This window comes from Cervus elaphus, chromosome X (assembly GCF_910594005.1).
Source record: "Cervus elaphus chromosome X, mCerEla1.1, whole genome shotgun sequence".
Classification (NCBI taxonomy): Eukaryota; Metazoa; Chordata; class Mammalia; order Artiodactyla; family Cervidae; genus Cervus; species Cervus elaphus.
Window position 1 is genome coordinate 44,950,342 of NC_057848.1, and position 288,358 is coordinate 45,238,699.

Here is a 288,358-nt window from a genome sequence, read left to right on the forward strand (position 1 = left end):
ATCTGGATTGGAAAAGAAGTAAAACTCTCACTGTTTGCAGATGATATGATCCTCTACATAGAAAATCCTAAAGGCACCACCAGAAAATTACCAGAGCTAATCAATGAATATAGTAAAGTTGCAGGATTATAAAATTAATACACAGAAATCGCTTGTGTTCCTATACACTTAACGAGAAGACAGAAAGAGAAATTAAGGAAACGATTCCATTCACCATTGCAACAAAAGAATAAAATACTTAGGAACAAATCTACCTAAATAAACAAAAGACCTATATATAGAAAACTATAAACACTGATGAAAGAAATCAAGTATGACACAAATAGATGGAAAAATACACCATGTTCATGGATCGGAAGAATCAATGTAGTGAAAATGAATATACTACCCAAAGCAATCTATAGATTCAGTGCAATCCCTGTCAATCTACCAATGGTATTTTTCACAGAAATAGAACAAATAATTTCACAATTTGTATGGAAACACAAAACACACACACATATACACACACAATACCTTGACTAGCCAAAGCAATCTTGAGAAAGAAGGGAACTGGAAGAATCAACCTGCCTGACATCAGACTACACTACAAAGCTATAGTCCTCAAGACAGTATGGTACTGGCACAAAACAGAAATATAAATCAAAGGAACAAAATAGAAAGCCCAGAGATAAATCCATGCACCTATGGACACCTTATCTTTGAGAAAGGAGGCAAAATATACAATGAAAAAAGACAATCTCTTTAACAAGCGGTGCTGGGAAAACTGATCAGCCACCTGTAAAAGAATGAAACTAGAACACTTTCAAACACCATACACAAAAGTAAATTCAAACTGGATTAAAAATCTAAATGTAAGACCAGAAACTATAAAGCTCCTAGAGGAAAACATAAGCAGAAGACACTCTGACATAAGTCACAGCAAGATCCTCTATGACCCACCTCCCAGAGTAATGGCCATAAAACCAAAAATAAACAAATGGGAGCTAATTAAACTTAAAAACTTTTGCACAATGAAGGAAGCTATAAGCAAGGTGAAAAGGCAGGCTTCAGAATGGGAGAAAATAATAGTAAACGACACAACTGACAAAGAATTAATCTTAAAAATGTATAAGCAGCTCATGCAGCTAAATTTCAGAAAAATAAATGACCCAATCAAAAAATGGGCCAAAGAACTAAACATATTTCTCCAAAGAAGACATACAGAAGGCTAACAAACACATAAAAAGATGCTCAACATCACTCATTATCAGAGAAATGCAAATCAAAACCACAATGAGGTACCATTTCATGCCAGTCAGAATGGCTGCTATCAAAATGGCTACAAACATTACATGCTGGAGAGGTTGTGGAGAAAAGTGAACCCTCTCACACTGTTGGTGGGAATGTAAACTAGTATAGCCACTATGGAGAACAGTGTGGAGATTCCTTAAAAAACTGTAAATAGAACTGCCATATGCCTGGGCTATCCCACTGCTGGGCATGCACACTGAGGAAGCCAGAACTGAAGGAGACACCTGTACCCCAATGTTCATTGCACCGCTGTTTACAATAGCCAGGACATGGAAGCAACCTAGATGTCTATCAGCAGAGGAATGGATAAGAAAGCTGTGGTACATATACATAATGAAATATTGCTCAGCTATTAAAAAAACACATTTGAGTTAGTGCTAATGAGGTGGATGAAACTGGAGCCTATTATATAGAGTGAAGTAAGTCAGAAAGAAAAACACCAATACAGTATATTAACACATATATATGGAATCTAGAATGATGGTAATGACAACCCTATGTGCAAGACAGCAAAAGAGATACAGATGTAAAGAACAGACTTTTGGACTCTGTGGGAGAAGGCAAGGGTGGAATGATTTGAGAGAATAACATTGAAACATGTATATTACCATATGTGAAGTAGATGACCAGTCCAAATTTGATGCAAGAAACAGGGCACTCAAAGTTCGTGCCCTGGGACAACCCGGAGGAATGGGATGGGGAAGGAAATGGGATGTGTGTTTGGGATGGTGGGACACATGTAAACCTGTGGCTGATTCATGTCAATGTTTAGGCAAAAAACTACCACAATATTTTAAGGTAATTACCCTCCAATTGAAATAAATTGATTAAGTAAAAAATTTAAAATAATGTAATTCATTACATTAGATTAAGGAAGAAAAAGCATATGACCAATAGATATGCAACTTATTTTATAAAATTCAACATTCATCAGGATGAACTTCAGGAATCAGTTAATAGATTGCAGAACTACTTCACCTCATACCACGATTCATAGTGGTACAGAAACAGACATATATACAGACAATAAAACACTCTCCCCCACACACACCATCCACTTTCCATTTGTAATTATTAGCAGTTTAGCTCATGATTGTTACTGTGTTTACAGTAAGCATTCTAATGAATGAATCTTACCAGTAAGTTTTATATGTTTATTTGCTCACTACTGTTTCTTCTACCTCTTAACAGTTTGTCTTTTGCCCTAGTATACTAAAAAAATTATTATAGCAAGTATGTGTCAATATTACACTTTGATAGCTTCATGTCCCTACATTATTTTTTCTTTACACAGAAAATTTCATTTTGAAAACCATGTTACCCTTACATCAGGCACTTTAGAGTGAGACTTTCTCATTTTGACATAAAATGATTTCCTAAATTATCTGAAGCTTGTAGGTCTTAAATGTAAAACAAGTGGATGCAATATTATTAAAATACAGCCATTTTGATATAACTGCAAAGGTGATTATTGAAATATGAGAATGTGATTGGTTTTTTTTTGGTATGTTTGAATTCAATTTTATTTATTTATTTATTTTTCATTTATTTTTATTAGTTGGTTTTTATTAGAACATATTTTAATATCTTTGCTAAAGAGTCGGACATGACTGAGCGACTGAACTGAACTGAGCAATCTCTGGAAGAATGCAATGTAAATTATTATTTTTCAGTGTCAAAAAATAATATGTATAGGGTAGTTGTTAAGAGGGCGGGCTCCAAAGTCATGCTATCTGAAGTCAAATCCTCTTTCCCTTCTGTGTGCCAAATCTGTAACTGGGTATAATCTTGTTTCAAAATATAAGTTTGAGGAATAAATGGGGTAAAGACTGTGATATGCTTAGCACATACCTGGCTAGTGGTAGCTTGCCAATAATGTTACCTGTTGTAATTCTAACATACTCATCAAAGCTTTCTTTTCTAATAGGAAATAGAAATTCTTTGATTAAAACATAAAATTTGAATTCTATTGTAATAGATTTTTATGTAAGAATGTTAAAAATCTCATTTAATTCTTTCTGTTTCCTTTTCACTCATGCAGTAATAGAGGGTTTATTATGCAGAATGTACTGAAGTGGGTTGATACTCTACGTTTATTTGATTGATATAAATTCTTAATACATGCTCATTGTGGAGAATTTGACAATAAGGATGTATATAAAGAATAACATTAAATATTTGGAATCATACAAAAAAATAATATCTTTGCTAGTGAAGCTTAGCCTCAGTTGCCAATAGCTAGGACCACACTTGGAAACACTCTAAAAAGCAATTCATACTTCTGCTTTCAATCATCTCAGGAACTAATCCCATGAATAGAGGAGCCTAGTGGGATACAGTCCATGGGGCTGTTAAGAGTTGGACATGACTTCACAAATTCACCACCACCACCACGACCACATTCAGCAACCCCCTAAAAAGCAGTTCACACTTCTACTTTTTTTCATTTCGGAAACTACTATTATGCTGTTCCTCCTTTGATCAGAAAACATATTACTCAGTTTCTAAGCACCCTCTTCTCCCAAACAGCTATAAAGAATTATCAACGGCCTTCTCCACCACTGGCTTTTTCTTCATAGTCTGGAGAGATAAGCGAAGCTGTGGCCATATTTTTTTTCCTTTGAGTCCATGTCCTTATCCTTTAATCAAAATTAAATGTAGGATGGTCAGTTAGGAGTCACTCTTAGAGTTTGCTTCTGTTTTGTCCTCTTCCACAGTAGGTCTGTTTGTGTTGCATTTAAAGGCCAGCTCAGAGTTATGAATAATGTTCTTCATCACATCTTTGAAAGGGGAGTTATCATTTAATGAGGCTAATGGAGGAGTAAGATAAAAAACCAGAGGCAGAATTTAAGGACATAATAGCTGAGTTTTCCAAAACTAATTAAAGATACTAATTAAAAAAAGACTTAAGAAAACTTAGAAATCCCAAGAAAGAGAAAAATTAATTGAACACTCAGTACAGCATAATGAAAGTATAGATCACTAAAGATAAAAAAGTATAGGAAACTTTCAAAGGCAAAATATATTCATTAAAAAAGGCAATGTTTGAATTAACAGTTGACTTCTCAGTAGCAGCAATGGAAGCCAAAAGCCAGTGGAGTGATATTTTCAATGTGGCAAAATAAATTAATACACAGCCTAGAAGAATATGCTCAATGAATGTATTTTTCACAACTGAAGGAGAAATACAAACTGAGTGGATGACAAAATAATTAATGTGTTCTGCATCTTTCATATCATCTAGAAGAAGGGAAGATATATTGATCCCCTTTAGAACTGAATGAGTTAAATATGCACACAATAATTTCTAGAGAAGCCACTAAAAGAATGCAAATGGAGTGTGCATCATTTAAACTAATGGGAAGAATAATGTAGCAACAAGAAAGAAAAGCAATTTCAAAGAAAATAAAAAAGGAAAAAAGAAAATAAGCTGGAGCAGGTTAAAATAAATGTTATATATGAGCCCAATATGTGCTAAAATGTAAATTAAATATATATTAAATGTAAATAGGCTAAGCATTCCTGTTAAAAGACTAAATTTCTTAGAATGGATTGAAAAGTTCAACTATATTCAGTTTATACCAGGAATAGTTTTAAACATAAGTATATAAAAAGGTTAAATTAAAAGGGTGAAATAGGTTATATCATTGAATACTAATCAAAAGAGTAAATATAATGTTATACTGCTATCAAAAGTATAAAAGGAAAGAAAGAATTACTATAATGAAAGTGTTGCTTTCACTAGGAAACCAACACTATGATGTTATGTAACACTTGATTACATAGCCTCAAAATATATAATGCACAAATTTGCAGAACAATAGTGTGTAGATGAAATCCACAGTCATGGTAGGATATTATAGTGTATTTCTCTAAATTGATAGGTCAAAAAGTTAAGTCATAAAGAATAAAGAAATTTTTGTATAGCGCAGTTAATAACCTTGATCTAGTAGACATCTATGTAACACTATGTCCAACTAATAAATAGTACAACCTTTTAAATCATAAAATATTCAAAATTGACCATATAATGAGCTATAATGCAAGTTTCAATTTTAAAAGATGCATGTTCTCTGACCTCAGTGAAATTGAACTAAAAATAAATTGCATAAAGATAGCTAGAAAAACCTATGTATGGAAATTTTTTAAAAATATTTTCTAAATCCACATTTAAAAGAAGAAATCACAGTGGATGAGAGAGTAGTTTGCACAGAATGAAAACAAACTATATTAAGGATCATGACAATCAGTTCAATTGGAATTTAGAAGGGAAATTTTCACCTTAAGTGTATATATTATAGAAGCAATTTCATTGCAAAATTATAATGTATGGATATATAAATACCATTAGAATTACACCAAATAAAGTAGATGGAAGCAAATAATAAAATTAAGAGAAGTATCAGTTGTGACCGACTCTTTGAGACTCCATGTACTGTAGCCCTCCAGGCTCCTTTGTCCATGGAATTCTCAAGGCAAGAATACTAGAGTGGATTGCCATTCTCTTCTCCAGGAGATCTTCCCAACCCAGGGATCAAACCCAGGTCTCCTGCATTTCAGGCAGATTCTTTCCTGTCTGAGACAGCAGGGAAGCCATTTAATGAAAAGGAAAATAACCATTCAATAGAGAAGATCAGCAATGTCAGAATTTGGTCTTCAGAATGACTAATAAAATTGACAAAATGTTGTTTATTGAGGAAAAAATAGTTAAAGGAAAATACCCATTATCTGGAACAAAACCTGGGACATAATCAAAGATGCTGCATTTACAACCTTATAAATTTGGAATCAATATAAGATCACAAGGCCTACAATGTAATACAGCACATTAGCAGAATGAAAGACAAAACCAACATGAATGTCTCAATTGATGCAGAAAAACATTATACAAATTTAAGACATTTTCATTATTCAAAGTCTCAATGAACTAGGAGTACAAGGCCAAACTACCTCAACATAATAATTTTCATATTAAAGAAGCCTACGGCTAACATCATAATCAGTGCTTAAAAATCGAAAGGTGTTTTCTTTCAATAAGGAAAGAACTCTTTCTCTCACCACTTCTATTTAACACAGTATTGGAAGTCCTAGCCAGTTTTTAGGCAAGAAAAACAAAAATAGCATCCACAGTGGGAGTGAAGAAGTACACTCATCTTTATTTGCAGGTGACATGGCTTTATATGTAGAAAAACCTGAATATTTCATAAATACCCCTGTTAGTACTAATAAACAGTAATTAAACTGCAGAATATGTCAACTGAAAAATTAATTGCATTTCTATATTCTAATAACCATCTAAGAAAGAAATTAAGAAAATGATCACATTCCCAATAGAATAAAAAAGAATAAAACATCTGGGAATAAACTTAACCAAGAAAGTAAAACACTTGTATAACTAAAAATGATTAAACATTGCTTAGATAAATTAAAGAAGATAGAAACAAATGGTGAGTTATTCTGTGTTCATAGACTGGAGGACCTGATATTCTTAAAATGTTTGTACTACCCAATGCAATCTCTGAATTAAATGTGACCCCTATCAAAATACCACTAGTATTTTTTTTTTGCATAAGTAGAGAATTCCATCCTAAAATTCATATGGCATCTCAAGGGACCTGGAATAGTCAGAACAATCTTGAAAAAAGAACAAGGTTGGAGACTTCACAATTCCTGGTTTTAAACCATGCTACAAAGTTATAGTAATCAAATCAATATGGTACTTGCATAAAGACAGAATTATAGACCAATGGAAGAGAACAGAGAGACCAGAATAAGCCCTCCTGTATGTGGTCAAATGGTCTTGTATGAGGGTGCCAAAATCACACAATGAAGACGGTGTCCTATGCCCAAAAATTTGTATTAGGGAAACTGGATATGCATATAAAAAAAAATGAAATTGGATTCTTCATGCATTGAAAAATGGATTAAAGACCTAAATAAGACTTAAACTTATAAAATTTATAAAATAAACATTAGGGGGAAAACTGACTCTTTGTGGCCCAGTGAACTATAGCACATCAGGTTCCTCTGGCAATGGGATTCTCTAGGCAAGAGTACTGGAGTGGGTTGCCATGCCCTCCTCATAATACTCTATAGGAAAAAAATGGATAACTACTCTTACCTACAGCAATGAGAATATATTTCCCTGGTATAATACTGGGCAAGCAAGTCATTGAAAATGTATACAGTATTATCCCATTTATATAAATTTCAGAAACTAAAAACACTAAACTGTAGTTTTTAGGAATGAATGGATATATGGTAAATTGTACAGAAAGTAAAGCATGATAATCATATGAATGAAGATATTGGTTTCCTTTCCAAGGAGGGACAGGAAGAGGATATTGGGAGGGAGCTTTCTAGTGTACCAGCAATATTTGATTACTTGATTCAGATGGTGGTAACATAGGCATTTGCTTTTTAATGACTTTTAAGCTGTACATATTTTTTCTCTTTTGTGTAAATTATGTTAATTTCTTGTAATAGGAAAAAAAAACCCTTTTCTAAACTGCCTATTTCCTTTTGAGTTATTCTTTTTGTTTATTTTTGTCCTCTTTTATGGTGTTGGTTAGGGAAAGTTATGACCAACCTAGACAGCATATTAAAAAGCAGAGACATTACTTTGTCCACAAAGGTCCGTCTAGTCAAGGCTATGGTTTTTCCAGTAGTCATGTATGGATGTGAGAGTTGGACTATAAAGAAAGCTGAGCGCCAAAGAACTGATGCTTTTGAACTGTGATGTTGGAGAAGACTCTTGAGAGTCCCTTGAACTGCAAGGAGATCCAACCAGTCCTTCCTAAAGCAGATCAGTCCTGGGTGTTCATTGGAAGGACTGATGTTGAAGCTGAAACTCCAATACTTTGGCCACCTGATGTGAAGAACTGACTCATCTGAAAAGACCCTGATGCTGGGAAAGATTGAGGGCAGGAGGAGAAGGGGACGACAGAGGATGAGATGGTTGCATGGCATCACCGACTCAATGGACATGGATTTGGGTGGACTCCGAGAGTTGGTGATGGACAGGGAGGCCTGGTTTTGCTGTGGTTCATGGGGTCGCAAAGAGTCAGACACGACTGAGCAACTTAACTGAACTGAACTCATGGTGTTGGCTTTTGTCATGTTCTAATGAACGTGTTTGATCATTCATATTTATACATATCTAGATTCAGTTGTTTAGGTAACCACTATTAAGTTTCCTCTGCAGTTTGATTTCCTCAAAAGGCTTGCTTTTTGACTGGAATGGCCTACCGCAAGTTTTATGTAAGGGTATACTCTATTTAGTATCTCTTGTTACTAACCTCTTCCTTTTCCTTTGTCTTCCCCTTCTTCCCCATATACATCCTCTTCCTCTCTCTGACCTCCTCCTTCTCTTTCTTCCTCTTCTACTCCTCTGATGTCTGGCTTCCGTAACAGTACACTCTCCTGCTATTGTTTCTTCTCCTCTCTCCATTCTTTTCTTTCCTTTTTCTTTCTCCTCTTACTGTCATGGGAGTATAGATATTTCCTAATTTTTAATCTTGACTCTTTGTTCTTTATTCAATCTTAAAAAAATTCAATTAAGACTTAAAAACAGTTGGACTCCAATGCCTTTATCTCTACCAATTTCAGTCTGAATTCTGGGGAACCAGAGAACTAATACCCTGACACTATTTGTGGACGATTTATGTAAACATTTGCTGAGTATAGATTAGGTTCTGGGTACTGTGTAAGCACTATTTGGGAAGATAAAGATTTAAGCCAGTAAATACTGTCAAGAGCTGTAGGTTCTCAGTTACTGCTTTGTGTTGAAATGTAGACTCAAAGGAGGTAGGGGTTCCTTCTGGGCAGGTGAGAAATCAGGAAGACTTACAAAGTTATGCATGATCTGAGTGTTGAAAGTTGAGTGTTATTATGAAAAAAAAATGGAAAAGTGAAGAAAGAAAATGGGGAAAACATCAAATGAGGAAACCTGAATGCCCATAAAAAATGTGAAAATCTTTTGTATGAGTTACTGAGCAAGATGGTAATTAATTAAAGCAACAATATCATGTGAAACCCCTCTGATGGACAAATACTAAAGAGTCTGATTAGCCAAATATATTCAGTTTATCCCATCTGAATGCATTTCCTTCTTGCTTCATGAAACTGACATGCATGGAGTACAACAATGGTTCCCTTTGTCCTACATCTTTTGGTTGGATTTAGCAGAATATCAGAGAATAGGAGGAAACATACCCAAAATAAGATTCTGGAATAGAAATTATTCTTATATTTGAGGAATGGAGTAATAATTTCTTTGCTGAAGAGAAAGGGTACCTGGGTAATCATTGGTATGTAGTGGCACACAGATATGGAAATCATAGATGGCAGCCAAAATTTTAACTTATAGATCAAAGTATAACCATATTTATATCATTCCATGAATAGTAATATAGGTGATGGGATTTTATGTGTTCCCTGTGTTTGGAAACATACGTTTTTCTTCTGTATGAAGGACAAGATCATACAATCGGTTTATTATTAAAATAATATTTTTTTTTCAGTTTTAGCTTCGAATATAGTAAATATAAATAGATAAGTTCAAGTTTTGTCTAAGGCCACATAAGGAAAAGGTCTTTAAGACTCAGTAATTTTAAAGAATGTTAAGGCTTCTTGAGATCAAAAAGCTTGACAGCCACTGCTGTAAGAGAAATGCTTCAGAAAAAGAAACCCAAGGAATACTGTTTTTTATTTTTAAGAGCAGTAATGCTTATAACATATTCATGTTTTCTGCACAGTTTTCTGACATAAACTAATGTACTGATACCTTCCAAGTGATAAATTCTCAAAATTTTGCTCATCAAAAACAGTGATATTATTTCAGTATACTTTGTATTTTTAAGTATGTCAAACTTGGATCAAAACCACTGGTGAGAATCACTCTTTATCAAAGAATGTTAGAATTGGAATGCTAGAAATCATCTAGTCCAGTGATAATTTAAGATTGTCTACAGACCTGTATTTTAATTATTCCAGGAGTCTGAGTCTTAGAAATTTTTGGGTCTTAACCCTAGCGAGTTTGATTCAGAAGGTTTATGGGGGTGGTATGTTGTGCAGAAATCTGTGATTTACAAAAACTCTGCCAAAGTATTTTGATGCCTAGCCAAGTTTGAGGTTAATAATCTGGTCCAACCCTATTATTTCTAATGCAGGGTTTGGAAAACTATGACTGATAGGCCAAATCCAACCTATCACCTGTTTTTGTAAATAAACTTTTATTGAAACATAACCATACCTGTTTGCTTATGCATTGTTTATTCATGCTTTGGTACCACAACAGCTGAGTTGAGTAGTTACAACAGAGACTTTATGGTCCTCAGAACATAAAGTATTTAGTATCTGATCCTTTATGGAAAAAGTATGATAACCTCTGTGACAGAAGAAAAACAATAAATTTAGAAGTTATAAAGATTTTCATTCAATAATAAGTAGTAGAATTCCAATTAGAAGTCAGATTCAGGGCAGTTTTCACCATACTTCATAAACTTTTCAACACAAAAAACTATGTTGAAGATAATTTGTGCTAATGGTAAATTTTTGATACAATTATGTTAAATAGTAAACTGCCATAGTGCATTTAAGTTGTAGTCTGATTTGGAAGAGATAGATTTGAGGTCAACATTTTCTAGATCAGAGTTGCGAGGCAAAAGGGCCAAAAGATATTTTGCTTTCAACCTTATAGCCATGGCTCAAGTTTTCTTTTTAACTGCTGATTTGAAAGAAAGTGTTCAAGCAATAATAATTGCTGCCATTTATTTTTTGCTCTTGTGTATGTCAAATACTAGAAATTTTTTATACATAATCACAATGATTTTGAAATTTCCTCTTGAATTCCTTCTCTACCCAAATGGTTTCAAGAACTGTTCTGCATTTTTCTGCTGTATAAACTGGGCTTCCCCATAAAGCTTTAATTTGAAGAACAGTTCTGAGATTAAAAAATAAATACTTGTGAATCACTGCATTATCCCATGTACTGATTATAGCTTCCCCATGAGGTTCATATTATGTTAACTTTAGAGGTGAGGAAATTGTTATCTGTGATACTGAGTCTCAAATGAAAGATAGAATTTGAACTTTTTGTTAGACTTGGAAGGAAAGGATGTGTTCCTACTAACAAGTTGCTCTCATACTGAAGGAATGCAGTTCAGTAGAAGATTTAGGAGTTGTCCTAGGTTAGATGATTGAAGGAACATATTGATCTCAAGAATAAAATGAAAAATGAAGATGTGGACAGCTTTGTTTTGATAGCCCATCATCATATTTATAAATCTGTCTTTGTCAATGAATCTAACTAAAGTAATTTTGATTCGTATTTCTTGATGGTCATCATCTATTTGGTTCTATGAGTGAGACAAAGGAGATGAGGTCTCACGCTCTAACTGCCTGAGAAAAAGGCAACTGTGGTATGATAAAGCAGAGTTTGGTTGATTGCCTTTAGAAAAAAAATAGTTTGGCTTTGTCACACATTTTTTTGGAAGCCAAGATTCAATTTTTGGTGGTTTGGCCAGGTAGCTGTCTTGAACTTGTCTAGTTTAAGCAGTTTCTGTTTGCTAGAAGGCCCCAGTTTAAATCCTTTTCTTTTTCCTTTCCTTTTTAAAGACATGGACCACATCTCTCATCCAAATCATCTCACTTAACCCAGGTGTATATCTTAACAGAATTATCTGTTCCATAAAGATTCTGGTACTCTTGTGGTCACAAAGGTAATAAATTGAAAGAGTATGACTCTCTTAAAATTCAGCCTCATTACTTGGAAAACAGCACTTCCATATTTAAAAGATGAAAGCCATTGATCAAAGTGTAAGTTTGTATAGCTAAATGGAATGAGAATGAACTTTGGAGTTTGAGAGGCATGGATCAAAATATTATTTTTACCATTGATTAGTGATGTGATATTTTGTTAGCTATTTTAGTGCTCTGTGTCAGTTTTCTTATGTGTAAAATGGAGATAATTTTATATTCTGTTCTGGTGTGTGTGTAAATATAGCCACATTATGATGTAGATGTTATTATGCCCATTTTACACTCAACAAAATGTGACTATACATATGTTGAGATATACATCTATATTGAGATATATGTATGTAGATATATTATGAGATAGATATGATTTATATCTATCATGAGAAAATAAGTATAAAGAACCTAGAACTGTGATAACACCAATTAATTAATGTAAAAGTTTAGAAATAGAATTAGCAAGGTACCTAGTAAATGTTCAATAAATGATATATTATTTCTCTTGTTATTAAAACACAGGTGGTATTCAACAAACATCTGGGATTTTGAAAGAACATTTCTTACTTCTACCATGACAAATAGAATGTCCTCTGAAATCAATAAGTCCTGATAAATTAAAAAATCACAATAATATTGTCAAAAAGGTATGTTTGTTTTTATTCAAGTCCTAAAAATACAGTTGTGGAGAACAGCTTTTTATTCAGTTATTTATGTTAAAACATTAATTTTTTGGAAAGAACAGAAAAAAGTTGAAAGTTTAAAGCACAACTGAATATTTCCATGGTTTGAATTTATTTTTCCTGATAGGTTGAATATATATTTTCTCATTTCAAGCATTTTTATTTATCTACCTCACATTTCCTGTTTTATATAGCCTCTAATAGTAATGAGGAAGCTAATTAAATTATTTCACATTGGAAGTAATATGTTTAGTCCTTAAATAGAAATATTACTAGCTTTAATGATATATGGAAGTATCCCCAAATCTTCTTGGAGCAAACATTTATTCTTAACTTTTTTTTTTCTAATGTCTTTTAGCTTTCCACCTGAAAGAAAAAAAGAAAAAATACATAGAAATGATTTCTGTAGTGCTGGTTGCTTCTAAGGAACATTTGAGTTTATGAAATTTAACTTTGTTGTAGAAACACTTTACATTTGTCAATGATAGTTTAAAAGAAAATTTTGTTATTTTGAATATGATTTAGGAAGACATTCTGCTGTAATCACAGTCACCAGTTTCCTCAAAAAAAATTTAGGAAAGAAAGAAAAAAAAATCCTTGGATGAATAGAAACAGCTGTCTTATTCAACAAAAGCTGAAACAAAAGCTTTATAAAAAAATTTGCTTGGCATGTTGTAACCCTAGTATTAGGATACATAATGTTTGAATTTCTTTCTTTGTGCATTTTTTGTTCACTTGAAATAATGCATTTGCATGTGAATGGAGGAAAGCAAAATTATATTCCAAGGTTCATGAAAAGAAATTACTGATTGGCTCTTTAATTGGGCAAACACCATCTGAGCCACTTTCCCTATTTTCAGCCTCGACATTAACTGAAACCTTCTCTTCAGTGACAATAATGTTTGTCATATGAAGTTCTAAGTTAGTCTAAATATTGCATCATAATCTATAAAGGAAGAGGCTATTTTAACACTTGGTCCTATCGTCATCCCTCTTTGTAGGACTGACTTAAAAATTATGAAGTAATACAGAGGTTTTCTTTAGTACTGCTGCTCCTTTGTGCAAGATGCCCAGAGCCTTTATGAAGTGGTGGTGGTTCTCATGTTAGTTATAATTTGGTGACATATTCTCTTCTCTCCTTCCTAATGTTCACAGATAGCATATTTGTCTCATATCTTCTTCCTTTAGGGCACAACCTTAAGTAGTTATATTGGCTAAGCAGCTATTAATAGCATAAAGCAATAAAATGGGTCCCATTGGGACTGTAAACAAAAGGCAAGCCCATTCCTCATCTGATGGGGACAACAGATAGGATTATTGACAATATATTATATTATATTTCCATATAGGATTATTGACCCTATATTGATTGATCTACCTTCTAGCTTCTCATGAAAAAGATAGAAGTATTTTTTTGGAAAAAAAAATGTGACATTTCCTACTTTTTCAATGCTCATCCATGGGCTACATGTAACTTGAAAACTGACTGGTTTGTCACCTTCATTTTAGGGGCTTGCTTTGTGTTCTTGGATGATGATGGCTTAATACTATGAATGTATTCCTATCCTTGTAATTTGTATCTTCATTACTTATTCTCTTCATTCAGTTACATATTTCTGAAATATTTACTATGCAAATATATGACTTAGTAGACCTTGGTTACTGTTCTAGGCACTGGAAATGCAGCCTAATTTGGCTCCCTTTCTCAAGGATCTAAGAGTTTACATGTGAGTCAGAAAAGATAAACAGTCACAATACAGCATGATAAATGTCATGAGAGAGGGAGTTATAGTGTTTAATGGTGACATAGAAGACAAATACCCAACTTAGGTAATACGGTTTTAGCTTAGATGAGTAAAATGACTGTATCTCCTTTTAGCAGTTCTGAGAGGGGTTAGTGATTACAGAATGTTCAGTAAACCTGATATGATGGTAGGGGAGAGATTTGTGGGAAGATGGGCCTTTCGGTTCCTTCTAAATAGAGCATCTTTGTCATTTGGCAATTGAAAAAGATGAGGCTTTCATTTTACTCTTTGACGTCTATTGAGTGTTATTTCTAAAGTGAAATGCTCAAGAGTCAATAGACTGTTCCCTTTTTATATTGCTTTGACTAGGTGTCAGCAATTCCAATCGTATCAGATCATTTATTACTCAGAGAAAATCCCTTGACAAACTCAGAGATTAATTTATTGTTGGTGAGCTACTCAGGAGATATTTCTACTTCTTCCCATAATAGAGAGAGATGCTTGCAGTTCAGGTCAGGGTTGTTATTGTGGTTTTGTATGAAATATAAACATCTAAGAGAAGAGAATCAAAGTGAAATCTTGACTTGGTTTCAAATCAAAACCAAATCTCCATGCACTGTAAAAATTCTGGGCTTTCTTTATCATAAGGACAGTTCATGCCGTGAAAAGATAAGAGTACCCAGTAAACAAGTAGCTTTTTTTTTTTTTGTCTTTAATTAATTAATTAATTTATTTTTTCAGTGGGTTTTGTCATACATTGACATGAACCAGCAATAGATTTACACGTATTCCCCATCCCGATTCCCCCTCCCACCCCCCTCTCCACCCGACTCCTTTGGGTCTTCCCAGTGCACCAGGCTCGAGCACTTGTCTCATGCATCCCACCTGGGCTGGTGACCTGTTTCACCATAGATAATATACATGCTGTTCTTTCGCAACATCCCACCCTCATCTTCTCCCACAGAGTTCAAAAGTCTGTTCTGTACTTCTGTGTCTCTTTTTCTGTTTTGCATATAGGGTTGTCGTTACCATCTTTCTAAATTCCATATATATGTGTTAGTATGCTGTAATGTTCTTTATCTTTCTGGCTTACTTCACTCTGTATAATGGGCTCCAGTTTCATCCATCTCATTAGGACTGCTTCAAATGAATTCTTTTTGACGGCTGAGTAATATTCCATGGTGTATATGTACCACAGCTTCCTTATCCATTCATCTGCTGATGGGCATCTAGGTTGCTTCCATGTCCTGGCTATTATAAACAGTGCTGCGATGAACATTGGGGTGCACGTGTCTCTTTCAGATCTGGTTTCCTCAGTGTGTATGCCCAGAAGTGGGATTGCTGGGTCATATGGCAGTTCTATTTCCAGTTTTTTAAGAAATCTCCACACTGTTTTCCATAGTGGCTGTACTAGTTTGCATTCCCACCAACAGTGTAAGAGGGTTCCGTTTTCTCCACATCCTCTCCAGCATTTATTGCTTGTAGACTTTTGGATAGCAGCCATCCTGACTGGCGTGTAATGGTACCTCATTGTGGTTTTGATTTGCATTTCTCTGAAAATGAGTGATGTTGAGCATCTTTTCATGTGTTTGTTAGCCATCTGTATGTCTTCTTTGGAGAAATGTCTGTTTAGTTCTTTGGCCCATTTTTTGATTGGGTCATTTATTTTTCTGGAATTGAGCTGCAGGAGTTGCTTGTATATTTTTGAGATTAATCCTTTGTCTGTTTCTTCATTTGCTATTATTTTCTCCCAATCTGAGGGCTGTCTTTTCACCTTACTTATAGTTTCCTTTGTAGTGCAAAAGCTTTTAAGTTTCATTAGGTCCCATTTGTTTATTTTTGCTTTTATTTCCAATATTCTGGGAGGTGGGTCATAGAGGATCTTGCTGTGATTTATGTCGGAGAGTGTTTTGCCTATGTTCTCCTCTAGGAGTTTTATAGTTTCTGGTCTTACATTTAGATCTTTAATCCATTTTGAGTTTATTTTTGTGTATGGTGTTAGAAAGTGTTCTAGTTTCATTCTTTTACAAGTGGTTGACCAGTTTTCCCAGCACCACTTGTTGAAGAGGTTGTCTTTTTTCCATTGTATATCCTTGCCTCCTTTGTCAAAGATAAGGTGTCCATAAGTTCGTGGATTTATCTCTGGGCTTTCTATTCTGTTCCATTGATCTATATTTCTGTCTTTGTGCCAGTACCATACTGTCTTGATGACTGTGGCTTTGTAGTAGAGTCTGAAGTCAGGCAGGTTGATTCCTCCAGTTCCATTCTTCTTTGTCAAGATTACTTTGGCTATTCGAGGTTTTTTGTATTTCCATACAAATTGTGAAATTCTTTGGTCTAGTTCTGTGAAAAATCCCATTGGTAGCTTGATAGGGATTGCATTGAATCTATAGACTGCTTTGGGTAGAATAGCCATTTTGACAATATTGATTCTTCCAATCCATGAGCATGGTATGTTTCTCCATCTGTTTGTGTCCTCTTTGATTTCTTTCATCAGTGTTTTATAGTTTTCTATGTATATGTCTTTTGTTTCTTTAGGTAGATATATTCCTAAGTATTTTATTCTTTTTGTTGCAATGGTGAATGGTATTGTTTCCTTAATTTCTCTTTCTGTTTTTTCATTGTTAGTATATAGGAATGCAAGGGATTTCTGTGTGTTAATTTTATATCCTGCAACTTTACTATATTCATTGATTAGCTCTAGTAATTTTCTGGAAGAGTCTTTAGGGTTTTCTATGTAGAGGATCATGTCATCTGCAAACAGCGAGAGTTTCACTTCTTCTTTTCCTATCTGGATTCCTTTTATTTCTTTTTCTGCTCTGATTGCTGTGGCCAAAACTTCCAACACTATGTTGAATAGTAGTGGTGAGAGTGGGCACCCTTGTCTTGTTCCTGATTTCAGGGAAATGCTTTCAATTTTTCACCATTGAGGGTGATGCTTGCTGTGGGTTTGTCATATATAGCTTTTATTATGTTGAGGTATGTTCCTTCTATTCCTGCTTTCTGGAGAGTTTTAATCATGAATGGGTGTTGAATTTTGTCAAAGGCTTTCTCTGCATCTATTGAGATAATCATATGGTTTTTATCTTTCAATTTGTTAATGTGGTGTATTACATTGATTGATTTGCAGATATTAAAGAATCCTTGCATTCCTGGGATAAAGCCCACTTGGTCGTGGTGTATGATTTTTTTTAATATGTTGTTGGATTCTGTTTGCTAGAAGTTTGTTAAGGATTTTTGCATCTATGTTCATCAGTGATATTGGCCTGTAGTTTTCTTTTTTTGTGGCATCCTTGTCTGGTTTTGGAATTAGGGTGATGGTGGCCTCATAGAGTGAGTTTGGAAGTTTACCTTCCTCTGCAATTTTCTGTAGCAGATAAAATGGCAAAATGAAAGCAGTTGACTGATGGATGGAAAATGTTGTTTGTCTGCCTTGAGTTGATACTGTATTTTTGGGGAAGTATGGTAATACCTGCCCTGCAAGTAAGAACATGCAAATTTCCTGAAATTGTCCATTTGGCAATGATTTGATAGAACTTCAAGGAAAAGCTAATATTCTGTGCTGACTCATTTTGTGTATATATAAATATTTATTTATAGATCATTGCCTGCTGAAAAAGATACCAAGCTTGAAAGGAAAAGTACAGAAGTTTAGAACAGTGGTCAAAAATTAAGATAAATGTCTAATGTGGACTATAACACAAGTCAAAAGCAGGAAATAATCCAATTTGCAAAACCTTTTATTAAAAAACATTAAAGGTCTAGGTGTAGATGTACCTGTAACCTCCTGTATATGCCTCTTTTTTGCTGAATCATTTCTAAGGAAAACTCCAGAAACTTTGAACAGTAGTATTTGTTGGAGGTTGGAAATGGGATAAATATTTCCATTGCAAGTCAGCAGGAGCTATAGGATGGGCAGAAGGCACAACTTCTCATGGTGTTACATGAACAAAAGCTCTCGGCCTCCATGAAATCCTCTGTAGAGCAGGTTACTTTAATATTTAAGGTCTCCAGCATTTTAAAGTGATCTTTCTTTAAACAAATAAAGTTTTTTTTTCCATTTTCCTACTCTCACCTGCCAGATAAGCTATTTGAAACTTATAGGCAAATTCACTGTTTCCCCTTCTGGGCTTAGTCTCAGCAGCAGTCTGAAGGTATCTGGGAGCCTCCATGTTATCAACATAGACTCTAGAACATGATATTTTAATGTTGTCTCTGCTACTTGTTAGTTGTGTGGCCTTGGACTTGTTGAACTTATTATACCTAGTCATTTTAAAAGTAGTGGAAGTAATGCGTACCTCATTAGGTTGTTGTGAGGTCTGAAATGTTTATGCCGTGAATGTGGGGATGTGGTAAATGTGCAGTTAATATTAAGTCCTTCCTAGGAATCCAATATTGTAAGCATTTTAGACCCAAAGAGGTCAAGTAGAATATAGTTAAAGGGGTAAGCATGCCAACTGGTGACCCTCTCAGCAATACAGGTGGTCCTCTGCTTTGTCTTTCCAGCAGATAAGCCCTGTTCCCTTATGTTCGGCTTTCCTGGAAAGTTGTGAGTTGAGGACTTTTCTTTGTATACAATTTTAAGGTGGTAATTTCCATTATAAGTTTCAGCATGTTCAACGAGTGTGAAAGTATTTTTCACCAGAAACTCGTTTATAATTTACCCTATTGCTTGAGTCTGAGGATTTGTCTATAGGGGGGTGAAGGATACTTGTTTTAAGTTCAGGCTCTACTGAGCTAGGAATCCTCATGCAGAGAAAGCTCCTACTGAGTACAAAGGGAACTTTGCCTAAAAAAGGAACTGTAGGACTCGGCCAACTGTGTATAGATAGTTATTCTTTATTCAAGAGAATATTGAAGATACAGTGATCATAGTTTCCTTCCTACTTTGTCCCCTCAAATGGTGTCAGAAAACATACCTACAGAGATCTGCATTCTCTAAGGGATACAACATTCATCTGGTCTAGTTCAACTAGCACAGACTTTAAAAAATTACAAGAAGCCCTTCTCTGAGAGAGGGAATGATACAGTATATTTGTAAGCCCATAATTTTCACCCTACCAGTGATATAGAATTGATATGATAAAAATGAAGCTATAATTGCTAAATTTTGAATTTAAAAATCATAACTGTGTTGAGAAGGGAATTATAATTTTCTCTGGTTTTTGGTGAAGGAAGGGCAGTAAATAAACCTACTTTTGTCTTCCTGGGGAATATCATGAAATATAATTATAAAATTGACACAGATATGGAGGGAGTGCCCAAGATGGTAGAATAAGAAGACCCTGAGCTTACCTGCTCCCATGGGCATGCCAATATTACAACTATTTATAGAGTAACTATTGGTGAGAATGACTTGAAGACTAGCAGAAAAGATCTATAATTCAAGATATGAAGAAGGAACCATAATGAGAAGGGTAGGAGGGGCAAAGATCCTATATAATGTAGATACATACTCCTAGCTGGTTACTCAAAAATAGGAGGATAATTACAGTTGCAGAGATTCTCCCCAAGGAGTGGGAGGTCTGAGTTCCACATTGGGCTCCCCAACCTAGGGCTCATGCATTGGGAAGACGGGTCTCTGAAAGCCAGCAGGGCTTATTTTTAGGAGAGCTAGAGGACTGTGGGAAATAGAGACCCCACTCTTTAAGGGAGCACAATATCCACAATATACAAAGAACTCATACAATTTGACATAAAAAACAAAACAACCTAATTGAAAAATGGGTAGAGGTCCTGAATAGACATTTTTCTAACAAAGACACGCATATGGCCAATAGACATATGTAAAGATGCTCAACATTGCTAATCATCAGGAAACTGCAAATTAAAACAGAAATATCACCTCACAACTCTCAGAATGGCTCTTATAAAAAAGAAAACAAATAACAAGTATCGGTGAGGATGTAGAGAAATGGAACCCTCCTGAGCTTTTTGTGGGAATATAAATTGGTGAAATCACTGTGGAATATAATATGGAGATTCCTCAAAAATTAAAAATAAAACTACCATATATGCCAGCAATTTCTGTCCTGTTTATTTATCCAGAAAAATGAAAGCAGTAGTTCAAAAAAGGTATATGCAACCCTATATTCATTGAAGCATTATTTGCAGAGGCCAAAATATAGAAGCAACTTAAGTGCCCACCAAGAGATGAATGGATAAAGAAAATGTGTGAGATATATTTATATATACACACATACACAAAGAATGGAATATTAGCCATACAAAGAAAGAAATCTTGATCTTTGTGACAGCATGGAGGAACCTAGAGGGCAGTATGCTAAATGAAGTATGTCAGGTGCAGAGTGATACATATTGTATGGTTTCATTTATATGTGGAATCTAAAAAACAAATGAACAAACTTAACAAAAGAGAAACAGAATGATAGATAAAAACAGGTGGTTGCCAGAGGGAACTGGGTGGGTGGATGAGACAGATAAGTGAGAGTGATTAAGAGGTACAACCTTCTACTTGAAAAAGGTACAGAGGTTGGGACCCTGTACTCTCACTGCAAAGGGCCCAGGTTCAATCTCTAGTCAGGGAACTAAGATCCTGCAAGCCATGCAGAGCAGCCAAAAAAAAATCAGTTATGATATATACAGTGTGAATAATATAGCTAGTAATTAGGTAATATCTGCACGGTGTCAGATTATAAGTAGAATTGTCATGGTTTTCATTTTGAAATACACAGAAGTACTGAATTACTATGTTGTATACGAGGAGCTAACCTAGTGTTGTAATCATTTGAACTTCAAAAACAAACTCAAATAAAAGAGATTAGATTTGTAGTTATAAAAGGTGGGTGTGCTGGGAGGGGAATTGGATCAAGGTAGTTAAAAAGTACAAACTTGTAGTTATAAGTAACTAAGTTATAAGTACTTATAAGTACTAGGGGTCTAATGTCAACATGGTAAATATAAGTAACACTGATATATGTTACATATGATAGTTATTAACAGTAAATCCTGAGTTCTCATCACAAAAATGTTTCCTATTTAATTTTATATCTATATGAGATGAGGTTCATGAAACTTACTGTGATAATCATTTCTTGATGTATGTAAGTCAAATCATAATATTTTACACCTTAAACTTATGCAATACTGTATGTCAATTATATCTAAATACAACTATATGAAAACAAAGATGAGCTAGACTTAAGAAAAAATTAACATAGTTACTATTCAGTCGAGAGTTGGACTATAAAGAAGGCTGAGCGCCGAAGAATTCATGGTTTTGAACTGTGGTGCCGGAGAATACTCTTGAGAGTCTCTTGGGCTGCAGGGAGATCCAACTAGTCCATCCTAAAGGAAATCAGTCCTGACTATTCGTTGGAAGGACTGATGATGAAGCTGAAACTCCAATACTTTGGCCACCTGATGCGAAGAACTGATTCCTTGGAAAAGACCCTGATGCTGGGAAAGATTGAAGACGGGAGGAGAAGGGGATGACAGAGGATGAGATGGTTGGATGGCATCACTGACTCAATGGACATGAGTTTGAGTAAACTCTGGGAGTTGGTGATGGAAAGGGAGGCCTGGTATACTGTAGTGCATGGGATAGCAAAGAGTCAGACACGACAGAGCAACTGAACTGAACTATTCAGTCAACCAAGTACTAAGCATATATTTATCCCTGAGTCAATCCTCCTTCCCCAGAAATAGTATATCTCTAGGGTATAGTAAATATGGCCCCTGCTCTCAAAGTATTTATAGAAGAGTTTGGAAAACATATATATATAATGTATATGCACAGTAAATGGAACAAACTAAATAACATGTAATCCTGAGCACTTGACATTTCAGAAAAATCTTCCTAAGACTTGATACTTATTTCTACCAGTTTTACATAATACTAACTCATTCACAATGGGGTTTAAATGACTGGAATCTGGTTCTTTTCAGATAACAGTGGAAGCAGGAAAAATAGATCACTAAGCATCAGAAACGTAAAGGGGCTTGGAGAGATGTATGTTGGGAAAGGGAATAGTACAAAAACACTAATAATGGGATGCTGGAAACAGCTTTTGCAGAGCAACTTTGCCTCTGGCTGTCTTTCCTGAAATCCATGTGGATACATCCTTGAATAAGCATTAAACTGTACTCTAGAAATGCTAAGTCAAATCTCAATTTTGGCTGTGATTTTTAAAAGTTATTTGTCTATTTTGTCTAGCATATATTTAGGACAGCAATTACATCTTGTTTACTGTTGTATTCTCAGCACCTGATATATATTTAATATCTTTTTAAGGAGCTACTCTTATTTCTGTTTTCTATTAATCTTTTTCATTCTCTTTGTGAGTTATTCCTCTGTTTTGCCCTCAAGTTACAGTGTCCCTAGGTTCTATCTTCAGACCCTTATTTTCTATACACTTTCATTATGTACATTTATTCTTCAGTGATTGCTTTTTTCTTGATATCCAGGCAGTGTTGGGTAGTAACTTCAATTGTAGATGTGGCCTTTGGAATCAAACATAGGTTCAAGTTCAGTTTTACCACTAACTAGCTATGGGACCTTGGAGAAGGAAATGTCAACCCACTCCAGTGTTCTTGCCTGGAGAATCCCAGGGACGGCGGAGCCTGGTGGGTTTCCGTCTATGGGGTCGCACAGAGTCAGATAGGACTGAAGCGACTTAGCAGCAGCAGCAGCAGCTATGGGACCTAGGGCCTAGGAATCCTTAACTTCTTTGATCCTTACCTTAAGGATCAAAGGAGTAAATGATCATACCTAACTCAGTGTTGTGAAGATTAGATGAAATATTAAATATAAATGAAATAGCACAGTGCTGGGAATTTAATGAGTATTCAGTAAAAGCTAGCTGCTTTCACTTTTGTTTGTAAAGCTTTACTGAGATATTATAATTCACCCATTTAGAGCTTAAAGTTCAGTGTTTTGTTGGTAAATTTACAGAGTTATGCAACTGTCACCACAATCCAATTTAACAACAGTTTTATTCTTGCAGAAGCCAGTAGCCATTGGTAGTCATTCCCCATATCCTCCACTCTCAGCCCTAGGAAACCACTACTATTCTCTCTGTCTCTATAGATTTGACTTTTCTAGGATTTTATGTAAATGGAATTATGTACCATAGAATAGTATTTTCAAGGTTCATCCATGTTATAACATGTATTAGCAATTCTTTTTACTGTTGAATATGTCATTGTATCAATATACCACATGTTTGTTATCTACTCATCAGTTGACAGACATGCTGGTTTCCACTTTGTTGCTCTCATGGATAATGCTGCTATGAACATTTGTGTAAAAGTATTTGTGAGGACCTACTTTTTTATTTCCCTTTGGTATATACTTAGGAATAGGTATCTTACTACTTAGTCATATGGTAACTCAATGTGTAACATTTTCAGGAAATACCAAATTAAAATCCATAGTTGCTTCAATATTATACATTCCCACCAGCAATATATTTGCTAACATTTGTCATTGTTTGCTTTTTTTTTTTTTAAATAGCCATCCTAATGGGCATGAAGTGGTATCTCATATTTTGCTTTACATTTCACAAATGACTAATTATTTTGTGCATTTTTATGTGCCTAATGGGTAATTGTGTGTCTTCTTCAGAGATAAGTCAGATCAAATCTTGTGATGTAATAAGAACTCTTAGTTGTTCCTGGTACAGAACTCCTTAAACCCTTGAATTTCTTCAGCAATGATGTGGAATGGAACATCTTACACAGATCTCTTAAATCCCTTGGAAATTTTGGTGTTGTAGGGAATGTCTTGTGTTCAAATCAGGCACCTCTTTGGTGGGCTCCTGGCTAGCTTCCGGATAGGGGCTATCACAAAGACCAAGTCAAAATTAGAAATTTGGAAATTTCCACCTCATCTGCATCCTATGGGGAGAGGAGAGAGGAGGGCTGTATTTAATAATTGATCATGCCTATGTCAGAAAGCCTCCATGCAGTCCCTGAAATACAGAGTTCAGAGAACGTCTGGGTTGATCAATAATATATCCAGATGTTGGAGGGAGATACACCCCAGCTCCATGGGAACAAAAGCTTTTGTACTCAGAAGTTTTCTGGACCTTTTCCTATGTATGGACTTCATCTTGGTTTTCATCTGTATCTTTTATAATATTCTTTGTAATAAGCTGGTAAGCATAAGTAGATGTTTCCCTGAGTTTTGTGAGCTATTTCAACAAATTATTGAACCTAAGCAGTGGGAGGCTGTGGGAACCTCTGACATTGCAGCCAGGTTAGACACCCTTATGGCAGGAAGTGAAGAAGAACTGAAGAGCTTCTTGATGAAAGTGAAAAGGTTGGCTTAAAGCTCAACATTCAGAGAACTAAGATCATGGTATCTGGTCCCATCACTTCATGGCAAATAGATGGGGAAACAGTGGAAACAATGGCTAACTTTATTTTTCTGGGCTCCAAAATCACTGCAGATGGTGATTGCAGCAATGAAATTAAAAGACACTTACTCCTTGGAAGGAAAGTTATGACCAACCTAGACAGCATATTAAAAAGCAGAGACATTACTTTGCTATCAAAGGTCTGTCTAGTCAAGGCTATGGTTTTTCCAGTAGTCATGTATGGATGTGAGAGTTGGACTGTGAAGAAAGCTGAGCGCCGAAGAATTGATACTTTTGAACTGTGGTGTTGGAGAAGACTCTTGAGAGTCCCTTGGACTGCAAGGAGATCCAATCAGTCCATCCTAAAGCATATCAGTCCTGGGTGTTCATTGGAAGGACTGATGTTGAAGCTGAAACTCCAATACTTTGGCCACCTGATGCGAAAAGCTGACTCATTTGAAAAGACCCTGATGCTGCATGGGAAAGATTGAGGGCAGGAGGAGAAGGGTTCGACAGAGGATGAGATGGTTGGATGGTATCACCAACTCGATGGACATGGGTTTGGGTAGACTCCGGGAGTTGGTGATGGACAGGGAGGCCTGGTGTGCTGTGGTTCATGGGTTCGCAAAGAGTCGCGACTGAGTAACTGAACTGAACTGAACTGAGGACTCATAGCTTGTGATTGGCATCTGAAGCAGTACACTCTTGTGAGACTGAGCCGTTAAGACTGCGGAATCTTGCTCTACATCTGGAGTAGTGTTGAATTACATTATAGAACACTCAGTTGGTATCCTGAGGGTTGGAAAACTGGTTGAGGTGGGGGAAAAACCCACACATTTGATGTCTTAAGTGTTGTGAGTGGACAAACAGTTTTCCTTCAGATCTGTTGCCTTTGATTTAATTAGGTTACTTACCTTTTTTATTATTTAAAATTTTCTTTATATATTCTCAATACAACTCTCTTATCAGACATATGATTTGTGAAAATTTCTCTCCATTCTCTGGGTGGTCTTTTCACTTTCTTGGTGGTAGTTTTTGAAATAGAAAAGTGTTTAACTTTCATGTACAATTTTTCTGTTTTTCCTTTTGTCACTTGTGCTTTTGGTGGCATATCTAAAAAATTGTTGCTCAATCCAAGACCATGGCCATTTAGTCCTTTGTTTCCTTTCAAGAATTTTATAGTTCAACTCTTTTTTTTTTAAAATTTTATTAATAATTTATTGTCAGTAAGAAAGACTGGTTAATGATAGTTTTCAGTAAAAACCTTTACAAGACCTTGCACCACAAATATACAGACACTATAAAAATTGTGTCCTGGTGGTTTTGGTTCAACTCTTATCATTCAATCTTTGATCTATTTTGAATTACTTTTTGTTTTTGTTGTGATGTAGGGAGGTCCAACTTCATGGTTTTGCCTGTAGTTATCCATTTATCGTGCTATCACTTATTTAAAAGATTGTTCTTTCTCATTGAATTGTCTTAGCACCCGTGTAAAAAAATCAATAAATCATAAATGTGTGGATTTATGTCTATACTGTCATTTTCATTCCATTGATCTATATGTCTATCCAAGATGTTTTTAAGTTTTCAGTGTATACATTTGGTACTTCTTTGGGTAAATATATAGCCATGTATTTTGGTTTTCTTGCTATCATAAATGTAATTTGCATAATTTCATACTTATTTTCTTAGCTAGTATGTAGTTATTTTAAATTGATTTTGTATCCTGCAGCCTTACTTAGCTCGTTTATTTTAATAGTGTTTTTTAATGGTTTCCTTAGGATTTTCTATGTACAAGGTCATGTTATCCATAAACAGAGTTTTAGTTCTTTCTTTTCAATCTTGATGCCTTAATCTTTTTCATACCTAGTTTCCCTACATAAAGTTTCGAGTACAATGTTGAATAGAAGTGGCATAAGCAGATATCTTTGTATTGTCCCTGACTTTAGGGAAGCATTTCAGTCTTATACCATTAATTATGATGCGACCTGTGACTTTTCATAGATTCCTTTTTTCAGACTGAAGAAGTTGACTTCTGTTCTTAATTTTTGGGTATTCTTCTCATGTAAAGGTACTGGATCTTGTCAAATGCTTTTTATGTAGCTATTGAGATGATGATGTGAGTTTTGCCCTTAATTCTTATAATATGTTATATTATATTGACACTAAAGTTGAAGCCACTGGTCAATCCTCTAATAAATCCCACTTATTCATAAGTTAGAATCTTTTTCACGTGTTGTTGGATTAGCTTTGCTTGTATTGAGAATTTTTATGTGTAGTGTTTTTTTCCTACTATTTTTGTCTCAATATAAGGATGACATAAGCTTCATATAATAAGTTTGAAAAGGTCTTTTCCTTTTGTCTGTTTATGAGTTTGTGAAGGATTGGTGTTTATTCTCCTTTAAATGTTTGGAATTCTTCAATGAAGCCATCTGGTTACTGAACTTTTCACTATTATGGAGATTTTTAAAAAGTTACTGATTGAATCTCTCTGCTTTTTAAGATCTGATCAGATTTTCTATTCCTTTTTGAGTCAGTTTCAGAAGTATCTATCTTTCAGGAATTTGTCCATTTACTGGGTTACTTATTTTTTGTCAAACAGTCATGCATACCATTTTATTATAATCTTTTTTAATTTTGTAAAATACATCTTCTCCCTTTTTTCCATGGTTAGTCTAGGCAAAGGATTTTCAATTTTGTTGATCTTTTCAAGGAATCAGTCTTTGGTTTTATCGATTTTTCTCCGTTATCTTACTATTCTCTTTCATTTATTTCCTCTTTAATCTTTATTATTTCCTTCTGATTTTATTTAGGTTAACTTTGCTTTTATTACTCTACTTTCCTTTGGTGGAAGATTAGATTATTGATTTGAGCCCTCAATGTGCTGTAGCTAACTAACATCAGCTTTACAGAGTCAGTTGTACAAATATATCCAACTTTGCATTTAGTGGTGTCACATTCCTAGTAATATCAGTTTGGGTTGGTGTATTTTTCACCCCAGAAATTGGCAAATGATACAAATCAAGGGTTTATTTTTTGGAGAGCTGTTTTACAAGTATACCACTGATCATGGATGATTTGCTTGAGCCTCTTGTACCTGACAATACAACTGGCTTTATTAGATGGCAGTAGGACTGCCCTTCTAGGTTTCATTGCAATTTTAGAATTTTTTCCAGAGCTTCACGTCAAAGATATTCATACTTATAATTTGTCTATTCTTAGACACTTCTGGAGTTATTAAATACTTCAAATCACAGTCAAATTGTTATCTTCAATTTTAGGATCAGAGTATTTATTTCACTTATTTTTGACCTGTGTTCTGATATTCATTTTCTTTCATTGATATCTGCAGTGTTTGTGGTGATGAAATTTTAGCATGATGAACCTTTTGAAAATGGAAGTGAATGTTCAGAGCATCTTTGGATAAGGGCATTGGCTGAGCTCTCTGGACTTGTAATTATTTTCTCCTGTAGTTTGCTTTTTTTTAAATTTTTTTTTTGCAGTTGAAAATACACAGCAGCTGTCTTCTGGAAAGCATAAAGCAAATACTTAAATCTGACACCTGGCTGTGAATTACAATCAGGTGCAGAATCAGCCTCTGTTCATGTGCCTTGCTTCTACTTTAGTTGGCTAAAAGGATTTTTTATTTTAAAGTTGCTCTTGAGTCATGACCTTTAATGACAAACCTCAGCCCAACATAGATTGATTATAGCTGAGTTACAAAGTGCCCCTACAGCATTCGAAATGAAAATGCTGACCGTGTATGCCTTTAGTGGAGCCAGGCTAGCAGCTGTGGAAGTATTGTAGTTCACAAAAAGGTTAGTGAAACATTTGAAGCTGAAGGCATGATTGCAAATCTCTTAATTATTTAGAGATTCATGGACAGAGAATTCAGTTTCTATTTGGAACTTCTTTCAGAAAGTCAGTTAATTTTTCAAAAGTGATAATGAAATAGAAATTTGCAAATATATTTAAACCCTGGTTTTGCTGTTTGCTAATCATGTGACTTTGAAATTTCTTTAGTTTTTTGAACCTCAGTTTCCTTAACTACATATTAGAAAGTATAATGCATAGCAGTATAATGAAAATCTGCCTTTCAGGGTTATTATAAGGTTTAAATGAAGGCTAAATATATGTATATTCATATGCATCTAGCATCTTATATGTTCCTTTGCCTTTCACTGCTAGTTGTCACTCATCCTTGTCGTTTGCCTGGGACATATTTTTTTTAAATCATTTTTTTTTCTTTCTCTGATTGAAACAATTTCTTGTAAGTGATCAGAATAATTCAACTACTAGAAAAGGTATCTGAGACTTTATTATGATGATTTCTACAATTATTACTTTTTATATGGAAGTCAGGTCTTCCCTGGTAGCCCAGGTGATAAAGAATTTGCTTGCAATGCAGGAGACCCTGATTTGATTCCTAGGTTGGGAAAATCCCCTGGATAAAGAATAGGCTACTTACTCCAGTATTCTTGGGCTTCCCTGGTGGCTCAGATGGTAAAGAATCCACCTGCAACGTTGGAGACCTGGATTTGATCCCTGGGTTGGGAAGATCCCCTGGAGGAGGGCATTGCAACCCACTCCAGTATTCTTGCCTGGAGAATCCCCATGGATAGAGGAGCCTGATGGGCTACAGTCCATGGGCTTGCAAAGAGTTGGACATGACTGAGCGACTAAGCACAGCACATATGAAAGTCAGATTACCTCAGAGAATGTAATTTATTGTACCCTTGCTACATTTAGATACTTTCCTAAGTATTTTATATGTATTATCTCCTTCAGTATTTATGTTCCCAATGATAGGCAGCATTACAATCTTCATTTTAAAGATAAGGATATAGCTTGCCCAAGTCATATAGCTATTAAATTGGGTTAGGCTCAAGATAGAGACTCTCATGCTATGTACCATGTCAGCAAACCAAGACTTGACCATGTTTCTTTGGCTTGGCTCTTCCAGAAAAGGAAGTACTAGGTTCACCAGTCAGTGCTTCCCTATTTAACACAAGTTACCTAACCTGGCTCTAAGACTTCCATTTTCTTCCTGTAAGGAAAGTGACCTTATTTTAACCAATCAGCAAATGCCCAGGGTTAAGTTCCTTATTCAAGTTCCCTGTTCCTAGTCATGCTGGTCTATAAGAATCTAAAGCCTTGTATAGCTCCCCAGAGCTTTTTTCTGTCTGCTAGATTGAAATGCTGCCTGGTTCATAAATCACTGAATAAAATCCTATGAGATCAGTAAATTGCCTATGTAAAATTCTCTTTTAACATAGCTAAATTACATGGAGGAGATGAAATTTTAACCAAGCGGTTTGTCTTCACAGTTTCCAAATATATGGTACTCAATTTGTGGTACAAGGCCCATCACTACTGGCATCACCTGAAGTTTGTTAGAAATGTGTAGTCTTTGGCCCCACCCCACAATATGCATTTTAACTAGGTTCTCAGTGATCATATGTACATTGAAGTTTAAGAACTACTTCTTTAAACCACTCCAATATTCTTGCCTGGAGAATCCCATGGGCAGAGGAACCTGGCAGGCTACAGTCCATGGGGTCGCAAAGAGACACGAGTAAAGTGACTTAGCATGCAGTCCCTACTTGACACTTGCATTTCTCATATAACCATTGAAATGAACAGGAGAATATAACACCAACAATAACACCATACCTAAGAAAATGAAGAAAAGCTTCATATGAGTAAAACCTGAAATGTGTATGAAGAAATAGCGAGGGGAGACTAAATTGAAAACAGGCACTGAGGTCAGTCTGGCAGTTCTTTCTATTGAGATGGAAAAAGATTTACTAGAGTAAACCAAAGGAAAATTTATAGACTATCTGTTGTGTTTTCAGTGAAATTGAAGAAAAACATGAATTCTCTGTTTAGAAACAGGGAAAGACATGTTGAACTATAATCCAGAATCCTTGTCCTCACATTCCTGTGTCTCTATGAGTGAGGGAAATTGTTGTTGTTTAGTAGTTAAGTCGTGTCCAACTCTTAGCCCGCCAGGCTTCTCTGTCCATGGGATTTCCCAGGGAAGAATACTGCAGTAGGTTGCCATTTCCTTCTCCAGAGGGAGATTGAAAAGAAAAAGTATATAAACTGAGCTTGCACCAAGTCTTTTCAATGTAAAGAGAGTTTGGTGTTGTGGTTCCTGTAAATATAGCACTCAGGGAGTCCTCAGAAAAATAGTGCATGGGCTTAGCTTTAATTTTGCTTATAGTTTGAAAGGACTTAGAAATAATGCTCAAGTTAGCAAGGGAAAGATTTCTGTTCATTTAACATTGGATTGTCATTTTAACTCCAAGAAAAAATAAATGTCCACATGGGAAGGTTTATACCCCTGTTAGGAAAGCTAGTGAGGCATCTGCTGTGGATTTCACTGATAGACTGAACTGAGATGAGGTTACCCACTTTCATTCTTTGAGGTCCTTAGGGTCTGCATAGGTCCCTTCCAAAGGGAATGATGTCTCTGCTCATGAGAGTCTCTGTTAGCATTTACCTGAAGCCCTAGACACTCCAGTTGACACAAAAGCAGGAAGTGATTAAGGGGAGGAGAACTCTCTTCTTGTGAAGACAGATGGAATTTCCCAAGGGAAGAGCAGCAAGGGACTGTCGCTGAAACTTTAAAGGGGTTGCGCAGAAGGGGATGGGTATTAAGAAAAGGGATAGCAAAGGGAACTAGACAGAAGGAAATTGTTCACACTGGACATCTTACAAGTTTGGTAAGCCCTTCCATTGTGTGATAGAATGAAATGATCACATCTAATAAATTTACAATTTCTGTAGTTCTCATACTGCTACTATTTTGAGATACACAGGACCCTTAAGCAAAGACCTTGGTATAAAAATCTTTATAGTCTAGTGTGAGTTTGGTATGAGGAAGACTGGGGAAGGGTCATAAACACAGATACGTACAAGTACACAAGTCCTAAGTGTAGTGCTTTATAGATTTGTATGAAATAAACACTTCCATGTAACCAGCAGCCGGGTCAAGTTATAGAACATAACCAGCACTATAGAAGCCTCTTTATTCAGCTCTTGCCACCCTGCCATTACCCTTCCAAAAGATAACCACGCTTCTATAAGCCTATGTTAATTTTGCCAAATTTTGAACTTTAATATGAGTTGAATTATACAGTATGTATGCTTTTGTGACCATTTTCTTTAGCTCAAAGTATAATTTTAAGGTTCATCCATATGATTGAATATTGCTGTTTTTATCCATTTTCATTTCTTTACAATATTTCAATATATGAGCAAACCAGTATATATCATGCATTATACTGTTTTGTATTTTTTGCAGTTTGAGTAGTACTGTTGTGATGCCTCTAATGCATGTCTTGAAGTGTGTATATATTTGCATTTCTGGACTGAATTCACTGGGTTGAAGGGCAAACATGTGGTTAACTTTGTGAGATATTTGCCAGTTCACCTAAGTGAATGTACCAGTTTTTACTCCCACTATCAGCATATGAGAATTCTAGTTACTGTACCTTTTCACTAACATTTGCTATTGCTGCAAAGCAAACTATTACAAACTTAGTGGCTAAAGGTAAGAACAATTTATTGTTGCTTATATCAATACATCTGCAAGTGGTCCCAGGCTCAACTGATGTTAGGTTCTCCTGGATGGCTCTCCTCTAAACAGTGGTTCTGGCTGGAATTGATCCTGTATGGTGGTCTCTTCTGTGTGTGTTTGTTCAGGGACACAAACCAGAGAGTGGGTGAGCAGCAATTATACTGGGGAAACACTGTTCAGAAAATGAAAGTGAAAGTCACTCAGTCCTGTCCAACTCTTTGTGACCCCATGGACTGTCCATGGAATTCTCCAGGCCAGAATACTGGAGTGGGTAGCCTTTCCCTTCTCCAAGGAGTCTTCCCAACCCAGGAATCAAACCGGGATCTCCTGCATTGCAGGAGGATTCTTTACCAGTTGAGTCACAAGGGAAGCCCAAGAACACTGGAGTGGGTAGCCTATCCCTTCTCCAAGGAGGCTTCCCAACCCAGGAATCCAACCGGGGTCTCCTGCATTGCAGGCAGATTCTTTACCAACTGAGCTAATAGAGATGGCAAAAATGCATGTAGGCTAAAAGAAACACTTAGGCCCTAAGACTTAGGTTTGAAAACGTTGCACATTTACTTCTGATTTATTCTATTGGTAAGTCATAAGGTCAAAGCCAAAGATAAGAGTAGAGACAAATTTAACATGAGGAATTAAAAAGTCCCATGGCAAGATCATGGTCACAGTGAGAGATGAAGAATTGACACTATTAATGCAATCTATCACAGCAGTCTTTTTTCCCCTATATTGATCATTTTGGTTGGGATGTTGTGATAACCTACTGTGTTTTTAATTTGTATTTCTCTGATAGCAAATGGAGTTGAGAATTTTTAAAAAATATTTTTATCTACTTGTGCATTATTTTCTTTTGTAAGGGGCTTTCCCACATCCTTTGCCTATTTTAAAACTTGAGTTGTCTACCTTTTTCTCACTGATATATAGAATGTTTAATGAAAACATATTCTGGATAGGAGCCCTTCATCTGATACATTTATTGCCAACATCTCCTCCAACTCTATGGCTTACTTTCTCACTGTTTTAATGTCATCTTTGGATAAACAGAAGTTCTTAAATTTTAATGAAGTGTACTTTATTAACCTTTTTATGTTTAGTGTTTTAACATCCTATTTAAGAAATCTTTGCTTATCTAAAGGAAATGAGGACATTTCCTGTTATTTTTTAGAGCCTTAATTATTTTAATTTCCATATGTAGATCTATAATCCAGCTGAAATTGTTTTCACATGTGAAAGTTTCATTTTTTCCTATATAGATATCCAACTGGTTAAGTCACTTATTGAAAACAAAATGAGTTTCTTACTGCTTTGCAGTGCCACATTTGTGGAAAATCATGAGACCACATTGATGTGAATATGTGTGACAGACAAAATTCTAAAATGGCTCTCCCAGATGCTACACATTAATGATGGGAATTTGTGAATATGATGATATAGCCCTCTCATAATCATGTTGTATTATATGGCACAATGGGCCAAATAGTGTACAGATAAGGAGATCATCTGGGTGGACCTGGGCCTGATTTAATCACAAGCTCTTAAATGCAGCACATTTTCTCCTATTTATGACAAAAGAGAAAGCCAGAAATTTGAAATATCAAAAGTGCTCAACACACTGTTCTGGTTAAATGATAGAAGGGGCCATGCAACGTGGTATGCAGCAAGCCTTGAGGTGGAGGGGACAGCTCGCAGCTGACAGCTAGTAAGGAAATAGGGAATTTAGATCTGCACTTGAAGGAACTGGATTTGTCCAACAACCTGAATGAGTTTGGAAACAAATTATTCCCTATACCTTCAGATGAAATCCCAGTATTAATTTCAGCCTTGCAGGAATGAGCTGAGAAATGAGTTGAGCCCATCTGGACTTCTGACCTCCAGAGCCATGAGATACTAAATGGGTATGTTTTATGATGCTTAGTTTGATATGATTTGTTAGGTAGCAATAGAAAACTTTGCTTCTTGTTTTCTCTTTTTTTGCTCCATAGTTTATTTTGTTATTTTTACCACAGTAACAGTACTGTAATGCTTTAATTGTTATGCCTTTATAGAAAACTCTGACTTCTGAGAGTATATATCATCCTTTTTTGTGCAAGATTATCTTGATTCTTCTTGACCTTGAAATTCTACATAAATTTTAGAATCATTTTATCTGTTTCCAAAATGCAAAACAAACAAAAAATCACAGCCATGATTTTACTTCCAATTACAATGAAGAGAATTGTCCTTAAATTTTGAGTCTGGGGGCGGGGGGGCGGTCCTAGGATGGCAGAGGAATAGGACGGGGAGACCATTTTCTCCCCCACAAATTCATCAAAAGATCATTTGAATGCTGAGCAAATACCACAAAATAACTTTTGAACGCTGGCAGAAGACACCAGGCACCAAGAAAGGCAGCCCATTGTCTTTGAAAGGAGGTAGGACAAAATATAAAAGATAAAAAGAGAGACAAAAGAGTTAGGGTTGGAGAACCATGCTGGGGAGGAAGTCGTAAAAGAGAAGTTTCCAAACACCAGGAAACCCTCTCACTGGCGGGTCTGTGGGGAGTTTTGGAATCTCAGAGGGCAACATAACTGGGAGGAAAAAATAAATGAATAAAACCCACAGATTACGTGTCTGACTGCAACTCCAGACCCTCGCATCTGCCACCAACAAGTGGGGGCTAAACAAAGAGGTAGGGGCAGCATTGTGTAGGGTAAGGACTGGGCCAGAATGCCCTGAGGACAATCTGAGGGAGCTAACATGAGCTAGCAACCCAAACTGTGGGATGGCTAGAGAGAGAAAGAGAAAAAAAAAAAAAGAGGAAGAGCGAGAACTTTCCCGTGAAAAGCTCGACCCTAAGGCACTGCCAGGCCTGCTCACAGAACAAAGGTCTGAGCAAATACCAGAGGAGAGCTAGCTGGCAGTGGACTGACCCATTGCCCGCTGGAGGTAGGGAAGCAGGCGGGCGACAGCCAGAGCCGGAAGGCTAGAGGAAACCTCGGCCTCAGAGGTGGCATCCTCTACCAAACTGGGAACAGGCTCCCAGTTGCTAACCAAGACTTCCTGGGATTCTGGATGGTTGACATCCGCTAGGAAGGCAGCAAAGATCAGCTCCCCAGGGGAGACACACAGCACACCTGAAACAGCGCTCCCGCTGCCACCTGGAAAACCAAGCGGCCGGGACCAGTGAGGTGATAGACACACCGCACCGCCTGGGGAGAATGTGATTGCTAAGTACCTGGTTGCCTGAACTGCTTGGACCTGGGAAGGGCACAAAACACAAGCCCATCTGAGTCTGTGCCTTTGCGGAGTGCCCAAGAACCTGAACCTGAGCAGCTTAGACCTGGGAAGTGCACGCAACCCAGGGCCCACTTTAGACAGTTCTCCTGCAGAGCAACCTGGAGCCTGAGCAGTGTAGACTGGGAAAGCACACACACTGTGAGCGGGGGCAAACCCAGTGTGGCCGAGACACTGCGAGCACTCCCCACAGACACCAGTGATATTTGTTTGCAGTGTTCCTCCCTCCCCACAGCACGACTGAACAAGTGAGCCTAAATAAATGACCACCTTTGCCACCTTCTGTTACGGTGGAAGTTAGTGAAGAGACTTGCAAACAGAAGAAGCCAAAATAAACAAAGAAGACGTAACCAATTTGGAAGTGAAAGGTGCAACAGATTAAAACCCTGTAGTTAGCATGGACTACACTGGAAGGGACCTATAGACCTTGAGAAGAAGTATAAGCTGGAACAAGGAACTATCTGAAACTGAACTGACCCCACACTGCCCTCAACAGCTCCAGAGAAATTCCTAGATATATTTTACTATTATCATTTAAAATTTTTTTTTAATTTTTAAGTTCTCTATTACTTCTTTAATTTTCATTTTTAAAAACTACTCTTACCTTGTAAACAAAAAAACCCCCTACTTTCAAAGCAAATTTCATATATATATATAACTTTTGTGATTTTGTCTTGATTTTTTAATATTTTTGAGATTCTAACCTCTAGATTTTTAATCTATGCTTTTTGGTATTTGTTATCAATTTCGTACCTTTAAGAATCCAATCTTCAGTACCCCTTTTTACTTAGCAGTGTGATTACTGGCTTGATTGCTCTCTCCCCTTTTGACTCTCCTTTTTCTCCCCCGGTCACCTCTATCTCCTCCCTCCCCCTTCTCTTCTCTACTTAACTCTGCGAATCTCTTTGGGTGTTCCAGGCTGTGGAGAACACTTAGGGAACTGACCATTGGCTAGATTGGTCTCTCACCTTTGGCTCCCCCTCCTCTCCCCCGGTCACCTCTATCTCCTTCCTCCCTCTTCTCTTCTCTATCGAACTCTGTGAACCTCTCTGGGTGTTCCAGACTGTGGAGAGCAAATAGGGAATTGATTACTGGCTAGATTGCTCTCTACCCTTTTGATTCCCCCTCTTCTCCTACTGGTCACTCTATCTCCCTCCTCCCTCTTCTACTTTGGCCACCTCATGCGAAGAGTCGACTCATTGGAAAAGACCCTGATGCTGGGAGGGATTGGGGGCAGGAGGAGAAGGGGACAAGAGAGGATGAGATGGCTGGATGGCATCACTGACTCGATGGGCATGAGTTTGAGTAAACTCCGGGAGTTTGCAATGGACAGGGAGGCCTGGCGTGCTGCGATTAATGGGGTTGCAAAGAGTTGGACCCGACTGAGCGACTGAACTGAACTGATGTAGAGAATCACGTCATCTGCAAACAGTGAGAGTTTTACTTCTTTTTCAATCTGGATTCCTTTTTTTTTTCTTTTTCTGCTCTGATTGCTGTGGCCAAAACTTCCAAAACTATGTTGAATAGTAGTGATGAGAGTGGGCACCCTTGTCTTGTTCCTGACTTTAGGGGAAATGCTTTCAGTTTTTCACCATTGAGGATAATGTTTGCTGTGGGTTTGTCATATATAGGTTTAATTATGTTGAGGTATGTTCCTTCTATTCCTACTTTCTGGGGGGTGTTTATCATAAATGGATGTTGAATTTTGTCAAAGGCTTTTTCTGCATCTATTGAGATAATCATATCATTTTTATCTTTCGATTTGTTAATGTGATGTATTACATTGTTTGATTTGCAGATATTAAAGAATCCTTGCATCCTTGGGATAAAGCCCAATTGGTCATGATGTATGATCTTTTTAATATGTTGTTGGATTCTGTTTGCTAGAATTTTGTTAGGGATTTTGCATCTATATTCATCAGTGATATTGGCCTGTAGTTTTCTTTTTTTGTGGCATCTTTGTCTGATTTTGGTATTAGCGTGATGGTGGCCCCATAGAGTGTGTTTGGAAGTTTACATTTCTCTTCAATTTCCTGGAAGAGTTTGAGTAAATAGGTATAAGCTCTTCTCTAAATTTTTTGGTAGAATTCAGCTGTGAAGCCATCTGGTCCTGGACTTTTGTTTGTTGGAAGATTTCTGATTACAGTTCCGACTTCCATGCTTGTGATGGGTCTGTTAAGATCTATTTCTTCCTGATTCAATTTTGGAAAGTTATACTTTTCTAAGAATTTGTCCATTTCTTCCAAGTTGTCCATTTTATTGGCATATAGTTCCTGATAGTAATCTCTTATGATCTTTTGTATTTCTGTGTTGTCTGTTGTGATTTCTCCATTTTCATTTCTAATTTTGTTGATTTGATTCTTCTCCCTTTGTTTCTTGATGAGTCTGGCTAATGGTTTGTTAATTTTATTTATCTTCTCAAAGAACCGGCTTTTAGCTTTGTTGATTTTTGCTGTGGTTTCTTTTGTTTCTTTTGCATTTATTTCTGCCCTAATTTTTAAGATTTCTTTCCTTCTACTAACCCTGGGGTTTTTAATTTCTTCCTTTTTTAGTTGCTTTAGGTGTGCAGTTAGGTTATTTATTTGACTTTTTTCTTGTTCCTTGAGGTAAACCTGTATTGCTATGAATCTTCCCCTTAGCAGTGCTTTTACAGTGTCCCATAGGTTTTTGGTTGTTGTCTGTTCATTTTCATTCATTTCTATGCATATTTTGATTTCTTTTTTTATTTCATCTGTAATTTGTTGGTTTTTAAGAAGCGTGATGTTTAGCCTCCATATGTTGGAATTTTTAATAGTTTTTTTTTCCCTGTAATTGACATCTAATCTTACTGCATTGTGGTCAGAAAAGATGCTTGGAATGATTTCAGTTTTTTGAATTTACCAAGGCTAAATTTATGGCCCAGGATGTGATCTATACTGGAGAAGTTTCCGTGTGCACTTGAGAAAAAGGTGAAATTCATTGTTTTGGAGTGAAATGTCCTACAAATATCAATTAGGTCTCACTGGTCCATTGTATCATTTAAAGATTGTGTTTCCTTGTTAATTTTCTGTTTAGTTGATCTATCCATAGGTGTGAGTGGGGTATTAAAGTCTCCCACTATTATTGTGTTTTTGTTAATTTCCCCTTTCATACTTGTTAGCATTTACCTTACATATTGCCGTGCTCCTATGTTGGGTTCATATATATTTATAATTGTTATATCTTCTTCTTGGATTGATCCTTTGATCATTATGTAGTGTCTTTCTTTGTTTCTTTTCACAGCCTTTATTTTAAAGTGTATTTTACCTGATTTGAGTATTGCTACTCCTGCTCTCTTTTGGTCTCCATTTGTGTGAAATATCATTTTCTAGCCCCTCACTTTCAGTCTGTATGTGTCCCTTGTTTTGAGGTGGGTCTCTTGTAGACAGCACATATAGGGGTCTTGTTTTTGTATCCATTCAGCCAGTCTTTGTCTTTTGTTTGGGCCATTCAACCCATTTACATTAAAGGTAGTCATTGATAAGCATGGTCCCATTACCATTTACTTTGTTGTTTTGGGTTCAAGTTTAAACACCCTTTCTGTGTTTCCTATCTAGAGAAGATCCTTTAGCATTTGTTGAAGAGCTGGTTTGATGGTGCTGAATTCTCTCAACTTTTGCTTGTCTGTAAAGCTTTTGATTTCTCCTTCATATTTGAATGAGATCCTTGCTGGGTACAGTAATCTGGGTTGTGGGTTGTAGGTTTTTCTCTTTCATCACTTTAAGTGTTTCCTGCCATTCCCTTGTGGCCTGAAGAGTTTCTATTGAAACATCAGCTGCTATCCTTATGGGAATCCCCTTGTGTGTTATTTGTTGTTTTTCCCTTGCTTCTTTTAATATTTGTTCTTTGTGTTTGATCTTTGTTAATTTGATTAATATGTGTGTTGGGGTGTTTTGCTTTGGGTTTTTCCTATTTGGGATTCTCTGGCTTTCTTGGACTTGGGTGACTATTTCCTTCCCCATTTTAGGGAAGCTTTCAACTGTTATCTCCCCAAATATTTTCTCATGGCCTTTCTTTTTGTCTTCTTCTTCTGGGACTCCTATGATTCAGATGTTGGGGCATTTCACCTTGTCCCTCATTTCTTTTAATTCTTTTTTCTTTTTTCCTCTCTGCTTCATATATTTCTACCATTCTATCTTCTACCTCACTTATCCTATCTTCTGACTCCGTTATTCTACTGTTCCTTCCCTCCAGAGTGTTTTTGATCTCATTTATAGCATTAGTCATTATTGATTGACTCTTTTTTATTTCTTCTAGGTCCTTGTTAAACATTTCTTGCATCTTCCCCATCCTTGTCTCCAGGCCATTTAACCGAAACTCCATTTTGTTTTCAAGATTTTGGATCATTTTTACTGTCATTATTCTTAATTCTTTTTCAGGTAGACTCCCTATCTCCTCCTCTTTTATTTGGTTTGGTGGGCATTTATCATGTTCCTTTACCTGCTGAGTATTTCTCTGCCTTTCCATCTTGTTTAGATTGCTGTGTTTGGGGTGGCATTCTGTGTTCTGGAAGCTTGTGGTTTCTCTTTATTGTGGAGGTTCCTCACTGTGGGTGGGGTTGGATGAGTGGCTTGTCAAGTTTTCCTGGTTAGGGAAGCTTGTGTCAGTGTTCTGGTGAGTGGAGCTGGATTTCTTCCCTCTGGAGTGCAATGAAGTGTCCAGCAGTGAGTTTTGAGATGTCTGTGGGTTTGGTGTGACTTTGGGCAGCCTGTATAGCTCAGGGCTATGTTCCTGCATTGCTGGAGAATTTGTGTGTTATGTCTTGCTCTGGAACTTGTTGGCTGTTGGGTGGTGCATGGTTTCAGTGTAGGTATGGAGGCTTTTGGATGAGCTCTTATCAATTAATGTTCCCTGGAGTTAGGAGTTCTCTGGTGTTCTCAGGTTTTGGGCTTAAGCTTCCTGCCTCTGGCTTTCAGTCTTATTATTCCAGTACCCTCCAGACTTCTCCATCCATACAGCACCAATGATAAAACATCTAGGTTAATGGTGAAAGGATTGTCCACAGTGAGAGACACCCAGAGAGGTTCACAGAGTTACATGGAGAGGAGAAGAGGGAGGAGGGAGATAGAGTGACCAGTAGGAGAAGAGGGGGAATCAAAAGGGTAGAGAGCAATCTAGCCAGTAATCAATTCCCTATTTGCTCTCCACAGTCTGGAACACCCAGAGAGGTTCACGGAGTTCCATAGAGAAGAGAAGAGGGAGGAAGGAGATAGAGGTGACCGGGGGAGAGGAGGGGGAGCCAAAGGTGAGAGACCAATCTAGCCAATGGTCAGTTCCCTAAGTGTTCTCCACAGCCTGGAACACCCAAAGAGATTCGCAGAGTTAAGTAGAGAAGAGAAGGGGGAGGGAGGAGATAGAGGTGACCGGGGGAGAAAAAGGAGAGTCAAAAGGGGAGAGAGCAATCAAGCCAGTAATCACACTGCTAAGTAAAAAGGGGTACTGAAGATTGGATTCTTAAAGGTACAAAATTGATAACAAATACCAAAAAGCATAGATTAAACATCTAGAGTAGGGGTTAGAATCTCAAAAACACAATATTAAAAAAACAAAACAAAATCACAAAAATTATTAAAAATATATATTAAATTTGCTTTAATCATAGGGTCTTTTTTTGGTAAGGTAATCATAGGTTATAAAAAGAATTTAAGGAGTGATAGAGAACTTAAAAATAAAACTAAAAAAAGTTTTTAAAATGATAATAGTAAAATATATCTAGGAATTTCTCTGGAGCTGTTGAGGGCAGTGTGGGGTCAGTTCAGTTTCAGATAGTTCCTTGTTCCAGCTTATACTTCTTCTCAAGGTCTATAGGTCCCTTCCAGTGTAGTCCATGCTAACTACAGGGTTTTAATCTGTTGCACCTGTCACTTCCAAAGTGATTCCCTGTGTTTATTTTGGCTTCTTCTGTTTGCAGGTTTCTTCAGTGTCTAATTTCTGCCCTGACACAAGGGGGCAAAGGTGGTCACTTATTTAGGCTCACTTGTTCAGCTGTGCTGTTGGGAGGGAGGAACACTGCAAAAAAATATGTCACTGGTGTGTGTGGGGAGTGCTTGCAGTGTCTTAGCCACACTGGGTTTGCCCCCACTCACGGGTGTGTGCTTTCCCAGTCTACACTGCTCAGGCTCCAGGTTGTTCTGCAGGAGAACTGTCTAAATTGGGCCCTGGGTTGTGTGCATTTCCCAGGTCTAAGCCGCTCAGGTTCAGGTTCTCGGGTACTCCACAAAGGCACAGACTCGGTTGGGCCTGTGTTTTGTGCCCTTCCCAGATCTGAGCAGCTCAGGCGACTAGGTGCTTGGCAGGCACACTCTCCCCAGGTGGCTTGTACGTCTTATCACCTCCCTGATCCCAGCCACTCGGTTTCCTTGTTGTGTAGTGGGTGCGCCATCTCAGGTGTGCTGTGTGTCTCCTCTGGGGAGCTGATCTCTGACTGTGACCGTCCCAGTGGATGTCAACCATCCAGAATCCCAGGAAGTCTTGGTTAGCAACTGGGAGCCTGCTCCCCGTTTGGTAGAGGATGCCATCTCTGGGGCTGAGGTTGCCCCTTTCTGGATCTGGCTGTTGACTCATTGCCTCCCTGCCTCCAGTGGGTGATGGACCAGTCTGCTAGCTCTCGCTCAGTCCCTTGCTCTGTGAGCAGGCCGGCAGTGCCTTAAGTTTGGTTCTTTTTGCGGGATAGTTCTCTCTCTCTCTCTCTCTCTCTCTCTTTCCCTCTCTCTCTCTGGGTATCCCACAGTTTGGGTTGCTGTCTCACGTTAGCTCCCTCAGGTTGCCCTCAGGGCATTCAGGCCCGGTCCTTACCCTAAGCATTGCAGCCTATGCCTCCCTGTTCAGCCCCCACTTGTTGGTGGCAAATGTGAGCATCTGGGCTACTTCTCTGCTGGGAGTTGCTGTTAGGCTCGTAATCTGTGGGTTTTGTTTATTTTTCTTCTCGGTTATGTTGCACTCTGAGATTCCAAAACTCCCCACAGACCCGTTGGTGAGAGGGTTTCCTGGTGTTTGGAATCTTCTCCTCTTTTAAGACTCCCTTCCCGGGAGAGGTCTCCATCCCTAACTCTTTTGTCTCTTGCTTTATCTTTTATATTATATCCTACCTCCTTTCAAAGACAGTGGGCTGCGTTTCTGGGTGCCTAATGTCCTCTGCCAATGTTCAGAAGTTGTTTTGTGGAATTTGCTCAGCGTTCAAATGTTCTTTTGATGACTTTTTGGGGGAGAAAGTGTTTTCCCCATCCTATTCCTCTGCCATCTTAGGACAGCCCCCTATCGATTCTTTTATGGATCATGCTTTATGTATGATGCCTAAGAACAATCAACAGTGACATAGAGCTGTTTAGTGATTTGCTGTAGGGTTGTTTCAGCATCATTTTTTAAAGCTACTATCTTTTCTTCATTTAATTGCCTTTATACATTTGTCAAATATTCATTAAACATATGTGTTTTCTGTCATTCTGGACTGTCTCTTCTGTTTCATTAATCTGTATTTCAGCTATTTTGTCTATACCAAGCTGTCTTGAGTACTGTAGCTTGAAATCTTAAAATAGGGTAATTGAGGCCCTCTACCTTTGTACTTTTAAAAATTATTTTTGGTTGATCTACTTACTTTGTCATTTGATGTAAATTTTATAAACGTGTTTTCAGCTACAAAGTAGTCCTATAAGAATTGCATTTATTCTATCAATTTAGAGAAAATGTATTTGTAGAGCCCTTATATGTGAGTTTTCATATGATAGGAATATAATATATCTGTCTGTTTAGGTTTTGTTTGATTTCTTTCAGCAGTCCTTTGTAGTTATCTGCATACTGTTCTAGCACATATTTTCTTAGATTTATTCCTGATATTTCACTTTTTGAGGCTATCATAAACTGTATTTATGGAAATTTTGGTTTCCAAGTGTTCATTGATAGTATATAGAAATAAAATTAATTTTTTGTACATTGACCTTGTTTTTTATGATGTAGCAGTAAATCATTACTTCTTGGAGCATCTTTAGATTCTTATTACTCTTTTTTATTCATTTTTTTCATTGGGGGATAATTGCTTTATAATATTGTGTTGCCCTCTGCCATACAAAAACAAGAATGAGCCACAGGTATACATATGTCCCCTCCCTCCTGAATCTCCCTCCCATCTCCTATTCCATCTCACCCTTCTAGGTTGTCACAGGGCACTGGGTTGAGCTCCCTATGTCACACAGCAAATTCCCATTTGCTATCTATTTTATATATGGTAATGTCTATGTTTCCATGCTATTCTCTCAGTTCACCCCACCCTCTGCTTCCCCCACTGTGTCCACAAGGCTGTTCTCTATGTCTGTGTCTCTGTTGCTGCACTGCAAATAGGTTCATCAGTACCATCTTTCTAGATTCCATATGCATTCATTAATATACAGTATTTGTCTTTCTGACTTACTTCACTTCGGTGCATAATAGACTTTAGATTCATCCGCCTCATTAGGACTGACTTGAATGTGTTCTTTTTTATAGCTGAGTAATACTCCATTGTACATATGTACCACAATTTCTGTATCCATTCATCTGTGGATGGACATCTAGATTTCTTCCATATCCAAGCTATTGTAAAAAGTTCTACAACAAACATTGAGGTATATGTGTCTCTTTAAATTATGGTTTTCTCAGGATATATGTCCATTAGTGGGATTGTTTTGTCATATGGTAGTTCTTTTCCTAGTTTTTTAAGGCATCTCATACCATCCTCCATAGTCTCTGTGTGTCCTAAGTCTCTTCAGTCATGTCTGACTCTTTGTGACCCTATGGACTGCAACCCACCATGCTCCTCTGTCTATGGGATTCTCCATTGAAGAATACTGGAGTGGGTTTCCATTTCCTCCTCCAGAGGATCTTCCTGACCCAGGGATTGAACCTGCGTCTGTTAGGTTTCCTGCATTGTCAGGTGAGTCCTTCACCACTGGCAGTACCTGGGAAGCCCCGTTTTCCTTAAATTGACTGTGCCAATTTACATTCCCACCAACAGTGTAAGAGGGTTCCCTTTTCTCCACATGCTCTCCAGCATATATTGTTTGTAGATTTCTTAATGATGATCATTTGTGAGATGATACCTTGTTATAATTTTCTCTAATCATGAGCAATTTTGAGCATCTTTTCATGTTTTTGTTGGCCATCTGTATGTTTTCTTTGGAGAAATGTCTTATTTGATTGTGCTGGTTTTTTTCTGGCATCAAGCTGCATGAGATGTTTGTATATTTTGAAGATTAATCCTTTGTCAGGTGTTTAATTTTCAATTCTCCTATTCTGAGAGTTGTCTTTTAACTTTGTTTGTTTCCTTTGATGTGCAAAAGCTTTTCAGTTAAAGTCCCATTTGTTTACTTTTGTTTGTATTTCCATTATTCTAGGTTGGGTCAAAGAGGATATTGCTGTGATGTATGTCAAACAGTGTACTGCCTATGTTTTCCTCTAAGAGTTTTCTAGTTTCTAGAAGTGAAAGTGAAAGTATTAGTCACTCAGTCGTGTCCAACTCTTTGCAACCTCTGGGACTGTAGCCTGCCAGGCTCCTCTGTCATGGAATTTACCAGGCAAGACTACTGGAGTGGGTTGCCATTCCCTTCTCCAGAGGGTCTTCCCAACTCAGGGATCAAACCTGGGTTTTCTGCATTGCAGGCAGATTCTTTACCATCTGGGCCACCAGAGAAGCCCTTACATTTAAATCTTTAATCCATTTATTTGGGGGCATGATATTAGAAAGTGTTCTGCTGCTGCTGCTGCTGCTGCTAAGTCGCTGCAGTTGTGTCCAACTCTGTGCGACCCCATAGACGGCAGCCTATCAGGCTTCTCTGTCCCTGGGATTCTTCAGGCAAGAACACTGGAGTGGGTTGCCATTTCCTTCTCCAATGCATACATGCATGCTAAATTGCTTCAGTTGTGTCCAACTCTGTGCGACCCCATGAACAGCAGCCTGCCAGGCTCCTCTGCCTGCAGGAATTTCCAGGCAAGAATACTGGAGTGGGTTGCCATTTCCTTCTCTAAGAAAGTGTTCTAGTTTTGTTATTTTACGTGTAGCTGTCCATTTTCCCTAGAACCACCTATTGGAGAGGCTGTCTTTTCTCCATTGTAGGTTCTTGCCTGCTTTGTCAAAGATAATGTGCCCAGATGTGTGTGGGTTTATCTCTGGGCTTTATATCTTGTTCCATTGGTTTATGTTTCTGTTTTTGTGCCAGTACCATACTGGCTTGATGACTATAGCTTTGTAGTATAGTCTTAAGTTAGGAAGGTTGATTCCTCCAGCTCCATTCTTGTTTTCCATGATTACTTTGGCTATTAGGGGTATTTTGTGTTTCCACACAAACTGTAGATTCTTATTACCTTTATTACTTCTAGGAGCATTTTTAGATTCTGTGAATTTCTATACAGACAGTCACATAATCTAAATAAGGGTGGATTTAATATTTTAAGCTTAATGGAAAGATAACTTATAAAACAATATATCTTTGTCATTGATTTCTAATTTAATACTCATACAGAAATACAAAGTAAATTACATGATTTATCTTTTAAAATATATTGGTACTTGTTTCCTTGGCCCAGAATATGGTCTACTTGGTAAATGTTCTCTATGTACTTGTAAAGACTATTCTGATATTGCTGGGTGGAGTGTTCTAGTACTGTCAGTTAGGCCAATTTGATTCATACAGTTTTTCAAGTCTTCTATATCTATATTGGGCTCCAAAATTACTGCAGATGGTGACTGCAGCATGAAATTGAAAGATGCTTGCTCCTTGGAAGCAAAGCTATGACTATTCTAGACAGCATATTAAAAAGCAGAGACATTACTTTGCTGACAAAGGTCTGTCTAGTCAAAGCTGTTATTTTTCCTGTCGCCATGTATGGATGTGAGAGTTGGACTATACAGAAAGCTAAGCACCGAAGAATTGATGTTTTTGAACTGTGGTTTTGGAGAAAACTCTTGAGAGTCCCTTGGACTGCAAGGGGATTGAATCAGTCAGTCCTAAAGCAAATCAGTCCTGAATTTTCATTGGTAGGACTCATGGTGAAGCTCCAGTACTTTGGCCACCTAATGAGAACTGACTCATTAGAAAGGACCCTGATGCTAGGAAAGATTGAAGGCAAGAGGACAAGGGGACAACAGAGGATGAGATGATTGGATAGTATCACTGACTCGATGGACATGAGTTTGAGTAAGCTCCAGAAGTTGGTGTTGGACACGGAAATCTGGCCTGCTGCAGTCCATGGGGTCATAAAGAGTTTGACACGACTGAGAGACTGAACTGATATCATTACTGATTTTCTGTCTGTGTATTCAACACGGTATTTAGAGAATTGTATTTATGTCTCCAATCATGAATAACATTAACATTTTGTATTTTTTTCTATTTCCTCTATATTTTCTTTCCTTTTTCCTTTCCCCCCCTAAATCCTTTGGAGTTAATTATTTTTCATTATTCTACTTTATCTTTTTTGTTCTATTAGCTATCATTGTTTAGTTTAATAATTTAGTGATTCCTTCAGGGTTGATAGTATACAGCTAAAACTTCTCAAATTCCGCCTTCATGTGATATTACTTTATGAATAGTATCCTTTTAGCAGTATATGTTTACTTACTCCCTACTGACCTTTGTGTCATTGTTGGCATCTATTTACCTTTACATATGTTTATTATCCTATAAACCTTGTTATGACTTTTGCTTGAAAATACTATTTTTCAAAGCGATTTTAAAAATAAGAGAAAACCCTATTTTATATTTATGCAAATATTTACAGTTTTTCAGTGTTCACCACTGTATTGAGTAAATCCATATTCTCATGGGAGTCTGTTTCTTCTATCTGAATGAATTATTTTAATCTGCTTGATAATGCAGGTCTGTTGCTGATGAATTCTTTTACTTTTAAAACTTTAACTTTTTATTTTATCTTTATTTTGCAAATACGATGTCAATGGCTATATAATTCTTGGTTGCCATTTCTTTTTCCTCTTTAAGTGTTTTAAAGCTATGTCTCCATAATTTTCTGGTTTATATTCATGCTACTTAGTGGGTATGGCCTCCCTAGTTGTGTGATGAAAACATTCTAGAAATATATAGTGAAGATTAATACTTATTCTGACTTGTCACTGACTTGTTAACTCTAAAATGGCTTAAGTGATGAATTTTACATTACATGTATTTTAGCACAATTAAAAAAATGGGCAAATAACTTGAAGACATGTTTTTTTAAAGAATATTCACTAGTGGTGTGTGCATCACCCAGCTTCAACAGTTATCAACATTTTACTATCCATATTATATCCAGTTCCCTGATTATTTCTATATTTTTGTTAGGCTATTTGTAAAGCAAGTCCAGCCACCATGCCATTTCAACTGTAAAAATTTCAGTCAGTGTGTTTACCTGTATAAATTTACAGTGTGATAAATTGTGTCAATGCTGCTGTGTATATGTGCAGAAGTTTAAGCTATTGTTTTGAACCACTGACTAGTATTTTAGAGTGAGTAAACACCTTTATTTATTTGTCCACAGAGATGAACACCTAGTCTCAAACTATCCACTTCCACACAATTGCTATGAAGACCGGCTGTGTTCATTTGCTCTTGGATTTTACCTGAGGATTTTTCTGGGATACATACTCAAAAGTGAGTATATAAACTTTACTAGAAGAGATAATAAAATTTATATTTTTATAAAACTGTTCTCTGCAGAGTGGATGGCATTAAATACTAGAAGCTGTATTGCAGAAAACCACTCACCTCTTGACTTCAGAGGCTCCTGGTTTATTCTTCTTTTGTGACCCACATCATTTGTCACAATTATTTGGACATATGTTGTAACCTTTGAACTTTTGCTGAGGGAAGGAATTAGATATGATTCACCAGATTTCAGAGAAGCTACCAGAGTGATTGTTTAATACATTTGAACACTCCTCAGTTACTAATCTATGACCTAGGTACACAGAACTGGCTGATGATCCATGTTCATGTGTACTCAATCACGCTCAACTCTTGTGACCCCATGGACTATAACCCTCCAGGCTACTTTGTCCATGGAATTTTCCAGGCAAGACTACTGGAGTGGGTTGCTATTTCCTCCTTCAGGGGATCTTCCAGACCCAGGGATCAAACTTTCGTCTCTTATGTCCCGTGTAATCGTAGGTGGATTCTTTACCTCTGCACCACCTGGGAACTCCAGTTAAATCTGTTTTGTTATGAATCCTACCACTGACCTTTTGGAAACACAGTCTGTAAGGTCTGTCAGCCTTCCTGTCTCCATCAAGAATTGTACCAAGTCTCAAACTCTATAATTTTTAAGTCATCATCAGGCTTTGGCTCAAGTTTCTTATCTTGTACTCTGGTTTCTCTGAATCCAAAACCAATGTGATGATGGTCTCCTTAGAACCTACATTCTGTCTCTGTGCTGATGATACGTGGTCAAATGTACTAATTGAAAAAAAAATGCTTTTAGCACTTATACTGAGTTGATATTCTTTCATGTAAAAGAATATGGAGAAAACTAAATGATATTATAAATAAATAGGTTACTCTCAGGTTAGAGAAAGTCTCAGAAACCAGGACATTGGTATCTTAGATTTGTATTGATGAAGATTTGTATCAACTTAGGAGAGCCTAAAGGAAAGTAAGAAGAGGAGCAGTTGGCAGAAGGATATGTAGCTCTCAGTAGAAAGGAGGGTGCTCTGAGAACATTCTGAGGAGTAAACGGGAAGAAGGCCTGAAAATAGGTCCAGGAAACAGTAACAGGAGCAGAAGTCTGGAGGACAGGATCCCTAACACTGACTTGTGATCCTGAGATATGCCCTCAAGACTTAGTTCCTGTGTTGGGCTAGAAACTCTGTGGCATCAGGGATCATATGCTATTTTTCCCAATAGCATGTAATCCCAGGTCTCTAACAACTCACTCAAAGCAAGGTCTCAATAAATTGTTTATGAATTGATGTATTAATACTTTGTGCTGTATATTACTTTTCTACTGATGCTTTAATAGTTACCATAAGTTTAGAAGCTTAAAAAAACATGAATTTGTTAGCTTACAGTGTTTTGGAATAGAAGTCCAACAGGGTCTCACTGGGATAAAGGCAAGGTGCCAACAGAGCTGTATTCCTTTCTGAAGACTATAGTGATAAGCCATTTTCTTGCCCTTTCGTAGCTTCTAAAGGACATAGTCATTCCTTTCATTTTCAAAGCTAGGAAACATAACCTGTCTCATTGCATCACTGCCATTGTCACATCTCCCTGACTCCTTTCTTCTGGAGCCCTCTGCCACTTTTTTGGACCCATTGTGATAATTCAAGAAATCCCCTTATTTTAAAGTCAGCTGATTAGCAGCCCTAATGTCATTTGTAGTCTTAATTCCCCATTACCATGTAACCTAACATATTCACAGATTCCAAGAATTAGGCCATGAACATATTTGGAGGCCCTCAGGAAGTAGATGCTCAATGGAAAATCTAGAAGTCACTTGCTAGGCCAAACGGTTGTAAGGACCACAGGCTAGATTAACCTATTGGTCAGTTTAGGATTATAAACTCCACTAACCTCGTTATGTTTTTCCTCCAGTGACTACAACCTGAATGAGAGACCCTCTACCTAGGGAGCTAAATGGAGAGAACTTGCTCTTGGAGGATTTGTCTCTTCCCAGAAGCTGCATGTTTGTTACCACTGTTCAGGAAAATTAATTTCACCAGTGTCCCTCCTGTAACATCATCTCCCTTTCTCCAGAATCCCTCAGGAAAGGAAAGGAGATAGGAAGCTTAACAGCACCAGTGGTAAACTAAGTTTATAAAAGTGTCTGTTGAGTGCCAAAATATCTTGGCAAATATATTTCATGTAAGACACATCTCTAGTTAAACTAAGCCCTGAGAGCATTTATCAATCCTAAGTTGTAGTTTCTTGCATACAAACACCCAGGACAACTTCCAGCAGATAAATATTTGCCCTTATTCCTATACTGGTAAAAACCAAGTCTGAGTGCTATACCTTAGTGAAATTAAAATGAACCCTCAGATTTGAAATGACACCAAGATAACCAGTACAGCAGGATTTTCTATTGAATCCTTGATAGCCTCAGGAAGTGAGTTCAGACTGGAAAACAGAAAACTAATATGATTTATGAGGTTATGGGGGAAAGCAGGTAGGATGGAAAAGTTGTCTGATAGTAACCAATAAGTGAGTGCTCTTCAAAATATATAAGGGGAAGTTGTTGGAGAAAAGAGAGATGATTTATACCTCCACTCAGGCTGAAATACAGCTGCGTTAAGTTGAAGAGATGGCAGGTAAGGCATCCAAACTAGCAGTTGGTGGTGACAAACAGGAGACAGAATGAATTAAGGATATAGGAGGTGGCCATGAGGGATGGCTTAGAGGAAATACCATCTCTCTGCCATATGTACCACAAGAATTGAACATGGAAAGATGAGAAGTAGAAGGTCATTTGGGAAGGCTCTTTAGAGGTGTTAAGGAAATATCCCCAATTTCAAACCACAGAACATTGCCCCCTGGCATTCCCACCCTCCAGGGAGGTGTCTGAATAGTGATTTGTGAGGTATAAGACTTTTCTAGCTACCATTGACTGAAGGCAGTGCCTTGATGACCAAACAACGCTGAAAGGGTGTGGTCCTCAGTGTCCTGGGGAGGGATTTCTACAAAAAGGGTAGGACCCTTAAGGTAGAAGCCAGGAAGTTTGAACAAGGCTAAGATGACCAAGAAATAAAGGAGCTGGGTGTACTTAGGAGACAATGAACCATAAGCACCAGAGGGAAGAAGATCTTTTTTAAACTCAAGTCCAGAGGTAATAGCAAGGTCAGATGATCCTGCCCAAGCTTCTCTTCTTTACTGACAATCTCCCCTCAAAGAGGCTTACGTGTCCTTGCCGGCATGAGCCTTATGTTCAATCTGCACCCATTCTCATTAAGAGCCCCTTCCCATTTCTCCTTCATTCTGCTTTTGCTGCCCAGTACTGTTCTGAGCTCAACCTTTTGTCCTTTCAATTTCAGAAGACATGGAGGAGAACAAACAGACTTCTTTACCTGAGTTCTAGTAATACATCTACTCACAGAATTGCAGTTACTTTAAGAAAGCCAAATGGAGAAAAAAGGGCAGCACATTTTGGTCATTACACAGAGTGAATAGTAGCCCACATCAAATGCATCTCGACTGGCTTCAAGGGCAGTCATAGAACTGCACCATTCCAAGATAACAGCAAAATGGACCACAGCTGGTGACAATTAAAGTCAGTAAGGTGAGAGAACCCTTCCTCCCAGTAGATATGTCTGTATCTCTAAGCTGTCTGATGACAGAAGGAACAGTGTGAACGGAAGAGTCAGGTACATGGAAGGGAAGAGATATAAGGCCTTGCAGGATTAGGGGCTAGATTGGCATGTCCATAGGAAGTACATTTGGGATAAAGAATAGATAAGTATAGAGCAGTAGAGACAAATTTCCCTCCATAAAACTTTAACCCACATGCCAGGAGTCAAAAGGCACACTTGTATGGAGTGGGAAGAAGAAAAGGGAACTTGATATCAGGGTTTAGATTGCCAGACCCAGATGGGAAGATGGTGTTTTTAGTGTAGAGTGGCAGTGATGCCTCAAAATAAGGAAAATAAATGAATCATTTCTCCCTCATAGTGGTGTTAGTTGTGCTATACTTTGCTGCAAGCATCTATAATCCCTATGAAAAATGGAAACACCCAACTAAAAGTCCCAAACAGTACCTTCATGGAATAAAATAATGGTGTTTGGAGATAACATATTCAACACTGATGAGGCCAGTTTCCAACACTGATGAGGCCAGTTTCTTGCTGAGAAATTTATAGTGGAGCTACTGTCTACCAGGGGGATTGTTGGTTGTTCAGTCGTGTCCGACTCTTTGAGACCCCATGGGCTGTAACCAGGCTTCTCTGTCCACAAAATTCTCCAGGCAAGAACATTGGAGTGGGTTGTCATTCCTTTGTCTAGGGGATCTTCCTGGCCCAGGTATCCAACCTGGATTTCCTGCATTGCAGGCAGATTCTTTACCATCTGAAGGCAGTGGGAAATTTTATCTATTGTTATCCCACTATGAGAAGTTATGAAATTACTTCACATGTACTTTGATCCATCTCTCCATCTCCCTCCCTCACTATCCAGTTTTAGTGAATTATGCCACTATTTTTAGAATGATTGGTGCTCACTATTATAAATTTATATTTATTTATTATCACTCAGTTACTTGACTTGGCAACCTTAAAGTTATCTTTAGATCCATGGCTAAGAAATTTAGAAAATTTTCTTATACTGCCTGTTAGCTTTTCATCATTATTGTGTGATTTTTGTTGTATTATTTCTCTGTAGTTACATTTAAAAGCATTTAGATTCTTCTTTGTAACAATAATTTTCATACTCCTACTGTCTTTAAAGTATTCATTAACAGATTTTATGCAGCAGTTTCTCCATTGTGCAGTAAGGACTCATTAGAACTATATGTGCTGATTTCTTGTATATTTGAAATTTTTGTCTCTTCTTTTATACTTAAATGGCACTGTGGCTCAGTATAAAATGCTTAGGTCATTTATGCTTTTAAGCATTGATCCACTATATTCTGACAGTGACTGTTGTGATGAAGACTTCTGAGACTGGACTGATATTACCCCTTTATAAGCCTAAAGATGAGTTTTGCTACATTGTACAGTGTTTGGGCTTCTCTGGTGGCTCAGTGGTAAAGAATCTGCCTTCAATGCAGGAGATGCAGGGTTGATTCCTGGGTCAGGAAGATCCCCTGTAGGAGGAAATGACGACTCACTCTAGTATTCTTGCCTGAGAAATCTCATGGACAGAGGAGCCTGGTGGGCTACAGTGCATGGGGTCGCAGAGAGTCAGACACAACTTAGCGACTAAAGAGCAGTGTTCTTTATCTCTGAAATCTAGTTTAGTTAAACTATCAGTGTTGCTTTTTGTACCAATTTACACTGTGACCAAATGAAAGAAAACTTTGTCTTAAGGCTAAATCTTATATTCTGTATGGTTTCCTGAATTAAATCTTTGCGTTTTTCTCTTCTTTTACTTTGATTCTCTTCTTCAGGAGCACTCACTTTTTTCATATTGGATACCATTTATCATTTTTCATTTGACTTTGCTTACTTTAATCAATCTCTCCTCTATATCCTCAGATGTCTTTTTAGTTGCATGTTTCCTTCTTTTTTTCTGCTTCAATGTGATATTCTGTCAAGTTTTAACTCTTCTGTATCATTTTTAACTTTAGTTTTCCCAAGTCATTTTCATATCTTCCTATCACCTTATTATTTATCTGCTGTATCTCTGCTTAGGACTTTTGTTTTAAAGTCAATTTTGACTTCCAGTTTCAGCTCTAATATTTACAGTTTAAAAACCAACATTCCAAAATTAACTATAAGAAAAAGTTATACAAACTGAAAATCTATGTCTTTCCTCGGACTAATTGTTGAACTGAGGTTGCAGAGCAAACACTCCCAAATCTAGAGAGACAAATGTATCAGGAGAGTCACATTCAAGGCTGTTTTATTTGGAGCATAAGTCCCTGAACCATAAATTAGTTGGATTATTTGGCAGCTGGGATGGAAAGGGAGTTTGGGGAAGAATGGATACATGTATATCCATGACTGAGTCCATTTGCTGTCTACTTGAAACTATCACAATGTTTTAATCAGCCATATTCCAATATAAAATAAAAAGTAAAAGAAAAAAAACAGACTGAATTATATGGCAAACATAAAAAATTTAGTAGGACTAGTAAAGTGATCATTTTGATGACTTTTGCTAGAAATTGTGTGTTAACTTTCAAGAGAATAACAAATCCCTAAGGGCTCCAGTCTTAGGAGAATCCTTCATATTTTCATGGTCTTTACCTTAAGAAATTCCACTGGGTTCTCATCATGGAATATCTAGGAAAGATCCCTTTGTGGCTCTGGAAAAGTGAGGGAAGAATGATAATTGTGAAACATACCAAGATACTTCTCCATAACAAAATCCTACTATACAGGATTGAAAACTATATTAGGGCTTTTTCCCAGTCAGAGGAAGGGAATTCCTTTGATTTCAGCTCCATCTAGCCTTCGTGTCTTACCTAAGGTGTTAAAACATAGTCTACAGGGTTCAAGGATTGGAAATGCTGGTTCTAGGCCATCCGTAAAGTGCTAAGGCAAAAAGCAATACAAATAGAGAAATATTTTTGAATGTCATAGTTCTGAGATACAGGGCCACTAATAGATGATTATTTAATCATAAGATTACAGAAATCTCCCCAGCTCCATACTTCATAGTCATACCAACAGAGCATCAGTATCATAAAAGGGGGTTTTACCTGAAAGTGCTACAAGAAACAGATTCTTTCTGACTGGAAATCTTAAGGAAGCACAAAGTCAAGGTAGGAAACAGAAGGTTAAAGAAACTTGAAGCCTCTGGGACCTGTAGAAAGATCAAACATTAAACATTCCTGGGTATATATTGAAAGAAAACAAAAACACTAATTTATTTCTCTCTGAGTATATGGCCAGAAGTGGGATTGCAAGATCACATGATAGCTCTATTTTTACTTTTTTAAAGGTACCTCCATACTGTTTTCCACAGTGGCTGCACCAATTTACATTGCCACCAACAGTGTAGGAGGGTTCCCTTTTCTCCACACCATCTGCAGCATTTATGATTTGTGGACTTTTCAATGATGGCCATTCTGACCAGTGTGAGGTGGTACTTCATTGTAGTTTTGGTTTTCATTTCTTTAATAGCCAATCATTTATTTATATACTGGCAATTAAGATTTGGAATTAGAATTTTAATAAAATAGTAACATTTACAATGGAATAAAAATAATGAAATACTTGGGTATAAAAAACAAAGCAGAATCTATTTATAGAAAACTATAAAACACTGGTGAAAGAAATCAAAGCAAATTTAAATAAGTCCCTGTTCATGAATTGGAAAACTCGCTATTGTTAATGTCAATTCTTCCCAACTGTGTAGATTTAATATAATCCCAAAGAAAATCCCTGCAAGCTAGTTCTTAGGTATTGAAAAACTGACACTCAAAGTTATATAGAAAGAAAAAGAATAACCTGAAAAATACTGAAGAGGATCAAAGTTGGAATGTTAACACAACCTGATTTGAAAACTTTTTAAAAGATAAAGTAACCAAGACAGTGTTGTATTGGTGGAAAAAAAAAAAACCACTTAGATCAATATAATAGAAATGAGAGTCCAGCAATAGACTTGAACAAATACAGCCAACCGGTATTTGACAAAGACACAAAGGTTATTTAATGGAGAAAGAGTAGATTTTTCTAAAATACTGCTGGAACAGTTTGACAACAATAAAGCAAAAAAAAAAAAAAAAAACCTAAACACAGACCTTACACTTTTCACAAACATTAACTTCAAATGTATCATATACTTAAATATAAGATGTAAAATTATAAAGTTTCTAGAAGATAACATGAGAAAACCTATGTGATCTTGAGTTTGGTGATAAGATTTTAATAACAATACTAACTGTATCATCCACAAAAGAAAAAAACTGAATCTATTGGACTTCACTAAAATAAAAAAAGAAATCTGCTCTGCAAAATAAAATAAGAGTTGGAAAAGACAAGCCATAAACCAGGAGGAAACATTTGTGAATCACATATCATCTAGTAAAGAGTTAGTCATTCAGTCCTGTCTGATTCTCTGTGACCCCATGGACTGTAGCCCACCAGGCTCTTCTGTCCATGGGATTCTCCAGGCAAAAATACTGGAGTGGATTGCTATTTCCTTCTCAGGGGATCTTCCCGACCCAGGGATTGAACCTGGGTCTCCCACATTGCAGGCAGACTCTTTACCAACTGAGCCACCAGGGAAAACCTTACATCAAAAATATACAAAGAACTCTTTTGGTTTATGTGTGTTTAATTTTACCTTATATTGAAGTACAGTTGACTAATAATATTGTATTAGTTTCAGGTGTACAGCAAAGTGATTCAATTATACATATACTTGTATCTATTCTTTTTCAAATTCTTTTCCCATTTAGACTGTTACAGAATAATGAGCAGAGTTCCCTATGCTATATATTAGGTCCTTGTTGCTTATCTATTTTAAATATAGCATTGTGTTTATTTTTAAATTGAGGTATTATTGACATATAGCATTATATTAGTTTCGGATGTAAAACATGACAATTTGGCATTTATATACATTGCAAAATAATGAAACAATACGGAAACAACCACTTGTTTTTAAAAATAGGGCAAAGACCTTAACAGATTCCTCATCAAAGTAGATATACAGATGGCAAATAACCATATGAAAAGATGTTCAACATTGTCTATCATTAGGGAAATGCAAATTAAAATAGCAATATGTTCCAGCTGTACCCCTATGAGAATGGCTAACATACAAAAAACCTGACTATCTAAATGCCTTGTGAGGATGCGAAGCAAAAGGAACTCTCATTCATTGCTGACAGAAATGGAAAATGGTCAAGTGATGTTGGAAAACAGTTTGACAGTTTCTCACAAAGGTAAACATAGGCTTACCATGTGATTTATCAGTCACATTCCTAGGTATTTACTCAACTGATATGAAAACTTAGGGCCATATGAAACTTGCATATGAATGTTTGTAGCAAAACTCACAAACATGAAACACTGGAAGCAGCCAAGATGTCCTTCAGTAGGTAAATGCATAAATAAACTGTGGTGCAGCCATACAATGGAATAATATCAGCAGTAAAAAGGAATGAGCTTTCAAGCCATGCAAAGACATGGATAAATCTTAAATGAATATTGCTAAATGAAAGAAATCAGCCTGAAAAGGCTGTATATGACATGATTCCATTTATATGATATTTTGAAAAAGGCAGATTTTAGAGGTGATAAATAGATTAGTAGTTGCCCTGAGTTCAAGGTAGAAGAAATTTGAATAGTTGAAGCATACAGAAACTTTTAGGGCAATTAAACTGTTTTGTATTATATTAAGTGGGTGGCTACAAGACAATATGCATTTTTCAAAACTTAGAACTTTGTAGCACAAAAATTGAACCTTAATGTGTGCAAGTTAAAAAATTCATTTAGCAAGTCAATTGATTCCATATTGGAATGGAGACCATGACAAAATAATCTAAATGTATTGCAGATACACAGGCTTATCACAGAGACTTTGTGGTTTCACTTCCAGACCACCACAATGAAATGAATATTGCAATAAAGCAGGTAACATGAAGTTTTTGGTTTCCAAGTGCATAGAAAAGTTACACTGACACTATATTTTAGTCTATTGAGTGTTCAATCACATTGTGTCTAAAAATGTACATACCTATTTATTTATTTTCATTTATTTTTATTAGTTGGAGGCTAATTACTTTACAATATTGTAGTGGTTTTTGCCATACATTGACATGAATCAGCCATGGAGTTACATGTGTTCCCCATCCCGATCCCCGCTCCCGCCTCCCTCCCCATCCCATCCCTCTGAGTCTTTCCAGTGCACCAGCCCCGAGCACTTGTCTCATGCATCCAGCCTGGGCTTGGTGATCAGTTTCACCCTTGATAGTATACTTGTTTCAATGCTATTCTCTCAGAACATCCCACACTCGCCTTCTCCCACATAGTCCAAAAGTCTGTTCTGTACATCTGTGTCTCTTTTTCTGTTTTGCATATAGGGTTATCGTTACCATCTTTTTAAATTCCATATATATGCGTTAGTATACTGTATTGGTGTTTATCTTTCTGGCTTACTTCACTCTGTATAATGGGCTCCAGTTTCATTCATCTCATTAGGACTGATTCAAATGAATTCTTTTTAATGGCTGAGTAATATTCCATTGTGTATATGTGCCACAGTTTCTTATCCATTCGTCTGCTGGTGGGCATCTAGGTTGCTTCCATGTCCTGGCTATTATAAACAGTGCTGCGATGAACATTGGGGTGCACGTGTCTCTTTCAGATCTGGTTTCCTCGGTGTGTATGCCCAGGAGTGGGATTGCTGGGTCATATGGCAGTTCTATTTCCAGTTTTTTAAGAAGTCTCCACACTGTTCTCCATAGAGGCTGTACTAGTTTGCATTCCCACCAGCAGTGTAAGAGGGTTCCCTTTTCTCCACACCCTCTCCAGCATTTATTGTGTGTAGACTTTTGGATAGCAGCCATCCTGACTGGCATGTAATGGTACCTCATTGTGGTTTTGATTTGCATTTCTCTGATAATGAGTGATGTTGAGCATCTTTTCTTGTGTTTGTTAGCCATCTGCATGTCTTCTTTGGAGAAATGTCTGTTTAGTTCTTTGGCCCATTTTTTGATTGGGTCATTAATTTTCTGGAATTGAGCTTCAGGAGTTGCTTGTATAATTTTTAGATGAATCCTTTGTCTGTTGCTTCGTGTGCTATTATTTTCTCCCAATCTGAGGGCTGTCTTTTCACCTTGCTTATAGTTTCCTTTGTTGTGCAAAAGCTTTTAAGTTTCATTAGGTCCCATTTGTTTATTTTTGCTTTTATTTACAATGTTCTGGGAGGTGGGTCATAGAGGATCCTGCTGTGATTTATGTCGGAGAGTGTTTTGCCTATGTTCTCCTCTAGGAGTTTTATAGTTTCTGGTCTTACATTTAGATCTTTAATCCATTTTGAGTTTATTTTTGTGTATGGTGTTAGAAGGTGTTCTAGTTTCATTCTTTTACAAGTGGTTGACCAGTTTTCCCAGCACCACTTGTTAAAGAGGTTGTCTTTTTTCCATTGTATATCCTTGCCTCCTTTGTCAAAGATAAGGTGTCCATAGGTTCGTGGATTTATCTCTGGGCTTTCTATTCTGTTCCGTTGATCTATATTTCTGTCTTTGTGCCAGTACCATGCTGTCTTGATGACTGTAGCTTTGTAGTAGAGTCTGAAGTCAGGCAGGTTGATTCCTCCAGTTCCATTCTTCTTTGTCAAGATTACTTTGGCTATTTGAGGTTTTTTGTATTTCCATACAAACTGTGAAATTATTTGTTCTAGTTCTGTGAAGAATACTGTTGGTAGCTTGATAGGGATTGCATTGAATCTATAGATTGCTTTGGGTAGTATAGTCATTTTGACAATATTGATTCTTCAAATCCATGAACATGGTATTTTTCTCCATCTATTTGTGTCCTCTTTGATAAAAATGTAAATACCTGTTTAAAAATACCTTATTGTTAAAAAATGAAGCTGAGCCTTCAGCAAGTGGTAATCTCATTGCTGGTGGAGAGTCTTGCCTCGATGCTGATGCCTGCTTGCTAATCAGGATAGTGGTTGCTGAAGCCTAAAGTATCTGTAGTAATATGTTAAAATAAGGCAATAATGAGGTTTGCTGTGCCAGTTGACTCTTGCTTTTATGAATGATTTCTCTATAGTGTGCAATGCTGTCTGATAATATTTTACCCAGAGTAGAACTTCTTTCAAAATTGGAGTCATTCCTCTTAAACCATATTGCTCTTTTATCAACTAAGATTCTGTAATATTCTAAATCCTTTGTTGCCATTTCAACAGTCTTTACAGTGTCTTCACTAAAAGTAGATTTAATCTCAAGAAACCACTTTCCTTGCTCATCCATAAGAGGAACCTCCTCATCTGTTAAAGTATTATCTTGAGATTGTAGCAATTCAGTCAAGGCTTCAGGCTTCACTTCTAATTCTAGTTCTCTTGCTATTTCCGCTACATCTGCAGTGACTTTCTCCATTGAAGTCTTGAACCCCTCAAAGTCATCCATGAGGGTTGGAATCAACTTCTTCCCAACTTCTGGGAATGTTTCTATTTTGACCCCTTCCCTTGAATTATGCATGTTCTTAAGGTCTTCTAGAATGGTAACTCCTTTCCAGAAGGTTTTCACTTGAATTTGCCCAGATCCATCAGAGGAATCATTATCTACGGCAGCTATGTTGTTGTTCAGTCACTCAGTCATGTCCAACTCTTTGCGACCCAATGGGCTGTGGCACGCCAGGCTTCCCTGTCCTTCACTATCTCACTGTTTGCTCAAACTCATATCCACTGAGTTGATGATGGCATCCAACAGTCTCATCCTTTGTTGCCCCCTTCTCCTCACAGTCTTATGAAATATATTTCTTAAATTGTAAGTCTTAAAATTAAAAATGATGCCTTGGTCTGTGGGCTACTGAACAGATATTGTGTTAGCAGGCTTGAAGACAACTTTAATCTTATTGCCCATCTCCATCAGAGCTCTTTGGTGACTAGGGTCATTGTCCATGAGCAGAAATATTTTGAAAGGAATCTCTTTTTTCCTGAGCTGTAGGTCTCAATGGTGGACTTAAAACAGTCAACAATATTGTAAACAGATGTGCTATCATACAGGCTTTGTTGTTCTATTTATAGAGCACAGGCACAATCAAATTAGCATAATTCTGAAGGGCCCTAGGATTTTCAGAATGGTTAACGGGTATCAGTTTCAACTTCAAGTCACCAGTTGGATCACCCCTAGCAAGAGTATCATCCTGTCCTTTAAGCTTTGTAACCAGGCATTGACTCCTTGCTATGAAAGTCCAAGATGACATCTTCTTTCAGTATAAGGCCTTTGTCTACATTGATAATGTTTGTTTAGTGTATCCACCTTCATTAATTGTCCTAGCTATATATAACTTTCTGTAGCTTTTACATTAGCACTTGCTATTTCACATTGTACTTTTTATGTTATGGAGACAGCATCTTTTCTTAAACTTCATGAACCAGTCTCTGCTATCTTCAAACTTTTCTTCTGCACCTTCCTCACCTCCCATTCACTGCTGGTGGGAATACAAAATAATACAGCCACTTTATAAGAGAGTTTGACAGTTTCTTGCAAATCTAAAAATAGTCTTTATACAATTCAGTGATTGCTCTCCTAGGTTTTTACCCTATTGAGTTGAAAACTCACGTTTATACAAAAACCTGTGCATGTATGTTTGTAGCAGCTTTTTTCAATATTGGCAAAAATTCAAGCAACTGAGATGTCCTTCAGCAGGTGAATGGGTGAACAAACAGTCATATATATCTATATAGAATATTATTCAGTGGGGAAAAAAAGAAATGAGCTGTTGAGCCACAGGAAGACAGAGGTATATCTTAAATACATATTGTGAAAAAAGTGATTCTGAAAAGGTGACATATTGTATGATCCCAGCTATATGACTTTCTGGAAAAGACAAAACTAGAGAGACTGCAAGAAGGTGGGTGGTTTCCAGAGATCAAGGGAACAGGAAAGTTTTGACTAGATGAAGCACACAGAAGAGTTTTTACAGAGGCGAAACTTTTCTGTGTGATATTGTAATGGTGGACTCTATTTATGCATTTGTCAAAACCCATAAAATTGTACAACACAGAATCAAACTTAGTATAAATTTAAACTAAATCTTTAGTTGGTAATAATCTAATGGTATTGGTTCATTAATTATAACAAGTGTATCACACTAATGCAAGATGTTAATAATGGGGCATATTGTGAAGGGTGGTGTATGGGAATTCTGCACTATATGCTCATTTAATTTGTAAAAAATAAATTGCAAAATCCTAAACTTCCCTGGTGGCTCAGATGGTAAAACATCTGCCTACAATGCAGGAGAACCAGGTTCAATCCCTGGGTCAGGAAGATCTCCTGGAGAAGGAAATGGCAACCCAGTCCAGTATTCTTGCCTGGAAAATCCCATGGATGGAGGAGCCTGGTAGGCTACAGTCCATGGGGTCACAAAGAGTTGGACATGACTGAGTGACTTCACTTTCACTTTTCACTTTCAAAGAGGTATTTAAAGGGAAAATACTTACAGTTTTTCTCTATGTGACAGAGAAACAGAAGCTTTCTCACTCACATGACTCTGTTAACCACAGAAGCAAGACAAAACTTTAAGTGTCAGTGTTGAAATGGGAAGAAAAAGTTGTTTTGTGGGACTTCCCTGTTGGTCCAGTGGTTAAGACTCAGAGCTTATATTGCAGGGGTTGTGGGTTCAATCCCTGGTGGGGAAACTAAGATCCCACATGCTTTATGGTATAGTAAAAAAAATTTTTTTAATGTAAAAAGTTGTTTTAGTGAGAGAATCAGTAACTTAGAGGAAATGTTCAAGGTTTCATATATCTTGGAGACTAGATCTAGATGAAACGTCTTTTTTTTTTTTTTGACAATTTCAGTGTTCTTTTTTTTTAAATTTTTTTTTTATTATTTCAGAGTTCTAAATGTTTTTTTCTGAGTGTGAGTTGTCATAGTACATGATCATATAGTGACATGACACATGGTCAGTTTTACTTACAGTTATTTCTATAATTTTTGTTTTTCTTTATGGGCCTAATTTTCCACTGTAAAATGAGGAAGTAGGGCTATACAGTTTTTAGGAGCTTTTCTGACTCTGATATTCTAGTGATCTAAAATTGATAGTTATGTCAATAACTCAGTACTTTATTGTCTATAAAGGAAAGTAACTCTTATATCCTACAGAAGCACATAGGAAACTTAAAAGGGACAATTACATAGTTGTGATTAAGGTTATTTAGTGATTCCATTTTAGCATGTATACACTGAATTAAGTAGTTTACATAAAAACTCTAGTGGGAACCTAACTAACTAGGGCACCAAATCTCCTTTTAGTTTGACATTACCTTTAGTTTTAGAAGAAATAAAATAACAGGGAAAACAGGAGAGCCACACTCAAAATAAACAAATATGTTGTATGATCCAGCCAGGTACTTATTCACTTCAATACATCATGTTACCTGCGTTTCTACCTATAATCTGAGTAATGTGAAAAAATGACTTTCAGGTGATCATGAAATTCAGAAAAATCTTTGAAATTTAAAGCATTTAATCATGCTCGCTTGATTCCACTTGATAAGATAGAAGGGCATATTAAACAGGTTTTAGTATTAAATTTAAAAGAATGAGTTTTATATTTAAAACAATATAGTCCCTACAATCTAAAGTTAAAGGTACGGGTTTTATATTTAAAATGATATTCCCTACAATCTAAAGTTGCCTGGATAGTTTTTATCATAAAATGTATCCCTCTGTTTGGATGGCTTCAGTGACCCCTATGGAGCTCTTCTTGACATGAATTTGAGTCCTTTAATTCCAATTTGAAGTCAACACACATTAGAAATTCTCAGATATATAATTTCTGTGTCTTGTGCTGGTACGTGCCCAAGTGCAAAGAGTTGCATATTTAAGCTTACTTATTTTAATGATGTATTTTGTCTCTGTTAGCATTATTTCTTTGAGCTGTTATACATGTACATTTCAAGGAATCTTTAGCTGCCTATGCTCAATCTTTTACAGATAAATTCACAAATGGGTATCTTAGAAAAGTCAAGAATGCTTTATAATGCTATCTTGTAATTTCATGTTCTGAAATAGAGTTTTACAAGTAGTTGTGATTCCTGTATTCATGAAACTAAGAAATTGAATTGGAAACTAATTCACCAGCTAATGAATTGTAGGCACCTTTAGCACACTACTGCCGACCTTGACTATGATCATGTGGAAACCTTTTTTGATAGAGTAAGGAACTCTGTAATTCACTTACCTTGTGATTTAATTCTGCTCTGATAAGCAGAAATTGCTAAACACTATCAGATTCTGCTGATGTTATTGTGTTGGGGACTCTTTGTCTCCTGGGACAGACCTAAAACCAGTTTGAGCTAGTTACTTACCTCAGTAGGTGGGAACATGGTATTAATTGTTCATGAAGTTAATATTGTAGCTTTTTTGCAACAAACATATATTGGTTGTCATGTAAGGGAAAGCATCTCTGTTTCAAAGACAGCTGAATATTTATTGGAGTTCCTGCACCAGCCATCATTTAGATTTTGAGACTAAGTGAACAGAATATGAATGATATCCTGAAATCTTATCTTTGCCATTTCAATATTCAAAGCCCATTTTTACCTTTGGTGAGTTAGTGGAAGTATCTACAGGTATGAACCTTTTTGGATTGTCAAAAAAAAAATTGGCAATTGGGGTCACATCCCTTTGTTAGTCACCAAGAGTCACCAGGAATTATAAACTGGAATTCCTACTTGCAGGACCTGGACTAGAATGAGGTAAGTGAGATGCCTCTGGCACAGAGTTTAAGAGGACACTCTTTCTCAGCGCGGGGCCTTCTTCAGTGTGTGTTTCTGTCAGTTTTGTACCCTAGGCCCCTCACCCAGTTCAGTTCAGTTGCTTAATCGTGTCCGACTCTGTGACCCCATGGACTGCAGCATGCCAGGCCTCCCTGTCCATCGCCAACTTCTGGAGTTTACTCAAACTCAACTCCATTGAGTCGGTGATGCCATCCAACCATCTCAGCCTCTGTTGTCCCCTTCTACTCCCACCTTCAGTCTTTCCCAGAATTAGGGTATTTTGAAATAAGTCAGTTCTTCGCATCAGGTGGCCAAAGTATTGGAGTTTCAGCTTCAATATCAGTCCTTCCAATGAATATTCAGGACTGATATCCTGTAGAATGGACTGGTTAGATCTCCTTGTAGCCCAAGGGACTCTCGAGAGTCTTCTCCAACACCACAGATCAAAATCATCAATTCTTCAGCGCTCAGCTTGCTTTATAGTCCAACTCTCACATCCATACATGACTACTGGAAAAACCATAGCTTTGACTAGATGAACCTTTGTTGGCAAAGTAATATCTCTGCTTTTCAATATGCTGTCTAATTTGGTCATAACTTTTCTTCCAAGGAGCAAGTGTCTTTTAATTTCATGTCTGCAATCACCATCTGCAGTGATTTTGGAGCCCCCCAAAATAAAGTCTCTCACTGTTTCCATTGTTTCCCCATCTATTTGCCATGAAGTGATGGGTCCAGATGCCATGATCTTAGTTTTCTGAATGCTGAGTTTTAAGCCACCTTTTTCACTCTCCTCTTTCACTTTCATCAAGAGGTTCTTTAGTTCTTCTTCACTTTCTGCCATAAGGGTGGTGTTATCTGCATATCTGAGGTTATTGATATTTGTGCCGGCGATCTTGATTCCAGCTTGTGCTTCATTCAGCCCATCATTTCTCATGATGTACTATGCATATAAGTTAAATAAGCAGGGTGACAATATACAGCCTTGATGTACTGGTTTCCTGATTTGGAACCAGTCTGTTGTTCCATGTACAGTTCTAACTATTGCTTCCTGACCTGTATACAGATTTCTCAAGAGGTTATTTTGGTCCACACAGTCAAAGGCTTTGGCATAGTCAATAAAGCAGAAGTAGCTGTTTTTCTGGAACTCTCTTGCTTTTTTGATGATCCAACGGATGTTAGCAATTTGATTTCTGGTTCCTCTGCCTTTTCTAAATCCAGCTCAAACATCTGGAAGGCTCACTCACTCTGACCTAATGTTGGCCCTGCCCAATAGCCATAGATCTATAAAACTGGTACTATGCATTTGGATTGAAAGCAAACTAAACTAGGAACCTGGTTCATTTATGGGCCATTAAAGCATTTTGAAATCTTGTATCAATTGAGTTATATAAAAATTTAAAGCATTCTAAGAAGCAAAGCAAATCATAAACAAAATCTAGTTGAACCAACTCTGACTGTATCCAGACATACACTCTTTTGAAAAGTATTGGAATTAAGGAATAGCAGAGAATAAAAATATTATTTATACCAAAAGGAAACGAAATCATTCTCACATTTTGGATTGAGATCCTTATTTCTTTTTGATTGTCTGTTCCATACAGTCATAAGCATGCAGCTGTATGGATGGCTTTGCTTGAAATCAGTAGATTCCTCTACTATAACACTCAGTCATTGTGCATCCCAGTATCCAAGAGGTGAGTGTTGAGAACTGTCCTTTGACTTTGTAGTGTTGAATGTATATGTTGTACATATATATATATATAGCTCTGTTACTGTGTAATCTTGATGACTTTATTTGGCCTCTGTAGATCTTGGTTTCCTCATCTGAAAAGTGACTAATGTCTACAAAATAGGAGTTTTGAGGGGTTAATGAAATAACAAATCTAAAGCAACCAGCGTGGTGTCTCATACATGGTAACTTCTAAAAAAAAAATATAACTAGTGTAATAAATGGTGATAATCATTTGTGAGGTGTCATAATAGCAGATGTCACTAAGAGATAAGATCCCCAAAACCAGATATTTTACTTTAAGGAAGCACTGCAGGGGAATAGGACAATGAAGAATGGTCAGTAGTTTTTTTTTTTTTTTTTATTAAAAAATTATTTATTTTTGACTGTACTGGGTCTTTGTTGCTGTGTGGGCTTTTCTCTAGTAGTGGCAAGTGGGGGTTACTCTCTAGGTGTGGTGCTCTGGCTTCTCATTGTGGTAGTTTCTCTTGTTGCAGAGCACAGGTTCTAGGGTAGCACACGTTTCAGTAGTTGCAGCACATGGGCTCAGTGGTTGTGGCTCCCAGGCTGTAGATCACAGGCTCAGTAGTTGTGGTGCACAGGTTTAGTGTCTCCATGGTGCGTGGGATCTTTCCAGACCAGGAATTGAACCCGTATCTCCTGCATTGGCAGGCAGATTCTTTACCACTGAGCCACCAAGAAAGCTCTATAGTGGTGGGTACTTTTTAAACATGTATACAAGTTTACTTCTACATCATTTTCAAAAGCCCCTTTCTAATTGAATTGTTTTTTTTTTTTTTTCTTCAGGATGACTTTCAGCACTTACTTTTTAGGGGGAGGAGAAGACTCTTTGGAGAGGGGATTGTACAGCAAAAACAGGTTTCAGGGAGAACTGTATCTGTATCATCTCTCAGGATGGTCTATTACCAAGAGACTTCTGTGCTAGAAAAGCAGAATCTCTTGTAATTGTTTTCTCTGAAATAAAAATGATTCATTAATTTTGATGGGTATCAAACAGCAAACAGAATACATTTCACAACTCTATTGTCAGGTTAAGAGTGGTCCTTATTGATTTGTGTTACACCTTCTCCTTGGATATCATACTTTTGCTTTAAAGACTTCTACATAGGATTTGGAGCTCAATGAATCTATTGATTTCATACCACTGACTAGTTTACTGTCCTAATTTTGGTTACCTCTGTGACTCTGTAGAACTTACAACCTTTTGTACTCTCTCTGATTGGAATGCAATGTTTTTGCAACGATGGCAAATTGCAGTGGCATATGTTATTGATTTTAGTTAATGAAAAACTTGTTACTCTGTTTTCTTTTAATGGGCTATTGCCAGAATTTCATAACCGTAGACCCATTTTTCTTTTGAAGATTCTCTGTACTTTAAGAGGTTGGGGACACACATAATGTTACAGTGAAAATATTGAAGCAAACTTATCAACACTGTCCCAAGGACTTGTTATAACTAAGCAGGGCTGGCAGGATAACACCGAGAAAACAGACACCATTTGATGAATAAGCAATTCTCTAACAGATTCCATTCTACTGTTTGTATGCTTTTGTACTTTACAAGTGTGTGATAAGCAATAAGTAGTACTTATTTAACTGAAACACAGCATCAATCTTGTTTATCCAATTAAGTGGAGGCAGGAAGAAAAATAAGAACATGACTTAACTTAGATGAGACCCTCAAGATCAGTGTTTCTTAAAATGTAGTTTGTGGATCACATTTATCAGTAAAGTGAAGCTCATTTTCATAATTGGTAGTTCTTTCTGGTGCCAGCTCTAGGACAATTGTTAAGTCATCAAAGCTTCTCTCACTACTTCCTTACCTCTTTTCACTTTTTCATAGGCCTAGTGCCTATGACTTGCTCCTCACTTCCCTCAAAGGCCTTATTTTTTATGCAGTACTCTGTGTTTTGGATTGATTCTTTAGTCTAGCCCTCCTGTCCCTACCCCAAACTTTCATCATCAAAACTTTCCTGTCTGGTATTCTACTGTCTGTCAGTAAAGTAAGAGAGCTGGTTATATCCTTGTGTACTGAACAAACACATGCCATGATTTGAGAAGAGATAAAAGTCTTTCTTACTCTTCCTCCAAGATACTATACTAGATCAGAATTGTTGGCCCAGCAGTATGTGTTATTATAGAAATTGTTTAAGTATGTGTTGGAATATGGTTTTATTGTCCCATAATTATTCTTTCTCTGGGAGAGTAATAAGAGACCTACAAGGCATACCCAGGGCAGGTGACAGTAGAGTAGAAGGGTATAGAAAATATTTACTACAGTATTATTCTTCTCAGTGTCCACCATAAAAATTACAAAGCCATTTGTCTTCAGAGCCAATTATGGCCCAATGACTTGTCACAAAACAAGATTAAAAGGTGCTTGGAATTGCTAATTGATATAGGTTTTCTTTTGAGAGGAATAAAGGGGTGTCTCATGGCCCCTTTGAGGCCTATATGAATGCTTGGCACCATTATTTTATTGGTGTATTCTTTTTCTAATATGCTCATCCTCATTTTTTGAAGACAACTAAACCCAGGTATTTCGATTCTCATTGCAAAGTAGAAATATAGGGAATACAGAATCAGATAAGGTATATAAAATTTCTTATATTTCCTAGTTTATTATCCATCTGTAAAGTAATGATATTAAGTACCTAGTAGAGGTGGTGTAAGAATTAGGATAAATTAAATTTCACCAGAAAAGGGACTTAGTGCCTAGCACATAGGTGCTACTCAGTACATGCCAGTTCCATTCTTTAGTAACCCCTGAGTAATGCTTCATGTCTAGCACACAATATAGGTCTCATCAAGCCTCCCAGATGGAAAAGTTATGAAGCTACTGTCTTAAAGTATTGGACAGCAGACACAGTCATTCAGTCATTTATTTGTCCATTCCTTTGATGAAGACTGATACAATGGTGAATAAGACAGACATAGCTAAATTTATGCAGAACTTGGAATATTTTAGGAGCTATTTCTATGAATAATTGCAAATAATTGCTACTGCAGAGAAAAATATAGGGTGACCAAAGAGGTCAATGGAGAGGTCCCTATCACAGAGAGAGGGGTGAGAAGGTCTGAAAAGGCTCCCCAGGGAGCAAAGTGGCATCAGAGTTGAAACCCATGTTCCAGAGACAAGGAAGAGAATGTTGTGTTTGCCAGTGCCATTTCTCGGTAAAGTGTCAGTGCTTCTCAGCATTTGAATGCAAGCTTTATTTCTGACCATTTTTTAGAAGTTTCATAGCCTGACTGTGCTATAAAAATCAGTTGTAACTGACCAAATGTTCCCTGGGACCACCTTGACAGAGAAACATAAATTATTTGGACAATAATGATGAAATTGTCTTTGGAGTTTGGGATGAGGTAAAATGAATTCTCTCATTCGTTACCCTAGAGTGTGTACATTCTGTAATTCTCCCAGGAGCCTAATCAGTATCTTCTCCTTGTAATCTGTATTGGACTCCATAATAAAAAACCTGAAAGGGTAAAAATGTTTCAACATTATTTTACCTGCTCTGATCATAACAAATAGTCCAGGGGAATTCAGATATTTATATTTATGGCCTGACTCTCTGTCATGTATATATTGTGGGTAAGCCAGATAGCCACACCTTCCATCAAGATAGTTTAAGAACAACCTACAGTTAAGTCTTTGTAAACATGACAGAAATGGATGTGGCTGAATTTTAATCAGAACAGTGGAATATGGCCTTGTTTACAAAAACTTAACAGGAGACAACTCAGATATTTCTGGTATCTCCTAACTATTACAAGATTTGTTCAAATGCTCCATTATATTGATACAATGTAGGTAATTGCACTTTGAAAATTTTGCCTGTGCAAATTTATAATCCTTTGAGATTATACCAAAATGACTAACAGGCATTTGGACAAAATAAAAGTTTTGTAACATTTATTTCTGTGATGGCCTATTTTTGGAGTTTCTGCCTTCCCTGAACACAGTTGGCTATTTTCTTTTCATTATTATTTACTTGTTTAGTCAAGGGGATGACACAAATCAAACTAAACAACACCAACAACAAAAAACTCATGTGCTGTTCCCTTTTTTGTGGTAGTCACCATGTACATTTATCTATATTCATTTCTATAAGTTGATGTGAGCAGATGCCAGAGTGGTATTTGACATGTGTGGTTTGAGGTGTAACACCTCGTAAGTTCAACTTGAAATGGAGTTAGAACTAAGGGCAACATATGGTAATCAGAGCAGTGTGATTTTAGAATCCAGTTTTCTTTACCTTATGTTGAGATGGGAGTAATTTAGAATATTAAAAAAAATGATTTATTTTATAAACATCTAGGAATGTTAAATTTGACAATAATTCTTGGTCATCAAACAAGAATTCTCTTTTGGAATTGGCCTTGGAGGGAAGGAGAAATATAAGTCATGAATATGTTTGGGTTTTTATTTGGAATTATTTTGTATGGCTTATGATTAGTATTGTATAATAGTGTAAAAGTACTTATTTTTGAAAGTGTTATCGTTGGTATTTAAGTCTGATCTCTAACATTTTAAGTTATATAGACTAAAAGTCCTGCTATAATTGGACTTGTGTGTGTGTGTGTGTGTGTGTGTGTGTGTGTTAGTTGCTTAGTTGCATCTGACTCTTTGCAATCCCATGGACTGTAGCCTACCAGGCACTTCTGTCCATGAAATTCTCCAGGCAAGAATACTGGAGTGGGTTTCCATTTCCTTCTCCAGGGCTCCTATAGGGGAAATTAGAATTGAATGCCTCAAATCCAAGGGTGCCCCATCCCAGCATGTTCATTATCAGAGTGCTCCTTACCTTGAACTAAATTAGACACTTAGCAGAGGATCTAATCAAAGATTCCAAAATATGGTAAAGTAAGTGAGCCTCAACCTGTGTGTAGAAACTCATATATGTTTTGTCCCAGATTCCTAGATACTGTGTCAGCCTTCTTTAGGGAAGAAGCCTGCCATTGGCTAAAACTCTTTTGAGTTTTTTTTTTTTTTTTTAGGTCTGTGTGTGTGTGTGTGTGTGTGTGTGTGTGTGTTTTGCCTATCCTGTGAACAATTTTATATTTCTTTATTGGGTTTGCTCTTTCTCTTATAGCCACTCCCTTTTGCCACTTTTCTGAACACTCCACTTCTATTTGGTAGATGGCGGGTGTTACATAGCCAAGGTCAAGCTTATGCCTTGAAATAAGCTTTCTTGAATATAAATTATATCATAGACAAATTTTTAAAAATCTCTCTTGAGTAGAAAAAGTTACTGTATGTTGACAAAATGTAACTAATTTTGCATATGCTTGCTGTGATTGCTTTTGCAATTCAAAATATCCAGTGCTCTTAAATTTGTGTATGTTAAAGTAAAGCCATTTTCCTGTGATGAGATGCTTCACATTCAATTATATCAAAATTCCTCATCTGTGACTCTTGATTTCAGACTTCACTGTTTGTGCATCTATTGAATTTGAGACAATATGCAACAGAAATGTTGTTTTCAGTGTTTGGTAATTAAAGCAGAGGAGGGGAGTTATAAGCAAACAAAAGCCACTTATAAATGTTTTAGACTCTTTAGAAAATATCAGTGTTAGAACTAGGAGTCTCATGTGATAAGTTGACTGTTTCTGGTTTTTTTTTGTTTTTTAAAAACTTCACCTGCTACTACCGCCTGAGTGAGATTAAATGTGGGAATAAAAAACAGAGGAATTTGCTGTACTTTAGAGTGTCCTTTTAGTACCACCAATGTCAAGAAGCTTGGGGAAGGGAAAACCTAAGGATAATAGGTCTTTATGATAAATGCAAAATATAAAATGTGATTGTAGTCTGTCTTATCCACCAATAGGTGTAACTATAAGATTTAGCAGGTATCAAAGCTCAGTGTTCATGCAGAACAATATTTCTGACAGAATACAAGGACAAAGCTGCTTTGTCATCTTTTATAGAGCCATGTAGATGGAAGCATCTTGGGCTAATAAAGCTAATAGATTTGCCTTTAGAGAATAAATCTTGTTTCACTTATGACCTTGGAGAGAGTCAACTGGACCATATACCTTTCCAGCCTCTCCAAAGCTGAGTAGGTGGAGGATCAGTTTGAAAGTGATGCGGGATTGGTTTTCCAACTCACAGCTAAATCAAAAATAATTTTTTAATCTATGAAGCATTTTTTTTTACAAATGTTAAAGTATTATAGTATGGAAACACATGTTTTAAAGAATCACTATTTATAGTGGGTAGAATAGTGCCCCTCTTTTCCAAATGATCTTTCTACCTGAAACCTCAGAAAGTGACCTTGTGTGGAATAAGAGTATTTGCAGATATATTTAAGGTAAGGAACTAGACATGAGATCATCTTGGATGAGGGTGAGCCCTAACTCCAATGACAATCACCTATACATGATACTGAAAAGAATACACAGAGACACAGGAAAAAGCCATGTGAAGACAGAGGAAGAGATTGGAATTATGGTGTCACAAACTACAGGAGGAGATAAGTTATCAGGGAAACATTACTGTGTTGTATTTGTTTTTTCTTTATAGCAAGTAGATATAAGCTCCAGGAGGACAGGAATCATGTATGTCTCCTGTTTGATTTTATTCCATGGCAAAGAAATAGAAAAGAAAAAAAAAATTTAGAGGCATATAGAAGTTCATCCAGAAGTCCAAATGTCTATTTAGTAGTTTCAGGAAATGAGAACAGAGAAAATGAAATAAAAGAAATAATCCAACTGATAATAGAATAAAATTTTTGTTACCATAAAAAAGACACAAATATTCAGATTGAAAAAGATTATTTCAAGGGAAAGATTCTTTAGATATATACTCATTTAAACACATGTTGATAAATTTTTGGCACCCCCAAAATGAATATCCTAAAGTCTTCCAAGAAAGAACGTTGTAACTATCTACAAAAGAAAGAGAAACATACTCGGCACAACCATTTTGAGGACACAAATATATTTGATATACGTAAGCAATTAAAAAATTTCCATGTATGTACTCTCTCTGAAAAACTTCCCAAGAAAGAATGCCAGCAAAATGAAAAATAAATCCATAAAAGATGACATAAACAGTATATAGGGTCACAAAGAGTTGGACATGACTGAAGTGACTTACACTCAGATGCAATTTAAATGTGGGTTAAATAATAGTATAAAATAAAATTAATGGCCATTTGGTATTAAAATCTCAGATTTTAAAATGAACTGTGCCCAACATCCAGAATGTTTCATGACACATAGTTGGCACTCCATATAATTTGTTGGTTGAATTAGAAGAAAGAAAGAAAAAGTAAGCCAAATATTTTTATTTAGTGGGAGGATATAGATAGTGATTAATTCTGGCCAAAGGTAGGCACATTTTTTTTTAATAGATAATAAATATTTTGGGTTTTGGAGGCCAAGAGTTAATCAAGAATATTATGTAAGCATCTATATAAAATACTTACATAATGCCATTTTAAAATATGCATGGGCATTAAAAAAATGGTGACCTGGTTTTAATTTGACCCATAGGCCATAGTTTACCAATGCTTGCTCTAGAAAGTGATAGTTATGTCTGTTTAAAGCTGGATAACATTAAGAGAATGACAATAGCAAAAAGAATTGAAATAGAAAACCATTAACCTCTTCACACTAGGTGGGGAAAACCAAGCAAAAGGATGGTGTGATAAAACAACAGCATCAACAATGTAAAGCAAAGATTTTTATAAATAGAAAAAAATGGCAAGAATCACATCACAATGCTGGAGTGATTAAAAAAAAAAAAAAAGAATTGGTGCTGTGACCATCTGTGCTACCATCCAAGGCAGAAAAATGGATGCTCAACCAGAGGAAGCTTCCACACATTGTTCACTATGAATCTTGCATTAGTGTATCTGGTAGTACTTAGTCGTACACCTGTATACTCACTGCACAGAAGCCTGAGGAAGAGATTTTACAGTATGCCACCTTGGGAATATAGGATTTGTGATGTGGAAAACTATGTTATAGGATATTAGGCAGCTAAGAATAGCACAGGTTCACATTCATTCCTGCTATTCAAAACCATCTATAGATTCAGTGGACTGCCTAACAAAATTCTAATTGCCAAGGCAATCCTGAGAAAGAACAATGCTGGAGGCAACATACTTCCTGATTTCAAGTTATGTTACAAAACTACGGTCGTCATCAAAACAGTATGATACTGGCACAAAAACAGACACATAGGTCAATGGAATGGGATAGAGAGCCCAGGAATAAGGGGGATCGGGGTGGGGAATACATGTAAATCCATGGCTGATTCATGTCAATGTATGGCAAAAACCACTACAATATTGTAAAGGAATTAGCCTCCAACTAATAAAAATAAATGGAAAAAAAATTAACCTACAACCAAGGTGGCAAGAATATACAAAGGAGAAAAGACGGTATCTTCAACAAGTGGTACTGGGAACACAGGATGGCTACATGTAAGAGAATAGTTCATGCAACTCCACATCAAAAAGCAAAGAACTTGATTAGAAAATAGGCAGAAGACTCATGAAAAGATACTCAACACACTAATCATCAGGGGAATGCAAATCAAACCCTGATGAGATCACCTCACACTTGTTAGAATGGTTGTAATCAAAACAAGCAACAAATGTTGGCCATGATGTAGAGGAAAGGGAAACTGTGCATGCTGTTGGCGTGAATGTAAACTGGTGCAGCCACTGTGGAAAAAGTATGGGGAGTCCTCAGAAAACTAAAAATAGAGCTACCATATGACTCAGCAATTCTACTTCTGAGTCTATAGCTGAAAAAAAGCAGAAATGCTAATTCAAAAAGATACGTGTACCTCAGTGTTCATAGCAGCATATTTACAATTTGTCAATATATGAAAGCACACTAAGTGTCCATCAACAGATGAAAGGATAAAGAAGATGTGGTACATACACACACACACACACACACACACACACACACACACGCACACAGTGAAATGGAATACTACTCAGCCATACCATAAAAAGGATGAAATTTTTCCATTTGCAGCAACATGGATGAACTTGAAAGGTGTTAGGCTAAGTAAAATAAGTCATAGGCAGAGAAAGACAAATACTGTATGATACCACTTATATGTGGATGCTAAAAAATACATCAAACTAATGAATATAACAAAAATCAGACTCACAGATATAGTGAACAAACTAGTGACTACAAGTTGGGAGAGGAAAAATGAGAGGATCAATATAGGGCTGGCTGGTTAAAGAGGTAAAAAATTAAGTAGAAAATAAACTACAAAGGTATATTATACAACATGGAAAATATAGCCAACATTTTATAATAACCATAAATGAAGTATAACTTTAAAAAATTGTGAATCACTAGGTTGTAATTTTTAATAATGTAATGTTTAAATACTGTATGTACTTAAAAAAAATGACTTACTACTACTTCATCAAGAAATGAAGTCTGTGTACCGTCCCTCTGATCCTGGGAGAACCTTTTTGACTGACTATCAATAGAGTAGGGCAGAGATGACACTGTGTGCATTCCCAAGGCTAAGTCACAAAGAGGGTTTTTTTCTTTTGGAATCCAGTAAACATGCTATGGGGAAGCCAAGCAGACTATGGAAAGGCCCACATGGATAGAAACTGAACCCCCCAAGCTTCAGCCACAGCTCAGCTCCCAGCTAGCTGTGATTGCCAGCCATGAATGAGGCATATTGGTATTTGATATCCCAGTGCCATTTTGACCTGCCCCAATTGATACTACTTGAAACAGAGGACTCATTTGAAAAGATCCTGATGCTGGGAAAGATTGAGGGCAGGAGAAGAAGGGGGTGACAGAGGATGAGATAGTTGGATGGCATCACCAATTCGATGGACATGGGTTTGGGTGGACTCCGGGAGTTGGTGATGGAGAGGGAGGCCTGGCGTGCTGCGGTTCATGGGGTTGCAAAGAGTCAGAAGTAACTGAACTGAAACAGAGGATGCTTCTACCTAAATCCATGCCGAAATTGCAAATTTGTGAACTAACTAAATTATTTGTATTTTGAGTCACTTGGTTTTGATATGGATCATTTTGCAGCAACAAATAACTTGAATAGTAACTGAACAAGGGTAGTCATGAACTTGGCTTGGCAGGGTGAGACTATAAAGAATCATCATCCTTACTACTATGAACACTTTTGTTGTTGTTCGGTCACTAAGTTGTGCCTGACTCTTTGCAACCCCATGGACTGCAGCATGCTAGGCTTCCCTGTCCAGAATCTCCTGGAGTTTGCCCAAACTCATGTCCATTGAATCAATGATGCCATCCAACCATCTCATCCTCTGTTGCCCCCTTTTTCTTTTGCCCTCAATCTTTCCCAGCTTCAGGGTCTTTTCCGATGAGTCAGCTCTTCACATCAGGTGACCGAAGTATTGGAGCTTCAGCTTCAGCTGAACACTTTATTGGTGAGCTTATTGAGAAAACATTGTGGAGACTAGGGAAAGAGACTGTCATCTGCATGACTTGTCATCTTGTTCAGTGGATTGAACACTTTTCCTGTAAAGATATGTATTTTAGTGACAATTCAAAAAGGACACAGATACAGTCACAGGCTTAGCCTAATATAAAATGCCAGTTTACATACTTCTTCTCAGATTTCTTTGTCACTAATCCGTCAGTCCCTGACACTGTGACTAAATCCCACACAATGTGATGAAACCATTAGCTACTGCCCATTAATTAGTGTAGATCCATCTCTCAGATTATCTCTCCTTACAAGCAGAGTGGAAAACCATATTACTGCTAAAGTTCTCACTATGGGAGGAGTTACTTCACTGTTCTTCAGAACAGTGCCACCATTGAGCAGGACTGAATTGTTGGCACTTTAGAAGGTGGTAGCATATTGTGCAGAGTCACCTTTAAGTGAGACTTGATTTTTTCCTCTCCCTAAGGAATTCCCCATTGAGTCTACAGGTATAGGTAGAAGTGATGGTGGTGTGATACAAGTAGGCATACTGGTATTTTAAGAATCCCACTGCTGCTCTTGCAACTAACATGTGCCTCCAAGCATAGTCCCTCCACTTCCCCTTTGATGATGGAATTTTCCTTGGCATACGTAATTTGTGATCACGGCAATGTCTAGAAGGTTTTTTTGTCATCAGGCGTTCAGTGTCTAGGAGGGCCCATCAGTAAGTTGAAAATGGTTTTCATAACGGGATGAGTAGGTATTTACTAGCGGAGGCAGTAGTTTTGCTTCCAAACTCTAGGAGTGTCTGCTGTGACCTCTAAGCAGGGACTGGTGTTGATTTTGTATAGCATTTCATACAGTCCAGTACACTTCAAAACATGGATGGGCTGGGATATAGTAGCCAAGTGGTGAAGTTGCTTGCATAATATTGTAGTCTAGGACCTCTGGAGATCCTTCGATACTTTTTGGTCTCTAATTAAAGTTTTTTGGCTACTTGATATATGAGTTGGAGCAGGATACCATGTGGTTTTTTAAAATTAATTATTTATTTTACTTTACAACATTGTATTGGTTTTGCCATACATTGACTTGAATCCACCATGGGTGTACATGTGTTCCCCATCCTGAACCTCCCTCCCACCTCCTTATTGAAACTGTTGCAGTATTGCTTCTGTTTTATGTTTTGGTTTTTTGGCTGCAAAGCATGTGGGATTTTAGCTCCCTAATCAGGGACAGACGGAGAAGGCAATGGCATCCCACTCCAGTACTCTTGCCTGGAAAATCCCATGGATGGAGGAGCCTGGTAGGCTGCGGTCCATGGGGTCGCTAAGAGTCCAACACGACTGAGCGACTTCACTTTCACTTTTCACTATCACACATTGGAGAAGGAAATGGCAACACACTCCAGTGTTCTTGCCTGGAGAATCCCAGGGACGGGGGAGCCTGGTGGGCTGCCGTCTATGGGATCACACAGAGTCGGACACGACTGAAGTGACTTAGCAGCAGCTGCAGCAGCAATCAGGGACTCAACCCACACTCCATGTATTGGAAGGCAAAATCTTAACCACTCTACCACTAGGGAAGCCCCATAAATGTGATTTATATAAGAAGTCTCATCAAGTATTGCCTCTTTCTTAAAGTTTAGAGGAGTAAGTTGGAGGGACTTGTGTTTCACTTTGGAAAGAATATCATATCATTCCTCAGGCCACTGGACCCCTAGTAAACTTTATCAGTGTTCAGGTTCCTAGATTTTCTTGGGATTTATCCTATATTTTGATAAGCATCTGTGTCACTAAGGTATCTAAGATAACTGCTGCTACTTCCTGCTTACAGTTCTCTTATCATACTGTCATCATTAGTATCATAAGCATGATGTCCTGTGGCATGGTGAAATGATCCATGTCCCTGGGACTAAATTCTAACACAAATCTGGGAGGTTAATGTACCCCCGAGGTACGACAGTGAATGTTTAGTGCTATACCTACCAGGCAAAAGCTAACTTATTTGTTGTTGTTGTTGTTGTTCTCTGTTTATTGGGATGGGAGAAAAAGTGTTTACTAGAGCCATAGTGGTATACCAGGTGCTGGAGATTATATTGATTTGTTCCAGAAAATTGACTTGTCTAAACAGCAGCTGCAGTTGGAGTCACCACCTGATTAGGGTTAAAATAATTCATTGCTCTGCTCCAAGATGACTTTTTCTTGTGCACAGGCCAAACAGATGATTTAAATAACAATAGGAAAGGATTTACATATTTCAGACATTTGATGGTGCCATCAGTCACTTTCATTCCCCTATTTTACTGTTTTTTTTTTTTAAATTTTGGAACATTTGATGAATCCACGAGTTCTCCCATGACACATCTCCCCATGAGTCAGGGAGGCAGTGTGTGCATTCTGCTCACTGGCTGTTCCAAATACCTATCAGTAACTGGAATAGTAACCGCAAGACAATTTGGAGATCTACTGAGATCCAAAACTCCATCTGCCAGCTGAACTTATAAATCCTGCTTTGGCCAGAGGACTATAGTGATGTACTGAGATATTAACTTTATATTAGGTCTAGTGTTCACTAATACCTGAAAGATATGAGTAACCTCTTTTCTCCAAGCCACAGGCTTTTTGGTAATGGCTTAAGTCCTTGTGATTTTATTACAGAATCTTTCCTCAAGGATTCCCATCCTCCCTTTCATTCAAAGGTAGTGAATTTGTTAACTAGCTTGAGGTTTATGATCTGAGAGGAGACAGTGATTCATTATTTTTATAGTTTAAGTTAAGATCTTTTAAAGATTTAGAATTATTTTCAGATTTTTGAGTCAAATAAGACACTAATGGGCCTGCCACTTGTTTCAGTCCTGGGCACTCAATAATCAATTTTCTTCTATCAGAGATCTGTCAGGCTCATTTCAGTATGATTGAAAGATGGCCTTGTCCATTGCATTAACTCTGTCTATATTGCCTCTAACTGTTAAGGTGCTGTTTGGCATCTGCCATCTTGAGATGCCACCATTCCCATTGAAATTAGGATCATGCTTTGTGGCAGAATCTGTTCTCTTCATCCTAAACGTAGGGAGGACACCTGTCATTGCACTTTTCAAAGATGCTGATTCTTCCTTCATTAGTGGATTTCTCAACATCATGATGAAGAAATTGTCTTTTGGACCTTCTTGTAGGATAGAATTAATGTGTGGTTTAATATGTTACACATGACAATTTCATTCCAATGCTCCTATTTCCATAAGAATTTTTATGTATTTCTTTATTGTAGCTAGGAATTTCTGGCATCTTTTTTTCATGTAGGCCAAAACTCAGTCAATCAACCAAGAACACAAGAGTACAGTTCTTTAAATCAGCACCTATAATCTAGAATCTCGGATAAATGCATCCATTTTGCAATGAAGGTTTCAGGTAATTTTATGGGGATCTCTGGAGGTTGAAATGCCCTTCTCAGTTGTTTCCCACTGGGGGGAAAGGCCTGATTTTTATACCCCACAGTGTTTATTCACTAGATGCGAGCTACCTTAGGGCTTCCCAGGTGGCACTAGTGGTAAAGAATCTGCCTGCCAGTGCAGGAGATGCAAGAGATGCAGGTTCAATCCCTGGGCCTGGAGGAGGGCATGGCAACCCACTCCAGTATTCTTGCCTAGAGAATCCCATGGACGTAGGAGCCTGGTGGGCCTCAGTCCATGGAGCTACAAAGAGTTGGACATGACTGAACAACTGAGCACACACATAAGCTTCCCTGGGAAAGGGATGCAGCCTTGGTAAGATGGCTCTTTTTAGTCAAGGACAGTCCTGGAGAAAGAACAAGTGAGACAACTTTCAGCAACCAATAATAAATATTTTCATTTTGGTGGGGATGGTCCGAGGATATGATTATTGCAGCATAGGATCCACTATGTGTGTGTGCTCAGTCATGTCCAACACTTTGTGCTCCCATAGACTATAGCCTGCCAGACTCCTTTGTCCATAGGATTCTCCAGGCAAGAATACTGGAATGGGTGGCCATGCCCTCCTCTAGGGGATCTTCCTGACTCAGGGATCCAACCTGTGTTTCTGATGTCTCCTGTATTGACAGGCGAGTTCTTTACCACTAGTGCCACCTGGGAAGCCCATCAGAGTCTTACAATAACATTATAAATAGTTTTCCTAAGCAATTCCACCTCCGCTTATAGTCCAGAAAGCTCTTTCTTCAATGTAAGCCAAATCATAGCATGCTTTTCTTTAAAACCATTCCTCTTAGGATAAAATGTAAACTTCTTATTAGGGCTTTTATATCTCTGCAGTATCTTGTTCAGCTTAACTTACTATTTATATTGTCACAGGTTCATTATGGATACTACACAGTCTAGCAAATTTGTTGAATGAATGAATTGAACTTTAGTTTTAATTTAAATAATCAACATCAAATAGGAAAGTTGTTAAACTGAACATTCAGGATCCTTAGATGAGCCACTTCTTCTGTTCATTAGTGAATTGGGCTTAAAACTACCTAAACTGCTTATAAATTTTCTTTGAGACACATATAATAAGATATATTTACAATGTGAAAAATACAAGCACTCTACTAGTGTTAGGCAACTTGCTGTATTTAGTAGTAATAATGTTAACAATAATATAATAGCAGGTGACTCAATGGTAAAGAGTCTGCCTGCAATGCACAAGACTCAGGTTCGATCTCTGGGCCAGGAAGATCCCCTGAAAAGGGAATGGCAACCACTGCAATATTCTTGCCTGGAGAATTCCATGGACAGAGGAGGCTGGCAGGCTATAGTCCGTGGGGTTACAAAGAGTCGGACTGAGCACAATAGCATTAAACTTTTCTCTACTAGAAAGTGATCTGAGTTTGGCATTTATAATGTTAAGGCTGAGTCCCAGCTCTTCCACTTTCTGTGGCCTGAGGAGTGAATCTATCTTCCTCTGTCCTTTCCTTCATTCCTTTTCCCCATGCATCCACCTATCCATCTACATACCTATGGGTTTAATGGAATTCTAATCTTTCTGAATTTGTTTCCTTCTCTGTGAAATGGAGATAATAAAACTTCCCTTCAGTAATTTTAGCAACATTGTTAGAATAAATGAAATATTATATATTAAATTATTTCTTGAACTACAGAATGCTATGAAATTTTAATTTGATTTAGCTTAATTATATTCATTGTAAAATGAAGTACAAAAATATGTTTTCATTATCAAGTTTTGGCAATTATGTATGTCATCTCCCCTCTTTTCCACTTTTTCTGATCTTTCATGAGGTGACTCTTACGCCAACATCATTAATAAAGTTTACTGAACATATACTGTATTTTATTTATTTATTTATTTATTATTTATTTATTTATTTATTTTGTCATACATTGATATGAATCAGCCATAGATTTACACGTATTCCCCATCCTGATCCCCCCTCCCACCTCCCTCTCCACCCGATTCCTCTGGGTCTTCCCAGTGCACCAGGCCCGAGCACTTGTCTCATGCATCCAGCCTGGGCTGGTGATCTGTTTCACCATACATAGTATACATGCTGTTCTTTTGAAATATCCCACCCTCACATTCTCCCACAGAGTTCAAAAGTCTGTTCTGTATTTCTGTGTCTCTTTTTCCGTTTTGCATATAGGGTTATCGTTACCATCTTTCTAAATTCCATATATATGTGTTAGTATGCTGTAATGTTCTTTATCTTTCTGGCTTACTTCACTCTGTATAACGGGCTCCAGTTTCATCCATCTCATTAGGACTGATTCAAATGAATTCTTTTTAACGGCTGAGGAATATTCCATGGTGTATATGTACCACAGCTTCCTTATCCATTCATCTGCTGATGGGCATCTAGGTTGCTTCCATGTCCTGGCTATTATAAACAGTGCTGCAATGAACATTGGGGTGCACGTGTCTCTTTCAGATCTGGTTTCCTCAGTGTGTATGCGCAGAAGTGGGATTGCTGGGACTTTGTTCTGTGCCCTGTGAATATCTACTGAATCCTTATGTGGGCCTTAGCAGTCAATTAATTTATATATTGGTTCAGGCAAAATAGAATATTATTTTATTAATGTGGGGGCTTAGTGGAGAAGAATTAGGTTAAAATCCAAATGAAGATAGAATGTTAATTTTCTAAGAGGTATCATTACAAAATTTTATCCGTATTCAGACAGGTACACATCTTTCTGCAAAGACAGATCATATTCACCACATGTCAGTCAGAATGACTGGGTTTCTGATTTTAGTGAAATGAGAAAGAGTTTCAGCTTTACTGATAGAAAGCCTCGAACAGATTTTATTATTAAGACTCTTTTATTCAAATCCATGACTTTTGACTAGCTCTCCCTGTTTCAGACCTTTTTTTATTAGTTAATGTCTATTGAGGATAATGTATAACATATTGAGACATATTTGGTCTTAGGATAAGAATCTTTTAATCAGTAAATGTCCCACAAGGTCAGTTCTACTTTTGCTGAAGTGAAAAAAATTCCCTATTATCACTGATTTAGGAGAAATAAAACCTCTTTTGGTTGAATGATATGCTAGACACCCAGGAAATGTGACAGTCTGATGAACTTCACAAAACCACTTATGGTTATTATCTTATTGTGATAGGGTCATATAGAGCATTTGTAGTTAATATAAATCAAATGTAAATTCCATCATTGTTCAATATTAATCTGTTTCTTTGTTCCACTGTCTCCAGAACTTGATTGCCCTTCTAGCTTACTCTTCTCCTCAAGAGCTTAATTATTCTTAGTGATTCTAATTTCCTTACAACAGCAGGAGAAATACTTGACTTTCCAATGGGAAGTATTTTTTGAATAATATCTTCCTTCTGTGAATCTTTTTTTTTTATAAATCAAATTCTTTTCTTCTATTTACACTGCAGTTTTCATGAAAAAAATGTGAATTTATGATCTGGGCTTTCAAATAATTTATTTTTAATTTGAGCATAGAGGGAAAAAAAATTCAGCTAAATGTTCTCTTTGGAAAGTTCTTCCCTGAAAACTTTATCTAATCAGCCCCTTCCCTTATTCTCTGTCATAGCTAGCTTTTCTGTTTTATAACCGTTTTTACAAAGTTTATTGACCATTTGTTTATTATTTTCCCCTGATGGGAATATTAAGTGCATGATCACAGAAGTTGCTCTTTTTCTCCCTGCATTATCATGAACACCTAGTTCATGGCTGGTAAGCAGTTTGGTGAATAAATGAATTAATCAATTAATGGAAAGAGGGAAGCAAGGAAGGGAAATATGGATGGATGAATAGCTGAGTAAATGAATGGTTAAAGGGTTTTAATTGACTAAGTTCAATAAGAGAGTAGTGTGATGTGGCTGCCAAAATAATAAGAGGGCTGTTATAGACTAGAGGGATTAAATTGCTCCTGACTAATTTCAAGAGCTAGAACTAGGGTAAGAAGGTGAGGTACAAAGAGATATTAACAATAAATTAACTTTGGGAATTTTTTTTCTTTTCTGAACTGTTCCCCCCAGCTTTGTTGAGGTAAAATGGAAATAATAGTAGTACCTACTATAATAAATAGAGCTAAGCTGAAGCTTACATAGGTTAAGTAACTTAACCCATGCCCAAGTTTACACAGATAGTATGAAGCAAAGCTAGAAGGTAACCCTCTACTTTTTTTTACTCCGAAGCTGGATTTGTTCACCTCTTCACTACATTGCTATACTTCTTATCAGCCAAGTGCTATACTAAGCATTTACCTGAATCATCTCATTTAGTGATCATAAACCATTTTGAAGTAGGTGTTTACTGTTAGCCAAATTTTAAAACTGAAGCTCAGAGAAATTAACTTGCTTAAGTCAGTTAAGGAAATCAGAGTAAAATTTCTCATCCAAATTCTTCTGATTTCCAAAGCTCATGCTGCTACCACAGAGCAACTCACTCACTTTTAGTGCTTGGCCTCTCAAGAAAGTGATCATTTGCTTTCATGGAACAATTTGAAAGGACCTGAAAACTCATCTTGTCTGATGGTTGGTCATTGGACCAAAAATGTCCCAGTGTTGCTTAAGGGTCATCCCAAGGAAATTTGTGTTTTTAACTTTAATGTGGCGATGGTAATATTTATCATGGAATCTGTTTTAATTAAATTGTTCAATAACGTGGTGCCTGTTGGAGAATGTGGTCCACACTGTGCTGTACCCTTCAGAACCTCCTCAGGGATGAAGGAGGAGGGAAGAAAAATGCCTCATCCCAGGGGCAGCTCCTACTAAAGATTGACCAGTTATCAAGGCTTGTGCCCCACCACTCTGGGCTGATTCTGAAAGCCCATCTTGGTGGACTTCTTTGAGATTTTTGTTGGCACTATGCATGCTAAGTCACTTCAGTTGTGTCCAATTCTTTGCAACCCTATGGACTGTAGCCCTTCAGGCTCCTCTGTCCATGGGATTTCCAAGGCAAGAATACTGGAGTGGGTTGCCATTTTCTCCTCCAGGGGAACTTCCCCACCCAGGGATCGAACCTGAGTCTCATTATGTCTCCTGCATTGGCAGGTGGTTTTTTTTTTTTTTTTTCCCACAAGTGCCACTTGTATGGCAGCCCAACTTTTCTCTGTCTAATCCTGCTTCCTTTTATTTCCTTCCTTCCATAGGTATTCATTCAAAGAGTGTTCTTCTGTATACTTCCTGCATCCTAATCTCAGGGTTTGCTTGTCAGAGAACCCTATTTGCAACTGAAAGTATAGGCTAGGAGATGAGGAGGCATGAGAAGACATAGGGGATGAGAAGACTAGGATTAATAAGGAGCTGGATACAAAGGCACAACTAGTCAGTGAAGCACTAAAAGATAGATGGGAAGCAGGAGGACAAGTTGAATATTTCCCAACTTTTTTGAGTACTAACCACCCTGGCCTACCAAAGTATGGTTTAAGGCTATGCTTCCATGATGCCAATTCCATCAAATATTTAGTATATATAGTTATATAGTTTATATATACATGTATATGTATCTAATCCATAGTGAAAGTGAAGTCGCTCAGTCGTGTCCGACTCTTTGCAACCCCATGGACTGTAGCCTACCAGGCTCCTCCCTCCATGGGATTTTCCAGGCAAGAGTATTGGAGTGGGTTGCCATTTCCTTCTCCATAGACAGATACAAATGTATACACATACATATGTGTTTGTGCATCCTATTGGCTGAACAACCAGTTGATTGACTGATGTGCTACTTTTCCACCAGGTGTTTGTTTTGACTTCCTGTTGTAAACCTCAGAAAAGGTAAGCCTTTCTGCCAAGGTAGCAGGGGAAATAATTAAATTTCATTCTTCTGAGAGGCTGTGTCAGCAGCATTCAGTAAAAATGCAGGGTAAGGTACAGGATATGAAAATTGCAGCCTGCTAACAAATGGAAAACCTTCCACTGTTAACAAATTAGAGGGATCCAACACTGTTTCAAATACTTCCCGATTATTCTTGCATTTCCCTTTGAATTCTGAGACCATTCTGAAATAAGGAGAGACAGGAAGCAGAAGGAGAAGCAAAGAACAAATTTCCTGTTCTTTGGGAAACTGTCATAGGGTCTTGTGGAACATCCTGTCATGACGTGTGCTTTCCTGTCCCACTTTGTGTCAGGGCAGTGGGTTAGCTAAGATCTGCTAGAAGCCGATTTTGCATAATGCAGTGACAGTGCGTAAATATCCATGCATCTTGCAGTATGTGCGTTTCATTATTTATAATGAAATAAACATGGTTAAGTCTGCTTGTGTATTGTTGTTCAGGAGGAGATCTTACCTGAAAAAGCTGGACTTATTGAGACAAATTGATAGTTTAAAAAGCTGCTTTGACCTGGAGCTTTCACATAAGGAACTATAGTGGAAATACAAAAGAAATGGAAGACACAGTCCCTGCTCTTGAGAAACTTGCAGTCTAACTGGCATCATCAAATATACACACCTGAGAAAAACTGAAAATAGATAATGATTAAATGCAGTACTGCTCAAAGTTGTCTGCAGGAAAAGTGAACTCACACACCAGGGAGTCAGTTGGAACTTTTCTTAAAAATAACAGTTTCATATGTGAAATATTGCTTGTTTTGTCTAAAACTCATGCAAAAATCTAATTTATTTCTAAGTCTACTTAAGTGTGTTTTAGTAGAAGAATTATACTCTTGTCTCTTCCCCAATCTTAAGGTAAACTGGACACTCCAGAAAGATGTAGTATGTTTGTATTCTGGTCTTCCCTAGTGGCTCAGTTGGTAAAGAGTCTGCCCACAATGCGGTAGACCTGGGTTCAGTCCCTAGGTTGGGAAGATCCCCTGGAGAAGGAAATGGCAGTATTCTTGCCTGGAGAATCCCATGGACAGAGGAGCTTGGCAGGCTACAGTCCATGGGGTCACAAAGAGTCAGACATGACTGAGTGACTAAACACTTTTTTTCTTGTGTGTGGTTTTCCTAACACCTAGAATTTGAAAAGTATGGAGTTAATTTGTATTTCTTCAGATGACCTGTTTGTGTGTTTGAGTACAGGCTACCTTCTTCTCGAAAAACTTTACATAGGTAATATTAAGCAATGTGACAGGCTGTTAAAAATGTTTTTGTGCAAGGTCTTTGATACCTCTCTGATAGCATGATCTAAATGTTATTGTAAAGCCCTGCGAGGACCTCTGCTTGGAAACATGTTAGTCTGTTAACTGGCAATAACTAGAAAGTCATCACAAAATATGTATCCTTCACTTACTATTAAAGAGTGAAATATTTTATGCCTGTGCCTTTTTTTGGTGAAATGTATTTTATTAGTTTTTTATTGCTGCTGTAACAAATTACCGCATACTTAGTGGCTTAACACAGCTCAAAAGTTGTATTAAAGATTGGATGGTCAGAAGTTTGAAGTGGCTGTCACTGGGCTAAAATCAAGGTGTGAGCCGGTCTTCTTTTTGGAGGCCCTAGGGAGCCGACTTGATGGACATGAGTTTGAGCAAGCTCCAGGAGTTGGTGATGGACAGGGAAGCCTGGCATGCTGCAGTCCATGGGTTTGCAAAGAGTTGGACACAACTGAGCGACTGAACTGAACTGACTGAGGGAAGCATCTGTTCTTGTCTTTTCCAGTTTCTGAAAGCTCCTGCATTTCTTAGCTCCAAGGCTCCTTTCTTTCTCAAAGTCAACAATGACTAGTCATGTCTTTCTCACATTGTGTGACTCTGCCACTGACTCTTCTGCCTTTCTCTTTCAAACTTTTAAAAATGAAATAATCTTTTAATTAATTTATTATCATTATTATTATTATTTTACTGTGCTGGATCTTCATTTCTGCATGTGGGCTTTCTCTAGTTGCGGTGTGCAGGCTTCTCATTGCAGTGGCTTCTTGTCATGGAGCACAGGCTCTAGGGCATGTGACTTCTGTAGTTGTGGTTCCCAGGCTCTAGAACTTGAAGTCAGTAGTTGTGGCACATGGGCTTAGTTGCTTCATGGCATGTGGAATCTTCCCACACCAAGGATCAAACCTGTGTCTCCTGCATTGGCAGGTGGATTCTTAACCACTGGACCTCCAGGATAGCCTCCTCTTTCACATTTAAAGATCCTTATAATTATGTTGTTGCAGGATTCTCTGGTGTATCAGATGGTAAGGAGTCTGCCTGCAATGCAGGAGACCTGGGTTCAATTCCTGGGTTGGGAAGATCCCCTATAATTATGTTGGGCCCACTCAGATAATCCAGAATAATCTGTTTTTCAAGATAGGGTGGGATATTTCAAAAGAACAGCATGTATACTATCTATGGTGAAACAGATCCCCAGCCCAGGTGGGATGCATGAGACAAGTGCTTGGGCCTGGTGCACTGGGAAGACACAGAGGAATCGGGTGGAGAGGGAGGTGGGAGGGGGAATCGGGATGGGGAATACGTGTAAATCTATGGCTGATTCATATCAATGTATGACAAAACCCACTGAAATGTTGTGAAGTAATTAGCCTCCAACTAATAAAAAATTTAAAAAAAAAGAAAAAGAAAAAGAAAAAAAAAAAAGATTAGCAGGTGATTAGTGACCCTAATTCCATCTGATACCTTAATTCTCCTCTGCCATGTAATTGGCAGTCACTGATTCTGGGCATTAGATCCTGGCCATCTTTGGGAGGCCATTATTCTGCCTACCACATACATTGGAGCTGACCTCTTTCTGAGATTGGAGGTAAACCCCTTTTTCAACCCTGTATGTGCCTCTTCAAAAATGTGGTAAAACATCTCCAATGAAAAGGATTCCTATGAATGTGTTTGTAAGTATGCTTGTGTTCTGGTCATGCATAAATAAGGAAATAGAAGGATTGCTTTTGTCAAATTTAAGGAAGTATATGTAGAAGAGAGGAAAGTGTTTAAGGATTTAGTGAGTTTTCATTTCATTGTTTTGCTTTGGTTATATTTTTTCAACGGGGGACTTCCTGGTAAGGGGCTTCCCTTGGTGGCTCAAACAGTAAGGAAGCTGACTACAGTGCAGGAGACTCAGATTCAATCCCTGGGGTGGGAAGATCCCCTAGAGAAGGAAATGGCAGCCCACTTCCGTTTTCTTGCCTGGAGAATCCCATGGACAGAGGAGCCTGGAGCTACACAGTCCGTGGAGTCACAAAGTGTCAGAAAAGACTGAGCAACTAACACTTTTCATTTTCTTTCCTGGGTAAGAGGAAGGAAGGATCAATCTCATTCATTACCCCCAGTGTGCCATAGAGATGTTAGTATTCTTATGTGTGCCATCACGTGAAGATTGTTGGGATGTGCTGCCTTAATCTGCGTCTGGTCCCACTTGTGTTTTCATGTACCCTAGACTGAAAAGCTGCTGTTGCCTTTGTGAACACCCGTGGTTTTCTGTAGATTGTTCAAGTGCTGTCTCATCAACTTTGCTAATTTTTTTCTGATTCTAAACTTTAGTGTTCTTATCTCAGTTTGTTCCATGAGTCAATAAGTTGTTTTGTTTTTTTTTAACTCACATTGCAGAATCACAACAATATCTCCTATGAGAAAAGAGTATGGTGAGTTCAGTCTTTCTGGCTTTTCTCTCTCTCTCTCTCTCTCTATTTTTTTGGCTGTGTAACCTGTAGGATCTTATTTCTCCAACCAGGGATTGAATCTGGGTCTTCAGCAGTGAGAGCTCAGAGTCTTAATCACTGCTCCACTAGGGAATTCCTCAGGGCTCACTCTTGAGATTTTGATGCCTGCCACGTGTGTGTTGTTCAGTGACCACATGTCTGAATGAAAGAGTTGCACATTATGGTTCACTACTCACAGGCTAGAAATACCAATCTTAACACTTGAGGAGCCTTCCTGATTAGTGTGATGTAGGAAATTGTTACCACCCAACCTGATTCCCTGCATGGATGCTATCATAATCAGTGTGGCAGCTGACTTCCAGTCTGATTTCCGTATGTCATGCTCTGCTCTTGACTATGTGTTCAATAGGCATCCTTGTCAGGTTTAGAAGAAACACTTAAATACGTGCCAAATTATCTTTTGTGCCAGGTACTTTTAGGGTGGTAGGGTTGGAGGAATGTGGAGGAATGGGCATATCATGCAGCCTAGGCTAGGTAGAAGCTTGTTATGTGAGTCCTATGTGACTATCACTGATTGACAACTTAGATGCATAGCTGTATTTATAATCATCATTCTTTTTGATACCTTATGATAGGCTAGGCAGCATGCTAACATTTTACATACATTATTGTATCTAATATTTTCAACAGCCATGTGAATTAGGCTCTATTGTTATGTCGATTAACAGTTAAAGAAACTGATACTCAGAGAATTTCAGTAAATTGTCCAAGGTCACATAGCTAACAAGTGGTAGAACCATAATTTTAGCTGTGATCTGCATGAACTTGTCTTAATTTAGGTCCCCCTGAAAGCAGAGTCCGTGACAAAGACTTGGATCAAGGTAGTTTATTGGAACATGCTCCCTGAAAGCAAAATGGGAGGGTAGGGAGACTAAGTCAGGAAATAAGGAAAAGCTGATACAGGAGTGCATTTTTAAGTCAATACCCATGGACAGAGGAGCCTGGCAGGCTACAATCCATGAGGGCACAAAAGTTGGACACCACTTAGCAACTAAACCACCACCACCACTTGGGTAACAGTAGGACCATAAAGAAGGCTTAGCACCAAAGAACTGATGCTTTTGAATTGTGCTGGAAAAAACTCTTGAGAGTCCTTTGGACCACAAGGAGATCAAACCAGTCAATCCTAAAGGAAATCAACCCTGAATATTCATTGGAAGGACTGATACTGAAGCTCCAATACTTTGGCCACCTGATGTGGAGAGCCAACTCATTGGCAAAGATCATGATGCTGGGAAAGATTGAAGGTAAAAGGAGAAGAGGGCAACAAAGGATAAGATGGGCTAGATAGCATCACTAACTCAATGGACATGAATTTGAGCAAAGTCCAAAAGATGGTGGAGGACAGAAGACCCTGGTGTGCTTCAGTCCATGGGGTCACAAAGAGTTAAACACGACTTAGCAACTGAACAAGAACTTGGGTAACAGGGGCTCAATATTACTGGGTCTTCCTGGAAGTATATAAAATAATTCACCTGAGAACATACTGAAAGATTTATTCACTGACTCTCATCCTCCAGTGGCTGAAGGTTGTTACTGAGAGTATTAATTCAATTGTACTTCTAGATTGCATTTATTGGAAGACTAAGAAGCATGAGAGAAGGCCTTGGGGGTAAAAGGCAGAAAGAGCTCAAGCTTTATAGGCTTGAGGTAGAACAGCTGCCAACAGGAAGTTGTCTGAACTCCCCTGGACCTGTCTACCACAATAGCAGTTGAAATCACAGCTATGCCAAGAGGCTATGACACGGGGCACCAGAGGCATCCATTCCAGAATTATAAATCTTATGTTCTAAACCAGCATTCTATATATACAGACAAACTCTTCCACAGATAAGGTTTCACTCTACAGGTTTTGTGATATTATCCCACCATATTAATTGTCTTCCTACAAATATTAGTTGAGCTCCTATTACATTCCAGATGTGTGAGTGTGTGCTGAGTCATTTCAGTTGTGTCTGACTCTGTGCGACCCTATGGACTGTAGCCCGCCAGGCTCCTCTGTCCATGGGGTTCTCCAGGCAAGCATATTGGAGTGAGTTGCCATGCCCTCCTCCAGGGGATCTTCCCAACCCAGGGATCAAACCCATGTCTCTTGCATGTCCTGCATTGACAGTTGATTCTTTACCACTAGCTCCGCCTGGGAAGCCCATGTTCCAGATAACCTGGCAGTATTCCGAAGACCTAGAGATAAAAAAGTGAAAGCCTTGCTCTCAAGGAAATGTTCACTTCTGTGATTATCTGACAAAAAAAATGTTCATTACTTAATGTAAAATAAGCACCATTACGGGACAATGGAACAAAAATAGTTACTACTCAAACCTTGTGTGTATGATATATTCAAATATGTAATGTTTCCTTTTCAAATTGCATATGTGAAACTGATCAGGTTCAGAATTAGAATGTATTGGGATGAATGTTAAGATATTAAGAATTCAGTAAGAAGGCAGTTGAACATGGAGCTGGAGTGTTCAGTGTAGGCAGAACCTCCTATCAGCATGTTGAGAGTTGGTATTTTCCTAGCAGCTGAAACAGCATACATTTGCTTTTATCTTCCACAACCTTGAACTGATGTTGACACAGCATTGAGAGCCAAGAATCTGAATAGCCTGCATCATAGCATTAAGCCCCAGTGTCTGATTTCCTGATAATTAACAGACCTGCAAAGTATATACAATCATGGGATGTGTGTGTGTGCTCACACTTGCAGACATGCATGCATGCACATATGTCTACATTTCAGAAGATTGAAAGGCAGACCTGAAACAGATATGCTTGAAATACTCAAACTGTCATTCACAGTATATTTTATTATTCAAGGCCCAATAAGGGCAGAAATCTCAGCAATATATTCTTGGCTATGTTTTGATATTTGAAATCCTTACCAAGATGCTCCTTTCTCATGCATCAACAGAGTAAGCTTTAACCTTTTTTTATTTTGTATTAGAGTATAGTTGATTTACAATGTTATGTTACTTTCTGGTTACAGCAAAGTAATTCAGTTATACACATACATATCTCCATTCTTTTTCAGATTCTTTTCCCATACAGGTTATTACAGGATATTCAGTAGAGTTCCCTATAAACGGAGTCATTGGTGTGTCATTTGAAGAGGGAAAGAATAACTCCTCTTCCAAAGTACGTAATTTGTTTCACTAGAGTGAAATTCAGCTTTAGCGATTCTTTCTTTTGTCACCATTTTTCTTTGGGATAGGGACACTAAAATCCTTAACTTTAATTCATCAAAGCAATTTACAAAGGTAATGTGATAAAATGAAAACAGTAAGAGACTCAAGTTCCAATTCCATGGGTTTTGTACACCAAAACTGCCATTTACTATGTAATTCTCAGTCATTTTACTTATTCTTTCTGAGAAGGGTCCTTTTGTATCTTTAAGAAGAAAGACAGATCATGCCCGGTAGGTAAAGTTCATGAGCAAATTAATGAAATGATGTATATGATAAAATGCCTCTCTGGTAAGTGTCCAGTAAACACTGCTCATATTTTCTTTCTTGCTTTCTATGAAAGGAAGGCTGAGAGCAGTGTGAAGGCTGCTGAAAGGGGGGAGTAAAGAGCCCAGAAAGAAGTGATTATTGTATTACTGAGGGCTAATCCTGACTTCCAGCTCTCAGTAATGGCCAGTATAGCTAGAGGAAGACTTGTTTACAGAGGATGTGGACTCAAAAGCTTTTTGCCTTTTTCTGCTGATTGTCTTTTTCAAACTGAGCTCTGTGCCTCATTTTCTTTGTCATCAAAATGTGGATGGTATTACTTCAACTATTTGACTTAAGTTTGTAGAATGTAGCAAGGATAAGACAACCAGCCAAGCCTTGGAAGTCCTGTAGCAGTTACAGACAGGTGGAATTACAGTGGGCGAAGAGCCAGCAGCTCCGCAGCAGGTTCTTGGATTGCCTTCCCCCATTTGCCGCCTTTCCTCTGTAGGCTTGAGATGTGTGTTCATTTTGAGAAAAGGTCCGGAAATAAAGCTTTGAAATTTAGGTCAGCCAACTCCAGTTAACTCTCCAGAACCAGACATCCCATTCCTCATTAGGCTGAGCGGTAGTCAGAGTTCTCAGAGGTGGAGGCATACTAATATGCCTGACAAGACTCTCTGATTCAATGGGGGGCTTGCTAAAATAGAAAGATAAGGACAGCTAAAAAAACATGAATTAATTTTCACAATGGGGTAAAGGGATGTAAATAAAAAGAAGGAACCCCATTATTTAAAGAGGAGACTGGTACAATATGATGGCCTGAACTATTGAATTTTTGTTTAAAATATTCTGATATAAGACATGAAGCAAGTCATAGGCAATTTGGAAAGTAAATAGAGCCTCATTGCTAGGGAGAACACTATTTATTGATAAGAACCCAAGAGAGGAAATAGGTTTTCTGATTGGGATTGGTTATTAAACTTCTTTTGACTTTTTGATATGATAGAGCAGATAAAAAGAATAGTGGATTGGAAATTGGGATTCAGATAATCCCTGATCTACTGGTAACTAGCTATATAGCCTTGAGCAAATATTTTCATCTTCAAAGGCAAATAAAATGGATTTATCTAGAACTGATGACCTCTAAAGTCCCTTTTACATATAACATTCTGTGGTTCTTTCTTAGTCAAAGGAATTATGGGTCAAAATGAGATTGTGCATACATTTGCAATGTGTTATTGAGAATCCCAGAGATTAAAAAGAACCCTGGAGTTCACTTTTGATAAATACATCATTTCATTGACTTTAAAAAATATTCAAAGAGGCTTGCATAGATATCTTTAAAATAGGACAACTGAAATTCTAAAAAGGAAAACACAAACCATCAGAAGAGAGAGAAATATGTTTTAGAGCTCTTGCATGTGTTACTCCCACAATGTGAATATGAAATTTGGTTCTGAGCATCCTGGGAGACAAGGGAGAAGTTGAAATAAATTGGGTTACATTTCATTATTACAAAAAGATTTTTGTGTGAAATGAAGTACAAAACTTTGTCTTAAGAAGGAAATTTTTTTTAATCCTAAAATTAAAATTGTACAAGGCATTAACTGTCTGGATCCTTATATAAGGGACTGTTGGTAATATTGCACAATGAACAATCTTAAAGAAGTTTTGTAAAATATGTAGATACGTTATTTATCATGGAGCTTCGCTGGTGGTTCAGGTGGTAAAGAATCTACCTGCAGTACTGGAGATCAGGGTTCGATCCCTGGATCGGGAAGATCCCCTGGAGAAGGAAATGGCAACCCACTCCAGTATTCTTGCCTGAAGAATCCCATGGACAGAGGAGCCTGGCATACAGTCTCAAAGAGTCAGACACAACTGAAATGACTTAGCACACACTAGTTCATCATCGTTTTCTCATCTGCAAATTAGGAAAAATTATCTAGGGGCTAACAGATATGAATATAGATCTAGATGTGGTGATATTTTTGCCTAAAATGGAGAATGTATGACTTAATGTGAATTAAAAGTCTAGAGGTGGATCCAGGGCCTCAGATATTATCCTCAGCATTCATTCTTTCTTTCTCCATCTGGCTTGCAAACAAAAGTGGCCACAGTCTCCATGCAGTCAGTGATTACAGAAAAAAAAAATCTCTTTCCCGCATCTAGCCAAAGTCCTCAACATGACTTTTGTGGGTCAAACTTGTATTATGTGCTCATACCTGAACCAGTCACTCACTGCCTCATGGGTAAGAAAATGAATTCATTAGCCAGGCATGGGTCAGGTGTCCATTCATGGAAGAAGGGGCTAGAATCAGTTCCTCCAAACCATATGAACTGAGAATGGTGAGGCAGGGTGATGTGGGGTGAGAAAGTGCTTCATCAAAAGCTAGAGATGCTGGACAGAGAAAGCAACTGTTAGTAATTACAATCAAGTCATATTCTTTTTTTTTGTTTGTTTTTCAAGTCATATTCTTAAGTTTGCTTGGTCAGCATGGAATGGTGACAAGGAAATTTAATTGAACTGAAATTGGAATGTTCACTGTATCAAGATGGAATAGGTTAAAATATTCATTTTATTATAGGAATACCATTGCCAATTGGATGAGAGTTTTCAGAGTTCAGTGACTGAACTTCCTTCTTCTCTAGAAAGTTAGTATTTTTCTCTACCACTAAATGTTATCTACAATGTTTCCACCTGCTGAACTCTTTTAATCAAATGTCATCCATTAGATAGGTTAACATATCTCAACAATTTATAAACACTTGATGTCTTAAGAGTTTCCTGCCCCTTAGAAGACTGTAAATTCTCTCTGATCCATTAGGTGTTTATTTCTTTGTTTAATTCTCAGGGCAATTTTACTGTCCCCATTTCTTAGTTCTTGGTGAAAGGCGGCTTGCTTCAGGAACCACACCCTGGTGACAAACTTTCCTTCTTCACAGAGTTGTTATGAGGATCAAATGAGATAGTGCATCCTGTTTGTAAATTGCTTAGTTTGGCAATGATAGGCACTCCATATATACTAGCAATTAATCAATTAATATGAATATTGCTTAAACAACAGCAAAAAAGGGAATAAGATCAGATAACAATGAAGCCCATGTTATCCCCTCTTTTCTTTTGAATGTCTTCTTGTTTAATGGTACCAGTATCTTCCCAGTGAGTCAGGATTATAAGCTCAATCATAATAATTCTTTCTTTCATTTGTTTTCTAACATGTCATCAGTTGCCAAATCCTATGGTGCATCTCCGGAATATCTCTTACTTATTGTTTTCTTCTACTGTACTACTACTACACCAGTTCTGACCCTCATTCCCTTGTCAATATACTCCAAAATAAAGGTCATCTTATTTCTCCTTATTTCCGTATTCTATTACTTATAGTCTGCTGCCAGTCTTAATCATCTGATCATGCTATGTCACTGCACAGATATCGACAGTCTCTCTTAGTGGCCTGTAGTGTGAAGCCTATCAATACTCCTGATACTTGTATCCCTGTGTGTTTTTGTGCATGTTCAGTCACTCAGTTGAGTCCAACTCTCTGCAACTCCATGAACTATTGTCCACCAGGCTCCTTTGTCCATGGAGTTTTCCAGTCAAGAATACTGGACTGGGTTGCTGTTTCCTACTCCAGGGGATCTTTCCGACCCAGAGGTTAAACGTGTGTCTCTTACATCTCCTGCATTGGCAGGTGAATTCTTTACCACCATGCCACCTAGGAAGCTTCACGTGTATCTATGGCTCACCTCAATGAGGTTTGAATCTAGGTTTCTTTTTGGCTTCTTCACAAAATCTATGCCTTAGCAAAACTGAGCTAATCACATTTTTAAAATAAATTCTCTGTACTTCTCTGCCTATATTCACTTGGAATGCCCTTATTTCCTCTCATAGTATATCAAAATCCTATTTATCAAGGTCTGCTTAAAATGCTGCCCCCTCCATGGAGTCATCCTTGGTTTTCAAAGCTAGAAGTGTTCTTTCCTTTCTCTAATCACCTTGACATTTCTTCAGTTAGCATATTATGTTCTACCTTATAATAACGTAAGTATCTGTGTGATTTTACTCATCATCTTGTCAGTTTTCAAGGTCAAGATCTATTTCAGTTTATTTAATCCTCCAAACAGAGAGCTCATAGTCGTAACTAAATTAATTATAATTGTATGAATGGATTAAGTTGTAATCCAAAATGCAAAAGCAATGGTACTTTTTCTTCAAGCCAAATTTCAAACATTATGCTTGGGAAAAATAGTCACTTTGAAATGGAGAAGGGTGTATTCCACAATGATGGTTAACATCTTCATGCAGCTTTAATCAAAAGGTACTATAATTTGAAATATGTAAAAAAGGCAGATTCATATAGTAGTTAAGAGCATGGTCTCTGAAACTAGACATCCTGGATTTAAATCCTGGTTCTACTATCAATTAGCTGTCTGATCTTAGACAAATTGTTCAACCTCTGTTCAACACATGCTCATCTGTAAAACAGGCATTGTAAAGATGTGATGGCTTGTTACATATAAAACACTTAGAGTGGTGTCTGAAATATTGTAAAGACTCAGAAATGACTACTATTATAAACTGCTGGAATTATGAAGCAAAGTAGAAAGAGAAACACTTCTGTCAATAAATCTCAACCCATGAGAGAGGAAGTAAATAATAAATAAGAATATATATGTCCTGACAATAAGTTTGATATAATTTATTCATTTTTCATTTGTATATTCTACAAACCTGGAATTTCTTTTTTTTTTTTAATGTAATTACCTGAGGTGGGCAGAATGATCCCCAAAGATAACTATACTCTAATTCTTGGAACCCGTGACTATTGTGTTATATATTACTTAGTGAAAAAGACTGCAGAAGAAACTTAAGAGACAGATCTTAAGATAGGATGATTGTCCTGAATTAGCCATGTGGGCCTAACCTATTCACATGAACTCTTAAAAGCAGAGAGCATTCTCTGGCTGGAGTCACAGAGATGTTGTAGACGAGCTAGGAATATGCAACAGAAGCTAGAAAGACTTGAAGTAGGAGAAGGACTTGAGAGCATCATTCACTGGTTTAGAGACGGAGAGGGCCATGTAACCAGACTGATAGTCTAGTTTCTAAGGAAACAGGAACTGAAACTCTGCCAAAGATCTAAATAAGCCTAGAAGCAGATTCTTCCAGGAGTCTCCTAGTAAGAGCCCGGTGTGACTAACTTCTTGATTTTGGCCATGTGAGACCCTAAACAGAGAACCAACTGAGCCACACTGTGCTTAGTTTCTGATGTACAGAAACTATGGGATAATAAATGGGTGTTTGAAGCTATAGAATTTGTGATAATTTGTTACACAGCAATAGAAAACTGATATGGCACCACATTATTTAAATAAAAATGGAATAGATCAAAAAGCAAACCTCAGTGAATTCTCCAGAGTACAAACATCATAAATCAGGTTCTGCACCACAAAGCAATAAAACTAGAAATAAATTTAAATGAAGGTGCAGAACTCCCAATTGCTTGAAAATGTTGATAATCATATACAAAATTATTTCCTTAAAGTTGTTCAAAGAGAAAAGTTATAAAGTAAAAATACTTAAGAATACTGGTGGATGGAGGTTCATGGGGAATGAAAATGTTACATGCTAAAACATTTGGGATAAGCAAAAACTGTAGTGAAAAGCAAGTTAAAATATCTAAACATGTCAGGGGCTTAAAAATGAATTAATATTGTAACTCTAAAAAGTTGAAGGACAATAAAAAAGTAAATATAAGCCACAAAGAAGGAAGATGTTAAGAAAAATAAAAGTGAATAAGTGAATTTGAAAGCAGAAAGATAAACAGTAGATATGAAATTTTAAAATAATTTGATAACAATATAAAAGACAAAGCAATAGTATTTCTCTTTGTATAAATTCAAGTATATTTAATTTATAATTTTAGTTTCATATGTACAGCAAAGTGTTTTTTCAAATTATATTCCATTATTGGTTATTATAAGATAGTAATATTATTTCCACTGCTATACAGTTTCTCATGTTTTTCTCTTGTTTCTCATGTTTTTTTGTGTATCATAGTTTGTTTCTTAATTCTGTACTCCTAGTTTGTCTTTCCCCCCCTCTCCACTTTGGTAAGCACACATTTGATTTCTGTATCTGTTAGTCTGTTTCATGTATATATATATATATGTGTGTGTATGTATTTATATATATATATATATAATATTTGTATTATTTTCAAAGTCAACTTATAAGTGATATCATATAGTATTTGTTTCTCTATCTGACTTATTAAGTACAATATTCTCTAGGTCTACCCAAGTTGCTGTGAAGGGCAGTATTTCATTCTTTTTATGGCTGAGTAATTTTCCATTGTATAAGCATATCATGTCTTCTTAAGTCAACAGTCTGTTGTTGGGTACTTGACTTGTATCCATGTCTTGGCTATTGTAAATATTGCTACTATGAACCCTATGGTGTATGTATCTTTTCAAATTAGAGTTCTTGTGTTTTCTAGATATATATACCCAAGAGTGGGATTATTGACTCATGTGGTAGCTTTATTTTTATATTTTAAAGGAACCTCTGTAGTGTTTTCCATTATTGCTGTTTAGCTGCTAGGCCTTCTCCGACTCTTTGCACCTGCATGGACTGTAGCCTACCAGGCTCCTCTGTCCCTGGCATTTCCCAAGCAAGAATACTGTAATGGGTTCTTCCTGACCCAAGGATAGAACCCACATCTCCTGCACTGCAGGTAGATTCTTTACCATTGAGCCACTTGAGAAACCCTTTCTCACAGTGGCTGCACCAATGTGCATTCCCACCAGCAATGTAGGAGAGTTCCCTTTTCTCCACACCCTTTTCAGCATTTAACTGTTGTGGGCTTTTGCTGATGGTCATTCATTATTGCCAAATTCAGACTTAAATTGAAGAAAGTAGGGAAAACCACTAGACCATTCAGGTATGACCTAAATCAAATCCCTTATGATTATACAGAGGAAGTGACAAATAAATTCAAGGGATTAGATCTGATAGAGTGCCTGAAGGACTATGGACGGAGGTTCATGACATTGTACAGGAGGCAGTAATCAAGACCATCCCCAAGTAAAAGAAATGCAAAAATGCAAAATGGTGGTCTGAGGAGGCCTTATAAATAGCTGAGAAAAGAAGAGAAGCTAAAGGCAAAGGAGAAAAGGAAAGTATACCCATTTGAATGCAGAGTTCCAAAGAATAGCAAGCAGAGATAAGAAAGCCTTCCTCGGCAATCAATGCAAAGAAATATAGGTAAACAATAGAATGGGAAAGACTAGAGATCTCTTCAAGAAAATTAGAGATACCAAGGGAAAATTTCATGCAAAGATGGGCACAATAAAGGACAGAAATGGTATGGAACTAACAGAAGCAGAAGATATTAAGAATAGGTGGCAAGAATACACAGAAGAACTATATAAAAAAGATCTTCATGACCGAGATAATCACGATGGTGTGATCACTCACCTAGAATCAGACATCCTAGACTGTGACGTCAGGTGGGCCTTAGGAAGCATCACATGAACAAAGCTAGTGGAGGCGATGGAATTCCAGTTGAGCTATTTCAAGTCCTCAAAGATGATGCTTGAAAGTGCTGCACTCAATATGTCAGCAAATATGGAAAACTGAGCAGTGGGCACAGGACTTGAAAAGGTCAGTTTTCATCCCAACCCCAAAGAAAGGCAATGCCAAAGAATGCTCAAACTACCACACAATTGCACTCATCTCACAGGCTAGTAAAGAAATGCTCACAATTCTCCAAGCCAGGCTTCAACAGTACATGAACCATGAACTTCCAGATGTTCAGGCTGGTTTTAGAAAAGGCAGAGGAACCAGAGATCAAATTGCCAACATCCTCTGGATCATCAAGGAAACAAGAGAACTCTAGAAAAACATCTATTTCTGCTTTATTTACTATGCCAAAGCCTTTGACTGTATGGATCACAATAAACTATGAAAAATTCTTCAAGAGATGGGAATACCAGACCATGTTACCTGCCTCCTGAGAAATTTGTATGCTGGTCAAGAAGCAACAATTTTAACTGGGCATGGAGCAAAGACTGGTTCCAAATTGGGAAAGGAGTATGACAAGGCTGTATATTGTCACCCTGATTATTTAACTTATATGCAGAGTATATCATGAGAAATGCCAGGCTAGATGAAGCACAAGCTGGAATCAAGATTACTGGGAGAAATATTAATAACCTCAGATATGCAGATGACACCATCCTTATGGCAGAAAGCAAAGAAGAACTGAAGAGCCTCTTGATGAAAGTGAAAGAGGAGAGTGAAAAAGTTGGCTTAAAGCTCAACATTCAGGAAACTATGATCATGGCATTCGGTCCCATCACTTCATGGCAAATAGATTGGGAAACAATGGAAGCAGTGGCAGACTTTATTTTTTGGTGCTCCAAAATCACTGCAGATGGTGACTGCAGCCATGAAATTAAAAGACACTTACTCCTTGGAAGGAAAGCTATGACCAACCTAGACAGAATATTGAAAAGCAGAGACATTACTTTACCAACAAAGGTCCATCTACTCAAAGCTATGGTTTTTCCAATAGTCATGTATGGATGTGAGAGTTGGACTGTAAAGAAAGCTGAGCACTGAAGAACTGATGCTTTTGAACTGTGGTGTTGGAGAAGGCTCTTGAGAGTCCCTTGGACTGCAAGGAGATCCAACCTGTCAATCCTAAAGGAAATCAGTCCTGAATATTCATTTGAAGGACTGATGCTGAAGCTGAAGCTCCTATACTTTTGGCCATCTGATGCAAAGAATCAACTCATTGGACAAGACCCTGTTGCTAGGAAAGATTGAAGGCAGGAGGAGAAGGGGACGACAGAGGATGAGATGGTTGGATGGCATCACCAATGCGATGGACATGAGAGTTTGAGTAGGCTTCTCGAGTTGATGATGGACAGGGAAGCCTGGTGTGCTGAAGTCCATGGAGTCACAAAGAGTTGGACATGACTGAGCTGACTGATTCTGACAAGTGTGAAGTGATACCTCATTCTATTATAGTTTTTATTTGTTTTTATCTGATTATTAGCAACGTTGAGCATCATTTCATGTGCCTATTGGTCATCTGCATATTGTCTTTGAAGAAATGTCTTGTTAGGTCTTCTCCCCATGTTTTAAGTCTTTTTTCCCTCCCAATATTGTATTGTATGAGCTGTTTATATGTTATGGAAATTAAACCTTTGTAGGTTACATCTTTTAGAAGTATTTTCTTCAGTTCTTTAGGTTATCTTTTTGATGATGGTTTCCTTTGGTGTACAAAAGCTTTTCAGTTTGATTAGGTGCCATTTGTTTATTTTTGCTTTTATTTATTTTGCCTTTGGTGATTGACCTAAGAAAATATTGCTCTGATTTATGTCAGAGAATGTTTTGCTTATGTAATCCTCTTGGTATTTCATGATTTTATATTTTATAATTGTACTTTAAACAATTTTGAGTTTGGTTTTGTGTATGGTGTGAAGGAGTTTTCTGACTTCACTGATTTACATTTGGCTGTCCAGCTTTACCAGCACCACTTACTGTAGAGACTGTCTTTTCCCCATTGTATATTCTTGCTGCCTTTGTCAAAGACTAATTGACTATAGTTGCGTAGCTTTATTTCTGGGCTCTCTATTCTGTTCCATTTATTTATATGTCTGTTTTTTGTCTTGTTTTGTTTTACCAGTTCCATACTGTTTTGATTGCTGAAGTTTTGTAGTATTGTCTGAAGTCTGGGAGGGTTGTGCCTCCAGCTTTGTTTTTGATCCTCAAGATTGCTTTGGCAATTCTGGAGCTTTTGTGATTCCATATAAATTTTATGATTATTTGTTCTAGTTTATTGAAAAATATCTTGTTTTTTTTTAATAGGAATCACATGATATCTACAGATTGCTTTTGTTATTCTTTTGACAGGATTAATTCTTCTAATCCTAGACCGTGGGATGTCTTAGATGTCTTTTTGTTTCTTTGAATTATCTTCAGCTTCCTTTATCAGTGTTTTATACTTTATCAGTGTGTAGATCTTTAACCTCCTCAAGTTTATTCCTAGGTATTTTATTTTTTAGGGTGGGATTTTAAATGTGATTTTTAAAATTTTGTCTTTCTGATATGTCATTTTTAGAAATGCATTGTTGAGAAATGCAGCCAATTTCTGTATATTAATCTAGTATCCTGCTATTCTGCTGAATTCATTCATTAGTTCTAGTAGTTCTTTTGTGGAGACTTTCCCTGCTAGCTCAGAGGTAAAGAATCCATTGCAATGCAGGTGACCCCGGGTTTGATTCCTGGGTTGGGAAGTTCCCCTGGAGAATGGATAGGCCACCCATTCCAGTATTCTTGGGTTTTCTTGGTAGCTCAGATGGTGAAGAATCTGCCTGCATTGCAGGAGACCTGGGCTTGATCCCTGGGTTGGGAAGACCCCTGGAGGAGGGCATGGCAACCCACTCCAGTGTTCTTGCCTGGCAAATCCCAATGGACAGAGGAGCCTGTCGGGCTACAGTCCATGGGGTCACAAAGAGTTGGACACAACTGGATGACTAAGCACTTTGTGTTCTCTTGTGATAGTTGTGGTTTAGTTACTAAGTCATGTCTGATTCTTGTGACCCCATGGACTCTAGCCCACCAGGCTCCTCTGTCCATGGGATTTCCCTGCTAAGAATACTGGAGTGGATTTCCATTTCCTTCTTCAGGGGATCTTCCTGACCCAAGAATCAAACCATGTCTCCTTTATTGCAGGTGGATCCTTTACCACTGAGCCACCAGGGAGGTCTTTTTGTTCTCTATCTAGAGTAATATGTCATCTGCAAATAGTGATAGTTTTACCTTTCCCCTTCCAATTTGGTTACTTTTCATTTATTTTCCTTGTCTGATTGCTATGGCTAGGATTTCCAATACTGTGTTGAATAGAAGTGGTGAGAGCGTGAATCCTTGTCTGCTATTGTACTTAGCATGAAGGCTTTCAGCTTTTCACCATTGACTATCATGTTGACTGGGTTTGTGGTGGATTCCTTTTATTATGTTGAGATATGTTCCCTCTATACCCAATTTAGTGAGAATTTTTTTCATGAATGTATCTTGAATTTTGTCAAATGTTTTTCTGTGTCTATTGAGATGATCATGTTTTGCCTTTCATTTTGTTAATATGATGTATCACATTGATTTGCATATGCTGAACCACGCTTTGACCCTGTGATGAATCCAACTTGATCCTGTAGTGTATTTTTATGTGGTGTTGGATTCAGTTTGTTAATATTTTGTTGAGACTTTTGCATCTATATTCATCAAAGTTATTGGCCTCTAATTTTCCTTTTCTTTTGTAGTAACTATCTGGTTTGGATCAGGGTGATGGTAGATTCATAGAATTAATGTGGGTGTGTTCCCTCCTCTTCAGTCTTTTGTAATAGTTTGAGAAGGATAAGTTCTTTTTATATTTGGTAGAATTCCCCAGTGATGCCATCCAGTCGTGGGATTTTGTTTATAGAGACATTTTCAATTATAGATTCTATTTCACTTCTGCTAATTGGTCTGTTGAAATTTTCTGTTTCTTCTTCTTCTTTTTTTTTTTTTTTTTGTATTTCTGTCATATCGATTGTTGTTTCTCCTCTTTCATTTATTTTGTTGATTTGGGTCATCTCTGTTTTCTTTTTGGTGAGCCTTGTTAGAGGTTTGTTGATTTTAACTTTTAAGGAAAGACTGCTCTTCTTTATATTGGCCTTTTCTATTGTGTTTTGATTTCTATTCCCACTCTGGTGGTGGTTTAGTCACTAAGTTGTGTCTGACTCTTGCAACCCCATGGAGCCTGCCAGACTCCTCTGTCCATGAGATTCTCCAGGCAAGAATACTGGGATGGGTTGCCATTTTCTTCTCCAGGAGATCTTCTCAACCCAGGAATCGAACCCAGGTCTCCTGCATTGCAGGTAGATTCTTTACCAACTGAGCTAAGGGAAGCCCTCTATTCCCATTCTAGTTTTGATTATTTCCTTTGTTTTTCTGACTTTGTTTTTTTTTCCTCCTCATTCTTTTAGATGATAAATTGTTTGAGATTTTCCTTATTTCTTGAGGAAGGATTGTATCACTATGATGTTTCTTCTTAAAACTGCTTTTGCTGCATTTCATAGATTTGTAAATTTGCACTATCATTTTCGTTTGTCTCAAGATATTTTTGGATTTCTTCTTTGATTTTATCATTGACTTAATGGTTTTTTAGTAGTATGTTGTTTCATCCTCACATGTTCTTTTCCTGTTTTTATTTCTGTGCTTGATTTCTAGTTTCATATTGTTGTGATCAGTAAAGATGCTACCAATGATTTCTATCCCCTTAATTTTGTTGAAGCTTATTTTGTTACCTAGAATGTGACTTGTTCTAGAAAATGGTCTGTGTGTGCTTGAAAAGAATGTGTATTCTTTTTTATTTTTTTGGATGTACTGTCCTATAGACATCAATTAAGTCTGACTGGTATATTTTATCATTCTCTCTGGATGATCTGTCCATTGATGTCAGTGGGGTGTTAAAGTTTCACTGTTACTAAAGTCCTGTCAACTTCACCCTTCCTGTCAGTGTTTGTTTTATATATTTTGGTGCTCCTATATTGGCTACTTATATGTTAATGAGTATAAAATCCCCTTCTTGTAGTGCTCTCTTTGTCATTATATATTCCCTTTGTTTATTTTCCTATATGGCCTTCTGAACAACCTGTTTTGTCTGATATGCATCTTGCTACCACTGTTTTCTTGTTATCTGCATAAAAAGTCTTTTCCTATCCTCTTACTTTCATTCTCTGTGTGTTTCATCCTAAAGTGAGTCTCTTGCAGTCAGAAATTGTAAATTTTTTTTCTAAATCCTATCTGCCTATCTGTCTTTTGATCAGAGTATTTAGTCCATTGCCATTTAAACTAATTATTGATACGTATGCACTTATCACCTTTTAATCCTTGTTTTCCTGATGTTTTAAGTTCTTTTTTTCATTTTTTTTGTGATTTGATGATTTTCTTTTGTAGTCTGCTTGAATTCCTTTCTTTTTGTTTTTTTGTGTATGTATTGTATATATTTTTTCATTACCATGGAGTTCTAGTAAGTTGATCTATATCTCCTTGCTTTTAACTGATAGTCAATCAAATTCAAACACATTCTAAAAGACTGACATCTTTATATCCCATCACCTACATTTTGTGATTTTTGTGTTTTATTTTATATCTTCATGCTTATTCTTTACTGTTAATTGTAGCTATGATCACTTTTACAGAACTTTTTGATTTTTAATCTATGTATTGGCTTATTTATGTGATCTTCAATACTTTTTTTGTATTTGCCTTTCCTATTGTGATTTTCCATTTCCTATGGATTTTTTCCTCTTTAAAGGAGACCCTTGAATATTTATTTTAAAGTAGGTTTAGTGTTGCTGAATTCTTTCATTTTTTTGCTTTCCTCAGGATATGCTGGCTGTTGATGGAGAGTGTTTTGTAGTATATAGAGCCTGTGATGGATGTCAGGCAGGGCTTTCTCTCTGCTCCATGGCACCCTGTCAGGGACTGAGTCTGCTCCCCAGTTTCGTAGTAGAAGCCCTGGGGATCAAGTGTGATGAGACTCCATTGCCCTGGAGCGTGTATACCTTTCCTCAAAGGAGGTGATTGCTGAAGTAAGTTGAGGCCCACCCATGTGATGATCATGGAAAACCTATGTAGGTGTCTGTAGTTTCTCTCAGAGGCAGACTGATATTGCATCCCTTTCTCTGTTGTGTTTGTTTCAGATTTAGTGCAAGGCTCTGGTGTGAGTTAAGTTGGGGCTAGGAGTCCAAGCATTGTGGCTACAGGAATTGAGGTGGTTGCCCTGCTTGCTGCCTGAGATCTGGGCTGCCTCTGTGGCAGGGCCCTCCTGTGACCTTTCTACTCCAGATCTACTGCTAACCTTTTGCATGGAATGGGCAGACCTGGAATGCTCTTGCTTGGAGATGAACCACAAAGCAATGGTTTTGACAATAAACAAGTAAGGTTAAAATAAATATATAACATTAAGAATAAAAAGAGGAAATAAACATAGAAAAAAGCTAAAAATTGTATATTGTGTGTAATTTTGCTAATAAATTTTAAGATATGTGTGAAATGAATGGTTTTATATGCTAATATTAATTTCTAAAGTTGACTCAGTAAGAAAAACAAACCTAAGGAAAACCTTTTCCATGAAAGGAAATGAGAAAGTCATTAAAAATATTGAGATCAGAGAGTTTCACTGGAAAATTGTTGAAGACATTCAATTAGAAATTAATTCTGATATTATTTATATTGTATCAGACAGTAGAGAAAGAAGGGAAGTTTATTTTATGGAGGCATGATTAGCTTAATAACAAAAACTGACAGAGTTCAAAAATAGAAACAGTGACAATTTTCACTTTTGAATGCAGATGTGAACATCTGAAGTACAATATTAATAGATTCACAGAGTATAATGAAAGAATAAGAGAACATTAAAAAGTAAATTTTATTTCAGGGATGTGAGATAGTTCAAATTTGATAATATTTACAGTAATAATAATAGTTTCAAAATAGTAAAATAAAGCATATGGTAATGTTGACAGATGTCAAAAATGACAAAATTCAACATCTATTACTGGTAAAAAAAAATGTAATAAATAAAATACAAATAAAAAGATGCCTCACTAAAATACCAGTCAGAATCATGTTTTATGGTCAAACACTATGGCCATTACTTTTATGATCAGGTTTAAGACAGTGATCCCAGAAACCACCAGTGTTGTCTCAACCACTAAATTATAACTATATAATATAAAATGACAAATTTACCATTACTTTCTCATTATTATATATCTGGAAAAACCAGGAGGATCTAGTTAAAGTTTATTCAGAGTAATATGGGTATTCAGTATAATAGTTGACTTTGGAGTGAACTGAGTCCTTTGAAAACCCATATATTGAAAACTTAACCCCTAATGTGACTTTATTTGGATTTAGGGCTTTAAAGATGTCATTGAGTTTAGTTGAGGTCATAAGGTTGAGACTCTAATATGACAGGATTATTTTCCTTATCAAGAAGAGACAACACAGAGCTCTCATGCTCTCTTGGTCTCCCTTTCTTTGGGCACATGTGGTCATGTGAACACGGTGAGATGGTGGCCAAGAGAAGAGGTCTTAGAATGAAATCTACCTCATTAGCACTTTGATCTTGGACTTTCCCGTATCCAGAATTTTGAAAACTAAACATCTGTTATTTAAGCTACCCAACCTATAATACTTGTTATGGCAACCCAAAGTGACTAAACAAAATCGCTAAGATTTTGGTATTGTAAGTATTTGCTTGCATTTTATATTTGCCCACATCCTTTATATGTAATAAATATACATATATATTTATATGTTTTAATATATGATTTTGTATCTCTGAAATACTTTATTAAATACTTTTAAAATTAAACAAGGTAGATTAGACAAATACTTGTGAAACTATTGAATAAAATCAGATTATAAATTACTATAATTTTAATTATATATAAAGATTATATGCAAGTAAAATCTAAAAGGTGAAAGAGTTCTATATGTACACATGCATCATCAGATCCCATTCACAGTAGCATCAAAAACATTAACAAAACATGGAACATATTAATAAGACCACTAAGAATAAACTTAAAAATTTAGCCAAGGGACATATAAAAGACTTGAATAAGTGGAGACATGTGTCTTTTTTATCAGATTGTAAATATATCGAAAGTGAAAGTGTTAGTCAATCAGTCATGTCCAACTCTGTGTGACCCTATGGACTGTACCTGGGCAGGCTCATCTGTCCATGGGATTCTAAAGGCAAGAAAACTGGTGTGGGTTGCCATTCCCTTCTCCAGGGGATCTTCCCAACCCAGGAATCAAACCCATGTCTTCTGCATTATAGGCAGATTCTTTGCCATCTGAGTTACATTAATTCCCCCTTAAATAATGAACAACTAAATGCAGTCTCTATAAACCTTCCAGTCTAGGTTATTTGGACCTTGGGAAATGATTTAATGTTTACTTGGAAGAGTAAATATTTTACAATAGCCAGCTGACTTCTGAAAAGAGGAAGCAATTAAGAACATTGCCTCATCAGATTTTAAAACCTTTTATAAAGCTAAATAGAAATGAATACAGTGTGCTGCTGGCCTAGAAATGGAAGAGGTCAGAGATTTCAGACAGAAATAAATTCAATATTCATTGAAATTTGCCATCACAGCTCTACAGTTTGTAAGAATGATGAGGCTTTTGGTATGGATCACAACAAACTGTGAAAAATTCTTAAAGGGAATACCAAACTACCTTACCTGTTTCCTGAGAAGTCTGTATGCAGGTCAAGAAGTAACAGAACTGGACATGAAACAACAGACTGGTTCAAAATTGGGAAAGGAATACAACAAGGCTATATGTTGTCATCCTGCTTATTTAACTTATCTGCAGAGTACCTCATGTGAAATGCCAGATTGGATGAATCACAAGCCAGAATCAAGATTGCTGGGAGAAATATCAACAACCTCAGATATGCAGATGATACTACTCTAATGGCAGAAAGTGAAGAGGAACTAAAGAGCCTCTTGGTGAAGGTGAAAGAGATGGGTGAAAAAGCTGGCTTAACGCTCAACATTTAAAAAATGAAGATCATGGTATCCAGTCCCATCAATTCATGGCAAATAGAAGGGGGGAAAGTGGAAGCAGTGACTGATTTTATTTTCTTGGGCTCCAAAATTACTGTGGACAGTGACTGCAGCTATGAAATTAAGACACTTGCTCCTTGGAAGGAATGCTATGACAAACCTAAACAGCATATTTAAAAACAGAGGCATCCTTTTACCGATAAATGTCTCTGTAGTGAAAGCTATGGTTTTTCCAGTAGTCATGTATGGATGTGAGACTTGGACCATAAGAACATTGAATGCTGAAGAACTGATGCTTTCAAATTGTGGTTCTGGAGAACACTCTTGACAGTCCTTTCGACAACAAGGAGATCAAACCAGTCAATCCTAAAGGAAATCATCCCTGAATATTTATTGGAAGGACTGATGCTGAAGCTGAAGCTCCAATCCTTTGGCCACCTGATGTGAAGAGCCAACTCATTGGAAAAGATCCTATTGCTGGGAAAGTTTGAAGGCAAAATGAGAATGGGGAGGCAGAGGATAAGATGGTTAAATAGTATCACCAACTCAATGGACATGAATTTGAGCAAATGCAGGGGATCGTGAAGGACAGAAAAGCCTGGCTTGCTGCAATTAATGGGGTCACAAAGAGTAGCACACGACTTAGTGACTGGACAACAATGCTGAGTTCAAACCCCTGCTCTGCTGTTATCCAGCTGTGTGACTTTCTACAAGTTACTTAACCTCTCTGAACATTAGTTTTATCATCTCTTTAATGGGAGAGTAATACTTACATCATAATGAAATAATGAATGTGCCTGGCACACAGTAAGCCCTCAATAAATGGTAGTTTCTGTATCTCTGTCTCACTTCTTACATAAAAATAAATTTCAAATGGATTTATATGTGTAAAAAGTAAACAGGAATAAATATATGATCATGTTTTGTGGAAGACATTTCCAAGTATGATGGGGAAAATAGAGATCATAAAGCAAAAATGGTACATATGACATATATAATGTTAAAAGCTTGGTGTAGTAAAAATTACCATAATTAAAGTTGCCTGAAAGACACAAAAGTGGGGAAAAGATATGCAACATGTATGACAATATAAGGTTTTCCCAATATTAAGTTTTTAAAAAACTTTAAAAGAAATATTGAAAAGATGAACTCCTGAACCAGGGGATATTAAAGATTGTAGACTTGGTGGATGTACAGTTTTGATAGTAGTGGTAGTGGGAGGAGGTGAAGAATAAAAAGTATTGTTTTTGGATAATTTAAACTATGATATGCCTATTAGACATGCAAGGTAGAAATTAGGTAGATTTTAATTATCCTGTATTTCTCTCTCTCTCTCACCATTTTCCCCCAAATTAATTCAGAGGTTAGGTTAAATGTCATTCTCTCTGTCAAACCTTCCCTGACTCTACCAGCCTAAGTTACTTCTGTTATATATTCCATTGTGTTCTTCTGAAATTAACTCTCCTTGTAAGTACTGTGAACTTCTGCACAACAGAAGTCTGTGATCTGAGACACTGGAAGATGGTAAATAGCCTGGCGATCAGCTGACAGTCACTGGTGCCTCTGCATTTGGGTTTGATTTCAAGTGTTGAACTGTTGCTCCTAGAGGTCTATTAAAGAAGTCGGAGTCCCAGTCTTGGTGAAGATGGTGAGATGTAGAAATAACACAGACTCAAGTTATTATAAATCTTAATTCCTGGGGGAAAAGATGACTAGTTAAATTGGAGCATGAGATCTGAGATTCTAACAAAAATGATCAGATATTGAATTCACTGACTAGGGGTCAAATTCATAAGGAATAGAGCAAAAGCTTTTTCCACGTCTGGAGAAGATTTAACCTCTATATTCAAATATTACTGATTATGGGAATTATAGGTCCCAGTGAAAGAGAGCAAGATGGATCACTATACCACATCCCTCCAAAACCATGGCTAAATTCAATTATTTGCTGTTGTGCTAGGTTTTTTATTAAAGTTTTGCATTTTTGATTATTGGTTGGGTGTTCCCCACCTTTATGGAGTTTTGGCTTGAATAAATCTCTTTGCTATAAATATCTGTTGACAGTGAATGGCCCTGCATTTATAGAAGCCTTGAAATGGAGCTAAAACAATTGAAACATGGGCCTTGTTTGGTAGGTGACAATAATTCCAATTTCAGAGGGATGGTGTTATGTATGTGTTTGGTGAATGTCTTCATTAATGGCTTTGAAAAGAATTTAAATGGCATGTTAATTAAATTTGAAGTGATAATAAAGGAGAAAGTGTTATGACCATTATTGAGAATCCAAACAATAACCTCTCCGGGAGAGGTTAAGGATGTAAGCAGACAAGGAAACCAGATTTAACCTATCCAGTAGAAGCAATCATGCAGGGAAGATTATCAAAAATAAGATATTTTAGTCTAAGGAGAGTACCGACTGGAAATCAGCCATGCTGTGAGCATTTGGCAGTCACCAGAATAGAATTAGCCTAAATAAAATACTCAAGCAAGGAGTGAAAAGATTCACACTGAATTTCTAACTTCTCTCTTTAAAATACATTTTACTTTTCTAAGAATTTGTCCATTTCATCCAAGTTGTCCATTTTATTGGCATAGAGCTGCTGGTAGTAGTCTCTTATGATCCTTTGTATTTCAGTGTTGTCTGTTGTGATCTCTCCATTTTCATTTCTAATTTTGTTAATTTGGTTCTTCTCTCTTTGCTTCTTAATGAGTCTTGCTAATGGTTTGTCAATTTTGTTTATTTTTTCAAAAAACCAGCTTTTAGCTTTGTTGATTTTTGCTATGGTCTCTTTAGTTTCTTTTGCATTTATTTCTGCCCTGATTTTTAAGATTTCTTTCCTTCTGCTAACCCTGGGGTTCTTCATTTCTTCCTTCTCTAATTGCTTTAGGTGTAGAGTTAGGTTATTTATTTGGCTTTTTTCTTGTTTCTTGATGTAAGCCTGTAATGCTATGAACTTTCCCCTTAGCACTGCTTTTACAGTGTCCCATAGGTTTTGGGTTGTTGTGTTTTCATTTTCATTCATTTCTATACATATTTTGATTTCTTTTTTGATTTCTTCTATGATTTGTTGGTTATTCAGAAGTGTGTTATTTAGCCTCCATGTGTTCCCAGAGATAAATCCACGAACCTATGGACACCTTATCTTTGACAAAGGAGGCAAGGATATACAATGGAAAAAAGACAACCTCTTTAACAAGTGGTGCTGGGAAAACTGGTCAACCACTTGTAAAAGAATGAAACTAGAACACTTTCTAACACCATACACAAAAATAAACTCAAAATGGATTAAAGATCTAAATGTAAGACCAGAAACTATAAAACTCCTAGAGGAGAACATAGGCAAAACACTCTCTGACATAAATCACAGCAAGATCCTCTATGACCCACCTCCCAGAATATTGGAAATAAAAGCAAAACTAAACAAATGGGATCTAATGAAACTTAAAAGCTTTTGCACTACAAAGGAAACTATAAGTAAGGTGAAAAGACAGCCGTCAGATTGGGAGAAAATAATAGCAAATGAAGAAACAGACAAAGGATTAATCTCAAAAATATACAAGCAACTCCTGAAGCTCAATTCCAGAAAAATAAATGACCCAATCAAAAAATGGGCCAAAGAACTAAACAGACATTTCTCCAAAGAAGACATACAGATGGCTAACAAACACATGAAAAGGTGCTCAACATCACTCATTATTAGAGAAATGCAAATCAAAACCACAATGAGGTACCATTACACGCCAGTCAGGATGGCTGCTATCCAAAAGACTACAAGCAATAAATGCTGGAGAGGGTGTGGAGAAAAGGGAACCCTCTTACACTGTTGGTGGGAATGCAAACTAGTACAGCCACTATGGAAAACAGTGTGGAGATTCCTTAAAAAACTGGAAATAGAACTGCCATATGACCCAGCAATCCCACTTTTGGGCATACACACTGAGGAAACCAGATCTGAAAGAGACACGTGCACCCCAATGTTCATTGCAGCACTGTTTATAATAGCCAGGACATGGAAGCAACCTAGATGCCCATCAGCAGATGAATGGATAAGGAAGCTGTGGTACATATACACCATGGAATATTACTCAGCCGTCAAAAAGAATTCATTTGAATCAGTCCTAATGAGATGGATGAAACTGGAGCCCCTTATACAGAGTGAAGTAAGCCAGAAAGATAAAGAACATTACAGCATACTAACACATATATATGGAATTTAGAAAGATGGTAATGATAACCCTATATGCAAAACAGAAAAAGAGACACAGAAATACAGAACAGACTTTTGAACTCTGTGGGAGAATGTGAGGGTGGGATGTTTCAAAAGAACAGCATGTATACTATCTATGGTGAAACAGATCACCAGCCCAGGTGGGATGCATGAGACAAGTGCTCGGGCCTGGTGCACTGGGAAGACCCAGAGGAATCGGGTGGAGAGGGAGGTGGGAGGGGGGATCGGGATGGGGAATAAGTGTAAATCTATGGCTGATTCATATCAATGTATGACAAAACCCACTGAAATGTTGTGAAGTAATTAGCCTCCAACTAATAAAAAAATTAAAAAAAAAAAATACATTTTACTTTGAAGTATTGTCGTAAGTATTGGTGTGGTTCGTGGACAAAGGGTCACAGACTCTGGAGATAGACCTCATGATCAGGCAGTTTCATGTCTAGGAAAGTGGACAAAAATCTCTACACCATGGTTGAAATTAGTTATGTAAAGAAAACCTGCCCAGTGGTACCACATCTTAGAGGGTTCTTTGGAAAAGGATAACTGATGAGGTTAATCTGCATTTTAGGAGTTGTTTCTCAAGGAGAACTTGCTTTAGGACCATCAGGAATGCTTTTTAAAATACAGATTCCTAGGTTCCACCCCAGACCTACTGAAACAGAGTCCCTGGGTATGGGTACATGAGATCTGCATTAAACAAGGACTAGTTTTCTTTCCTCTTATATAATATCTTTTGGGAACCACTGTTTTATATTATCAGGACATTGCACTTAATTGTAATGAACGGAATATGTAAATTAGGAACACTATTTTAATGTGGAATGCTTGTTGTAATTATTTGGAATATAAAGACACATATTACCAGGAGTTAGCCAACCCCACACATAGAAAGGAGAGACATAGGGTTTTCAGATTTACTGTTGGATCCTCTCAATTGGATCCTGCAAAACTCCGTAGGGTATGATTCACGTAGATTACAGTGTAAATGGCATCCCTTAGACTTGTGCAGTGTAAACAAGTCAGTCTATGCAGGTACTCCAATTTAGTACAAGCATGGCTTCCCTGGTGGCTTAGTGGTAAAGAACCCACCTGCCGATGCTGGAGATGTGGGTTTGATCCCTGGGTAGGGAAGATCCCCTGGAAAAGGAAATGGCAACCCACTCCAGCATTCTTGCTTGGGAAATCCTGTGGACAGAGGAAACTGGTGGACTACAGTCCTTGCGGTCACAAAGTGCTGGATACAACTGAGCAACTGAACAATAAGAACAAATGATTCTGTTTTAGAGAAGAGAAATTGATTAGCCTCTGTCACCCTCCAAATGAAAAAACTTAATTTTTCTTGATCTGTATTCACTAGGACTTACAAATTTAATATACAAGGTACCTGGATGTCGAGATATGAATGTCACTGGTAATAAATGTATATCCTGTTATGATAGTATACAAATTTTCATTCATAATTTATTCTCCTGTTATTTAGATTTTGGTGAATCATAGTTTTATAACCTAGAGTTGAGGATGGACCAAGAAAGATTCCACTAAAGTATTAATATGTCAATCTCATGAAAGCCACCCTGAAACCATCAGGCAGTCTTGCCCTTGTCATGACTATAGCTACCATGCTGTCGTATTATGTATTTATGTTGTGAAGAAAATCGATGTTTAAGTAAATAAGAAAGGTCAGAGACAGCTTGATGAGCCATAGATTCCATTTAGAATATTTTCCCTCATGTGCAATTTTTTTCTTTGCACCTGCAACCAGATTGTAACCTTGAGAAGAATCTTATGCACAAAATTAGAGGCCACAGTGGAAAATTTACTTCTGAGAGTAGGTCATCAAAAAGAGCATGCTGAGTCCAGATGCAGAGGAAATGAGAACCTTTGTTTGTTCTCTCTTTGAGGACAATTGTGCCCTCTGTGAAAATTACATAGCCCCTCCTCATACTGTTTGAGGACTAGAGAAACCCATTAACAAAACATGTAAGGGAGATATTGCAGCACAAAATTGAGAGGAAGAATTAGGAAAATCATGGAGTTGGAAAACTGCTGAGTCATTAGGACTGATTGTATAAGCTAAAGAAAGGGAAGGAGAGAGAAAATCTGTTACCTGAGCTAAAAGAGCAGTTGGAATTTCCTGAAATAGTGACTCACAGGTCGTGGCTTCTCCCACAGATTTCCCTTTTCATGAAAATCATCTTTACTTGACTCTACTGCCCTTTGTAGATTCCTCCTTATTTCTTTCCTTCCTTTTACAACTAACTTCTCTTTACAAGTTAACTTTCTACCCTTACCACCCAGTCTCTCCTTAACCCCTGACTTAGGAATATTTCATCTGAAGCTTCTTCCCACCATTCTACTAAATCAAAACTCCGAAAGCTCATCAGAGCCATGACAAACCTTTATTTCCAGGTCCAAATCTCTTTCCCAATCTGTTTCTGCTTTTATAAATATCTGCTGGAGTATCCCCCTAAATATAACAACAACAACTGAAACAGCAGAGGTAAAAACAGCAAAGGCAACACCAGTAACAGTAAGATTATTTACTGAGCACTGCCTTGCACTGTTCCGACTATTCTCCAAGTGCTGACTCATTGGATTCTCTCAGTGACTCTATGAGGTAGGTGCTTTCATTATCCTTATTATAGAGATTAAATGACAAGTTGACAGTAGATTCATAACTTCCCCAAATTCACATAAACTAGTAAGTTGTGGAGCTAGGATTTCAACTTGGTGCTTGACCACTTGTTATAAGCTATTTTTCTGTATGCTATGCCACTCCAAATTCAGCACATCTAAAATTAAACTCCTAAATCCCTAACCCTAAATAGATTTCTTCACTTTCCCCATTTTAGTGAAGTAACCACTTTCCATTATCTTTAAGGATAAATAACACAAAATAAGTTTTCAGGGTTCTGACGTATCAATGCATGAGAATCTTTGTTCATCAAAAACTATATAACTTTTAATGCTGAATGTGCATGTCCCATCATACACATAGGTCAATGAACATGAATATGTAGCTTTTAAATATTACAGATTCATTTTAATGCTTTCCTGCCAATAAGCTTGAATTTTAATTACATAGCCAGAGTGTGTGATATTTGGCAAACATTCCTTTGCCTATGATTCCTTTTAACATTTTTTATTATCTCTAGTTGTGGGGAGTGAGGGCTGCTCTCTAGCTGTGGTATGTGTACTTTTCATTACAGCGGCTTCTTGTGTTGCAGAGCACAGGCTCCGTGGCATGTGGACTTCAGTATTTGTAGTGTGTGGGCTCAGTAGTTGTGGCTTCTGGGCTCTAGAGCGCATGCTCAGTAGTTGTGGTCCATGGGCTTAGTTGGCCCATTACATGTGGGATCTTCCCAGACTAGGGATTGAACCTGTATCCCTTAACCACTGGACCACCAGGGGATCCCTTCCTATGCTTTCTTTTCGTGATTCCCTAGTGCTTTGTAAGACATGTAAAAACTCTAGTAACTATGAGGAAATAGACTCCAAACATCTTTTTCCAGGTAAAATGTTATATAACTTAATTGTGATTTAACTTAAAATATCTCTGAGGTTAACTAGATAACAGGTTACAAGTGGGGATGGTGAGTTTTTATAGCTAAGAAACTTAAAGTAATTTGTATGACATCTAATGTCTTTTGGGTGTTTTTTTCTTTCATATTGGGAAACACAGAGGTTTTTAGCCAGGTCAGATCAACCAATTCTGTACTTGGATGACTTTTTAATTTTTGTGCAGATAGTTTGGTCTTAGGTTTAGGTAATCTTTATATTTTAGTATCTTTTACAGAACAAAGCATCAAATAGGGACACTCGTATGTTGAAAGTTTGATGGAATTCTGCCCTTGAATACATCTGAACGCCAAAAAAGAGGTCATTTACTTGCTATTAATAGTTTTAAATTACCACAAATTCTGGCAGTAGTCCTGTTCTTTAGTAAAGGGAATTTAAGTAGCCATTGGCCAATACTCAACACCAAGTACTTTTGCTGAGGATATTATTTTGACTTTGTGCAATAACTGAGGCCTTTCTGGCCTTGTTTCCTATGACCAGGGAAGTCTGCCTCCTTCTTCAATACCCATAACTAGGCCTTGATTTTCTCCTGTGCTTGATCTTTGCCAATTATTCTGATTCCTTTGAAATTCTTATCTTTATCACGATATATTCCCAAAGATTAGAATCCATACCCAGACTTTCATTTGCCATGTTTTGACCCTTTTCAAATGCTGCCTGATTTCCCGACACTGCCTATCTACCTAGGCCCAGGGCTGTCACATATGGCCTTGCAAGCTGTACACTGCACAATTCCAGGGGACACCATGGGGCAGACTGTAATGTCAGTGGTGCCCCTGGAGTTGTGCAATGAGGCAGCCCTAACTAGATCTCTACCTATTACATGCTGACAGAGTACCCTCCCTTTCTGCCTTTTGTAATACCTTGTTTCACCTGTGTCATGGAAATTTGCCTGGTCTTTATTACCAGACTCCCTGATTTCAATTTTCTGCCTTCTTGGACCACCTATTAATGCCTGCTGTTTAAATACTACTGCCAATTATTACAAATGCCATCTTTTTAAACATCAAAATTGCACAGGAAAAGTCAAGTTGTTAGAATGACAAAATCACAGAACTCAGGGGTACATGAAATAGCTGGTTGATAAGGTTCTGATTTTCACTCTGTTCGTTTGAGAGCATATATACACATACATAGCCTGGGTGGCTCAGATCAGTCCAGTTCAGTCATTCAGTCATGTCCGACTCTTTGCGACCTCATGGACCACAGCATGCCAGGCTTCCCTGTCCATCACCAACTCCCAGAGCTTACAATATTTATTTTTCTCTTTGCATTAAATTTCAGTAAGAGTTCTCTCTTTTTTTTTTTTTGCTGGTTCTTTTTTTTTTCCATTTATTTTTATTAGTTGGAGGCTAATTCCTTTACAATATTATTGCATTTATAACCTCAGACAAGTGAAACAAATCTAGAGTAATTTTGTCTTTGATAATTCATATGAAGTAAAAATATAAGTTGCTCAGTCAGGTCTGACTCTTTGTGACCCCATGAACTATACAGTCCATGAAATTCTCCAGGCAAGAATACTGGAGTGATTAGCCTTTCCCTTCTCTAGGGGATCGTCCCAACCCAGGGATCGAACCCAGGTCTCCCACATTACAGGCAGATTCTTTACCAGCTGAAGCCTTGGTACTGTTTGTATATGATAATTCATATACATTGACTATGTGTATATGATAATTCATATACATAGAATCCAAAAAGAAACTAGATTCTCTCTATAATTTCACTTAACAAAATTTTTGACCGACAGAGATGTGTCACAGTGGATAATATGTATTCTGTGTGGACACTGAAAACTTTGTTCAAGCTGTGTTTATATGGTCATTTTGAAAGTTGTGCTAAAAAGAACTTAATAATAAATACAGTCAGGATTGCTATGAAAAAGCAGATTATTTATACATCATATAGGGCTTCCCTGGTGGCTCATTGGTAAAGACTCTTTCTGCCAAAGCAGGATTTGGGCTTCTATCCCTATGCCCTGGGGTAGGAAATGGCAACCCACCCCAGTATTTTTGCCTGGAAAATCCCGTGGACAGAGGAGCTTGACAGTCTACAGTCCATGGGGGTCTCAAAAGAGTTGGACAAAATTTAGCAACTAAACAACAATAGGTCAAATACTGTACTTTTCTAATTTTTTGTTTTGGGAGAAATCCAGACACTTCCTGAAATTGAGTTGCTAACCATTTGTCCACTAAATGAAGTTTCCAAATTGTGGAGATTAGGTAAAAAGCACAGAACAGTAGGTTTGGTTAGCAATCAGCCTATGGCTCTCTGAATGCTAGGAAGTTCAGAGCAGTGGATCATAGATTTATTACAGGGCCTTTTCGTTACCTACCATAATGATCTCCAAAATAAATGTAAGGACTCTACCCCAGAGGCTTTTTTCTCTCAAGTAGTTTGAAAATGCTTTCCATTTTTATTTTTATAAAATGTGAAGATGAAAGGCAGGGGAGAAGTAGGAACATCCTCATTGACTATAAAGATAGTGACACAAGTGGTATCATTTTCTTGCCTCATGTAAACTGCCTCATTGATGGAGCGTTTTGGATTGTCTTGTGTTTTTGCAAAGCATTGCTGGTAAGTATTGGCTAAGAGCATAGATTCATAGCAATCACTTTGCTCTGAAGCATATAATTGGAACATGTAATTCTCTAGCCTGCTTAATATAAATGATAACCAATACCATCATATCTTTGTTTAAAGTTTATTAAGTGGGATGGAAATCACAGATATCTAAGATCCTTGCTGCTTCAATAACTAGGCTGAGCAATTTTTTCTTTTCAGCCTCTTTGTGTTATTTCCCAAAGGCAACTTTACTGTACTAGCAAATTCTAGCTAGCTTGCTCCATTTGAGTTTATGATTCTGAAGCAGTAGCAGTCTGAAGCAAATTTGGTGGTATGGAAAACTATAGCAAGAAGCTCTTCCCTTTATTTCTTGGTAACAAAACAAAGTAGAGTTATTACTTTACCATACTAAGAAACTTTATTCAGAATACATCTTTTTAGTTTTACTGAAATAACTGAGCAAAGGAATATTCAGTGCCCAAAGCTAGAATTCACTACATTTTATCAAGTGACATTCAAAGAAGAGTACCCCTGTTGATTTCCTAAATTTTAATGGGTGTTTTCCTAGGTGGTGAATTGGCCTGGGGCTCACCTAAAGGAGTGTAAATTTAAATCTGGAATTGTTTGTTTAAACCATAGATTACAAATGCCTTTAGGAACTGAGGAGTTCAAAATTTTGTGGAGTCTAGATGTGGGATTTTAAGTAATGGTAGGGTCTCTAGTGAACCTGAGAGTGTATTCCACTTTTAAATAAACTTAAATGAGCTTGTGACACTGTTTAATGGCTTTACATCATATGTGTCCTCATATGGCAGCTCATTACAGTATGGTATTAATAATAAAGAGCCATGTTCATGGGATATTAAAGGGTCTGAGAAGTACTATAGTCAATAAACCTGCCTAACCAAGAGTTTCTCAAATGTGACAACAGGATCCTCTTTTCTTTATATCATTATTCCCACCCCCCGCCATATGCCTGTGCATCTACGCATGAGTGTTTGGCAAACACACAATGCTTACTTACTTCTTGTGGGCTTTTAATGATTTGTGGGAAGCAGTTTGGTAAATACCATACTTAGAGAAACCTACTAAAAACAATCATAAAAGCCAAGCAGTCAACAACTTAGTAAAGTGTACTTCTTTTCAATACCATTGCATAGGCTCTAAATATCCATATTCTAAAAAACAACTAAATATTTCTGCTGTCAATTTTTAAGTGTCTCAAAGTCCACTCAAAACAGATGGTTTCAAGTTGAAATTAGTTCTCATACAAGGTGACACATTTTGGTTTTGTAATACTGATCATCATCTAAAGTGATTTGGTATATTACATTTTGGTTTTGTGATACTTATCATCATCTAAAGTGATTTAGTATATTAGTTAAAGAATGGCCTAAGCTGTTGTAATAAAGAGTCCAAAACAGATGTTCAGATATAAGAGAAGTAATTTTCTCTCATGTAGAACAGTTCAAGACTGTCCTCAGCAAGTAGCTTTGTCCTTAAAAAGATGACCCAGGAGCTACACACTGCACTTCTGCCTATATCCCATTGTGTAGAACATAGTAATGTGAGCATGCCTAACTACAGGGAGACTAGGGAATATAGTTTTTAGCTGAGTAGGTAGGTTCCCAGCAGAAACTTGAGAAGAAGGACAGAATGAATACTAGGGGACAGTTTGCTGTCTCTGTTATACCTCAGAAATGTTTCTGGTCATGGTACAACATGTTAGAATGTAGGAGAGAAAAGTTCTAGGTAAGTAGTTCAGCTAAAATTCAATAAATGTCTATAGAAAAAAAGAAACCATTTGGTCCATCTGATGAGCACAGTGATAGATATATGGGTAAATGTATTTATTGAATAGGCAAGACACCATGATTTCTCTTTTATATTTGTAGACACTTAACCTGGATGAACTGCTGATACATGTTTATATTTATTCAACACTAATATACTGGGAACTTTCTTTGTGTCAGGCAGTGTATTGAAGATGCCATGGTGAGTAACACATGGCTATTGCCAAGGCGATGGTTATAATACAGTGAGAATATATGGTGTTGAATCATTCCAGAATATTAGACATGGACTCTTTTTCTTTTTTCTGAAAGTAAAATAGTAAAAAAAAAAAAAAAAAACGCAGAAAACTTAAAAAAAATTTTTTTTCATTTATTTTTATTAGTTGGAGGCTAATTACTTCACAACATTGCAGTAGGTTTTGTCATACATTGACATGAATCAGCCATGGAGTTACATGTATTCCCCATCCCGATCCCCCCTCCCACCTCCCTCTCCACCCGATTCCTCTGGGTCTTCCCAGTGCACCAGGCACGAGCACTTGTCTCATGCATCCCACCTGGGCTGGTGATCTGTTTCACTATAGACAATATACATGCTGTTCTTTCAAAACATCCCACCCTTGCCTTCTCCCACAGAGTCCAAAATTCTGTTCTGTACATCTGTGTCTCTTTTTCTGTTTTGCATATAGGGCTATCATTACCATCTTTCTAAATTCCATATATATGTGTTAGTATGCTGTAATGTTCTTTATCTTTCTGGCTTACTTCACTCTGTATAAGGGGCTCCAGTTTCATCCATCTCATTAGGACTGATTCAAATGAATTCTTTTTGACAGCTGAGTAAAATTCCATGGTGTATATGTACCAGAGCTTCCTTATCCATTCATCTGCTGATGGGCATCTAGGTTGCTTCCATGTCCTGGCTATTATAAACAGTGCTGCAATGAACATTGGGGTGCATGTGTCTCTTTCAGATCTGGTTTCCTCAGTGTGTATGCCCATGAGTGGGATTGCTGGGTCATATGGCAGTTCTATTTCCAGTTTTTTAAGAAATCTCCACACTGTTTTCCATAGCGGCTGTATTAGTTTGCATTCCCACCAACAGTCTAAGAGGGTTCCCGTTTCTCCACACCCTCTCCAGCATTTATTGCTTGTAGACTTTTGGATAGCAGCCACCCTGACTGGCATGTAATGGTACTTCATTGTGGTTTTGATTTGCATTTCTCTGAAAATGAGTGATGTTGAGCATCTTTTCTTGTGTTTGTTAGCCATCTGCATGTCTTCTTTGGAGAAATGTCTGTTTAGTTCTTTGGCCCATTTTTTGATTGGGTCATTTATTTTTCTGGAATTGAGCTTCAGGAGTTGCTTGTATATTTTTGAGATTAATCCTTTGTCTGTTTCTTCATTTGCTATTATTTTCTCCCAATCTGAGGGCTGTCTTTTCACCTTACTTATAGTTTCCTTTGTAGTGCAAAAGCTTTTAAGTTTCATTAGGTCCCATTTGTTTAGTTTTGCTTTTATTTCCAATATTCTGGGAGGTGGATCATAGAGGATCCTGCTGTGATTTATGTTGGAGAGTGTTTTGCCTATGTTCTCCTCTAGGAGTTTTATAGTTTCTGGTCTGACATTTAGATCTTTAATCCATTTTGAGTTTATTTTTGTGTATGGTGTTAGAAGGTGTTCTAGTTTCATTCTTTTACAAGTGGTTGACCAGTTTTCCCAGCACCACTTGTTAAAGAGGTTGTCTTTTTTCCATTGTATATCCTTGCCTCCTTTGTTAAAGATAAGGTGTCCATAGGTTCATGGATTTATCTCTGAGCTTTCTATTCTGTTCCATTGATCTATATTTCTGTCTTTGTGCCAGTACCATACTGTCTTGATGACTGTGGCTTTGTAGTAGAGTCTGAAGTCAGGCAGGTTGATTCCTCCAGTTCCATTCTTCTTTCTCAAGATTACTTTGGCTATTCGAGGTTTTTTGTATTTCCATACAAATTGTGAAATTCTTTGGTCTAGTTCTGTGAAAAATCCCGTTGGTAGCTTGATAGGGATTGCACTGAATCTATAGATTGCTTTGGGTAGAATAGCCATTTTGACAATATTGATTCTTCCAATCCATGAACACGGTATGTTTCTCCATCTGTTTGTGTCCTCTTTGATTTCTTTCATCAGTGTTTTATAGTTTTCTATGTATAGGTCTTTTGTTTCTTTAGGTAGATATACTCCTAAGTATTTTATTCTTTTTGTTGCAATGGTGAATGGTATTGTTTCCTTAATTTTTATTTCTGTTTTCTCATTGTTAGTGTATAGGAATGCAAGGGATTTCTGTGTGTTAATTTTACATCCTGCAACTTTACTATATTCATTGATTAGCTCTAGTAATTTTCTGGAAGAGTCTTTAGGGTTTTCTATGTAGAGGATCATGTCATCTGCAAACAGTGAGAGTTTTACTTCTTCTTTTCCTATCTGGATTCCCTTTACTTCTTTTTCTGCTCTGATTGCTGTGGCCAAAACTTCCAACACTATGTTGAATAGTAGTGGTGAGAGTGGGCACCCTTGTCTTGTTCCTGAATTCAGGGGAAATGCTTTCAATTTTTCACCATTGAGGGTGATGCTTGCTGTGGGTTTGTCATATATAGCTTTTATTATGTTGAGGTATGTTCCTTCTATTCCTGCTTTTTGGAGAGTTTTAATCATAAATGAGTGTTGAATTTTGTCAAAGGCTTTCTCTGCATCTATTGAGATAATCATATGGTTTTTATCTTTCAATTTGTTAATGTGGTGTATTACATTGATTGATTTGCCGATATTAAAGAATCCTTGCATTCCTGGGATAAAGCCCACTTGGTCATGATGTATGATTTTTTTAATATGTTGTTGGATTCTGTTTGCTAGAATTTTGTTAAGGATTTTTGCATCTATGTTCATCAGTGATATTGGCCTGTAGTTTTCTTTTTTTGTGGCATCTTTGTCTGGTTTTGGAATTAGGGTGATGGTGGCCTCATAGAATGAGTTTGGAAGTTTACCTTCTTCTGCAATTTTCTGGAAGAGTTTGAGTAAGATAGGTGTTAGCTTTTCTCTAAATTTTTGGTAGAATTCAGCTGTGAAGCCATCTGGTCCTGGGCTTTTGTTTGCTGGAACATTTCTGATTAGAGTTTCGATTTCCTTGCTTGTGATGGGTCTGTTAAGATCTTCTATTTCTCCCTGGTTCAGTTTTGGAAAGTTATACTTTTCTAAGAATTTGTCCATTTCTTCCAAGTTGTCCATTTTATTGGCATAGAGCTGCTGGTAGTAGTCTCTTATGATCCTTTGTATTTCAATGTTGTCTGTTGTGACCTCTCCATTTTCATTTCTAATTTTGTTAATTTGGTTCTTCTCTCTTTGTTTCTTAATGAGTCTTGCTAATGGTTTGTCAATTTTGTTTATTTTTTCAAAAAACCAGCTTTTAGCTTTGTTGATTTTTGCTATGGTCTCTTCAGTTTCTTTTGCATTTATTTCTGCCCTAATTTTTAAGATTTCTTTCCTTCTGCTAACTCTGGGGTTCTTCATTTCTTCCTTCTCTAATTGCTTTAGGTGTAGAGTTAGGTTATTTATTTGGCTTTTTTCTTGTTTCTTGATGTAAGCCTGTAACGCTATGAACCTTCCCCTTAGCACTGCTTTTACAGTGTCCCATAGGTTTTGGGTTGTTGTGTTTTCATTTTCATTCATTTCTATACATATTTTGATTTCTTTTTTGATTTCTTCTATGATTTGTTGGTTATTCAGAAGCGTGTTATTTAGCCTCCATATGTTTGAAGTTTTAACAATTTTTTTTCCTGTAATTGAGATTTAATCTTACTGCACTGTGGTCAGAAAAGATGACTGGAATGATTTCAATTTTTTTGAATTTTCCAAGACTAGATTTATGGCCCAGGATGTGATCTATTCTGGAGAAGGTTCCGTGTGCACTTGAGAAAAAGGTGAAGTTGATTGTTTTGGGGTGAAATGTCCTATAGATATCAATTAGGTCTAGCTGGTCCATTGTGTCATTTAAGGTTTGTGTTTCCTTGTTAATTTTCTGTTTAGTTGATCTATCCATAGTTGTGAGTGGGGTATTAAAGTTTCCCACTATTATTGTGTTACTCTTAATTTCTTCTTTCATACTCATTAGCATTTGCCATACATATTGCGGTGCTCCTATGTTGGGTGCATATATATTTATAATTGTTATATCTTCTTCTTTGATTGATCCTTTGATCATTATGTAGTGTCCTTCTTTGTCTCTTTTCACACCCCCTATTTGAAAGTCTATTTTATCTGATATGAGTATTGCGACTCCTGCTTTCTTTTGGTCTCCGTTTGCGTGAAATATTTTTTTCCAGCCCTTCACTTTCAGTCTGTATGTGTCTCATGTTTTGAGGTGGATCTCTTGGAGACAGCATATATAGGGGTCTTGTTTTAGTATCCATTCAGCCAATCTTTGTCTGTTGGTTGGCGCATTTAACCCATTTACATTTAAGGTAATTATTGATAGGTGTGGTCCTGTTGCCATTTACCTTGTTGTTTTGTGTTCACGTTTATACAACCTTTCTGCATTTCCTGTCTAGAGAAGATCCTTTAGCATTTGTTGAAGAGCTGGTTTGATGATGCTGAATTCTCTCAGCTTTTGCTTGTCTGTAAAGCTTTTGAATTCTCCTTCATATCTGAATGAGATCCTTGCTGGGTACAGTCATCTAGGTTGTAGGTTTTTCTGTTTCATTACTTTCAGTATGTCCTGCCTTTCCCTTCTGGCCTGGAGGGTTTCTATTGATAGATCAGCTGTTATCCTTTTGGGAATCCCTTTGTGTGTTATTTGTTGTTTCTCCCTTGCTGCTTTTAATATTTGTTCTTTGTGTTTGATCTTTGTTAGTTTGATTAATATGTGTCTTGGGGTGTTTCGCCTTGGGTTTATCCTGTTTGGAACTCTCTGGGTTTCTTGGACTTGGGTGGCTATTTCCTTCCCCATTTTAGGGAAGTTTTCAGCTATTATCTCCTCGAGTATTTTCTCATGGCCTTTCTTTTTGTCTTCTTCTTCTGGGACTCCTATGATTCGAATGTTGGGGTGTTTCACATTGTCCCAGAGGTCCCTGCGGTTGTCCTCGTTTCTTTTGATCCTTTTTTCTTTTTTCCTCTCTGCTTCATTTATTTCTACCATTTTATCTTCTACCTCACTTATCCTATCTTCTGTCTCCGTTATTCTACTCTTGGTTCCCTCCAGAGTGTTTTTGATCTCATTTATTGCTTTATTCATTTTTAATTGACTTTTTTATTTCTTCTAGGTCTTTATTAAACATATCTTGCATCTTTTCAATCTTTGTCTCCAGGCTATTTATCTGTAACTCGATTTTGTTTTCAAGATTTTGGATCATTTTTTTTAATCGTTATTCTAAGTTCTTTTTCAGGTAGATTCCCTGTCTCCTCCTCTTTGGTTTGACTTGGTGGGCATTTTTCATGTTCCTTTACCTGTTTGGTATTTCTCTGCCTTTTCATCTTGTTTAGATTGCTGTGTCTGGAATGGGCTTTCTGTATTCTGGAGGTCTGTGGTTCCTTTTTATTGTGGAGGTTTCTCCCAGTGGGTGCGGTTGGACGATTGGCTTGTCAACGTTTCCTGGTTAGGGAAGCTTGCGTCAGTGTTCTGGTGCATGGAACTTGATTTCTTCTCTCTGGAGTGCAATGGAGTGCCCACTAATGAGTTTTGAGATGGGTCTATGTGTTAGGTGTGACCTTGGGCAGCCTGTATGTTGATGTTCAGGGCTATGTTCCTGCGTTGCTGGAGAATTTGCATGGTATGTCTTGCTCTAAATGTTATTGGCTCTTGGGTGGTGGTTGGTTTCAGTGTAGGTATGGAGGCTTTTGGACGGTCACTTATTGCTTAAAGTTCCATGTAGTCAGGAGTTTTCTGGTGTTCTGAGGTTTTGAGTTTAAGTCTCCTGCCTCTGGATTTCAGTTTTATTCTTCCAGTAGTCTCAAGACTTCTCCAACTATACAGTACTGATAATAAAACTTCTATGTTAATGATGAAAAGATTCTCCCCCGTTAGGGACACCCAGAGAGTTTCACAGAGTTACATGAAGAAGAGCGGAGGGAGGAGGTAGATAGAGATGAGCAGGAGGAGAAAAAGGGGGACTCAAGAGGAGAGAGACAGATCTACGCAGCTGTCTGTTCCCAGAGTGTTCTCCGTAGCCCAGACACCCACAAAGATTCACAGAATTGGATTGGGAAGAGAAGGGGAAAGGAGAAAATAGAGGTGTTCTGAGGTAGAAAACAGAGAGTCAAGATTGGGAGAGAATAATCAACACACTCCTGAATAAAAATGGGAACTGAATATTGGATTCTTAAATGTCCAAAAGTTATATCATATACTGAAAAACAAAGATTAAAAATCTAGAGTATAGGTTAGACTCTTAAAAATACTATATTAAAAACAAAAGCCAAAACACAAAAAAAATTTTAGAAATATATATGAAGTTCAGTTTAAAAATAGGGCTTCTCTTTTTTTTCTTTTTTTGTAAAGTTATAGTGTAATGAAAATGAAAATTAAGGAGTAGTAGAGGAGTAATAGCCGACTTTAAAAGGAAATAAGAGAAAAAGAAAAATAGAAAATAGAAGAGAAAAAGGAAAAAAAAAAGAAGAAAAAAATGTTTCCTAATTAAAAAAATTGTAAAAATCTATGAAAATGAAAGTTAAGGAGTAATTGGGGAGTAATAGGGAATTTTAATAGAAAATAAAGGAGAAAAAAGAAAAAAAATTTTTTTTTTTTTACTCAAAAAAAAAAAGTAAAAATATATCTAGAAATTTCTCTGGAGGTGTTGCGGTCAGTGTGGGTTCGGTTCAGTTTCAGATAGCTCCTCCTTCCAGCTTACACTTCTTGATATCTACAGGCCCCTTCTGGTGTAGTCAGTGTTATCTACAGGGATTTTAATCTGTTGCACCGGTCCCTTCTGAAGAGGTTCCCTTTGTTTATTTGGCTTCTGTTTGCCGGTCTCTTCAGAGCCTCATTTCTGCCCTGACACAGGCGGGCGGAGGTGGACTCTTATTCAGGTAGCTAGTTCCGTCGCACTGCTCAGGCTCCCGGCTGCTCTATATGGAGCGCGCCCTGCGCTGCGTGCGGTTCCCAACCCTAGGGTGTTCCACAAAAGCGGGGAACAAAAAGCTGCACCTGCTTTTTGTGCCTTCCCTGTCCGATTGGCTCAGGCAGCCAGGAGCTTGACAGGCACTCTCTCCCCGGGTGCGGCGCGCCCACTCCCTTCCGCGGTCCCAGTCTCAGTTTCTGCGGGCGCCAGTCGGGTGCGTGCGCCTTCTGCCCTCCGAGTCCCCAGCCCCAGTCCCCGCCCGTGCCGGTCGGATGCCTGCGCCCTGTGTCTCGCCGCAACCCTCCTGGCGGATGTCGACCATCCAGAATCTCAGGACGTCTTTGATTAGAAACTGGAGGCCTGTTTGCAGTGTGGTAGGGGATGCGGTCCTTGGGGCCGAGCCTGCCCCTTTTCCCTCCCCCCTGCCTCCTGCCTCCGGCAGGGCTGGGCCAGTCCGCAGCCTGCGAGCTCTTCTCTGGGCTTGCTAGGTCCCTTCATTCTGCGAACGGCTGGCAGTGTGTTTGGGCCGGTTAATTATCTCTCTCTCGCTATCCCACAGTTTAAGTTGGTAACTCACAAAAGCTCCCTCTGATTGTCCTCAGGGCACTCAGGCCCAGTCCTTACCATAAGCAATGCCACCCGCTCCTCTCCATGCCACCCCCACTTGCTGGTGGCAGATGCCGGTGTCTGGGGTACTTTTCTGCTGGGAGTTGCTTTTAGGCTCGTGATCCGTGGGTTTTATTTATTGTTCTCCTCCCAGTCATGTTGCCCTCCGAGATTCAAAAACTTCCCCCAGACCCGCCAGTGCGAGGGTTTCCTGGTGTTTGGAAACTTCCTCTATTAAGACTCCTTTCCCAGGACGGATCTCCATCCTTAGCTCTTTTGTCTCACTTTTTATCTTTTATATTTTGTCCTACCTCCTTTTGAAGACAATGGGTTGCTTTTCTGGGCGCCTGATGACCTCAGCTAGCGATCAGAAGTTGTTTTGTGAAGTTTGCTCTGCGTTCAGTTATTCTTTTGATGAATTTGTAGGAGAGAAAGTGGTCTCCCCGTCCTATTCCTCTGCCATCTTGGCTCCTCCCCACAGAAAACTTTTGACAGGGGATATATGAGTAGCGATCCCTTTGCTGGTATACATTTCTAGCTAAATATGTGTTCATGTCTCCCTTTGTCCTTAGAGGAATTGCATTTTTTTTAAGCAATAATGCTTCTATTTTCTTATAAGTCTCCATAGCAATGAAAGTCTCAAGAAGACAGAATATATTATTTGTTAACAGAGACACTTCTAAATAAGAGTGATATGTGATGTAAATAAGAGTTATTTTCACATTTCCACTGGCCTGTATTGCAGTGCAGTTTAGGACTTGGCTGGGAGTCAGAAAAACTAGTTCTAGTCTTGTCTCTATGGTCTCAGCCTTATAAAATGGAGATTATGAAACTTGTTCCATCTATTTCATACACTGAGGTCTAAATAAGTTAATATATGCAAAAATACTTTATAACCCCTAAAGTAATGTATGTTTATTAGGTATTATTGCTGTACCAAAGTTTTGTGACTGATATCAGGACAATTGGTATCCTTATCATAGAGAATGTGCTGGTTATCTAAATATATCTTTTTAAAAATATATATATCCTAATTTCCTTCACAGTTCATATGTAGGTGCTGGAGACCAATGGCAAGAGATGAAGTTGATTGGTAGGTAGAGGTTATGTAGGCTGTGGCAAGAACTTCAGATATTTTTCCAAATGAATAGGCAAGTGATTGAAAGGTTTGAAGCAGTGTGATCTGACTTGTTCTTTGGAAAGGTTAACTCTGGCTATTTTGTAGAGAGTGAACTTTAAGAGGTAAAATTAAAGACAGGAGTCAGATTATTGAGAGACTTATAGAGTGGTCCAAGCAAAAGAAAATATGGTTTGGGTTAGGTTGATGGCTTGTGAGGGTGGAGAGGAGAGGAAAATTTGGGAAAAGGTTGGAAGTAAAGGTGATGAGATTAGCTAATAATGAATCTATGTGCAAAATCAAGGAAAGAGGATTGGGTTGAACCTGATGCTAGGTCTTTTGTCTTATCTGTGCAGTGCTCTTCATTCAAACAACTTTAGTTTTCTCATTGTCACATATCCCATGAATTCACGGAATATTATGGATATTTTGCTGCAAAGACCATTTCTTTGATTAAATAGAGATGGGGGTACTGTTTTGACTAACTGGTCAGAAATTGTTTCTGATTAGCCAGACCTGGCAAGCATTTTGATTAGCAAGTTTAGGATAGATGTTTTAATGTAAATATATAGAAGTGTGATTTTAAACAAAATACTTGCCAAGAGAATAATTGTAAGGTTAAATTGACCTCCGTGAGGGAACGTGGGAAAACAACACTTTAAGAATAAAATCTGTGATTTTGGTTTGGGCTACCGAGTAGATGAAACAATTTATGAATATAAAACTTATAGAGCATCATGCATAGGAGAGAGAATTAAAAGTTCGGTTTGGGGTATGTTGAGTTTGAGATACCTGTTGAATACTCTAACCTGTGGAAGTTCTAAGTAAACAACTAGCAATATGAGTTCAGTGATGAGATTTTTTGGCAGGAGATAAAAATAGGCCATGTATTTCTGGATATGTGGTGGATGAGAGGCCTACTGTATATCTAGATAGTGATGCCTAGTAAAATTTGAATATACAGGTTTGAGACTAAGGAGAATGAACTTGGATAGAGATATAGATTTTTGAGTCTTCAGCTTATTGTGACAATTGAAACCATGGGAGTGGACAAGATGTCCCACCTGCTGAAAATGTATTAGGAAAAGAGACAACCCAGCACAGAATCCTCAGGAATACCAAGAGATGAAAGAACAAGAGAATCTTAATGAAAAGAGTAGCAGGTAAACCAAAGGAAGAGAGTATTTCTAGAAACAAGGATTTTTTTTAACCAATATTGAGTGCTTTTGATGGGACAAGTAGATAATGACTGAGAAATATCCATTGAATTTAAACTAAGGAACTCCTAGGTGTTCCTGATGAGAGATATTTTGGTGAATTACTGGAGGCAGAAACCAAATTATATTGAGATAGGTCTTGAGTATAGATTAGGAATGTAGATAGCAGTTGCAAATAGTTCTTCCAAGAAGTCTGTTTGTGACCTCAAGGAGAGAAATAATAAAGCAGCAGGAGGGGCTTAGGGAGTTATGCTTTTAAGATAGGAGAAATTGAGCTTGCTTGAATGCTGATGAAAAAGATCTGGTAGATAGAGGTTGAAGATGAAAGAAAGAAGACCGTCAACTCAATATGTTTTCTGAAAGGATTGGTATACAAAGAATAACAGAACATATTAGTCTCAGGCAGAAAAGGCACCTCTTTTTTTGTAGTATGAAGATACCAGAAAAGGATGAGTGTGAATGCAAGAAAAATTGCAAAAATAGTCATTGGAAAATAAAGAATGTCCCCATTCTATACCTACTGGTTTCTATTTTCTGTGAAGTGGGAGGCAGTTTAGCCTACTGAGAACAAATGATACTGTAGTGGGATCAGTAGTGAGAGAGAGTGTGAAAGAACAAGAGCAAACACAGCCCAGGACAATTCTGTCTTTTGCCCTAAACTTTTTCTACTGATTATCCCTTGAATGAGGTTTAACATATAACACTTTGTAAAATTAAGGTAAACAACATGTTGATTTAATACATTTATATGTTGTGATTTCTATTTTAACAATAGTTATCACCTCTATCATGTCACATAATCGTGTGTGTTTGTGTGGCTAGAATAACTAAGATCTAGTCTCTTAGCTATGGAGTGGTTGTGTGGAGAAAAGGGAATCCTTATACACAAAGAAGATGTGGTATGTATATAGATAGATACACACACACACACACTCACACACACACAATGGAATACTACTCAGCCATGAAAAGAATAAAATTTTGCCATTTGCAGCAACATAGATGGACTTGGATGGCATTATACTAAGTGAAATAAGTCAGACAGAGAAAGACAAATGGTATGTGATATCACATATATGTAGAATCCAAAAATATAAACCAGCAAAATATAACAAAGAAATAGTCTCATAGATATAGAGAACAGTCTTGTGGCTACCAGTGGGTGGTGGAGGGGCATTATATGGGTGGGAATGTGGGAGGTACAAATTATTGGATGTAAGATATGCTGAAGGACATATTGTACAACACAGGTAATATAGCCAATATTTGGTAATAACTGTAACTAGAGTATAAATTTTAATAATGTATAAAAGAGGTCAATCTCTTAGCAAGTTTGACAGTTATAATGCAATATTGTTGTCTATTCACTCTACTGTACATTAGATCTCCAGGATTTGTCTACTAGTTGCAAGTTTCCACCCTTAAATAATATCTCTACTCTTCTTTCCCCTCTCTCGAATGCCCACCCCCACTCATTGCCCCTGGAAACCACCATTCTACTCTCTATTTTTACAAATTTGGCTTTTTTGGGTTCCATATAAGTGACAATACAGTATTTATCTTTTTCTTTCTGAATAATTTCACATAGCCTAATGTCATCAGTCGCCATCCATGTCTTCTTAAATCTATAGTTGAAGAGCAATACCTCCCCAAATCTAGTAACAGTTGTATTTTGGTCTTAACATTACATGGCATTGTCATTCCCCCCCGCCTTTTTTTCTAAGCTGTGAGAGCTTGCTTTAGGAGCAGCTGGCCAGATACCACTTGAAACCTTTTCTGAAGCTTTTTTGTTTTCCTCAAGTGAACAGGTTCTTCACAGGCCATTTTCAAATCCTAGCTCTATAGCAGGCCTGCAAAAGGACATTAAATGCATTGGCAGCTCTGTAACAATTTGCAGGTGACATGTTATAAACTTGTTTCTGCATAGCTCTTTTCCTTGGTGCCAGTTGGATAATCATTTTGTCTAATCCTAAAAGGCATTTCTGATGTTCTCAAAAGTACATCTATGCACCTACCTTAGATATTGTTATAAGCTTGTTTCTGCATAGCTCTTTTCTTTGGTCCCAGTTGGATAATCATTTTGTCTAATCCTAAAAGGCATTTCTGATGTTCTCAAAACTACATCTATGCACCTACCTTAGATATTGTTTAGCTCTTTTCTATAGAGTCTAGCTGAGGAATATACTGTAGTGATACCCCAACTATTATCAACTTCATTTTCATTTTAGTGCTGATGAGTCATTAAGTGGACTGTCAAGCCTTGAATAACTCTGGATCCTTAAGATTGTGTGTGTGTGCGTGCGTGTGCTACATGCTAAGTCACTGTAGTGAAGTCGTTCAGTCATGTCCAACTCTTTGCGACCCCATGGACTGTAGCCTACCAGGCTCCTTCATCCATGGAATTTTCCAGGCAAGAGTACTGTAGTGGGTTGCCATTTCCTTCTCCAAGGGATCTTCCTGACCCAGGGATCGAACCCGGGTCTCCCACATTGCAGGCAGATGCTTAACCATCTGAGCCAACTCTTTGTGACCCCATGGACTGTAGCCCTCTGGGCTCCTCTGCCCATGGGATTCTCCAGACAAGAATACTGGTGTGAATTGCCATGCCCTCCTCCACTGAATCTTCCTGACCCAGGGATCAAACAAGTGTCTCTTGTGTCCCCTGCATTCTTTAATGCTAGGACCACCTGGGAAGCTTCAGATGGTGTAGTCATAGCTAAATCTCTTCCTTACTCCATTCTTTTCAAACAATCCCTGAGACAACATTGTGGCCAGAAACTGTTACTAAATTCCATCTTTCATTAACTTTTTTTCTTTTCTCCATTTCTTTCCATTTAGTCTTCTGTTGTTTGTTTCCATTACACCTAAATTTAGATATTTTCTGTATATTATGAAATTTGTCTAATTTTTCTGCCACCACCACATTTTTGATGATCATCCTATTTTGATGTTTTCCACTCTTCTCTTATTCCATGAATGTCTGTGTCATATGAAAATTATGCTTTTTAATAAAGTCAGGAATCTTTTAGAAATTCCCCCAAACATTTAACTTAAACATATTGTACTTATTATTCTGTGGTTAAAGAAATGAAAAAAAAAAAACAACAACAATAACTCCATTCAAACTAGTTTAAGCAATAAAGGAATTGGGTGACATAATTGGGAGGCCTAAAGGTAAATCTCAGGTACTGCTGTATCTGGGACTCCATTACTCTCTGTTCATCAATATTTTTTTTTGAAGAAACTCTCTCCATGCGGCAAGGAAAATGACTGTAGTCACCCCTAAGCCTATACATTTACAACTTGTAACTCATAAAGAGTTTTTCTCAGTCCCAATGTGCATATGGAAAATTTTCTATAAGAATTCCAATTACTTATGCTTCTTTTTTTCTTTACTTTTTTTTTTTTTTTACTTATGCTTGAGTCATGGGTAATTCATCCATTTAAAAAGGAAAAATGTCATGATTGATATGATCAGCGTTACATGCCCATCAATATAGTTAAAGGGTCAGGCACTTGGTTAATAGTTCCACTCAGTTCAGTTCAGTTCATTTCGGTCACTCATTTGTGTCCGACTCTTTGCGACCCCATGGACCGCAGCATGCTAGGCCTCACTGTCCATCACCAACTCCCAGAGTTTACTCAAACTCATCTCCATTGAGTTGGTGATGCCATTCAATCATCTTAGGCTCTGTCTTCCCCTTCTCCTCCTGCCCTCAATCTTTCCCAGCATCAGAGTCTTTTAAAATGAGTCAGCTCTTCCCATCAGGTAGCCAAAGTATTAGAGTTTCAGCTTCAACATCAGTCCTTCCAACGAACACTCAGGACTGATCTCCTTTAGGATGGACTGGTTGGATATCCTTGCAGTCCAAGGGACTCTCAAGAGTCTTCTCCAACACCACAGTTCAAAAGCATCAATTCTTCAGCTCTCAGCTTTCTTTATAGTCCAGCTCTCACATCCATACATGACTACTGGAAAAACCATAACCTTGACTAGATGGAACTTTGTTGGCAAAGTAATGTCTCTGCTTTTTAATATGCTGTCTCGGTTGGTCATAAATTTCATTCCAAAAGGAGGAAGCGTCTTTTAATTCCATGGCTGCAGTAACCATCTGCAGTGATTTGGGAGCCCAGAAAAATAAAGTCTGACTCTGTTTCCACTGTTTCCCCATCTATTTGCCATGAAGTGATGGGAACGGATGCCATGATCTTAGTTTTCTGAATGTTGAGATTAAGCCAACTTTTTCACTCTCCTCTTTCACTTTCATCAAGAGGCTCTTTAGTTCTTCTTCATTTTCTGCCATAAGGGTGGTTTCATCTGCATATCAGAGGTTATTGATATTTCTCCCAGCAAGCTTGATTCCAACTTGTGCTTCTTCCAGCCCAGCGTTTCTCATGATGTACTCTGCATAGAAGTTAAATAAGCAGGGTGATAATATACAGCCTTGACGTACTCCTTTTCCTATTTGGAACCAGTCTGTTGTTCCATGTCCAGTTCTAACTATTGCTTCCTGACCTGCATACAGATTTCTCAAGAGTCAGGTCAGGTGGTCTGGTATTCCCATCTCTTTAAGAATTTTCCAGAGTTTATTTTCAGAGTCAAAGGCTTTGGTGTAGTAAATAAACATAGATGTTTTTCTGGAACTCTTGCTTTTTTGAGGATCCAGCGGATGTTGGCAATTTGATCTCTGGTTCCTCTGCCTTTTCTAAAACCAGCTTGAACATCTGGAAGTTCACGGTTCACGTATTGCTGAAGCCTGGCTTGGAGAATTTTGAGCATTACTTTACTAGTGTGTGAGATGAGTGCAATTGTGTGGTAGTTTGAGCATTCTTTGGCATTGCCTTTATTTGGGATTGGAATGAAAACTGACCTTTTCCAGTCCTGTGTAGAACCGTTTATATTGTGGGTGAAGTAGCTCCTCCAAGGAACAAATGCTGACAGGTAAAATTAACATATTTCATATACATATGACTTTATGTTTTACATATTATTTTCCCCATATTTCTGCCTTTATTAAGATATTTTTTAAACACAGTGGATAATAGTACTCATGAAAGAAATAAATCTTTTCCAAATATTGTTGAATCCTTATATAGCTTACTATGTACCAGGCACTGTTCTTGCTATTTTAAAAATTTTAATTCGTTAATCCTCACAACATCCTATGAGGTAGATACTATAGTCATATATATTTTGCAGATGAGGAAGCTGAATCATAGAGAGGTTGAGTAACTTGCCCATAGCCATATGGTCAGTGAGTAGAACATCCTGCAATTTGAACCCAGGCTGTCTAGACCTAATGTCCATGTGCTTAACCATCTCATGCCATGCTTATTCTTTGACACCTTCTTCCTGATCCATCTAATTTTTCACAAACTTCTGTTGAGTGTAACTTCTACCTCATTAAATTACAACTATATTTCCTCTTCTCCATCTCTCCATCCACTGTCATTCCTTTCCTCCATCCTGCGTTCCTTCTTTGTAAGTTGTTCCTTTCTTATTTTTTGTTTATTTTTTCACATGCCAAATTATTATAATATTTAAACGAATCTCTTTCCCTGAGTTTAGTCCTTTGAGATGTGTTTTCCAACCTTCTCTAGGGTGGTTTTTCTGAAATATAAAACTAATATTTTGTTTCTGTGATTATAAGCATTAGTTTCTTAAAGTTTTTAAGTTAAAAATCTAAACTCTTTAACACAGCCTACAAAGCCCTGCAGGAGCTAGCCTTTTTTGATTTTTCAGAAACTCTTTCCCCTCCCACACTTGGCTAATTTTTTCATATACACCTCTTGCCACTTTCCCGCTTATCTCTCACACATCACCCACAGTATCTAGCTTTATGATCTTTGGAAAATCATTTTACTCTCTGATCCACTGTTTCCTCAACTGCAACACAGTGAGATTAGAGTAGAATATCCCTATGTACCGTCCAGCACTTACAAAATTTATAATCCCGATTCTTTGGTTGTTAACTCTTCCATTGTGTAACTTTCTGGATCCTGTATATGTATCCCTAATAGTTGTTCCTGAATATGTTTTAACTATGTCCTTGGAGAAGGAAAATGTCTTTAGTTTTTCCTTTTTGTACTTTGAGACTAATACAGAATGTCATTGTATATTTTTCTTTTGTACATTAATTATTTAAATGGCCTTAAATCAGAGCTATGTCTGATCTCACCCACTTTAAAAGCCTTAAAAAAAAAAACTTGTTATTTACAAAGAGTCAACAACCCCTAAAAATCAAAGATTAGAATTTAAAGTTCAGAATCCACAAAGATTGAATGTTTTTTTAATAATAAATAAATTTCCATGATCCTTTTGAATACCATTTTCAGCCAAACTGTGTTCATTCATTCTGGTGACTTATATAGTGATCTGTTTGTGTTAGCTAAATTGAAAGTCTTGCAGCTTTGACGTATTAACAATTAAACACTAATTGTTTCTGAAGGGCTGGGATTTGTTTCTTTTCCTTTTCAATATTTTCCCAATCACAGTTGCAGAAACACTAGGACCTCAAAGGCTAGTTGTTTTTATGCAGAGAAAAAAATATGCTAATAAACTGCATGTGGAAGTATGAGTGTTTTGAATTTCAGTTCAGTTTTTTTAACTTTAAGGAACTTGCTTCTTTCATGGAGCATTTTCATAAGATGTTAAGATTGAGAAGGGGCTCCTAAACAAACTTTTTAGAAATGAAATTGGTTGCTTTTTGTTGAATGGAAAATAAATTGATCTCTAGTACAATGCGATACAGGGTTTTCTGGAACAGAAATAGAGACTGCAGGAAAGAGAAGGCAGAAAGGGATTACTCCCCTCCTGCCATTCCTGCTTTGCATTGCTTGGCTTCTTCTCATTAGTAGCCTGGGCTTTGGAAGAAAACAGATGAGAGTATGCATCCTGACTCAGCTACTTCCTAGCTGTGATTTGGGGCAAAGCTGCTTAACCTCTTTAAGCCTCAGTTTCCTCAAAGTCAAGTGGGGATAATGAAAGTGCTTATCTTGTAGGACTGTAATAAAGATCAAACGACCTGATGCATGTTAAGAGCTGGGCACAGTGTAAACAATCAGTCAACGTTAGCAGCTTTTGTTGTCATTATTCAATATTACTGCTGTTGTTCCATGAGTTGATGAAGAGGAAAATTCTATTTCATATCACATAGCAAATTTAATTCAAAATGACCAGTGTGATCTTTCCATTCTCTTTTTAAACGTTCTGCCTGACAATCCCCTGCCTCACCTCCCTTTTTTGTCCTCTTCCTCATATAGATGGTTCAGTTTTCACTGTTGCTTGAGTAATTCAGTTCTTTCCAAAAGTGTTTTCCCAGTTAGCAAAATGAAGGCCTTATAGATTACCTAATCTGACCTTCCTAGAAATTGGCTCAGCAAACATTCAAGCATGACCTTTGTGGGAATTTGCCTTTCACCTTGTGTTGTTTTTCTGGTCCATCCATTTCTACCCCACTCCCCATCCTCCCATCCACCATCCAATAAGCAGGTCTATTGTTGAAAAATGAATTCTGATACTAAGAATGATAGGATTCTCCTCAACAGGCAGAGGATTTAGCTCCAGCATATACATATACATACATACACACACACACACACACACACACACACACACACATATATATAGTAATTGCATTGTTTGTGATGCCTTTCAGGTTTCTGATCACACAGCAGGAGATAGCATTTTAGTTTTGGAGGAATGTGCTACCAGGTTAGTTTATTCTATGGTGACTTTTGACTGCTTAAATCTCTGTGCTCTGAAACTTTACAGAAGCTGTGTGGACTTAAGATATACATCTCTATATCAGACTGGTGTGGTTTAAGCAATCTAGCATAGTAGAAAAAGCCAGACCTGGATTCATATCCTGGCTCAGATACTTACTGGCTCCGTGATCTTGGGTAAGTGTCTTAAGTTCTCTGTACCTCACTGTTACCATATAGAAAATGGGGATAAAAGCACCTAGCTCTGAGTTATTTTGAGGATGAAATGAAACACAAACCCCAAATCCCTGGCATATAATACACATATGAAGTGTTTCTGTAGTTGTTTGTAAGTGCAAGTATGTTTAAAAAATCCTTTGTTGAAGAAAATATGTTGAAATATAGTGGAAAGTAATATACAAGCTACATCTGAGTATATGTGCCACTATAAATTATAAACTGTCAAGAGCTTAGATATGACTACTCTTAATAGCTATTCGGGAGTTAAGTCAACATGGACATGTTAAGAAATGCTCTCTTGGCTGGTCTGAGTGGAATCACCACTTGCACTGGCACCACATTGCAGCTCTTTTGTGAAACTACACTGTATTGGAGACTGCTGTGTAGCAAGGTCCTTTTGGTATTTCAACTTCTAAATCTTTTCTGTGATACCTAATTTGGCCCTATGTAATGCTGAATTCTTCTTTGTTACAAGTAAAGTGGTTCTTTTTAGCAGACAAAAGGAAAAAGAAATACCACAGCTTGAAAAGGAAATGTAAGAAGAAAAAAGAAAATCACACCAAAATAATAGTTTTTTTTTTCTTATGAAAATACAGTCTCTCCAGACTTTCCCAAACAAACATTTGCCAGAAAATGCTTAACAATTAAATGTTGGCCCCCTCTTTTTTAGTGGTAGATCTTCAATACAAACTAGGCTGTCAAAATGACAAATGACTCTAGTGTGAGATGATAAAAAAAAAAAGTTAGCTTCAGACTCTTGTATGTGAATAGTTCAGTTCAGTCGCTCAGTTGCGCATGACTCTTTGCAACCCCACGGACTGCAGCATGCCAGGCTTTCCTGTCCATTACCAACTCCTGGAGCTTGCTCAAACTCATGTTTATCAAGTCAGATGCCATCCAACCATCTCATCCTCTTATGTGAACAGCATGTTGTATATGAGATTTGCTGGAAATCAATCAGATTTCCTTATAGTCACTGAGAGGAGAAGTTCCACTCTCAAAGACAGTGGACTGATCTAAGTCTCAATTCTGGAGCATATCTTTTCCTAAGATCTGATTGTTCCAATAATTGTTGCTGCTTAAAACAGTATATAGAAAGTATGCCTTGTTGTGAATCAAGGTTCTCGTTGCTGTTGATCTTCAGGGCCATTTATAACTATCTTTTTGCCATCATCTCTTTGTTCCCAGAGTCTTTGAGCCTATCAACCTAATTTGCTGTTTTTTTCTTTTTTTCCTTGTCTGTGCTGGGTCTTTGTTGCTGCATACCGGCTCTCTGTTTGTGGCACACAGGCTTAGTTGCCCTGCGGCATGTGGGATTGTAGTTCCCTGACCAGGAGTTAAAGCCATGTCCCCTGAATCGAAAGGTGGATTCTTAACTAACACTAGATCACCAGGGAAATTCCCTGGCTTGCTTTTTGGCTCTACCTGGAGGACTGTTGACTTACCAACATTGCCCAAAGGAAGACTGCGGAGGGAATTCTCTTCCTACCATGCTGACTTCTTCACTTGGTTTGGAACTTTCATAACCACTTCAGTTAGTCAGGGGTCACTCATTATTCAAATCTCAGATTAAGCATCATTTTCTCAAGGAAACTTTTTTCTGACAAAATAGATGGAGTTTCCTTAGTATAAGCTCTAATTGTTGCCTCTACTTTTCCTTCACAGTGGTTATCACTTTATGCCATTATGTTAAGTTGACCCATATGTAGTTGCTGTTTACTTTAGTCAAAAATGGTCAAGTATTGGCAGTTTCTTATGGTCTAGACTGAAATATTTATTTGTGGAGTGAATTGATTTTTATCTCCCTTACAATACCTAAGCTCCAAGAGGTCAGAATCCAGTCTATCTCTTTACTTCTGTGTCTTCAGTTATCTAGCAAAATGTCTGTCATAGCAGTTTCTCCATAACATTTGTTGAATGAATGCATGAATGAGTAAATGAATGACTATCACCTACAAACCTATTTTAAGGATCTTGAATGAATGCATGAATGAGTGAATGAATGACTATCACCTACAAACCTATTTTAAGGATCATATGTAAACTTTTGAAACAAGTATTCAAGCTACTTTTTTTTCTTATTTTTTTATTTATTTATTTTGGCTGTGCTGGGTCTTTGTTGCTATACAAGCTTTTCTCTAGTTGCAACAAGTGGGTGCTACTGTCTAGTTGCTTCTTATTTTGATGGCTTCTCTTGTTGTTGGGGCACAGGCTCTGGGGCATTCGGGCTCCTGTGGTAGCGGCTTCCGAACTCTAGAGCACAGGCTCAGTACTTGGGGCACACGGGTGTAGTTGCTCCACGGTATGTGGGATCTTCCCGGACCAGGGACTACAGATTCTTTACCACTGAGCCACCAGGGAAGCCCTCAAGATACTTTAGACTCAGAAAATTACACTGTAAGTGAAGGGGCGGGTATGCTTTATCATGAGTGAGAGGGAAATTTTTTTTCACAATAGATACTCTTAATGTGCCCTAGGTTGATATACATACATGCCCACCATGCATACACTCCCAAGTCAGAATTACTGTTGTATGTTTCTATTACTGATGAATATCTATCATCTCCTTCAGGAATTTTGCACCAAGGCAAACAAAAAGTTTGAACACAACTTCTCTAGCTTCTTCTGAGTCCTACTTCCCTGGTCAGCCTCATCTCAACTGTGCTTTAAGACAAAACTTGCATTCAGGGCAAACCATTCTGCTTGCTGTTCTCCACATATATTTTGGACTTCTTTTCATCTGCATCCTTGCTCATGCCACTGTCTTCTATCATTTGCTATCCCATCCGTCTTTAGAAGCCCAATTCTTATTCCTCCCTCTTTCTGAATCCTTTAAAGTTTCTCCTTTAAACTCTTAGAACACTTACTGAGCATCCTGTACAATGTTCTGATCATTTAGTTACTGCCTGATTTGACAGTAATTTTATCATGTGAAGATCTGTTATTCTCTGCATATCTCTCATTGTCAGTGATTTGGGAGAGTTGGGACTTGGAGAAAAACATGCCTGCTTTGAAGAAAATATATCACTAAATGTATGTTTAAAGAACTTAAAGCATACTTGTTTTATTATACAAAGTGCAGAGAGTTCATGAGATTTTTATGGTTAGCAAAAGGAAGCATTCATTTTAGAAGTTGAGAAAGCACTTCAAAAGGGAAAATAACAGGGCGCTATAGGTAATCTATAACTAGAAGGAGGTAAAAAAATGTGCCCTGGCCTGGAGGACAGAGGAAATGGCATACATAGCCCCTCTGCTCTTATACCCACAGAAAGTTAGGACAACACAATATATAGTAGAACCTTTTGGTGACATACTGACTAATACATGGTTACTAAAAACTCCCTTCATCTCTCTTCTTTTTCTTCTTTTCCTAAGAGCAGCAGTTTGGGCTGTCAGATTTGGAGATGAACAGTTTAGGACTGAGGTGATTTTGCTTCGGAAGTAGCTTAGATGCTGAGCTTTTGTTTCTGAGTCCATCTCATGCTTCAGAGTGAGATGTGGAAAGCTGGGAATTTTCCTGTTTCCCTCTAAATGATAAACTTAGGTTGTGAAAGTAGTAAGAGGAGATAGAAAGCAGGACAGAAGCTCTGTCAATCCCAAGGGACTCGTTCGGCTGGAGTGCCTTTTCGGTTGCTCTTTCTAGATGTAATTTTATCACAGACAGACAGATGCACTATCAATAAATGCTAGAGAACCACCAAGGTATCTCCTCTCTCCAAGTAAATTTTCAGGTTCTAGAAAATAATGTCCATGGCTAGTACTTTTATGATATGAAACACAGTACATTATAAATAGTAAATCTTCAACAAATATTTCATTTAATAACAGAAATTAGGCACTGGAAGTTCCCTAGAAATCACATAGTTCAACCTCTTCATTTTATCTTTCATGAAATCAACAGTTATAATGTAACTACTCTGTACCAGGTACTTGGTCCACAAAAGATGCAAAGATACATAAGACAATAATTGTGTTTGGGGGGAAATTACACAATGAGAAAACTGGAACTCATAGAGGTAAGTTCACTTGTTTAAAACCATGAAGCCTAGGGTAAACCTGGTCATGCACCATTTAGTGCTGTTTTCTTTAGAAAAAGATGCTTTTGTTAGATCCTTGGTGATCAACTCCACCTTCTTGGATACTGGTTACTTCTTGCTCCTGTTCTAACCCTAGGAGAGGAGATGCAATTAGTAAAGCCTGGGGCTTCATTAGCCCTCATTGTATATAAGGTAGTAATTCTTTCTTACAGTAAGTTAACTTTTTGTATTACTTTGTGCATTCAATTGCATAAAGATTTGCAAGTCTGAGCCATTAGCTTAACTACTCCCTCTAATTTCTTTTGAATCAGGTTTCCTTTCATCTACCTCTATACCTCATTTTTGGGAAAACCCCCTCTAAAGAGTACCTTCTTTTCATTTTATCAAAAATATTTCTATTTATAACAAATGTTTTACAGGAAAAATGTGATAAATTTTAAAGATACAGAATATGGAGGAAAGAACATGAGGATTACCATAATAGTGCATACCCAGAAATTACTACTCGACTTTAGGATATATTTAATTTTGAGGTGAAGTTGTAGTGGCGTAATTCTATAATCTTTAATTTTGCAGCCTGTTTTTTCCCTCAATAATATATTGTGAATATCTATTCTTATTAATAATCATTCTTCTATGTATGTTAAATGTATTGGTTATATATTAATAGTATTATATTTTATAAAAGTTTCTCTATCATGTGACTGATATGGGCAAGGCATAGTGCTTTTTAAAATTGAAGCATAGTTTATTTATTTTATTTTATTTTATTTTTTTTATTAATTGGAGGCTAATTACTTCACAACATTGCAGTGGGTTTTGTCATACATTGATATGAATCAGCCATAGAGTTACACGTATTCCCCATCCCGATCCCCCCTCCCACCTCCCTCTCCACCCGATTCCTCTGGGTCTTCCCAGTGCACCAGGCCCGAGCACTTGTCTCACGCATCCGACCTGGGCTGGTGATCTGTTTCACCATAGATAATATACATGCTGTTCTCTTGAAACATCCCACCCTCACCTTCTCCCACAGAGTTCAAAAGTCTGTTCTGTATTTCTGTGTCTCTTTTTCTGTTTTGCATATAGGGTTATCGTTACCATCTTTCTAAATTCCATATATATGTGTTAGTATGCTGTAATGTTCTTTATCTTTCTGGCTTACTTCACTCTGTATAATGGGCTCCAGTTTCATCCATCTCATTAGGACTGATTCAAATGAATTCTTTTTGACGGCTGAGTAATATTCCATGGTGTATATGTACCACAGCTTCCTTATCCATTCATCTGCTGATGGGCTCATTGAAGCATAGTTTATTTGCAACATTGTGTTAGTTTCTGGTGACAGCAAAGTGATTCAGTTATAAGTGTATATTCTTTTCCATTATGTTGTATTAGAGGATATTAAATATAGTTACCTGTGCTTTACAGTGGGACCTTGTTTATCTACTTTATATATAGTAGTATATATCCCGGAGAAGGCAACGGCACCCCACTCCAGTACTCTTACCTGGAAAATCCCATGGACAGAGGAGCCTGGTAGGCTGCAGTCCATGGGGTTGCTAAGAGTCAGACACGACTGAGAGACTTCGCTTTCACTTTTCACTTTCATGCATTGGAGAAAGAAATGGTGGCCCGCTCCAGTGTTCTTGCCTGGAGAATCCTGGGGACGGGGGAGCCTGGTGGGCTGCCATCTATGGGGTCGCACAGAGTTGGACATGACTGAAGTGACTTAGCAGCAGCAGCAGCAGCAGTATATATCCACTAATCCCAAGCTCCTAGTTTATCCTTCCCCACCCTCTTTCTGCTTTGATAACCATATGTTTGTTTTTGGTGTCTGTTGAGTTTGTTTCTGTTTTGTAAATTAATTCATTTGTGTCATATTTTAGACTCCACATTTAAGTGATATCATATGGTATTTTTCTTTCTCTTTCTGACTTACTTCACTTGGTAAGATAATCTCTAGGTTCATCCATGTTGCTGCAAGTGGCATCATTTCATTCTTTTTTTATGGCTGAGTTCAGTTCAGTTCAGTTCAGTCGCTCAGTTGTGTCTGACTCCTTGTGACCCCATGGACTGCAGCAAGCCAGGCCTCCCTGTCCATCACCAACTCCTGGAGTTTACCCAAACTTGTGTCCATTGAGTCAGTGATGCCACCCAACCATCTCATCCTCTGTTGTTCCCTTCTCCTCCCGCCTTCAATCTTTCCCAGCATCAGGGTCTTTTAAAATGAGTCAGTTCTTTGCATCAGGTAGCCAAAGTATTGGACTATCAGTTCCAACACCAGTCCTTCCAATGAACACTCAGGACTGATCTTTAGGATGGACTGGTTGGATCTCTTTGCAGTCCAAGAGACTCTCAAGAATCTTCTCCAACACCACAGTTCAAAAGCATCAGTTCTTTGTGTAGGACTCTATTTTATATGTGTGTGTGTGTGTGTGTGTATACAATTATATATATATGTGTATATATATGTAAATATTGAATGTATATATGTTTATATTGGATACACACACACACACACATATATACATATACACACACATCCCACATCTTTCTCCATTCATCTGGACATTTAGGTTGCTTCCATGTTTTTGCTATTGTAAATAGTGCTACTGTAAACATTGGGGTGCTTGTATCTTTTCATATTATAGTTTTCTCTGTTTACATGCCCAGGAGTGGGATTGTAGGATTGTAGGGTAGCTCTGTTTTAGTGTTTTAAGGAACTTGCATCGTGGCTGCACCAATTTACATTCAACCAACAATGTAGGAGGGTTCCCTTTTCTCTACACTCTCTCCAGCGTTTGTTCTTTGTAGACTTTTTCATGATAGCCATTCTGACGAGTGTAAGGTAGTACCTCTTTGTAGTTTTGATTTGCATTTGTCTATTAGCAATGTTGAGCATCTTTTCATGTGCCTGTTGACCATTTGTATGTCTTCTTTGGAGAAATGTCTAATTAGGTCTTCTGCCAATTTTTTTATTGGACTTTTTTTTGGGGGGGGGGATTAATGAACTCCAGATTCTACTTACAGAAAAATATATCTTGTGGGAAATTTCTTTGATGAGAATCTTGAGAGTGGAGGGTTGAATGTCTGAGAATGTGAGGTAGGAGCAAACTTGGCATGAAAAGATTGCTACACTCCTTTGTATAAGAAATTGGAATATAGAGTTGGAGGTAGAGGTGGGGTACAGAAATACCAGGATAGGAGAGAGGAAGAAGTTAGGGAACATGGATGAAGGCCAGAGCATGTAGGATATGTCCAGTAACATTAATATCAGTGGTAGATAAAGGACATTTAAAAACAAAAGTCAGTAATACTCAGTGATTCATTTTTTTTTAAATAGCTACAATCTAAAATCTTTTCCCATTCTCAAAACTCCAGTAAAGTCTATTATACCTGTATAATCTTATAGTTCCATTTACAAGGAATGAATTGTACAGGTCTAATGGGAAATGTTTTGCCCTATAACAACTTTGTGATGCTTTGTGGAGATTGGAGCATTCAATCAGGAGAGAAGTGGTCTAAGAGTTCTAAGAAGTGACCATAAAAAAGGGAAGAGAGGTCAAAGAGTCTAAGTAATGCAGACAAAAAGTAGTTTTAACCTGTTTAGATTTAAGACTAGCCATTGGACAAACTCCTCCTTTTTATTAGAAATACACTAGCGGAGTAATATTGGAAGGCTGGAAGGTGTTGGGGAGTTTGACATCAAGGTTGCATAATACAGCGTGATAAGTTCTATAATAGAGGCATGATCAATATCTTTGTTGGGTCTAATGTGAATTGACATTTATGTATAAAGAGTCCCCATAGCAACCCTCAATTAAACTTTGATTCCAAACTAGGAGTTAGGAAATTCATGGCTGTAGGAGACATATTTTTCCACTAAAATGTCTATTATCTTTCTTAGAACAACTTTGTCAATAATCTTCCTACAGAATTTAAAAACATTTCTGAAAAGATAGCAAGATTCATCAATAAAGAGTAACTTAGATACTATCTTTTTCTTCCTCTTTCCAAACGACTCAGCTTGTTTCTTTGCTGGTGTGGTATTTTGCTGGTACCTATGTGAATCATGACTGTCTTTATTTGGGCTTCAGTGGTAGTGCACTGTCCTCTAGTAATATAATAAAAGTATTTTAACAGCTTGTCATCACACTATTAGATATATCATGGTCAAGACCTAGTCCTCAAAGAAGATGACTGATATAATAGAAGCCTGATATAATATGATTAACCTGGCAGGAGATCTTAGTCCTACATCCTAACATCAGAATCATAAAGGAGTTCTGCTGTATTAGTTTAATTGATATGGTTAAAGGTATCTGCCTTAATTCTTGCTCTGTCTCTTTCCCCTGCAATGAAATGTGGCCTCTTCAGTTACTATGAAATGTTGGTTGTTGATAATGTCTCTCTAACTGCAGACAATATTCTAGATTTTACTGTTGATTGCAACTCTGGTAGGGATAGACTTGTCTAGAGGTCTAAAATAATGGAAGCAGAATATATTTTGCTTGAGATTAAAATATAGAACACAAGGATAAGTATCAGAAATAACTTCTATTTTTCCTCCCAAAGGAAGCAGTTTGAAGTTAGATTTATAGTAAGAATAAAGTTATAGAAATTGAAAGCCTAGATGGAAAGTCAAGCAAAACAAGATTGAACTAGAGCAGAAAAAGTGAGGAGGTGCAAAGCAGTGAAAGGAAGATGAACTTTGAAGCGTGTGTAACTTGAAGCCTAGAGAGATATGTAAATTGTTTTGTTCTAGAGACTTCTGATATTGTTGTGTTGGTGGTGGTGGTTTAGTTGCTAAGTTGTGTCCAATTCTTGCAACCCATGGACTGTAGCCCACCAGGCTCCTCTGTCCATGGGATTTCCCGGGCAAGCAAGTCCTGTTGAGGATGATTTAAAGCAATGTTTCTCAACCTCAGCACTACTGTCACTTTGGACCAGATAATTCTTCGGGGCGGGGAGGGGGGTGGAGGGGCGGGGAGGGGGCTGCCCTCTGCACTGTAGGACGTCTAGCAGAATTCCCAGCCTTTACCTACTATCGAAAATGAAAGAAAGTGAAAGTCGCTCAGTCATGTCTGACTCTTTGCGACCCCATGGACTATATAGTCCATGTAATTCTCCAGGCCAGAATACTGGAGTGGGTAGCCTTTCCCTTCTCCAAGGGATCTTCCCAACCCAGGGATCAAACCGAGGTCTCAGGCATTGCGGGTGGATTCTTTACTAGCTGAACCACCAGGGAAGCCCCTACCTACTATTACAAGATGCCAGTGCACCACCCCAGTTCATTGTGAGTTCCTATGAACCGAAAATGTCTCCCTGTGTGTGCTCAGTCATGTCCAACTCTTTGCGACCCCATGGACTGTAGCCTGCCAGGCTCCTCTGTCCATGGGATTTTCCAGGCAAGAATACTGGAGTGGGTTACCATTTCCTACTCCAAGGGATCTTCCTGATCCAGGGATTGAACCCACATCTCCTGTAACGGCAGGACAATTCTTTACCACTGAGCCACCTGGGAAGCCAAAATTGTCTCCAGGCATTGACAAATATCTCTTAGTGGAAGAAGGTAAATTTGCCTAGTTGAGGAGTGCTGACTGAAGGGATTGACAGAAAATAGTTCAGAGTGTTAAAATATATCCCACTCTGGCTATATTTGCCACATACAGATAAACTCATAATACTGTCTTATTGTCATCTCATATTTCGAAAGCTGTGCTATCTCTTCTTTCCCTCTTATCAAAACTAAGATTATTGCTTACACTTTCCCTGTGGTTAGAAAATAGAGTGATGATAAAAATGTGTTCCTTAGGTCCTGAGATATATATTCAGGGACTACTTTCAAATGAAGAATGGTGTCATCAGGCAAAGAAATTCTTGGAGAAATTTCTAACTTTGAGGCATTTTCAGACGTGCCTAGAAAAAGTTCTAATAAGATATGAAGGTGATTCTATTCAAATATTTTTGATGGGTTTTCTGTTTATTTGGTGCCCCTGCTTAGTTGTGCGATGTAACCTCTCAGCAGGTGTGTGTGTGTTTCTGTGAATATGTGTTAATTTTCTGAGTTTTGTTAAAATTTATTGCTGTTTGTTCTTATAGACGGTAAGAATGGAAAATAAAACAAGACAGCTGCCCCCAGTGACTCTACTATCCTAATGTTATTTTGGTCTTGAATCTGTCTAGATCTCGGAGGTTTCTTTTACTTTTTAACCATTTCCTCCAAGGGAACTGAAAATAGTACATGAAGTGTTTTCCATGCTTATTTATAATATGGGTTTTTAGAATTCACACTATGGTCCCAAACTGTCCTATGCCATTGATTTCTACAGTTACTCATTTTAATAACTTCTCTTGAGCAGCAGGGGGTTCTGTTACAAAACAGCATTACCTTTTGTAACTCAAAAATATTTTTACTGACATGAAGACTTATTGGCCTAAACTATTTGTAACCTTTTGTTCTACTTGATCTGAACATTAGCCAAGCTACATACTAGTATTGTAATTTCAGAACAGGTAGATTGCTTTTAGTCCCTTATCCTTTCTTGACAGAACAATTGAGACTTCTTTTTTATTCCAGTGCTATTCTTTTACACAATATTTTGTCTCTTACATAGAGGATTTTGAAGAACATTTTTAAGACCACATTTATCCTGAAACTTAAGTATTCAACTTCTAGATCAATTTTCCATCTTCAAATATCATATCTAACAAAAGTTCCAAAATTTGTGATTTTTAGCAGATATTGTGAAATGTGGTGGATGAGTTGGACATTTATGTAAAATAGTAAAGCCATCCCCAAACTGTGAAAGTGCCTTGTGCACAAATATAACCACTACATGAAGAGCCACTAAATGAAAACGTACTTTTACAATCAGTTTATATCAGCCCTTTGGCGCAGTTTTATTTAGGTTTTAACTATAGAATAGTGATCCTTATAAACATGTAAATACGGCAGTGTGTAGATATTAAAAGTGAAATGCTTGGGACTTCCCTGAAGGTCTGGTGGTTAGGACTTTGCATTCCAAAGCCAGGGGTGCAGATTTGATCCCTGGTTGGGGAGCTCAAATCCTACATGCAAAAACCCAAAGCATCAAACAGAAGCCATGTTGCAACAAATTCAATAAAAACTTTAAAAATGGTCCACATCAAAAAAATCTTTAAAAGCAGGAGAAGCTTGATAGGGATTGCATTGAATCTATAGATTGCTTTGGGTAGAATAGCCATTTTGACAATATTGATTCTTCCAATCCATGAACACGGTATGTTTCTCCATCGGTATTTTTCACAGAACTAGACCAAAGAATTTCACAATTTGTATGGAAATACAAAAAACCTCGAATAGCCAAAGTAATCTTGAAAAAGAAGAATGGAACTGGAGGAATCAACCTGCCTGACTTCAGACTCTACTACAAAGCCACAGTCATCAAGACAGTGTGGTACTGGCACAAAGACAGAAATATAGACCAATGGAACAGAATAGAAAGCCCAGAGATAAATCCACGGACCTATGGACACCTTATCTTTGACAAAGGAGGCAAGGATATACAATGGAAAAAAGACAACCTCTTTAACAAGTGGTGCAGGGAAAACTGGTCAACCACTTGCAAAAGAATGAAACTAGAACACTTTCTAACACCATACACAAAAATAAACTCAAAATGGATTAAAGATCTAAATGTAAGACCAGAAACTATAAAACTCCTAAAGGAGAACATAGGCAAAACACTCTCCGACATAAATCACAGCAAGATCCTCTATGACCCACCTCCCAGAATATTGGAAATAAAAGCAAAACTAAACAAATGGGATCTAATGAAACTTAAAAGCTTTTGCACTACAAAAGAAACTATAAGTAAGGTGAAAAGACAGCCGTCAGATTGGGAGAAAATAATAGCAAATGAAGAAACAGACAAAGGATTAATCTCAAAAATATACAAGCAACTCCTGAAGCTCAATTCCAGAAAAATAAATGACCCAATCAAAAAATGGGCCAGAGAACTAAACAGACATTTCTCCAAAGAAGACATACAGATGGCTAACAAACACATGAAAAGGTGCTCAACATCACTCATTATTAGAGAAATGCAAATCAAAACCACAATGAGGTACCATTACACACCAGTCAGGGTGGCTGCTATCCAAAAGTCTACAAGCAATAAATGCTGGAGAGGATGTGGAGAAAACGGAACCCTCTTACACTGTTGGTGGGAATGCAAACTAGTACAGCCACTATGGAGAACAGTGTGGAGATTCCTTAAAAAACTGGAAATAGAACTGCCATATGACCCAGCAATCCCACTTCTGGGCATACACACTGAGGAAACCAGATCTGAAAGAGACACGTGCACCCCAATGTTCATCGCAGCACTGTTTATAATAGCCAGGACATGGAAGCAACCTAGATGCCCATCAGCAGATGAATGGATAAGGAAGCTGTGGTACATATACACCATGGAATTTTACTCAGACGTCAAAAAGAATTCATTTGAACCAGTCCTAATGAGATGGATGAAACTGGAGCCCCTTATACAGAGTGAAGTAAGCCAGAAAGATAAAGAACATTACAGCATACTAACACATATATATGGAATTTAGAAAGATGGTAATGATAACCCTATATGCAAAACAGAAAAAGAGACACAGAAGTACAGAACAGACTTTTGAACTCTGTGGGAGAAGGTGAGGGTGGGATGTTTCAAAAGAACAGCATGTATACTATCTATGGTGAAACAGATCACCAGCCCAGGTGGGATGCATGAGACAAGTGCTTGGGCCTGGTGCACTGGGAAGACCCAGAGGAATCGGGTGGAGAGGGAGATGGGAGGGGGGATCGGGATGGGGAATACGTGTAAATCTATGGCTGATTCATATCAATGTATGACAAAACCCACTGAAATGTTGTGAAGTAATTAGCCTCCAACTAATAAAAAAATTTAAAAAAAAAAAAAAAGCAGGAGAAGCTCTTATTTCCCTTTATTCTTCTGCCCAACTGGTGTATAATTTTTAGAATGTTCAAAGTATACAGAAGTCACTCACTGACCTCTCATGAGCTATCTTTTCATGATATACACATATCGGCTCACCCTACTAACTAACACACATAATTTTTTAAATGATAGCTTTAATATTTCATTAAATGGCTATAACATAAGTTTTAAAACTAATCTTTAATGTTAGGAATTTGTTTTCACCATTTTGTTATTTTACAGATGATACTTCAATATATGTGTTCCCTAAAGTGACTGTGGGTTCCATAAGAGTATGAGTTATGTTTTGTTTCTTTGCTTATTAGAAGTTCAACTTTCGCTGCCTCTAGAATTTAGTTAAAGTCTTTCTACTCACTTGCCTCACACAAATGCCACTGTGTGAGGTGAAGAAAGGGGAAGTTGGATTAGAATGAAGGAGAAATGATCTCTGGTGATTGGTTGGAGACTGAGCAGTGATACAGGAAGAGCAGCAGTATGCATAGTAGAAAAAAAATACAGCAAAAGCCATAAATCAGTGCCAGAGAGGATTATCAAAAACTTAAATTCCCAGGATATGCAGAAATAATAGAGGAGTACATTAGACTCATATGGCAACTGGCCTTTCAAGCCAAATTTACCTGGATTTCAAGTAGAAGGTAATTGCAGTTGACATCTAGATGCTCCAAAATCTGAAAATGATCCAACTAGGATATATATATAAATAAGAACCAAAGAACCTAGATTGCAGTTTAGACAAGATCATGTGCCATGCTTATTTTGTCCACCTCATTAACTTATACATATTAAGCAGCATGCTGAATATTTTTTAAAGGAAGACAAAAAGGAAGAAGGGAGGGAGGAAGAAGAAGGTAGGAAGGGTGGGAGGGAAGAATGAAGAAAGGGAGGAAGGAAGAAAACTTATGTATAACATAACTCCAGGCAGTGCTTCATTTTAGCATAGGAAAATAAAGGTCCAAGTAGAAAGATCTATTTAAAGATTTGGAGAAAGTTAGGTTGGGAAGATCCCCTGGAGAAGGAAATGGCAACCCACTCCAGTATTCTTGCCTAGAGAATTCCGTGAACAGAGGAGCCTGGTGGGCTACAGTCCATGGGGTCACAGAAAAGTGTACTACTACTGAGCCACTGAGCACTAACAAGAGCAATGGAGTATTAGGTATATCCCTAATTTAGGAATGCATGGTTATGTTCTTTAGTAGCATATCCATCAGTAGGCCTGAGGGATTAAACACTGAGTTACATTCATTTATTTTTGCATTTAGTAATTATTTATTCGATAGCCATTGTGTATGTAGCATTCTCTGTCGTGGGAGACACATGGCTTTTGCCTTTAAGGAGTTTATAATCTAGGTTTAAACACATGCACTTAATTTAAATGACTTAAGAGGACAAAAACAACAGCAGTGGGCCACAGAATGAAAAAGGATGTGAGTTTTTGAGTAAGATTTAAGTTCAAATATTGGCTAGCCATGTAACCATGGCATGATGTATTCTACTCTAAATCTCAGTTTTCTCATCTACAAAATGAGGAAATTAAAATATTATATACCTAAAAAATTATTATCTACTCATAGAGCTGTAGTTAAAACTAAAATAATATAGTTAAATACTTAGCATAGTGCCTAAAACACTGTAAACACCTAATGATGATATGAATATTATGGTTATTATCTACCAGTACCAGTGAACACAAGATATTTCTCTAGACCGTATATGATGAAGTGCCAAATGAGTACAGAAAAGGAGAGGTCAGGAATTTTCATTTTGTAAAGGAACACATAGTAAATACATTAGAATTTGCAGAGTACCTATGATCCTCTGTCACACATGGTCATTATTTTTTATTATAATTCTTAAAAAATGTAAAAGCTATTCTTAACTCACAGTCTGTACAAGAATATATTTGCAGCTGGATTTAACCAGAGACCATATTTTGCCAGCCCCTGCTTTAGATGATAAAGTACTGTAGGATTTCAAAAAGAAGACTAGCTGGCATGGTGAGGTTCTTGTAAAAGTTGGGGCTCTATCTTGATCTGGTTCTTAGAGAATGAATCAACTATAAACATAATTTGAAACTGATAAAAAATATTGCTCATTGCGTCACTCTGAAAAATGCATGGACTACTGAATGTAAAGAACTAAAATGAAAGAATTTAGGATTAGATTTTTAAAGCTTTGGGCACTCAGTGAGTTTCTTGGAACTATGAATGACGATAGTACCCTGATTATTCCTCCTTCTATGAGATTTCCCACAGTACTTTTTTTTTTCTGTATACACACCATTTGTTCCTCTCATAAGGATCCAAAACTGAGAATTCAGCATATTTGAAAGATGAGTACAAGTACAACAAAAATTGCTGACAATAATTTCTTCGTGCAGGTACTATTCCAAATGAATCACATTTATTAACTCATTTAATCCTTACAGTAATGGTATGATGTATCTAATGTTGTTATAACCCCCATTTTAAAGATGAGAAAACTGAAGCTTAAGGAATATAGGCAAATTATCCTGTGTCTCACAGATAATGAGTGGCAGAGGTGAGATGTAAGCACAGGTTGTCTGACTCTAGAACCTATTCTCGTATGATAACTTTCCTGACGGGCTCTGATTCATGAGTGGTCTTAGGCAGCTGAGACTGAAACTCAATTTTCTAGAATTAAAAAATGAAGCTAACATATTTCTCCCATCTGAATTTTTATCGACATATTTTGAAAGGTACACTGAAGTAAGACAATTTGTTCCTGGTCATCCACATATTTCTGTAGTGTTTCATTTACCTAGAAAACAGTGATAAAACTGTGGTTGTGGGAATGGCATGATGTTATATTAACGTAGGCAGAAATGTCATCCTTTTCTACAAGTGAGAAAACTTAAATTTGGAAAGATAAAGCAGCTTGTCCAAGGTCACATAGCTAGTTGAATGGCAGACCCAGGATTTGACCCCAAGCCTGTCTGATGCTAGAGTCCAGGCTTTAACCATCTTACATATTGCCCCCAAATAAGTTACACTCTAGCTGGGAAAATAATGGAAATTATTACTGCTAGTATCCGATGCCATTTATGAGATGAACAGACATTAAGTGCTGTGAAAATTCAGAGGAAGGAGGGGGCACTTTGAGCTGAGGTAGACACAGAGGAGGTGATGTTGATGTTAATTTTTATACCTGTCAGTCCAAAATTTGTAAAGCACAAGTTATAATGTGGGAGTGGGATGAGAATGGCAAAAATACTGGAGATACGCTAGATGATTTAGGACAGTGGCACACTGGAAAATGTTGTTTCTGCCATAATTTATTGTTATTGAAACAATATGCACTTACAGTAAATGTTAAAAGAAAAAAAAACAAAAACTGAAGGAAAGAGGGCAGTGGCATCTGAAACTGATCTCTGAAAAATTAATCATAATAAAAGCTTTGAGCAGGAGACTTAAAGATGATAGCATTTTGCTGCAATACTATCCACTCATAAATAGCAAAAGATTAGAATTAGGTGGGCTACAGTCCATAGGGTCACAAAGAGTCAGACATGACTGAAGTGACTTAGCACACATACTGTTTAGAAATGAACTCGAGCTGTGTAGATACTGTCAGCGTTTAACAATATGCTTATGACTTAACAATTTTCTTGTTACAGAAACAAGATTTTTATTATAATTTTTTGGCATCTTAGAAAAGTCACCATATTTTAACCATCATTCTTGCAGTCATCTGTATCCACCCCCATATTATATTTTTATATTTTTAACCTCTTCAGTGAATATAATTTAATAATGTCTCTAAAATATGCCACTATCATCCATCAAGAAATATGATATCATCTTGTTCCATTCATTTCTCCAACGCTCTATTGAAGATTATGTCTGATACCCTTTGTAACTCCTGATAAGGTTTTTTTTTTTTTGGATTGGAAGGTCATTACAAATCTCTGAGTAGATTGATGAAACTGTTAATTTACCTGTCAAAAGATGGCCACAGATGTGCCTGAAAGAGGTGTGCTAATGGCATGGCACTAATGCAATTTCACAAATGACTTAATGGAGCACATAAAGCATATTTCCTCTATTAAATACACATAGCATGGAGTCATATCTTGCTTTACGGGCTGTGAAAAATATTTTTAATCAGCTAAAGGATGAAGAGACTCTTCAAGGTTATGCAGATTAAGTTATAAAAAGCCCTTAAACACATAATCCTCAATGAGTGTTCAGGAAGGAAAATTTCAATCAGGGATGTTTGTTTAGACTGACAACATTTGTGAGTTTAAGTTTCCAAGAGGATTTTAAAGAGAAAATTAGAATGTGAGTGTCATTTTTTAAAAATAGGGAAAATGAAAGTTATTCAGTGCTTATGTTCATTAAAATATATTTACTGAACCATGATCCTAGATTGCTGACTTCCCTTCTAGTATGGATCAGAACACAATTATAGCTACAGTTGCTTTTGTTTGTTTTTAATTACCTGACCACCTACAGATATTTCTCACTGTCCTTGAGATTGTGATCACCACTTCCTTCTCCTAGCAGCAAGTAATTATCAAAATGCCTTTAAGTATGAACTTTCTGACCTCAAAATAAAGAATGTTTTATACTTCATTGATTCATTCACTTATTTATGCAACAAATCTGTATTGAACTTCTGTAATATACTTGGCACTCTAGTAGTCACTTGAAATAAAATGGGCTTCAAAATGGTTCCATAAGTCAATTATGCCTCAAAGAAACAAAACAAAACAAAACACTTGTGTAACGATGACTTTTTTAGGAAATAGGCTAGGACTTAAACTGAGAATGCACAGGTTGGAGTTCTGGCCCCTTAATAAATAGTCAATGCAGGGACTGCAGTTCCTCTTTGGGAAGGATATTATGCAAAATCTGGAAAACTGGCACTTAAAGTAGTGTCTGGGGAATTAGACATGCCTAGAATTAAGCAAAAGTCCTCTAAACTGGGAGATTGTAGCAGAGGTCAAAGAACCTCCAGTCACTTGAGATGAGAGACAAGCTGAAGGTCTTCCAGTCGGGGGATGAGTCTCCAGGACCCCTACTTTAACTTCCAAGCTGCCCACTCTTCTCTTCTCCCTGATAATAAATAATCATGGGTATCATGAAAGGTGATGGTCAGGAAATTGAGGACGCTGACCCTGAAGACCCTGAAGCACCATTCTTTAATCATCCAAGAATGATTACAATTCTTTTCAGCATATTTGTCTTCCCAAATTAAGAGAAACAAAGCTTCAAGAAGAAGTGAATCTAAAATTACTTTCTGCTTTACATTGAAATATTCTGAGAACTCCATTAGAGTCCCAGGAGCTGAATGTTGGGCCCACCTGCATTACTTCTGAACTGTGTAATTTTGTGCATATCACTTAAGTTTCTGGAGCTGCATTTGGGGTTGTGTTAGGAGAACCTAATGGTATTAAACATGAGAGCATTTTAAAACTTGTTCAGCAATATACAAATGTAAGAAATTTTACTTGAGAGGATCTCAGGTTTTGAAAAAAATCTGGTTTAGTACTTAAGCAGCAAGTTCCTTATTGGAGAAGGAAATGGCAACCCACTCCAGTGTTCTTGCCTAGAGAATCCCAGGGACGAGGGAGCCTGGTGGGCTGCTGTCTATGGGGTCGCACAGGGTTGGACATGACTGAAACGACTTAGCAGCAGCAGCAAGTTCCTTAAGAGTCTCATCTGAAAGTTATTGCAGTAGTTGAAAGTATTTTCAGAGTTTATAATAAAACTGGAAATGACAGATATTCTCATTTGATTATGCAGGAGATAGAATTGCCAGTCGTCAAGTTTTAAGACTGCTTGTTTTTTTCTTGATAAATACACTGCATACTGACTCTGCATAAATACCTGTTCACAAAGAGCTGAAAACATTGAAAGCTGTGCTGTGCCCCTCTTTGTAGAAGGCATTTTGTCTACTAGGTTGAAGTAAAGGCCAAAGTACCTTATCAGACACAGAAGTGCGTTATCTACTCAGGGCAATAGGACAGAAATAAAGGCCAGAGATTTAATTTATGCTGGCCCAGTTAATGATCAACACCACTAAGATTTTGCAGCATAGAAATTATAGAAGTATATCCAGAATGAAAATAAAAGCCATATAAACAAAACATACGATTATATCTGACTCAAAGTTGTCCAGAGATGTTGTTCATCTGGAATGTAAATGTAGATAGGACTATGATCCCCACTTTTTTCCACCCTAATTTTTAATAAAATTTGCATATGTTAAACTTACATGTAATCTTTATAGCATACAGTTATGTCAATTGGTTTTGGCAGTTTTGACAATTGGTAGCATTGTGAAACCATTGTCAAGATCAAGATAGGAAATAGTTTCTCCATCCCAAGAAAACTCCTTCATGCTATACCTTTGTAGTCAAACCTTTCCTCCCATTCTTAACTCCTATCAATCCATTCTCAGTTCCGATAGTTTTGCCTTTTCCAGAATGTCTTCTGAATCAAGTCATACCTAGAGTACATTGCCTTTTCAGTCTGACTGCTTTCGCTTAGCATATATTGTATTTGAAATTCATTCATGATGCATTTGTCAGTAACCCATTCCTTTTTATTGCTGATTAGTATCCCATTGTATGACTTTACCACTGTTTGTTTATAAAGTCATCTGTTGATGGACACTTGGGTTGTTTCCATTTTTTGGTGATTATGAATGAAGCTACTATAAACATTCTCAATTGATTTTTGTGTGAACAGAAAGTTTCATTTCTCTTGTCATAAATACCTAGGAGCTGGATTGCTGGGCCACATGGGAAGTATATATCAAACATTACCAGAAACTGTTTTCTAAAGTGGCTGTACCGGTTTCCATTCCCATCTGCAATGTTTGAGAGCTCCAGTTGCTCACACCACCCATGAAATGATGGTAAGGAAGTGAAACTAACACATCTCTCTACCTGAGGCTAGGAGATATTTGCAGGAAGTAAATTATTTTTTTACTTCATCTCCTCACCTCCCCCCATCACTAATCCATAAAAGAATGTGATATGCAGGCCCCGACAAGATGGTTATTTTTGAGGTGCTAGCCTGCCATCTTCTAAGTCAGCTGGTCTCTTCCTTGCCTCAACACCTCATCTCTCATTGGCCTCCTGTGTGGCTAGCAGAGTGAGCTTGGACTGGGTAACAGTATCTCATCAAGATCTTTATTTGTATTTTTTTTACTCTGGTAGTTAGCTAGACTGAATACCTATTCATGTACTTACTTGCCATCCATATAACTTATTTGATGGAATGTTTCTTCATGTGTTTTACCTATTTTAAAAATTAGGTTTTTTTGTTTCCTTATTTTGGATCTCTGAGAACTCTTTATATCTTCTGGATATAATCCTTTGTCAGATATATGATTTGTAATTATTTTTTCTCAGATTGAAGCTTATTTTTTTCATCCTCTTAAGAGCAAAAGTTTTAAATTTTGATAAATTCTAAATGGTCATTTTTTTCTCTTTAATTATGCTTTGGTATTATATCTAAGAACTCTTCCAGACAAGCATGTAATGATTTTTCATCTATGTTCTCTTCTCTAGGCTTTATACTTTTTCATTTTGCATTTAAGTCTATGATTCATTTTGAAATAATTTTTAAATAATCTATAGATTGAGGTTTATTTTTTATATATGAATGTTTAGTTGCTCTAGAATTAAGAGTTGAAAAGCCCTATTGTTAGTTGCATGTACATTTAGGATTTTTTCTTCTTGATGAAATCACCCTGTTATCATTATGTAATATCCCTCTTTATCCCTGTTGATTTCCCTCATATATAAATGTGCTTTGTCTCATATCAGTATAGTTAACCAGTTCCCTCTTGATAAGTGTTTGCCTGGTATTGCCTTTTCCAGTCTTCTATTTTTAACCTGTCTATATCTTCTTCTTTGAAATGGGTTTCTTATGGAAGTCATATAGTTTGGTCTTAATGAGAGGATATAGTTCTTATTTTAAAAATTCAATCTAACAATCTATATTCTCATTTGTGATCTTACACTATTTATATATTTCATTATTTTTCTTGGATTAGGTCTACATATACTTGTATTCATTGTTTTCTGTTTGTCCCCATTTTTTTCTATTTTTTATTTCCTGTCTTCTTTTTGATTATTTGAATAGCTTTTAGTATTCCATTTTAATGAATCTTTTTGCCTATATATACACTTATAAATTAGTTATTGCTCAAATTACAACAATATACATATTGTCTTTTCACATTCTATTTAGAGTTAATATTGTGCCACTTCAAGTAAAATGTAGGGTTCCTCCTCCTTTAAATTACAGTTGCCATATGTATTTCATTTACATATATTAAAACCCATCCTCAGACAAATGTTTTAATTGTTTTCAAGAACCATACATATTTTACAGAATTTAAGTGGAAAGAAATACTCTTATATTTTGCCCAAATAATTGCCTTTTCTGTCAATCTTCTTTTACTCCTGGAGCAAGTTTCCTTCTGGTATCATTTTTTTCTAGCCTGAAGAATTTTTTTAGCAATTATATCTGATTGTGACAAATTCTCTTAGTTTTATTTCACCTGAAAATATCTTTAACTTTCCTGGACGAAGAATTCCAGGTTGACAGTTCTTGTTTAGGTCTTCAAAAATGTTTTATTATATTTTGGCTTATGTGGTTTCTCATTCACCAATTATGCAAATTCTCTTGTATGTAAGAGAATTTTTCTCTGGATGCTTTCAAGATTTTTTTTTCTTTATTTTGATTTTCAGCTGTTTGATTATGTGTCTGGACATGGTTTTCTTGTAGTTTATCCTTTTTGTAGTATGCTGTACTTCTTGAATCTATAAATTTATGCCTTTCATTAAATTCAAGATTTTTCAACTATTATTCAAATATATTTTATCTACCAGTCTTTTTTCTGCTCCCATTTAGGGACTCCATTGACACAAATATTAGGCCTTTTAGGTTACTAGCCTCTGTTCATTTTGTTAAAATCTGTTTCTCTCTGTTATTCTGATTATATAATTGTCCTTAATCAATGCTGTTTTCAAGTTCATTTATGATTTCCTATGTCGTGTCCATTCTACTACTGAGCCCACCCCAGTGAAGTCTTTATTTTGGATACTATATTTTTCATTTTTATAATTTCCATTTAGATCTTTATTATAATATATATATATATTTTTTTTGCTTGGAACTTCTATTTTCTTTATTTTAAGAGTGTTCACCTTTAGTCAAACAGTAATTACCACTGTTTGCCTGTTAGGATGGCTTTAAACAGAACTAACAATACCAACTGCTGTAAAGAATGCAAGGCAATAAGAATTCTCATTTTTTGTACAAAATGGTACAATCACTTTAGAAGATATGTTGGCAGTTACTTACAAAGCTAAGCAATTCTTATCATATAATCCTGCAATCATGAACTTTGGCATTTACTGAAAGAAGTTGAAAACCTATGTCTGCACATAAACCTATGCATGAATGTTTTTTGCAACCTTATTCATATTTGCCAAGGTTTAGAAATCCAAACCCTTAATTTATTTGGTTGAAAGGAGAACTTGAATATCTTTGGATGATTTTTGTTTCCTTTTTGAGATATGTATATTGTTGTCAATTTTTCATTTTCTAGCTGCTCATGCACCATGTTGGATTAGGGCGCTACCTTTATCACCTCATTTTACCTTAATTACTTGCTAAAGGCTCTGTCTCCAAATTTATTCACATTGGGAATTAGAGCTTCAACTTACGAATTTTTGTGGGACACAGTTCAGTTTGTAGCAATCATAGTTTATGCTCATGACAGCCCTACAAGATACTATATTCCTTATTTAACAAAAAAGTGCAGTCAGAAAGATGTTAATAAGTAAATGGCCTAGGGTTACTGGGTTAATAAATGCTCTGACTATTATTTGAGCCCCCATCTCTCAGAGTCATTTCATCAGATCAGGAGTTGACAAACTACAGTCCATGGGTCAAATCTGATCTATCACCTATTTTGTTGAAACATAGCCATGCACATTTTGTTATATATTGCCTAACTGCCTATGACTGATTTCATGCTACAGTGGCAAGTTGAGTAGTTGTGATAGAGATCATATGGCCCACAAAGCCTAATATTAACTAGCTGGCCCTTTGCAAAAAAATTGACTGGCCCCTGTACTATATTACACTGCTGTCAAACACAGCATAATTTTTGAGAATGTACCCAAGCCTTTATCATATTATCACTTTTACTTTTTAATCTATCATTGTGTGCCATCATTCCTGTCTAACTGTCCTATTTTTTTTTCCAGAGATGATGGCTAGCTCAGGTGATGTTCATGGAGATTAATTGTTAACAGAAGATGCTAAACCTCTGGCTTTCATGGTCTACTAGGAAACACAGATGAATGAACAAGAGAAATGACTCTTGGTAACAAAGATTCTGGTGCTGAGAAACTAGAGTATGGTAAAAGTAAGTTTTGGAGAACTGGATTCATTTCATGATATAAAAAGAAGTATTTCACTAACACAGGGCAATGTCTTTGGTGTCTGGCTCACTTGGTAAAGAGATAACTTTCTTTGAAACCAAATGTTTGCTTTGGCAATTTTCACTTTTAAGTGGCAGAATTAAAACTGAAAGTTGAACACAAGCTCAGCAAATGTAACTCTCAGGGAGGAATGTCAGGACTAATTTTTATATGGATGCTGACTTTTAAAGATTGACTGTTTCAAAATCAATCTTTAGTCAAGGACAATAGAGCCTTAGGGTAACATTGCTTACTATTACATAGACCCAGATATATTTTGGATCAGATCATGTCACAGGAATTGTAACTACTCTGTCCATTAGCAGAAAGTTATAACATGGTTGGTGTAAATATTAGTCCTGTTTTATCATTTTTATAAAAGGTACTTATCAAACATTATATGGAATCACTCATTAGAATAGGTGACACTGCATGGAAGGTAACTGTAACTCAGAATAAATATGTCAGTGAAATAGTAAGTTACTTTAAAATAAATACACATATTTTGTTTAAAATAAATTATATGTTAAAATTAGATGATTTTGAATTGCTGTTAATTGTTATGTGACTTAATTTTTTCAATAGAATGAAATGCTATTTACTGTAGAATTATCAAAGGTCAGAGCTGAAGGAGCCATTAGAAATTACTTAGTCCAATCTTCTCACTTAATAGAGGAGGTAACTGAAGTCCAGAAAGGAAAAAGATGTTATCAAAGTCTCCCAGGGAATTTCATGGCATAGCTTGGACAAGAAGTTCTTAGTCCATACAAAGCAGATGATTTGGACTATATAAGTGATGTAAATGAATGTGACAGACAGTGATACAGGCAAATAAATAACTTCTATTACCATTTGCCAAAGAATTTATGCAACATAGTGAACCACATTTGAGGGAAGGAGGAAGAATACTTTTTTAGTGTAACAGGCAGCAAAATCAAGTTTCTCTTGGAGTCGCTCTTATTTGGGAACCTTTCTTTCTAGTAGGGTTTCTGACTAAGACCTCATCAGATAATGATATCCTCATGTAGTAAAAAGAGCACTTGACTTAGAGTCAAAAAACCTGGATTTAAGTATTGCCTATACACCATGGACAGGTCACTTATTTTTTCTAGGTTAGTTTTTATACATGTAAGATGAAAGTATGAGACTAGAAGATCATCTCTAAAGTTCTTTCTAACTCTCAAGACTCTTAGACTCTAACATTCTAAGTTAATCAGTTTTCACTTTATTGCCTGTGGTGGCAAGAAGCACATTATCTATGCAACTTCTCGATTTTGTTTATGAACATGTCTATTCATTAGAAAATCATATCAATATATAGGACCAAAATTGACATTCTCATAACTGTATGTTAATCATGAAGGGGAACTGAAACAACTGTAATTTCCTCTTCTATACAATAGTCCAACAGAGATTTGAAATCACTGATAATCCTTTTCTGGGCTCAGTCTCCCCATTTCCTTCAACTGTTCTTCACATGATATGGTTTTTGACACCCCTCCTCCACCATCTTGCTCAGGTTCCTTTGAATATGTGGTTTGCCACTGCGGAGTCCAGAAAGGATCTAACCCAGATAGTCCAATGGTTTGTCTGGCTATCCCAGAATAGAACAGGCCTATCATCTTTTTTGTTTTACTAAACATATTTATTAGATTTCATCCCAGGACCACATCGTCTATTTTTAAACAGCTATATTCCATGCTGACTCATATTAAGGGCTTTGTTTCCATGAAGTTCTTCAGTCTTTACTTGAACACTTTACTATTATTTAGACCCAAGGGCAAGATTCTGTGGTAATCCTAGGAATAATTCATCTTGCTAATATTTTTGGTTTTTGTCATTTGTTGTGTTTATTCTCATTTGATTCTGTCAACAGAACTAATGAGCCAAACTTCAAAATTTTCTTCCAAATAATAAAAATTTTACATGAGAATGACTACCTAATGTGACTGAAGTTCCAAGCTGACACTGTTTTACTTAACCAAATTTTTGTGAGATCTTTCAAATACAAATAAATCTAATTCTACCAGCACTCAGTCTGTATTTTGCCGACTTTTTTACATTAAGGCTACTGAGACAGATTTTTTCCAGAAATTCTATTTTTGTCATGTTTAGCATTACTATTATTTCTCTGGAGTATAATTTATTTGGGTCTGATAGTTTAACTTCATTTATGACTATATGTGTCCTCTTAAAAAATCTTCCTATCTTAGAATTCCAATTTCTTCTTGATGACCATTCCAACTGTTCTAATCCAAATACTGATCTCATACCCACTCTGGCTTTGCATTTTTCCCCCGTTGTTGATTCACATACAGTCTAAGTACTATCTGAGATGCAGTCTCAGATCTTGAGGTTCTGAATCAGAGCTTGTCCTTGATGTTGTATTGTGGGCTCAGAACACTATCTTTCCTTTCTCACTTATCTCTTCTGCCTTACTTTGAAAGTAAAACATATATTTCCCCAAGATTTCTCTTCCTTGCCTTCTCAGATTCTTGCTTAATAGTTTTTCTTCAGGCTTTCCAGGCTTTCATATAATCCAAAATGAATCTCTGATCCCTGTTTTCTCACTATCTCCTTGAATTCTGTAGTTCTATAATAGAAACCCATAGAATGTTACAAAGGAATATTTTTCTGTTTTATAAGTGACTGTATCTGAGTTCTATTTTCCATGTCACCAAGTGACTAATACATGTTAGGAATATATTCCTGATCAATTATAAGTTCTTAAAAATCTGCTCTAATATCTATTTTCAGTATACACAGGATAGGGCTGAAATGTGTTCTGTGTAAGGAGTTGTGCTCAATCGTAGTAATGTGGGATACGTTTTTTACTCAGAGTTACCTTAAAATTTCCATGACTTCTCTGCATTGCAGAATTTGATCTCTGTTAACCAGACTGTAGTTTCCTTGGAAAAATCTCTAGAATTGTAGTGAGGAATGGCTTCAGGAATAACAATGAAAGCCCTGACTAGCTTGTTGGATGTTGAGATCATATGGAGAAGAGCCAAGCTTAGCTCTCTTCAGGATGAAATTCAGTCACTTTCAAATGATATATAAGACCTGACGTGATCTGACCTCAGCCATAACAAGGTACACTTTTAGTGTGTTGTATTTTCTTTGTGTCTATAACTTTGCACATATTCTTTTGTCTGTAAATCTCTGCTGGAATTCAGGAATTACTTCTATGATCACATCTCCTTTTGTAAGTCTTCATTGCTATTGTTGTTCAGTCACTAAGTCATGTCCAACTTGTTGCAACCCCATGGACTGCAGCACACCAGGCTTCCCTGTCCTTCACTGGCTCCTGGAGTTTGCTCAAATTCAAGTCCATTGAGTGGGTTGCCATTTCCTTCTCCAGGGGATCTTTCCGACCCAGGGATTGAACCCATGTCTCCTGCATTACAGGTGGATTCTTTACCACTGAGCCATCCAGGAAGCCCAAGTTTTCATTGAGCCCCTTCATTTCTAGTCTGAGTCAATATGACATCTTTGTAATCCTGTGTGTGTGTTCAGTCACTTGGTCATGTCCAACTCTTTGTGCCTTCGTGGACTGTAGCCCACCAGGCTCCTGTGTCCATGGTATTTTCCAGACAAGAATACTGAAGTGGGTTGTCATTTCCTTCTCCAGGGGATCTTCCCAACCCTGAGCTCAAACCTGCATCTCCTGCAATGGCAGTCAAATTCTTTACCTCTGAGCCACCTGGGAAGCCCTTGTAATCCCATGCCGCCTGCTTTTTGCTCTCTCTTGGTACTTATTAAGCTGTATTATCAATGTACCTATCTATCTTCCCAACTGGCCATATGCTCCTTAAGGGCAAGGATTTTACCTTATTTATTTCTATATGCACAGTATTTAAATAGCAAAAGAGTGGTTGTCAATGTTAAAAAAATATGTTTATTTATTTATTTGGCTGCACCATGTCTTAGATGCAGCACACGGGATAAAGATCCCGTGTTGTGGAATGTGAACATTCAGTTTCAGCATGTGGGATCTTGTTCCCTGACCAGGAGTAAAATCTGGGCCCCCTGCATTGGGAGTGCGGAGTCTTAGTCACTGAACCACCAGGGAAGTCCCATGGTTGACAATTTGATTAGATCCATTTGCCTAATTGGTAGAGACTGACAAGGGATGTCCAGAATTTCTAGGGCCTGAGACTAGAAATAAGTATATATGAAAGACATATATATATATATATATATATATATATATATGTATGTATATATGAAAGACATATATATATATATATATATATATATATATATATGCATAATGCAGTATGGACTGGGGGAAAATTTTTTTGTGTCATTTGTTGAATAGTACCAATGGTTATGTATTTATATTTCACATATATCATGATATATCTGCTAACAGAGCTATTTTTGGAAGAAGTAGTGTATTGTGTTTCACTCTGTATTGCACCAGTTAACCTTATAAACAGGTATACACATATATGCACATAGACATATATATATGTGCTATTCCTGTCCAAGAGTGCTCTAGATCCCAGAAAATAAGGAGATGCTCATTTAATTTTGAATTGTTGAAGTTTGACTCAATATGTTTAAATACCTTAAACAAATAACATTAAGACTAGTCATACCTTTCTTCTGGTTGGAATGTTTATGTAGTACAGAGGCATGATACTCCTGAGGGAAGCAGTTTGGGAGAATGTCTTATTGACGGAGGGTCTGGATTCATTAAAAAATGCTTATTTATAGCAAACAGGTGCATGTGTGTATATATGTGTTCATGTTTACACATATAAACATTTTTTGTTTATATGCTTACATGATCTGTATATATAGACTTATAATATACTCAAGCAGTGGTAAAATGCTCTGTATTCACTTCATTTATTATACCTCACTAGTACACAGTGCATGCTTGAAAGCTCTTAGGGGAATTATATGTATGACATAGTTCACCCATAGAAATCAGCCAGTTTGTAAATGGTCACGAGTGTTCAAATTGAATCCTATCATATCAAAGGGTGGAATTGCAAGGAAATTTAAGTTTCTAGTCATTTGTATTTTTGTTATTTGAGTATTTCACCAAGTGCTTATTTTACTTTTTTGATCAGAAAAAAAATCAATTTTTAGAAGATAGTTGTCAGGATGCTTCTGTCCTGAGTAAAAATAATTAATCAGTGAACTCATCAGTAGTTCACTATCATGTAAATTATGACAGTTTTGCTAAAATTTCTTTGAGAGATGAAGTTAGTTTCCATTCAACTCTGTATTTTATAGTAAAGGAATGACATGCACACATATTCAAATGTATGAAAATGGAGATTTTAAAGGCTACAACAATTCCCAAATTAAATCTCTGAATGCTCTGAATAAGAGTTAAGTCCCTGATGGTTGCACACATATAAAATTTCTTTGAAATCTCTTAAGGCAGCTATATATAATAAGAGAAAACTGGAAAATTGGAACCATAGCCATCTATTGTACTGTGTGAAGGCTTGATCTTCACAGTATTTTGGCCATTTTCTCATAGTTGTCATCTTACTTGCTTTTTTTTTTTTTTTTTTACTGGTAGACTCATGGCCACTTTAACACTTTACTTGTCAAAAAAAAAACACACCAAAAAACAAAATACTTTTCTGTTGCCTTTGCTGAAAGGCAGCACTCTACCTTTAAAGAGGAAAAACATACTAATTTGATATAGTGATCTTTGTTGTCCATTTAAACAATGGCCTTTGGAATATAAGAACAATTGTGATATATCTTGTGAAGCAGTCTACTGATTGATAGTAAGAATATCTGGCTCAGCAGGAGTGAGCCTGGACACTGGTGGGAATGGAATAGATTGGGGTAGGCAGAGTTGTAGCATGTTCCTCAAATCACACTGTTTTTTAAATGATCTATAACACTTAAACCTGAGATCTGTCAATAATATCAACTATGACTTGTGTATTCACACACAAAAAAATGGTATTTCTGTTATTTCCTATTTCTACAAGGGTGAACATGTTAATTTGGCTCATCAAAATAGTCAAATGACTCTTTGTATATAACGTATCACAAGAGGAAGGAAATACATTTTAATGAGTCAGTGTAAATGAATCAGAAGCACATTGGCATGAACTTCCTTTCATTTTGAGACACAGGAAGGATTCTAAACATTCCAAATAGAAGGCTGTAAGCTTAATGATAGCATATCAAACTTAATCCATGATGCTTAGTCTGAAGTTCAAAAACTTCGAACTGAAAACAAGGTCAACCCTCTGTGGTCTGGGTTGCATTTGTTACATTAGCTGGTGAACAGATGAAATCCATCACATTCTGATTTTCCAGGGTTTTTGTTTTCTTCCATCATTAATTTGGTACTGTTTTTCTGCCTCATAATTTATTCAGTTCACCTATTGAATTGGTAAGAGAAACTAAAGCCTACATAATTATAAATAAATGTCTGAGTGGTTATTTTATATTAACCTAGTATTTTCCCCTAACTTGGCAAAGGCTTGAAATAGCTAGGATATTTATTGCATTATCTGTAGGTAGGTTTTTTTCTTTCCATACCAGTACTTCTCATCATTAGTGAAAATAGTCAATACTTTGAATGATCTGCAATTCTGTTCTTCCTCTTCCTTCACTTTGTTATTATTTTGAATCTTAACAGCTTTCAAAGTGGATCTGGTCCTTCCTGGAACTTATATAAGATCTTTATTCTCTGTACATCTGTAGTCAAACATGATTCTAGGATTTTAGAATATGCTTCTCTGGAGGAAAAAAAAAAGCTTTATTTGTTTTTTTCTCTGTAGGAAATGTTAGTGTCTGCCAGCCAAGTGTTTCTCCTTGCTGTGTGCTGAGTTCTCAGGTTCATTAAACAATTTGTAACCTCAGCTCACAATCCAGGCTGAAGAAATGTTGGTCATTTTATGTGATGGAACCCACTGATAGGGCCTCTCTTAATGAGAATTTAGCTGGAGGGGAGTTGGCAGAAACATAAAAGATTTTGAGTAGTGTTTCTGTCTTTTCTCAACAACTGAAGTCTCAGTACAAAGCTCAGAGGAAAGAAAATAAAGCCTATGAGTTCGGACCAGAGTTATGTAAGAATAGTCTTAGGCAAGATTCCTAGAGAGATAATCTTGTTTATTAAAGTTTCCCGACAATGCTGAGGTCATGGGTGACACACTTTAGGACAAGATCAAGACACTAGGAAAGTGTCAGCAATGAACAAATCTTGTGGAACTCATTCTAATAGGTTTATTGTGTTGCCTTTTCAAAAACAATAGTTTTAAAGAAGAAAATAGTCATTTCTTGCTTTGATTCCCAATGAGCATTAAACACTCCTAAATGAAGGTGTCATTCATGATTTCAGATTAGACATTTTCTTGATAGCAGTTTTGGTTAGTTGCAGTCACCATAAAATTAGTAAATAGCAATGATGCAGCTATGAAAAAGTCAAACTGTTTTACAGAGATATACTTGACATATAACATTATATTAATTTCAGGTGTACAACATAATGATTCATTTTTATGTTGTGAAATGATCACCACGATAAGTCTAGTTAACATCCATCCTGTTGCATAGTTACCAGATTATTTTTTCTTGTGATGGGAACTTTTAAGATCTACTTTCTCAGCAGCTGTCTCATATGCACTACAGTATTCTTAACTATAGTCCCTGTGCTGTCCACTACATTTCCATGACTTATTTATCTTTTAACTGGAAGTTTGTTCCTTTTGACCCTTTCACTCATTTTGCCCTCCTTCTACTCCCTGCCTTGGGCAGTCACCAATCTGTTCTGTGTATGTGAGCTCAGACAATAAACATTTGTTGGCAAGGACTGAAGGCCCCATTATCAGAGAGGAAGGAGCAAATAGTATGTACCCAGAACAACAGTCTATGTGTGTGTGTGTGTGTGTGTGTGTGTGTGTGTGTGCATGTTATGTATTTAAGGGTACGCACTGTCCAACACTTTTCTCCTTCTAGGTTAAAGCCTAAAGAAATAGAGTTAGATGAATGGAAAGAGGTTGGGAAGATGGGAAATAGTTCAGGGCAGATGGAACAGTATATGCAAAGTCCCAGAGATGAAGAAGATCATGAGGCTTTTAAGGAACTGAAAGGCACTCAGTACAATGGGAATTCAATACAATATGCATAATGCACTGGCATGAATAGGAGATGTGAACCTCTGGAGTGCAGCAGAGACCAGATCACAAAGGGTCTTGTAAGTCAAGGGCTTCTCTGGTGGCTCAGTGGTAAAGAATCCCCCTGCCAATGCAGGAGACATGGTTTTGATCCCTCAACCGGGAAGATCCCGCATGCCAGGGAGCGACTAAGACCATGTACCACAAGTACTCAGCCTGTGCTCTAGAGTCTGGGAGCCACAACTCCTGAGTCTCATGCCACGACTGCTGGACCCTGTGTAACGTAGAACCTATGGTGTGCAACAAAAGAAGCCTCCGCGATGAGAAACACACACGCTACAACTAGAGAGTAGCCTCCGCCCGCTGCAACTAGAGAAAAACCTGCACGGCAATGAAGACCCTGCACAGCCAAAAATGAATAAATGAATAATTTCTAAAAAAGATCTTGTAACCTAGTTGGTGAGTTTGAGCCTCATCCTTAGGGTAATGGGAAACTATTGAAAGTTTAAGAAAGAAACATGATTAAGTTCATGTTTTGTAAAGCTCATCTGACTACTGTGGAGAATGAATTTGAAGGCTCCAAAATGGAGGTGGGGAAGCTATTTTGGAGAATTGGAATAATTAAGGTAAGAGAGTAATAAAAATTCCAGTAGTAAAGGATCCATCCATAGTGATTGATGAATTGTCTTCTTTTCTTTGCAGCTGAGAGGACCCGAGCTTAGGAAACCCCAATATTTTAAACTCCCCACCATTGGTACTGGAGGAAGATATTATCTTTATTATCCCAAACAGCAAACAACTCTGTCCTTTGCATTGGAGGAAGATACTTTCTCCATCTTCCAAAGTTGTTTGCTATATAAACATCCTTGAGAAAATAGTCCAGAACAAAACCTCCCAGTGCTTCTGATGAGAAGATGTGCATACAGGTAAGAAACCCTTTGATAATTGTCTACCAACAATAATATCTCCCCTTGAATATCAAAACCCATGCATGTCCTATATTCCTGTACTTACACAAGAGTTATAATTTTGTGGGCACTTTGACAACATTGAATTGTCAAAGCCTTTATATAGAGACCAGTTTGCTATGAGGTCTAGAGATTTTTGCTCATTGTAGAATTGTAGAACTGAGTATGCTACCACAAAAATATTCTCATATCTTTCCTTGCTCTAGCACTTAGGAGTTTTCAATTATTGCCACTGTCTGGATTTAGAGGAATGAAAATTAAAGGAGCGTAGCTGAATGGTTATTTATTTATTAGACTTTCTAAATTGCTCCTTCATGGAGATTGCAAATGCGGAACATCACTGCTACCAGAACCATTTAATGTGAAAGAAATGACAGCAGCTACAAGGAGCAAGAGAAATGCTTAGCTAGTGGAGTCTCAACAAATAGTATAACTGCATTGGATGTGTCCTTCAACGTGTTAGGACTCAGAATCAAATGCGGCTACTGTGTTGGTTACATACAGTGAGAAAACACTATTTATACTGTCTAGAGAAAAGCAAAAGATTTATGCTACTTTGTAAAGTGCTTGTAAAATTCCAAATCTAAATAAAGTTTACAAAGCTGGAAGGGAAGGAACCATGAGTTTCTGATCACTTTCCATATGCCATATGCTTGTGCTTAATTCTCATAGTAACTCCATGAAATCATTATTATTCTCATTTTAAAGATGAGGACTATGGATTTTGGGAAATGTAAGTAACTTGCCCAAAATGTTACAGTTGTTAAGTGGCTGATCTAGGTTTGAGTTTAGGTATAACTCTCAATACTTGTGTTCATTCTGTGCTACCATCTACTTATGTATAAATTCTTATAATTTCACAGGTCAATTGGAATGACTATTTCGCAGAAATACTTGGAGACTCTTAATGAAATACGTTGATGTACCCAAGTCAATATATTATTCTTTGGGGGGGGTACTTAAAACTGTAAATGAAAACAAGAAGCTAGATCAGTTAATAAAGCAGTGACTGTGGTGGATTGGGGTGAGAAGGTGCACATTCAGCAATGACCATTTCTTGAAGAGTGGAAAGCCTTCTAGAAGCAACCAGTGTCTATGTGTATTATCTAGTTGGATACAAGATGATATATAGATCCCCTATGCCCAATTCTGCTAAAAGAGTGTGTTCACAGTGGATATGGTTGAATTGTCTGTACTACTCAATCAGGTGAACTATCTGGAGATTGCTTCATTACTCAGAAATAATTCATTGCAGTAGTTGAAGAAAACCTTGTGGTCTTACTGCTCTCACTTTCTGTTTTAAAAAAAGAAATGGTCAATTCAGTTACAGAGCTCAGTGGAACTGGATTATTTGTGTCCTGTAGACAAACTAATAAATCAAAGAAGTGATTTAACAGGATTTCCCCCCTTTTCAGGCACTTGGAGTTGGCTTCCTATAGACATCACTTATTCCTAAGAACCTGAAGTAACAAATACTGCTTTTGTCATTCTTCCCTCTGGTCTTTTGTACAGACTGCATAAGATTTTTCTTAACTTTTTATTTTGTGTTGGGGTATAGCCAATGTTGTGATAGTTTCAGGTGAACAACAAAGGGACTCAGCCATACATATATGAGAATGCATTCTCCTCCTCACCAAACAAAACTACCACATAATATTGAGCAGAGTTCCCTGTGCTAGACAGTAGATCCTTTTTGGTTATCCCTTTTAAATATAGCAGTGTGTGCCTGTCCATCTCAAACTCCCTCTCTCTTCCCCTCATCCTTCCTCCTGGCAACCGTAAGTTTATTCTCTAAGCCTGTGAGTCTCTCTTTGTTTTGTAAGTTCATTGGTATCATTTCTTTTTAGATTCCACATATAAGGAATGTCAAACAATATTTCTTCTCTGTCTGACTTACTTTTTTACTCTTACTACTCAGCCATTAAAAAGAAAGAAATAATGCCATTTACAGCAACATGGAAGGACCTAGAGATTGTCATACTGAGTGAAGTGTAGGATTTTGAGATAATCATAGTAAGGAGCAACAATATTTATGTTTTGTGAAGTTAATTGGGGAGATATGCTGATACTTAAGAGTGTTACCTTGTCTGCCTGGAGTTACTCAGGTGTATGATTCAGCTTGAACTCTGAAAAGTAATCTCAACATGTTCCCAAGAAGATGGAAACCTCTGGAATGAAATGCATTACTGAGAATAGAGCCCAAGGTCACAAAGAATCTGGATTAAATATCTGAAGAAAGGCTGTATAGAATCAATTATAATGAAAAAGCTTAGCAATACACACTGGAAAATGATTTGAGAGAAGAGTGAAAAATCGATTATTTGTTTATGAATTTGGATAAACATGTTTTCCACTTAGTGCCTTTAATGAGAATCCTTGTAATGGAATTAATGGTGTTAAATGGTGTTAAATTTAAAAAGTGGTTTAAAGAAAATGTTTTTAAGTAACATAAAATTAACCTGTGAGACTCATAAATACAGTTTGTATGAGGCAAATAAGGATTTCTTAAAAACCTGAAAAGTGCAGTAAATTGATTGGGGGAAATTGGAATTGTGCTTTTTTTAGAAAAAAAAAATTGTCGTAAGTCCATGGCTGATTCATGTCAGTGTATGGCAAAAACCATTACAATATTGTAAAGTAAGTAGCCTCCAACTAATAAAAATAAATGAAAAAAAAATTGTCTGAAGTAATATATGATATCTGAGAAATTAGTGATATTCCCCATGCCTCCATGCAATATTGGATAAACTACATTGCTATTAGTAAAGTCCTGACTTTCTTCCAAGAAAATCACAACTTTTAATTGATATTGATGGTTCTTTAATACATTATTGTGGGCAGACTTGGGAAATGCAAGGCTGATGTCTGAATTTATATTGTGATCACGAATTAGGGATTGTAGAGGTAAGAATTTGGGTGTGGGAAGCTTTTATTTATTCCTTCAGTAGGAGAGTTTTAAAAGCAATATTTTTTACTTTAAGCAAATATCAGATTGTTTTCTGAGATAATTGAACCTAATGAAAGGTCAGCAAGAGAGTGACTCTTCCAAACTGACTCTTCAGAGTTTTCCTTCCTTTCCCTCTCCTTTTGTCTCCCCTTCCCTTTCACCAGAAAATTTTTATTGACCCTCTACTATATGTCAGATAGTTTTGCCAAGTTCTAGTGGTTTAATGGTAAACAAGAGCAACAAGTAAATGAATTCAAATGCAGTGTGATCAGTACTAAGATAGAAGTTCAGTGTAGTCTGTAAACAGAGAGGAAAAGCATCTCAATCAGTCTGGATTTCAGGGAAGTCTTAACATATAGAGAGACACAAGGATAAGTAGTAGTTAGCCAAGAGAAGAAAGGAAGAATGAATGTGCTTTTGTGGAAGAAACAGAATGTGGCAAGGTTTTGAGGTGAGAGCAAGCTCAGGATCTTCAGGAACTGAAAATTCATTCCTGGAGCAGAGAGCCTGAAGGTGGGAGTAGTAACAGTGGGTAAAACTTGGGAGGGAAGCTAAACAATAAGGACTGTAAAGCCATGTATTAGATTCAATACTGATTATAATGAGAAACCATTGAATGATTTTAAGTAGGGAATGGCACAAACAAGTATATGTTTTCAAAATTCACTCTTATGGCTCTGTGCAACTAGTAGGGCAGAGTGGAGTGGAAGGACAGAAGGAGAGGTGTATTATCATTTAGGAAGGTGTTACAAGAGCTTCCCCAGTGGCTCAGACCGTAAAGAGTCTGCCTGCAATGCAGGAGACATGGATTTGGTTCCTGGGTTGGGAAGATCCCCTGGAGAAGGGAATGGCAACTCACTCCAGTATTCTTGCTTTACAATTCCATGGACAGAGGAGCCTGCTGGGCAACAGTCCATGGGGTCTCAAAGAGTCAGACAAGACTGAGTGACTAACACTACAACAATCAGCATGAAACAAAATGGAAGCATGGACTAGTGTTGGTGGCAGTGACGATAGATTGAGCAGATTTTGGTACTATAGTTCACAAGGGTGAACTGCATCAGCCAAGGCTTCGACCACCATTTTCTAAGCGAGGTAACACTGTAGGAAAAGAATTATGGAATTGGAGTGATAACTGAGGTTTTCCAATGAGATGTCACTTTGAAATTATTTCCGAAGCTGTTGGATATGTGAGTGGAATGTAGAGGAGAATTTGGGTGGTGGTGGTTTAGTCGCTAAGTCATGTCCAACTCTTGCGACCCCATGGACTGTATCTTGCCAGGTTCCTCTGTCCATGGGATTCTCCAGGCAAGAATACTGGAGTGGGTTGTCATTTTGTGGAGAATTTGCAATGAAGATATAAATGTTATTCATCAACATATGGATAGTGATTGAACACCAGAACACCAGGGAGAGTGTATAGAGTAGAAAGAAAAGAAATTAGAATAGAACCCCACTCATATTTAAGGAATGAGAAAAGTAAAACTAGCCATCAAAAGAGATTGGAAAGGAGAAAAATCTGGAGAATGTGCTTTTATATAAAGCAAGGGAGAAGAAGATCTTGAAAAGGAGGCAATTGGTTTTAGGATGAGTATTACAAAAGGAGTCATTAGATTCAACAACGAGGGTAGCTGTGATTTTAGCAAGAGTGGTTTCAGTAGAGTGATGAGTATAGAAACAACATTGGAATAGATTACAAAGTAAATGCGATTTGAAGAAGAGTTTGAAAAACTGGGGGAAGGTGTGTGTAACAGGGGCCAGAGATCTTAGTGGTAGTGGTGCTGGGGATGTATCCTAGAATTTTGCATACTGCATTATTTTATCTGGGCTTCGCAGATGGTGTTAGTGGTAAAGAACCCACCTGCCAATGCAGGAGATGTAAGAGATGTGAGTTCAATCCCTAGGTCAGGAAGATCCCCTGGAGGAGGGCATGGCAACTCATTCCAGGATTCTTGCCTGGAGAATCCCACGGACAGAGGAGCCTGGCTGGATACAATCTATAGGGTCCAGGGTCGGTCATGACTGAAGAGACTTAGCACGCATGCACACATTGTTGTATCTGAGAAATACGTGCCTAAATCTGTCAGTTTATCTCCTACATTTTCCTCTAGAAGATTCATAGCTTTATGTTTGTGTTCAGATCTATGATTCATCTTAAGACACTTTTTATACATGATGTGAGGTTTTTGTTTATTATTTTTGCACATAAATATCCAGTTATTCCAGGACTATTTCTTGAAAAGGTTGTTCTTTCTTTACTGAACTGCCTTTGTTTAAAATCATTTGCCCATTTATGTGTGGATCTGTTTCTGTACTTTACATTCTTTTAATCTGTCTCATCTTTAGGCCAATACCACATTGTCATAAAGCTTCATAATACTGAAATTTTGACTGTTCTAGGGCCTTTGCATTTTCATATGAATTTTATATCCAACTTGTCAATTTTCACATAAAAATCTAGAGAGATTTTGATTGGGAATACTTTATTTTTTAATTAATTTATTTGTTTTAATTGGAGGCTAATTACTTTACAATGTTGTAGTGGTTTTTGCCATACATTGACATGAATCAGCCATGGATTTACATGTGTTCCCCATCTTGAAACCCCCTCCCACCACCCTCCTCATCCCATCCCTTAGGGTCATCCCAGTGCACCAGCCCTGAGCACCCTGTCTCATGCATCGAACCTGGACTGGCGACCTATTTCACATATGATAATATATATGTTTCAATGCTATTCTCTCAAATCATCCCACCCTTGCCTTCTCTCACAGAGTCCAAAAGTCTGTTCTTTACATCTGTGTCTCTTTTGCTGTCTCGCATATAGGGTCATCGTTACCATCTTTCTAAATTCCATATATATGCATTAGTATACTGTATTGGTGTTTTTCTTTCTGACTTACTTCACTCTGTATAATAGGCTCCAGTTTCATCCACCTCAATAGAACCGATTCAAGTGCATTCTTCTTAATAGCTGAGTAATATTCCATTGTGTATATGTACCACAGTTTTCTTATCCATTCGTATGCTGATGGACATCTAGGTTGCTTCCATGTCCTGGCCATTGTCAACAGTGCCATAATGAATATTGGGGTACATGTGGTTTCTTCAGTGTGTATGCCCAGAAGTGGGATTGCTGGGTCATATGGCAGTTCTATTTCCAGTTTTTTAAGGAATCTCCACACTGTTCTCCATAGTGGCTGTACTAGTTTGCATTGATTGGGAATACTTTAAATGTATACTAGAATCTGTGGAGGGTTGACATCTTAATATGGAATTTAACCCATGCACAAGATCACTTTTCATTAAACGAATTCTTCTTTAGTGCATCTCAGCAATGTTTTGTTGTGTTCAGTGTATAGGTCTTGCACATCATATTTATCCCCAAATATTTCATATTTTATGCTCTTTATGAATATTGTTTTTAAAATTGAGTTTTCTATTATTTGTAGGATAATTTGTAATTGATTTTTAGTTAAAATTTTGTTTTTAGATAATTTCATATTTATATGGAATTGTAAGAAATGATACAGGAAAATTCCACATGTACTTAACCTAATTTGCCTCAGTGGTAAGATGTTACAAAATTGTAATACAACATCATAACTGGGATATTGATATTGATACCATCAAGATACAGAACATTTCCATCACTACAAGGATCCCTCTTATATAGCCCCATCCACTCTCATCATTCCTTCCCACCTCGACCTCTTCTTATTCTCTGGCAACAATTAATCTGTTACTCTTTGTATAATATTGTTATTTAAAGAATGTTATATATAACTGAAATCATACAGTACATAACCTTTTGGGAATTGACTTTTTCATTTTTCATAATTCTCTTCAAATTCACCCAGGAAAGATAGAAATGTATCATTAAAATATGTGTATGAGATTTGTATTATGATCATAATTTCCCTTACCTTCTTTTCCTACTTTTTCTGAAAAAATAATATTAATCAGGTTGGACACACTAAAGCAGTAGCCATGTGATCAGTGGAAGATGGTAGAGTCAGAACTAGATAAAGTATCTTTAAACTTCAAGTTGTAGCCATTACAGTTCCTATTTTCCACTTCAAACCCCTAGGAGGAATGAGGATTGTAGGCTCCTGAGTTGTTCACCTTTGATTGTTTTAGCAAGACCTTTTCTCTCCCAAACTGTACATACACATTTACATATATATGTATGCATGATTAATTGTTGTTGAAAGTTTATACTTTCTTTTATCTAAATTTTAGTGGGGAGTCCTTTGGGCTATTGTCAGATTTTTCAGGAATTTGAAATACGTGCAAACAGCAGGCATTTATTCAATTGGATAACTGTAATTTCACACTTAACCAAATCTTCTCTCTTTATTGAGAGTAGTGCCAAGATAACTGAAAGAAAAATGTAATGCCAAATAATAAGACCTGCTCTATATTTTCACACAAAAAAAGACAGTGTAGAATAGGTATTCTTCTGTGGGCTAATAGAATAATTGCACACTTAGGACATTCGTATTCAGCATGGATATCATTTCCCTATTGCCGTGTTTCTGAGGAATCTTTCGCTTTGGTATCTAAGCATTGAGACACTTTTTAAAGAAGGAAACAATTCTTTAAGTCTGTAATTTGTGGAGAGCTATGTAGCTGGGCTTACGTCTAGGCCTATAACTTACAGTTCTGCAGATTTTATTTAGTTTTTTCTGGAGAGCACATCTCAGAGCTGAGAACTATTCTAGTCCGCTTTCATTCACAGTACTAGATGCTCTTGAAGAGGTAGCTGGAAAGGTGTGGGGCAGGGACTGTGTAGATATTTACATATACAAATGAAAATGTGCATACATATTTATACATTCTGGCTAGTACAGATTTAATGGTTCTCAGACTCACTGGATCTAAGGTGTTAACAGCCTTTTCAGAGTAGAGATGGGTTCAAATTTAGGAGACTGAGTCCAATGCTGTTTTTTTTTTTTTTTTAATTTAGTTTTATTTTATTTTATTTTATTTTTTTTTTTTTTGGGTTTTGTCATACATTGATATGAATCAGCCATAGATTTACACTTATTCCCCATCCCGATCCCCCCTCCCACCTCCCTCTTCACCCGACTCCTCTGGGTCTTCCCAGTGCACCAGGCCCGAGCACTTGTCTCATGCATCCCACCTGGGCTGGTGATCTGTTTCACCATAGATAGTATACATGCTCCAAAGAAGACATACAGATGGCTAACAAACACATGAAAAGGTGCTCAACATCACTCATTATTAGAGAAATGCAAATCAAAACCACAATGAGGTACCATTACACGCCAGTCAGGATGGCTGCTATCCAAAAGACTACAAGCAATAAATGCTGGAGAGGGTGTGGAGAAAAGGGAACCCTCTTACACTGTTGGTGGGAATGCAAACTAGTACAGCCACTATGGAAAACAGTGTGGAGATTCCTTAAAAAACTGGAAATAGAACTGCCATATGACCCAATGCTGTTTTTTAATATCAGTAACGTTATAATGTGGAGAAGGCAATGGCACCCCACTCCAGTACTCTTGCCTGGAAAATCCCATGGACAGAGGAGCCTGGTAGGCTGCGGTCCATGGGGTTGCTAAGAGGCGGGACATGACTGAGTGACTTTACTTTCATGTTTCACTTTCATGCACTGGAGAAGGAAATGGCAACCCACTCCAGTGTTCTTGCCTGGAGAATCCCAGGGACGGCAGAGCCTGGTGGGCTGCCGCCTATGGGTCACACAGAGTCGGACACGACTGAAGTGGCTTAGCAGCAGCAGCAATGTTATAATGCAGTTGGGGCTTCCTATTGCTTCTGAGCAATTCTCATGACAACTACTGGGAGAGTTTTACAGAGAAGGTGAGTATAAAAGGCAATGTGTGTAAAACTGACAATCATTTGTTTTAATTATCATTATATAAAGTATTTGCAATAAATTATAAAATTTCTTTATTTGAATGCTTAGATTCTTTATATGAATCAATAAATTATTTACATATACCAGTGTGAAAATGGGCATGTGAGTGGTACAGTGTGTTTGCCTGCTCAGTCGTATCTGACTCTTTGCAAAGCCATGGACTGTAGCCCGCCAGGCTCCTCTGTCCATGGGATTCTTCAGGCAAGAATACTGGAGTGTGTTGCCATTCCCTTCTCCAGGACAGTATGTTTACCATTCCAGTTTAATGGTAACACTGGGGTTTTATTTCAGTTCAGTTCAGTCGCTCAGTCATGTCTGACTCTTTGTGACCCCATGAATCGCAGCACACCAGGCCTCCCTGTCCATCACCAACTACTGGAGTTTACTCAAACTCATGTCCATCGAGTCATTGATGTCATCCAGCCATCTCATCCTCTGTCGTCCCCTTCTCCTCCTGCCCCCAATCTCTCCTAGCATCAGGGTCTTTTCCAATGAGTCAACTCTTCGCATGAGGTGGCCAAAGTATTGGAGTTTCAGCTTCAGCATCAGTCCTTTCAATGAACACCCAGGACTGATTCCTTCAGGATGGACTGGTTGGATCTCCTTGCAGTCCAAGGGACTCTCAAGAGTCTTCTCCAACACCACAGTTCAAAAGCATCAATTTTTCGGCACTCAGCTTTCTTCACAGTCCAGCTCTCAAATCCATACATGACCACTGGAAAAACCATAGCCTTGACTAGACAAACCTTTGTTGGCATAGTAATGGGGTTTACATTACACTGGGGTTTACATTGCTTTAAAAACTGAAAATATACACTCGTTTAGAGGATATTTTTAGGATCAGTTTACATTGACCTTGTCTATTTCCTGGAAGCTCTGGGAGATTTTGTTTGTCCTGATTTTGCTTTTAATATTAGAGGGAGAGAGAACATACTAGAGCTCGAGGAAAGAAGGAAAAATATCTGAATGGAAAAAGAAAAAATAAGTCAACCATCTGGGTGTTTTAGATTAATTTAGATGCTACAAGAAAGAGAGTGACTATTTTACACACTCTTATCAAGAATTCATTCCCTTTTTGGATGAAACTTTCACACAAGTTTTGGAATTTCATCTAAGATACCAATTTTTCAAATAGTTGATATCTAGCCTCAGTCTTAGTGTATGTGAGGCTAAGGATTCATGTTTGGAGATAATCTTCATAGAAGACATATTTGAAGATAATCTTTTAGACAAAATAATCCTTTCCCACTTTTTTTCCCATAAAATTTGCCAATGCTAGATATTTCATATAATTAGAATTAAATGTTACATTTTGTGTCTTGCTTCTTAGCAAAATTTTTTCAAGGTTCATTTATATTATACCATATCTCAGTGCTTTATTCCATTTTTATGGATGAATAATATTCCTTTTGTCTATGGGTGTTGTGTGTATATCTTACAAATGGTTACCCATTCATCTGTTGATAGATATTCATGTTGTTTACAGTTTTTGGCTATTATGAATAAGCTATTATAAACTGTATTGTACATTTGTATTTAAATACCTGCTTTCAATTTGAGTAAATTTGATGGATTATAGGGTATTTCCATGTTAACTTTTAACTTTTTGAGGAACTGGCAGATTGTTTTCCACTGTGGCTGCTACATTCTCACCAAACATTGTATTGATACACGAGCTCCAGTTTGATGGATGTTGGAATGAAAGAGGTTTATTACTTACATACACTCATAAGATAACAAAATTGGGGACTATCATCCTGGTCTTTTTGGTAGAAACCCATTATTTATTACATCATTCTGTGGCTCAGATGATACTGTTTTGGAAATTAGTTATTTCTGGGCATGGAGAAAAGGTTTGTGTGTGCATGAATAAAGAAATAATAAGAGGGATTTGTCAAGAGTTCTGTCAGATATTAGGCTCTCTTAACAAGTATTTTTGTTGTTTTGTTCAATGTTATGACAACTGACTTTGCTAATACTCATCACAAAGTATCCTACAGGAAAATTCACATACCATAAAATTCACCCTTTTAAATAGTAAATTCAATGCTTTTTTTTTCTTCATTCATATGTTCTGCAACCATCACTATCTAAGTTTAGGACATTTTCATCACTCCAAAAAGAATCTTTGTACTCATTAACAGTAACTCCCCATATCCCCTTTCCATTCAAACCCTAGCAGTAATTAATCTATTTTCTATCTCTGGATTTCCCTATTTCTGGTCACTTTATATAAAGAATCTACTTTATTCCCTTGTAAAACTGAATACTATTCTGTTGTATGAATATACCATATCTTTAAATTTCATTGATCAGTTGATGGGCATTAAGATTGTTTCCACATTTTGGCTATTATTACTAGTGCTGATATGACCATCCATGAATAATTTTTTTGTGCAATAATGTATTTTCATTTCTCTTAGTTATATACTCAGAAATTGAATCACTGTTTCATACCATAGGGCTTCCCAGGTGGCAGTAGTTGTAACTCTGTGCTTTTTTGGAAAACTGCCTGTTTCCCATAGTAGTTGAACCATTTTATAATACCACTGGCGGTATCTGAGGGTTTCAGTTTCTCCACATCCTCACCAACATTTGCTACTGTTTATCCTTTTAATTTTTAGTCAACCTAGTGGATGTGAAGCAGTATCTCAGGATGGCTCTATTTTGCATTTTACCTGATGACTAATGATGTTAGGCATCTTTTTATGTATGTATTGCCGATTTGTATATCTTCCTTGGAGAAATATATTTTCAGATCCTTTATAGATTTTTAATTGGGTTTTTAATCTTTTTATTGTTCAGTTAAAAGCCAGGTGGTGCTAGTGGTAAAGAATCTGCCTGCCAATGAAGGTAGATGTAAGAGACACAGGTTTGATCACCGGGTCAGGAAGATCCCCTGGAGGAGGGAATGGCAACCCATTCTTGTCTGGAGAATCCCATGGACAGAGGAGCCTGGTGGGCTACAGTCCATGGGGTCGTGTAGGGTCAGACACGACTGAAGCAACTTAGCACACATGCACGCACACATGTAAGTATTTTTATGCATTCTGGATGCAAATCCCTTATAAGATACCTGATGGGAAAATATGTTCTCTCTTTACATGCATTGTCTTTTCACTTTCTACATGGTTTCCTCTGAAACACAAAGGGTTTAAATTTAACCCAGGTCTCCCGATTGCAGGCGGACTCTTTACCAGCTGAACCACAAGGAAAGCGGAATACTGGAGTGGGTAGCCTATCCTTTCTCCAGAGGATCTTCCCCACCCAGGAATCCAACCGGGGTCTCCTGCATTGCAGGCAAATTCTTTACTAACTGAGCTATCATGGAAGCCTTGACACAGTCGTATTTATCTTTTTCTTTTGTTGCTTTTACTGTTGGTGCCCTGTCTAAGATGGCTCTGTATAACCTGAGGTCTGGTGATTTATACCTATTTTTTGTTCTAAGAATTTTGTATCTTTACCTCTTACATTAAGGTCTGTGATCCATTCTGAGCTAGGGGTTCAACTTCATTCTTTTACATGTATTAGATGTCACAGTAGTGAATTATGATAACAAGTCAAGTTGAAATGAACCATCATAGCCTTTATTCTCTTACTGTGATAGTATAAGCAAGAGGTCAAACAAAAGGTTCTTGCCCTTTTATGGACCCAGGGGCTGAGGAGAGGGAGAAGAGGAAGGTTTTGGAGTCAAAAGGGTACTAAACAATGGAGATAAGGCCCTTGATAAGTAAGTCCCACTGAGGCACATGGGATAGGAATACAGATGTGCATAGGATCATGGCCTGTGTTGGATCTGACTGCAGTTCCCGTCAGAGCTTGAAATACACTGCCTTTGTACCACATCTGATGTGGAGAAGGCAGCTTTCCTCCATTAGGCCTGCCAGATCAAACCTTCACAGTTGCTTATGGTCTGCCCTGAAAGGTCACTATAGGATTTTGGCTTGGAACCAAACTTCTCAGCATGTGATATGTCTGTTTGTTCCAGAAGAATTTGTTGAATTCCTTCCCCATTGAATCATCTTGGCATCCTTTTTGAAAATCAACAAGGATTTAATTATGGACTCTCAATTTGGTTCCATTGGTCTGTATGTCTATCCTTATGCAAGTACTACATTGTCTTGATTGCTGCAGCTGCAAAATATGTTTTGAAATCAGGAAATGTAAGTCTTCTAACTTTGTTCTTATCAAGATTCATTTGACTATTTTGGATCCTTTGCATTTCCATATGAATTTTAGGAAAGTTTTGTCAATTCTTGATGTCCTTCTCAGTCATAAAAACTTAAATTGTTATCAGGGTAATCTATTATATCATATATTTTTCAAAATTGTCACTTAGATGTGTCACATATAGTAGCTTTATTAACAGAATATGTGATCACCTGGAATACCTTGCTTCCTTTTGTTAAAGAGATGAATTTTTTAAAAGGATAATTGAAAATAAATTTGTGAGCTCCTAGACTAACTACAAAACCATGTATAGGCATATCTTGTCACCTTATTTATTTGGAATTTTTTGGAACATGGATGTAATACAATGTAATAAAAGAAGAAATATTTAAGGAATGGAATGAGAAGACATGAGAGAATGTTGTTATTAAAATATAATAATTTTTATTAAAAGCCAGTAATAATATTTAATGAAAATGACTAGAAATTGATACACACTTCATGGTTTCTAATTTTAGTCTCACAACTTCAAGTAAGAGGAGGGGAAGGCCGATGTTTTTTATCCAGTTTTACAGAGATGGAAATTGTAGCTCAGAGATTTGAAGTGACTTGCCCTAAGTCATACAGTAAACCGAATAACAGCCCTTGAATCTGTTTTTACTCATCATATGTAATACTCTTTTACTCTAAGCCACCTGTCTTCTTATGGATATAAATTATTATTTTACTCATAATGAAAATTTGCACTTGAGTTTAGAAACAGAATTGCATAAGATGTTTTCAGTCTATGGCAGTTGTGGAATTAACCACTTGATGCCATTCTCCCAGTCCTTCATATATATATACTTTGACTAGTCAATCCCTTTGAAGAGCTTAGCATCCAGCTGCGTAGATACACATGCATATTTGAGGCAATATGAAGGCAAAGTAGCAAGCAAACAGAAATTAAATGATATTAATAATGTATAACAGAAAGAAATATTGGGGGTGGTGGTAAAAAGCTTTGTATTGGGAGACAGACGTCTAAAGCCAAGTTTTAAATACATTCACAGATGTAGTTTGAACATATACTAGGCAATGTGAAATTAGAGTCTCCATTAGGGAAGGACCATGCCCTATTTATTCCAGAATTGTCTGTGACTAGCGATTAGCAGGTTACTATGTACAGAGTAGGTGCTCAATGATGTAAGTCACCTTAATTGAAGGACTAATGCATCCTACGCAGGGAGAACAATATGTATAGGAGTGTTATAACATGTATAACAATGCTGGTGTGGAGAAGAGCGTTGCAAAGTATTGGAGTACTGTATGATACTTTTGATAGCTCCTTCTCTTTCTACATTTAACTTACATTGTGGGAAAATTGCATATTCTTTCCATGGCCTCTGATACTAACACAGAAGATGTGTTTATTTCTCATATTGGTAGGAAGTGATGCCTGGGTCACATCTCAGATATAAATTTCTCTCTGTGAATAAGCTAAAAAATTTCATTTCCCCTGGGCTATTGTTTTTGTGTGTTCCCCTTTGTTTTTTTAAATCATTTTCCAATTCCATCTCAACTATTGCCCTTTTCTGATAATAGCTGTACATTGTGTCTGTGAGATGAATTTTAATAAACAACGAGTTATAGAGTCAAGCCAACATTTTAGACAGTTGGGAACAAGCCTTAGAAAAAACATAATAATGTCATGAAGATTTATATTCTAAATAAGCCAGCTTCTGATAGCGTGGAGCTCAGCTCCTTGTGTGTCCCTTTAAGAATGTTCCAAGTGACAGTCCTTGCAAATGCAAATGCAGTGGAACCCCAGAGCTGAAATCTTTCTTTTTGACCTCCCAGCAATAGAAGACCCTGGAGGAAACAAGACAGATTGTGAGCTGGAAAGAGAGATCCTTTCCTAGGAAATAATACAACTGGAACCTCCTGTCTCTCAGTTAAGTGAATGTTACTTACATCTTGAAGTCATACTTCAAATATGTTGTTGTGTATTTGGGTTTTTACCCACCATCCCCGGGACCATGACTACTGATTCTGGTCAAGTTATTGAAACTGTGGTGATGGGTTTAAGCACCTCTGTTGACTTACATACCTCTTAGCATAGATTGCTTTTTGAAGATTAAAAAACAAATAAAGCAACTTCCCTAAGTTTGGGACCCATTTGTTTTTCATAGGTGGCTATTAATGAAATAAGCACTGAAGAGCAGGGCTTGGGGGGAAGGATCCACTCCCTCTTTATTAACTATCTGTTAGCAACAGCTGCCGAGAACAGCAGGTAGATTAAAGCTAATTTCTAAAATGGGTTTAAGTGGAACATGAAATGTTTTCTATTTGATAATTTCAAATGACGTGTACTGCACTGATTCCTGCCCCATGGTATGGAATAATTTATGCAGAGAAGAAAAATTGTACTCTCTCATATTGGCTCTAGCCAGCCAGCCAGCTTATAAGTATATACTGTTGGTTCAAGGGAGTTAATGTGAGCAGATACTCATTGTGGCTTAGGGTAAATTCAACCCCATGACGGTCTCCAGTTTCTTGCCTTCCTGATGCTCAGTCAAATGTGTCATCTGTGTATGAAAGAAAATTTTCATCTTGAGTTATGTGAATTGACAACATGATTGTCTGTCAATAAACCTATGTATGAATTTTATCATTAATAATAGAGAGTGTGTACTGCAAGAGGGCTTTCAAACTGGTAGTCCTTGGGCTTCTTTTGGCATATGCACTACACATGCTTCAGCAAGAGGACATAGACCTCCATATGGTTTAAAAGAAATGTAAAACTCCAAAGATTTCACCTAAAAATTCAGATCTGTGGCTTCTTTTTTTTGAACAATCTTACCACAGGGATCTCGTATTAATCCTTAGCTCTAGCTCTGGCAGGAGGTCTATTGTCACAGCTTTCACCAAATCCTATTTTTAAACATTCCATTCACTTCATGTATTCATGTAACCAGACTGGCACTGTAAGACTCTGTGTTTCAGACTTATACAAAGACTGCTATGTGAAGTGTAAAGCTTAGCCTGAACCAGTGAAAGATGAAAATTACAATCATTTTAAAAGGAAGGCAGTTGTTCTCTTCAAGCACATAATTCATCAGAGCATGGAATCAGTCATTGAATCACAGCCTGAACATAGTGTTGCTCCCAGTGTCCTTAGAAATCATTTAGCCATGTCCCCTCATCCTATGAAGAAAACCTGAGGTCCAGATTGTCTAAGCAACTTGACTACAATTTTTACAGTTAATTTCTAAAAAACTGAGTATCTGAAATACTAGTTCTCAACCAAAATTTCATAACATTTTGATCACTCTTGCTATTTCTAATTAATGTGTGTTTAGTCACTCAGTTGTGTCTGACTGTTTCTGACCCCATGGACAGTAGCCTGCCAGGCTCCTCTATCATGGGATTATCCAAGCAAGAATACTTCAGTGTGTTGCCATTTCCTGCTCCAGGGGATCTTCCTGAGCCAGGGACTGAACCCATGTCTCATGCATTGCAGGCAGATTCTTTACCCTCTGAGCCATCAGGGAAGCCCTCTTCCAGTTAATAGGTAGGATATTTTCAAATAGCACATGATTCAACTTCTACTGTATTTTAAGCAACCCATCTCACATTCCATTTCTTCTCCAAAGTCATTTATGACTGCTTCAATTTACCAGAGCTTACCCTCCTATAAACTGCTTCAGAATTCGTACCATTCACTTGCATGCTTAATCATGTATTACCTGATATGTTTACTTAACTCCCCTATACACTTGTTAAAACAGTGAAGTTATGAGTTTCTCAAGGGTGGGAGCAGTATTGTGTATCTCTTTCTCCACAGTGGCATCCAACACTTGACTGAACACTCATGTTCACTTATATAGGCTTTCCTGGTGGCTCAGATGGTAAAAAAAATCTGCCTGTATGCAGGAGACCCAGGTTTGATCCATGGGGTGAGAAGATTCCCTGGAGAAGGGAATGGAAACCCACTCCAGTATTCTTGCCTGGAGAATTCCATGGACAGAGAAGTGTGGAAAGGCTACAGTCCATGTGGTCTCAAAGAGTTGGACACAACTGAGTGAGTAAAACTTTCAGCACTAATGTGCTTGATTAATCATTGTTGGGTTGAAGTGAATTGAATTAAATGACCATGGCTGCAGAACAAACCAGGAAACCTACTTGTTTGCTTGAGAGGTTTTAATCTCTCTCTCCAAACCCTAAAAGATGATGCTGTTTATGTGTGTACTCAATATGCCAGCAAATTTGGAAAACTCTGCAGTGGCCACAGGACTGGAAAGGTCAGTTTTCATTCCAATCCCAAAGAAAGGCAATGCCAGAGAATGTCCAAACTACCTCACAATTGCATTTATCTCACATGCTAGCAATGTAATGCTTGAAATTCTCCAAGATAGGCTTCAACAGTATGTGAATCGAGAACTTCCAGATGTTCAAGTTGGATTTAGAAAAGGCAGAGGAACCAGAGATCAAATTGCCAGCATCTCGTGGATCATCAAAAAAGCAAGAGAATTACAGGAAAACATCTACTTCTGCTTCATTGACTGCGCAAAAACCTTTGACTGTGTGGATCACAACAAACTGTGGAAAATTCTTAATGAGATGGGAATACCAGACCACCTTCCCTACCTCCTGAGAAATATATTTGCCAGTCAAGAAGCAATGGTTAGAACTGGACATGAAACAATGGACTGGTTTCAAATTGGGAAAGGAGTACATCAAGGCTGTATATTGTCACCTTGCTTGTTGAACTTATATGCAGAGTACATCATGTAAAATGCCAGACTTGATGAAGCATCAGATGGAATCAAGATTGCAGGGAGAAATATTAATAACCTCAGATGTGCAGATGACACCACCCTTATGGCAGAAAGCAAAGAGGAACCTAAAGAGCTTCTTGGTGAAGTGAAAGAGGAGAGTGAAAAAGCTGGCTTAAAAATCAGCATTCAAAAAACTAAGGTCATGGCATCTGGTCCCACCAGTTCAGTTCAGTTGCTCAGTCATGTCCAACTCTTTGTGACCCCATGGACCACAGCACGCCAGGCCTCCCTGTCCATCACCAACTCCTGGAGTTTATTCAAACTCATGTCCATTGAGTCGATGATGCCATTCAACCATCTCAGCCTCCGTCATCCCTTTCTCCTCTCACCTTCAATCTTTCCCAGCATCAGGGTCTTTTCAAATGAGTCAGCTCTTCACATCAGGTGGCCAAAGTATTGGAGTTTCAGCTTCAACGTCAGTCCTTCCAATGAACATTCAGGACTGATGTCCTTTAGGATGGACTGGTTTGATCTCCTTGCAGTCCAAGGGACTCTCAAGAGTCTTCTCCAACACCACAGTTCAAAAGCATCAATTCTTCAGCGCTCAGCTTTCTTTATAGTCCAACTCTCACATCCATACATGACTCCTGGAAAAACCAAAGCTTTGACTAGATGGACCTTTGTCGGCAAAATAATGTTTCTGCTTTTTAATTTGCTATCTAGGTTGATCATAACTTTCCTTCCAAGGAGTAAGCACTTTACGGCAAATAGATGGGGAAGCAATGGAAACAGTGACAGACTATTTTCTTGGGCTCCAAAACCACTACAGCCACTTGCTCCTTGGAAGAAAAGCTATGACCAACCTAGACAGCATAGTACAAAGCAGAGACATTACTTTGCTGACAAAGGTCCATCTAGTCAAAGCTTTGGTTTTCCCAGGAGTCATGTATGGATGTGAGATTTGGACCATAAAGAATGCTGAGCACTGAAGAATTGATGCTTTTGAACTGTGGTGTTGAAGAAGACTCTTGAGAGTCCCCTTGGACTGCAAAGAGATCCAACCAGTCCATCCTAAAGAAAATCAGTCCCAAATATTCATTGGAAGGACTGAGGCTGAAGCTAAAGCTTCAGTACTTTGGCCACCTGATGTGAAGAGCTGACTCATTTGAAAAGACCCTGATGCTGGGAAAGCTTGAAGGCAGGAGGAGGAGGGGATGACAGAGGATGAAATGGTTAGATGGCATCACTGACTCAATGGACATGCATTTGAGCAAGCTCCAAGAGTTGGTGATGGACAGAGAAGCCTGGCAAGCTGCAGTCCATGGTGTTGCAAAGAGTCAGACATGACTGAGCGACTAAACTGAACTGAGAGGAATAAAGCCCGTCATTTAGATGAAATACATGCTTTTCATTTATCCTCCAGCCACTGTCCATCCATGGCTTCTGAGCTATCAAGACATAGTCTTTTTCCTGGAAGGATGCAGGAAAGCTCTTTGGCATATAACTTTGTAGTGGAGAAATATAGAAGATACTGCCTTAATCTAATTATCTTTTTTAAAAAATTAGAATTCTAGAGTGCCTTCCCTGTACCGTTTCATGGCCTCTAAACTTTCTACCTTGTGTTACAACTATTGGTGGCAGTCGAGTTGGACTTTATAGGGTTTGTTGTTAATTAGTTGCTAAGTTGTGTCCGACTCAATGCAACCCCTATTACTGCAGCACATCAGGATTTCTGTCCTTTTCTGTGTCCCTGAGTTTGCTCAAACTCATGTCCATTCACTTGATGATGCCATCTAACCATCTCATCTTCTGTCACCCCCTTCTCCTGCTGCCTTTATTCTTTCCCAACATCAGGGTCTTTTCCAGTGAGTCAGCTCTTCATATCAGGTGGCCAAAATATTGGAGCTTCAGCTTCAGCATCAGTTTTTCTTTTTTTTTTTTTTTTAATTTTTTTATTAGTTGGAGGCTAATTACTTCACAACATTTCAGTGGGTTTTGTCATACATTGATATGAATCAGCCATAGATTTACACTTATTCCCCATCCCGATCCCCCCTCCCACCTCCCTCTCCACCCGATTCCTCTGGGTCTTCCCAGTGTACCAGGCCCGAGCACTTGTCTCATGCATCCCACCGGGGCTGGTGATCTGTTTCACCATAGATAGTATACATGCTGTTCTTTTGAAACATCCCACCCTCACCTTCTCCCACAGAGTTCAAAAGTCTGTTCTGTATCTCTGTGTCTCTTTTTCTGTTTTGCATATAGGGTTATCGTTACCATCTTTCTAAATTCCATATATATGTGTTAGTATGCTGTAATGTTCTTTATCTTTCTGGCTTACTTCACTCTGTATAAGGGGCTCCAGTTTCATCCATCTCATTAGGACTGGTTCAAATGAATTCTTTTTGACGGCTGAGTAATATTCCATGGTGTATATGTACCACAGCTTCCTTATCCATTCATCTGCTGATAGGCATCTAGGTTGCTTCCATGTCCTGGCTATTATAAACAGTGCTGCGATGAACATTGGGGTGCACGTGTCTCTTTCAGATCTGGTTTCCTCAGTGTGTATGCCCAGAAGTGGGATTGCTGGGTCATATGGCAGTTCTATTTCCAGTTTTTTAAGGAATCTCCACACTGTTTTCCATAGTGGATGTACTAGTTTGCATTCCCACCAACAGTGTAAGAGGGTTCCCTTTCCTCCACACCCTCTCCAGCATTTATTGCTTGTAGACTTTTGGATAGCAGCCATCCTGACTGGTGTGTAATGGTACCTCATTGTGGTTTTGATTTGCATTTCTCTAATAATGAGTGATGTTGAGCACCTTTTCATGTGTTTGTTAGCCATCTGTATGTCTTCTTTGGAGTAATGTCTGTTTAGTTCTCTGGCCCATTTTTTGATTGGGTCATTTATTTTTCTGGAATTGAGCTGCAGGAGTTGCTTGCATATTTTTGAGATTAATCCTTTGTCTGTTTCTTCATTTGCTATTATTTTCTCCCAATCTGACAGCTGTCTTTTCACCTTGCTTATAGTTTCCTTTGTAGTGCAAAAGCTTTTAAGTTTCATTAGATCCCATTTGTTTAGTTTTTCTTTTATTTCCAATATTCTGGGAGGTGGGTCATAGAGGATCTTGCTGTGATTTATGTCGGAGAGTGTTTTGCCTATGTTCTCCTCTAGGAGTTTTATAGTTTCTGGTCTTACATTTAGATCTTTAATCCATTTTGAGTTTATTTTTGTGTATGGTGTTAGAAAGTGTTCTAGTTTCATTCTTTTGCAAGTGGTTGACCAGTTTTCCCAGCACCACTTGTTAAAGAGGTTGTCTTTTTTCCATTGTATATCCTTGCCTCCTTTGTCAAAGATAAGGTGTCCATAAGTTCGTGGATTTATCTCTGGGCTTTCTATTCCTATATACTAACAATGAAAAAACAGAAAGAGAAATTAAGGAAACAATACCATTCACCATTGCAACAAAAAGAATAAAATACTTAGGAGTATATCTACCTAAAGAAACAAAAGACCTATACATAGAAAACTATAAAACACTGATGAAAGAAATCAAAGAGGACACAAACAGATGGAGAAACATACCGTGTTCATGGATTGGAAGAATCAATATTGTCAAAATGGCTATTCTACCCAAAGCAATCTATAGATTCAATGCAATCCCTATCAAGCTACCAACAGTATTTTTCACAGAACTAGACCAAAGAATTTCGCAATTTGTATGGAAATACAAAAAACCTTGAATAGCCAAAGTAATCTTGAGAAAGAAGAATGGAACTGGAGGAATCAACCTGCCTGACTTCAGACTCTACTACAAAGCCACAGTCATCAAGACAGTGTGGTACTGGCACAAAGACAGAAATATAGACCAATGGAACAGAATAGCATCAGTTTTTCTAATGAATATTCAGGTTTGATCTCCTAAAAGGGGTCAATTAGGTAAAGATAGTTTTAGGAGAATACCCAAATCAAAGATAATGCTAAATTCAGAAGTTAAGGAGAGCCCAGTGTTCCTGAGAGTGTCCAGTGAATATTTATATATTTTCCTATTTGTAGTTTGTCACTTCTACCTGAGAAGTTCTGTTCTTTGCTACCCTGAAACTCTTGGGTCACTGTTCTTACTTCACTGAAGATTAGGGGCATCATCATCAAACATGGGAAAATACATGCTTCTATTTTCATATTTGACTTGTTTTGTTATATGAAAAGGTAGATGCCCTGGCATTGCTTCAGTACTAGTAGTAGATACCATTTCTGTGGATAAAGTTAGACAATCATCTTTTTTTTCTGCTCCTCTTAACCCCTCAAATTAATACAATTGTGTTTGGAGGCCTGAAGTAGAATTCACTGATCATTAATATTTTGCCACAGCCATATTTTTTCACGAGAAACAAGAAACTTAACTCTCTGGATGTTGTGTCTTCATAATAACAAAAAGTTTAGATGGCATATCAGCAAATTATAATCCAAATCAGGTTTGGGAGGGAAACTTCAGAAGATGATAGGTATTTTCTTTGCCTGACTTTTGATGTTCAGTTTTCTGTGTAACTGTCAACTACCCAATTTTGATACTGACAGCTCATTTTAAACATAAAATCATAAATACAAATAAGGGATTTAAGACCTCCGCTATCCAGTAGTTTTGAGTCCATCATGTAAAAATTAAGGCTACCCTATGATGGTGTCTCGCGATGACCCTGACAGATGTTGGCCATTCTTATTATAAAACAGCCTGTTTCATTTCATTACTTCTTTATCACAGAAATCGGCCTTCTCTTGGTAATTTAAAGTCTATCTTAAAAATCCATAGACAGATCCTCCTGTTTCCCAGTTTAGGAGGATCAGGGTCATTATTTATGAACTTATTGCAAATTAAAGATTTGCCCATTTAGTCCATTCATTAAAACCATGTTAGAGATATAAAATGATCTATGGGAAGCTTACACATTGAGGCTTAACGATTCTGGGCATATGTATGGCCAGGTCCTCTGAAACCACTCTGCCATCTCTGTTAGCCCTAAATACTAGAAGCTTAAGAAATCAGAACAAGAAGAATTACATGAATAAGAAGTCTATATATAAAATGAGTCGATATATGGCAAATCATGAACTGAATGGACATGAGTTTAAGCAAACTCTGGGAGATAGTGAAGGACAGAGAAGCCTGGTGTGCTCCAGTCCATGGTATTGCAAAGAATTGGACATGATTTAGCGACTGACAACAATGTGGTAAGACTCTGGGCTTCCGTGTGGCTCAGTGGTAAAGAATCCAACTGCCAATACAGAGATGCGAGTTCAACCCATGGGTCAGGAAGATCCCCTGGAGGAGGAAATGGCAACCCACTCCAGTATTCTTTTCCCTGGGAAATCCCATGGATAGAGGAGACTGGAGCTCTACAGTCGCAAAGAGTTGGATAAGACTTAGTGCCAAATAAAAACAAAGTGGTAGACTCTGGGACAGTGCAGCAGCAATGACTGGAGCCTACTACATTCTGCCCTCCTTTTCTTCCATCCACAAGCATTTATCCATTATTTACCATATTCTAGGTTTTAGTTGAGTCAGGAAGATAGAAATGCAGTGTGACTTAAACCATTCTTATTGGCACAGCATATGTAGAGTGTTTGAGAATGATTTGCTTTACTTGGATATAATCATGGTGAAGGTCTGTGTGTGTAACATTGTACCCAGTAGTAGTAGCTAAAATATAGTGAGTACTTGCCAGGTGCCAGACACTGAACTAAGCTCATTACATGTATAAACTTCCTTAATTCTTAACAAAAATTCAATGAACTAGGTACTGTTATCCCCCCATTTTATAGACACCAAGGCACAGAGAGGTTAAATAACTTGCCCAAGGTCACATGGCTAATAAGCAGTGTAATAATATTTGAGCCCAGGCAATGTGGCTCCAGCTTGTGCACAAGCTGGAATCAAGATTTCTGGGAGAAATATAAATAACCGCAGATATACAGATGACATCACACTTATGACAGAAAGCAGCGAACTAAAGAGCCTCTTGATAAAAGTGAAAGAAGAGAGTGAAAAAGTTGACTTAGCACTCAACATTCAGAAAACTAAGACCATGGCATCTGGTCCCATCCCTTCATGGCAAATAGATGGGGAAACAATGGAAAGAGTGGCAAACTTTATTTTTTGGGCGGCTCCAAAATCACTGCAGATGGTGACTGTAGCCATGAAATTAAAAGACACTTGCTCCTTTGAAGAGAGGTTATGACCAACCTAGACAGCATATTAAAAAGCAGAGACATTACTTTGCCAACAAAGGTCTGTCTAGTCAAGGCTATGGTTTTTCCAGTAGTCATGCATGGCTGTGAGAGTTGGACTATAAAGAAAGCTGAGTGCTGAAGAATTGTTGCTTTTGAACAATGATGTTGGAGAAGACTCTTGAGAGTCCCTTGGACAGCAAGGAGATCCAACCAGTCCATCCTAAAGGAAGTCAGTCCTGAATATTCATTGGAAGGACTGATGTTGAAGCTGAAACTCCAATACTTTGGCCACCTGATGTGAAGAACTGACTCATTTGAAAAGACCCTGATGCTGGGAAAGGTTGAAGGCAATAGGGGAAGGGGACAACAGAGGATGAGATGGTTGGATGGCATCACCAACTCAATGGACATGAGTTTCAGTAAACTCTGGGAGTTGGTGATAAACAAGGAGGCCTGACGTGCTGAAGTCCATGGGGTTGCAAAGAGTTGGACATAACTTGAGCAACTGAACTGAACTGAATGTGGCTCCAGAGACTGTGCTCTTGATTACCATATTATCCTGCCTCTCATTAATTGTTAGTTGGAATAATTATTGTTATTCATAGTCTTTATTTGAAATGCCATTGTCAGTTGGGTAGTATCAGAATGTGTGTGTTTTTTCTTTTTTTTTCTATATTGATGGAAATTTTATACTTTCTTGCCATTGTGAAGCAGAGAAAATTATGAGTTGCTTTACCTTTTATTTGCTGGTGATGATGAGAATAATAGTTAATTACTAGGTATCTGATGCTGTCATAAACACTTTCTTTACATTCTTTAATACATTCTTTAATGCATATATCCTCACAAGTTCCCCATGAGATAGATACAATTGTTACTTGTTTTACACACACGAGAAAACTATAGTAAAGAAACTTATTCAAGGTCATACAGCTAAAAGGTGAAGACTACAGATTCAAATCTAGGCCTTTTGCCTCCACAGTCCATATGTTTAATATCCATATTATAAAGTTCATGTGATGTTGACAGTTCTCTCACATTGTTTTCTTTAGAAACAGAAATGGAGTATCTGGAGAATGTCTACATACACTTTCCAATTCCTTTGGTATGGAAAGTAGGTGGGTAAAACCTTACCAGAATTGACTTTTCAAGCCATGTGTGTAGAGGGGACAGTGAGGACAGTAATTGTTCAGAAGAAAGGGGACAGAAAGTATTAAAAATTCATATCTTGTATCTGCTCTGCCTAAGACTCTTTACTAGCACTGAGGTTACAGCATTAAACAAAAGAAATAAGATTCTCTGCCCTCATGTAGTTTGCATTCAAGTGGAGAAAGATGAATAATAAGCAGATGATCACAAGTGTTATAGAGAAATGCAGCCCAGTGAAGAGGAATAGAAAATGTCATGAAGAGAGAGGGGGTGATATTTTAAATAGGACTGTTAGAACAGGCTTTGCCGAGAGGGGAAATTTGATTTAACAACAACAAAAAAAGTAGATAATATGTCCACATAAAATTAAAATAAATAAATTAAAAAAATTTGTAAATCAGTGTTCATAGCAGTATTATTTCTAATATTCAAAAAATTGAAACAAATCAAATGCTCATCAGTGGTTGTGTGGGTAAACAAAATGTTGTTTATCTATAGGATGGGATATTACTGAATCATGAAATGGAATGAATTCTGATACATGCTACAACATGAATGAACTTCAAAGACACTAGGCAAACACAAAAGGATACAGATTGTAAGTTCCATTTATAGGAAATGTACAGAATAGGAAAATCCTTAGAGATAGAAAGTCGATTAGTGGTTGCTAGGAGTCTGAGGAAAGGAGTAAGGAATGACTATTACTGTGTATGGGGTTTATTTTTAGGGTGATGCAAATATTCTGAAGATAGATCATGGTGATAGTTGTTCAACCTTGTAAATAGACTGAAAACTACTAAACTGTACACTTTAAAATGGTGGACTACATGATGTGTAAATTATATTAATTTAAAAGCCTCAAGACAAAGTCATATTTGGGCAGAGTCTAAGGTAGTTTACCTTAGACTGATTGTTTCAACTTTAACCTTAACCAAACTGCCTCTGAAAGTGGAAGGAGGCAGGCAGCCCAGGGTGTTTCCCAAACCAGGGCTGTCTTCTGGCAGAGTACTATGCAGATGAGTCCCAGATGGGCGGATCCCTGTATTATGACGTCATAAAGACATCTCAGAACATCCCAGCTGTCCTTGAGCACAGCACACAAGTCTAGCACAGGGTTGAATGCGTCACTGAATAGGGCCTAAGTAAGTAAGTGTTAGTCAGTCGCTCAGTCGTGCCCGACTCTTTGCAACCCCATAGACTGCAGCCCACCAGGCTCCTCTCTCCACAAGATTTTCCAGGCAAGGATACTGGAGTGGGTTGCCATTTCCTTCTCCAGGGGATCTTCTCAACTCAGGGATTGAACCTGGGTCTCACACCTTGTAGGACTGAAGGAATTGGAGGAATGAAGTGACTGTTTAATGAGTTCAAACTAGCCTTTTGAGATGATGAAAAATTTCTCAAATTATAAAACGATGATTGTACAGCTCAGTGAATATATTAAAAACCACTGAATTTTAAACTTTAACTTAGAGAATATTATGGTATGTAAATTGTGTCTCAAAAAGAATATATTTAAAATGTTCTTTTACAAATTGGTGAAAGAAGAGGAGAGCCATGCCAGTAGCTGAGTAACGAGTTCAAGACCAAAGAAATAGCCAGGTCCGTGAACTTCCAGATGTTCAAGCTGGTTTTAGAAAAGGCAGAGGAACCAGAGATCAAATCGCCAACATCTGCTGGATCATTGAAAAAGCAAGAGAGTTCCAGAGAAACATCTATTTCTGCTTTATTGACTATGCCAAAGCCTTTGACTCTGTGGATCACAATAAACTGTGGAAAATTCTGAAGGAGATGGGAATACCAGACCGCCTGACCTGCCTCTTGAGAAACCTGTATGCAGGTCAGGAAGCAACAGTTAGAACTGGACATGGAACAACAGACTGGTTCCAAATAGGAAAAGGAGTACATCAAGGCTGTATATTGTCACCCTGCTTATTTAACTTCTATGCAGAGTACATCATGAGAAACGCTGGGCTAAAAGAAGCACAAGCTGGAATCAAGATTGCCAGGAGAAATATAAATAACCTCTGATATGCAGATGACACCACCCTTATGGCAGAAAATGAAGGGGAACTAAAAAGCCTCTTGATGAAAGTGAAAGAGGAGAGTGAAAAAGTTGGCTTAAAGCTCAACATTCAGTAAACTAAGATCATGGCATCTGGTCCCATCACTTCATGGCAAATAGATGGGGAAACAGTGGAAACAGAGTCAGACTTTATTTTTCTGGGCTCCAAAATCACTGCAGATGGTGATTGCAGCCATGAAATTAAAAGACGCTTACCCCTTGTAAGGAAAGTTATGACCAACCTAGACAGCATATTAATAAGCAGAGACGTTACTTTGCCAACAAATGTCCATCTACTCAAGGCTATGGTTTTTCCAGTGGTCATGTATGGATGTGAGAGTTGGACTGTGAAGAAAGCTGAGCGCCGAACAATTGATGCTTTTGAACTATGGTGTTGGAGAAGACTCTTGAGAGTCCCTTGGACTGCAAGGAGATCCAACCAGTCCATCCTAAAGGAGATGAGTCCTGGGTGTTCATTGGAAGGACTGATGCTGAAACTGAAACTCCAATAGTTTGGCCACCTCATGAGAAGAGTTGACTCATCAGAAATGTTGTGAAGTAATTAGCCTCCAACTAATAAAAATAAATGAAAAAGAAAAAAAAAAAAAGAAAAGACCCTGATGCTGGAAGGGACTGAGGGCAGGAGGAGAAGGGGATGACAGAGGATGAGATGCCTGGATGGCATCACCAACTCGATGAACTTGAGTTTGAGTAAACTCCGGGAGTTGGTAATGGATAGGGAGGCCTGGCGTGCTGTGAATCATGGGGTCACAAAGAGTCGGACATGACTGAGTGACTGAACTGAACTGAACTGAAGGCCTCAAGGCCAGTTTGAAGCCTAGCATGATTTAGGAACAGCAAATGGGCAGTGGGGATACAGTGAAGAGAGTAAAAGGACAAGAATAGGAGATGAGATGACGAAAATAACAGGAGGCCTTGTGGAGGCTTCTCAGCCATTGTATAGACTTTAACTTATACTCTGTTGAAATGGGAAGTCTTAAGAGGTTTGAGCTGAAGAGAAACACGATCAGATTTGGGTTTGTTTTTTTTTTTTTTATTAGTTGGAGGCTAATTACTTCACAACATTTCAGTGGGTTTTGTCATACATTGATATGAATCAGCCATAGATTTACACGTATTCCCCATCCCGATCCCCCCTCCCACCTCCATCTCCACCCGATTCCTCTGGGTCTTCCCAGTGCACCAGGCTCGAGCACTTGTCTCATGCATCCCACCTGGGCCGGTGATCTGTTTCACCATAGATAGTATACATGCTGTTCTTTTGAAACATCCCACCCTCACCTTCTCCCACAGAGTTCAAAAGTCTGTTCTGTATTTCTGTGTCTCTTTTTCTGTTTTGCATGTAGGGTTATCGTTACCATCTTTCTAAATTCCATATATATGTGTTAGTATGCTGTAATGTTCTTTATCTTTCTGGCTTACTTCACTCTGTATAATGGGTTCCAGTTTCATCCATCTCATTAGGACTGATTCAAATGAATTCTTCTTAACAGCTGAGTAATATTCCATGGTGTATATGTACCACAGCTTCCTTATCCATTCATCTGCTGATGGGCATCTAGGTTGCTTCCATGTCCTGGCTATTATAAACAGTGCTGCGATGAATATTGGGGTACATGTGTCTCTTTCAGATCTGGTTCTCTCAGTGTGTATGCCCAGAAGTGGGATTGCTGGGTCATATGGCAGTTCTATTTCCAGTTTTTTAAGAAATCTCCACACTGTTTTCCATAGCGGCTGTACTAGTTTGCATTCCCACCAACAGTGTAAGAGGGTTCCCTTTCCTCCACACCCTCTCCAGCATTTATTGCTTGTAGACTTTTGGATAGCAGCCATCCTGACTGGCGTGTAATGGTACCTCGTTGTGGTTTTGATTTGCATTTCTCTGATAATGAGTGATGTTGAGCATCTTTTCATGTGTTTGTTAGCCATCTGTATGTCTTCTTTGGAGAAATGTCTGTTTAGTTCTTTGGCCCATTTTTGATTGGGTCATTTATTTTTCTGGAATTGAGCTGCAGGAGTTGCTTGTATATTTTTGAGATTAATCCTTTGTCTGTTTCTTCATTTGCTATTATTTTCTCAGATTTAGGATTTTTAACAAAATCTTTCTGGCTTTTGTATGGAGAAGAGACTGTAGGAGCAGAAGATGTTAAGCAGGGAGACCAGTTAGTAGGTTTTTACAGTAATCCAGGCCCCAAAGTGATAGTAGTTTTGACTAGAGTCTTAACAGTGTAGGTGATAAGAAATGTTGAGATTTGCTCACACATTTTTAAATTGGAGAAGACAGGATTCCCTATAAGCTGGGTGTGGAGTGTAAGAGAAAGAATCAGTGATGACTCCTGCTTTTTTTGCCCAAACAGTAGGGTTATCTTTTATTGATACAGGGAAGACCATGCTATGAGCAGTTTAGGGATAGAAGTTTCACACAATATACTTAAGACACCAATTCGTTATTAAGTGGAAATTTTGGTTAGACAGTTGCATATATAGAGCATACCTACAAAGAACACAGGCTGGTATCTTTTCTGATTTCCTAATATCCAGGCAATATCGATCTTTGAATATTTGTTTATATATTTTATTTTGTAGAGTATTTTTTTTTATTCATTTTGGCCTTGCCATACAGCATGCGAGATCTTAGTTCCCTGAACAGTGTTGAACCTGGGCCCCCTGCATTGGGAGCATAGAGTCTTAACCACTGACCACCAGGGAAGTCCTGATCTTTAAATATTTTAATATCTCCTCTGAGTCTTGAGTTCAAGGGAAAGGTCAGAATAGTAATATAATCTGGACTTCTTATTAGCACATATATGTTTTTTAAAGCCACCTTATTAGCATATATATGTTTTTCAAAGCCATGGGTATGGCTTTCTCAAAGCATTTCTTCTACTATGTGAGATACATAGATCGTGAGAGAGGAAATATATTCTCTGAGGGAGGCCTGCTTGTTAAGAAAGGACAAAGGCCTACCTAACTTTGAGCTGACTGGTATAAGAGTAGATTTTTCTTTCATTCTTTTTTTTTTTTTTTTTATTAGTTGGAGGCTAATTACTTCACAACATTTCAGTGGGTTTTGTCATACATTGATATGAATCAGCCATAGATTTACACGTATTCCCCATCCCGATCCCCCCTCCCACCTCCATCTCCACCCGATTCCTCTGGGTCTTCCCAGTGCACCAGGCCCTAGCACTTGTCTCATGCATCCCACCTGGGCCGGTGATCTGTTTCACCATAGATAATATACATGCTGTTCTTTCAAAACATCCCACCCTCACCTTCTCCCACAGAGTTCAAAAGTCTGTTCTGTATTTCTGTGTCTCTTTTTCTGTTTTGCATATAGGGTTATCGTTACCATCTTTCTAAATTCCATATATATGTGTTAGTATGCTGTAATGTTCTTTATCTTTCTGGCTAACTTCACTCTGTATAATGGGTTCCAGTTTCATCCATCTCATTAGGACTGCTTCAAATGAATTCTTTTTGACGTCTGAGTAATATTCCATGGTGTATATGTACCACAGCTTCCTTATCCATTCATCTGCTGATGGGCATCTAGGTTGCTTCCATGTCCTGGCTATTATAAACAGTGCTGCGATGAACATTGGGGTGCACGTGTAAGAGTAGATTTTTTTAAAATGGTCTTTCCCATTGCCTAGAGGAAAATTCCCTCTCCCTTTCTCAATATATTTCTGTGAAAAACCTATTATTTGTGAATCCTTCTTTCCCTTTAATATCTCTGTAGATCTGTTTGAAGACTAGGTAAGCCACTTGCCAGCTTCGCAACCCAGGAGTGTTTTTCTTAAGCATCTGGGAAGCATCTCTTTGAAATGTAAACATCAAGGAATATAGAGTGTGAATGTCTCCGTTACTGTAAGAATGCCTTTTCCTGAGCTGTAACCAAATGCTTGTCCCAGTGACAGGAGTTTTGTTTTTCCTTCAGACAAAGGCAATTAGCTAACAGAAATGGCTATCTCATGTCAGATGAATTGGGGGTGAACTGTGAAAGAATGCATACGAAACGGTGTTGTAGTGTCATCTTATGGAAAGACAAATTATGGTTAATCTTGAGAACATGTATGTAATGCATTGTAACTGCTTGATGATGTATAGGGCGGAATCTCTGTCTTCAGAATCTATTACCAGGTTGCCTGTGATCTGCATTTTAATCTGGTTCAATGCTTGTAAAGTACTAAAATGGTGTCCTTTCCTTTCTGTAGCTTGTGGAAAATATTCTCTGCCTTGACAGGATGTTTTTAATTTGCACAACACTGGTGAATGAGGGGGCAAATGCTTGTAAAGCTTCTGTGGGTGCCTTGTAGTGCTAAAGTGGAAAAAAATTCCTATAAGACATAGCTCTCTCTATAGTAGATATAGTATCTCTATCATTTTATATATTGAGTTTCTGGACATGATAGATAACCCAGGTTACCTGTCCACTTCCCCCAGACTCAAATGCACCCCCATTTTCAGATTGGACATGAATCTTTGAAGTAAAAAAAAAAAATCTATGGATTTCAGATAGGAGGGCTATTAGCAACAACAGATTATGTGGAACTATTATACTAAGGATTGAGGATATAAGGATTACCAAGATAAAATTGTTCTCATGGAATTTACAGCCCAGTGAAAAAGCTAGACAAATAGGAAATTAAAATACAGTGGGATTAAGTGGTAACAAGGAATCACAAATTATTCTGGTAAAACCAGTAGCCATATTTAGCACAGTCTTTGAGAGTCAAATGAGGTTGCCTGAAGGAAGGTGTCTTTGCTGAGACCTGAATTATGAGTAAAGTGAGCTTTAGAAACAGTGAAGGTGAAGAGGTGAAGGGTGTGCATGGCCAAGGGACTAGCATGTGCTAAATTCTGGAGAGATGAGAGGAAATAAGTATGTGTGGAGCTGTTAGCAGTTTAGTTTAATTAGAACATGAAGTATATCCACCGATACATGGGGATGGTTAATGAAAAAGTGTAAGACTTGTACTCACATACCTTGCTATGCCGTTTGAATTTAACTTTGCAGGCAACAGGAAGCCTGAACGCAAGGCAGCGAAGGTAATGATTATATTTGTGCTTTATTTAGAATGATTAATGATATTGTGATATGAAAAGTAGTTTGGAATGGAGAAAGACTTGGTACAGGGGGACTTGTTAGGAGAAGGTCCAGGAAAGAGATGAGGGTGGCTTCCGCTTAGGGATGTGACATATGGATGGAGAGGAATGGTGTGTTCCAGTGATGTTTAGAAGTTATAATTCATGAAACACTGGTGTTGGTTAGATGTAGAAGATGAGGCAGAAGGAGAAGTATGCTGTTCACTGGTATATTCCCCCCCAAATCCCATGGTTTAAAATCTTACTTTTAGAAATTTGGAGGGTAGTTTCTTCGGCCGGCCTGCTGCCTTGCCTCCATCTCCTTTGTGCCCAAGTGGAGTCATAGGCTCCTGAGCCCTCCTGCTCCCCGTTGCTGGCTTCCCTCCGTGGCCTGAGTCTGTTTGGAACAAGCTCGGGTTTTGGATCTGGCAGGACCAGCATGTTTGGAAACACAACCACAGGTAAATCACAACCCTATGAAGGATATGAAGGGCTTCCCTGATGGCTCAGCTGGTAAAGAATCTGCCTGCAATGCGGGAGACCTGAGTTTGATCCCTGGGTTGGAAAGATCCCCTGGAGAAGTGAACAGTTAACCCACTCCAGCATTCTGGCCTGGAGAATTCCATGGACTGTATAGTCCATGAGGTCACAAAGGATCGGACGTGACTGAGAGTTTCAACTTTCACTTTCACTTTATGAAGGATATTGAAGTAACATCCTCTCCTGATGATAGGATTGGTTGTCTGTCTTTTAGCCTACCAACCTTGCTGGGGAACTTTCTTCTGTAGGATCGTGGGCTAATGATGTTGATGTTTGCTTCTAGGAAGCTCAATGGAGAAGGAAATGGCAACCCACTCCAGTATTCTTGCCTAGAGAATCCCGTGGACAGAGGAGCCTGGTGGGCTGCTGTCCATGGGGTCACACAGAGTCAGACACGACTGAAGCGACTTAGCATGCATGCATGCATTGGAGAGGGAAATGGCAACCCACTCCAGTATTCTTGCCTGGAGAATCCCAGGGACAGAGGAGCCTGGTTGGCTGCCATCTATGGGGTCGCACAGAGTCGGACACGACTGAAGCGACTTAGCAGCAGCAGCAGCAGCAGGAAGCTCAAGATAGTGGACAGACTATTGCAGTAGCCCAGCAGATACACACCTAGCCTGTGCTAGATATCTGCTGGAGTGATGATGGGAGCAAAGTGTTTACAGCATCATGTGATACAATTGCCAAAACATGGGACCTCAACAGTAAGCAGGCAATAGACACATTGTGCAACATGATACTCCTGTTAAAACCATACATTGGATCATAACACCAAACCACAGCTGTGTGATGACCTGGAACTAGGATAAGACTTTGAAGTTTGGGGATACACAATCATCAACTCCTGTGATGATTTTACAACTTCCTTAAAGGTGTCACTCTGCTGATGTGATGATCCTACGGCTGGGTGGCAGCTGCAGAGAGGGAACTGATTATCTATCAGTTAGAGAATCAACCTTCTGAACTCAGGAGGATAGCGTCTCCACTGATGCATCAGCATCAATGTGTGGCTCTTTTTTAAAGACACACAGAATAAGCCGAACAGGTTTGCCCTGGGAAGCATTGAGGGGAGAGTTGCTATTTATTACATCAACCCCCCAATTCCTGCCAAAGATAACTTCACTTTTAAGTATCATTAATCTAATGGAACCAACACTTCAGCTCCTCAAGATATCTACATGGTAAATGGAATTGTGTTCTATCCTGTTCAAGGCACCCTTGCAACCATGGGATCTGATAGTAGATGCAGCTTTGGGGACAAAGATGCCAGAACAAACTAGAATTTTGGAGCAGTAAGATCAGTCAATATTGGCTTAACACCTTCAATCACAGTGGAAATGTATTTGTGTACACTTCCAGCTTACTACTAGGGGCTTCACTAGTCGCTCAGATGGTACAGAATCAGCCCACAGTGAGGGAGGCCCAGGTTTGATCCCTGAGTTGGGAAGATCTCTGGAGAAGGGAATGGCTACCCACTCCAGTATTCTTGCCTGGAGAGTTCCATGGACAGAGGAGCCTGGCAGGATGCAGTCCAAGGGGCCCCAAAGAGTCACACATGGATGAGCAACTAATAATTTAACTTTCTAGCTACTACTAGTCAAAGGTATGTGGAGTATCAGGAATCCTTTATCTTCAATGTCATCATCCCTACATACTGTAGGTGTTCAATAGCTATTCATAAATTTGATGATATTATTTAGTTTGGAAATATAAAAGTGTAACCGTTATTCTGTTTTGATTAATGTCAAGTCATTCTGCCATTAAAAATTTACACCCAGTTTAAAACAATTTTTTTTTAATTCATTTTGGCATGTCCCTTGAGTTATCCATATGTCTGTGAAACACAAATGACACCTGGCAATGGGATGGGTGCCTCCTTTTGCAGATTAACATGAGGTGTGGTCTCCTGTTCAAATTTTCTTTCCCCTGAGAGACCAAAAGTGAATGCATCCCACTTTGTATTCCCTTTCTGACCAGCTTATCCTTTACCAACTCAAACCCGAACTGATTTAAATGCATCGTGTTTGAGAGGGATAGATGAATTTCCTGTCACCATCACAGATGCCTAAAGCCAGCCTAAAGCAGAATACATTATCAAGTAAACAAATATTTACCCAAAGTAGCTGTAGCCAACATTCTGCTGATTCCTACAAATGTAGCAACTGAGGTAAGAGAAATTAGAAATTAGTAAGATTGTTAAATTGTAATCTAAAGGGAATCCTGGTAATTTAACATTGTTATTTAACATATTTGGCCACATAGAGAAAATTTCACTGTATCCAGTATGGGAGATGGAGTAAAGTGAGTAATGACCTTCAAAATTTTCTCAGTTAACCAGAACATTCAAACACCATTATTGTTCACAGTCATTTCATCTGTAGTTCTAAGCACATCTTGCATAAAAAAAGCATCCAACACTATTTCTTAAATAAACATGTGCATTAGCAATTATGAGAGAATGATATAAAAATATGAAGTTAAGAGTACAGGAAACCAAAACTAAGCAAAGCATATCTTGATTCCTTGATAATTCTATAGGCACTTTGGAATATTTTAAGAGCTTGTTGTTGCTGTTCAGTAGCTAAGTTGTACCTGACTCTTTGCAGCCCCATGGACTGCAGCACACCAGGCTTCCTTGTCCTTCACCATCTCCTGGAGTTTGCTTAAATTCATGTCCACTGGGTCAGTGATGCCATTCAACCATCACATCCTCTTCTGTCGCCCCCTTTCCTCCTGCCTTCAGTCTTTCCCAACATCAAGGTCTTTTCCAATGAGGCAGCTCTTCGCATCAGGACACCAAAGTATTGGAGCTTCAGTCCTGCCAATGAATATTCAGGATTGATTTCCTTTAGGATTGACTGGTTGGATCTCCTTGTTGTCCAAGGGACTCAAGAGTCTTCTCCAGGTGAGGGTGGGATGATTTGAGAGGGTAGCATTGAAATGTGTATATTATCATATGTGATGCAGATCGCTGGTCCAGGTTTGATGCATGAGACGGGGTGCTCAGGGCTGGTGCACTGGGATGACCCTGGGGTATGGGATGGGGAGGGAGGTGGGAGGGGGGTTCTGGATGGGGAACATATGTGCACCCATGGCTGATTCATGATGATGTTTGGCAAAAACACTACAATATTGTAAAGTAATTAGCCTCCAATTAAAATAAATAAATTAATTGAAAAAAAAAAACTCTTCTCCAACACCACAGTTCAAAACCATCAATTCTTCAGTGCTAAGCTTTTTTCATGGTCCAGCTCTCACATCCATACATGACTACTGGAAAAAACATAGCTTTGACTGACTATAAGACCCCTGTTGGCAAAGTGGTGTTTCTGCTTTTTAGTACACTGTCTCGGTTTGTCATAGTTCTTCTTCCAAGGAGTGGGCATCTTAATTTCATGGCTGTACTCAACTTCCACAGTTATTTTGCAGCCTGAAAATAAAGTCTGTCACTATTTCCATTTCTTTTCTCCATCTATTTGCCATGAAGTGATGGGACCAGATGCCATGATAATTTTTTGAATGTTGAGTTTTAACCCAGCTTTTTCACTCTTCTCTTTCACCATCATCATGAGGCTTTTTAGTTCCTCTCCACTTTCTGCCATTAGGGTGATATCATCTGCATATCTGAAACTGTGGATATTTCTCTTGGCAATCTTGATTCCAGCTTGTGCTTCATCCAGCCTGGCATTTCACATGATGTACTCTGCATATAAGTTAAATAAGCAGGGTGACAATATACAGCCTTGATGTACTCCTTTCCCAATTTGGAACCAGTCCTTTGTTCCATGTGTGGTTCTAACTGTTGTTTCTTGACCTGTGTATAGGTTTCTCAGGAGGCAGGTAAGGTGGTGTGGTATTCCCATCTCTCTCAGAATTTTCCACAGTTGATTGTAATCCACACAGTCAAAGACTTTGGCATAGTCAATGAAGCAGAAGTAGCTATTTTTCTGGAATTCTCTTGCTTTTTCTATTATCCAATGGATGTTGGCAATTTGATCTCCAGTTCTTCCGCTTTTTCTAAATCCAGCCTGTATATCTATCTGGAAGTCCCAGATATACAGATACACACGTGGTTTATGTACAGTTGAAGTCTAGCTTGGAGAATATTGAGCACAGCCTTGCTAGCATGTTAAATGAGCACAATTATATGGTAGTTTGAACATTCTTTGGCATTGCCCTTCTTTGAGATTGGAATGAAAACTGACCTTTTCCTGTCCTGTGGCCACTACTGAGTTTTCCAAATTTGTTGGCATATTTTTTTAAATTAATTAATTTATTTTAATTGGAGGCTAATTACTTTCCAATATTGTAGTGGTTTTTGCCATACATTGGCATGCATCAGCCATGCATCACATACACATGGGTGTACATGTGTTCCCCATCCTGAACCCCCCTTCCTCATCCTTCCGCATCCCATCCCTCAGGGTCATCCCAGTACACTGGCCCTAACAACATCACCTTTCAGGATTTTAAAAAGCTCAGCTGGAATTCCATCACCTCCAGTAGCTTTAATTGTAGTGATGCTTCCTAAGGCTCACTTGACTGCACACTCCAGGATGTCTGGCTCTAGGTGAGTGATCGCACCTTCATGGTTACTCAGAACTTTAAGACCTTTTTTGTATAGTTCTTCTGTGTATTCTTGCCACCTCTTCTTAATATCTTCTGCTTCTTTTAAGTCCATACTGTTTCTTTCCTTTATTGTGTCCATCTTTGCATGAAATGTTCTCATGGTATCTCCAGTTTTCTTAAAGAAATCTGTAGTCTTTCCCATTCTATTTGTTTTCCTCTATTTCTTTTCATTGTTTACTTGAGAAGGCTTTCTTTTTTCTCCATGCTATTCTTTGGAACTTTACATTCAATTAGGTATATCTTTCCCTTTCTCCTTTGCTTTTTGCTTCTGTTCATTTCTCAGCTATTTTTAAGGCCTCCTCAGAGAACGATTTTGCCTTCTTGCGTTTCTTTTTCTTTCACATTGTTTTGGTTTAAGAGCTTATTGTCATCTTAGTTAACATGGATGATTATTGACCAGTATTTTGGTTAAAAATGAAAATATATGAACTAATTCTATCCTTGGCATAGGACAGCCCCTGGAGAATGATTCTTTTTTTTTTTTTTTGTAAACACCTTTCATCACCTTGTTTGGTTGTTATTTGTGTTTCATTGTTGTCAAGGTGCTAAAATTACATTTATTTGATTTTCCTAATAGTTTGGCTTCAATAAAAGTGAGCATTTCTTTATCTTTTGAGTATTAACGTACTCAATCCCAGGGTTAAATAATGTTTTATTAAGTAATAAGTATTTCCAGCACATGGACTACTGTAATCCTTAATTGCAGTATTGTAACTCAATTAATTGAACAATTTTTTTTGAAAGTGACATTCTAGTAGATGGAATAATAATATCGTTATTAGGATTAATTTTTTCATTGAAGTATAGTTGATTTACAATGTTATATTAGCTTTAGGTGTATGACAGTGATTCAAATTGTATAGCTTATAATCACTTTCATGTTATTATAAAGTATTGGCTATATTCCCTGTGCTATTAAATATATTCTTGAAGCTTTTTTACCTCATACATTATAGTTTGTTCCTCATAATCCCTTATCCCTGTCTTGCCACTGCCCCCTTTCTTCTCCCTACTGGTAACCACAATTTTTTTCTCTGAGTCTGTTTTTGTTTTTTTAATTCATTTATTTATTTTTTAGATTTGACATTTAAATGATTGTTGGTTGTTGCTTAGTTTTTAAGTCATATCTGACTCTTTTGCGAGCCCATGGACTGTAGCCCGTTATGCTCCTCTGTCCATGGGATTTCCTAGGTAAGAATAATGGAGTGCATTGCCATTTCTTTCTCCAGGGGATCTTCCCAACCCAGGGGTCAAACCCATGTCTCCAGCATTGCAGGTGGATTCTTTGCCACTGAGCTACCAGGGAATCCCCCATTTCAGTGGTAACATTGAGTGCTGTTTCTCTATCTGACTTATTTTACTGAGTGTAATACCTTCTAGGTCCATCCATGTTGCTGCAAATGGCAAAATTTCATTCTTTTTTATAACTGAGTGGTATTCCTCTTTGTGTGTGTGTGTATACATACATACATATACACATCTCCATTATCAATTTATCTATTGTGATGGACACTTAGATTTCTTCTGTATCTTGTATACTGTAAATAATGCTGCTTTGAAAATTGGAGTACATCTATCTTTTCAACTTAGTGTTTATTTTCGTTTAGCATATGCCCAGGAGTTGAATTGCTGAATCATATGGTAGTCCTGTTTTTAGTTTTTTGAGGAAACCTCATACTGTTTTCCATAGTGGCTGCACCAATTTACATTCCAACTAACAGTGTACTAGGCTTCCCTTTTCTCTACATCCTCACCAAAATTTATCTGTAGACTTTTTGATGATAGTAATTTTGACAGGTGTGAGGTGATATCTCGTTTTGGTTTTGATTTGCATTTCTCTGATGATTAGCAGTATTGAGTATTTTCATGTGCCTATTGTCCATTTGTATAGCTTCTTTTGAAAAATGTCTATTATGGTCCTCTGCCTGTTTTTTTGATTGGGTTATTTGTTTTTCTGATATTGAGTTTTATGAGCTGTTACATATTTTGGATATTAACACTTTACCAGTCATATCATTTGAAAAATACTTTTTCCCACCCAATAAGTTTTCTTTTCTTTTTGCCAGTGGTGTTCTTTGTTGTGCAAAAGCTTTTAAGTTTAATTAGGTTTCACTTGTTTATTTTTGCTTTTGTTTCATTTCCTTTGAGACTGATTCAAAAAATATTGCAGTGATTTATGTCAAAGGTTGTCTTGCCTATGTTTTCTTCAAGGATTTTTATGATTTCTGATCTTACATTTAGGTCTTTATCCTGAGGTAATTTTTCTATATGGTGTTGAAGAATGTTCTAATTTCATTTTTTTACATGTTGTTGTCTGATTTTTCCCAGAAGCACTTATTCAAGGGATTGTCTTTTCTCCATTGTATATTCGTGCCTCCTTTGTTGTAGATTAATTGATCATAAGTGCATGGATTTATTTGTGGGCTCTATTCTATTCCATTATTCTATGTGCCTGTTTTTGTGCCAGTAACATACTATGTTGATTACTGTAGCTTTCTAATAAAGTCTGAAATTAGGAAATGTAAATCTTCAGTTTTGTTCTTTTTTCTCAAGATTGCTTTGGCTGATTTGGGTCTTTTGTGATTCCATATAAATTTTAGGATTGGAAATATGTCATGGGTATTATGATAGGCATTATGTTAAATTTGTTGATTGCTTTTGTAGTGTGGAAATTTTAACAGTATTGATTTTTTCAGTCTATGAACATGGAGCCTTCCATTTATTTGTATTGTCTTCACTTTCCTTTGTTGATGTCTTAGAGTTTTTTGAGTATAGGTCTTTTATCTCCTTGGTGAAGTTTATTCCCAGTTATTTTATTCTTTTTGATGCAGTCATAACTGGGGTTATCTTCTTGAATTCTTTTTCTGACAGTTCATTATTAGCATATAAAGAAATAGCAGATTTCTTTATATTGATCTTGTATCCTATAAGTTTACTGAATTCACTTATTCATTTTTTTTGGTGTGGAGACTTTAGGACTTTCTATATATAGTGTCATATCATCTACAGTGATAGTTTTACTTCTTCCCTTCCAATCTGGATGCCTTTTATTTCTTTTCTTGTCTGATTACTGTGTTTATGCCTTCTAATACTATGTTAAATAGAAGAGGCGAGAGTGGGATCCTTCCTGTGTCTGAATTTAGAGGGAATGCTTTAATCTTTCCACTGTTCTATATGATGTTAAATATGGATTTGTTATATATGGCCTTTATTATGTTGAGATACCTATATTTTGCTGAGAGTTTTTTTTTATCATAAATAGATGTTTAATTTTGTCAGATTCTGTTTGCACATCTGTTTAGGTGATTATATGCTTTTTATTAATTTTTAAAAATTATATTTATTTATTTTTTGTTATGCTGAACCTTTGTTGCTGCATGGGTTTTTCTCAAGTTGTGGCGAGCAGGGGCTACTCTCTCTAGTTGTGGTGAGTTGGGGTGCACAGGCTTCTCATTGTGGTGACTTCTTTTGTTGTGAAGCATTGGCTCTAGGACACATGGACTTCATAGTTGCAGAACATGAGCTCTGGAGCACAGGCTTAATAGTTGTGGTGCATGGGCTTAGTTGCTCTGTGGCATGTAGGATCTTCCTGGATCAGGGATTGAACCCATGTCCCTGCATTGGCAGGCAGATTCTTTACCACTGAACCATCTTTGAAACACTTATCCTTTATTTTTGCTTTATTCTGTAATTTCTTCCATGCCAAAACCAACAATACTAAAATGGTACACATTTATATATATTTACTTTGAAAGAAAAAACACTTAAATAGTCATATATCTATTCAATTATAAAGGTTATATAAGTCATAGAGTCATTATTGTAGAATAGTCACAGATTTTATTTTTATTGCTTTAACAAGTATAGCTCAAAAATTAAGGCTGAATAATATCTTTTAAACAAAATAGTACCTTTAGTAATGCCTTCTATATTAGTCAGAGACATAATCTAATTCAATATTTCAAGAGATTACTTGGCGCAAAATATTTAGGGTTAAGGGAACTAGTGAGACATGTGGAGGTTCCCAGGAAATAACCACGATAGGAGTCTATCACCATCCTTAGCCTTGAATGGGCAGGGAGGGAGAATGATGTTACTATAATTTGTAGAGGGTATAGAGCCATGGAAGATGGGTTAAAATATAAGAACTTTGACTACAGAGGAACCACAAAATGGCAGTTCATGGAGTGTAGGGGAGAGAGCATAAACATAGGGACCTTTCTTCTCTGACCTCTCTTCTATCCTTCCCTCTCTTCCACCTTCCACCCTCAGTCTCCTCCTGATAGTAACTAGAGGTAAGAAATACATAGAAGCCAGTCAAGAAGAGAACTCCTGTAATGCTGTTAGTGGATATTATTAATAGTTTTCCAAGAGCACAGAGCAGGTCAGAAAAGGGTAGAGAATAGATCGGGGGAGGAATGGATAGGGACAAACAGAGAATAAGTATCACAGCTTCAGAAGATGAAGCATCTTTTCTTCTTGAACACATCTTGACTTCAAACAGATTTTTAAAAGAAAAGTATGCCAACTTTGTTTTTAATGCACTACTCAGATATCTTGGGATCTTTTTGAAGTCTTGAAACTTTGAAACTAAGAATGACCAGTTTGAAATATACAATGTGAAAACAACAACAATACTGCCAAGTGGGGGGAAACTTTAAAGTAGCACTTTTCATGGTAGACAAATCTACTTTGTTTAGAAATCAGGCCATGCTTAAAGTATCTGGAGAATATTTGGTGTTTTAGTATTCTTTCCTGTTTTTCTGAAATACAAAAGTCCTCTCAATTTATAATTCATTTTGAAAAATAGAAACATTCTTTTTTTTTTTAATTTTTTTTATTAGTTGGAGGCTAATTACTTCAAAACATTTCAGTGGGTTTTGTCATACATTGATATGAATCAGCCATAGATTTACACTTATTCCCCATCCCGATCCCCCCTCCCATCTCCCTCTCCACCCGATTCCTCTGGGTCTTCCCAGTGTACCAGGCCCGAGCACTTGTCTCATGCATCCCACCTGGGCTGGTGATCTGTTTCACCATAGATAGTATACATGCTGTTCTTTTGAAACATCCCACCCTCACCTTCTCCCACAGAGTTCAAAAGTCTGTTCTGTATCTCTGTGTCTCTTTTTCTGTTTTGCATATAGGGTTATCGTCACCATCTTTCTAAATTCCACATATATGCATTAGTATGCTGTAATGTTCTTTATCTTTCTGGCTTACTTCACTCTGTATAAGGGGCTCCAGTTTCATCCATCTCATTAGGACTGGTTCAAATGAATTCTTTTTGACAGCTGAGTAATATTCCATGGTGTATATGTACCACAGCTTCCTTATCCATTCATCTGCTGATGGGCATCTAGGTTGCTTCCATGTCCTGGCTATTATAAACAGTGCTGCGATGAACATTGGGGTGCACGTGTCTCTTTCAGATCTGGTTTCCTCAGTGTGTATGCCCATGAGTGGGATTGCTGGGTCATATGGCAGTTCTATTTCCAGTTTTTTAAGGAATCTCCACACAAGGATTAATCTCAAAAATATACAAGCAACTCCTGCAGCTCAATTCCAGAAAAATAAATGACCCAATCAAAAAATGGGCCAGAGAACTAAACAGACATTTCTCCAAAGAAGACATACAGATGGCTAACAAACACATGAAAAGGTGCTCAACATCACTCATTATTAGAGAAATGCAAATCAAAACCACAATGAGGTACCATTACACACCAGTCAGGATGGCTGCTATCCAAAAGTCTACAAGCAATAAATGCTGGAGAGGCTGTGGAGAAAAGGGAACCCTCTTACACTGTTGGTGGGAATGCAAACTAGTACAGAAACATTCTTATTATAAGGAAGATAGTGCAAGTGTACTGGTAGACTGGCACTGATGTTCAACATCTATATTGAGAGAAAAGTCTGGTGTAGAAGGGTTGGTGCCAAATTGCAGGATACATGTCCCTGGAGACAGGGTATTTACCTTAATCACTAATACTAATAATTATCATTTATCAAGTGCTTAATATGCACTAGGCTCTCTATTTATTATCTTATTTAGTTCTACTAACAATTTTGTGACCTAGATATTCATCTTGCAGATGAGGAAACTAAGATTCAGAGAGGGAGGGGATATATGTATACATATGGCTGATTCACGTGGTTGAATGGCAGAAACCAACACAACATTGTAAAGCAATTATACTCTAATTAATAAATTTTAAAAAAAGAGATGAAATGACTTGCCCAAAGTCAATATTCTGTGTGCAGGAATATGAGTCTAGTTTTGCCAGATTTCATGAGTTTTCAAAAGCAGTATAGAATCTAATTTGTGTGAAAATTGTCTGTGTTTAAATGTACATTAAATTTTTTCTTGCTTTCTGGTATTTAGCAAAACAAAACCTGTAAGTCTTAGTTGATAGGCTGTTATGTCTAAACTGTCTTCCATTCAGGTGCTAAAACTGTATGGTCATTGGAACCTTTATAAATTCCATCCAAAGATATGAGTAATATGAAGAGTTCTGGTTCTTTGGGATGGAAATATTTGGGGCAGGGGAGCCTTTTGCTGCCTATCAAATCATAGGGAGGAAACATATTACTTGTAGTTTCTAGACATTTAGGAGAGACGGAGCTCTTTCAAGGGAGAAGTCCCTGGAAATATTTTTGTTCTTCCTATAACTATGCTTTCCGAATACCCTAGAGTGGTAAAACTCTCTATTCTATTCAGGACAATATAACAATACATAGCCCTGTGTTTCATTACAGCCTAACAATTTACCTAGTTCAGTTAATTCACTACATAACCACGTTATTATATGAACAAAAGCAAAAGGGAGGTTCTTTTCCAACTCATGTTAATTCCTTTTTTTCCATTTTCCCCACTGATGCTGTAATCATTGGAAGTAGTTTTCATACACATTAAAGTAGCTCAAGGTCCCTAGTATTGGGAATCATGGTAATAGTTGGTAATTTCTTCCTCTGTAATTTATTCTTTTCATTAGGTTTTCTGTAAGTGCAGAGTGTAGAGCCATAATCTATAGCCCTGGTGGGGAATTTACATTGAGAATGATAAATGTATATGGGAGGAGAGGGTACACATGCAACTGTGAGCACAAAACCATTACAATCCATTGCAATGGGTGTGAGACATAAGAAACAGAAGGCTTGGTTTGGACAGCTAGGTAAAGTGAGTCTGAAATTATAGCAATACATTAATCATTTTAGAAGAAAGGTAGCTATATATTCTTTGGTTGTTCATACAGGCCATTTTTTCCTACCCTCTCTGCTATTACTAAGAGAACACTAAACATAAAAAGAAAAATATCAAATTTTAACTCCAACTCCAATGTGTAATTCTACATACTATTATATTGAATGAAGAAATTCTTCTGTTTCACCTGTGAAAAATGCTACTGTGTTTCATATTATAAAATAAAACTTAAAGATTTCATGCTTATTTATGAAACCACATAATTCTGGGAAGTTTGAAGATAAATAAAAGCCTAATTAACTGAAAACAATGTGGAAGAATTGTGGAAGAATCAAAGATAAAAGATATGTAAGCAGATTAATTATAGTAACCAAATTGTTAGATATTAACAAAATGCATCTGAAAGGACAGAACTACTAATTCTATCATGGAAAACTGGGTAGGATTTTTTTTTCCATTTATTTTTATTAGTTGGAGGCTAATTACTTGGGTAGGATTTTAAGAGAGGAGTCACTATTTAACCTAAGGTTGAAAGGAAGAATCAGATTTTGCCAGGTCACAAAGGGACAAGGACATTTAGGAAGATATAATTATCTATGATTACATGTGAAAATGCACATGACCTATGCTATACCAGGGCTTATTTTGATGTTTCTCCTCAGTGTAAAATCATCTCAGTGTAAAACTTAGAGTTCTATGCTAACAAATTTAACCCAACAGCATACTGTATCCAAGTGCCGATACAACAATCTGTTTCTTGGCATTTTGCACAAATATGTGATGTTTCATTTTATTCTAGTTTAGTGTGTGCATCATTTTTTAAAAGATTTTATTAAAGTGTAGTTGATTTACAATGTTGTTTTAGTTTCAGGTGTACAGCAAAGTGATTTCATTTGGTATATGCATATATACTTCGTTTAAGATTCTATTCCCATATAGTTCATTACAGAGCATTGAGTAGAGTTCCCTGATAGAAAGTTCCCTAATAGAAAGCTATACAGTTGCTTTCTATTAGTTATCCATTGTGTATATAATAGTGTATATATGTCAATATCAGTCTCCCAATTTATCCTCCCTTCTTTCTCCCTCAGTAACCATGCTTGTTTTCCACATATGTGACTATATTTCTGTTTTGTAAATAAGTTCATTTGTATCATGTTTTAGATTCCACATATAAGTGATGTCATGTCGTATTTGTCCTTCTCTGTCTGATTTACTTCATTCAGTATGACAATCTCTAGGTTTTTCCATGCTGCTGCATATGGCATTCTTTTTTGTGGCTGAATAATATTCCATTGTATATATGTGTGTGTGTGTGTGTGTGTGTGTGTGTACCACATCTTCTTTATCCATTCCTCAATTGATGGGCTTTTAGGTTGCTTCCATTTCTTGGCTATTTTACATAGTCCTGCAATGAACATTGGAGTATATGTATCTTTTTAAATTACATTTTTCTCTGGATATATGCCCAGGAATGGGATTGCAGAATCACATAGTAGCTCTATTTTTTAGTATTTTAAGGAATCTCCAAACTGTTCTCCATAGTGTGTCTACCAATTTACATTTTCACCAACAGTATAGGAGGGTTCCCTTTTTTCCACACCCTCTCCAGCATTTATCGTTTGTACATTTTTGGATGATAGACATTCTGACTGGTGTAAGGTGATACTTCATTGTAGTTTTGAATTGTATTTCTCTGATAATTAGTGATGTTGAGCATCTTTTCATGTGCCTGTTGGCTATTTGTATGTCTTCTTTGGAGAAACGTGTAGTTAAATCTTCTGCCCATTTTTTTAAATTTCATTTTTTAAAAATTAGGGCATAATTACTTTCCAGTATTGTGATGGCCTTTGCCATACATCAACATGAATCAGCATTAGGTATACTTATGTTCACTCCCGGTTGAACCTCCATCCCCATCCCATCCTTCTGGGTAGTCACAGAGTACTGGCTTTGGATTCCCTGGGTGGTGCATACATCAAGCTCCTGAGAGTGTTAACAGCCTAGCTAGGGAGGTCAGAGGTCCCCAAGTGGAAGGAGGAAATAAACTGCAAGTGGCAGACTTTTGAGTTTGAGTAAACTCTGGGAGTTGGTGATGGACAGGGAGGCCTGGCGTGTTGCAGTCCATGGGGTCGCAAAGAGTGGGACACCACTGAGCTACTGAACTGAACTGAATCCTGTGTTGCCATGGTGACACCTGGTTCCACCTGAACTTAACTTTATCTCAAACCTTGAGCTAAACACTGTGCTTTTCTTATGGAAATATCTTTCTTTTTTTTTTTTTTTTTTGGAAATATCTTTCTTAAGCTATCTTAATGAACTATGTATTTGCTTGGAAATCTGCCTTTGTTCAAGATTCTTGTCAATTGTTTTATGGCCAGGGATGAATTACTTTGTGCCAATGCTATCTCAAAATGAATGTTGTGGGGGAGGGGCCTGGTGCAACTCTCAGTTTTGAGGTGTTTCCTTTCTCTAATTTTGCTAATAGGTATATACAGGATTCCCTTGTAGCTCAGTTGGTAAAGAATCTGCCTGCAATGCAGAAGATTTGGGTTTGATTCCTGGGTCAGGAAGATCCCCTGGAGAAGGAAATGGTAACCCACCCTAGTATTCTTGCTTGGAGAATCTCATGGACAGAGGAGCCTGGCAGGCTACAGTCCATGGGGTTGCAAGAGTCGGACACGACTTAGCAACTAAACCACCACCAACAGATATATATAACTCCTTGCTAAAAACTAGCAAGGGGGCACTCTTTCTGTCCCCTTCTGATGCCTGTCAGAAGCTTTCACTATCTCTTTTACACTTTACGAAAACTTTGGTACACAAAAAACTCTGAGTAATCAAGCCATATCACTGGCCCCAGATCGAATTCCTCTCCTCAGGAGGCCAGGAATCCTGGCGTCAATTGTGGCTGATAGCAGCAACCTTTCACTTCCACTGGCTTTATATTTTACATATAGGACAGTATATGTACGTTATACATTTACACCCACCCTCCCCTTTCCCCATTGTGTCCTTTTTAAAAATTAAATTGTTTTTTTGGTTGTTGTTTTTTGGTATTGAGCTTCATGACCTGTTTGTATGTTTTGGAAATTAATCCCTTGTCTGTTGCTTTGTTTACAAATATTTTCTCTCATTCTGTGGGTTGTCTTTTCATTTTGTTCATTTTTTTCCCTTTATGACTCACTTTGAAAGAATCTTTCACAATAATGTAATAGTTTATTCCATAGGATTTAATGCTGTATATAGCACTAAAAGAATGATGTCATTTGTATTATAAATAATCCATAAATGCCATTATTCCAGTCAGTTAAAATGTATATTGCAATATGTTTTAAGCAATGCTTTAAAGAAAACAGACTTAAGTACCCTGTCACATAATATAATTCATCCAAAGCACACTTGAAGTCACCCAGAATTCTATGCCATTAGTTAACTTATTTATATTTTAGAGGTAACTGTGATATACTAGACACTCTGTTAGGCACATTGGGACAAAAAAGATGAGTCTCTGACCTTAAGTAACTTACAGGAGGAATGAAACAAATACAGATATCTACAATAGAAGGTTCTTCAGTATGTGTTAAGAGCCTATTCTAGGTATGGTATAGAAATTGAGTGTGTGGAGCAGAAAGGTGATTAATATATACTTGAGTAAATAAGAAATCTTTTAGAAATAGAAAATTCTGCTGTTGTTCCATTAAGGCCAAGGAAAGAAAATAAACTAAATAGTAACATCCAAAGGAAAAAAGTGACCAGCAATCCAATTAAATGAATAGAGTAAGAGATTATACTACTACTGCTCTTTTGACTCAAAAGGGGAAATAAAAAATTACAGCTTAACATATAAAACTTCCCATCAGGAAGTTTCCATAAGCCTCTTATCCTTCTCCATCAGAGGTCAGACAGACTGAAAACCACAATCACAGAAAACTAACCAATCTGATCACATGGACCACAGCCTTGTCTAACTCAGTGAAACTATGAGCCATGCCATGTAGGGCCACCCAAGAAGATGGGTCATGGTGGAGAGTTCTGACAAAATCTGGTCCACTGGAGAAGGGAATGGCAAACCATTTCAGTATTCTTGCCTTGAGAACCCCATGAACACTATGAAAGGCAAAAAGATAGGACACTGAAAGATGAACCACCCAGGCTGGTCAGTGCCCAATGTGCTACTGGAGATCAGTGGAGAAATAACTCCAGAAAGAATGAAGAGACAGAGCCAAAGCAAATAATAATAATAAATAAAAAGCAAAAAGAAAAAATCCAGTTGTGGATGTCACTGGTGATGGAAGTAAAGTCCAATGCTATAAACAGCAATACTGCATAGGAACCTCGAATGTTAGGTCCAGTGATCGAAGCAAATTGGAAGTGGTCAAATAGGAGGTGGCAAGAGTGAACATCGACATTTTAGGAATCAGCAAACTATAATGGACTGGAATTTAACTCAAATGACCATTATATCTACTACTGTGGGCAAGAATCCCTTAGAAGAAATGGAGTAGCGATCATAGTCAAAAAAAGAGAATTTTTTAAGAGAATGCATTGGTCATAGCAAATACCCTTTTACAAGAAACCAAGGGACAACTGTACACATAGACCTCACCAGATGGTCAATACTGAAATCAGATCGATTATATTCTTTGCATCCAAAGATGGAGAGCTCGATACAGTCAGCAAAGACAAGACCAGGAGCTGACTGTGGCTCAGATAATGAACTCTTTATTGCCAAATTCAGACTTAAATTGAAGAAAGTGGGGAAAACCACTAAACCATTCAGGCATGACCTAAATCAAATCCCTTATTAGACAGTGGAAGTGAGAAATAGATTTAAGGGATTAGATCTGATAGGCAGAGTGCCTGAAGAACTATGGACAGATGTTCATGACAATCTACAGGAGGCAGGGATCAAGATCATCCCCAAGAAAAAGAAATTCAAAAAGGCAAAATGGTTGTCTGAGGCGGCCTTATAAATAGCTGTGAAAAGAAGAGAAGCTAAAGGCAAAGGAGAAAAGGAGAGATATACCCATTTGAAAGCAGAGTTCCAAAGGATAGCAAGAAGAGATAGGAAAGCCTTCCTCAGTGATCAATGCAAAGAAATACAGGAAAACAATAGAATGGAAAGGACTAGAGATTTCTTCAAGAAAATTAGAGATACCAAGGGACCATTCCATGCAAAGATGGGCACTATACAGGACAGCAATGGTATGGACCTAGCAGAAGGAGAAAATATTCAGAAGAAGTGGCAAGAATACACAGAAGGACTATACAAAGAAGATCTTCATGACCAGATAACCATGATGGTGTGATCACTCACCTAGAGCCAGACATCCTGGAATGTGAAGTCAAGTGGGCCTTAGGAAGCATCACTCCCAACAAAGCTAGTGGAGGAGATGGAATTCCAGCTGAGCTATTTCAAATCCTAAAAGATGATGCTGTGCAAGTGCTGCACTCAATATGCCCACACATTTGGAAAACTCAGCAGTGGCCACAGGACTGGAAAAGGTCAGTTTTCATTCCAATCCCAAAGAAAGGCAATGCCAAAGAATGCTCAAACTACCACACAATTGCACTCACCTCACATGCTCGTAAAGTAGTGTTCAAAATTCTCCAAGCCAGACTTCAACAGTACATGAACTGTGAACTTCCAGATGTTCAAGTTGGTTTTAGAAAAGGCAGAGGAACCAGAGATCAAATTGCCAACATCCGCTGGATCATTGAGAAAGCAAGAGAGTTACAGAAAAACATCTACCTCTGCTTTATTGACTATGCCAAAGGCTTTGACTGTGTGGATCACAACAAACTGTGGAAAATTCTGAAAGAGATGGGAATACCAGACCACCTGCCCTGCCTCTTGAGAAATCTGTATGCAGGTCAGGAAGCAACAGTTAGAACTGGACATGGAACAACAGACTGGTTCCAAATCGGGAAAGGAGTACGTCAAGGCTGTATATTGTCACCCTGCTTATTTAACTTATATGCAGAGTATATCATGAGAAATGCTGGGCTGGATGAAGCACAAGCTGTAATCCAGATTGCCCAGACAAATATCAATAACCTCACCACACTTATGGCAGAAAGTGAAGAAGAACTAAAGAGCCTCTTGATGAAAATGGGGAAACAATGGAAACAGTGACAGGCTTTATTTTCTTGGGCTCCAAAATCACTGTGGATGGTGACTGCAGCCATGAAATTAAAAGACACTTGCTTCTTGGAAGAAAGCTTATGACCAACCTAGATGGCGTATTAATAAGCAGAGACATTACTTTGCCAACAAAGGTCTATCTAGTCAAAGCTATTGTTTTTCCAGTAGTCATGTGTGGATGTGACTGTTGAACTATAAAGAAAGCTGAGCACCAAAGAATTGATGCTTCTGAACTGTAGTGTTGGAGAAGACTCTTGAGAGTCCCTTGGACTGCAAGGAGATCCAACCAGTCCTCCTAAAGGAAATCAGTCCTGAATATTCATTGGAAGGAATGATACTGAAGCTGAAAGTCCAATACTTTGGCCATCTGATGCAAAGAACTGACTCATTGGAAAAGACCCTGATGCTAGGAAAGATTGAAGGCAGGAGGAGAAGGGGATGACAAAGGATGAGATGGTTGGATGGCATCATCGACTCAATGGACATGAGTTTGAGTAAACTCGGAGTTAGTGATGGACAGGGAGCCCTGGTGTGCTGCAGTCCATGGGGTTGCAAAGAGTCAGACATGACTGAGCAACTGAACTGAACTGAACTGAGAGTGACACATTAGATTCTGTCTGGCAAAGCCAGCATTTGGAACTCAGCAGGGCTGATTTCACGTTCATCACAGTACAACACACAGCCTCTCACTTCATGTTGCTATTTCTACCTGCACCAGGAAGCTATTGATGGTGGTATTAAGTCAGCCTTTTGAGTTAAACTTCACTTTAGGTCTCATTTCCAACATTGGAAGGGAGATAACATCTACTATCTACCTTCCAGAGCTATTCTGAGAATTGAGATATAAAGTGCCTAGTTCAGTGCTTGAAATAGAGGCATTCACTTAAAAGTTTTATATCAGATCATTTCAGTTGCTCAGTCGTGTCTGACTCTTTGCACCCCCATGGACTGCAGCACGCTGGGCCTCCCAGCCCAACACCAACTCCCGGGGGTACTCAAACTCATATCCATTCAGTTGGTGATGCCATCAAACCATCTCATCCTCTGTCATCCCCTTCTCCTCCTGCTTTCAATCTTTCCAGCATCAGGGTCTTTTCCAATGAGTCAGTTCTTTGCCTCAGATGGCCAAAGTATTGGACTTTCAGCTTCAACATCAATCCTTCCAATGAATATTCAGGACTGATTTCCTTTAGGATGGACTTGTTGGATCTCCTTGCAGTCCAAGGGACTCTCAAGAGTCTTATCCAACACCACAGTTCAGAAGCATCAATTCTTCGGTGCTCAGCTTTCTTTATAGTTCAACTCTCAAATCCATACACAACTACTGGAAACAATAGATTTGACTAGATGGACTTTTGTTGACAAAGTAATGTCTCTGCTTTTTAATATGCTGTCTATATTGGTAATAGCTTTTCTTCCATACAGCAAGTGTCTTTTAACTCCATGGCTGCAGTCACCATCTGCAGTCATTTTGGAGCCCCCCAAAATTAGTTCTGTCACTGTCTCTATTGTTTCCCCATCTATTTGCCATGAAGTGATGAGTCCAGATGCCATGATCTTAGTTTTCTGAATGTTGAGTTTTAAGCCAATTTTTCACTCTCTTCTTTCACTTTCACTAAAGAGGCTATTTAATTCTTTGCTTTCTGTAATAAGTGTGATGTCATCTGCATATCAGAGGTTATTGATATTTCTCCCGGAAATCTGGATTCCAGCTAGTGCTTCATCCAGCCCAGCATTTCTCATGATATACTCTGCATATAAGTTAAATAAGCAGGGTGACAATATACAGCCTTGACGTACTCCTTTCCCGATTTGGAACCAGTCTGTTGTTCCATGTCCAGTTCTAACTGTTGCTTCCTGACCTGCATACAGATTTCTCAAGAGGCAGGGCAGGTGGTCTGGTATTCCCATCTCTTTCAGAATTTTCCACAGTTTGTTGTGATCCACACAGTCAAAGCCTTTGGCATAGTCAATAAAGCAGAGGTAGATGTTTTTCTGTAACTCTCTTGCTTTCTCAATGATCCAGCGGATGTTGGCAATTTGATCTCTGGTTCCTCTGCCTTTTCTAAAACCAACTTGAACATCTGGAAGTTCACAGTTCATGTACTGTTGAAGTCTGGCTTGGAGAATTTTGAACACTACTTTACGAGCATGTGAGGTGAGTGCAATTGTGTGGTAGTTTGAGCATTCTTTGGCATTGCCTTTCTTTGGGATTGGAATGAAAACTGACCTTTTCCAGTCCTGTGGCCACTGCTGAGTTTTCCAAATGTGTGGGCATATTGAGTGCAGCACTTGCACAGCATCATCTTTTAGGATTTGAAATAGCTCAGCTGGAATTCCATCTCCTCCACTAGCTTTGTTGGGAGTGATGCTTCCTAAGGCCCACTTGACTTCACATTCCAGGATGTCTGGCTCTAGGTGAGTGATCACACCATCATGGTTATCTGGTCATGAAGATCTTCTTTGTATAGTCCTTCTGTGTATTCTTGCCACCTCTTAAAATCTTGTGCTTCTGTTAGGTCCTTAACCATTTCTATCCTTTACTGTGCCCATCTTTGTATGAACATGTGTCACTCTAGGAAGGTTCGTTAATCTGTCCAAGCCACCATCTCTCCGTGCATGCTAAGTCACTGTAGTTGTGTTAACTCTTTGCGACTCCCCTGGACTGTAGCCCACCAAGTTCCTCTGTCCATGGGATTCTCCCGGCAAGAATACTGGAGTGGGTTGCCATTTCTTTCTCTACCATGTATATCTATATCTAAGCTCATGTTTGTAATGGGAATATTGTAGTCATTTGAGAACATAATGATTTAGTTTAAATACAAATCATAGTGATATATATTAGTTTTTTAAATTTCTGTAGAGATGTTTAATATAGTACTTAACAAATTGACTCTCCTCTTTTTCTGCTCGTGTCCAGAAGAAGGTAATGAAGATATAATGTCCCACTAATCCCCTATCATAAGGAAATTGGTAGCAAAGGCTTAATATAAAGAGAACAATGGAGATGATTGCAAATGTTTGCAGGTGAGCACAGAGAGAGGAACAAAAATCTGAAACTATCTATGTGTAATCATGTCAATCTGCATATTATGATACCTTCATGTACACAACAGTGTATATATGAGGGGAAACAATGAAGGAAAGTTAAAATGTGATATCAGCATAAAGGTAGCACAGAAGAGATGCTAAGTCATATTTAAGAGAAAAATGGTTTTCGTAGCAGCACAACTTTATATATAATCTAAATGAAAGTATTACTGTAAATTAAAAGAAAGTCTGCAGCAATCAAAAGGAGCAATTGCTAGGCCTGAAACATGGGATATATGCAAGGAGACATAGAATGACATGGTTTACCAAGGCACTATGACAGGCTGATCAAAACATCCAGTCTCCATGGCATGGGCATCCATACCACAGAAGTAACTACATAGTGGCTCCTAAGTAGATCTTTCCTACTGATTGACACTTAGGCTTTTTCCAGTATTTTGCTGTTACAAAGAGTGCTGTAGTAGTGAACATCCTGTTGCATGTCTGTCTTTCCACACGTGTAAGTGTATAATCCAGGCTTAATGATGAATATTTATGAAAATTAAATGAGCACTAGGTCCTTTCCATATGTTTAGTACTATGTTATAGAAAAGAAGGTTATTGCTATCAAAGAATTTCTAATATGTCTGCAGAGTTAATTCTAACATATATGACCAGTATAGTTCAGCATATAAAGAAGTGGCGAGTCATTAGATTGTTACTACTTGAGGGATTCAGAGGTGCCATGGGGGTGAGGAAAGCTTTGTATAATATAAGCTCTCTTAAACTCTAAAACTAAGGTAGACCTTTGCCTAAATATTGGAAGCTCCCAACACTGTAAATTTCTTGTTAACCTCATAATGAAATTCTGTTCCAGATAGCTGACCTCTGTAATTTTCTAAATAGAATAATAAAAATAATTTTCTGACAACTTAAGGTAAAAAATGCAACAAGCTCGACTCTCATTTAAATACATGGGGCACCAGGCTTGAGTGGCTAGAGACCAAATTTTCATAGGCACTCCTCACATCTTCTGATCCTTCTAAACATCTTTCACATAGAGAACCCTGATGAATTTAGAAAAAATCAGGGTAAAGCTTAGACATTAAATAACATCTAAAGGCCACGGTAACAACAATAGCATGTACTACCAGTATCATCTCTGTGTGTGTGTGTCTTTCTGTCGCTCTCTAACACACGCACAAACACGGCTTATTTTAATCCTCATAACAAAATTGTTCGTAGGGAGATACTGTTATTATCTCATTTTTACTGAGAAAGAAACTGAGAATTTAGAGAATGTAAATGAGTCAACTAGCAATTGCAGAGCTACTGGCTCTTTTATTATATTGTGATTTATCTTTATTGTTTTTATTAAGTTTGAGATAAAAGAGATAGGAGATGCCTTGATCAACTGGAGAACAAAAGAATACATAATTTGCCTTGCTCACTTTATTTTCATTATGGTGAATATTGAGGTGTGAGAGTTACTTTTGAGATAAGCATCTTTATTTCTACACAGCACTGCAGACAGGGATATTTAGGCTAGTTTTCCCTTAGTATTTTAAGGAAGAAAGTGATAATATTATGCTAGTTAAAAGCAGGGTCCCTGGAGCAGATTTGTACCTGGATTTTTAACATCAGCCTATCATTTATTATCAGTGTAACCTTGAGCAAGTTACTTGAACTCCTTAGTTTCTTCATTTGTGAAATGGAAACAGTAGTACTTACCTCTTATATACGTGTGGGAATAAATGACATGATGTGTTTTAAGTGTTAGTGCAATACTTGGATCATAGTAAGTAATCGGAAAGTGTTAGCTGTTATCATTCTCACCTTGACTGCATTTCCAGGTAACAAGTTTGCTTAGAGTAGTGGCTCCACACCTTGAGGGTGTATAAGGATCCCTTGGAGAGATTTTTCAAGCACAGATTACTGGGCTCCACACCCAGGGCTACTGATTCAGTAGTACTCAGGTGAGTCTGAATATTAGTATTTCTAACAAGTTTCCCATGATATAGATGCTGCTTGTCCAGGTCCCACACTTTGAGAATCAGTGACATAGAGTATAGTGTTAATCAAAGCTAGATAATAGCTGTGGCCTTAATTTTTGGCTAGTTTTTATTGGTTCTCCATCATCTAACAAGCTGCTCTCCTTAGAAAAAAGTCAGATCTCTCAGAGGTAGCCAATCACCTGGGCAGTTTCATGGTTACCAATCACTGCAGATTTCACTTCTTTGAAATTTGAAAGTAGAGAAGAAGGGAATTCATCAACAACCTTAATCCTGATTATTTGTGGGTAGTGAGATTATAAATGCTTTAAATTTCTTTTAATACTAAAATATTTTCAACACTGTTACATTGTCTTATTGATTTTTATAATCTGAGAGGATTTATTAAAGAATATAGCTTATTTAAGAGGTTAGTCAGGAATATCAATTCTGTGAGAAAACTTATGTGACTTTTAACCATTTATACCAGTAAAACCTCACAGCATGTAACTTTATTCAGAATGCCTCACCTGAGACACTCATTTCTTGGCTTTCCCTTATCTCAAACACAACTCTCAAAGAGTTCATTGTAACACATACAAAATTACAATATAGAGAACACCATTCTCAGCATGTAGCCTGCTATTTCAATGATTCAATGAATGAATTCGTATTTTTACTCTCTTTATTTTGAAAATATTTGTTATCCCTCATCAAACTAAAAAGTCTTTCTACACCAAAGGAAATCATTAACAAAATGAAAAGGCAACCTACTAAATGGGAGAAGATATTTGCAAATGATATGTCTCATAAAAGGTTAATGCCCAAAATACACAAAGAACTCATTAAAAAAACACAACAATCCAATTTAAAAATTGGCAAAGGATCTGAACAGCTTTTTTTTTTCTAGGCAAGACATGCAGATGGAAAAAAGGTACATGAAAAGATGTTCAACATCACTAGTCAATAGGGAAATGCAAATCAAAATCACAGTGAAATATCACCTCACACCTGTTAGAATGGCTATTATTAAAAAGACAAAAAATAACAAGTATTGGGAGGATGTGGAGAAGAGGGAAAACTCAAGCACTGTTGGTGAGAATATGAATTGGTACAGCCCCTCTGGAAAACAGTACAGAGGTTCCTTCAAAAGTTAAGAACAGAACTACTATACACTTCAGCAGTCCCACCTCTGGGTATTTATCTGAATAAAAATGAAAATGTTAATTCAAAGAGATATATGCACCCCAATATTCATTGCAGCATTTTTTACAACTGCCAAGATATAGAAGCAACTGAAGTGTCCATCGGTAGATGAATGAAGATGATGTGGTATACACACACAAATAAAACACATCATAAAAAAAAGAATGAAATTATGCCATTGCAACAACACTGATGGACCTACAGGGTATTATTTTGATATATGACAGAGAAACACAAATAGCATATGATTTCACTTATGTGTGGAATCTTAAAAACCAACGAACAAGACAGAAATTGTTTTGATGATTGAGAGAACATAGAGAGAACAAACAGATATTTGCCAGAAGGAAGGGCCATGAGAAGATGGGTAGTTAGGGGAAGGGGATTAAGAGGTACACACTTTCAGTTACAAAGCAAATAAGTCATGGGGTTGTAAGATATGACATAGGAAATACAGTCAATAATATTACAATAACTTTGTATAATGACTGGGTATAGTAGACTTAGATGGTAATTAGGCTTATGGTGATTATTTCATAATGTATAAAAATATCAAATCACTATGCTGTATACCTGAAGACAATACAATATTGTATGCCAGAAAAAAAAAAAGAAAATATTTGTTATCCCTTTAGCAACTTTAGTGTTGAGTCTATTGTTTAGAGAGAGTCTTCTCTTTTTGAATTATAAGTACCATGAGTATGTATTTAGCATGAAACAGTGGGTTGGTAATAAAATGATGAGCCTATTACATTTCAACAAATGGTTCCTGATAAACTAAACTATGAAGACAGTGCTTGGCTTGAATGTATAAACCAGGTGGCACAGGTTTCCCTGCTAATTGCATTTGTTTCTCTAAACCATTCTGGGAATTCATTAGGGAACATTTGCTATAAAACTTAGCATTGAATGGGCGTAGATATAATGTAAACATTCATAGAAGCCCAATGTAATTGGTCAACTTATTGCAAAAAAATTTACTGGTTATCTATTGCGTATTTAGCTCCATACTAGGTGATGTGTGGTTACTTGAGGAACTAATTTTGTATACTGATTGGGAGATTTGTGTTATAAACTGTCTAACATACAGAGTAAGTAGCAGAGACAGTAAATACTTTACAGGTTTAAGGACATTTTTTATCTGTCCAAGGACAAATCCATTAACTACTTGATATATCAGCTTCCTTATCTGTTAAAAAATGGATATGAATAGTTCTATTCACATGGTTATTATGAAGATTAAGTGACTTAATATGTGTAAAATTCCTAGTTCTGCGTCTGGCAGTTATTTGTTCAATGATGTAGGTATTAAGAGAGTGGAAGATGTCTTTAGCATTCTGGAACTCTAAATGCCTGTCTTTCCTATAACTCCTTTCTGAGTCAAAAGCTATTTCTGTATATAGTTATGGAGTCTTTTGCTATTTGACTCTGCTTCCAACATTATTTTAATTATCAATGTCTGTATCTATAATTGTTCTTATATAGTATATCAGGTATGTGACTTGCAGTATACAAAAGGGATTTTTCACTTAATTGGAAGAAGTAATGTCTGTATTTCAAGACTCTTGGGCCGTTGTCATCTTTCTAGAATTGAGTAACACTGATTCTATGTTCATTCGTGTTTGAGCCAACACTTACATCTAGTCCTTGCCCAAAACGCTCAGAAATTTTACCTGCCACCCATGATTTTTATATATGGATTTTTTAATTCATCAGGAGACAAATTCCTCTTGCAGACAGGCATTAGCCCTGATAGGCCTCTTTTATGATGTTGGAACTAGTACAGATTACTGTGTGCCTTTTCATGGGTAAGATAACAGAAATCTTAAATTTGAAGCTTGTTCTATGTGCTTTACTAGGGGAAAAAAAAGGTAAATACAATTCCTGTAAGATTTGGGTTTTAATGATTGAAGCACATTGAAGTAAAAGTTTCCCCCTTTTCAGTAATCTTGACTCTGATTTAACATGGATATATTTTGCCTCTGTATTCACTGTCGAAACCTCTTACCCTGTGACGTGTTAGATAATATCTAACAGGTGTATGTACCATCTAATATATGTATCTAATAGATATATGTACCATCATGATGCTTCCTAAGATTACTGCCTACTCAGTAGCTTGTGTCAAAAGGCTAAGTCTGGAACTGGAAATGATTTGTTGATTTCAAATTTGTTATGGTTATTAGACTTTATGGTTTACAAGTCATTGGAAGATGGATCTCAGTCCAGGCTTATTACCTTTGTGTGTGTGTGTGTGTGTGTGTGTGTGTGTGTGTGTGATGGCTATAACAAACTGGATTCTAGGTTGCCACAGTATGGCTGATTTGGAATATTAAAACTTTGTACCTATTTGTTTTCTAAATTTACTAAGAGACCACTAATATGATACTGAAAAGGAGTAGAAATTAAAATTGTGAGAGAAAAAAGTAGGTTAAAAAGAAAGGAGAAGGAAAACAGAAGTATGGGAAAAGAGACAAATAGAAGATAGTAACTAATATGATATAACTAAATCTATATATAGGAGAATTACAGTGAATTTAGATGGAATAAATTTTCCAGGTAAAAGACAACGTTTGGCAGGACAGAATTTCAAAAATGCAACCATATCGTATTTATCAGAAACAGTGCTAAAACCTAAGGACACAGAAATGCTTGAATGTTTTAAAATTTTTAAAAAATGCCAGTAAGATACTTGCAAAAATAATGCTAGGGTGATTATTTCAATATCAGCCAAAATAGACTTTAATTAAAATAAATCTTAAGATAAAGAGAGAAGTAAATACACAGAAGTAAGGAATTAGTTCCTTTGCGAGACTGAGCACTTCTAAACTTGAATGCAGCTAATAACACAAGTTCTATATAAAATAATGAAAAAAATGGAAAGAGGTGGAAAAATTCAAAATAGAGGATGACTTTAGCACAGTTATCTCTATTTTATAGTTCAAAGAGATTTCTAAAATAGTTATAAATTTTCTGTATTCCTATATTTACATACAAATAAACACTTAATCTAATTGACATTTTTTTAATGTGTGTGACTAGGGAAAAAAGCTGCATTTATTAACTGCAGAATATTCATTCTTTTCAACTCTGCATGGAACATATTTCAGAATTCATCATGTTCTTGTCATGAAGCAAGTTACTAAAGATTTCAAAGTATCATAAAGGGCACATTGAGGGCCAAAATACAAATTAGAAATTAATAATAAAAATGTATGCATGTGTACCTCTTGTTACACCTCTTCTGCTCTCTTTTTCAAAATTATTTCCTCCACCAGAACACTTTCCCCATTTCTTTCTTTCTTCAGATGCAAAAGTGAGCACCACCAGGTAGGGGAAGAATAAAGCAATGGTGTAGAAAAGTAGAATACATTTTGATTCTCTTTTCTGCTTTCCCCTTTCAAGTCCTTTGTGATGTAATTACTGGAGAGAGGGGATATCCTCTTGCAGTTCTTTAGAGATAGTGGAAGTGTTAAGATAAGTTAACCTAACTGTAATAGGGAAATTTAACAATTAAGCAGTGTTTTTTTTTTCTTGTTGTTGTTGTTGACTATGAGATCTGTAGGATTTTGAAAATCAAAGGTAGACAGTTTAAAGGAGCATGTGTTCATAGTAAGAATACAGTGAACGTAATTCCTTTGAGAAAGTAACTATATTTATTTGCCTTGAGACTTTTTCTATCTGACATTGGTGAATTGATGAATTTCCCATGCTCACCCTCTCTCTTAGTGCTCTATCAAATTCTTAAAAGATGTCTACCAGGATGTCTTCCATTTTTTTTTTTTCTTCGAATGTATGGCTTGAATCAGGAGACATTTCCCCATCTCCTTTGGATGTCATCTTTCTTATTAAAATCCAGAGAAAGATATTACTTATCTTTGTGGATATTATATAGACAGTGACAATGTATATAGACTTACAATTGTGAAGCTCAGCTTTCTCCCAGTAACTCAGCACCCACCCACATTCTGCAGCAAATTTCAGCCTTCCAGTCTTATTATGCCCCCTGTATGTTTCAAGGGGCTAAATGATAACTATTCGAGCACTTTGGAGATTCTGCTGTGGCGGCTTTCCAGCTTTTGGTGTCTGTGGATGTCCAGATGCCCCCTTCTAGTCCACCAGGTGTTCAGTTGTGGAAGCAAGACTCCTCTTTCTCCAGGAGCTTACAGCCTTCATAAATTAAACAGGCCTAATTTGCTGCAGATCCATCTTTTAACTAATATATTCACCCATGCTTCCTGTGTAAAACTTTGCTCCACCTCCACCTAGTTTTTGCTTAAGCAGCCCTTCTACAGCTCCTTAGGGGTCTTTTATACAAATTCTATAAGTGGTAAATGAGGGATTTGAGTTGTTTCTCTCTTTTGCTTTTTGTGACGATCATGAATGTAGAGAATGTTGCCTAAAGTATGCATTGTCCCTGAATCTGGTAGTCTTACCTTGATGAGACCAGTTCACTAAGGGAATCAGTTTCAGATGTGTTTCTAATTATATGATCTCTAGCTCTCTGGTATAACTGATAGAAAGAGCTGTCTTATTTTCTGTCTGGTTCAGATCATTGTATTATTCTGTCTGTGAGTTATTTGAAAGAACAGTGGGAGGCTTAACAGTTGGAGAAAAAGATGTGCTATGCATCTGAATGGATTATAATATATTAACCAAAGGGGGTGGGTAATGTTTTCAAAATATATACCTTGGAGTCATGTCTTGAGGAAGAAAAAGTAGTAACTGGGATGGACTTAGAGAAAAATGATTATAGGGATATAAGATAAACAGGAAAATGAGAAAACGTAGAAGTACTGAGTCCTTAATCCTTCTAGTTTCACTTGTCAGCAATGCTGCTAAAGAAATCAAACCTGGGAGGCCCTAAACAGTATGCAAAGGGGGCTGTCAGATATAAGCTTACTTGTCTTTTAAATAGATCATCATGGCTGTTGTATGTAGAGTAGACCATGGTGGGTGATAAAGGTGGAAGAAAAGTCACCAGTTAGGGAGTTATTAAGTAATTCAAGGGACTTCCCTAGCACCTAAGTGGTAAAGAATCTGCCTGCTGATGCAATAGACATGGGTTCGATCCCTGGGTCAGGAAGATCCCCTGGAGAAGGAAATAGCAACCCATTCCAGTATTCTTAGTTGGGAAATCCCATGGACAGAGGAGCCTGGTGGTTTACAGTTTATGGGATCTCAAATGAGTCACACACAACTTAGCAAATAAACAACAAGTAATCCAAGAGAAATTATGCTTACTTGTACTAAGTGGTAATAGTTAGATTCTGTATAGTTTGAAAGCAGAACTTGCAGGAGTTGCTGACTGACTGGATGTGGACTGTGAAAGAAAGAGAAGCCAAGAATAATGCCAAGGATTTTGGCTTGAGTGGAGTTGCCATTAGCTCAGTTCAGTTCAGTCGCTCAGTCATGTCCGACTCTTTGTGACCCCATGAACCGCAGCACACCAGGCCTCCCTGTCCATCACCGACTCCCGGAGTCCACCCAAACCCATGTCCATTGAGTCGGTGATGCCATCCAACCATCTCATCCTCTGTCGTCCCCTTCTCCTCCTGCCCTCTATCTCTCCCAGCATCGGGGTCTTTTCAAATGAGTCAGCTCTTCACATCAGGTATGGCAAAATGATTCTAAGATGACCCCATGTGGTTTGGGCCTACTGGTATTCACACCTTCATGGGATCACCTCCTCTTGAGTGTGGGAGGGACCAGTAACTGCTTCTAACCAATATATTATGGCAAAAATGATGGGAAGTGACTTCTATGACTATATAAGATGATCACTTCCACACTATTAGCAGACTCTTTTCCTTGCTGGCTTTGATGAAGTGAGCAGATACAGTAGAGAAGTCCATGTGGCAAGGAACTGAGGCTTACTTCAAGTGGATAGCCAGCAAATATCTGACTTCTATAAATAAACACAGGAGCTTGGGAGTGGATCCTGTGTTGTTAAACTTTCAGGTGAGACCTGAGACATGACTGACACTTTGAAAGTGCAAGTGCAAGTGCAAGTCATTCAGTCGTGTCTGACTCTTTGTGACCCAATGGACTATACAGTCCATGGAATTCTCCAGGCCAGAATACTGGAGTGGGTAGCCTTTCCCTTCTTCAGGAGATCTTCCCAACCCAGGGATCGAACCCAGGTCTCCCTCATCGCGGGCAGATTTTTTACCAGCTGAGCCACAAGGGAAGCCCGACAAAAGACTCTGAAATCCGAATACTCAGCTAAGCCATGTTTTGACCCAAAGGAACTATGAAATAATAAATATGTGTTATGTTACACCACTAAGTATGTAAATTTTTATGCATCAGTGTATACCCAATGTAGCGAGGAAAGAAAGCCTGGTGTTGAACCAGGTTTGTGGAAGTGGAGGTCAGCAATGGCATACTGAATGTGCTGGGTTTGAGATGTCTATTAAACATTGAGGTGAACATGTTTTATCTGTAAGTCTGGAATTTAAGGGAGAAATGTGAAAGGATGATATAAATTTGGTAATGAACAACATATAGAAGGGCTTTGAAGACATGAAAATAGATGAGATCATTACCGAGTGAATGTAGAGAAAGCAGCAATCCAGAGATTGAGCCCTGGGACACTCCAAAGTTAGTAAGATGGAGAGAAAAGGAAGAACTACAAAAAGTTGACTTGCAATGGTCAGTGAGATAGAAAAGCAAAATAGTATGTTATCCTAGAAAACAATTTAACAATGTTCCCAGGAGAAAGAAGTGGTATATACTGCTGTTATGTCAAAAAAGAGGACTGAGGATTGACTGTTAGTAGCATGAAAATCATTGAAATAAGTTGTGTAGCTAATTGAATTAATTGTGAAATTAATTGTGAATTGAATTCAAGAGAAAAATGAGTAAAAAAGGATTGCTTGTGGCATGAACAGCTATTAATATTTTGGAGAATACTCCTACTTAGTGAAAGCAGAGAAATGTGGCAGTAACTGGTGAAGGGTTGTGGGCTCTATAGACAAGTTTTTTGTTTTTCTTTCCTGATATATGAAAAAAATGATTTCTATGATTCAGCAGGGACAATAGATGGATGATGTAATAGAGAGGGGATGATGCTGAAATATGTCTTTTGAGTAGGCAAGATGAGATTGGATCTAATGAATAAGGGAATTGACTGATCTAAGCAATATGGACAAATAAATAATTTTCATAATAAATAATCATTTTATGAATAAATTATTTTATTTTATAAATTAATCATTTTTATAATAAAATAAGAGAAAGAATGAGGATGGTTGACCCTTGAACAAGGTTTACTAGGTAAACCCTTGTCTGTTCATTGATTTTCTCAACACTCCATCTTTCAGAATCCTTAGAGGTCAATCTCCACAAAGGCTGATATCTCTACAACCCATTCTGCTAGTCACAGTTGTCCTAAGTGTTGCCTTGCTGCTGGTTGCAGAACAGGAGAGTGTCCTATGAAATCTGGAAAGTGCTGGCAGAATTAAAAATTCCCTATTTAACATGAGATAAAATATCAGCTCAACATCTAAGAAATTCAAGTCCTCTATTCGCTGTTGCTCATTTCTGATATTTAACCCATGGCTCTTTAACTTCATGGCTCTTTAAATTATGAGGGAGAATGCTCTTTACTGTCATGTTTAGTCATAGATATCCAATCTGCAGAATTATGCACTCTCTGTTAGAGAAGGTTGTGATTATTTTCTTGAAAGAATGCATTCATTTATAATGATAAACATTTAAGTTGTTTTTACCTCTTGACTATTATAACAATACTATGATGAGCATGAGAATGCAAATATATCTTCCAGATTCTGAATTCAGTCTAAATTTCTTTTCTGGTATGGGTACTTAAGGGATGTGTATGTATATAAAATCTGAAACTAGAGATTATAATAATCATCCAAATCCCACCATTTACATTACAATCCACTCTTGGTGTGAACTGTCTTCTTCCTTTTAGTTTCAATATCTTTCATGTCTTTTTTCTTATGTAATTGCTCTCTTTAGAACCTCTAGTGCAATGGTGAATATATTGGTGAAAGAAAATATACTTGTCTTGTTCCTGATCATAGAGGAAAGCTTTCAGTCTTTATGTTAGATGTGAGTTTTTCATAAATGACTTTCATCATTTTAACTATACTACCTTCTACTTGTCTTTGAAGTGTTTCTTTTTTCATGGAAGGTATTGGACTTGGCAAATGCATTTATGGATCAATAAAGGTGATCATTTGCTTTTTTTCCTCTTCATTATGTTAACATGATGTATTGCATTGATTTTCAGTTGAGTTGCCCTTGCATTCCTTGGATAAATCCCATTTTGTCATGTGTATAATATGGTACTGGATTTGGTATGCTATATTTGTTGAGAATTTTTACATCTATATTCATAAAGAATATCACTGTATAGTTTCTCACGATGCCTTTGCTTTCAGTATCAGAGCAATGCTGGCCTCATATTATGTATTAGAAAGTGTTTCCATTTTCTGGAAGATATTTTGAAAGATTTGGATTATTTCTTTTTTAAATGATAGAATTCACTGGTGAAGTCATCTGGTTCTGAGATTTTGTATTTTATGTTGGGAGATTATTGATTCAATCTCTATTTGTTATAGGTCCATGACATTCAGGTTTTATTTCTTGAGTTCATTTTTTAAAATTAAGGATTTATTTTTTTAGAGCAGTTTTAGGGTCATAGCAAAATTGAGAGAAAGGTTCAGAGATTTCCCCCACACCCTCTGTCCTCACACATGCATAGCCTCCCCATTATCAACATTCCCCATCAGGGTGTTATATTTCTTACAACTGACAAACTTTCACTGACACAACATAATTACCCAAAGTGCACAGTTGATGTTACAATTCACTCTTGATGTGCTTTCTTTGGGTTTGGATACATGTATAATGACATGTTTCTATCATTATGATATCATACAGAATATTTTCACTATCCTAAAAATTCTTTGTGCTTCACCTAGTCATCTTTTCCCACCTACCCCCAACCCCTGGCATTCATTGATCATTTTACTGAATCTGTAATTTTGCCTTTTCTGTAGCATCATATAGAATAACACTTCATCTTATTATGCTTCACTATTTTTGCACTTTGCAGATAATGTATTTTTTATACATAGGAGTTTCTTGGTAACTTTGTATATAGCAAGTATATTGATGCCATTTTTTTTAAAAGCAGTATTTGCTCTCTTTGAGTCTCTGTGTCACATTTTGGTAATTCTTGCAGTATTTCGTACTTTTTCTTTATTATATTTATTATGGTGATCTGTGATCAGTGATCTTTAATGCAACTATTGCAAAAAGATTATAACTTGCTGAAGTCTCATGTGATAGCATTTTATAGCAGTAACATGTTTTTAATTATGGTATGTACATTTTTTAGACATAAACATAGCTCTTATATTCACTAGGTGTCCAAAGAATTTGTGTGACTTTCTTTTTTGTGATATTTGGTATATTGCACTAGTATGGAACTGAACATGCAATATCTCTGAAGTATGTCTGTAGTTGGCATCATACAGTATATAGCCTTATCAGGTTAGCTTGCTTCACTTAGTGATACATATTTAAGGTTTCTCCATGGGCCCTCTTACATTAACAGTTCATTTATTTTTAGTGTTAAAACTTTTCCATTGTCTGTATGTACCAGTTTTTTAAATTCATTCAACTACTGAAGGGTGTCTTGGTTGCTTCTAAGTTTTGACAATTATGAAGGAAGCTGACATAAATATTCACATGCAGGATTTCATGTGAATATAAGTTTTCTAATACATGTGGGTATATAGAAAGGATCATGATTTTTCAATCATATAGGAAAAGTATGTTGAGATTTGTGAGAAAATTCCCAGCTGTTTTCCAAAGTGACTGTGCCATTTTGCATTTCCATCAGCAATGACTGTGAGTTCCTGTTGCTCCACACACTTGCATTTGGTGTTGTCATTGTTCTGGATTTTGGCCATTCTTGTAAGTATATAGTGGTTTTTCACCCTGTTGTTTTGACTTATAGTTCCCTGATAACATATGACTTGTGATAAGGAGCATCATTTCATAATTTTTTGGCCATCTGTATCTTCTTTGGTGATGTGTGTGTTAACATCTTTGGGCCATTTTTTAATCATGTTGTTAATTTCCTTGCTATTGAGTTTGCACAGTTCTTTATTTATTTTGAAAAATAGTTCTATTTCAGATGTGTTTTTTGCAAATATTTAAGACTGGGGCTTGTCCTCTCATTCTCTTATTATATTTCACAAAATAAAACTTATTTTTAAAGAGTTATAGATTATCAGTTATTTCTTTCAGGGATTGTCCCTTTGCTGTTGTATCTAAAAAGTCATCATCATACCAAAATTCATCAAGATTTTGTCCCACATTTTATTATAATTTTATACTTTCATATTTACTGTTTAGGTGTGTGATCCACTTTGAACTAATTTTTATGACAGGTATATGGTCTCTAGATTTTTTTTTTTCATGTGGATGTGCAGTTGTTTCAGCACCATTTGTTGAATTGACTATCTTTGTTCTGTTGTATTGCTCTTGCTCCTTTTTCAATGATCAGTTAACTATATTTTTGCGGATCTGTTCCTGGGCTTTGTTCCATTGATCTATATGTCTTTTCTTTCACTAATATCACATTGTCTTGATTACTCTAGCCTTTAGTAACTCTTGAAGTTGGGTGACATCAGCTTTCCAAATTTGTTTTTCTCCTTCAATATTGTGTTGGCTATTTGGAGTCTTTGGCCTCTCCATATAAACTTTACAGTCACTTTGTTGATATATACATTGATGGAATTTTGATTGGGATTATATTGAATCCATAGATCAAGTTAGGAGGAACTGACATCTGACAAAATGTTCTTTTATTCATGAGCATGAGATTTCTCTCTACTTAGTTTTTCTTTGATCTTGTTTATCAGGATTTTGTGGTTTTTCCTCATAGATCTCTTAATATTGTGTTAGGTTTATGCCTAAGTGTTTCATTTTGGGAGTGCAAATGTAAATGATATTGTGCTTTTATTTCACTTTTTACTTGTTCATTGCTGGCATATAAGAAAATGATTGTCTTTGATCAAAAGTCCATAAAAGCTTTGATTATCTTCATTCCCCCAATCTACAGTCATGTCCCTTTAGAGGAGACTTGGAGAAAGATTAACAGTATACATTTTTCACAGTGGATCAAATTCCTTCCTCAATGAGACCTGGACTCCTTTGCATTCTATGTGCTCTGAGTCTATAGTCTGACTGCTGCTTTGACTGTTGTCCATTACAGCAACCCCACCCACCTTGATTTCTTGATCACTGCCATCTGGAACCCATTTAGTTCCATTGCATATAGCTTTCCTGTTTCAGGGTCTGCAGTTCCAACTGTAAGGTCAGGCCTACACACAAAACTAATTACAGAGCTCCTCAAGGTTGCCAGTACTCACCTCACAATTTTATTTCTCACAGTGTTGGTGAAAGGTATGTCTTCTCAGTCTTCCCATTGTGGGAGTGTTGGTCTTAAATGACAAATCCATTGTCTCTCCATTAAACCAAGGGAGGGAGGCCCAGCGTGTTCATTTTTTCACAGTGGACCACTTTTTCATCTACTTTTCAGCCAACCAACTAAACAAACTGTTAGAACTCTTTCTGACTCCAGAGCCACACATTAAATGCAGAATCTCTGCTTAGTGAGTTCCTATCAATAAATTCCTCCTGATCCAACTGTATGTTCCTTCTACCATTACCCCACATCCTTAACGTTTATTTCCACATATATTTCCTTTATTTCTTTCTGTCTAGATTTAAAAACAGAAGCTATTCTTTTGAAGTGAGGTATACCTCACTATGGATGATACTTTGAACTTCATATTGTGGGCCTGATGGGACTTGAATCTAGTTAAAGGTCTAGAAGCAAAGAGGGGTGGTGGGATAGGGTCCTGAGGATATACACTCAGCATTGTCTTGCAACACAGCCTCCTTTAGGGTGGCCAGTATAGGTTCCTCAGATAATACAGGATTAATCCCTACTTCTGATAGGGAGGGGGAGGGAGGCCTCGTCCATTGATTTTTTTTTTTTTAAAGTTCACCAGAGTTTACGGTGTGAATGACTACAGCTTCATCAAGGTCTTGCTACTCTTTCCATCCCAAGGTGTAGGATCCCATCTTTCCCAATCAGCGTGCCTTGTGAGACTGAGACTTCAACTTATGTTGTTATTCAGCCAGTTGGGATGCCATTATTCTATATTCCATTGTCAGCAGTCTCAGTTTTATGGCTGTAGGAAATAAGTATGTACTTCAGGTTATACATAGAAACTTTAAGATCATTTATGCTGCATTTGACCTGGGAATTTGAATCCGGAGCTCATCCTTCTTTTCCCCCACTTTGTCCAGTAAGCTTAGAAGCAGCCAACTGATCTTATTATATTTGCTTGTTTTCCAAAAACAGTTGTTAAAGTTTCCTGTACACAGGCACCTAGTTCCTTGCTTCTCATACAGTAGTTGATTAGGAATATCCAGTAATATTTTAGATATCTATACTGCCAGATCACATTATGGACTCTCAGTGCTTTCTTTACTATAGGCAGTAGAGTGATTCTTTAACCAGAGTAGAGAGCCAAGTCTAGAAGCTCCAGACCAACTTATATTTAGAAAACAAATCCTTAAAATTATATTCCTCTGAACCCAGTCCTCATACCAAAGTCTATATTAATCAGGGTTTTTTCAAATAAATAGATCTAGGGGATATATTTGTATTTTAATATACTTTTATATATTTATAGTGTATATATTTATATATGTATTCATAGAGACCCAGGAAAATCAGTGATGTAGTACCAGTCAATGTCTGGAAGACCTGAGACTGAGAAGAGCCAGTGGTGTATTAATAAATTCTGGTTCTAATCTAAATCTAATCTAATCTAAAGGATAGGGAGAACTGATGATGCTTGTCCCTGTCTAAAGATAGAAGACCAGTAACCCATTTTGCAGAGAGATGAAATTCTCTCTTCCTCTGCCTTTTTGTTCTATTCAGGCCCTCAGTAAATTAGCTGATGCCTATTCATATTGGGGAGGGCAATCTGCTTTAGTTTTGAAAAAGTCATTCTGACAGTTTTTGATAGTTTATCATTGCTTCATTGGAGGGACATATCCTTGGAAATCCTTATCTTTTTTTTTCTTTATTGATGTAACTCCATTTGGAACATTTTAATATCAAAAATATTGGAGGGTCATTGTAAATTGAATATTTTTAGGTGCAACCATCTATTTAATTGCTTCAGGTTACAACCCTTATTTGAGAAAATCACTGGGGCACCTTTTAAACCTCTTGGTGTTGTCCACTGAATCACAAAAAATTTCAATTTGATCACTTCATTTGTTATTTTATTTTATGCCTTGCCCCTTTTCATATCCAAGATTTACTCCTATATCTTCTTCTAAGAGTTTTATTTAGGTCTTATATTTAGATCTACAGTTAATTTTGAGTTAATTTTGTTTACGATGTAAGGAAGACTTAGTTTCATTCTTTTGCATGTGTATATTATTCACTCATATCAGAAACATTTATTAAAAATTATTCTTTCCTCTAATTCATCTTTACACTCTTCTCTAAAATTAGTTGACCATAACTATATTGGTTTTGTTTATGGCCTCTAATTTCCATTCCGTTCATCTATATGTCTATATGCTATTAACACAATTTCTTTATTATTGTAGCTTTGTAGTAAGTTTTGAAGTCTAGACTGTGAGTCCCCCAACTTTACTCTTCCTCAAGGAAATTTTTTGCTATTTTGTTTTTTCTAAATCTCCATATAAGTTTTAGGATAACCTTGTCAATTTATGCAAAAAGGCAGTGTGCATTTTGATAGAGATTGTATTGAATCTGTAGATCAATTTGAAGAGTAGTGTCATCTTAACAATATTGTCTTCTGTTCCATGATCATGGGATGTATTTATATGTATTTTAGTCACCTTTAATTTCTTTCAGCAATTTTTATAGTTTTCAGAGTTTCCTAGATATTTTATTCTTTTTGGTACTGTTATAAATTGAATTGTTCTCTTAATTTCTTTTTTGGATTGTTCATTAATGTCTATGGGAATAAACTTGCTTCAGATATATTGATTTTATATCCTGCCAACTAGCTGAACTCAGTTATTAGTTCTAATAGATTTTCATGTGTAAATTCCATAGGACTTAGTATATACATCATGTCCTCTGCAAATAGCTCATTTCCAATATAAAAGCTTTGATATTTCATTTTCTTGCATGATCACTCTGGCTGGAAATTCTAGTACAGTGTTGAACAGGCTTAGCAAGAATGGACATTCTTGTCTTGTTCTTGATCTCATTTAAGAGTAAAGCACTTAGCCTCTCATTTGAATATAATGTTAGCTGTTTTTCATAGTTGCCCTTTATCAGCTCTAGCATGTTTCCTCCTATTTCTAGTTTCTTAGTTTTATTATAAAGGGATGGTGGATTTTTCCATTTTTTTCCTGTTTGTTGATATGATCATGTAGTTTCTGTGCTTTATTTTATTGATATGATGTATTACATTAATTGATTTTCAGATGTTATGATCCATGCTTTTGATGATCTTTTTTTCTTTATATTGGGAACAGGTAAGACTACTAGTTTTCAACTGTTGGCCTTAAGTAAGGTATGCCAAAGTTCCTATGGACTTTACAGATGTGCAATGAGAGAGGATAATACCTTTTCAATTTCTGATGTTATAATCTCATTCTTTTATTTAATGAGGAATATTTTCCTTTGAATGCCAGGTAAGACATAGAGATTGTAATCTGATTTCACCATAGGTTGACAGTATCTACCCACAGACATGAATAAATGTATTAGAGCATTTCGTTCCTTTTCTGGAATATGGACTCTGTAGTCTCTGCAGTCTCCCTGCTGTTGATTGAAGGTAGAAGTCACTTTTGTCTATACCACTGTCACTAATGGAGCAGTGTCAGTTCTGGATTTATGAGTATGTTAACACTGAATATTTGTTCAGTGGGCTGAAAACATTGTTTATGTTATCTGTATATTGTTTGAATATTTCATTGACTGGAGAATGATGCTTTAAGGCTTTTTGACAAGTATTGGGTTGGCCAAAAAGTTCATTTGGGTTTTTCTCTGCCATCTTATGGTGGGGAAAAACTGAACAAACTTTTTGGCCATCCCAATATCTGTGTTTTAGCGACAAGACATTTCCACCTGATTGTGGTCAAAATATCAAATACAGTCTGGCATAGAAATAGGGAGCCTCCCAATTGGTATATTTTAAATGGTTGACCTGAAAATCAGTAATTCCACCCAACAAGTTAATTTGTTCAAATACTTGGGGATACCCAACCTGGCAGAAACATTTCAATAAAGTGCTACTTCAAATTAGATTGTCTACAACAAAGTAATAAGCTTGGATGATATAAGTTTTGGGGAAGGTTTTTCCTTTACTTTTTCTAGGTCAAGATGATGTCTTCCATATCCTATGATTCTGAACTCTGAGAACACAACAGGATTCTTGTCTAAGCACTATTAGACAAAATTCATTTTTTAAGGGAACGTTTGGATTTGCCTAAAGGCAACCCTATTACTTTACTAGCGTGTGAGATAAGTGCAATTGTGCGGTAGTTTGAGCAATCTTTGGGATTGCCTTTCTTAGGGATTGGAATGAAAACGGACCTTTTCCAGTCCTGTGGCCACTGCTGAGTTTTCCAAATTTGCTGGCATATTGAGTGCAGCACTTTCACAGCATCATCTTTCAGAATTTGAAATAGCTCAACTGGAATTCCATCACCTTCACTAGCTTCGTTCGTGGTGATGCTTTCTAAGGCCCACTTGACTTCACATTCCAGGATGTCTGGTTCTAGGTGAGTGATCACACCATCGTGACTATCTGGGTCATGGGAGATCTTTTTTGAGCAGTTCTTCTGTGTATTCTTGCCACCTCTTCTTAATATCTTCTGCTTCTGTTAGGTCCATACCATTTCTGTCCTTTATCGAACCCATCTTTGCCTGAAATGTTCCCTTGATATCTCTAATTTTCTTGAAGAGAACTCTAGTCTTTCCCATTCTGTTGTTTTCCTCTATTTCTTTGCATTGATTGCTGAGGAAGGCTTTCTTATTTCTCCTGGCTATTCTTTGGAACTCTGCATTCAAATGGGAACATCTTTCCTTTTCTCCTTTGCTTTTTGCTTCTCTTCTTTTCACAGCTATTTGTAAGGCCTCCTCAGACAACCATTTTGCCTTTTTGCATTTCTTTTCCATGGGGATGGTCTTGATCCCTGTCTCCTGTACAGTGTCACGAACCTCCGTCCATACTTCATCAGGCTCTCTGTCTATCAGATCTAGTCCCTTAAATCTATTTCTCACTTCCACTGTATATTCATAAGGGATTTGATTTAGGTCATACCTGAATGGTCTAGTGGTTATCCCTACTCTCTTAAGTTTAAGTCTGAATTTGGCAGTAAGGAGATCATGATCTGAGCCACAGTCAGCTCCAGGTCTTGTTTTTGCTGACTGTATAGAGCTTTTCCATTTTGGCTGCAAAGAATGTAATCAAAATATGCTCAAAATTCTCCAAGCCAGGCTTCAGCAATACGTGAACCGAGAACTTCCAGATGTTCAAGCTGGTTTTAGAAAAGGCAGAGGAAACAAGATCAAATTGCTAATATCCACTGGATCATTGAAAAAGCAAGAGAGAGTTCCAGAAAAACATCTATTTCTGCTTTATTGACTACGCCAAAGCCTTCGACTGTGTGGATCACAATAAACTGTGGAAAATTCTGAGAGAGATGGAAATACCAGACCACCTGACCTGCCTCTTGAGAAACCTGTGTGCAGGTCAGTAAGCAACAGTTAGAACTGGACATGGAACAACAGACTGGTTCCAAATAGGAAAAGGAGTACGTCAAGGCTGTATATTGTCACCCTGCTTATTTAACTTCTATGCAGAGTACATCATGAGAAACGCTGGGCTGGAAGAAGCACAAGCTATAATTAAGATTGCTGGGAGAAATATAAATAACCTCAGATATGCAGGTGACACCACCCTTATGGCAGAAAGTAAAGAGGAACTAAAAAGCCTCTTGATGAAAGTGAAAGAGGAGAGTGAAAAAATTGGCTTATAGTTCAACATTCAGAAAACTAAGATCATGGAATCTGGTCCCATCACCTCATGGGAAATAGATGGGGAGAGAGTGGAAACAGTGGCGGACTTTATTTTTTTGGGCTCCAAAATCACTGCAGATGGTGATTGCAGCCATGAAATTAAAAGATGCTTACTCCTTGGAAGGCAAGTTATGACCAACCTAGACAGCATATTAAAAGCAGAGGCATTACTTTGCCAACAAAGGTCCGTCTGGTCAAGGCTATGGTTTTTCCAGTGGTCATGTATGGATGTGAGAGTTGGACTGTGAAGAAAGCTGAGTGCCGAAAAATTGATGCTTTTGAACTGTGGTGTTGGAGAAGACTCTTGAGAGTCCCTTGGACTGCAAGGAGATCCAACCAGTCCATCCTGAAGGAGATAAGTCCTGAGTGTTCATTGGAAGGACTGATGCTGAAGCTGAAACTCCAATACTTTGGCCACCTCATGTGAAGAGTTGACTCATTGGAAAAGACCCTGATGCTGGGAGGGATTGGGGGCAGGAGGAGGAGGGGACAACAGAGGATGAGATGGCTGGATGGCATCGCTAACTCGATGGACATGAGTTTGAGTAAACTCAGGGAGTTTGTGATGGACAGGGAGGCCTGGCGTGCTGCGATTCATGGGGTCGCAAAGAGTCTAACATGACTGAGCGACTGAACTGAACTGAAAGGCAACCCTATAGGTAGTTCTATGTATAGGTGGGCTAGCTCTGCCTCAGCCAAAATACAATTTAGGTCTATGAATTGTCATCTAACATGATGTCAGCTTAGTCTTTATCTTATAAGGTACAGAAAGTATATGGGTTTCACTTTAATCAATAGCTTGAGATATCAGAATTCTAGACAACGCTTCTGAAAGCCCAGCTTTGAAGTGACTGCTATCCAGCTTCTGATAATGGTACAATTAAGACAACTGGCATTTGAGAGAGATTTACACTGCTACATTCACTATCAATTCTTCTAGTTTCTTATACTTCTATCCCTATACCATGTTAGACACACAGAAGGCAATGGGCCTCTGTTAGATGAGTTTCCATCAGAAGTACTTTCATTTGAGTTACTATTTAATGTAACTTGGCTTTTATTAGGGGATCCAATAAGAAAAAGCTGTTTTAAAAGCCTTCTGACTTTCCTGCAAAAGATACCTGAAAGATGTTATCCACTATGTTAATAATATAAATGTCAGTTGACAACATGTCAACAATAATTTTTCAGATTGCCTTCTAAGAGTATATAACTCAAGATAGGTTCATTTTGGATGCAAAATATGATAAAGAGGTATTTTCCATCAGAAGACTACTCAGGAAGTACAAGAGTTCTTTTTTTTTGGTATGTTGGATGAATATTCAAAACTAGTTTTGCAGAACACTGCAAACAAATTTGGGAACAGATATGAAAATTAATTTTATCAGTAAGTAGGAGCCTGATTTCTCTGTGCAGTGTTGCAGTATGAATTTGAGAAGAAGCAATTTGGTAGATGTAATTCATACTACTTAAATAATTTTGCTAAAAGCAGATGCCTCAAGGACCACATATTTTACAATTTCAAGGGATGCCATTCACATTATTGTCTATGTGAATCGTGCCCCATTAATTTGTGCAGTGTACACTTAGTTCAGCTGTACATGGCAATCCTGCCTCTGTCTCCATTGGAGTTAGGCTATTTTGGAAAAGCATAGTTTAAAATTTACAGTTACAATCTTTGTTAAATATCTGTGAACGTATGCTTGTCAGGTATTTTTATGTGCGTGTGTGTGTTTGTGCATATATATGCTTGCACCTTGTTCTGATAGGAGCTTTGGAAATTTGTTTCTGATGGATGACTACTTTCCTCTTTGTGACTTTACTTTACTTTCAGTTCCAGGGAGGGACACCCAGATATTCTACTTGAAAAAAAACAGGCTAACGAATATTGTATATTTTTCATAGATGCCTTTATCAGGGTGAGGACATTTCCTTCTATTCTGAATGTATTGAAATTTTTAATTTTAATAATGAATTGATATTGAAGTATGTCAGTTGCTTTTTCTTCACCTACTGAAAAGATAATATGGTTTTTAAGTTTGGTCTGTTATAATGTTTCATCAACTGTTTTTAAATGATAGATCAATTTTGTATTACTAGTATAAACTTTGGGCTTCCCTCATGGCTGAGATGGTAAAAAGTTCACCTGCAATGCGTGAGACCTGGGTTCAATCCCTGGGTTGGGAAGATCCCCTAGAGGAAGGCATGGCAACCCACTCCAGTGTTCTTGCCTGGAGAATCCTCATGGACAGAGGAGCCTGGCGGGCAACAGTCCATGGGGTCACAAAGAGTCAGACACGACTGAACAACTAAGCACAGTATAAACTCTACTTATTCATGATGTACTGTCATTTTAATATTTTGCTGATATTTTTTTGCTACTGTCCCATCACTTCATGGCAAATAGATGGGGAAACAGAGGCTGAATTCATTTTTCTGGGCTCCAAAATCACTGCAGATGGTGATTGCAGCCATGAAATTAAATTCGCTTACTCCTTGGAAGGAAAGTTATGACCAACCTAGACAGCATATTAAAAAGCAGAGACATTACTTTGCCAACAAAGGTCCGTCTATTCAAGACTGTGGTTTTTCCAGTGATCATGTGTGGATGTGAGAGTTGGACTATAAAGAAAGCTGAGCGCCGAAGAATTGATGCTTTTGAACTGTGGTGTTGGAGAAGACTCTTGAGAGTCTCTTGGACTGCAAGGAGATCCAACCAGTCCATCCTAAAGGAGATCAATCTTGTGTGTTCTTTGGAAGGACTGATGCTGAAGCTGAAACTCCAATACTTTGGCCACCTGATGCGAAGAGCTGACTCATTGGAAAAGACCCTGGGAAAGATTGAGGGCAGGAGAAGAAGTGGACGACAGAGGATGAGATGGTTGGATGGCATCACCGACTCAGTGGACATGGGTTTGAGTGGACTCCGGGAGTTGGTGATGGACAGGGAGGCCTGGCGTGCTGTGGTTCATGGGGTTGCAAAGAGTTGGATACGACTGAGTGACTGAACTGAACTGAACTGATTTGCTACTGTTTTATTAAGGAATTTTGCTACTGTATTCATGAATAATATTGATCTATAATTTTTTCTTGTCATTCTTTGTCAGATTTTGGTAATAGTGTTATGCTTGCCTCATAAAATGAGGTGGGGAGTATTCTCTCGTCCACTAAGTTTTGAAAGAATTTATATAGGATTGATATTAGTTCTTAAGTTTTTGATATTCACCAGGGAAAGCATTTGGGCCTAAAGATTTCTTTGTGGGAAGTCTGTTGATTTTTTAAATTCATTTTCTTTAATGGATGGAAGGTTATTTATGTTTTCTATTTTTTTCTTGTTTGAGTTTTAGTAGTTTATTTTTGGCTGCACTGGGTCTTTGTTGCTGTGCATGGGCTTTCTCTAGTTGCAGCGAGAGAAGGCCTCTCTCTAGTTGCAGTATGTGGGCTTCTCTTTGGGTTATGCTATGTCTTCGTAATAAATTACACATTTATTATTATAAAATTGCTTTCTTTTTGGCATTCTCCTTTTCCATACAGTTTAAATTTTCTGAGATTAACATTGCCATAGTACATCTTCTTTCATCCTTTCAATTTCAACCTGTATATGTCCTTATATTTGACAACTCTTGTAAAACATGTAGTGGGTATTGCTTTCTTCTCCTATCTGATGATCTCTGTTTTTCAATTATAGTATTTGGCCCATTTACTTTTAACTTTTACTATGGTTGGGTTTGTCTATCATCCTGCTATTTGTTTTATATTTATGCCACATTTTCTTGTTTCTTCTATTCCTTCATTTCTTCCCTCTTTTGTGCTAATTGGTGTCCAATACTTTGGCCACCTCATGCGAAGAGTTGACTCATTGGAAAAGACCCCAATGCTGGGAAGGATTGGGGGCAGGAGGAGAAGGGGATGACAGAGGATGAGATGGCTGGATGGCATCACTGACTCGATGGACATGGGTTTGGGTAGACTCTGGGAGTTGGTGATGGACAGGGAGGCCTGGCATGCTGTGGTTCATGGGGTCGCAAAGAGTCGGACATGACTGAGCGACTGAACTGAACTTGTTCTAATTATTTATATTTTAATATTGGCTTTTATCTCCTCTATTGACTATTTATTTATTTATTTTTCAGTGGGTTTTGTCATACATTGACATGAATCAGCAATAGATTTACACGTATTCCCCATCCCGATCCCCCCTCCCACCTCCATCTCCACCCGATTCCTCTGGGTCTTCCCAGTGCACCAGGCTCGAGCACTTGTCTCATGCACCCCATCTGGGCTGGTGACCTGTTTCACCATAGATAATATACATGCTGTTCTTTTGAAACATCCCACCCTCACCTTCTCCCACAGAGTTCAAAAGTCTGTTCTGTACTTCTGTGTCTCTTTTTCTGTTTTGCATATAGGGTTATCGTTACCATCTTTCTAAATTCCATATATATGTGTTAGTATGCTGTAATGTTCTTTATCTTTCTGGCTTACTTCACTCTGTATAATGGGCTCCAGTTTCATACATCTCATTAGAACTGGTTCAAATGAATTCTTTTTAACGGCTGAGTAAAATTCCATGGTGTATATGTACCACAGCTTCCTTATCCATTCATCTGCTGATGGGCATCTAGGTTGCTTCCATGTCCTGGCTATTATAAACAGTGCTGCGATGAACATTGGGGTGCACGTGTCTCTTTCAGATCTGGTTTCCTCAGTGTGTATGCCCATGAGTGGGATTGCTGGGTCATATGGCAGTTCTATTTCCAGTTTTTTAAGAAATCTCCACACTGTTTTCCATAGTGGCTGTACTAGTTTGCATTCCCACCAACAGTGTAACAGGGTTCCCTTTTTTCCACACCCTCTCCAGCATTTATTGCTTGTAGACTTTTGGATAGCAGCCATCCTGACTGGCGTGTAATGGTACCTCATTGTGGTTTTGATTTGCATTTCTCTGAAAATGAATGATGTTGAGCATCTTTTCATGTGTTTGTTAGCCATCTGTATGTCTTCTTTGGAGAAATGTCTGTTTAGTTCTTTGGCCCATTTTTTGATTGGGTCATTTATTTTTCTGGAATTGAGCTGCAGGAGTTGCTTGTATATTTTTGAGATTAATCCTTTGTCTGTTTCTTCATTTGCTATTATTTTCTCCCAGTCTGAGGGCTGTCTTTTCACCTTACTTATAGTTTCCTTTGTTGTACAAAAGCTTTTAAGTTTCATTAGGTCCCATTTGTTTATTTTTTCTTTTATTTCCAATATTCTGGGAGGTGGGTCATAGAGGATCTTGCTGTGGTTTATGTTGGAGAGTGTTTTGCCTATGTTCTCCTCTAGGAGTTTTATAGTTTCTGGTCTTACATTTAGGTCTTTAATCCATTTCGAGTTTATTTTTGTGTATGGTGTTAGAGAGTGTTCTAGTTTCATTCTTTTACAAGTGGTTGACCAGCTTTCCCAGCACCACTTGTTAAAGAGGTTGTCTTTTTTCCATTGTATATCCTTGCCTCCTTTGTCAAAGATAAGGTGTCCATAAGTTCGTGGATTTATCTCTGGGCTTTCTATTCTGTTCCATTGATCTATATTTCTGTCTTTGTGCCAGTACCATACTGTCTTGATGACTGTGGCTTTGTAGTATAGTCTGAAGTCAGGCAGGTTGATTCCTCCAGTTCCATTCTTCTTTCTCAAGATTACTTTGGCTATTCGAGGTTTTTTGTATTTCCATACAAATTGTGAAATTATTTGTTCTAGTTCTGTGAAAAATCCCGTTGGTAGCTTGATAGGGATTGCATTGAATCTATAGATTGCTTTGGGTAGAATAGCCATTTTGACAATATTGATTCTTCCAATCCATGAACACGGTATGTTTCTCCATCTGTTTGTGTCCTCTTTGATTTCTTTCATCAGTGTTTTATAGTTTTCTATGTATATGTCTTTTGTTTCTTTAGGTAGATATACTCCTAGGTATTTTATTCTTTTTGTTGCAATGGTGAATGATATTGTTTCCTTAATTTCTCAGTTTTTTCATTGTTAGTATATAGGAATGCAAGGGATTTCTGTGTGTTAATTTTATATCCTGCAACTTTACTATATTCATTGATTAGCTCTAGTAATTTTCTGGAAGAGTCTTTAGGGTTTTCTATGTAGAGGATCATGTCATCTGCAAACAGTGAGAGTTTCACTTCTTCTTTTCCTATCTGGATTCCTTTTATTTCTTTTTCTGCTCTGATTGCTGTGGCCAAAACTTCCAACACTATATTGAATAGTAGTGGTGAGAGTGGGCACCCTTGTCTTGTTCCTGAATTCAGGGGAAATGCTTTCAATTTTTCACCATTGAGGGTGATACTTGCTGTGGGTTTGTCATATATAGCTTTTATTATGTTGAGGTATGTTCCTTCTATTCCTGCTTTCTGGAGAGTTTTAATCATGAATGGGTGTTGAATTTTGTCAAAGGCTTTCTCTGCATCTATTGAGATAATCATATGGTTTTTATCTTTCAATTTGTTAATGTGGTGTATTACATTGATTGATTTGCGGATATTAAAGAATCCTTGCATTCCTGGGATAAAGCCCACTTGGTCATGATGTATGATTTTTTTAATATGTTGTTGGATTCTGTTTGCTAGAATTTTGTTAAGGATTTTTGCATCTATGTTCATCAGTGATATTGGCCTGTAGTTTTCTTTTTTTGTGGCATCTTTGTCTGGTTTTGGAATTAGGGTGATGGTGGCCTCATAGAATGAGTTTGGAAGTTTACCTTCTTCTGCAATTTTCTGGAAGAGTTTGAGTAAGATAGGTGTTAGCTTTTCTCTAAATTTTTGGTAGAATTCAGCTGTGAAGCCATCTGGTCCTGGGGTTTTGTTTGCTGGAAGATTTTTGATTACAGTTTCGATTTCCTTGCTTGTGATGGGTCTGTTAAGATCTTCTATTTCTTCCTGGTTCAGTTTTGGAAGGTTATACTTTTCTAAGAATTTGTCCATTTCATCCAAGTTGTCCATTTTATTGGCATAGAGCTGCTGGTAGTAGTCTCTTATGATCCTTTGTATTTCAGTGTTGTCTGTTGTGATCTCTCCATTTTCATTTCTAATTTTGTTAATTTGGTTCTTCTCTCTTTGCTTCTTAATGAGTCTTGCTAATGGTTTGTCAATTTTGTTTATTTTTTCAAAAAACCAGCTTTTAGCTTTGTTGATTTTTGCTATGGTCTCTTTAGTTTCTATTGCATTTATTTCTGCCCTGATTTTTAAGATTTCTTTCCTTCTGCTAACCCTGGGGTTCTTCATTTCTTCCTTCTCTAATTGCGTTAGGTGTAGAGTTAGGTTATTTATTTGGCTTTTTTCTTGTTTCTTGATGTAAGCCTGTAATGCTATGAACCTTCCCCTTAGCACTGCTTTTACAGTGTCCCATAGGTTTTGGGTTGTTGTGTTTTCATTTTCATTCATTTCTATGCATATTTTGATTTCTTTTTTGATTTCTTCTATGATTTGTTGGTTATTCAGAAGTGTGTTATTTAGCCTCCATATGTTTGAATTTTTAACAATTTTTTTCCTGTAATTGAGGTCTAATCTTACTGCACTGTGGTCAGAAAAGATGACTGGAATGATTTCAATTTTTTTGAATTTTCCAAGACCAGATTTATGGCCCAGGATGTGATCTATTCTGGAGAAGGTTCCGTGTGCACTTGAGAAAAAGGTGAAGTTGATTGTTTTGGGGTGAAATGTCCTATAGATATCAATTAGGTCTAGCTGGTCCATTGTGTCATTTAAGGTTTGTGTTTCCTTGTTAATTTTCTGTTTAGTTGATCTATCCATAGTTGTGAGTGGGGTATTAAAGTTTCCCACTATTATTGTGTTAGTATTAATTTCCTCTTTCATACTCATTAGCGTTTGCCGTACATATTGCGGTGCTCCTATGTTGGGTGCATATATATTTATAATTGTTATATCTTCTTCTTGCATTAATCCTTTGATCATTATGTAGTGACCCTCTTTGTCTCTTTTCACATCCTTTATTTGAAAGTCTATTTTATCTGATCTCTATTGACTTTTAAGTATATCTTTTGGTGCTATTTTTAGCGGTTTCTTTGAAAATTATACAATACATCCTTTACTAATGGCAATCTAATTTCACATAATATCCCACTAGTTTCCACACAATATAAGAACTTTAGATTAGTATAAGTCCATATCTTCCAATATATGTACTTTGGTGTCATATTGTTTATACATATGTTATAAACCCCGCAATAAATTGCTGTACACATATATTGTTTTATTTTTATTTAATATATGTCTTTAAGGTACCTACATAGTTTTTGCTGCTGTTCATTTTTTCCCAAACAATCTGTCCCTTTGCCTGAAGAGCAATTTTTTTTTCATCGTTCCTGTGGTATAGGCCTTTTGAGATAAATTCTTTGGCATTTGTGTGTTTGGAAATGTTTTCAGTTAGTCTCTTTTGGAAGACATTTTGCCGTATATAGAATTTTAACTTTACATTTTTTCAACACTTTAGATATGTAATTCCACTGTCTTCTAGTCTCCATTATTTTATTTTGATAAGCATAATGTCATTCCTATTATTTTTGTCATCTATATAGTATGTAGTTTTTCTCTGACAGATTTTAAGATTACCTTTTTCATTGAACTCCTGCCTATAGGCCTAGATGGAGTTTTCTTTGTATTTTTCCTGCTTTTGGGGGGTTCTGAGTTCTTTAGTTCTGTAAGTTGCTGAAACTGGTAGATTGATTTTCAATTTTCTCTCCTCCCAGTATGATCTAGAACTTTTCCCATAAAAGGGTAAGAGTCTGTTTTCAGTCTCCTTGAATCCTGGTTATCTTTGTAAGTTTTCAACCAATGGAATTCAGTGGAAGCAACCATCTGCTACTTCTGGGAATCACCATTCAGGGCCTTTGAATTTCCTTTTTGAAACCAACTGCTATTTTGTAAGGAAGTCCATGCTTGGATTGGAAGAATCAATATTGTGAAAATGACTATACTACTCAAAGCAATCTCTAGATTCAATGCAATCCCTATCAAGGTACCAACGGTATTTTTCACAGAACTAGAACAAATAATTTCTCAATTTGTATGGAAATACAAAAAACCTCGCATAGCCAAAGCAATCTTGAGAAAGAAAAAAGGAACTGGAGGAATCACCCTGCCTGACTTCAGGCTCTACTACAAAGCCACAGTCATCAAGACAGTATGGTACTGACACAAAGACAGAAATATAGATCAATGGAACAAAATAGAAAGCCCAGAGTTAAATCCACGTACCTATGGACACCTTATCTTCAACAAAGGAGGTGAGAATATACAATGAAGAAAAGACAATCTCTTTAACAAGTCGTGCTGGAAAAACTGGTCAACCACTTGTAAAAGAATGAAACTAGAACACTTTCTAATACCATACACAAAAATAAACTCAAAATGGTTTAAAGATCTAAATATAAAACCAAAAACTATAAAACTCCTAGAGGAGAACATAGGCAAAACACTCTCTGACATAAATCACAGCAAGATCCTCTATGACCCACCTCCCAGAATATTGGAAATAAAAGCAAAAATAAACAAATGGGACCTAATGAAACTTAAAAGCTTTTGCACAACAAAGGAAACTATGAGCAAGGTGAAAAGACCGCCTTCAGAATGGGAGAAAATAATAGCAAATGAAGAAACAAAGGATTAATCTCAAAAATTATACAAGCAACTCTTGAAGCTCAATTCCAGAAAAATAAATGACCCAATCAAAAAATGGACCAAAGATCTAAACAGACATTTCTCCAAAGAAGACATACAGATGGCTAACAAACACATGAAAAGATGATCAACATCATTCATTATCAGAGAAATGCAAATCAAAACCACAATGAAGTACCATTACACGCCAGTCAGGATGGCTGCTATCCAAAAGTCTACAAGCAATAAATTCTGGAGAGGGTGTGGAGAAAAGGGAACTCTGTTACACTGTTGGTGGGAATGCAAACTAGTACAGCCACTATGGAGAACAGTGTGGAGATTCTTTAAAAAACTGGGAATAGAACTGCCATATGACCCAGCAATCCCACTCCTGGGCATACACACTGAGAGAACCAGATCTGAAAGAGACACGTGCACCCCAATGTTCATCACAGCACTGTTTATAATATCTAGGACATGGAAGCAACCTAGATGCCCATCAGCAGACCAGTGGATAAGAAAGCAGTGGTATATATACACAATGGAATATTACTCAGCCATTAAAAAGAATGCATTTGAATCAGTTCTAATAAGATGGATTAAACTGGAGCCCATTGTACAGAGTGAAGTAAGTCAGAAAGATAAACCCCAATATAGTATACTAAAGCATATATATGGAATTTAGAAAGATGGTAATGATAACCCTATATGCAAGACAGACACAGATGTATAGAACAGAGTTTTGAACTCTGTGGGAGAAGGCGAGGGTGGGATGATCTGAAAGAATAGCATTGAAACATGTATATTATCAAGTGTGAAACAGTTCACCAGTTCAGGTTGAATGCATGAGACAAATGCTCAGGGCTGGTGCACTGGGATGACCCAGAGGGATGGGATGGGGAGGGAGGTGGTAGGGGGGTTCAGGATGGGGAACACATGTAAATCCATGGCTGATTCATGTTAATGTATGGCAAAAACCTCTATAATATTGTAAAGTAATTAGCCTCCAACTAATAATAAATAAAGGAAAAAAAAGTCCCTGCTAGCTGTTTCTATTGTGGGGGGCATGTAGAGAAGCACTGAGAGATGAGACACCCTATGATGAGAAAGTACAGTGCAAGAGACTGAAATGACTCAGTTTTACTCCCAGTTGAATGCAGAGTGATTCCAGCTGATATTATGTGGGACAGAATAACTACTGAGTCAACCTATAGACTTCTATGAAATAGTATACCATAATTCTTTTAAATTACTGGTTTTTGTGGTGGTTGTTAAACAATAATAGATAACTGAAATAGAATTGCCCCCTAGAAGTGGAGTGGTTTCTGTAAGAAAAACATGAAATAGATGCCATTGTCTTTTAGACTGGGTGACTGGAGGAATGGTGAAGAAACAGTTATTTAAGCCTGAGAGGGCAGTGAGGAAATTGCTATTGCCCTTGTAAAAAGGGCTCTCTATTATATATTGATATAACATTGACAAGCTTGTCACTTGTGATAACTTGGAAGGTAGAAAAAATAACTAAGAAAATTTTGGAACTGGTTAAAATGATAGCCAGGAGATCAAAATATCAAGAAGTCGAAAGTGTCAGTTACCTTCTTTTAGCTATGGTAGTGTATGAGATGGAGAAGGAAATGGCAACCCACTCCAGTATTCTTGCCTGGAAAATCCCATGGACTGAGGATCCTGGTAGGCTACAGTCCATGGGGTCGCAAAGAGTCAGACATGACTGGGTGACTTCACTTCACTTCACTTTACTTCACTTCAGTGTATGAGAAGAGAGAGATGAGCTAAAGAGGGAACTGTTTATTTTTCAATAATAATATGGAATAAATATGTCTAATATAAAACTTATTGATTTGGAAAGTACAATTTTTTCTAGTTTGTTTCTTTTCCAGCTGGCAAATGGTTCTCTAAGAAATGGCCTCATGGAATTGATTAAATCCTGAGTCCTTAACTAGGGTCAAATAAAATCAAGGGTATAAATGTAGAAAGTCCTGGAGGATAAGATGGTTTCTCCACATAGAGGAGAAACACAGCCCTCCAGCTAAGCTCTTAAATGAATGAAGTCATATGAACAATCCCAACTGGCACTGCATCCAGTGGCAGAGTCATCCAGTCAACCCACAGAATTGTAAGTACTTTCCTTTTTGCTATTTTAAAGTGCTAAGTCTTTGTAAGCTAAATCTGGGTTTTCTGATGATTTGCTTCTATTTAAAATTATTTTCTCTTGATTATTGGTTGCATTTCTCCTGCTTTATCATCTCACTTTTTTTCACACTGAGGTATGATTTATTTCACAATGTTAATAGAAGTTACAAAAAGGGCATGACAGTGATAGGGGAGAAATTTTCAGAAACTTGCATATTGTTGGACTATTTGATCAAGAGTTTCTACTTTTTTAAGATAAATACAATTTTACTTGCTTTTCTTAGAGGAAAGCACTATTGGTATTCCTTTATAGACTGGAGGGCAGAGCCTGATCTTTTGTTTCTACATACTGAAGTAGACTACAAACTATCATCCAGTTATTTCTCATGAAGCCAAATATGCTCACAGATGTACTTTATCAACTCTCACGCTATTAGTCTGCCCATTAATATTTTTTTTTCCATTGTATGACTATATCTTTCTTTTTTTTTTAATTTATTTTTTTTTGGTCATACATTGATATGAATCAGCCATAGATTTACACGTATTCCCCATCCCGATCCCCCCTCCCACCAGAGGAATCGGGTGCCCATTAATATTTTTAAAAGTTGAATTAATTGCCAGCACTTTAAAACGCCAGTGATTTTTGCATAAAAATATATGGTGGATAAAGTGGACTGTTACTCTGAATATATCTCTCTCACACACACACATTTTAATTTGAAAAGTTAAAAATTACATTTCTAACTGGAGCTTCCATATATTATTTATTTATTTATTTTTAAATATTATTTAGTTTTAGCATTCACCAATGAGATACAGTTAACGATTTTTGAAAAGCAGAAGTCGAAGTGGTTCCAAGTGGCAAATGTAATCATGAAGGTTTTTGGTTTACCTGTAAAACAGTATCCTTGTCACCAGGTTTGTGGAGATCAAGAAGCAGGGCCAGAAGATGTGTCCTTTAGTTATTATATTTGGTATTTTTGTTGCCAGTGTGGACCTAATGGGAAAGGCATGCCTCTGGACTAACAGTTAAAATTGGTAGTAACCTTTTATTGTTCTTAGAGATAACAGTTAAAGTGAAGAATACAGAATTTCCCATTTTTCTGATTGGAGTAGGGTTGGCAGCTTACTTGAGGTTTCATTCTTCATTGTTCTCTTGGCAGTCATCCTTTGCACGAGGATATCCAGTTATCACAGCACCATTTGTTGAAGAGACTGCTTTTCCTATTGAATTGAGACCTTTATTGATGGTCAAATGACCATAAAGTTAATACTTCATTTATTATCCTCAATTCTGCTCCTTTGATCTAAATACCTGTGCTCATCCCAGTGCCAAACAATCTTGATTAATGTAGCTTTTGTGAGAAGTTTGAACTTTGGGAAATGTAAGTCTTCCACCTTTGTTCTTCATTTTAAAGATGTTTTGGCTCTTCTGTGTTCCTTATGTTCCAATATGAATTTTAGGGTAATCATACACATTTCTGCATAAAAGGCCACTGGGATTTTGAGGGGTTTCATTGAGTCTGTAGAGCGTTTAGAGAATATTACTTCTTACCAATATTAAATCCTCTGATTCACGAACATGGATTGTCTTTCCATTTATTTAGATCTTTCTTAATTCCTTTCAGAAATATTTTGTTATTTTCAGAGCACAAGTTTTGAACCTCTTTGGTTAAATTTTTTCTACATATTTTGTTCTTTTTGATTTTGATAATCATTTTAAAATTTCATTTTCAGAGTTTCATTGCTAGTATATAGCAGTAACATTGATTTTTATTTATTGATCTTATATCCTGTTACTTAGCAGAACTTATGTATTAATTCTAATAGCATTTTACTGGATTTGTTAGGATTTTCTAAATATAATATCATGTCATCTATGATTAGAGAGCTTCCTTTTCAATGTGTATGCCTTTTATTTACTTGTATGAGTGACCTGGTTAAAACTTTCAGTACAATTTTGAATACAAGTGACAAGAGTAAACATCTCTGTCTTGTTCCTGATCTTAGCAGGAAAGCACCCAAGCTTCTCAGTTTAATATGATGATACCTGTGGTTTTTCATAAATGTCTTTCAGTGTTTTTACATAAAATGGTGTAGGATTTTGTCAAATAGTTTCTCTGCATCTGTTGAGATGAGCATGCAATTTGTTTTCCTTTTCCTATTAATACTGTGTATTCCATCAATTGACATTCAGATAATAAACTAACCTGCATTCTGAGATTAATACCATTTGGTAATGATGTATAATCCTCTTAATTTCTGGATTCAGTTTGTTTGTATTTTATTGAGTAATTTTATATTCATAAGAAATATTGACCTGCAATTTTCCTTTTCTGTGGCATCTTTGTATTTAATATGGGTATACTACTGGCCTCATTCAATGAGTTAGGAAGTGTTTCCTCCTCTTCTATTTTTTGAAAGAGTTTGTGAATGATGTTACTAATCCTTCATTAAACATTCAAGAGAATTCACCATTAAAGACGTCTGGACCTAGACTGTTTTCTCTAAAGTTTTTAAATTACTAATTTTTGTTGTTGTTGTTATAGGTCTAGATTATCTGTTTATTCTTGAGTCACTTTCGGTAGGTTGTGTCTTTCTAGAACTTTCTTCGTTTCATGTGGGTTATCTAATTTGTTGAAATCCAGTAATTCATAGATTCCCTTGTAATTATTTTCATTTCTAAAATTTCAGTAGTGGATCTCTTTTATTCTTGATTTTAGTTATTTGAATCTCTTTTTCCCTTGGTTCTTTTAGCCAGAGTTTGTTTATATTGCTGATCTTTACAAGAACCAACTTGAAAAAAATGTTCTTTTCTGTATTGTTCTTTTATTCTCTATTTTTTATTTCCATTCTAGCCTTTATTATTAGCTTCCTTCTGCATGTACTAGATTTAGTGTGTTCTTTTTTTAAGGTGGAAGATTACGTTATTATTTGAAGATCTTTTTAATATACAAATGGCATCCATAGATTCCTCTGTAAGCTCTACTCTAGCTGCATTTTACAATTTTTAAGTTTTCATTCATCCCAAGATATTTTCTAATTCCCCTTGTGATCTATTATTTGACTCATTTAGTAAATATTAGTGTGTTTAATTTCCACATATTTTAGGATTTCCTAAATTTCCTTGATTCCTAATTTCATCTACTGTATTTGTATGGTTTCAAGCCTTCATTGATATTTGTGTTTTAGCTGAAAATGTCATCTATCCTAGAGGAATATCCCATGGACATTTGAGAAAAAATAGGTATTTTGCTGTTGTTGGGTGCAAGTTTCTGTAAATATTTGTTAGATCTAGTTGTTATATAGTCATGTGATTTCCTTAATGATACTGTGCCTTGTAATTCTATTCATCATTGAAAATTGGAGTCCCCATCTATTATTGTTGAACTGTCCATTTTCCTTTTCAAGTCTGTCAGTTTTGCTTCATATATTTTGGTTCTCTGTTATTAGATGCTAGAGTAGGTTGACAGATGGCCCCCAAAAGATATGTCCACCCAGAACCTGTGCAAGTTTTCTTATTTTGGATAAAAATATCTTTGTTAATAAAATTAAAGACCTCAGTATGTGGTTATCTTGGGTTATCCATGTAACACTACATCCAATGGTCTGTGTCCTTATGAGATAAAGACAGAAGAAGGGTTTATGATGCATAAAGTGTAGGAGGCAGTGTGACCACAGAGACAGAGACTGGAATGATTTAGACAAGAAAAGTCAAAGAAAGCCAACAGACACCAGAAGCTGGAAGAAACACGGGAGAATAATTCCTAGAGCCTTGAGAAGGAGAGAGAACCTGCTAGCATTTTGAATTTGGACTTCTGGCCTCAAGACTTTTAAGAAAATAATTTTCTTTCATTTTAGCAACAAATACTGTGTTTATTTGTTAGGCAGTCAAAGGAAACTTTGGTTTATAGTTATATGTTTATATTTTCTTTCTAAGCTCTATTGAGATAGAATCTAAAAGTTGCTAACATTTAATGCATGCATCTTGATGAGTTTGGACATATGCATACATCAATTCAACTATAACCAGTACCACAGTTAGAGTACTGAGCTATTCATCACCTTAAGAAAGTTCTTTGTGTTGTGTATGTTTGTGCGATTTGCATGTAGAAATACTTTACATGAGTTCTATCCTCTTAACATGTTTAAGTGTGATGTATTGTATTATTGACTATAGGTAGTAAGTTGTTTAACAGATCTCCGGAACTTCTTCCTGCTATATAACTGAAATTCTATAACCATTGAGAAACAATTTCACATTTTCTCCTCCCTCTAGCCCCTAGCCCACAAATTTCCTGCACTATTGCATGTCTATTAGATTTTATTGTATCCTGAATATTGTGGCCTGCGGTCCCATCACTTCATGGCAAATAGATGGGGAAACAGTGGAAACAGTGGTTGACTTTATTTTTCTGGATTCCAAAATCACTGCGGATGGTGATTGCAGCCATGAAATTAAGACGCTTGCTCCTTGGAAGGAAAGTTATGACCAACCTAGACAGCGTATTAAAAAGCAGAGACATTACTCTGCCAACAAAGGTCCACCTAGTCAAGGCTATGGTTTTTCCAGTAGTCATGTATGGATGTGAGGTTTGGACTATAAAGAAAGCTGAGTGTAGAATTGATGCTTTTGAACTGTGGTGTTGGAGAAGACTCTTAAGAGTCCCTTGGACTACAAGGAGATCCAACCAGTCCATCCTAAAGGAGATCAGTCCTGAGTGTTCATTGGTGGGACTGATATTGAAGCTGAAACTCCAATACTTTGGCCACCTGATGCAAAGAGCTGACTCATTGGAAAAGACCCTGATGCTGGGAAAGATTGAGGGCAGGAGGAGAAGGGGATGACAGAGGATGAGATGGTTGGATGGCATCACCGACACAATGGACATGGGTTTGGGTGGACTCTGGGAGTTGGTGATGGACAGGGAGGCCTGGCATGCTGCAGTTCATGGGGTCGCAAAGAGTCAGACACGACTGAGCAACTGAACAGAACTGAACTGAACTGAATATTGCGAATATTGTTTTGTCGTGTGTCTGCTTATATGTCTCTATATAAAAAATGTTGAACTTTGTTCTGACAAGCAGTGAAGATATTTGAGTCAGTTATATCCTTCTGAATCTTTTTTAAAGCTTTCTTAGTGTAGATCTAAAGTAGTATTTAATAGTACCAGTTAAGTTCAAGCTGATGTCATGACTTTCCTTATGTTTATACTGAATGCTTCAGGTGTTGTTCAATGAGTTCTTTCTACTCTGATTGTCTCAGTCTCGTATAAACAGTTGTTCTGTTTACTCTTCCCCTCTAGTAGTTGTTTTTCTCTTGATATGTGTTCTTTTCCTGACCTTTTGAAATTTCATTCTGTGATCATTCCCCTTAGAATTTATCTAAAGATGCAAGGGGACCCCTGTGCAGTTTTCTAGAGTGTGTTATCTGGGTTTTACTTTCGATTTGGTATTCTTCCCTTAAATTTTTAGATGTCTCAGTCTCATTGAATTCTGATCTTATTCTCCTCATATCAGGGAAGACTATCTGGATCTGGACTTTGTTGTAGATATACATGCTCAGTCATGTCTGACTGTTTGTGACCCCATAGACTGTAGCCTGCCTCGCTCCTCTGTCCATGGGACTTCCCAGGCAAGAACACTGGATTGGGTTGCCATTTTCTCCTCCAGGGGATCTTCCCAACCTGGGAATTGAACCTGCATTTCCTGCATTAGCAGGAGAATTCTTTACCACTGAGCCACCAAAGAAGCCCTTATTGTACACATAGTTAGCGTCAGTTCATTACTTCACCATGGTACCAAATATTTTAAGATGGGGTCAGGAATTTCCCTTATTCAATTTGTTACCAGTGCAATGGTAAGATTCTGGTGATCTCTCTGTGCCTCCCAGGTGGTGCTAGTGGTAAAGAACCTGCCTCCCAATGCAGGAGACATAAGAGATATGGGTTCGATACCTGGGTAGGGAAGATACCCTAGAGGAGGGCATGGCAACCCACTCCAGTATGCTTGCCTGGAAAATCCCATGGACAGTGGAGCCTGGCAGCCTGCAGTCCACAGGGTTACAAAAAGTCAGACATGACTGAAGCCACTTAGCACGCACATCAAATTTCTGAATCACAGAGGCTTTTTCCCTCCTGTATGGCTCAAATACCAGTATTTTAAGTCAGTGTAATTCTCTTTGCTGTAAAGTTTTTCTGCGGCTTTGTGAGCCTAGGTTTAGGTAATGCCTTTGCTGGGCCATTTCTTACACTTGGTGAAGCCTGGTGTATCTCAGGATCTCATATTTAGTTTAATGTCTCATCCTTTGATGTGTTGGTGTCATTAACTCAGTCTGGGCCCTGTTTACCTTTGAAGTCTCTCTTAGGTCTCCTACCCTGTCACCAGCCTTTGGTTTGCTCCCACTGTGTATTTAGTGAAGGTTCCACAGGAAACATCAGCAGATTGTCCTGTGACTAGGGATTTGCTAGATTTACCATTCCAGCCCAAGTGTAGTGGTTAAAAGTTAATATTTTGGTTGGTTTATCTTTTCTGCAGTCTATGACAAGTTTGTTGTTTCTCCTGCTTTGCTCAGAGAATAAATCAGTTGTTTCTTCTCTTCTAAGAAGGGCTCATGACTTTATGTAACTTAGATTATTTGGTTTTCTTTGCATCATTAGTCCTCTCATGTGTTAAACATATGACTATTATAGTTTGTACAACTTCTTATTTTTAGAATGGGAAAGATACTCCTTTGTGAATGTCTAAATCATAACCAATGGCTTTCATAGGGAAAGTCTCCTATATATATTTATATTTTGTTTTTTAGTTTAGATGTTTTTCCCCACTGTATCTACCTCCCATGCAAACTTGGAAATGAAATGTGCACCTGTGCCTCTATGCATTTCTATGAAAGGAAAACTTTCAATGGGGTTTTTCTACATGTAGGTCATCTCACCTGAGAGGCATCATTTTAGGGAAAGCATACAAGAGTTTAGCTACCTGTTGAATTAAAAATAACTCTCACCCAATTAAAATATTGCCATTGAAATTGAGGTACTAAGCAAAAAGTTATTAGTGCCAAGAATAAACACCCAAAGTCTGGTATTTATCATTGTTTCCCTTTAATTTCTGAACTGACAAATGATAATTGCTCAGGCAATTAAGATAATTAGGAAAATGTGGAGGCACAAAAGGAGACGCCTTTTAGAAGTTCAATTTAAATGCATAAGGAGCAATTCACGCATGTTTGCGGCACCTTATGCTGGAGTAGACTGATTACCAGGTGCTTTTTAGCGGGCTAACAATTGATAACATGCCATCTGAGTTCTTTCTGGGAACAGGGCCCACTGGATGCATATTTACCTCAGAAGATAGGTCTAGTTTTAAAAAAGGCTTCTGGGGATCTTGGGATTTATATTCTCTTAAATGTCTTGGTAATAAAGGATGGTTTTCAGGACCCATATATGTTCAACAACTTGTAAATTTGTTTTTTTTTTTTTTCAGGTGTGGAGCACATTGTTTGTGATTATGTTTGGTGGTGGTGGTGGCTTAGTCTCTAAGTTGCGCCTGACTCTTGCAATCCCATGGACTATAGGCCTTCAGGTTCCTCTATCCATGGAATTCTCCAGTCAAGAATACTGGAGTGGGTTGCCATTTCCTTCTCCAGGGGATCTTCCCGACCTGGGATTGAACCCTGGTCTCCTGCGTTGACAGGCAGATTCTTTACTGACTGAGCCACCAGGGAAGCCCGTGACTATGTTTAAATGAAAGTTAGAAAAATACGAGTAAGATTATTGGGTGATTTTACTAGTTTAGAAAGCTGATTTGTCTTGTGAGCTGTGGGGGGCCGTCTGAGAGAGTCTACAGAAAGAATTAGAAGATTGACACTGGCTTTGTGAGGGAAATGACAGTTTCTGTGAAGAATAGAATAATCGTAGGTAAAATAGGCCAACCTTAATTTAGAGAGAATGCATAGTAAAATCAATCAAAGAGGGCATTAACTGTGAGAACCACTGTGGTGTTCTGTGTGTACAACAAACACTTAAGCTACTCCATATTCTGATGGGATAGTGTCAGCCGGGATTGGTGTCAGAGATTGATGATACAATTTCTAAGAGATTATTTTAGAAGTGAATAGATGGTATTTTATTACAATTTTGTAAAATTTGTTCTATTAGGCATGACTTATTCAGTTCAGGTATACTTTGTATGAAGTTATTCAGAGTATTGCAGTAGACTACTGATATTTGTATGCACCACTACCAAATTATTTATCTCTGGCAACTCTCCCTTGATTTAACTAATATAAAGATATATTCCCTCTAAATTAAAATTGGCCTTTATTACATAAAGATTTTTTCTCACTCACAGAAACTCATTTGTTGTATTAAACTCCTGTCGTGCAGAATATGAAATATTTTTTTGTGTACAGTACCTATTTATCCTCTGTTCATGCCCAGGTGAAGTTGAACAAGTTTAGCTCATAGCAAAATTTAGATGATGATGAAGTTTGAAAGGAGAGTATTCAGTGAATTTGGATAAGAGAGGGTTTCACTAAAAATCGTGCTAGTTGATGTTAGGGTCAGCAACAGTCATTTGGAAGAGATTCTTAAAAGTGATAAACTGGAAGGATTATTTCAAAATAAATTAATATGCCATTCTACTTTCCATTACTTAAACATGATGAATGATATCAAATAAATCACTGACTTGAAAAATAACTCTCCTAAATGACATTTTGAAAAATGCTTAGAATAACAACAATAGTCTATCAGCAGTATTTATTGACTGTTCACTTTGTTTATGTTGATTGTGTTACTAAGCATAAATATCTATTGAATGTCTGCTCTGTGCAGATGATACTGAAAGTTAGAACACTTAACTAGGCATTATGAAATAAGTGAGTGCAAATGAATATAGTTAAAAATTAGATGTGCATCCACACAAGGTAAATGAGTGATTTGAATAGGATAAGCTTAACTAGGGGAGATGTCACTAGGTTGCCATATAAGTTAAAACTGCTGCAGCCTCAATAGATATGTTGTATAAGTAGAATGGTTTTGAAGCAGTACCCAAATGCTATCTCTGTTCAACAAGCCAGTTAACTTGCCTTTACCTACTCAAAGTAGAAATACCTTTTCAGGTACACAAATGGATTTTCAGTTTACTTACAAAGATTTTATGAATTCTTTATATTTTGGATTTTTTCTTCTTTCTATGAAATGTATCACTTTCTGACTCAAAGACTAAAGTGGACTACTAGTGATTATCTCAAGGGGAAAAGGAAACTCTAAAATAAATTGGTATCATTTAACTTCTTAGTCAAAACCAAGGGAGTGGAACAAGGATTGTTGCACTGTGAATGCATGAATATTGAAAACTGTATCATGGTGCTACATCCGCAAGAGTTCTGCCTAACCATACCTCCTAACCTTCTTGCAGATAAAAGTCTTTGAATATTTTAAAACCCTGACTACAATTTGCATTGCTTTGGGACCAGAGCTATGGAAATACTGAGTTAGAATATGGTGAAAAAAAAAGTCTGTAGTTTGTAATATTTGAAGAAAGCAAACCTTCTCAAATGTCTTTGAAGCAAGAACCCTTCTAACTAGTCTATTCCAGATGGGAATGCAGATAGATCTTGGTTTTGTATCAACTTTGCAGTGAAATATACTTTGTTCCTCTGATGGAATTTCCTTACTGTCTTTTTTAGAGGTAAAGGTGAATGTGGTATCATTTTGGAAGTAAGGAATAACATGTAGCAAGTCCATAAATTATTTCCCTATGTACAGATTAGTTTCAAAAGCAACATGTCAATGTAAATCACCCTTTGAGTCTAATCAGAGGACTTTTCTATGAAAGCAGTTGATTTAGTTTACCTCCCTGGGATTAACGCTAAAGATGTTTTGAAGTTTAAACCTGATTACGTGTTTTAAATATATTTTTATTAATATAAAGCTCTTGATATCCTATGAACAAAGCACAGTCTGCAAGCTGAACAGGTAATAAACATGTATTTGAGGGATAAACAGAAGATATTTTCTAAATATTCTTCCTGCTGTGATCCCTATGCCACACAGAATCTGTTAGGAATTATAATTCATTTTGTATGTCCTTGAAAGAGATCTAGTAAGGAAGTCTTCAATTTTTCATAAGGCTTTAAATAAACCATAATGGCACTCTGGAATATATCTAGAGTGGGATTTCTTTTCAAACTATATTTTGAACAGAAACCATTTTAAGCAATGAGCTCTTCCAGTATCTGCTCTGAAGACATTGGCCAGGTGCTTCAGTGAATAATTCATTCACAGCCTTCCTTTCACAGTGAACTATTCAGAGTGGTTTAAATGATTGTACAAAGACTATCCAGTATGAAGGTTTAAAAAGTGCCCATAGTGTATCTTTCCTTTCAAGCTACAGTAGGCAGTGTGATAGCACCTGAGACATACAAATACTATATAGAGGTTTCTGTTTGGCTTCTGGTTGAACTGTTAGCCACTGCATTTTGCAAAGAGATAGAGAGGAAGAATTGGGCCTCATTCAGAAATGGTTTACACCCAGGTATTAGGAATAGACATTGTTAATCCTGAGAGGGAATAAAGTTCCAATGAAGTTGAATTGGGTATACTTACTGTAACCTTTACTCTTAGTTAATGTAGACAGAACTAGAGATGTATACCTAAATATACATATGCATATATAATTCTTATATGTATAATTACACATACAGTGAATTTTTTCTCATTCATTCATCACCTGTGCTTAAATATGCTTTTATATGCATGTGTATGTGTATGTTGTTTAGTTGCTAAGTCACGTCTGACTCTTCTGCAACCTCATGGACTGTAGCCCACCAGGCTCCTGACATGATTTAGAAACAAAACAACAAAGTATGTGTATATGTATGTGTGTGCTAAGTTGCTTTGGTTGTGTCCGATTCTTTGCTACCCTTTGGACGGCAGCCTGCCAGGCTTCTATGTTCATGGGATTCTCCAGGCGAAAATACTAGAGTGGGTTGCCATGCCCTCCTCCAGGGAATCTTTCAAATGTATTTTATTGATAGTCTTATAACAACAGGTATGATACTATTAACTATGTTCTTTTTAGAACTCATCTATTTTGGTCTGGCAAAGTCTTCTTTACATTCTTCTCTTAACTTTACTCTGACTTTTTATTTTCATGTTCTTCACAGACAACTCTTTTTTGGTATACTTCCATCAGGTTTTGGTTCCCCAGACCTCTATCCATAACTGTCATGTACACTGTGCTTTTTCAGGCATGGTGTGTCTATTTTATTGAATTCAACTCTTCCCTTTATTCAGTGCTCACATGGCTAAATATCACTCATATTTAATTGTGGACATGCATTTGAGACTGATTTTATAAATGTGATTTTTATGAATATATTTGTGTAGTTCAACCTCAGTATGTATAAAGTCTAATATATCACTTCCTCAAACGTGTATTCTTAATCTCATGTATTCTCTCTTATGATTTCACCATCTGTCCAGTCACCACACATTAAAATTGTAGTCATCTGTAATACCATTTTCTCATCTTTCCTGCCTTTCATAAGCATTTCAGTCATTCATAAAATGTAACCTATTTGTCCCTTGTAATATTTCATACATCTCCTCTTTTATATTCTAGTCAATATATCATCCAAGTTCTGGTTCTCATTTCTTTTCTTACCCATTCACTTGCCACCTATGCCTGGAATTTTTTCTTTTATGTCTTAAATTTTCTCTCAAGGACCTATTCAAACCCATCTCCTGGTATAAAGCTATTTTTTCTTTGCTCCTCTTTTACTTGGTGGTGCACATTCTACTATGTCTAAGTAACTCTAATATACACCCATCATTCCTGATTTTTCCTTCTAGACTTTAAGTTCTGAGATATATAGGCCATATCACATACATTTGTCCCTTACTGGGACTTCATGAGAAATGCTGGACTGGATGAAGCACAAGCGGGAATCAAATTTGCAGGGAGAAATACCAATAACCTCATATACGCAGATGACACCATCCTTATGGCAGAAAGTGAAGAAGAACTAAAGAGCCTCTTGATGAAAGTGAAAGAGGAGAGTGAAAAAGTTGGCTTAAAGCTTAACATTCAGAAAATTAAGATCATAGCATCCGGTCCCATCACTTCATAGCAAATAGATGGGGAAATAATGGAAACAGTGAGAGACTTTTGGGGGGAGGGGCTCCAAAATCACTGCAGATGGTGATTGCAGCCATGAAATTAAAAGATGCTTACTCCTTGGAGGGAAAGTTATGACCAACCTAGACAGCATATTAAAAAGCAGAGACATTACTTTGCCAACAAAGGTCCGTCTAGTCAAGGCTATGGTTTTTGCAGTGGTCATGTATGGATGTGAGAGTTGGACTGTGAAGAAAGCTGAGCACCAAAAAATTGATGCTTTTGAACTGTGGTGTTGGAGAAGACTCTTAAGAGTCCCTTGGACTGCAAGGAGATCCAACCAATCTATCCTAAAGGAAATCAGTCCTGAATATTCATTGGAAGGACTGATGCTGAAGCTGAAACTCCAATACTTTGGCCACCTGATGCAATGAACTGACTCATTTGAAAAGATCCTGATGCTGGAAAGGTTGAAGGCGGGAGGAGAAGGGGATGACAGAGCATGAGATGGTTAGATGGCATCACCAACTCAATGGACATGAGTTTGAGTAAACTCCAGGAGTTGGTGATGGACAAGGAGGCCTGGCGTGCTACAGTCCATGGGGTTGCAATGAGTTGGACACAACTGAGCAACTTGTGTGAAATTGTTGTTTAGTTGCGAAGTCCTATCGAACTCTTGCAACCCTATGGACTCTGACCCACCAGTCTCCTCTATCCATGGGATTCCCCAGACAAGAATACTAGAGTGGGTTGCCATTTCCCAGGGGATCTTTCTGACCCAGGGATTAAACCCACGTCTCCTGCAAAGGCAAGTGGATTCTTTACCAGTGAGGTACCAGGGAAGCCCCTTGTATGATATAGGTACTATATAAATGCTTAAATGCACTCAGAAAATCTTAATAATCAAGATTAATCATTGATTTGGGCAAATTGGCCTTTGTTTCCATGGAGGAAAATATATCAGGGGTTGTTTGGTTAGGGAATATCTATCTTTTCCTCTGGTAGTATGAAGTGTAATAGTGTTCCAGTGTTTTGTTTCTTTAAAGGCTTACTCAGGTTTTATTTTTCTCTCTTATTTTATTTGAATGAACTTTTATCAAAGAGGAGGAAGCAGTAGCTCTTTACAGATGATTATTACCATAGTCAAGTAAATATCTAGCTACTAGGTAACCACCAAGTAATTAACGTCTCACCAATGTCCTGTGGTCCTGGGGCTATAACTGTATGCTGAAATTTCCAGAGTGCAGCCTTTTGGAAAATTCTGTTGGCAAAGAACATCAATGTGGATAGTATTCTTTCAAAGAATATCACTGAAGGTAGCACTAGAAAAATATTCTGGCCTTCGAGGGCATTTCTAATAAGTGGGTGGGGCAGTGTGTGACTGGACTGCCAATAGATTGGCCTTTGTTTAACCTTGCCTGGTTTTTATGAACTGAAAATTCTAGGGGACTCATCATTATTTATGCCCTACAGTTTTTCATTCCCTTTCTTCCTCTATATTATAATTTCTCCTGGCATTCTCTCTTTTCAGAGGGAAAGTCATCCTGTAATGAATTTAAACACTGAGATCTCTAAGAAGCCTCAGGTACAACTTGGTAGATAATCAGTGGCAATTATCTATCCAAGATGAAATAGTGAAACACTTTAGAAGTGTGTACTTAATGCTATTCATATTTTCAAATAGCATGAATAACACAGCCAGTTTTACTTTAAATACATCTTATTGTAGGTGATTTGTCATTAACTTTGACAGTGTCAGTCTCTTCTCATTATCATATTCCATTAATTAGTGTTCCTGGTAATAGAGGTATCCTTTGTAAGGATCAATGCACTCCTGGCTTTTAAAAACAACAGAAAGGGGGAGGGATGGGGAAGAGAGGAGGAGAAGAGAAAAGGAGAGAGGCAGAAAGAGAGAGAAAGAAAAAGAATAGAAGGAGGAAGATGAAAATGTTGTGGAAGATGAGAAGAGCGGGGTAAAGAACCAAAAAAGGTAGAAAATGAAAAATAGGAAGAAATGAAATGAGTAGACTTATGCTGATGATAACTTGAGGAGGAGAAAAGAAAAACAAAACAAGTAGACATGTGCTGTTAAAAGCAGTCACAATCTACAGACACATATCACTTCCTGGAAAGATACATTTATAATACCTCAGAGGACTCACATCTCTTGCAACTGATCGGACATCTGATCTTGTACATACACTTACTTCTTAGAGAGCCTACTCTGTATGTACAGCCTATTGGGTGAATAGTGGATTATAAGACTTTTACCTTAGGTCACAATTAATTGAAGGAGGGACAGACACCTGATCCAGGGAGAACTATTCATATTCTCCATGCTAGAAACTTGGAATTGGAACACAACAATTCTTTTATTTGGTCTCTTCTGACCCCTGGAACTGAAAAAATCTAGACTCAGGAACCGAGGATGCCATTCAGGGCTAACCATGTTAGGACCATTTGTGGAAAACTTGAGAAAATCAATCTTATGAGAAAGAAGTCTGAAGAAAAATCACAGAGAGAAGGAGAGACAACAGCTCATGTAGCTCCAAAGGTAAGAAGAGAATAATTCGAGCTCCTGTCAGCCTTCCAGTTCCTGGTGTCATTCCATTATGCACGCCAGCTCCACTTGTTGCCTTTGTGTTCTATATCTATATTAATCAACCAGGGCTGCCATAGCAAAATTCAGGGGGACTGGGTAGCTTCAACAAGAGAGAATTATTTTCTCGAAGTTGGAGTTCCTAGATCAGGTTGCTAGCATGGTCATGTTCTCGTGAGAGCTGTCTTTGTGGGTATAGATAGCTACCTTCTTGCTGTGTTATCACATGGCAGAGAGAGATCTGATATTTCTTCCTCTTATAAGGTTACTCATCCCATTGTGAAACCTCCCACCCACCCCCAATCCCTGTTATGACCTTATATAATATAATTACCTCTGCTGCTGCTCCTGCTAAGTCGCTTCACTCCTGTCCGACTCTAAAGGACCCCATTTTCAAGTACCATCACACTAGGGATTAGGACACCAACGTGAATTTGTGGGGGACCTAATTCCATTCATGGCAATACCTTTGCAAAACAAACATACCCCAATTTTTATGTTTAAGGTAGCTGTGATGGAAATGGTCTCAGAATCTGATTGATCACTATTTCCCTGGTGGTTTTGATTCTGCTTCTTTACAAATCACAGTTTGGGAAATGCTGTACCAAAAGAATGTGAAGAATCAAGATCAGGCAATAAAGGGTTAGGGCAGGACTGGCTGCAAAGAGTGACAAAGTAAACAGAATCAAGGCCATAGCAGGAGAGTATTGTGAAAAAAAGTAAGATACTACTCTTACTGAGCAGTATGACACTGGTGTCTGTTTATGACTAGACTATTCTAAATATACAGGGATGGGGCAGACAGATGCTGGCATTATGTATTCATAGCTCTGGTCCCTCACTGTTCAGACTTATAGTTCAAAACAAACACCTATGGCTAAAAGACTGTCCATTACATGCGATGAATTCACATAGACTAATCCAGAAACCTAAAAATCATTCTTAATTTCTCTTTTCATTAATCTAAATAATACCTGAATTCTTTCAGCACTATCTTCAAAATATCCAGAATACATTTGCTTTTCTCCATCTTCACTAAAACCTTAATATAATTTATTTCTCACCCATACTGCTCTAATAGACATCTGTTTTGTCTTCCTGTTGTCATCCAAACTATTTTTCCTAGAGCATCCATCTTTAAATAGTAAAAGTATTATATCCCATTTCTATTTAAAATAGTTCATGTCTTCTAAATTCTCTTTAGGATAAAGCTCAATCTCTACTTAATGGTTATAAGTCCCTCTATGATCCCTCCAGCTTTACCTCTTAAAATCTTATGCCTAGAACTTTGAGTTTCAATAAAATTTAACTGATTGTTGTTTCTTACCTTTACCATATTTCTTATTCTCATATATTTTTTCATATCCATGAATACATTCATGTAACCAGATTAAAAAAAAGAACATAACTAAATTCTCTTTATGGTAACTCTAAAAAATCTCTTCATGATCCTTCAAACTATTTCCTTCTGTCTAAATCTAATAGCCATAATTGTAGGTTATTTTTTCTGTTTTTAAAATTTGATATAAATGTATATATTACTTTATAACTTTTGCTCAACCTTGTTTATGAGATTCATCCACATTGTTGCATGTAGCAGTAGTTCACACATTCTCATTACTATATAGTATTCCATTGTATGAATTTGTAACCATTTAAAAATTCATTATACTGTTTATGGACATTTCAGTAATTTCCACTTTGAATTTACTACAAATTAAGCTGCTATGAGCATTCTTATATATGTCTCTTGAGGTATATATGCACTCATTTCATCTGGGAAATACCCACAAGTGAATCCTGTTCTTTATGAAAGTGAAAAAAGTGAAAGTGAAGTCGCTTAGTCATGTCCGACTCTTTGCAACCCTGTGGGCTATGGCCCACCAGGCTCCTCCATCCTTGGGATTCTCCAGGCAAGAATACTAGAGTGGGTTGCCATTTCCTTCTCCACCTGTTCTTTATAGCTTAACCTAATTTATATCTCATCTCTTTTAAGAAGGCTTCTCTACTCCACAACCCCAAATCCTGTTAGTTGGTCTTCTTCTTTGCGGCCATAGGAGTCTATGCTTAAGAGAGTACACAACAATCTGTAATGTAATCTGTTTAAAAGCATGTTTCCCCCCATAGATTTCAAGTTCCTTAGGGGTAGGAACTCTTATCTTATTCTTTGTATTTTTAGTGCATAACAGAGTTCCTGGTACATGGACAATCAATAATGTTTAGTAATATATAAGTATTAATGCAGTCATATATGCAAATCACATATTAATGGACTGGACCAATATTGAAGAGTTCTGGAATTATCTAATTAATAAACTTATGAGCACCTGAAGTGAAGTGAAAGTCACTTAGTCATGTCCAACTCTTTGCAACCCCTTGGAATTCTCCAGGACTGAATACTGGAGTGGGCAGCTGTTCCCTTCTCCAGGGGGTCTTCCAAACCCAGGGATTGATCCCAGGTCTTCCACACTGCAGGCAAATTCTTTACCAGCTGAGCCACCAGGGAAGCCCAAGAAAACTGGAGTGGGTAGTCTATTACTTCTCCAGGGAATCTTCCCAACCCAGGAATTGAAATGGGGTCTCCTGCATGGCAGGCAGATTCTTAACCAGCTGAGCTACTGAGGAAAGTCCACCTACTGTGTGGCCAAATGGATGCTAGGTGATGTTGCATACGCCAAATACAGGCATACCTCATTTTGTTGCACTTAGCTTTTTGTGTTTTGCAGATACCATGGTTTTTACAAATTGTAAACTGCCACAAACTGCATTCATATAAGATAGTGAAATTAATGTTTGTGTATTCTTACAGCTCCACTGATCAGATATTCCCCTGATCCCACCCACCTCTTCCCGACCTCCCTATTAAAATTAGATCACTTAGTAACCTTACAGTGACCTCTACGTGTTCAAGTGAAAGGATGAGTCACATGTCTCTCAATTTAAAACAAAAACTAGAAATGATTGAGTTTAGTGAGGAAGGCATGCTAAAGCTGTGATAGGCTGAAAGCTAGGCCTCCTTTGTGAAACAATTAGCCAAGTTATGAATGCAAAGAAAAAGTTCTTGATGGAAATTAAAAATGCTACTCCAGTGAATACATGCATGATAAGACAGTGAAGCAGACTTATTGCTGATGCACAGGAAGGTTTAATGGTCTGGGTAGAAGATCAAATCAGCCACAAAATTCTCTTAAGCTAAAGCCTAATCCAGAGAAAAATCCATTCCAACCCTCAAGGATGACTTTGAGGGGTTCAAGACTTCAGTAAAAGAAGTCATTGCAGGTGTGGTGGAAATAGCAAGAAAACTAGAATTAAAAGTGGAGCCTAAGGATGTGAGTGAATAACTGAAATTGCAAGCTAAAACTTGAATGGGTGAGGAATTGCTTCTTAGGAATGTGTAAATAAAGCAGTTTCTTTAGAGAGAATCTACTCCTGGTGAAGATATTGTGAAGATTGTTAAAATAGTAACAAAGGATTTGGAATTTTACATAAACTTTCTTATTAAAGCAGCAGCAGGGTTTGAGAGGATTGACTCCAATTTTGAAAGAAGTTCTCCTGTGGGTGAAATGCTATCAAACAGCATTTCATGCTACAGATAAATTGTTCATGAAAGAAAGAGTCAATTGGTGTAGTTAACTTCATTGTTGTCTTATTTTAAGAAGTTACCACAGTCACCCAAGCCTTCAGCAACAACAACCCCGGTCAGCCAGCAGCCAATGACATGGAAGCAAGACCTTCCACCAGCAAAGAGATTAGATTTTCTGAAGGCTCTGGTGATGATGGTTAGCTATTTTTTGTAAGCAATATAGTAGTTTTAAAGTAATGCATGTGCATTTTTTTTAGATGTAATGCTATTGCACACTTAATAGACTACACTAAGAGCTGACTCATTTGAAAAGACCCTGATGTTGGGAACATTGAAGGCAGGAGGAGAAGGGGACGACAGAGGATGAGATGGTTAGATGGCATCACCGACTCAATGGACATGAGTTTGGGTAAACTCCGGGAGTTGCTGATGGACAGGGAGGCCTGATGTGCTGCGGTTCATGGGGTTGCAAAGAGTCAGATACGACTGAGTGACTGAACTGATAGTGTAAACATAATTGTTATGTGCACTGGAGAACCAAAAACATTTTGTGACTTTCTTTGTGCTATTTGCTTTATTGTGATGGTATGGAACTGAACCCCAAATATCTCCAATAAATGCCAATAGTAAAAAACAACAACAACAACAACAACAACAAAAAAAACAGGATAAGCATACAGGTTTGGTCAGTAGAATTAATTTGTATTCATAAAATTGTCAGAAAACAATAATCAGTAAACCGTATTATAAAATGACTCTTAGTACTTAGATTTCAGAGAAGGGAGAGACTGTTGAAGTTGAAAGATTCTCAAAGATGAGCTTGGGTAAGTGCTGGAGTAGGTATGTCATGTATAGGAAGGAACAGTGTGGGAAGGTTGAGGAATAGCACAATGATCTCAGAGATCTGACAGATTTGACTTTCATATTCCTCATCACTTCTGTGGACCAAACATTGTGTTTTGAGACAGACTTGGTGTACTTTTGGACTAACAGATACGACTTATAGAGTCCTCCATGTCTTGCTAAGTAAATTGCCCTTTAATCTATCTACAGTGGGAATCCAACTGATGGGTGTCATGAAGGCAAGTGATAAATCATTTGGAGGATGATGAGGGTCTGAATTATGCAGTAACAGTAAAAGCTTTGGAGAGAGAGAAGCATATGGAAGTTATTGAGAGGTGGAAAAACTAGCATGTCATGGTACCAGGATATTGTAGTGTGTGGTGCCTTCTAATGCAGCAAAAAGGGCACCATGGAAACACTTTTGAAGCAAATATGGTGCTTTGCCAATTTGTGACCCAAATATTTCATTGGAACATGGAAATATGTAATTATTTTTAATACTGATATTTTTCTTATAAGGATGGAAACATCTTCGGATCTTGATAAATTTTGACAACATAATTCTTACATTGAAATGTTGCTGTGCTATATTAAAAGAAAACCTTACAATGAAGTCTCATCAAAGGTTTTATAAGTTGTGTATTCACGTATCTGGGACACACTTTGTACTTTGGGATCAAGAAGCAACAGGCAGTTTTCATCAACAGATTGAGAAACGTCTCTATAAACTAGGAGTTCTTAGGCTTTAAGAACCATGATAAACTAAGATGACTCTAAGGCTACTTTCTTAGTAGTACTTCCTAACCATAGTCATGCATGAAAATTGCAGGGGCAGGGATGGACTTTAAAAATGCTATTGCCTAGGCCACCTCATATGTGTGGCCTGGATATCACCATTTTTTAAAAAATGGAATACTGTGCATTGGTTTGATGATGATTGTTTAGATACAACAAGAAAAGCATGATCTATGAAAGTAAAATTGCTAATTGAATTTCAGTGAAATTAAAAACTTCTGCCCTATGAAAGATACTTTTAAGAAAATTAAAAGATAAACCACAGGCTGGGAGAAAATTTTTGCAAAATACATATCTTAGTTCAGTTCAGTTCAGTCACTCAATCGTGTACAACTCTTTGCGACCCCATGAACCACAGAACGCCAGGCCTCCTTGTCTATCACCAACTCCCAGAGTTTACTCAAACCCATGTCCATCGAGTCGGTGATGCCATCCAACCATCTCATCCTCTGTCGTCCCCTTCTCCTCCTGCCCCCAAATCCCTCCCAGCATCAGGGTCTTTTCCAATGAGTTAACTCTTCGCATGAGGTGGCCAAAGTACTGGAGTTTCAGCTTCAGCATCAGTCCTTACAATGAACACCCAGGACTCATCTCCTTTAGGATGGACTGGTTGGATCTCCTTGCAGTCCAAGGGACTCTCAAGAGTCTTCTCCAACACCATAGTTCAAAAGCATCAAATTTTCGGTGCTCAGCTTTCTTCACAGTCCAACTCTCACATTCATACGTGACCACTGGAAAAACCATAGCCTTGACCAGACGGACCTTTGTTGGCAAAGTAATGTCTCTGCTTTTTATTTTTTTATTTTATTTTATTTTTTTAATATGTACATTTTTTTTTATTAGTTGGAGGCTAATTACTTCACAACATTTCAGTGGGTTTTGTCATACATTGATATGAATCAGCCATAGATTTACACTTATTCCCCATCCCGATCCCCCCTCCCACCTCCCTCTCCACCCGATTCCTCTGGGTCTTCCCAGTGCACCAGGCCCGAGCACTTGTCTCTTGCATCCCATCTGGGCTGGTGATCTGTTTCACCATAGATAGTATACATGCTGTTCTTTTGAAATATCCCACCCTCACATTCTCCCACAGAGTTCAAAAGTCTGTTTTGTATTTCTGTGTCTCTTTTTCTGTTTTGCATATAGGGTTATCATTACCATCTTTCTAAATTCCATATATATGTGTTAGTATGCTGTAATGTTCTTTATCTTTCTGGCTTACTTCACTCTGTATAATGGGCTCCAGTTTCATCCATCTCATTAGGACTGCTTCAAATGAATTCTTTTTGACGGCTGAGTAATATTCCATGGTGTATATGTACCACAGCTTCCTTATCCATTCATCTGCTGATGGGCATCTAGGTTGCTTCCATGTCCTGGCTATTATAAACAGTGCTGCGATGAACATTGGGGTGCACGTGTCTCTTTCAGATCTGGTTTCCTCAGTGTGTATGCGCAGAAGTGGGATTGCTGGGTCATATGGCAGTTCTATTTCCAGTTTTTTAAGAAATCTCCACACTGTTTTCCATAGTGGCTGTACTAGTTTGCATTCCCACCAACAGTGTAAGAGGGTTCCCTTTTCTCCACAGCCTCTCCAGCATTTATTGCTTGTAGACTTTTGGATAGCAGCCATCCTGACTGGCGTGTAATGGTACCTCATTGTGGTTTTGATTTGCATTTCTCTGAAAATGAGTGATGTTGAGCATCTTTTCATGTGTTTGTTAGCCATCTGTATGTCTTCTTTGGAGAAATGTCTGTTTAGTTCTTTGGCCCATTTTTTGATTGGGTCATTTATTTTTCTGGAATTGAGCTGCAGGAGTTGCTTGTATATTGTCTCTGCTTTTTAATGTGCCATCTAAGTTGGTCATAACCTTCCTTCAAAGGAGTAAGTGTCTTTCAATTTCATGGCTGCAATCACCATCTGCAGTGATTTTGGATCCCCCAAAAATAAAGTCTGACACTGTTTCCACTGTCTCCCCATCTACTTCCCATGAAGTGATGGGACCAGATGCCATGATCTTAGCTTTCTGAATGTTAAGCTTTAAGCCAACTTTTTCACTCTCCTCTTTCACCTTTTTCACTCTCCTCTTTCACTTTCATCAAGAGGCTTTTTAGTTTTTAGATCAATGCAAAGAAATAGAGGAAAACAACAGAATGGGAAAGACTAGAGATCTCCTCAAGAAAATTAGAGATACCAAGGGAACATTTCATGCAAAGATGGGTTTGATAAAGGACAGAAATGATATGGACCTAACAGAAGCAGAAGATATTAAGAAGAGGTGGCAAGAATACACAGAAGAACTGCTCAAAAAAGATCTTCATGACCCAGATGATCATGATGGTGTGATCACTCATCTAGAACCAGACATCCTGGAATGTGAAGTCAAGGGGGCCTTAGAAAGCATCAGTATGAACGGAGCTAGTGGAGGTGATGGAATTCCAGTTGAGCTATTTCAAATCCTGAAAGATGATGCTGTGAAAGTGCTGCACTCATTATGCCAGCAAATTTGGAAAACTCAGCAGTGGTCACAGGACTGAAAAAGGTCAGTTTTCATTCCAATCCCAAAGAAAGGCAATCCCAAAGAATGCTCAAACTACCGCACAATTGCACTCATCTCACACACTAGTAAAAAGATGCTCAAAATTCTCCACGCCAAGCTTCAGCAATACGTGAACCATGAATTTCCAGATGTTCAAGTTGGTTTTAGAAAAGGTAGAGGAACCAGAGATCAAATTGCCATAATCCACTGGATCATCGAAAAAGCAAGAGAGTTCCAGAAAAACATCTATTTCTGCTTTATTGACTCCACCAAAGCCTTTGACTGTGTGGATCACAATAAAATGTGGAACATTCTGAAAGAAATGGGAATACCAGACCACCTGACCTGCCTCTTGAGAAATTTGTATTCAGGTCAGGAAGCAACAGTTAGAACTGGACATGGAACATATCTTATAAAGTACCAATATCCAACATATACAAGAAGCTCATAAAATTCATCAAATGAAAACAGTCCAATTTAAAATTTGAGCAGATATCTGAAGAGAGAGACATCCTTGAAGATATGAAGATGGCAAAGAATCATGTAAAAAGATGCTTAACATCATATGCCATGGGCTAATTGCAAATTAAAACAATGGAATACTGCTACTCACCTCTTTGGATGGCTACAATTTAAAACATTGACAACAAATGATGAGAATATGGAGCAACAGACGTTCATGGCTGGTGGGAATGAAAAATGATATAGTTAAACTGGAAGACAGTTTGGCGGTTTCTTACAGAACTCAACATACTCTTCCCATATAATTTAGTAGTCTTGCTCCTTGGTATAACCCAAATAACCTGAAAACTCAGGTCTATGCAAACATTTGCATATATAGTATTGCATATATAGTATTTTTTATCACAATTGCCAAAACAGAAAAGCAGTCAAGATATTCTTCAATAAGTGAAGAGACAAACAAGCTGTGGTCCATCTAGACAATGGAATATTATTCAGAGGTTAAAAGAAATTAGCTACGAAGCCATGGAGACACATGGTGAAATATTAAAAGCATATTGCTAAGTGAAAGAAACCGATCTAAGGAGGCTGTATATTTTATGATTCCAATTCTATGACTTTATGGAAAAAGAAAACTGTTATAATAGTAAAGGGATCAGTGGTTGCTATGGTTTATGAGGCTGTAAGGGAGGGATGAGTAGGTGGAGAAGAGGATTTTTTGGACCCTGAAACTATTCTATATGATACAATAGTGATGGAAATATGCCATGATGCATCTTTTAAAACTCATGGAATGTGTATCACAAAGAGTGAATCCTGATATAAACTATGGAAATTCAGTTAATAATGTGTCAATATTGGTTCACCAGATGTGTTAAAGAACTTAAATTGAACTGAGTAAATTTAAATATCTAACTGGTTTTAATCCACAGTTCTTGGACCCAGTGGTATCTCATCTAGCAAGTAGAAAGGCACTCTTAGGAGTTGTACAAAATGAAAATGGGAGATGGGGGCATAGGAAGGAGTTTCAAGAGGGAGGAGATATATGTATACTTACAGATGATTCACACTGTTGTATTACACAAACTAACACAGCCTTGTAAAGCAATTATCCTCCAATTTTAAAAAATAAATAAAAGAAAAGTTTTTATAGGCAAGAAAATGGTGGGGCAAGGAAGTTAAAACAGAGTATTGGTGCAAGTAAGATCACTTGCCTTTAGAGGAATATTGGGGATTTTAGGCAAATTACATCCGCGGTGTTGACCAGGAGATTTTAAACTGATTTCGGTTTAAAATTCCACTCATGGGAGAGACTGAGATTGCAGTGGGTTTAGGTTTTAAGTCTTGGTGGATGTTAGCATAAGTGACTCCATTGTGGACCTGTTCTTTCTTTTTAACAGTTGTAATGATTGTACCATACTGACACAAAATGTGAATTTTGAAGGAAACTGTACATGGAGTAAGGGAGGATGTGGAAACCCTGTACTTTCCTGTCTATAAACTTAAACTCCTCTAAAGAAAACAAGGCCTATTGATTAAAAACAATCTGCTTAGGTTATCCTAATATGCTGCTGTGGTGGAGAATCAAGGAACTACATTTATTTAATTTGGGATCTGCAAGAAATTTAGAGTGATTTATCAAAATAAGGGACACAGAAGGAGTATTGGTAGTATACATGATGGAATTCTGTATAGGATATTCTCATTTTTAATTGCCTGAGAACAATTCAGGTAAGGACACCCAGAGGACATTTATTTCCACTTTTTCCTAATTACCATTATCCTAGCAATATTTGAAAAACCACCACAGTTTAACATTTAAAACCATAATGGATTTGAAAATGATGACGGAGAGCAAACTTCTAATTAGAAAATATTACTGGCCTCAAGATTCTATCCATAGCAACAGCACTTAAATGCTACCTCCTACTTTGCCTGTAGTTATGTATTTTGCCACAAAATAATATATTGTCCCTTGATATGTAATTCTTAATGTAAAAAGAGAGAGAGAGAGAAGAAAATAAGCACTAAAAACACCCCATGGCATTTTGCATAACAAAAGCATACATATGCGTAGGTGAAATTCACATAACTAAACAGAGCAAATGAATGTATTCCTCCAGAGACAGAAGTATTTCCTGGATAACCAAATAAAGCTTCTGTTAAAAGATATTTCTTCCCTTTGTTTGTGCCTGCTTAAAATGCTCTACAATTCTTTTCAAAGCAGTTAAGAACTGCATTTTGAACTCTGCTATTGGTTTTATTCATCCTTTTCTTGCTGTACCCACTCTAGCAGCTCATCATAAACCAATCTTATCTCTGGAATTTGCAATAACCCAAGCACATGCTGAAAATGATTTGAATTAGTTTGCTAAGATAAAGCTAAAGTATCTTTCTCCTCATTTCTATGTAGTTAAAGCTGTCAGTCACCTAAGGTAAGATCACTAAGGTTTTTCTGTATCTACAAATTGAAATGAAGAGAATTGAAGTGATTGTTATTTAACAAGCATTTTATTGAATTAATTTGATCTGTAACATTGTATAAGTTTAAGATGTACAGTGCATTCTGTTTAGTTTAGTTGCTCAGTGGTGTCTGACTCTTTGTGACCCCGTGGACTGCAGCACCCCAGGCATCCCTGTCCATCACCAACTCCCAGAGCTTGCTCAAACTCATGTCCATCAAGTCAATGATGGCATCCAACTATCTCATCCTCTGTTGTCCCCTTCTCCTCCTGCCTTCAATCTTTCCCAGCATCAGGGTCTTTTCAATGACACATTTATAAATTGTGATACGATTCCCTTATAGTGATAATTATCACATTACAGAATTATAGTACCGTATTTTTGTCTATGTTCATTGCTGTGTTAATTAGCTATGGCTTTTTTACTACTTATTAAAAGTTTTTACCCTCTCTCTTATATTTCTTACCCACATTCCCTGGTAACCACTATTTTATTCTGTTCCTTACAGGTTTAACTTTTTTTAGACTCCACATAAAAGTAATACCATATGGTACTTGTCTTTGTCTGATTTAACCCACTTAGAATAATGTGCTCAAGGTTGAACTATGTTGTCACAAATGAAAGGATATCTTCTTTTCTCTTGGATAAATAGTATTCCATAGTGTATATGTAACACATCTTTATCCATTAATCTATTGATGAGTGTTTAGGTTGTTTACATATCTTGGCTATTTTGAATTATGTGGCAATAAACATGTTATTGTTATTAGTCACTAAGTTACGTCCCACTCTTTGCAACCCCATGGACTGCAGAACACCAGGCTCCTCTGTCCTTTACTATCTCCCTGAGTTTCTCGAATTCATGTCCGTTTAGTGGGTGGTGTCATTCAACCATCTTGTCCTCTGTTGTCCCTTTCTCCTCTTGCCTTCAATCTTTCCTAGTATCATGGTCTTTTCCAATGAGTTGACATCTTTACTATGTTGAATCTTAAATTACACTTTTTACACATGTTTTTCTAGTTTATACCTAAGACCTTCAAATTTGTTTTTCATTTAGTAGAAAACATATTATCATTAAACAAATGGATTTAGAAAATCACAATATTATTCTCCAGTTTAGGAACTTGACAATTAGTTTATTTGACCTATTGTGTATACTATATCCCACATGGCTTCTGGGGTCTCCTTCCTTTCCAAAATTCTAGTTTATGCCTTATCCCGAAGTTATAGCTATCCTAGCCTATAAGTACAATAAATGTAATATTGCCCTCTGCTTGTTTTGAGAATGCCCTTATCCTGCCTTAACACAAAAGCATCTTCCCTACTCAACTGTCCCAAATCTTTATAGATTCAGAGTTTTAGATTTATACACACACACACACACACACACACACACACACACACACACACACATATATATACATATAAATGAATAAGAATCCTCTTTTGAGTCTTTAACATATTGAATTGTTATTTGAAATCATAAAGCTTCAGTACCGTATTTACAAATTATTGGGAGAGAAGAAGGTGTGAGTGGTTAGGAGATTGAGTAGCCATATTCTAAATGTCCATCACAGATTTTTCCATGTAGACTCAATAATGACTTCTGATATAATATCTAATTTTCTTCTAACTTTCAAAGTCACAGAATTAATTTGGGAGTTGCATTTTATTAATTTAACTGATAATTGCATCTACATTTAGTTTTAATATGTGTGTGTGTGCAAACTCACTTCAGTCATGTCCAACTCTTTGCAACCTTATGGAGCCCATCCATGGGGCTCCTCTGTCTATGAGATTCTCCAGGCAAGAATACTGAAGTGGGTAGCCATTTCCTTCTCCAGGGATCTTCCTGATCCAGGGATCAAACCCATGTCTCTTACATCTCCTGAATTGGCAAGCAGGTTCTTTACCACTAGAGCCAGTTGTAAAGACCTTATATAGTACATCAGTTCAGTTCAGTTCAGTCGCTCAGTCGTGTCCAACTCTTTGCGACCCCGTGAATTGCAGCACGCCAGGCCTCCCTGTCCATCACCAACTCCCAGAGTTTACTCAAACTCGTGTCCATCGAGTCCTTGATGCCTTCCAGCCATCTCATCCTCTGTCATCTCCTTCTTCTCTCGTCCCCAATCCCTCCCAGCATCAGGGTCTTTTTTGATGAGTCAACTCTTCTCATAAGGTGGCCAAAGCATTGGAGTTTCAGTTTCAGCATCAGTCCTTCCAATGAACACCCAGGACTGATCTCCTTCAGGATGGACTGGTTGGATCACCTTGCAGTCCAAGGGACTCTCAAGAGTCTTCTCCAACACCACAATTCACAGTTCAAAAGCATCAATTCTTCGGTGCTCAGCTTTCTTCACAGTCCAACTCTCACATCCATACATGACCACTGGAAAAGCAAATCCTAATTTTGTAGAAGATTTTTTGCCTCATTAGTTAAAATGCCAACTAGCCACAAAGAAAACAAAAGGTTGGGTCTTTGTTTTCTCTATTTTTATATTTTTAAATTTATTGATTTATTTTCTTTATTATTCTATTCCTTATGTTTTCTCAGGTTTATTTTGCTCTTCCTTTTTTTTTTTATCACGTTGAGGAAGGAACTAAGCATATTTACTTGATGCCTTTTCTCTTTTCTGTTGTATGCATTTAGTGCTATCAATTTCCCACTCAGCATTGCTTTAATAGTATACTACAAATTTTGATATATTGTGTGTTCATTTTCTTTAATTTCTAGTACTTTCTGAAATTTAGCAAGAGACTTCCTTTTTGATTGATGGTTATTTGGATGTACATTGTTTAATTTTTAAATATTTGTCTTTAAAATATATTGTGTGCTTTCTGTTGATTTTGTTTGATTCAATTATATTCAGAGAACATATTCTATATAATTTTATTGAGATTTGTTTTGTGACTCAGTATATAGTATATCTTGTGAATGTTTAGTGGGTGCTTGGAAATAATACCTATCTTGCTATAGTGTGGGAGTGTTCTATAAATGTTAATTAGGTGCTGTTGGTTGACAGTATATTGTTCATTTTTTAGTGTCTTTCCTGATTGCTGTTTAGTTTATTAATTGGTACAACTGAGGTGTTGAATTTCCTAAGTATTATCATGAATTAATCTATTTCTGTGTACAGCTCAGGTTTTGCTTCACCTATTTTGCAGCCTCTTCTTTGATACACACACATTTAGGATCTCTCTATATTTTTGATGGATTTATCCTTTCATTATTGTTTAATGTCCCTCTTCATCCTGAATAATTTTTTTTTGCTCTGAAATGTGTAATACTTTAGCTGATATTAATATAGCTACTCCCACTTATTTTGGTGTTTCAATTATATATATTTTCCATCCCTGTATACTCAATCTTGTTTGAAGTGAATTTTGTGTAAATGGCATATAATTGTGTACTGGTTTTTATCCACTCTACTGCTCTCTGTCTTTTGTGCATTTATGCCATTTATAGATAAATTATTTATATTTTATACATAAGTTACCATTTTAACATATATTTACTGTTTTATCCCCCTTCAGTTTCTTGTTTCTCTGTTCTTTTCTTCCTATAATGATTTGGATACTTTTGTAAATCTTGATTCATTTATAGTTTTTAAAAAACTATATCACCTTATAGCTTTCTTCATGGTTGCTATGGATATTAAAATATATAAATATAAAAACATTGAGTGTAACATCAAGTAGGATTTAAGAAACTCACCTTATAGTCATCCCTATATTATCCATTCTTTTATTCCTCCTTTTCCTTTCTGAAGTTCCATGCCTTCTTCTGCTTTTATTTTCTTTCTTTTTTGGAGAGCTTTTTTTAGTCATTTTTAAGGATTTAACTTCTTTTTGAATACCATTCTCTTTTCCTTATCCAGTGATACAAATATTAGATCTTTCGTTATTGCCTCCCAGGTCTCTGTGGCCCTGTTCTTCTGTGTGTGTGTGTGTGTGTGTGTGGTTTTCAATTTGTGTGAATTCCAATTCTATGTCCTGAGGTTTACTGAATCTTTTCTCTGTGTTCTCCATTCCTGTATTGAGACCATTCAGTAAGGTTTTGATTCCTTTTTTTTTTTTTTGTCTTTTCCAGTGTTTTAATTCCATCTGGTTCTTTTCCCTGCTTCTGTTTCTTTGCTGAGATTTTGTAATTTTTTTTCATTTGCTTCAAGATAATTAATAATTGCCAGATGAAGCGTTTTTCTTATGCTGCAGTTCCTGTTGGTTATCCCATGTGGGCAAAA

The 288,358-nt window shown here is 37.3% G+C and overlaps 1 long non-coding RNA gene and 1 pseudogene across 1 annotated transcript; both read left to right on the forward strand.

The window, feature by feature from the left end:
* Nucleotides 1–12,576: 12,576 nt before the first annotated feature.
* LOC122689454 lies at nt 12,577–189,138 on the forward strand. The gene is made up of 7 exons (XR_006339816.1): nt 12,577–12,695; nt 48,173–48,285; nt 159,864–160,000; nt 163,374–163,534; nt 172,397–172,620; nt 185,503–185,677; nt 187,524–189,138. It is a non-coding gene; the product is annotated as an uncharacterized LOC122689454 (long non-coding RNA).
* A 15,765-nt stretch (nt 189,139–204,903) lies between these two features.
* Nucleotides 204,904–206,939, forward strand: LOC122690281 (annotated as a pseudogene).
* The last annotated feature ends 81,419 nt before the right edge of the window (nt 206,940–288,358 follow it).